The sequence below is a fragment of the Tachypleus tridentatus genome, chromosome 4 (genome assembly GCF_004210375.1).
Source record: "Tachypleus tridentatus isolate NWPU-2018 chromosome 4, ASM421037v1, whole genome shotgun sequence".
Lineage (NCBI taxonomy): Eukaryota > Metazoa > Arthropoda > Merostomata > Xiphosura > Limulidae > Tachypleus > Tachypleus tridentatus.
In genome coordinates, this window is record NC_134828.1 from 97887551 (window position 1) to 98105136 (window position 217586).

The 217586-nt window shown below is 34.1% G+C and overlaps 3 protein-coding genes across 7 annotated transcripts in view; all 3 read left to right on the forward strand.

Moving 5' to 3' along the window:
- LOC143249739 (myocyte-specific enhancer factor 2-like) overlaps positions 1-14875 on the forward strand; it is a 20061-nt gene extending 5186 nt beyond the window's left edge. The window contains exons 2-9 of the mRNA XM_076500072.1: positions 6096-6376; positions 7068-7271; positions 7706-7870; positions 8328-8478; positions 9998-10218; positions 11095-11197; positions 11495-11609; positions 12143-14875. Of these exons, the coding sequence (XP_076356187.1) occupies positions 6323-6376; positions 7068-7271; positions 7706-7870; positions 8328-8478; positions 9998-10218; positions 11095-11197; positions 11495-11609; positions 12143-12404 (1275 nt within the window). The 5' untranslated portion in view covers positions 6096-6322 and the 3' untranslated portion in view covers positions 12405-14875. The remainder of the gene's footprint in view (positions 1-6095; positions 6377-7067; positions 7272-7705; positions 7871-8327; positions 8479-9997; positions 10219-11094; positions 11198-11494; positions 11610-12142) is intronic.
- Positions 14876-17970: 3095 nt separating this feature from the next.
- Positions 17971-109832, forward strand: LOC143249740 (katanin p60 ATPase-containing subunit A-like 2). Of its 5 annotated transcripts, none has more exons than XM_076500074.1 (16): positions 17971-18110; positions 23528-23660; positions 24167-24237; positions 38745-38908; positions 46009-46063; positions 48502-48664; positions 49631-49726; positions 58589-58696; positions 64025-64123; positions 69984-70047; positions 72864-72982; positions 79023-79120; positions 83543-83650; positions 87514-87688; positions 105472-105574; positions 107189-109832. In XM_076500074.1, exons 2-16 carry the CDS (start codon positions 23607-23609, stop codon positions 107323-107325), a joined length of 1614 nt encoding a protein of 537 aa, XP_076356189.1. In that variant the 5' UTR covers positions 17971-18110; positions 23528-23606; the 3' UTR covers positions 107326-109832. The 5 variants fall into 5 exon arrangements, with proteins under 5 accessions (XP_076356189.1, XP_076356188.1, XP_076356190.1 ...); XM_076500073.1 differs by having other exon boundaries at positions 18044-18169; XM_076500075.1 differs by having other exon boundaries at positions 18044-18169; positions 23528-23648.
- A 15194-nt stretch (positions 109833-125026) lies between these two features.
- On the forward strand, positions 125027-196713 carry LOC143249741 (protein Wnt-4-like). Its single transcript, XM_076500079.1, has 5 exons — positions 125027-125758; positions 159401-159657; positions 183165-183433; positions 191355-191620; positions 193655-196713. The coding sequence occupies exons 1-5, from the start codon at positions 125655-125657 to the stop codon at positions 193854-193856; spliced, it is 1098 nt and encodes a 365-aa protein (XP_076356194.1). The 5' UTR covers positions 125027-125654; the 3' UTR covers positions 193857-196713.
- The last annotated feature ends 20873 nt before the right edge of the window (positions 196714-217586 follow it).

Consider the following 217586-nt stretch of genomic DNA (forward strand, 5'->3'; position numbering starts at 1 on the left):
GAATAAATAATCCATGGTTCGTCATACGCGTGTTACAAAACGTTACAAACGTCACATTCACACACCAGAGAGCTATAATATTCATTCACACACATATGTAAACATCAGTATGCATTCACACGCATATTAACCTTTTATGTAACTACAATCGTCAATTCTGATTCTTTGAAATGTATTCAGCTAATTTTTCACATTATGTTATAAAGTACCAAACGAAAGTCAATTGAAAACAGCTAATCTTTATGATAATTCCAAAATTATTATTGAAGTGTTCTTAGCCTTACACCTGTATCCAGAGATTGATTTAAGACTATTTATGCTCAATTTCAAATATTTTAATAGTATAGAATTTAGTTCACATAAACAGACAAGCCACTCAAATTTCCACTATTCCAGTTCTCTACGTGCGCATAACTGTAGTTCCTTTCACTATCATGTTGTGTCATTTTATAGCAATTAGCAATATCACTTAGCAATTATATATTGCTAAGTTTGCTTAAAATTACTTTTCTGCTTCAACAGTCTGAAGCACGTTTTCAAGTAAAATGTGTTTAAGTTATTTCCACTATAATGGTTTTATCCATTGTTAAGGTGTTACCATAACCTTTAACCTCTTTGTGGTAGGGTTTTGCATTTTATTTTCACTAATAATAGTTTAGCTTAAGTTATTATATATTCAAAATTTCTTGAATGTAAGACTATCCTATTTAAAATGATAAGAAATGGTAATTTCATATCTAATTTATTATGACGTTATTTGAAGATGATGATTCAAAGAACATTGAAGCATATTCAGCTAGAGATTAGTAATGGTGTCTGTTAACGGACACCAAACATTAAAGCAATAGCTCATATTTTTACTTTTACAGCATAAGGGAGCTAAATATAGTACTGGGAGGGGCGTTTTTACTTTTCTGCGCTTGGATGACTGAAACTATTAGCTTATAACGAAAAGAGACAATGGTATATATGTATATATTTATCCAAGTGTTGCTCTAAATAAATATCAAAGAGATGCGTCACCAACTGACGTCAACTGCATGTAAATCAATATTTTAATCAGTATCGCCTTGCAACAGAGTGTAATGCACGTGAAGCTAATGTAAGGACTGCAGACGTCATTACTGCTTAAATTTTAAATGACATAGGTTGGTAAAGCGATACGTTTCTGAGGTTCTATAACGTCAAGGGATTTTATCTTTCCCAGAGGTATATTCTATGTGATTCAGTAGCTATAATAAGTTATAACACATTTTCAAAGGTGATACTGAGATCGCCTGTATTACAGAGTTGATAGATAGGTGATGTTAGAAGAACACGTAGGTTCAATAAGTCTTGATAGAAATTAAATAAAAACCTTATAAATAACCCAAGCACTTCCGAAAGGTGGACCTTTCTTTTTCAGACAAACTGGATTGAAAGATAGATTCGATTTTAATGTGAGGTTTTTTCATTATTAAAGGGCTTTTTTCTTAAAATATTGATCATAAAATGTCGATCAGCTCGAAAACAATCTGATCTCAACAATGAGGAAATAAATACTCAAATAAATTTTGGCAGAAGTCTGTTTTTTGTTAAGCAAACTTAATAATAAATTTGGTGTAATAGTCTGAACAGTACAGATATGATAAAGAAACTACACCAGACGTCTGGGTTCAGAAGATGGTTATATATAGACAATTCTCTGTCAAAGTAAAGCAGGACAGTAAAGGTTATAGGAATCATTTCAAAACTATATTACTGCTACATTGGATTATAGAAACTCCTGTTTTGGTCCTATATCAACATCTAAAGGTTTTTATACACGGGGATCTTTTGTAATATTGTTACTTTTGGAAAACGTTCACCGGACCTGTTTTATTATTTCAATCATAAATCTTAGGATACATGGGGAAGGAGATATAAGGTTTACACCCAGAATGGAGATCTGCTATCACTTGAGAAGATAAATCCAATTGTTCGTTGGAAATCTAAACGAGAAGCACCTCATCTCGCATTTTAAGCTGAACTGTGTAGATCCGTCTTTCAGAAGCTGGGCGAACTGCCCCCTAGTGGGTATTTGTAAAATTCAAGGAAGCAGTGAAGTTTGAGTGGGAGTGAGGGGCAAACAGAAAAATTTTGAGAATTTCAAAGTTATAAAGTTAAACCATAATAAATTTAGATATTTTTTTTCAATACGTTTAAGCAGAGATAATTATGTGATATGTTTGCGTCAAGTAACGTCCATCCCATTGCTTCTCGTCCATTCAGTAAACATATCTCTTTTGGCGTCACTTTCGGTACTTGTATTAATCAAGGGTGCTACGTTTACGCTAAACCTGACCCTCCCTGGTCCAAAACATAGACCGAGTCCTGATGAAGATAAAGGAACTAGAAGAGAGCGCTGCGCAGAAAGGTTGGGAAACACTGATAAAGATCGTTCTAGAAATTTCTAGTATTCCATAAGTAGCTATTTATTAACCAAATAAGAATAACATTCTTCGGGAAACATATCTAATTATAGATTGTTAAAAGATTAACAACAACACAGAAATGTTAGATATGTTTTAGAGAATTATTTTTCACAAGTCTTCATCGTCTAAGGTCCTTAAACATTTCTGTAGAATAGTACGTGCTGGAACTGATGGATGGTTTAGTTATTTACATGCATTTTTTGGTAATTTACTGTTAATTGAGTTTCGTGGCTAAAGCAATGGATAACATGGACGATGATTAGAGATGTTGAACTTGCCAGCAGCTATAATTTTGCAACTAATTAACAGGTTCGTGGTCTCTGTTCCTACATTAATTATTTACATCAGGGTTTTGATTTATCTCGACAGCCAATCTAGGTTGTCTGCTAACATGTTAGAAGAAGTATCAAGACTGGTCGCAATGTGTAAAATAGATTATGATCATGAATGACTTAAGTTTTCCTATGTACAAGTATTTTCGCTATTATATCATATCGTGCAGCAACAAGTCCCACTCTTTAATAAGTAAAACGATTATATCAGCTCGCAAACTATTCGATAGTTCATTAATAAACTATAACTTTTTTTTTGTTCTGAAGCGATACATAAAAATTCTATTCTCGAAAGATTTAAATCATTCTTATGCTAAGAATTTGCCTAATTGAAAGAGGCAATTAGAAAACCTTAAAATAATTGCAATAAATAATCTTATTGTGCATTATAATATATTCTGTAGAAGTACTAGTGATACCAAAGAGGTAGTGAGATACAATAAGGAAATAACATATACGTATATCAATGTTATATGTGAAACTTATACTTTGATACCTTATGAATCCTGAAGTAGACGTTAATTAGAATAAAAATATTTAACTCCAAAGCCGTAATTTGAACTGGTTCAAAGGAACATTTGGACAATTAATTTAAGCATATTTCCTTATCTTATGAAGGTAAAAGAGCTGCTACGCCTGTTACAGAGTTGATAAAAGAACTGTGATCTATATTTAAGGTGTGAATAATAATGAATGGTAATGTCTTCACGAGTTTTTTAAAGAGCTCTTTCAAGTTGTGGTATGAGAAGGTTTAAGAATGGGCCTGATATGGGCTGGTGGTTAGGGCACTCGGCTATATGAGCCGTAGATTCGAATCCCGTTACCAAAAATGCTCTTCCTTTTTCTTTTTTTATTTAGCCGTAGGGGCGTTATAATGGACTAGCTGCTTTCCCTCTAATCTATCACTTCAAAATTAGGGACGGCTAGAGCAGATAGCCTTCCAATACCTCGGGGCGACATTTAACAAATAAACAATCCTTAGAAATAGGTGCTGCTAATCACTAACTGATCTCTTTTAACTAAAGTTTACCTCATACATCCAGTTTGACTTACATTAATATTTTTTTCCAACTTGATATGTATGTAGATTTACACACAAAAAATTGTAACATAGAAGAAAGCATATCGCCAAAGCTCATTTTCCCTGAAATGTTGATTTCTGTCTCGTTACTTTGAAACTTTTTAACATAATAACAAATAGTTACAAAAATAGGATTTACTTCCATATTTAGCATTCAAATATCTATTATAGAAATACACGTTTCATCTACAGAACACCGCTTACTATTGTATCTATAACATGCATGAACTAAAAACAAGAAATCATATCTTCAAGAAAAAGTCACTCATTTATGTGTGTGTGTTTCCTTATAGCAAAGTCACATCGGGCTATCTGCTGAGTCCACCGATGTACTCATTCATTGTTACTTAAAAGTATAGTTAGCGATGCACTATATTGAAAGACATAATTTTACAAAGAGTGAACAATATAAAAACAACTCGCTTATTTGATGGTTAGAAACTAATTTACAGATCCAGAATTATGCCGGTAGTTTAGTGTAATTGGTGTAATAAATCCAACTGAGCAGTGGCTTACTATTAGGGAACTTATAATAGCTTTCACTGTACTAATTGTTTCTTGTTATCTCAGATACTCACAGATAACTTTTATCTTGTTTAGAAAGTGACAAGGAATTTTGTAAAGTTGTTTTTTTAGGAAACAAGTCTTTTTAGCTTGATTCTTCACCTTTGCAGTTTTGTCTAATTTATATATATATATATATATATATATATATATATATATATGTGTGTGTGTGTGTGTATATATATATTATTGTTACTACCGAATAGATCTTGACTAAATGTTTCACTATGCAAGCTAACTGGTTCTAATTACCACGTTTCAAAGCCCTTTATTACAGTTTTATGGTGTCAAACCATTCAGGAATTATTTTATATATAGTAAATCTAATTCCAAATTATACAGGGTGGCCCGTAATTCCCTACCCATCCATATATCCTATGTATCCAGTGTATCTGTGTGCTGTCCTTCATTCTCGCTGTATAATATTATGCGACGCCATGTTCTGTGAGACATTTTCCTCAACATAACAGGGGTTATTGTTCCAAATGCCGCGGTAACAGCTGTCTTCAGCTCAACATTACTATTATAACGTTGTTTAGACACAACATATGGATGGGTAGGGACTTACGGGCCACCCTGTACTATGTAGAATATGTAACAGGTGTTTACTGAAGCGTTCGTTTCCTAGTAAAACTGATGGCTTTCGTTTCGATGGTAAATTTGATCAAATGGAGAATCAATGGGCCAGAATTAAGTTCTGCTATTCTGTAAAATAAATTCTTAAAATAAATTGAGAGTGATTTTTCCAAGAAAAGTTTATATATCATTTCCGCAGTAAAAAACAACATAGTTTTACGTGACTGTACGTAATTTTGATGATAGAACCTTTCATTATCAATATCTACAAATTATATGAGTTTTATATTACGTTCAAATACATTACGACAGATAAGTTGAAAATTTAGTATTAAAATGAATGGAAATCAATACTTGAATGTTTTTTTCAATTTTCCAGTATTTCCCTTTCCTTATCCAACATATATTAAATAATTCAGAACCCTGATAGTAAGGTATTTAGTCTTACAACTTGTTCCTTTAGCTCTATGCCTATAAACGTTTGTGAAATATAAATTATTCTGTAATTTAAGTATTAAATATTAAACAAACTTTTTTCATCTTCTTTTAATTACGTGTGTAGAGAACTGCGCTGAGACATCACCACATCCTTTACTATTGGGAATCTTTAAAATTTTATACTTGTTAAACATTACATATGATGAATTCGTCAAATTACCATGTTTCAGTAGACGACTGTTACATATTCTACATAGTATAATTTTGAATTAAGTTTACTACACATTATTGTTCTGAGATAATAGACATTATTTGTATGTATATAGTTTAGCAATATTTTCCGCTTGCACTTTTGATCCGCGCATGCTCGATTTATGTGTTTGAGAACGTCTGTAGTTTGTCCCGAAATTCAGGTTATAAACATATGCATTTGATATTGATAAATTATACTGTTTGTGTGTGAAAAGAGTTAGTGATAGTAATATATCAGTATTGCATATTTATTTTAAAAATTAATAAACAATTCAATAAATGATATCTTACAATATAAGAACGCCTTTAACTGAGGCACAAAAAATTAAAGAGTTTTGAATATTTTCTAACCACGGGTCTTAATTTAAGGTGTTTATTGCCATTTGTTGTATTTTTCAGAATTTTTAGGATATTTGGAAAGTGGTACACAGTATACTTCACAGTGTCAACTATTGACTTGAGAATCCAATTTATTATATATATATATATATATACTCGACTATTTGATCTACCAAGAGAACAGCAAAAATCGTCGGATAATTCTAAGTGACGTCTTCCACTCCGTAAGAAAAAAGCGTCATCTAGTTCTATAACACCAAGTGATTTGAAAACGAAGAAAATTTAAAATGGGTCGAAAAAAAATACGCATTTCAAAGATTACCGACGACCGCAACAGACAGGTAAACACAATAATGTTTAGTGCGACATTTTTAAAATAAAGCATGACATTTTTTATTAAATTAATTGGTTTTACTAGACAGCAGAATACGTTTTTATGAGAGTAATTTATACATCACACAGACTTTCTAAATTTAGTTTTAGTAGTTTCCTGTACAGCAGTACGAAAATGTGATGGCAGTATTAAATAACTAGAATGATGTTGAAAGCCAATCTTGCAGTAATAGTCAGTAAATTAAACTAATATTCAAAAGAATCTTATAATCAATGTATTATTTAATAACAGTGAGAACAATAAATATTTTATTTTAAACTTTGGAATTTTTAATTAAAATATTGCATCACTCAAAATATATCATTTTAAACTTCTGACAGAATAAACTTTTTTTTGAAACTAAATTGTCATCAAAACCAACTCACAGAATAACCTATTTGTATGCAATTCTTTACAAACAGTATTTTAAATTTATATTTTTATACATTTGTAATGCTATTTTGGCTCATTTTGCAAAGCTGAAATCATGATACAACCTACTAAATGACTGTTATGACTTCAACAACAGTTTACTCACCACATAGATTTATTTATCACTGTCCAATCTGTATTTAGTCCATTAATTTTTTATCGTTTTCAACAACCGTTTGCGTACAAACAGTACTTACATGTTTTGTTTTGTTTTTCATTCTGAACAGGTGACGTTTACTAAACGAAAGTTCGGGCTGATGAAGAAGGCATACGAGTTGAGCGTCCTTTGTAACTGTGAGATTGCACTGATAATCTTTAATAATACCAACAAACTGTTCCAGTATGCTAGCACAGATATGGATAAGGTATTGCTGAAATACACTGAATATAGTGAACCACATGAAAGCAGGACAAATAATGATATAGCAGCGGTAAGTACAGAAAATAAATGAGAGATTTTAATATATATTGACATTGCTTATTTGTTATTTGAATTTCGCGCAAAGCTACACGAGGCCGTCCCTCATTTAGCAGTGTAAGACTAGAGGGAAGGCAGCTAGTCATCACCACCCACCGCCAACTCTTGGGCTACTCTTTTACCAACGAATAGTGGGATTGACCGAAACATTATAACGTCCCCACGGCTGAAAGGGCGAGCATGTTTGGTGCGACGGGGATTCGAACCTGCGACCCTCAGATTACAATTCGAACGCCTTAACCCACCTGGCCATGCCGGACCATATTGACATTGCATATATATATTTATTGACATTGTATATATATAAAAGCACAATGAAATGTTTTTTATTCCTTTTGTTTGTGATTTGAAGATTCATTATTATTAACAAGAATATTTTAATTATAGGCAATCTTCAGAAAAGAACACAAAAATGCAAACAACGAATGCAGTAGCCCTGACATTGATTTTGATGAAACTTCTTTTCCCCTGCTAAAAGATACCAGATATGATCAATTAAAGGAAGATTTAAATCCAGTAATATCCCAAAGTCCAAATGCACAAACAAACAGAGTAGGGAAACTTTGTGTATTTTAATTACGTATTGTTTTTTATTCGTGTGAAACACACTATTTAAAAGCAAAGAGTAAAGGCAATGATATTTATTTAAACTACTTCTTGGATTCAGAGTAAATCAAAAAGTATTTTTTTAACATTCAACTTTCCGTCTCTGTAACCAAATACATATGTGTATTAATGGAGTGAAATATATTTTTGGTTATTTCAATGACATAAATAATGAATTTGAATTAAGTTTCATAGCATATATATCATATATAAAGATATGTGTTCGTGTGCGTAGTTTACAGTTACACCTTTGGAAGTTATAAGTGGTACCAGATCAATGCAAAGTCTATTGTGAAAATGATGCACACTTGGTTCTTGGTTTTCTTAATTTAAATTCTAAACTTGTTTTGGAGAAATTATTTATTGCAACTTTAACCAATTATTGTTCAATTGTTTCTATTAGCTGCAGCAGACAAATGTGCATCCCATAGCAGAGCTAGATGTGGTTTCAGCTCCTTTCAGCCATCCTGTACATGAAACAAACAACCCTTGTCAAATTATGCACCTGTCACCACAAGTGTCACCCCAAGCAACACATAGTCCCAGCTTCAGTCCTGCAGGTAAATTAGGTGAAGTTATTTTGTGGTAGTTTTCTGAATATATGTGTGCATAAAAATTACAATATAAGCCATTTATTTTAAGTAATTAGATAATTGCCTTGGATATTGAAAAACAAAAGAATCGACTGACACATAATACTCATACAGGTAGTTAGACAAAAATTAACATATTTTTATGCTGAACATATTATGGAATAAATAATGTTAATATTTCATTCTCTTTTATGATTTCCAGCTATTTCCAACGTATTAAACCAAACTCGTGTAAAGTGTGTCACAACTCTGATTTTTCATAGATTAATCCCCTTACTGGCAGTTGAAACGGTTTTGAGCATCGAAAAGTTTTTACTGTAAATCTTTTTATTTTATTTTGAAAAGTTATATTATTATAGGTACATTTTAAAGCCTAACTTTTTTATTAATAATATTTATGACACCATTAGGACTTATGCCAAAATATTACCTATTGGTGACTTCTTAGTAATAGCAGTGGGAAAGCAGAGATTTTCAATTAAGTGTGATCTGAAATCTAAACAAATCATATAAATTTAGAAAAGAAACATTTGTGTTCTACAAAGATTGAGTATGCTATATAAAAATTGTTTTGAACATGCTAATTAGCTAGCCACTTGAAAACCACAGTTGATATAATATCATTGTGGAACGGCACGTGTTCAAATTACACTTTGACATTGTTTGCATCTGCAGTGTGATGTCAACAAAATTTATCATTTTTGGAAAAGGAATAAACATTCATTCCCATTACAAAAAACATGCACGTACTCAAATCATAAAGATATGTTCAGATTGGGGACATAGAACTTTCAAGACGTGAATATCTCTTGCACTTCATGTTTATTGGTAACAGAATGAAATGGATCAACTTTTGGTACGGGATCAATCAGAAAAAGTTCTGTTACAAGTAATACCATTACAGTGGTAAAAGAAGTACGGCCTCTTGCAATAAGTGAAAACCCATGAGTTCAGTAGCAAAACCAACTGTCTGTCAAAACAACAGTTAACAGGTAATCAGGAAGAATCTATATCTAGAAAAGACACCAATGGAGTTTGGGTTCATTAAGATAAGATCTTTATACATACCTCTAATTCAACCTCAAGTTACTAGAAAACGAAACAGATAGTCAATCTATTCCATAAAAAATATATTCAAGTCAAGTCGACGGAAGCAGCGCCTATGGATTTCTCTACAATCACAATGTGGAAATGGCACTGGGAACCATTATTTTTGTACACTGGATGGATTGTGAAAAGTGTGAAGGATGCAGTAGTGTACTTTGGACCTGATAGACTTATGCTAGAATCATTGACCTGACAAGGCAACATGAAGAAACTTCATAATCATTTTAATATAACTTACTGAACTGCTGTTTACTTAGTTACATCTTATATATTTATTAGCTGTTCAACAAAATCATAGGCTTAATTAAACAGTAAACTAACCATAACCTGTTTCAAAATGCTTTGCAATTTTTTTTATTATTATCATTTGTACCTGCAGATAATATTTTAGAAGATCCTCGGTTAACTCCGCAAGAATATCATCATCCTTCTCATGATATGAGTATGGCCATGAGAAACAGTTCACCTCATGAATTCAGTAGCAAACATCAAAGGGCTTATTGTAGGCAACAATTCTCTCATACTCAAAATGAGAACCAATCAAATGGCCAGTTTATGGTTTCCAATGCAAGTGGCCAAGTTGGTAACACAATGGTAAGTCAATGAAACTATATTAGCAAAACTTACACCTCTTAACAGCATAATTAGTGATAGAATTTTATAAATTTTACATGCCAAAAAATGAAAATCTGATAAAAATATTTTTGATTTGTCACTGAACATCTATACGAATATGATCAAGCAGCATTACGATAGTTTAATCATTTTAAGTGTATATTTAGCTACATTTTGTCCTTTGTTATTATTATTATTATTAAATGTCGTACTGGCATTCTTTATCATTGTAACTATACGTCATTAGGAATATTTTGTAACCAGCATCAATGGTGAGACGAAAATAACATAAATAACTATTAAGTTTAAACAAACGAAACTTATACAGTGATTGGGTATCCACTATTCATGATTCCCAGTTAGTCAGTGGTAAGTCTAAAGGCTTATAACTAAGAATAAAGCTTTGATACCAGTTGTGGGCATAACATAGATTACTTATTGTATAGCTTGCTGTTTAACAATGAATATACAGACCATTCTTCAGGATGCCCAGTTAAAAAACAGAAATGCTCACATCTATGTCCATTTTTAAAAGGAGAGTCATTGTTAATATAAAGTGTTCTTAGCTTCTTACTATTAGATAATTTTTCTCTTAAAATCACTGGTGTTTCTATAATATAATTAACTGAGTCATAGAAATTAATTTAAATGATAGAACAAAATCTATAGTTTAGTGTGTTTAGAGTTTTTAAAATATATCCTATTCTGAAATATTTCTATGTATTTTACTTTTGCCTCATAGCTTTCTGCCTCACTGAGTATGTGACACGTTTTCCTTAAAAATATCTTTATTGCTTTCAACTTATATGCATATACTACTGATATTCCAATTATTTTTTTACTTTGTGTTTGTAGCCTCAAAACGTGATCAATTCGCCTATTACTTCTTTACAAATGACGTCACAAATGTGTGAAGTTGGCAACTATCCTTCCAACAGTCCTTCTTCGTTTCATTCAGGTTTGTATTTATGTTTTAAACAACTATTTTACATTTTATTTATTAGCTGAGTGGAAATACACAATTTAAAAATCTAAATGCAGGATATATAGCGTAATTTTACTTCTATTCAGAGTTAACTTCAGTTATGTTTAAAACTTTTAGTATATAAACACAACAATATCAAATAATGAGTGTGTTACATTTCAGAGTATACGTTCATTTAGGTTTTTTTTTTAAAGCATAGATTTTCCGATTTATTAGCAAGCAGTGTAATAAATGAAAACACTGAATAATTCGTGTCTATTATCCATGCAGATAATTTCCAGCTTAATTCCGAGTTGAATCTCCAAAGTTACCATTCACCAAGTCCACTTAACAGCTGGTCGCTAGGAGATCAGAGACTATTATCTCCTCTTAGTGCCACCAAAAGGTGAGTTAAACACCTGTGTTAACTACAATTTATTCCCTGTTGAATTTAGATTAACAATTCCTAATGAAGTTCCTATTTTATACGTTTATACTGTTTCTTATTTTCAAAAATTAATATCACTTCTTTATTTAGCACATAGGCTAATAATGGATTACACTACTCGATAAAAATAAGGTTTATATAATCGAAGTGCGAATTTCTTTCATTAATTTGCTCATAATTATTTGCGGTTGCACATTAGTGAAAATTATAATATTTGTTGAAGGTTAATATAAATATTTTTGTTGCAAAAGAAAGGTTTAAACAATATACACGTTTTGTATACGAGAAAGTGAATTAAGATGGAAATATACAGCTAACATTTCACTTTTTTGTCTTATGATCAGTTGGTAGAAATACAGAATCTCCTATATCGAATATACGTTTTACAATTCCTGAAAGAAATATTGATATCATTGATTTCGGAGTTGCTGTTTTTATCATTAGTTCTTAGCTTGTTATACTCAAATTCTTCTATTACTTTTTTTTTTCAGTTCTCATGCATTAAATAATGGACCACATCATGTTTCAGTCAATAATACATCTCCAACTCCATCTAACTCGCCACGTGATGTAAGGATTAAAAACGAACCTGTTTCACCTCCTCATGACGTCACGTCTTCTTTAATGCTAGATCAACGTTTGTCAGGTGATCAGTTCAGTATTTCCTCTTGTTCATCAGCATTTGGATGTGGACAGTTTGAAATTATGTCAATCAAAAGACCACGTCTTTCACTTGACGTGTGGGCTATGTAGTTCAAAAGGTCAAGGGATCAATTCTATATTACTACTTCTTCAACAGAAAAACTGTGATCCTTTAGTCGTGTCATAACGAGATATGTTTAGTTTAAAGAATGATCTCAGTCAGCAAATGACATACTAAAACGTCTTTCTCCAAATATTGACTACGGTTTTTCGTGACGTATGTCACAGAAAAGAAAAGAAAACTGGATTGTGTATTAAACGGTCTGTGTATAAAATAATCATAACTGTGAGAAGAAAGAAACGATAACATAAAACTACTCATTTATTAAAAGATGTTTTTCAGATGGCTCTACGTGAGTCAATCGGCCTTTTTTATATCAGTCTCTCCATATAATTATTCATCATATGAAAAAATGGAACTGAAGATGAAGACATTTAATAACTGCGATGAAGGTCTATATACTTGAGAGAAGAGGCATTTTTTGAATCTCCAACATTTGCACTAAAAATCTTTATATTAATTTCTTTTTCTATTCTAATTCAGTCAAACAATAACGTGGGACACTTGGGGAGAATAGCAAAGTCTTAAAATGAGTGTCCATAAAACAAGTTTCAATCAACAGCTGTTTATTTAATTTTTTTCAAACGAGTTGAAACTTATAATCGTCAAGCACATGTGATTAACGTAAATTCACTGTTTAGCTCAAAAATAGTTATGAAGTTTATCACAGTATTCTAGTTATGAAATTCACGTGCAACGTGTAAATTTAATAGCAACTAAACTTAATAAGTTATTTGAAGTGTCCATTGTAATTTAAGAACATTATAATACACGTTTTATTACTTCATGCTGGTAATTGTTCAGAGAGTTGTGAGCATGCTTCACACATGCTGTTTTTACTTCACTGTAATAACTGTTGAGTGTTACGAGCACACCTACACCTGTACATATTCATGTCGCACATGTGTGATAAACCTCCAGTGGTTTTACTAATCAGTTTATGTTTTGTTAAACATTTGTCAGTTAGATACCGGATAATACTCAATGTTTAAAAATATACGTACGTAACTGATAGGTTTTCCTTGATTGCATAAATAAATTTTCCGGCTAAGAAAAAAAAAAGTACTAATAAAAGCATCTTGTTTAAAAGTTCAATGGTTGCAAGAAATAGAAACTTAAGATTTTCATAAAATAATTAAAATATCTTAGGTAAAAGTAGAGATGCATTAATGAATCGTATATTTCGGTTTCTGTGATGGTGATAGTGAAGTATTAAAAATACTGCATGTGTATACAATACCTATAAATAAAATGGATACGTAACAACAGAAATGTATTTGGTGGACTCAGCAGATATCCTAATGTGGCTTTGCTATAAGAAAATACACATAGAAGTATATCATTTCGGTTTCATATGATAGTGATAATGAATGAGGCATTTGCACTAACTATTAACAATACAGCGTGTGTAAACAATAACTATAAATAAAATGGAGACGTAGTAACAAAAATGTATTTCTAATAGTTAGAAAGTTTAAGAAATTAATTAATTATTTATTTTTAAAGGTTTGGAGTGCACATTGAGGTTGTTGTTTGTACTTATTTCAATGTTTGATTTTATTCCATTTGCTTTCTGAATGTTAAAATTGTATTTGTTGTGCAACCTCAGAGTTACTCGCTCTTCGCTTTTGCGCAATTTGATTTTTACGAAAACACAAATATCGTTAATATAATATGAAATATTTCTAGCAGGACGAGGTCTGCCTTGCACTTTAAAACATAGTACACAATATTCAAGTGTTTTACTGTAAATGTTTAAAATTGTAAGTTTTTAAACAACATATTAAAGCTCTTGTTTTGTTGTTTATTACTGTTAGGGTTAAACTATAAAAAAATTCTTACAACAAAAATGCATATGAATATGGCACAATATAAAGATTTGTGGAAGAAATTCAATGTTATATATATATAAAACTGAGAAGGTTTCGGATAATACCATGAAATAAATGTAAGGACATGTAATTTTAATAATCAATATGGCTACGTCACCTTAAGTTTTACGATTTATTTTAGAGGAAACGATTTCAAATAATCTTTAAGTTTCGTCACCGAAAATTTCAAGTTTGTTTATATTTTTACCGCTACTTATTAAAATGTACACAATGCCGGAATGTATCTTTTGTTCAACAGTTAAAATTATATCATTTGTAATTTCATGTACAAATATCTTTCAAATCGGTAAAAAAAATAAGTGATGGATTAGGAGGGTAAACACCTGATATGATGCAGTATTTTTAATATAGTGGTTTGGTTTATAAAAATCAGAGCTGCAAGTTTTCAGTACTCATTGTTCACTTATTTCTTCGTGCTTGGAATTATTTGCAAGCGAAATGTAGTATATGTGATTACGTTGTTGTTTAAAACTGATGTACATATATCAAATATTGTTTTCTTTTACTCTTTCTCATCTCTGTTTATTCTATGTTGGTTTTTGACGTGTTTTCTAACAAATATAATAAAATAATCTAACCTAATTTGGTGTTTTTCTTTTCATTCAATAAATTCTTCTATACTTATTCACTTTGAAGCGTCCTTCGCTGGTGGAGCGGTAAGTCTACGAATTTACAACGCTAAAATCAGCGGTTCGATTACCCTCCATGAACTCAGCAGATAACCCGATGTGGCTTTGCTATAATAAAACACACCTACACAAAGTTTAAAGCAGTACTATTTAGCCGAATATTAAAGAAAAACTGTCATTCTAATTTTAAACAGTTAACAGAAGAACACACTTCCGAACCTTCTTTGCCTTGCTTCTCACAAGCTTGATTCACTTATAACCACCTACCCCCTAACACATACACATTTTACTAGTGACGCCTAAGTTCCTGTAACAATCTCGATCTCGTTGAAATGTATGCTGATGTAAATCAACGCATCTAATGAAAGACACTAACACGATTTTAGAGACTCACCACTTCGTCGTAGTCCACTTTCTCATGTTAGGCCGCGTTCTATCTGATGTCCATGAATTTTGACAATAACACTGCAGTATAGTTTCTGTTGAAAAAAGCTGTCGTAAGGATGTCATGTCTAAAGCACACACACATATATCCTCCCTGAATAGTTTCCATAAATCAGTTAGCATACAAAGACAACATAGAAATCCAAAGCTGTTGCATACAGTAACTTAATCAGTATGTTTTCATATGGAATATCCTGAATACCTCTTTCATTCTCCAAATATTTGATCTTAACAATTTCATGGACATGTCAGTTTTTAAGCTGGAGATTCTTGTTCATTATGTTGTCAACTGCTGCTTGAGAAATGTGAACAGCTTTTACAATTAAACTTTGTGTTCATTATTCTCACTTTTTACAAGATACTGCACTTTAATTACCACAAATGGGTATGAATTGTTGTAGGTTTCTTTCTAGGTAGTCCTCTTGTCTCACGTTTATCATATACAATTGTTTTCCGATCTGAACACACCTTTATGATTTGAGAGCACGAAAACTTTGCAACAAAAAACACTTTTACATATTCTACCCCAAAACAGCCAATTTGCACAGGCATTACACCACCCACAAAACGACAAACAATGCCAAAAGGTAGTTCTGCTGTATATTATTCCACTGTAACTTTAAAACCATCAAATAACGTAAACAAAATGGTTACATTAGGTAGAGTATATATTTTCTGTCTGAAGAAATCAAACAAGTGATTTTTTAAAACTTTTAACAAAGTTTAATATTCTAAAAAACATCATGGTTTCAAAATATATCACTTTGGCCTTGGTATTGGTAAACATGAGGATGCGTTGTCTCAAGTTCATTGGATAGTTTTTCAATGAATGTATGCATGAGGAAGTCCTTATGATCTGCAGCGGCTATTGTCATATCAATGGTAAAAATCATTCACATAAGTAACCAATCTGACATGCCACCTCTTTTCTGGTCTTAAACTTGATTTAGTAAATTACATGATTCTTATCATTGCCAAGTAAGTAGCGGAGTTAAATAGTGACAGTTTTATGTAGTTATTAAGTTGTTTTTTGTCTAAATGGTCAACAAATTTTACATCTGGACCAACCAAGGTCAAAAGCAAACATTATACAGCCTTGTTTGGAGTCCAACTATTCCATACAATGACCTGTTTGAAATACCTCAGGAACCAATACAAGTCTTTCTTCGCATTTTTGTTGAGTTTCAGGGGAGTGATTTGTTTGACGTCATACACGTGGCAGTGCATACTAGGCTAAAACATCTACCTATTGCAACCTTAAGAGATACTGGGAGGCAACAATGCTGTTTCTTCTAATGCCCAAAAGACATCATTCAAAAGAACTTACTCACCTCGACAGGTAATTAGACTTTGGTATGGAGTCACAAGATGAAGAGCTACTTAGGTTTGTTCGTTTTGAAACTGTATGACTCTAGATGCAGTGAGCCATTCTCAACATGATTTGAAATTCGTCCATTCCCATGACATCTCCATTTCTGATTCATGCTCTCATGCTGGCAAGGAGGCAACTCTAACTGGAAGACATTTTCCACTTGTGGCATATCTATGTTTTGTCCACTCACTGCATGTTTTCACCAGAGACAGGGTTGGGATGCTTTAGCTGATGCTTGACTGTTAGTCATGTAGAAAACTTCGAATATGGTCTCCAACTCACTAGTTTCGAGATCAATCTGGCAAACTTCAGTCATGCCCACTCGCATGTTCCTGAGATATGCTCTCAGAGGCAGTACCTGGTTGCTCTAGAAGTGATAGGTAACCCTGAGTCATGGGATTTTTAAGGCTAAAATTCGGATTTCGATATCTTTGGTGGACAAAACATTTAGCCAGTTGTGTGGCTTTACATTTATTAATAAACAAACAAAACAATTCTACCAGCTCATGAAATCTTTTGAAATGTTTTTGTTTATTAGGTTTAAAGGTGCCATTGTTTCATATTCAATTGTAAGAGGAGGTTGAAACCCTCTCACCTTCTCCTCTAGATCTGTCTCTTTATAAGTATAACAGGAAATTTAATATGTGTCTGTTTGATTTTGTTTGTGAGTTAGATTTATCATTCGATGAACTTGTAAATTTTGTAGTAAAAATTGACTGTGGTTTTATTGTTTTTAAGGATCAGTAAAATACATCTACAATTTTCCTGAAATGTGTATTATTTAAGTACCACGACCTAGGTATCGCTTTATATTATTCGTAACTTTGCCCTTAATTATATATATATATATAAACCTTAGCACAAAATTATAATCCTTGGGCCATTTCCGTTCCCCTCACCTTTAATTAATCATTTCAAATGGCTTTTTCCCTAACTCCGTTACTGAAATGACCAGTAGAGCGTTAGATCTTAATGGTTTATAATTTTTTTGATTAATAATTACTCTCTCCTGAAATATCCACCTTGTCCTGCAAATATTCATTTGACTTTAAAATTTTGTCTAACTGAGGTTGAAACTTTCATCTTCAGAGCACTTTGCAGTGCTCTAATAAATTATTCTCTGCCAATTATTTCAACTAATTGAATTACTTACAAATTTAAACTTAAGTTAATAGCAATCTTAATTTAAATCTGCGTTGTTTAATATTCAATTTTCATAGTATGATTTATTAGTGATAAATAATACAGAGTAAAGCAAATATTTATGGAAACCATCTTGTTTTTAATTAGTATCTTCTGACGAAGTTTGTTTTAACACTTTTAAGGTTAAAGGTGGCGCGAAAGCTGACTGCAAGGAGGGTTTGTTTATTATGATTTATTATAATCTATACGCTATTTCTGGTAAAATTCGTTTAACGGTGGGTAATTGTTGATGTAAATCTTACATGTAGCTTATCACTTTTTGCGATCATGTTTAATTCAAAAGTGAATACTTTGTTAATAAATCGCAGCACATTGGTACATTACTGCCAGTTTACTGTACAAATTGCAATGAATTGTTTTCTTTATAATTATTTATATTAAAATTTTATAATATATGTTCGTATATTTTAGACTTTGACATAAGTTAAAATTATATTCATCATTTGCTGATTGATAACGTAGATAATTTATGGCATCACGATGGATAAACTATTAAACTGTAAAAAGTGAGTGAACTTCAAAAGTTTGGTTGGCCCTTAGGTTTTAAATAAACTAGAAGTAGTACAATGTGTACTACGTTAGATTTTGTTACTCACGTACTCAAATTAGTGTAACTAATAGTAATATTCCAAGTCAAATTGAGTTAATAGTAACATTCAGCTGTTATGTTTCACTGAATTACTTCTTCATCTCCAAAAATAAAACTAAGTTGTATCACACCTTGAATTTTCATGAAGAATTATTATGTCACTGTAGGCAATCACAGTGGTGAACTTCCATTTACGTTATGATTTTTTCTCCTTGTGGGTAACTGAACACTATAGAAGTTTGTGGTATGAACTCTTACAGTTTTTGAAAGTTATATGCATAATTAACCAAAAACTGGTAATTACATGTGAGATACTTAAGTTGGTCACACAGTGTGAAACTGCTAATGATTTTATCAGAAAGTATAAGTAATGTAATGTGATACCTTGAATTTCATAAGGAATGTTTAATTCTTCATTTAAAGGTTTAGTAAGTACTAAAATATATATTGTTGGTATACATATAATTTGCTGATACTGAGAGCTGGCATGCTGTGCTCTGTGAAGTTGTTGAATGATATATTTCAAGCATTTCTTTAAACATAGATGAGTATGATTTAATTGTTAGATTGATGCATCCTCTGCAATTTTAGTGTGTTCGTTTAGTCTTAGCAGTTTTCTCACAGCTATAGTAAATCACAATGATAAATACTTACTGTTCACAGGCATTGCATGTATTAAAATTAGCTCTGTACAATTTATTTTTATCTACTTAGGTCATGTTTAACAGAAAGGCAGTTTATATTATTTCAATGAATAATGATTTTAGGTAAGAAATATATGTAGCCTCCAATGTGTTGCAGAATCAAATCACCTATCTTCATTCTTAAGTAAAAGCAAGTACAGATGCTTATGACACTTACTATGAACTGGATTTTTTTAAAACCAATTGCATTAACAGTATGTTTTCAGTGTCATTCCCAATAGTTCGATATCCTTTCTTTGGTAATGTCTTTTTACAAAGACATTTTGTAAATACTGGACAGATTTTAATGCTGGTGTAATATATTTAGAGAAATACCTTAAAGTCAGCTCTTATCACTTAAATAGTTATTAAACCTTTTCATAAATTTGCCAGCTTTAATAAATTAGAAAGTAAACAATTTCAAAGGTCAGTCATGCTGTTGAAAAGTAAAGCTGTTTGAGTTGAAAATGACATTTCCCTGCCAAAAGTTATATGTTTGTCGTATACCATTTCACCATTAAATATCAAAATAAGATAAACATTATTAGTGCCCTTAATAATCTTAAGTACTTTAATCAAATCCTCTTTTTTTTTTTACTCTTCTTTCTTCATGAGAAAACAATTTCAGAGATATTGAACTGACCTCTTATGATAATCTTTCCCTGCAAAGTATCATCCCAATAACTCTTATTTGAACTTCTTCCAATAATTCAGTGTTCTTTCTAAGGTAAGAAGCCCTAAACAGAATACATTATTCCAAATGTTGGCTAACCAATGGTGTGTACAATGACATTAAAGGTAAACAAAATGCTGGGAAGTGGGTAGGATTTTTGTGAGATGATAAAGAAGGGCTTGTATCTGATGGTTATGAGATGCTTGAGTTATTAAATTCTGCTATCTTTTCAGCTTTTTCCAATGAAAATTAAAGCAGTTTTTTCATCTTGAAGTGTTGATTGATGGAAACAAGATGATCATGTTAATTCTGAGTATGTTAAAAAAATGGAGACTTTAAAGAATGATAAATCTCCTGGGGCAGATGCTGTTTTTCCAAGGATTTTGAAGAAGGTTTAAGATTAGATATATGAACTTCTTGTTACTATTTTCTTTGTTCTTAAATAGTGAGCATATGTGAGAGGATTGGAAGTTAACTAATGCTACTATTCTTTCAAAGAGGAGCGAATTATCCAAGTAATTATAGGCCTATTTGTCTAACATCAGTTGTGGGAAAAGATTTGGAAAGTCTGATAAATGACGCTGTGGAAAGTCATTTCAAGTATAGTATTTTATTTGATAGCCTATGTGGTTTAATAAAGTAAAAGTCTTGCCTTACAAATTTTTTGACATTCTTTGAAAAGGTAACTGCCTATGTGGATAAGGATAATGGTGCAGATTTTGTGTATCTGGATTTTCAGAAAACATTTGATTGGGTGCTAAAAATGGAATAAAGTGGAGGACTGTTGCAAATTGAGTTCAAACTGGATTAATATTACCTAAGACCTGAGTCTTTTTTTTTTTATTTACATCAATGACATAGATTAAGGAATAGTTAAGAAATTAATTAATTTTGCAGATGATTTAAGGTCTAGCATGTTATTAGCTGTGAATATTATGCTGATTTACAAAAAGGTTTAGATAATTTAGTTAGTTGGTGAAATAAAAGGAAAATAAGTTTTAATTATAATAAATGCAAGATAATGCATGTGGGTTATCAAAATTTGAATTTTAAGTATAATTTGGATGAGAATAACCTTAACAGTATTATGACAGAAAGGGATCTTAGTGCACTGGCTGATTGGTCTCTTAAGCCATTCAAGCAGTGTGCTGTTCCTAGTGGTAGGCAATTAGGATTTTAAGTTGTAACTGCAGAAATGTTGAATATAATCTAAAGAGGTTATAATTTAATTGTATAGGTCACTGGTTAAACTGCCTTTGAAGTACTGCATTCAGTCTTGAACTCCTAACCTTAGGAAGGGCATTCATGTGTTGAAAGAGTTCAAATGAGTTCACTTAGAATGATGCCTGGAAGGGAGGGTTTGTCATAGGAGGAAAGATTAAGATCTCTGAAATTGTTTCCTCTTGTAAAATGAAGAATGAGAGGGGATCTGACTGAAGTGTCCAAGATTGTTAAGAGAATTGATGGTAGTCATGCATTGTCTTTTTTTCATACTTAATAGCAAAAATGATAGGACTAGGGAACACAAATGTTAATTTTGGCAGGGTAGTAATCATCTTCAGCTAAGACAGCATGCAAACATGCTATGTGTAAATTTGTGTACTGGACTCCCAACACAACTTCACACCTTTATGCCACTTATGTACAAAAGAAATTTAGTAACATGCTTAGTAAACAGAGCTTATAACCTATGTTCCATGGACCTTAATTTACATTCAGAAATTTCTCTGTTATGAGATACTTTAAAATGTAATAGTTAATTATAACAAGTATTACAAAAAAATTGCAAATACCTCATTAATTAAGAAACTTGAAAATACCCAAACTACCAGCTATACTCAAACTTGGTATATACTCCTTGCCTTTCATACATTGGTAAAAAAAAAAATCAAAAGTTAAACATCTAATCCATTGTTACTATCCCCAAGTTTACTCCAGATTAGTTTTTAAACCACATCAAACATACAGTACTTTTCCATACTAAAGACCTTCTTTCAATATCTCTTTGTGACTTGTATAGTTTTTGACGAGTGGTTACTGTAAGGTCTCTACATTAGTAAAACAAAGCACGGTCTAAAGTTGGAACCAATGAACATGTGGGAATTTCCATGAAAACACAAAAAAGTTGAATAATCTTTGTGTTTCTTCTATATACCAACATAGCAAAGAAACAGGATACATGCTTAGCTTATCAAATTTCAATATCCTTTGCAAATCCAACACTCATCTGGAATTACTGATTAAAGAAATGCTCAACATCAAACAAATGTCAACAACACTTAACAACAGCAACCAGTCTTTTAAATACCCTATTTTTTAACATGTACTGTATTTTTGTGTGTTACTCCTTCACTTTTCGTGTGTTTTAGTTTTGATTAAATTATCATTATTGCAACAATGTATTTTATTTGTTTACCTTTTCATTAATACTGAGGATATCATGTGCAGCAGGGTTTCTCCATGAGATTTCCACAGAACCTACAGGTTTCTCAACAGACATCCAGGGGTTTCAAAAAATAATGTTATTTCACAGAATGCACGAACTCTTGTTTTTTCTAATGTGTAAAAACATACTAGTCACATTATTACAATCTCACTACATCATGTTTTTTTTATTAGTGTAGTGGGTTTCATAATGAAACATTAAAACAACAAGTCACTGGACTGTTTCAAATTAGTGAGTGAGACTGGGTACAAACAACTTCTAGTATTATGATAATGTTTTTTGTAGTATTTCTGTAAAGGTTTTCCTGATACAAAGTTGATTCCAGAAGAGTTCTCTGAATTCAAAGGTATTGAGAAATACTGACGTATATTACACATTAACTAAATTTTTGGTTTTGAATTTAATGTAGTTTTTTTTACTTTCACCTGACAGTTGAAAGTATTATTTTTACTCCTCTCTGTTTGTTTGGGTGGATAGCTAGCTCAAAAATTCATCAAGTTTTAATTAAATTTGGTAGAAAGGTTGAGTGTTCCACAAAAATCAGTTGATTGACTTTTGGGGAATGTAGATCAAATGTCAAAGTCACTCGAAAAAGTCAACTATTGTTGTTATATGAGTTTTTTAACATCTATGTGTACCTTTTTTTTGGAGGTGAAGAACTTTATATGTATGTATATTGTAGGTTGTTTTTTGCAAAAGTGAAAAATATTATGGGGTTGGTTTGTTGTCTGTGAGTGCTTTTCTAGTCTGTGTTCCATTTAACTGAACAGTGCTACATTTGTGAGATTACCAGTTTTTCTTTGTCTGAAGCAACATTTGGGGTGAAAATATGCCTGTGTTATTGTGAATTATTTATTAGATATATATAAATGTAGATTAGCTATAGTGATTAATCATATGATATTTGATGCCTATAGTTGGTTGTAATACATGTAAAGCATACTTTTTGAGTCTTAAAAAATAATTAAGCAATGTAGGCTTAATTTTCAGAAAAAAACGTACATTTGAGGAACATCATAAAAAAGGAATAACACTAGTAACTTTGGTTTTAATTTAAGTTAATAAACACTTGTCTTATGTTTTTCATATAAAGCAAAAAAAGTCACTTTCGATAGCAATTTTAGCTTTAATTGTTATTTCTGATACATTGAACTTTTTAAAGTTTTTTTTATCATTTTTTAGGTTCATCATATGAGCTGCTAATTTTGTAGCACTATAATTTTGGTCAGAAGAAGAAACGGTTAAAAAAAATGGCACAACCATGAGTGATTTATTCCCACAAAGCCTTCACCTAGCCAGTCATGTAAGGGAAGCTGTAAGTTAAGCTGTACTATTTTGCTTTTTATGATAGCCTTAAAATAAATTTCATAGGTATGTACATTATCTCAAAACTTAAATGTCCTTACTCAGAAACAGAAAGTTTAGAGAAAACATTATTCACTCTTTTTCATTTTTAAACTTCTTAGCACCTTGTAATTTTTATGTTCATAATATTATGGCCAGGATAACAATTGACTTTGAATCAGCTGCCACACTGAATCTAAGAACTAAAGTAATATTAATTAGCTTTCTATTATAAATAAAACATGAAGTGATCCCATTGTTATTCCTAAAAAATGAAATATTTTGAAATGTTCCCACAAAATTATTTTTCATGCCATTGCAAAGAGAAATTCTCCAATTTAAAAATGTCATTGCTACAAGTTATAAATGCTTTATAGTGATGATAAAATATAACATTTTAAAACTGCTTCCAGTACTTAATAGGGAAGCTTAATCAGTTGATTATCAAATAATATTATTCACTATCTTTCTTTTAAGGATGACCAACGATCAGCTTTGCGAAGAAGAAACATTCTTGTCCTTATACATCACTACTTAAAAGAAAATGGGTGTGTATGTGTTCGTAAAATTATTCAATCTTGTTCGTAAAACATGCTTGTAGTTCATAAAAAAATTGTTTTTTTTAGAGTTTCTTCAAAAAAAGAAATGCAAAAGGCAAAATTTGAGACAAATAGTTAATAAGTTTATTCCGGGTAGTTCTGTATGACATGTGTGAAACTTTGCACATTCACTGCTGAACATCCAAAGTCTGCAAAGGCGAAGTCCAGCTCACTAGTTGAAGTTTAACGTCACTCAAGCGTCAATAATGAGTATGCCCCCCGTGAGCATCAATAACTGCTTGGCATCTCCTGCCCATGGAAGCGATGAGATGACGAATCACATCCTGTGGAATGGCTGTCCACTCAGCCTGCAAAGCTGCTGCAAGCTGAGGTAGAGTCTGCGGTTGAGGTTGTTGCCATCGCAGACGTCAGTCCAACTTGTCCCAAAGATGTTCGATGGGGTTTAAATCTGGTGATCTGGAGGGCCAGGGAAGAGCGTTGATGTTATGGTGTCTCAAGAAGACAGTGGTGAGTCTGGCTGTGTGAGGGCGGGCGTTGTCATGTTGAAAAGCGCGTTGACATTCACCATGATGGGTTGCACATGGGGCCTAAGAATCTCGTCGACATATCGTTGAGCTGTAAGATTCCCTCGAATGTGCAAAAGGTCTGTTCTGGCATTGTAGGCGATGGCAGCCCACGTCACGACGCTGCCACCACCAAATCGGTCAATTTCCTGCACACAGTTTGCTGCAAAACGTTCACCTCGGCGACAGTACACATGGGTCCTTCCATCCTGCCTACAAAGCATGAAACGTGATTCATTGCTGAACCAAGCATGCCTCCATCGTCGATGAGGCCATACCCGATGTGCCTGAGTCCACTGCAGCCGTGCTTGACGATGTTGCTGGGTGAGGATGCGCCTCTGACTGGGCGTCAAGGTCGGATTCCTGCTTCGTAAGCGGTTGCGTGCGGTCTGATCAGAAATCCTATGCAGCCCTGGTATGGTTGGCGCGGTAGGCGTCGCGCAGTGGTGGTCCTATCCGAAGGTGGCGTAACGGGCGTAGCGATCATGTGTGGGTGTGGTCACACGAGGTCTGCCAGATCGTGGACGGTCACGAGTTGATCCATGTTGTTGGTGACGATTCCATAGCCTTGTGATGGTGCTTGGGTGGACATTCACAGCTCTGCAACATCTGATCGAGATTTGCCTGCTTCCAAGCGACCAATGGCATTGTTGCGTTGTGCTTCAGTCAGTCTTAGCGTAACTGTATTGCGTGTCGGTGGATTAACACTGAGCTATGGAAACCGAGAACCCGTCACTTTTATTGGGATTTTGCACATGTTGCACTTACAGAATATGCAGATCTCTCAAACAAATTTATTGGACACGAATGCGTTTTGGCGAAAAATCTGATGTTTTCCTCTGTTTTCAAGGTGCACAACTTTTATTGTCATTTTGGTCTGACAGTCAGTGCCTTAATACATGTAACATCACATACTCTGAACTTGTAACGTTATTACATATATTTCTCTTTGAAATAAAAAAATATCCCTCTTGCATTTCTTTTTTTGAAGAGTATATATTTGGAATATGCACAGATGAAGGAATGGTCAGTTGGTTATTTAAATTATTTAAGTATATTAAAGGGTTGGATTTTATTGGCTTTGAGGAGGATGCTGACACTTTACAAAGGGAATTGGATTATTTGGTGAGTTGGGCAAATAAATGACAGATGGCTTTTGATTATTTTATATGGAAGGTAATACTGATGATATGTCACAATGTGAATTATTAGTATAATCTTGATATGAATAACTTTTACAGTATTATACAATAAAAGATCTTGGTGTTCTGATTCATCAGTTTCTTAAGCCATCCAAGCTGACTATTTATGGCAGAAGGATAAGTAATATTTTAGGTTGCATCTACAGAAATATTGAAAACAACTTGAAATTGTATATAATGTCATTGTACAAGTCACTGGTTGGGCAAAATTTGGAGTACTGTGTTTAGTCTTTGGCTTTTTATCTTAGAAGGGACATTGAATTGTTGGAAAGAGTTCAGTGGATATCCACAAGAGTTATACTTGTATTGGAAAAGTTATCACCCAAGTATATGATAAGATTTATAAATTAATTTTCTCTTGAAAAAAAAAAAAAAGAGTAAGGAAGAGGATTGGATCGAGACGTTTGATATTGTTCAGGGAATTGATATACAACATCTTTTTCATATATAATGGTTAGAATAGTAAAAGTAGAACACATAAGTATACATTTTTCAGGGTAGGATTATTCTTCAACTAAGCCAGCTTTATTTTTCTAACAGAGTGGCTGAACTTTGGAATGGGTTGTTTTTGAATGCTGTAGATGCAGTTAATTTAAGGGAGTTTAGAGAATCTTGATAAATATTTGAATGATAAGGTCTGGCTTTGAGTTTTTAGGGTTTAGTGTAATTAGTGGGTAGGGTGGACCAGAAGGCCCTTTGTTTCCTTTTAATGAAACTGATACAAAATCATTAGAATTGATATCTATAAGTAAGAATTTTACACCAGCTTCCATCCATACATACATTCATATATAATGTTTGTTTTTTGTTTTCTTATTTGATAGTGAAACTTCATTTTCAGACCATAATATTTGCTTCTCCACAGAACAATTAGTTTGTGTCTTGGGACTTTTACTAAAAAAGATTTTATGCATGTTCCAAGCTGGTGAAAGATCTATCATCTATGCTCATAATAATGTTAAAGTTTCTAATATACATTAATTTATCTTAAATTCATTTATTTAAAAGCAATAAATACAAAAATAAAATCAGTTAATTCCATTTCTTGGATCTTTTTAAATATGAATTCTCATGTTCAAGGTTTGAAGACTTCCATGGTTCAGATACTCCTCAACATAAAGTGTCTTCTACTTAAATCATCAGTGATCTATTGCCACCATACATCATGTGGTTTATTTTACCTTACTTTCTTCAACACCTACCCAGGACTTAGCCTTCTATTTTTCAGTTTTTGCTGAGCCTGCCATATCTTAGAATGATTTTGACCAGCTGTTCCCATTGCCTGTGTTTCTTTCTAGTCTTTTTCCTTTCTTAAGTCTCAGATTTGTGACATTTAATGTTAACTTAATTTCTTTACTTTGGAATTTGCCAGAACTGTCTGAACTTAGACTTCCTCAGTTTTATCTCATGGAATTTCATTTGGTACCTTTCTATCAAGAATAGATTTTTTGAAGAATTCCTTAGACTCATGATTTATAGAAGAGGCAGTTCCTCAGTAGTTGTCTCTTCTCAGTCGGGTTTCCTGCTTATCTAGATCTAAAAGGACCCAGAAGGTTTTCTCTTCTTTGTTAGCATAGTCATTAACCCACCATCTTGCTTCTCCTGTGGCCCTTTTTTGGTATGCCCTCAAAAGGCAGTCTATTGAGTGGCTCTGAAATTATTTGTTTCTAGAGCTACTGTTTGGATTGGTCCTATGGAAGATATTTTTTCTGTCTTTCAGCACATATACTATCTATGTTTATGTGTCATCAACTGGGTGTGTGAGCTTTTCCATGGAACAAGCTCAGTTGGGTTGGCTGATTAAGCTCTTAAGGTCATTTGATCCACAGTCAGTATATGATTCATTTGGGAGTTTTTCTTAACATTTTTGCTAGATTGGCTCTGCTTTCTCTTTTATATGGGCAAAACACATCTTCTGGTTTTATAACTCTTATATCTCCTCCTCTATGCTGGAGGTTCTATTTATTTTGGGATATTCAACCCTTTACAGTCCCTTAATCCTCAAAAACACATCTTATTTTTGTCTCATTTAGTGGAATCTGGCATATAGAATATGTTAGAAATACACTACCTTATGTAATTTCTCTCCCACCATATCTTCACCTTTCATTGGTTTGGTGGCTTGATCAGTATTGCACAGTCTTGGTCATCTCTCTTTCGTCACCTTATTTGGACTTACATCAGTTCATTGATGCCTTTGCATGGAGTGAGATACAGTTATGAACACCTCCAGTATTTTTGGTGTTTGGCCCCCAGAAGAAGAGTATCTTCTCACCAACTTTCTCAAGATGTTTACAGTTTGACAGACTTGCAACTATGATCCATCATGTATTTGTGGAACCCTTATTGTGATTCATTTAGACAACTCTACTGTAATTTCTTTCATCAGTTATCAGGGATGCTTCTAGCTCTTTGATCCCATGTTTTTTATCTCTAGAGCTTCTCTTTTGGACCCATGGCAGCATTCAATTATTTGCCTATCAGGTGCTTTAACTTTGTGATGAGTTAGCTGTATCATCCAAATCAGGTCTTTGTAGCAGAATACTTCTTACATCCTTTGGTATTTCTGTAGATTTGTTATGCTTTTGGATTATGTTTTTTTATACTTTTGAAACTGCTCTAAATACTAAGCTTTCATTCTTTTGGTCAACTGCCCCAGACTCTGCTTCCCTTACTATGTGTATTCAAAGTCAAGGCTGGCTCATCTTCATTTTTGTATGCTTCTCTGATCTTTTGACTTCTTTTCAGGATGTTGTCTCTGATGTGCAGCATCCCTAAATTGGGTCCCCCAATGAGTCAGCTGTAAGTTTAAGGACTTAAAGCACTAAAATCCAGTGTTAAATTATCCATGGAAGACACAGCAGATAGTCAAATGCACTTTTTTCATCAGTTCAGTGATGATTTCTGATTCTTTTTATCATTATGGGATTCTAGCTCATTTTCTTTGGAGATGTAGGTAGTGCATTTCTGTAATTAGACATTTTTTTTACATGTAAATGTGTTTCAAATAGATATTTACCTTTCCATGAAACCAACCACCTTACCTCTCTACTTCTATTTGCCATATGAAGAATGTGCTTTTGGGTTACACAAAGTGCACAAGGGAAATACTGAGAATGGAGATTGTATTGCCCTCCAGTTGGTGGAGTGGTATAGTCTAATGTTGATTGGAACATGGACTAGCACAGCACGTACTGCTGTGTGGAGGGCTTGTTAAATGTGAAAAACATTTTGGCAGTAGTCCTGAGACATTTACTGCATGATCTTGGAGAGGTATCTTTCTGAAATATACTTCAAGGTAGGGAAAAGTATTTATTTCTTAAGGATCTTTTAATTAAACTATATAAAAAAGAAGTTAACTCTGTCATTGTTGAAAATAGTATTATATGTTTATAAATGAGTGCAGAGGTTAGTAGATATTTATGCTGCTTAAATTTAAAATGCATATCATAATTAACAATATACTTCAATTTTAGAAAGAAGTACTTTACAGAGTGAAAAAGCAATGCATTTTGCTATTGTCAGATTAAAGCAGTGACAAAGTTCTGAACCCATGACCTTACTTATTGTTGACAACTTGTAATGATTGGCAAAGTTGCTTCTATATGCAACTTCATTGACTTATTAAACTTGAAATTTAACCAGAATTCTCATTATTCATTTATATGTTTGTATTTTTGTATAATGGTTTTTGTCAGTGTGTTTCCAGGTTTCTTTATAGCTGTATCAAAATAAAGCTAACTGTGCTATTTTATCATGAACTACCACAAATTAGTCTTTACCTAGTTATACTGTGTGATGTCACAGATGACAAGAGCAATCACTTTAAAAACTTGCTGATAATATTTAGCCATTTAATTTATGCTTTACAGGAAGATGAAGAGGGAAATATTTGTGAAATTTACATGATCAGAAAAACCAAGCATTTGTATCTCAGAGCTGCTGGTATGGGCATAAACACTTTTGCAAATGCTTTATCAGTAAAAGTGTTAATACCCATGCCACCTGTCCTGAGATACACTTTTACTTTAAGCGGATTTCTCGTCATCATGAAACCTAGCATTTGTACTACAATGTATTGTACTTGCCTTTTAAAGCTTGAAGAGGGATTGAATTTGTAACAAAGAAAATACCAAAATGCTACAACATACTTTCACCCAACGCAATCTTGACGTTGATTTGCCTGCTAAGCATTGCTACAATTTTTCAACAATATTCCAGTCTTTTATGCCCCTTCATTTTAGCACTATTGCAGCAACATATGATTATCATGTCTACCTTTAATATATCATACTGCTTCACCTATAATAGGAAAGGTAACTCCCTCTACCATTGCAACACAATTTTCACTTTCTTGATTGACATGCTAGAGTATAGACATATTTTAACTTGTTTTCCATGTGATCACAAGATTTTGATTGTGCTTGATCACAGCCTTATATCAGTTTCAACTTCAAGTTTTGACTTCTTATAATTTGATTTCCAATGTTTCAACTCATTTGTTCTAGAAATATTTATTTTTCAAAATTGAATTATGTTCTTAGGAATTCAAGATTTAATATGGTAAATGTTGAAATTCCCCCTACAAGAAGAATGCTAGTCCTCAGGTCACAGGGTTGATGGTGTCTGCTGGTGAAGTACAGATTTTAGTTTGTGGGGAGTTCAAGTCTTATGTTCGACTTGCAATTTTTCTTTTCACATTATTAATTTTGTGAAGAGGGGTATAACTACTGTGAGAAAATTTTCCCTCTATAACACCTTCCACCTGTAATCAGACCTCCAAATAATCTGCTGGGTTTGGTATTGTTATTTTTCCAGAAGATTTGTGATAAGTTTTTCAATCTGCATTTGTCACTCCCCATATGTTTACTTGTGTTCAGTGACTTTATTTTAGCTTGTGTGGAGACCTAATTTCCACACACAGTAACTTAGATAATTCACGTTTTCTCTGCCCAGTGTTGGGTAAGTTAGATTTTTATACTTCTTTTACTCTCTAGGTTTATTTAGTTTAATCTTGCATTTGGAGTTTGATTATTCTTTTTTTCTTTACTTTAGTAACTTCTAGTTGGAGATTATAGTTAAACTGTCATTGGTAACTGGATACCTTTTTCTTCTCATGTTCTGTAGGGTCAGTTTTATTTTGGTGCCCATTGCTTTATCTGTTATTTTGGTGGACGTGTATCTTTGATATTTAAAGAGTATCTTCATCATTCATATAGTGGTTTGTACTTTGGATGTTACTAATGATTTTCTGTTTTGGATCAAATTTCTTAGTTTTGCAAATTTGTTATTGTTATGTATTTTGTAGACTTCATGTGTGTCTACATTTTGTTAGTTTGTTAGTAATGAGTACATTTTCTTGGTATACTTAGTTTATTTGTCTTCAGGCAAAGACCTAAAGACAAAACTCATAGAACTCTCAGAACTTTCATAAAATGAGGCCACTCTATCCATTTCCAAGATCTCCTTTCCTTCTTTTCTGGATTATACCTTCTCCATTCATCTTTCCAAGTCTGATTGAGATCTATTATGCAAACGAGCTGTTGAATGGATGGTGCCTGCTCAACCAGGATTTTACTCCCATCTATTTGTTGTCACGTAAATGTCACGTAATGTTAGGCCTTAAAAACTGTAGATTAAATATACTGTTGTTTAAAATTTGAGAATGAAATGCTTTGCAAGTTATTTTAACTTTGAAAATCAGTATGTAAGAAACTGTTAGAATTAGAAATTTTTCTCTTTGCCCCATTATCAGAGCACTCCTATAATTCCAGTTTTAACTTAAGAGTTGCAAACATTCCAATGGAATGTGTAAAATGTAGGCAACATTTAAAGATTTTATTATTTTTATTGGATGATTCCTTGTAAAAATGTTTAATGAAATGTGAAGTTATAAATAAAACAATGATTTTTCTTCAGTTATATTCATGTCAATCAACACAGCAAGGAAGTGCAACTGTGGAAGGTAAAATTATAAAGCTAATTAATGCTACACATGAAATCTTTTGTTCACTCAGATTGTTGTCTTAAATGCCATAAAAAACTCTAGCATTTAAAAGTATTCTGAATGTATATCTCATTTGTTTCAGTAAAGAAAACTTCATTTACAATAATATTTTAATAGTTACTTTTTATAAGCATTAACTTTCTTAATTATATATTGTGAAAGCTTCAGGTCATACATGTGTAGTCTATTCATTGTTAATACTTCAATGAATGTGAGTTATTTGAGCATTAAAAAAATTTTTATTCTTTATAGATGTTGTTTTAGTGTATCATTATATATGATAGATACTCAGTATACTGATATTATGTTTTCCAGTAGTGAAACAATTTACTGTTTTATTAAACTTCTGACTTGTTCATATATAATAGATACAAAAAGTGTGATTTATATTATGTAATATTTTCTAATGTAGATTTTTCACATGGCAAATTCTTGTAAGTTATCTGATGAAAATAACTGAATGCCAGTTGATATAATGTCAATAAGTTAACTTCACTCTTTAACATTTCTACAAATTTAACCATTCTGTAACTTGCTGAAGGTCTGTGTTACAAATGACTAACATTAAACTATTTAACTTATCTGTTTCAAGTAACATCAGTGGCTGATGTACTGACTGATACACCCTTTCTTGAAAAGAAGCTGCAATCTTCTTGAACTAATTCAATATATAAGTAGCCTTATGAAATTTCTCTAAACTTTGTATTTATAATTTCCATCCAAATATACCAGAAAAACTTGATATCACATCCTTTGATGTTTCTGTGAGTTTGATGTCCTCTAGTTTACAAAGAGTGACAGCATTACAAATATTGCTTAAAACAGTATATTTATATAGAAAATTAATACTCAAACAGTTGGGTAAAATAGTAAATTCGAACCTAAATGAGTGATATTCTAATGAAAAAAATCAAGCTCATGCAAAAATAAGATTATTAACACTGCATAAATTAAAAGGACCTGCACCCATGGTACAGGCTATAATATGAGATATATAATCTTGGGTTTGGAGATGACTGCAGAAATAGGATCCATGTTACAATGGGGATACACTGTCTATTAGTCTTAACCTCCATTCACCAGTCTCTCACAAAAATAGTCATCAACAGAAATAGAAATTAGGAAAGGGAGGTCTGGGTGCTCAAGGCCACAAACAAAAACCTTTTCTTTGTTTCTGCCAATACAGTTGTGTTGATTTATTCATTTCACATCAAGAATTTTATATTATAATTTGGGAGATTATATGTTCTACTTGCACATTTACACAGGCTTCAGGTTGTGGTACCCTGTGGGAAGATTTGCAGATTTACCTCATTGGGAGATCATTCAAGGAGTTGATATTCAGTGAGCCTCACTTTGAGTTTTGGGGCCTATACCTTTTGACATACAGTGTATCAACTTTGGAAAGATAAAACATTGTATTGTAATGATTTTTGAATAGTTTTGATATTATCTATAGTTATTTGAGCTTTCTAATATAAGTTTTATTAGTTTATTTGATACTCATAGTCCATCTCAGGTTAGAAATTAGGCTAAATTATGACTTTTCTCATATACTAATACTAGGGGTCTTTGTTATTTTAGGATTAACTGTAATTCATCTGACTGGGATATCAATTATATATGTAAAAAGTGGGTTTTCTCGTCATCACTGGGATATCAATTATTTATTTAACTATGATCTAATGAAAAAATCAAGTCCATGCAAAAATAAGATTATTAACACTGCATAAATTAAAAGGATCTGCACCCAGGGTACAGGCTATAATATGAGATATATAATCTTGGGTTTGGAGATGACTGCAGAAGTAGGATCCATACTTCAAGCCTTATACATAGGTTATTTTTTATACTTATTTCATTTCTTTATTATACTTATTATCAGGTTAAGTATTTTTATTTTAGAGCTTAGTGATATCTTTGTCCTGCACTTTGATTAGGCCTAACACGTGTTTATTAGTTTCAGTTTATTTGTAGTTCTGTTTGAGGATTGTTTCTAATTATGTTAAATATCTTGCTAATTTAGGCTTAACAAATGTCTGCTAATTTCATGCCATTCATTTTGTTTAATTTCAACTGTATACATCTTATCCATAATTTTGTTTGTATTGGCATCTATGATTTTCCTCCACTTGGATTGCATTCCAGACCTCCACCACAGAATCTGATTGGTCTATCTCAGTTTTGTTTTGTTTTAGACATGTTTTACAGTATACTTCCTTTTCCTGACGTTGTTTTTTTATGATTTTTTTTAGAAAGGATACTTTCAAGCCTTACCATATACTACAGGCTTTAATTCTTTTTGCCTTAGATTATCTTCATGCTGCTTTTCTTCATAGTTTTATGTCCTTTGGATATTTGTTATGCCTTTCCATTTTCTCCTTGTGTAGTTTTTCAGTTTTGCTTTATCCTATGTACTCTTCAACAGGTAATGTTTATTTTCCACTTTCTTAGATGTCTCTCCAGTATTTAATGATTTGTGTGGGATACCTCCTTCTCTTTTCCTCCATGTTGGGGAGGAGGTTTGCCATCTCCTATTCTGTCTCTCTACACACGAATTTTTTCCTTTTGGAAACTTCTTGGATGGGACAGTGCTGTTTGCTTCCCATCCACTGCTAATATGGTCTTACACTAAGATTTTTTCTCCACCTGCCCATTTTCTTGGGGGCTTCTCCTGTACAATTAACATCTCCTGGGATACCTGCCATGCTATATTTATTTCTTTTTGTTTCATTCCAAGATATTTTCATTTTTATTCCTTTACACATCTAGTGATCTCCTGTTCTTTACTTGTCCTACCTACAGGTTTTCTCTATTTGTCTTGCATGTGTGATGCTGTTTGGGGTCCTGGACCAAATTGGGGTAGTCTCCACATACTCGTATACTCCTTCCAAATCAGCTAGGATTGTTGTATTTTTAAGTTTGGTGTGTTCTTCTTGTTACATTTTTTACATTCTTATCTGTTTGGGATAGATGTTTTTACACACCTTTCTATTGGGACCATCCAATTATTTTCCTTTTTTTTTCTTCCTTCTCTCTTCTTCTATACCAGTTGATAGATTTTTATATTCTATGCCAGGTTTATGGATTATCTCTATTCCTTATTGCTCATCTCCATTGGATGTTGATGTGGTTTTGATCTGTAGGAAGCTTCAGGACTGTGGTTTCCAGGCAAATAGTTTTATTCCTATCATATCCTGACACTTCATCCAGTCAAATGTGTTTTTCTTCACTCTTTCCATTTTATCTGTACTTGCTCCCCAGTGGCATGGTGGTATGTCTGCAGACTCATACTGCTAAAAACCAGGTTTCAATACCTGTGTAGGACAGAGTAAAGATGGCCCATTGTGTAGCTTTGTGCTTAGTTCCAAATAATCAATCAATCAATCAGTTTATCCAGATGCTTTATTTTGACTATTTGATGGGATGTTCTTTTTTGTTCCTCTTGTAGTAGAAAGTGGATCTCCCTCTTTGAACCCACTCATACCATGTGCATCTCCTGGAGGATTATGTTCCTGGTTTTTAACCTTGTTGTTCATTGCTTTTACAGTCTCATCACATTTTCTTCCTAGGAGTGACTTCTCAATTATTCGAATGTTGATGGCTCTACCTCCTGTGAGGTACTCATCCGTATGAAGTATTTGAATTTTTTATCAATACCCAAGTAACTCCCTCCTTTGAATTTGGGTCCCTAGTTCATCATCTCCTTGTCCTTGCCGTTGATACGTTCAAACAGGATTACATCCAGTTTTGCATGATAGTTCTTCCCTTTACATTAGTGTTTTTCCCAAAATGTAATTTCATTCAAGTCACTCCAGTTTGTATCTTCCCAATTGAATTTTTACTAGCACAAATCTGGGTTTCTCTGCTGTTTTAGATTGATTGTTTCCTTTGGACTGGATTATTTCTGTTTACCTCCATTTTGTAGTTTACGTGGTATGTACATTTTAATTTTCTATTTCTTACCATTTTCTACATTTCCTCTCAATTGGTTCTACACGACCTTGTTGATTCAGTACATGCTTTGTGTTGCTTCAGTTTTATCAAGGTTTTGTTCATTGAATCTAGCTTTCATGGTTTTAGTTCCTTAATTCACTGCTTTATCTGTGATTTTCATTCCTCCCTCAATCATTGGGTTTGGATTATGATTCAATTATTCTTTTATTCCTTGTATCCTTCTTTCCATCATTGATTCCTTGTATCTTCACTCAAATCATGCATCTTTCCTATTCCTTGCATATCCAAACTGTTGTCCATTGTAGGTACTTTATACAGGATTACTACTCATTGATTCATATTCCATTTGTAATTTTGGGTAGCTGTTTTTTTCTTGTTGAGGTACAGTCATACACCTGTTGCCATCCATCACTCTTGAGACTGTGACTGGCTAAGTTACCTTTTAGTATATACACCTCTTATTTTCAGGGGCATCTTTCTCTCTTTTTCTTTATATATCCCACTTTGTGGGTAGTGGTGCCTGTCCAAGTATACGTAAACTAGTAAAAGCCACACTGTAAGGTCATGATGACTTAACCATTATAATTTTGTGGTCATGCATCATATACTGCTGGGATGGGGTATTCCACAAGATTGCTTGTAGCTCTTTCCTTGTTATAGGTTGACTTTATAATTTTTGCTTTCTCTATTCCTTGACGACTATTATTCCCAGGATATTCCTGTACTTGGAGAAGTTCCTCTCATTATATACTTATGTGAGATTGTTTACATTACCCAAACATATTTTTTCAGTGGCAGATTTCAAGTTCCAAGATTGATTTACCTCCCTTGATGAAAGTTTAGTCATGGACCTTTTTTTTTTTCATAGGCATTGAACAGTTTTGTGGTTTCATCTGCAAACAATTCATGGAAGTTCTTGCCCTCTCCACAAAGTTAAACTATTTATGACAGGGTAGATGGGTCTGATAATATTCGATAGTTTTCTGTGCTATGAGGAATATAAGTGGCTATAAAACTGATCACATGAATTCAAACCTGTATATTTCAAATACTGTATATTGATGACACTTTCTTGCTGTTTTAACAATCAAGCCAGCCCATCATGGCCAGGTGGGTTAAGGCATGCGACTCGTAATCTAAGGGTTGCAGGTTCGCATCCCTGTCACACCAAACATGCTTGCCTTTTCAGCCATGGGGGCGTTATAATATGGCGGTCAATCTCACTATTCGTTGAGTAGCCCAAGAGTTGGCAGTGGGTGGAGATGACTAGCTGCCTTCCCTCTTGTCTTACACTGCTAAATTAGGGACAGCTAGCACAGATAGCCCTTGAGTAGTTTTGCGCAAAATTCAAAAACAAACAAACAAAACAATCAAGCCATATTTTCAAGTTCCTTTCTTACCTTAATTCCTAACACCCCAATATCAAATTTTCATTCAAACTCAAAGAGGATGATTTACCATCCCTAGATGTCAGGATTACCAAAGAAGGTAAACATTTTTCTACCCCTGTTTATCACAAAATAACTTTTACTGGCCTCTACACCAATTTTAATAGTTTTATCCCAAACTTATTCAAACATAATCTGGTTATATCATTTTTAAACAGAATTTTTAATCTTTGTTCTAATTATTTTATTTTACACAAAGCAATTACATTTCTACATAAATAATGCTAAATATTGTCCGTCTGACTGATTTTCTAATGAAAATTACACACAATTTCCTGAACAATAAATTCCAACCATCAGCCAATGTAAGCAATGTCACAAAATTTCCCCTCATTACTTTTCCTCTTTTTGTGGATTAGTAATTCCTACTTATTAAAAAAAAAACTCTCTTCATAAAAACTTCTACCCTCAAATTTAGCTAAGAATAATATACAGACCTGGCTTCTGTATTAAACACCTGTTTCAATACAAAGATACATAATCATTTATGTTTGTGACTCTTATGTAGATAGAGGTGTAGAGACTGCAAAGTCACGTACATTAGCAAAATGAAATGCTACTTAAAAACTAGTCTGTGAACACTTAGAAGTATCTAGTATCTAACAAAACTAACCATGGACTACATAAATCCAGACATTTATCCATTTGTTCAATATTTGAAGCCACAGGTAACTATATTTCATTTAAAGATACTCTTTCATCACTGTCAATTGTCAATTGAACCTTGTAAATGTTTTATGTTTTATCATCTGTTTTTCTCTTTATTATTAAACTTTCCAGCATGAATCCATTGCCAGTCAACACTGCATTTAATATTTTAGATACTGCTAGGTTAATCAGTACCTTTTAATTTTGGTTTTCATGTGAAATTTTACTGAACAGAATTAAAATTCTTATGCATTTTCCAAATTTGACTATAATGTCCTGTTCTCACAAATGCTTTGATGTTTTGTAACAGACAAGAATAACTATTAAAAGGAAAGAATCTAAGTTTATTAACAAAATTGATGTTTGATTTGAAATGTAAACTCACTACTTATCTTAAATAATTTATAACTGTTATCTCATAGATTTAATACTTTTGTTTCAAAGTATATGAAATGATCTTACATAATTTTTTGTATGCTTTCAAGTATCCTAAAGTGTTAGTATTGGTGTATTTTGGAACTTTTTGTTGTTACATGAGGTACTGCTGATTGGTATAATGTAAGACATTTGAAAATATTTTTTTCAATGAATGATCTTTAGGAAATTGACAGAATTATCTTGTACTTTGTGATGTCAAAACAAACTTGATAATTTATGAAATTGTTTTCAGTCTAGTGCAAGTGTGTAAAAGTATGGAGAAAGAGGTTTCACTGAAATTAGACCAGTATGCAGTTTGTGATAACGTTGATATTGAACTGATACTTCAAGAGTATGAAACATTCCAATTTATCAAGTTCAGAAAATATCCTCGTATAGTAAAAAAGATTGAGTCTGGTATGTGTATGTAAGAAATGAACTATTGTGCTATTATTTATCTATATATTTTTAAATCTACCTATTTAACTATTTACACCAAATGTAAATTAAATTTTCTCAGCTAATAACAAATGTAAATATATAAATTTTTCTAATTAAAGGATTTGATTTTCCAACTTGAATAAACATGTATAACAACTGAACTCACTGAAAAGTAATTCAGTCTATACAAAACTATGTCTGCTGCCATTATACATGCTTTGCTTTTCATGTAGTTTTACTACTTGACTGAAACTATAGTAAAAATATTTTTTCTTCTCAAATAAAGAATATTTAAAATATTTAAGTTTTTATTTTTTGTTATTATTATTATAACTATTCAAAGCAAAATTCCTATGCACTGTGTTAGTAAATTTGAATAATGGTTCAAAAGCACAAGTTATTTGAATTATTTTTGTTGCTGCTTTCTACATATTGATTTTCTCTTGCACTTTCTTAGTTCCATGTTCTTCTGTTTGAGTTCAATTTTTGTTAAATAGTTATATGTTTTCCTGCTTTTGATTTTATGTTACTGTTTCAAATAACATTACCTCTACACATAACAGTCATAACTCACCACTGCTGCCAAAATGTTTTTGCTAATGCACAAAGCTGTTGAAAGAGCTTACATCAGAATTTGCTACACCACTACTCCATCAATAGCACAACCTCCTTGTGCAGTGCTTTCTTTGAGCACTTTTCATGAGCCAAAACCTCATTTTTTTCCTCATCACAACCCAGTTTAAATATGTTATTTTCCATAATAATTTTTATCAACAACAAATCTTTGGTGCTGATATTAACTGTTGAATTCAAAATATTTTAAGTTAAAAAAACCTCTAATCAGAATTGTTATTCTGTTCAGTGCTGCTTTAGTATTTTCAGTTCTTTTTCCAGGCTGTAACGTGTTTCATTCTCTGTTTGAACTTTTGGCGACTATTTCTCGTATCATACTTCCCTAAAAACATATTTTCTTTTTATTCTATTTGGTGGAAGTTCTTGCTTTAATATTTTTCTTCAGACATCTTCAACAATCTTCATCACTGAAACAAGTTGGTTTTATTTCTTCATTCCCAGGATATGAGATGTTTTCTCCCTTGAATTTTATCTCTTCATTCTGTGCAGAAATTGTAATATTATAATGCTAGACAGTATTTTATTACATAACTAACACTACTCTGTTTAGAGACCCCTTGGTGTGGATTCCTGTATGTGGTAAGGAGACCTGCCCTAGAAGGTTTTGTTCTTTCAGTTTATCTCCTCTGTGATCTAAACATCCATCCATGTGTTTATCATACATTGGAATCCATGAAAGATAGGAAAAGATCCTGGTGGTTGAGCAGTCCAACCCTAACACACCACTTTGGCCTTGAATTCCTGTAGATGGGAGGCATGGGGTGGCTCCCAGGGTCAGTCAGCTAGTCCACTTGGGCTTGGGTTAATTAAGTATCAGTGTTGGATGTTCTCAACAGGTATTGTGGACATTGTGTATGATGCTGGTGTTTGGGTATAGTACTCATGAAAAAACCCTGGCATTGCTGCAATGTCTTTGTTTGGCATTGTAGTGCATCTCCTTATAGGGCTTCATGGTTGGTGAGGTCAGTAGACACCAACACATTCATTCTTTGTTATAGATCCCCCAAATAAAAATAAAATAGTGAAACAATAGACCATAAGTAAACGACCATGTCTTGAATATTCTGAACAACATTCTTCAACAACTGTACCTCATTCTCTGTCAGACATATCATTAGAGCAAATGTTTCTCTTTATTCAGAAGGGACTAAAGGGCTTGATGACTCTCCAAAATCACTCACAAAGCTATGTTTTAGGGACATCTTGGTGGAAACATCCACTCCAAAACATAGTGAACTCCTCTTGCATTCAAAGGTCATTGAGAACATGCCCATTGAGCTTACTCCCCATGCTACTTTGAATTTGTCATGAGGAGTTATTGTTGAAAGGTAATTTAAGAACATCTCCAAGTCAGAGATTCTTGCTGATAACTCCAACCAAGAAGTTTCTGCAGAAAGACATATCTCCACTTGCAAAGATGGAATTTTAATGCCAACCAGTGTCCTAATTTTAATGTTTACATCACCACGTTCACCTGCTACCATCAAGGCATGTTATTTGAATTGCAAAGTATAGCTCTGTATCTTGAACACTCTCAGATGTTCCAGTGTTAGCTGTCACTCACTCAAAAATATCTCGTCATGATTCCTTGACTTGTGCTCGTTGCAAATGGATCCTCATCATGTTAACTTACTTTCGTTCATGCCCTAAGTTGGTGGAGGAGAAAGAGGTACAGTGTCTTAAAATGGTTCACAACATTTCTTTTCCAAAGGCTCGAAAATTACTGTCCATCACTGCTGCTACAGTGAGAATGCAGATAGATCTCTCCATGCATCTGACAGAGTAATTTTCAAACCACGTGCAAAAGTTTTTTGCTTTCTGTGGTTAAGAAAGTTGATGAGTTAACACCCATCTCTGTGCTCACCATTCCTTCCAGTCGCTCCCAGGATCCATTTCCTTTGGTTCTGGGTTCAGATGTTTCCTCAGATCCATCTTCTTCTCTGGCCCTGAGATGCAGAACTATTATTCCTTTATGCTCTCAGTTACTGGAATCTTCTTTCAAGGACAGAGACCTACCCATTTGACCCAGGCCAGGATCCATGATGGTTGATAGACCTCTTTCTATTAGAGAGAATAAAGAGAAAAGATGTGGTTGAAAACAGAAGGGCTCTCCACCCAGTTCTCCTCTATCTAAATAAAAATGGCCACGTTGATACAGAGGAACTGTTGAGATTTCAGTTCTAATTTGGATGATATCAAGGTGCTGACTGATTCCTATCATCCTGTGTGTCTTTCCTTATAGAAAATGTTTCTGAAACCTGTAGATACAGCTATTCAACAGTTTTCTTTATACCAAATTTACAGGTTGTGTGAGAGACTAGGGCACGGAGGGTTGGCACTACTGGTTGATCAGCATGTGCCTTCCCTGCCTTTGTCACTTGATATACACTTGGAGGCCATTACCATTTGTGTTTCTTTGGGTCATCCCATCACAGTTTGTTCTCTCTACGTAAATCCTGGAGAGACCTATAATCAATTAGACCTTGATACTTTTGTTGAACAGTTGCTGTCTTCTTTTTAATTCTGTGGGATTTTAATGGATGTAATCCTTTCTGGGGTGGGATATTGATAGGAGTAGTTGTTCCACTGAGTGTATGTTCTCAAATCACAACCTTTCTCTCTTCAGTACTGGCTCTTATATTTATTTTCATGCACCTAGTCAATCTTTTACTACAATTGATCTCTCTATCTGCTTCACTTCAGCTTTCTTGAAGAATGGGCTGTGACCTATGGAGCAGTGATCATTTTTCTGTCATTTTGAGGGAGACTGGCTGTAGTTGATGCCACCCAACCCATGTGCTTTGGTGGAAGTTGAACCAGGCCAACTGGCTTTCTTTCACTGCTCTTTTGGAACTTGATCCTGCCATTGTCAGTGTGGCATTGATATAAGACTGTATGGAAGCAGTGACTGACTGTATTGTCAAAGTTGCTGCTCAATCTATACCTAAACCCTCAATAGGTTTTCCACAGTATCCTTGTCTTTGGTGGAATTCTGCCTGCCATATGGCATAGAAAGCTCAAAAATGGGCCTGGGATACCTTTTGTAGATATCCCACACTTTTGAACTGAATCACTTTTCAGTGAGCCTGTATGCACATTTGGCAAATAAGATTTTAGACCCAGAAGAAATTTTGGATTAAGTTCACAATCAGCATCTTTTCTACTACCAGTTCCAAAGTCATATGGGACAAGATTTAGGCAGTATACTTCTGTCCCTCTTTTGATCTTGCTTTCTGATGGCCAGGAAGCTGCTGATGCCTAGAGCATTGCAAATACTCTCAGCAAAAATTATTGCCAGGTATTTAGCACTTTTGCTTTATCTCCCCATTTTTTCAATTGTGAAGACTTAATCAGGGCAATAACCTCTTTCATTTCAGGTTGATTGTCACTGGTGGAACTGAAGCTTGCTCTTTATCAGTCTGGCAGTATATCAGTTGAACCTGATGATGTACACTACAAGATGCTATACCATTTCTCTCCAGCTACTATTGCTATTCTTCTGGCTGTTTATAACCAAATCTGGCAGGAGAATGCTTTTCCTAATGTTTTGCATCAGGCTATTGTCCTACCTTTTTATAAGTGGGAAGGATCCTAATATTCCTTCAAACTACTGCCCAATTACTTTGACTAGCTGTCTCTATGAAACCTTAAAGAGGATGGTTAATGCTCATTTTGTTTCATTCTTCAAATTAACAACCTCCTCTCTTCCACCCAGTGTGGGTTCTGATAACAGTGCTTCTCTGTGGACCACCTGATTCAACTTGGAACATTGATGAGGAAAGCCTTTCTCAAGCAACAACATCTTGTGTCAGTATTCTTTGACCTTGAGAAGGCTTATGACACTACGTGGAGGTCTGGCATTTTGCAAGATCTCCACTCATATGTGTTGCATGGCCATTTGCTAATTTTTATTAAAATTTTTTGTAATGGACAGACGATTCCAAGTTTGTGTGGGTTTGACACTTTCCCATTTTTTTCTACAGGAACTTGGATTCCCTCAGGCTGTGTCTTGTGTGTTACACTTTTCAGTATAAAGACTAATGCCATCATTGGACAACTCCTTCCTACTGTTGCAAACTTCCACATCTAGTGTCAGTTGTCCAACATGAGGTTTATTAAGTGGCATATACAGACTACCATCATTTGTTTACTGAAATGGACCACAGCTAATGGTTTTACCTTTCTTCTCTGAAACTTTTTTCATGCACTTTTTCTGCCAGTAGGGTATTCATCCCAATCCTGCCTCTGTGTCAATGAAGTTGTGCTTTCTGTTGTCCTTGAGGCAAAGTTCTTGAGGCTTATCTTTGACCATAAGCTGGCCTTTATATCACACATCAAGTATCTATAAGTCAACTGTACAAAGGCACTGAACATCCTCCATGTCCTCTCTTCCACCTCTTTGGAAGCAGGTCGATGTTCTGTGCTAAAGATTTATGGAACCCTCATTTGGTTAAAAGTGGACTATAGGTCTCTGGTCTATGGCTCTGCCAGGGCTTCAGCCTTGAAGATGCTGGACACCATTCACCATCAGGGACTTTGACTCTGCACAGGGGCTATCTGCACTTTCCCAGTCTAAAGTTTGTATGCAGTCTCATGAACCTCCTCTACACCTCTGCTGTTTGCAACTGTCTTTACTGAATGCTTCAAAACTTCAGTCCTTACCACAGCATCCCACCTGGGGTTGTGTTTTCCTTTCTCAGTGAGCCATGCTTTTTCTGAACAGATGGTCTGCTATTGTTCCTTTTGGCCTTTGTTTCCAGGTGCAGGTGGATGAATTGGGTTTATACTTGGATGACGTTGTGTCTACAGGTCAGCCCATTCCACAATGGCTTATTACCATCCCCAAGCTTGACCTTTCTTTAAGTTATCTAAGGAAGGCAGACACTCCCAGTTGGAAGTACCATGTTCTGTTTGATGAATGTTTTTCATTTAATGGGAATTATTCCATTCCCATTTATATGGATTATTTAAAATCAGATGACTCTGTGGGCTCTACTATGGTTTGTGGTGGTTCAATGGTTGCACATAGAATCCCCTCTACAATTTCTTTGTTCACTGCATAAATTGTGTCATTTCTCTTGCCTTGAATCACATAGAAGCTAAGCAGTGCACAAATTATTTTATTTATATTGACTTGCTTGGCTCTTTACTGGTCCTGGAATCACTTCACATTAGTTCTCACCTTGTTGTTGCTGATGTTCAAAACCAACTGGCCTATTTCTCTTTAACATCTACTTCTATCCAGTTCTTCTGGATACCAGACCACATTGGTATTCATGGAAATGAGCTCACTGACACCATAGCTAAGTTTGTCTGCTTTGGTACTATCACTGGAGTGCCTGTCCCATATATGGACTATGGTCCTATATTGAAAGCTTGGCTTCTTTAACACTAGTAAAGGGAAAAAAATGTGTAGTGTAAACTGTAAATAATTTTTTCATTGTACATTAACCTGCACTTTCTCACTTGCAGAAAATAAACATGCAATGTATATTGTAAATAATGTTTTTCATTGATGCTGAAATGCTCTTTTCCTTTCTGTGTTTTGAGTTTATTACTTTTTACTTATGGGATCTTGAAAATCTCTTGAAAAAAAGACTTGAAAAAAAAGTTGAGTCTTGGACCCTTCACTGTGGGACCCTGGTGTTGGTAAGTTGATGGTGGATGCTGTTGACCAGCTATATTCCCTCTAGTCTATCAACTCAAAATTAGGGATGGCTAACACAGATAGTGTCTTTGTAGTTTTGCAAGAATTTCTGAAACAAAAACACAAACCTTTTATTATTAGTGTAAATGGCTTTGGATTTCTTTGGCTTATCTGCTTAATATGTAGTAACTTCACACATACCTCTTATTATGAGACATTCAAAATGAGTGAGACTTACTTTTTTTTGCAGCTGAGACCAGTTAACAACAAGTAACTGTAGTTTATCTCTTATGCATTGGTTCAAGTATAAATACATTAGACCTGATTACCTTTTGAAGATTGTTGGTCAAATGTCAGGTCAACAGTCACTGGTATGTTTGAAATCTGTTCTAACATTGTGAACAAATATTGCATCATTGAATTAAGGAGGACTTAAACATACAGTATAATATTATTGGGAAAAATGAATGTTTCATAAACTCAATTTTAACCTTTTTTGCATTACTTTCAAAATAATATATTACACATTTTATATTCTTTTTGCAATTGTATATCTTGTGTTGTTTAAAGTTAGACAGTTTTATGCTGTCAAAGCTAATGTTTAATGGTGGACATTATTAAGCAGGATGGTATTTAACTGTTTTTAATTACTTTAAAAATAGCTTAATACATCATTCTAAGATGAATTTTCTGTTCAGTCACATTGTCTTATGGTACTTACAATCTATTTTATTTTTTAAATAAATTTTATTCATGATAAAAAATTATATATAGACTTTATAAATTATTTTAATAGGGCATGGTGAAGAAGTAACCACAAGATACCCTAGAAAGCATTCTGGTAAATCAAGGTGACTACAAATAATGATATATTACTTAGTTTTTATTTATTTGTATAATCACTTGAAATGTGCAGAGAATTCAGTAAAGTATATTAAAATGGTTTTGAATGTGCAAATCATTAGAGCCAATATAAAGTTACAGTGTAATAACGTATTATCTAATTTGTAACATAACTTGGCATTTTGTAGTTAGTGTAATGCGATATAAAATTAATCACTTTTGGAAAGGATATGTAACAGTCTTTTCCACTACAAACTATTCAGTCACCCAGATAATAATGATGTGTTTACATCAGATATTTAGAATTTACAAGAGCAGAATATACCTGATATTTATAGAAATATGAAAGCAAAGAATTATATAGATAAAACTGGACACTATTACCATTAAGAAAGAGACTTTTAATTAGCCATATCACAGCTATGGTAAAATACAAAATGTGGAATTTTGTTATAAGTGATAATACATAAACACAAAGATCTGTGGTGAAAGTTATCCACTTATTCCCAGCAATAGTATGAAATATAATAAAAAAGTATGTCTGTATGGAAAGGCAAAACACATTCCCTGTATACAAATGGCTTCCATGACATCTGTTAAATCATTGGATGCCTAATGTATCTGGATAGTAAAATGGGTTTTCTTGGTACTCCATGCTGTTGAAATCTTTAGATGCAGTTCCTGTGGATTTCTGTGTAATACTTTTTGAAATTAGAGCTGAGAAACTGTTGTACTCATACACTACATGGATAATAGAAAGTATGATGCAAGGAAGAGAGGTGTGTTTTAGGCTTAATAGCTTTATGTAGAATATTTCTTATAGAAACTGTGCTTCAGGGCTGTTGTTAGGATACACAGTCATCAGATAGTGTATGACCAGATGTGAATAAATAATTGAATCTCCCAAATCATTTTGATATAACATACTCACCTTCTCAGGAAAACATACTCAAGTATTTAACTTTATTTTTTTTCAACAATAAAAAATATTTTCTATTATTATACAACATAACATAAAATGCCTGATTCTGTAATATTTAAATATAGTTAAAATTTTCATTTTGGAAAAGCTTAAATCTCACATTTGCTATGATATACTTAACTTGAAATTAGTAGATAAAATAATGCTAAGATATTCATTTGGTGTATATGGATACAGTGTATAGTTAGCTTATAGGTTTATCAACTTGGGACTATTGGTAAAAAGTTTAATTTCCATCTGATAAATGAAATGCTAATTTTGGTTATTAAAACCACTAAGACAAATAAGGCACATCTGGAATGTTCTTTTGTTTTACCCACCTTCCCAGAACAGAACATGTCATTAGATCCATTACAAGACATTGCTTTTTTTTTTATTATTGACATTGGATATAGCTTCTGAGATTAAATGAATTTCAGTTTATTGCAGGTGGATATTAAGTTTTTAAGGCTAATTTTTAACAAAACAATTGCCAGAGAAAAACTAGTTGTTGTGTCTTAGCATTTTATGTGGAAAGGTTAAAAGCTTTGAAAAATCCAGAAATGTTTAGTTTTAAAAGTGTCTTTGCAGGAGATAGTTAAAAAAGTTTTCACAGATGTGATTGACTTAGGTACTTTGTGTAGTTTAAAGCTAAGATTTTTGCTTAAATTTGTTTTATGATTTAATAACAAAATGTAAGTAATTTTAAATTAAAAGGTTGTTTAGACATAGCAGTATCACTATATACTTATTACTTAGTTTGTGATTGAACTGTTGAAAATAAAATGATAATTGTTGGAGATAATCTCATTACTGAAAGCATTGCACAACTCCAGTTGGATGTAATATGGGTTAATATTCTTTGTGTTTAGAATACAGTAAAAAAAAGTTAATGGGTTATTTTAACACTTGTGCATATATATATGAATTTTTTGTATTACATGTAGTGTTGGGAAACTATACATCAGTCTTTATAAAACAAATTATACAGGAAGATTGAGTAACACTTCAGATGCTTTTTTTTATTGAAGACAGATTTATTTAAAACTGTCTAGCTACTTGCATAAAATGTGCTTAGTGTGTGTGTGTACTTACTCTTTTATAAAAAAGAAATTGTTCTAAATGTTCTATTCTTAATTAAGAATGATATATTTTAGTGAGGTTAGCTAAATTTTGTTTTCATTTTTTTTATGTAGTTGGTAATGTTATCATAATTGAAGATAATAAGTTAATTCTATATGCAGAAGATAACTGGTCACTTAAAAAGGCATTGATCAAAACAGTTATATATTTATTCAATAATGTGATGCCATGTTGTAAAACATTTTATTTTCAGTTTATTTAATGAATATATAGATGTTTGAAAGGGTGCAGTATTTTGAACATTCTTCACCTAAGCCTATATTAATGTTCATAGTTTACTCTAAATGATAGCTATTTCTTAAAAGAAACTGTGTTGACACCTTAAAACCTAGTGTATTTTAGTCGGACGTCTAGAATCAACAGCATATCAACTGTAAATGGGTCTAGTCTAACCAGTTCTGCAATGAATGGTGCTGATAATATGGAGGGGGGAAGTTCACCAGCTGAAATCTTGCATCGCATAACAGCAATTGCAAAAGCCCACAGTGAAGAGTTCAGATTACAAGTAAGATGCTATTATAAATTGTTTAATAATAGAATTATATAAAAGGTAATAATGTAGATATATTTCCAAGTATCAATGTAAACTATAATTATAATATTGAGTAAAGAGATTTTTTTAATGGTTTTGCTACATTTTGTTTCTTTGGAAAAATACTACTGATGTGTACATTATTTATCAAATGCCAAGCAGTCTAATTAGTTGCCAGATTAATTTGAAACTGTGCTCTGTGGTTTTTTTGTTTTGGCTTATGCAATTACACTTTATACATACACCTGGAACATCAAAATGCTTAAAGATAAAATGAAAGCATCAAAGATTAATAATGGAGGTAATTAAAGAACACAGATAGATTCAAGTTTCTATACATGTTTAAAGAAGCTTAATGTACGAAGTAACACTGCTCATTTTGTCTTTAATATTAGTTTGTGTTACACAAAAGACATGATTGTCTGTAACTGTCAATATTAAGAATTTTATTAGAAGAGTCTAGATTAAATCAGTGTTTTGGCAATAAAAATACATTTTTTCTGCCCTGTATATTTTAATATTATAGAAACAATAAACTTCACAGGTTTGTTTGAAAGTATCTAAACCACAAATATGCATAACTGGTCTGGAATGGCTGTCAAAAAATCCTTTAGTGTTTATGAGTGCTTAGAATTGTTTTTGTAATATATAAATTGCAAAACATATATGCTATTTAAAGATGTATACTGTAAATGTGATATCAGATATATATGTGTTTTTGTTATAACTAAAACATGGCCTTAGTCCAGTAATTTGTAGAATCTGATACTAGTCAACAATCTTACTTTTTAAAAACGTTGTTGCCATTCTTTTACTCTATAGCTTATGTACTCAGTAATTAGCTTCAGTATTAGTAGCTCATTAATTTTGTAAACATAAGTCATGTATGTTTCAGTCAGATATTGATGTCGGAACATTTTAATTTTTGTACAACCAAAGGATACCAAGATAAATCAGCCTACGTGTAATACTTCTAATCTTTTTGTGGATGGTGTTTGCATTGATCCAAACCTAACTAGGAAAGGACAAGTGGAGGTAATTTTGAAATTTGTTGAAAAAATAGCTTATTCAAGCATTTGGTTGTGTTTAACTCTTTTATTAAACAGAAGATGTGTTTATTTTCATTTTAAAGGTATTGGAAGTTCTAGTGCATGCTTTATAAAATGTTAGTGTTTCATTAGTTACCTATGTATTTGTGACTGATGTACAATTTGTTTTATAATCTTTCTTTATATTAAATGAAAATTCTATAGATTAGCACTTTGTTGTACAAGTAGAAATTAAACTGGGTTTGCTTTGATGGGTCATTTTAATTTTCAATTTAATTAATTAGTTCATACTTTCAACTTCTAATATGGTACCTCTTCTAACATAGTAGCTTTTCTCATTCAGTGCTACCCTCTGTGTTCACCCTTTTTTTTTCTTGCTACTAGCCTTAATACTGCTGTTTACCCCATGTGTTTAACATGGTACATCTGTGCTATAGGATCTAATAATTCTCCAACAATTGGCACATAACACACCCTCTTGGCATACCTGGCTCTCTTTGTACTGGGTGCAGATAACCATGTTGCTTTGTGCCGTAAAATAGCAATCAGTCATCTTTCTTTACTGTAGAACACAATCTTTACTTTTCAATTTGGAACAGTAATGTAAAAAACATGCTCAACTTTTGACTTTCACATTTTTTTTATCTTAAACTTTCTTGTTTCTTTCTTGTTTTTCCTCTACAGTGAAACTTGTATTACTATAGGATGTTACTTTTGTTATCCACTCTTAACTGAGTTATGAATTTCAAATTCCAAATCATGGATACTATTACTGCACCTCATCTTGCAGTTTCTCAAGCTTTAAACTCCACATTTTTAGCTGAGGAAGTCTTGGTTTTAGTATGTCATAAATTGAAGGCCATTATGCAACCTGTTTTATCTCATGATCCCAGACTTGTTACTCCTTTTTTTTGTGAACCTGGATAAGAAGATGGCAATTTAGATAGCTTTTTTCCACCTTCTTTCTTTGCCATGTAATCCTGTAATAACTTGTCAATGCCCTCAGACCATCTTCAGCTTTTTTTGGATATGGTGTCACAAGTATGTTATGTGCCTGTATCTCCTGTATTGTATGATTCCTGTATTTACTTTTACATTCTGCCCCTTTCTCTGACTATCTGATTTTACCTCCCTCTCCAGGGGTCCATGCTGAGCAGTTTGTGGTACAGTTATGTTCTGGGGTCAGCATACTTGACCCTTTTATTCTTCACATAATTGTGTTTTGGTTTGTTTTCATATGGACTTTTCATTTCACGACCCTCAAACTTTATAGTCATTAATACAGATGTGGTATTTTGACCTTGTTACTTCTGTAAGGCTTGCCCAAACCTAGTTTTTCTGTTTGTGTCAGTCCCTCTCCATAATTTTGAGATACCTTTCCTCCACCATATTCTTTCCTAAGCTATCCATTGCTCCCTGAAGGAGAATACTTATTTCCTTAAGTATTCCATTTTGGGATGCTTGTTTTCATCAGTACTTTCCCTATAAATGTAGCTTACTGTTGTTTGAATCTCCTTGGTGTGAATGCACTTTTAACTAATATGAACCTACCTTTAACTTATCAAAGAGACTTTCATATGGTCCTGTTTTTATGTAGGACAGTTTTTGGAGATCTTCCCAACTCTTTTCCATCTAAGGTGGAGGCTACTTGTCAACATTTTTCCCTCACATTTTTAGTTTCTCACATATTGCAGCCTTTGCTTGTTCCTGCTCCTGTTTCCAGCCTTCCTTCTTCTGCACCTTTTCCTGGGATTTGGTGGTATTATGTATTGACTGTCTCATAGGTTCTGGCAATGTTAGAACACAAGTAACTAAATTTGTTTATCTATGAGACTATCTCATCTCTGATCCTTTGATGCTTCAGAAGTTCTTTCCCTTCAATTTATCAACCATCTTTCCTTATCCCTAAATTCCTATCAACTCTTTAGGATCCTAGCTCTTCTATTATTTCTTGAAGTAGTTCTGAGTCTTATGCTCAAGGAAGCTATACAATTTCACAGTCATCCTCGTTAATGATTCTCTTCTGTGTTTTTCTTTACTCCCAAGAAGACCAAGGACTAGTGTCCTTATATGGATTTTTCTCTACTTAACCATTTTCTTGGCCTTCCTCATTTCACTATGGAGCCCTTCCTGACCTTCAGTGGGCATTTACTCTGGTCATTTGGATGATGAAAGTTCATGACACAAATGCATATTTTCACATCCCTATTTCACAGACATCCAGATTACCCTTTGTTTTGTCCACAAATGTTGTGTTTATCAATTCTGTGCTCTGTCCTTTGGTCTGACATTTGCATATTCTCTCAGGTGGTCAAGGTCTTTGCTTGAGTAATTCATGCACACAGTCTTCAGTTCCACCATTTCATGGATGACTGGTTGCTATTTGCTTCATTCTGTCAGTTATCTCGCTAGTATATGCAACTGCTTCTTTGAAAGACAGCTCAGGTGAGTTGACTTGTTAAGTTGGAGAAATCGTTTTTTCATCCAACCAATACCTTATACACTTGGAGTGTTTTTCAAATCCTTTCTCATTTGAGTCCAGCCTTCTTCACTTTGTTTGCAGATGATTGAACTGTTAGTTCTCAAAGCTCAAGTTTCTCCTCCTTTTATTTATTGCAAGGTTCTTCTCTTTTGGAGACACTGTCATCATTTTCTTAGGTCATATCCACATGCACACCTTTCAGTGGTGTTGCATGATCAGTGGAATCTTACTTGGGATCCTCTGGACTCTGTTCTCCTTCTCCCTGCCTCTCTACATGCCCATTTCACCTGGTTTCTCAACAGAAGCACGAATCTAACCTATGTTCCTCTTTTACTTCCCATTCTGGAGTTGCATCTTTTTTTATGGACACTTTTCTGACAGGTTGAGTCATTTGTCTTTGGTTGAGAGGCTATGCACATCATTATGCCTAAGCTTTTTGCCATTTATCTGGCTCTGGATCATTTTCTGCCTTTAATATGAGACAAAATGCTCATGATCTGTTTCAACAATTTGACTGTTAAGTCATATATCAACTGACAAAGGGAATCTGTTCATGTTAACTTTGTTTCTGGATGTTGGAACTTCTCTTCTGTACCCATTCACATTACCCATGCTTACTGTTTGTTATGTTGTGTGAGCTCTGAATCTTGTAGATCATTTGTCCCATCCTTATGAGGTTCTCTCTGCTCAGTGATCCATTGTTTCTCAGGTGTTTTGATGATTTTGTGTTCAAAGTAGTACTCCTCATTTGGATAGAATTGCCACTCATTTCCATACTACATTGCTTTTTTTGGTCTCCTGATCCCACATCTTTAATCTTTGGCAATTGATACCTTCAGTTAGAATTGGTGTCATCTTTGTATGTATGCCTATTCACCTGTCTGTGTCTTTTCTGAAGTTTTATCTAGTTTCCATTCCCACTGGTTAGGTCCTTCTTGTTGCACATTTTGACCTGCTTAACTTTGGTTTTAACTTGTTACCCTCCTTCTGTTATCTTCCTCATTTCTTTAACAGCTTCAGTTACTGATATATCATACCAACATCCCCATGCATGGCATTTGTCTGGTTCCTTGCAAAGTGGTTTTGGCTTTCCATATGGTAGCTTTAATTTGTTTTTTTTATTTTGTCCTTCCTTCTTCCTTATTGGTGTTTCAGAAAAAATGGCATGTTTTTTGCTTTTCTCTTTGAGCCATGCCTATTTCTCTTTCCATCCTGCTATTACTCCTTTATCTTAAATTTTTACTTGGCTGTTTGACAATTTTTTTCTTTATTTCTTCTTTTTCCAGCTGTAGAGCAGCCTCATCTAATACTTTCCATTTTTGTTGAGTGTTTTCCTCTCCAGTTTTCTACTTTGTACTCCTCATTGTACATCCCTTCCTAATTGGGATCTCACTGTAGTTCTTTGTGCCCTTACCCTACCTCCTATTGAACCTTTGGCCACCTGTTCAATTTACCATTTTTCTCTCAAAAACCTAATTTTTGTTCTTTTATATCTATGGTCTTCATTAGTCAAATATTTTTGCCTTTAACATGTCATATGTCCTTTATCACCATACTGTGTTCTCCTGTATCCTGATCACAGTTTTTGTTTCTTTAAAATCATGGCTGGCTGAGCTGATGTTTCATTCAGTCTGTTTCACTTCCTTCCATTTCTTTTTTACTTTGCCAGTCTGATCCAGATTGTCTCCTCTGTCCTGTTCATGCTCAAAGAAATTATATTGCCTGCACAATTTCTTTCTAATGTTCCTGTTCCCATTTGTTTATTCATTGGAACCTTTCCTCTCTAAGGTTTTTCCCATACTGTCCTTGTAGGATGAATTTGCCATCTTATCAGATTGTCTTATTCTTCCTTATCTTCCAATTCACAATGGTTTTTCCAAGTGTCCTCTAATTAAGTCTGACACTTCTCCCTTTACCTGGCTGTCCATTTTCTTTATCCAAAGTAGCATGTGGACCATATATAATACAATTATCTCTCAATTTCTTCATCATGCAGCTGTTTCCTTCATGTTTGGATATCAAATACTGCCTGTTGCCATTTTTCACACCTTGGTTAAACTACGAATGTGTAAGTTTGTATTTCTTTATTTCCCTTTCAGGGTCACTAATGCACATGTTGAATCCTACCCTGGCAAGTGGTGCCTGTTTACTTATTATAATTTATACATTAACACTGTAAAGCTGTTCCAGCCTACAACGTCCACTGTTAACATGGGGTGTTCCCTAAAACCACTAGTATGTTCATCGTTTTGGTGTTTTTTGTCATAACTATTTACTTTGAGAATGTTTTGACTCATGAACTTTCATCAGTTAAGCAGTGTCAGAATAGCTGTCCATCTCTCCAATTCTGGTTGAGAAAATTGGTACTGGTGTGCTTTTAAAAATAGGGTTTCATGATGACATGTACTTTCTTCAGTGCTAAATTTCTCCAGTCTCCCTACCATGTTCTCTCTCCCCATTTTCCCCCATTCAAGTGGGGGTTTGTGAAATCCTTGTGACTTACAATCTTCTAACAACTGGGGTGGTGGACTATGGAGGAATTCTCCTAAATGTGCTATATCCCGTCATGTAGTTGTGTTCTGACAACATAGATGGCATGAACTCTCCTCCTATCTTGGATTGGATGTAAAATGCCTGACATCACTTGGTTATAGAATGGAGATGGAACACCAAAATACAGTTCACCCCTTTTCTTGGGACCAATCATCCTACCATCGCCAAGGTGTTGATTCTTGGGTGATATGGTTTTGGACTAGAGTTGGACCAACCAATGTAAGTCCTCACACATGTAGCTTATAAATATCCCTTGACCTCCTGCAGACTGGATATTGAATTCTTAATGGCACTTGATTTTGGATGTGAGTAAACTATCACATTACATTTCTCCTTCATGCTATTACTTGAATGTCCATTTCAGAGTAGTCTAGTTTTGTTTGTGTCTTGAGTTTTCATTCACGTGCCTTGCTTTGGTAATTGAAAATGGAAATTTTTTCTCTTTGCTTCTTCAGCTTGAGGAAAAAATGGTTGGGATCCTCATTTTGCTGCAGACCTGAAGTCAAGTACCCTGCGCTTTTTGGATCTGGACTGGAGTTGACTTGTTGATTGCAGTGTGATGAACCTTGTTGCTCTACACTATTTGGTGCATCCAATTGCTTGTTGATGTGCTCCTTTTCTGTGTGGTTTAGGGATACATGTTTTCATGATGGATGAAGATTACACTTGGTTCAGATGTGGTGTGGTCTCCCACAAGTATGTTCCTTTGAAGAGAAATGTCACACTTCTTGGGTTGTCTTTGGGGTGTTTCAAAGAGTTCTCATCTTGGTAAATTTTGCATCAGTCCCTCCACCTGGTCAATATGAGATTCTAGCTACTGTGTGAGAAAAGGTAAGGCATTGTATCAGAAATTATAATTTTGTAATCTGTGAGTGTATTTCCAGCAAATACTTCTTTTTTACCCAATCTTGAAGTGAAGATTGAATTTGATAGCATAGAGTAGTGGTGCACAAAGTCCAGCCCACGACGAGTCACTGAGTGGCCCACAGTGTCCAATGGGAAAGTCAAACACAGAGAGTTCGCATGCTTAGAGTTCACGCCTGCATGAAGATTAAGTGCTATAGAAGAATATGCATTAGATTAGATACTGGATGGTTCCATATTTGTGTCAAGTAATAAAGAAAATTTAATAAGCAATTCTCGTCAATGCATAGGCATTTAATTATTGGCGTAATGATGCAATATTTTTGTAATTACAAAATCTCATGCGTTCCAATTGTTCATCGAGATTTACTTACGAGCTCTATTTTGATATTATTTCATAACAAAAATTGCAGCTAATCTTAAGAGAAAAGTTGACAACGAAAACCGGCAGTTTCATGATGATTGGACTGCACAATACTGTTTTGTTCAACAACAGAAGAACGTGATTTGTCTGCTATGTCATTTGACAGTAGCAGTGGCGAAGGTATCCAATATAAAGCGTCATTATGAGTCGAAGCATAAAGATTTCCACAACGTTGTAGGTGATGAATGAACAGCTCGACTTGAATCTCTGTGGCAGTCGCTGAATCACCAGCAGAATGTTTTCTCAAAGCAGTCAGCAGATTTAGGTGCAGCATGTGAGGTCAGTTACGATATTTCGTTGATGATAGTGAAATCTAGCCAACCATTCACTGATGGTGATTTTGTCAAGCAATGTATGATTACTGCATTGGAAAAGTTGTGTCCGGAAGCAGTGTGCAAGCTACAGACAGTGGCTTTGAATCGTACAACAGTTCAACGAAGAATTTCACACCTCTCAGCAGACGTGACAAGGCAGTTTACAAATAAAGCAGCCAACTTTGTCTACTTCTCTTTGGCAGCAGACGAGTCGACTGACATCAGTTCAACAGCACAGCTACTAGTTTTTGTTCGTGGTGTGTCATCATCATTTGATATCACAGAGGAACTAATTGGCATGGATTCCATGAAGGGTCAGACAACTGGTCTGCTCTCTTTGAGGAGACAGTATGACTGTGTAGTAGTGTTTCATTGGATTTCACAAAACTGGTGTGGCAATTGATGGAGCGCCAGCCATGACCAGAGAAAGTAGCGAGTTGGTAGCACTGTTGATGAAGCATCGAGGAAAATAGAACAGACAGTTGGTGAAGTTGCACTGTATTATTCACCAACAGAATCTGTAAAGTAAAGAACTTGGTTTTCAGGCACTAATGGCATTAGTGATGAAAACCATTAATTTCATCAAATCACGAGGGCTCAATCACTCAGAGAAAGTAGCGGGCTGGTAGCACTGTTGATAAAGCATTGAGGAAAGTAGAAAAGACAGTTGGTGAAGTTGCACTTTATTATTCACCAACAGAAGTTTCGAAGTCTTCCTGAAGAAACTGATTTAGATTATGGTGACCTATGAATCACTGTGAAGTACGCTGGCTGAGTCGAGGGAAGATGCTCAGAAGATTCTGGGAGTTGATTGATGAGGTGATAGAATTCTTCAGAAGCAAGAACAAAGATACAGAAGTGATTTCCATGACCGATCCAGCATGGCAAGCTGATTTGATCTTTCTGGTTGGCATGACACAACACTTGAATGATCTGAATTTGAAGTTGCAAGGCAAAAATCAGCTTGTCTGTCAGCTTGCAAATCACGTCTCAGCTTCCAGGACAAAGTTGCAGTTGTTCCGGCAGCAAACAACATCAGGCAACTTCGTGCACTTTCCCACATTTCATTCACAGCTACAGAAGAATCTGGACATTGACACACAAGTTTATGTTGAGAAGCTAGATACCTTGATTCAATTCTTCAACTCACAGTTTCATGACTTTGACCAATGCAGATTGTTGATGGAACTTTTTGCTGATCTGCTCAGTGTGTCAGTGGATGACTTGTCAGCAGAATATCAGCTCAAACTTACTGATCTCCAGGCATCTGGTGAACTACGTGCTATTTACCGAGAAAACAGTTTGCTTTATTTCTACAAAACATTGCCTGATACATTTGCTAGTCTGAAAGAGATTGCACTTGTCCACACAGCATGTTTGGCAGCACGTACTGCTGCGAACAAGCTTTCTTGCATATGAAACTGAACAAAAACAACACTCGCAATCAGCTGACTGATGATCATCTGGAAGCAGTCTTGCGTCTTTCAATGTCAAACATCAAGCCGGATATTTCTAAGCTCGTAGATGACATGCAGCACCATCCATCGCACTGACTTTATGACAGTTGATGTATCATAACATTTCTTAGAATAGTGTGCAAACTCTTTGATGTAATCTTTATTTGTGTGTTCTTAAATGTGATGTCCATCTTGTGTGAAACAACTGTGGGATGATTTTAATCTTCACTTTTTTGTGGCTCCAACAATTACGAGAAGTTTGTTTGTGACCCCTGACTCAAAAAGTTTGTGCACCACTGGTATAGAGGGAGCCTGTTGCAAGAGAAATGTTTGTTGCACTTAATTTGGTAGAGGGTTGTTACATGCTTATTTATATATTACAGCTCAATTGTAATGTGTTAAACATGTGGGGTGGGGATGTATCAAGGCTAATGGCAAGCAAAAAATTTTGTGGATATAAAAGGCAGCACTGAAAAAGTTAACTATGTGTTGGATATACATTTTCAGTTTAGGAAATTTATAAAGTTAATATATTGACTAGGTGAATAATTATGTAATTTACAAGTTAGGAGAAATAAGAATTTCTAAAGTATGTTCTTCTAAAAACCTCAAATATTTCCTCCAATTTTGTTTTTAATTTTAAAAGATAAGAAAAATATATCTATTCATCAGAAATTCTCGTTGTTTTAAGGTGCAGCTTGTAAAACTCGTAAGAAAATCTGTATCATCATTTTGAACGTGATTGTTTTGACAGGCCTCGCCAGAGTTGACTGTTGATAATAAATTCAAACTTTTGAAGCCTCTAAAACAGTTTTCGACATACAATCTTGAATGGCAACAGTTGGCTGAAGTTGTCTCAAAGGTAATGGAAATTCTGTAATAAAAGTAAGGAAGTCAGCTAGAATTGTTTAATTTGCTAGAAGTAGGTATCAGCTTTCATAATTATTCTTTGGAATACATACATTAATATGTTTGTTTTTTACAATGCATGTATGTGTGAGAATGTATTGTTAGTTATTTTCAAAGACATACAGTTAATCATTCACTCTGCTCTTTATTAGAAACTAAAAACATGCTTATAAATATACTTATTGTTATATTGTATCATAATCTCAAAATGATTGTTGAGTATACATTATTGTTGATTTATCAAACTAGTTTACATAAATGCTGTTAATTTCTATGCATCACTGAGAGCTATTGCTCTTTGTACAGTTACTGTATAATTTACTGTGCAGCAAATCATGAACTCCCACCCCTGTATGTGCTTCTGTGTATTGCACCAGCCTATGACATGATCATCACAAGGGTTAGCACTTCTCTGACAAGAATGTGATACAACCTTCATGCATAGTGATCTCTGTGAGTATGAATACATGATCATTAACTTATCTTTTCTTGCCACTGTACCTATGTTCCATCCATGTGATTGGAACTTTGTTTGTTTCAGCTACCACATATCATTTTTTATGCTACTTCAATCAAGGAATGTATGTGTAATATATATAAATATTTTTGTTGCTGCTACATCCTGAGACCCAGACCTTACTCTTCAGGAATTTTCTCTGAGTCAATCCAGACCAGAGACATTTTATCTGTAAATGGAGCTAACATTCAATAGTTTCTCTATAACTCAACTAGTGTGATAAATGCATGGCATGCAACAGGTCAATGACTTTGATCTGTTGCAAGGAACAATAAATACTGTAGATCACTTGAATCATTACAATCTTATAGAGCTATGGTGAACTGTGGTATAACAATATGTTTTTTACTTATGTGTTTTTCAACAATGGTGTTCCCACAGTCATATATTAAGTAGTTGGTTTCCTTTTTCCTACTTCTTCCCTAGTTCAGATCTCTTTTTAATTTGTTTTAATTCCTTCTATGAAGCCTGCACTACCTTTGGAAAATCTTGGTCAGCTCTACCACCTTCTTTCTTGTATCTGTTTTTTCTCTCCCTCATGAAAAGCAAGTACCTCCTCCCTTTCTGTTTGCTACACTCATAAATCATATATTTCATATTCTGTTTTTTTTTTCTCATACATCAGAATCACTGTTTGGTTGCTTTACTTCATGAGTCTTCTACTATCTAAGCTTCACATTGATCAAAAATCTTCCTTGTCCTCAGGACTCCTTTATTATGGCCTATTGTTGTGACCCTTCTATATTTCTTGAACTTCAAAATTTTGTATTTTTACTATCTGCTTGGGGCACACCTTCTTCTAACATCTCTTTTTTTTTTCCACCAATATTCTCATCTTTCTTTTATCTTTACCTTACTATTTTGCTGTATCTCCACCCTTCACCTACTGTGGCTTTTCTCCACAACCCCAGTAGTTTTGATGGAGTTGCTCATTCGTATTTGTTTGACACTTTGAGTAAAATCCTTCTCCAGCTGTCTTTCTCTCTCTCCTTTTTTTCATTGTGTTTCTCTCTTCTTAGGATATCTGTTTGGGTGTCCACCTCCCTTCCTTTTATATCTTGACCATTTTCGCAATAAACTAGTCTTTAAGGTTGTTTTAAGCTTTTTGTAATCTCTGGCTGGGGCTGCTCACCAACAATTTTTTTTTATTCCTTGGCTTTCTAATTCATTGGAGTGTGGATACCTCAGTTGGTTACTTGACCTTAAAAGTCATGTGGGACTAACTCTTTACCCTTTTCTTCATTCAGTCACTTCAAGTTGTCACTCCTCTTCCCACAGGGCAGAACGTTTGTGACATTTGGTAGTACATCTTCCTTGAAGCCAATTCTTGACTTTAGTACCACTGGCATTTCACTTCACTGGCCACTCTTGAGTTGTGAATGTTCTATCTTAAAGTCTGTTCATGATTTTTCACACTGCACCTTCTCTTTTTCCTTATTCTGTCAGATATCTCTTTTCTTCTAATCCTCTGTTTGTTCATCATCTTCCTGAGAATATTTTTCTGTTCATGTATGGGGCAGGCTCAATCATCAAAGGCTGTTTCTTCTTTTTCTTGCATGAGTGCTCCCATGCTTTTGTGAGCTCTAGCTTCTGTCTTTTTACATGTGTCTCCTTCTGTGGGCTTGAGGGACCTAGGGCACATGTCCTGCAATACCATATTTCCCTCATGTCTCTTTACTCATCTTTCCGTTCCTCTTTGTCATGACAATTCAATCACAACCAATTTATGATAGTGGGGTATTTCACTTCCTACTATCATAAATTGCATTTTTCCACTAATATCTTCTGTTCCAGTTTGGAGGGGGGGAAGGCAATTCTTGACATATGTACTCTCTCTGGGGTCTTTTTGCCAAATAACTTATCTCTGCTGATCAACATTTAGGTAATGGCTGCAGCTTTTTGGTTGTTGTTGTAGTACAATCTCATGAGGATTCATTTTGACATTCTGCAGTAATTTCTTACATCAACTGCCAGGGAAGCACCTGCTCTCAAGACCTATGCTTCATTTGACTTTTTGAGAGAAGTCCTGTTTGTTTCAATGATTACTGGATAGGAAGCAGTATTATCTACAACTTTTGCCTCTTATCTGGTACTCATCTATTTGTTTCACCTGTTTTCTTTGATCTTTTCAAAGCCTTTTTTTTTCCTGCTCTACCTCTCTCATCCTCTTTTACAGTATGATTCTGTGGGCTCTTACATGTACCCTTCTCTATTCATACCATTGACCTACCATTTCTTATCGATTTCATCCATGAAAGCATATTTTCTTCTTCTTACTTGTGGTTATTGTTGTTTTGATATTCATGCTTTAGATGCTTTCCATACTCTAAGGACTGCTTGGCTTTATCCATGATCACTCTGTTAGTCTACCAAAGACTTGAGCTACCTTGAAGTGTGAATGTATTATTTTTCTCCCATCTCTCTTTCATTTCTTTATTATATGATTGTTCTGATCCCAACTATCTTTTATGTCCATTTAGGGCAATCCATTGCTATGGTGCTCATACTGCCACTTTTTGTGGAAAACACCATTGCTTCTTTTTATCATGGTTTACCTTCTTTTCTAGGTACTTTTCTACTTTCAGTGGTTGGGTTTATTAACTCATCTGACTGTCATATTCTCCTTCAGGTGAGCCTATCTGAATGAAATTTATTTTCCATCCAACTTGTAGATCATGGCTTTTTGTCTCCTTTTGATGCCAACTGTTGAAAGAGTTATTGCAGGCTGGTGTGTGGCCTTTATTTAAAACATTCTTCTCAAATTACTTACGTCTCTGGGCTGTTTATTTTGCTTCTAGAAGTTACTTCCACCTGCATGCAAATCTACAATCTTCCCAGAGGATCTTGAGAAATGAATTTTGTTTGTTAAATTTTAATTTCTAACTCTATTACATATTTTGTATAATGTTCAAGTCCCTGACTCATTTCATGACACTACTTGGTGTGTACAAGTTGTTTTATACATATCATTAAAAAAAAACATAACGTGTGTAACTAACAATTACTTTTAAAATTCTGTTTGGTGTCATCAGATCCTGCTAAGTGACCAGCATTGCCTCAAAGGTAATATTTACTTGAAATCTGCATCAGGTGGGATATAAACATTGTACCAATTTTTCCACCCACTTTTTAGGTCTTACCTTTGAGATTGGATTTTCTGTTAGATGCTATTTTTGAGCTACCCAGTCTTTAATATACTCCATCTCTATCTCCAAAACAATTTTACAGCAGCTGATGTAGTTGTGGTAACCTCTTGCACTGTTTTTCACGATCAAAGCTCATTTTTAATAAGACAAAACAACTGCACCAGAAGAGGAGAGGTAGAGTGGGAGGTAATGCAGAGAGGTAATTTTTCTTTTTCTAATTCAAAGCCACCAAGGAAGCTGATATGGAGAGTTTACTCTACAGTGATGTTTCTCCTCTAATGAGAGACCATGCAGTCCCACCCATCATTTGAGGTGTAGTGTTAGAGTGTTACCTGTCAATAAAGTACAAGTCACCCTATTGCACAACATGCTTAGGTAATCTCAGTGGATATGTTTTTCTTGGGATTCATATGTAGAATGCAGTTCCCTACACCTGATGCTATATTAACTATAAAAAAAGAAAAATAAGCCAGGTAATTCATGGAGAATATGTTTAGCTAGGTAAGACTTCAATGTGACCAAGACAGAATGGCCTAAAGCCACTACACATTCAGATGTTCTTCCTCTCTTGGTGACACTTATACATCATTTTTAGTTTCTTCTGTCATTAATGTTTTTCCTATCAATGGCAAACAAATAAAATGAAAGATACAGGAGAAACTTTTGAGTGAAGAATATTCTCTGTATGAGTAGGTTACAGTTTCACACATGATGCTACTCCACTGGTTGACCTCTTGTTTTATGAAATCTACATCACATGGGTTTGCTTTTTCTGTTGTTATTTCAGAAAGGAGCTCATCTTTGTAACTGATCAACACCAGCCCTTCAACCATCTTCAACATGGAATGCTAGCTCTTAGTGGTGCAGAGAGGAAGGTAATGTTTCTGATGTCAACATTTTCTTTACATGAAAATGTTTTTCAGATAGATAATGCATTACCTCTCTGCATTACCTCCCACTCTACCTCTCCTCTTCTGGTGCAGTTGTTTTGTCTTATTAAAAATGAGCTTTGATCGTGAGCTAGTGCTCATGGGGAACAGTGTGCATGAAAGTTGAGTCGCTAACCTAATGTTGGAAGGTTACAAAATCATGGCAGTTATGTCATAGGCTGGTACAGTACATGTAAACAGGTTAAGATGTGAGAGTTTGTTCAAGGCTTGTGATGTTAGCAGATAGTTCCACAGCAGTTACAAGTAAGGTAGATATCAATCTGAAATACTTTATTAGGTGAGGAAAAATATTAATTTTTACATTATATTTTTAGTTTTCCTCCTGTTTAAATATCGTGTACAGTTCATCTCAGTAGAAAAGCTCTATTTTATTAACTTTACAACACTTTCATTTAAATAACCTTGATTTAATGGTTTAGAACATGTTTTAGATATGCTAGATGTACTTCAAAAAGTTTGATAAGATTGAATATATTCCATTAGTTTTAATTTTTTTTCTCCTCTGATTAAAATGTTTTTATGATTATTTCCATAGCAAAGTAATAAAAAACAAAATGTATTTAACAAAGATATTAATCACTTAAAAAGTGTGTAAAAGAACACAAAATATTGAATTTACATTAAAAGGTTCTTGAAATGTCCATTGATTTTTCTTTTCCTCTCCTCAGGATATTTATCTAGAGAATCCTGATGTACGATGGGATGATATTGTTGGTCTAACTGCAGCAAAACGTTTCATTAAAGAGGCTGTTGTTTATCCAATCAAGGTATTAATGTGTTTGTAACTTTGCATTAATGATGCATTTTAAATTTTTATTCATATACGGGAATTCTATTATTTACTTCATAGTTTATTGTAAAGATATAGACCTTCAAGTTGTTTTTGATGGCCTCTCTAGCCCTTTTCCATTCTTTTTAATGTTTAAAAATGCATGATGTATACAATGTTGGAAATATTTTGGTATTTCATGTCTTCAGGCAAAGTGGGCAGAGATGAGTATTGCATTGGATGGTTTTGATAAATCTTACGATCATCCTGTCTTGCCATGGCTTTTTACCATCTTCCACTGAAATCTCCTGTTGAACTGCATGAAGTTTGATATTCCTGACTGGGAATAACAACTTTCTTTAAAAAATACCTCTTAAGCAATCCTTTCATCCATTTTTATGGATGTCTTAAAATATCTAATTCTGTGGGATCTGTCAGGGCTTGCTGCAGTTGTGCTTCAAGGTTGTTCAGAGACTTCCATTTACAGAAAAATGGTTTTTCACTTTGTGTTGTACATAATCTCTCTTGCTCGGATTACAAAGTAGCTAACGAATACACTAGTTTTACTATCTATACCAATTTTCTTAGCTGTTTGAAAACCTTACAATAACTTAATGTCAGTTTTAAACCTAATTTTATTGAATAATGAAAAAGAATGAACTATTCCTCACTGTCATCTATCTCCATCCAGTTTTGTTGTTGTTTTTTTTAATTCCTGACCATATTAGGATCCAAGAAAATAAACTGATGACATTACAGCTGTGCCTGTTCTTTATTTGGTTTTATAGCTATTCATTAAGACATGGTTTTGAAGCAGTTAGTGAGCAAAACATTTGAATAAGCTTTTCTAGTTAAAACTTACTATCAGTTATTGGCTCTTTAGTTCATACAGGAATCAGATGGAGGAAGGTGTCTTCACAAGGCTTTGTATTAACTATTGTTTTATATCTTATCATTTTCTCTAATAAATGAGTGGTCTGCAAATTGCTTCAAAAGTTAGTTGTGTGAACACTGAATTATTTGGTGAGTTGTCTGCCCTGTTGATAGTTCAGTAGAAGTTACTGATTCACTTTTGCTTTTGACAGACTCCCGTAAGCTGAGAAATTTTACAAATTTCAATTGAGTAGTTTAGAGGTTACCATTGTGACACATCTTTTGATATCAGATAATTCAGTTATTGATCCATCTGTTTACCTTGGTATTTTTAAAATTGCTTGGTATTTGTGATAGACTTTATTTACATTTTTATATTATAATTAAGTTTGGCAGAAACCAGAAATTGAGAACTTAAGTACTTACCTTGAAAAATTAACCAGTTCTGGACTTTGATTAGCAGTATGCTTCATTTTTTAAGAAATTAATACTCTGAAACTCAGGTGCAGTTCAGAAATTCATCCTAAAATGTCATCTAGAACAGTCAGGGCAGTAGAATATCGTTGATCTGAAAGCTTTTTGAGATCATACTATACTACAGCATCATTACTTCATTTACTTCCACAGTGGAACAGTCTAATAGTACAACATAATTTCTACAAAGAGTGTTTACAGCATAATAACCAGTGTACATCTTTCAAAGGCCTGAATGATAAAGCACCAACTTCTGATTCACTTGTTGTTCCTCAAACTTAGATTTCTTAATAGATGATCTAGTAAATATTGCATGTACAAATCATAATAGTGTTTCCACTTTTTTGTCACATATTTTCAAGTATCATTGATTCCTGGATCTCCTTCGTGGCAACACAGTTTTGTTCCAGCAACAACCTCGCTGATTCTGTATACGATGCAGGGTGCACTGTTATTCTTACCTAGCATAGTGGAAGCACCATCTGAATTGTCATCACTATTCACCTTATGTAACTTGATTGTGATCTATATTAGAATTATTTCATAACATCTTTAATATTACAAGCATTATATGCACATAACTTGATGATACCAGTCAATACAGTCTTGTGACTGACTTTGTTCTGATTTTAAAACTTGATGTAAAAGATTAATATTTTATTGAATGCAAGTTCAGTGCTCTAGTCAACTATCAGTTTATGAAATCAGTAGTTATGTACCATTACTGCTGTTTTCCTTTGGACTACTGCATTGATAGATTGTGTGAAGTCATAGGCTTAGTTCTTGCTTCTTCAGCTGGTAGGAGGATCTGTAGGTAATCATGAATGCATAACAAAGACCATGTGAATGAGTTTATTTTTAGAACAAGGAGTGTATTGTCCATGATAATTTTTAGTTCTTCTGAATTTTCTCTTTGATACCTCCTATTTCAGTTTACTTTTGATGGCTTTTGATAGACTTAGTTTGTAAATGATAAATTCCAAGTGTAGTTTTAACTACATTTACATGAACTTTATAAAGTAAGTGATATTTTAAATAGTCCATTTTTCATTCATTTCATTTTTACTAGTTTTAAAGTTCCCTAAGCTATTACAAGATTTATACATAACTCTGATGTTGACTAAATATTAAGTGTGTTGAAGTAAAAGCTGAAATACAGTTGTTCTTTTAGACCAAATGGATTGTGGAAAGCCTGCAAAGAGGAGGGATGTTCTTTGAACATAATAGTTTTATAACCTTGCAGGGCTATTGTAAATATAATCAGATGGAGAATGAATGGACAGGATAACATAGAATATGAGATTCTGCTGAATCTCCAAAACTCTGTTAATATCATGTATTAAAACTCTGTATTTTTTTTTTTTTTAATATATTGTGAAATCCTGTTAACAATATTATTTATCATAAAAAATCAATGGAAATATGTTATGATTCTTGGGATATTTAAGGTCATGATGCTATCTTATTTCAAACCCATTTACCTGCTTCTTATCTCTGGGATTTATGTATGGCTCCATTTCTTAAGATGTTTTGTCATTGATACAGTTCAGAAGTCCTTGGAATCTCAGGTGGAATCTGCCCAGCAACATTCTACCCTTTCACATAGGGTAGCCCTTTTATCTCAGTTAAAGTTAAGTGTGGGTGCCAATTCCAGTTTCTCATCCTTTTCCTCATCTTTCCCTCATTCATCACTGTACTTGTCAACCAATAATACACTTCCAACAGTTCCAGTGACTCCCTGGTAGGTTTGAATCCAGAGGAGCTTGACTTGTGGCCATTGTTTATCAATGATGTACTTTCACAGTGTTTGAGTTCTTCATGTTTTGTCAGAGGGAATCAAAATTTCATTTCTAACCCCACTTCCCTTATCCCAGGTTCCTTCCTTGTGATGCCATCTTGCCAACATCTATCAGGATGGTACAGATCCTCCTTACCCAACAGGCAATTAAATCTGTTTTACATCATTCACTGTGGTTTTACTCTCATCTATTTATGGTTCCCCAAAAGAACCAGGGACTGAAGACCTGTCGTCAATCTGTCCCACTTTAATTGTTTTATTCACATCCCATGTTGCACCATGGAGTCTTACCTCACTCTTTGGTAGGTATTTCCTCTGGACCTGTAGATGACCTAAGATGGATGTCTTCAATGCTTATCTTCAAATTTCTATCTCTATATGATCTCATCCTTATTTTTGGTTTGTTCATCAAGGGATGTTGTACCAATTTTATGCCCTGCCCTTTGAGCTGGTTACAACTCCTTATGAATTTTGTTGAGCTGGGACAGTTTTTGCTTTCCACCTTCATGTCTTGGGGCTACATTAACATTTTTACATGGGCAACTGGCTACTTTTGGCTCATTATAAACAGGAGTCAGCCGGATACACTTGTAAGTTCCTTCTTGAAGCTGTTTGGGTAGGCTGCTTAATCATATTGCAAAAGTCCATCCTACATCGTACCCAATACCTTACCCATTTAGGTGTCTTCTTCAACACTCATTTCAGTTGAGCCTAAACGTCTTCTCTTCAACTCATATATAGAATTATCAGTTCACTATGCTATGTCTGTTCCTCACTTTCAGCATGTGATGTTCTCTTACTTTTGGGGACATGGTCTTCTATGACACTGATAATCCACATCAGCCATGCACATGAACTCTCTACAGTGAACTCTGCACAATCAGTGGAACCTTGCTCAGGATCTTTTGGATGCTCCTATTACCATTTCTTTTTCCCTTGTAAGCAGTCTCTTTTGGTGATTGGACATGACTCGCATGTCAACTGGTGTACTGATTCCTCCACCTTATCTGGATTCACATCTCTTTACAGATGCATCTGTTCAGGGAAGGAGTGCATTGGTTGATCGTCAGGAGGCTTAGGGTCATGGTCTGTTGATGAATAATTTTTACATATTTTAGTCCTAAAGCTTCTTTCTATTCATCAGGCTTTGGATCACTTTCTTCCCATTGCCAAAAATTGTCTGGTAATAATCCATTTTGACAATTTGATGGTAGTGACTTTTATATCAATTACCAAGGAGGCATCAAGTCAAAATCCTTCTGTTTGCATGTACCAGATTTCCTATATTGAGCCCAGATGTAACACATTCATTTAATTGTGTCATGTCTCAAGTGCTTTTGACTTTGTGGTGGACCATCTTTCCTGACCTAGTAAGATTTACTCAATAGAATGGTCTCTTCATCCTCTTGTTTTCTGGTGGCTTTATAATCTGTGGAGTTTTTCCTCACATCAGTGCATTTGCTTCTGCCCTCAGTTACCTGTTAACCATTTTTTGGTCCCTGATACCTCATCTTCAGGCTTTGGATATAGATGCCTTCAGCTAGGATTGGTCACACAAATTCCTATATGCTTATTCTCCTATTTTTTGTCAGATAGTTTCTCTTATCCATGTCACTGCATGCTGGGTTTTTCCGATAGATACCCACTAGCTGGCTCATTCATGGCTTCCACATTTACTCCAACTACAATTAGTCATTCTTGTACCACTTCCCTTATTACTTGATCTCCTTTGTCAATTCCAGTCACCACTTCTACATCACACACTTCACGTCCTTTGTCTTTATGCCTTACTTTTTGTCCAATCCTTGGCAAGGAGATCTGGTTTTTCCTATTGTGTGATTTTCCATTTGCTCATTCCATCTGTCTTTCCTCAATGGAAGGTGTATCGGTGAAAATGAAAGTGCTGGTGTCTTCAAGTTTCTCATGTGGTTTTTTGACCAGGGTACTTCAGCTGCCTCAATTTATAATTATTGGATAGCTGTATTTTGTACTTTTCATCTTTCCCATTACCACGTGGTTCTTCTCTCACTCATACTTACCAAGTTAATCTGTTTCTTCTGGATTTTTTAATCGTCTTAGCTACCTGTTCTTCCAGAATGAGATATTTATATGGTCCTCCATTCCCTTACTTTATTTCTGGTTGAACCTGATTACTTTGTAGAAATGCATAAAGGGAATTCCATGAGTTTACTGTGCTCTTTTTGCCAGATAAGTGACTCATGATGATTTTAATGGAGACACACTGGAACCGTTTAATTTCATTGGGAAGGATGAAGAAGGCTTGTGGCATGTGTAGTATAAAATATTACATATAGAGGGCAGCAGTGAATGAAAATAGCTAATCTTGTGAGAAGAGGGAAGTACTATCAGAAACACAATTACAGTATAGAAAAATTATATCTATAAAACTAATGTTTATTTCTAAGATATATATTTTTGTAAATTTTTATTTACAAAAATTTAAGTTAGAGTTTGTAATACACATACAGTATAGTCATAACTTGTTGGTTTTTTTCACTCATGCAAACATGCCTGCAGAAACAATCTCATATTCTCTAATTTAACATGTATCATGTCGGATAACAATGAGGATATTTGTTAAAGGATATTTTAAGTAGTGTTTGTTTATTATGGAAAAAATATTTTGAATTAATTGTCTACTTGAGGATTTTTTTCCTGAAATTTCTCTAATGCTTTACTTTCCATCTTACAGTATCCTGAACTTTTCTCTGGAATTCTTGCTCCTTGGAAAGGTCTCTTACTTTATGGACCTCCAGGTACATTTACAAGTTTGTTTCCTATCATTTAGTGTTCGTTTTTCCATGGTATGATATTACATATTACATTACATGTGCATACTAATAATAATTTTTTTTTTTACATGTATACATGAAGGCTGCCATAGTTAATTCTTTGAACATGGTATTGGTCATTTTGACCAACTATGTGACTTCTTTGTACTTATTCAAATTTTTTAAATTTAATACTATTAACCTATAATTTTGTATAGTAAAGCCAAGTATACTATATTAACCTTTCATGTAGTATGTATATCTTCACAAAAATTATTAGTCTTTCAGTAAATATTTTGTCTTTCATATATAAAAACCATAGTTCTTAGTGTTTTTAATAAATTAAAAAAAGGTTTTTTTCTTGAATATATCAAGTATTTATTTTACATAGTCTGTGTGCAAAGTAATTTTCATGTTCACATTAAAATACTTTTTTCTGTCTTGAAAATTTCGAATTTGTAATCTCTAAAACTTTCTAAGTCCTTTTCTAATGTTTATTTTTGGTACAATTTTATATTTTATCTGTTATTTTTTACTCTAACTCTGTACAGGGTTGTTCAATTTGACCAACCTTGTAACCACCAAAAAGAATTTAAATGAATTAAAATTACCCTCTTCTTTCTAGAATTTTTTTATCCCACATAGCTTCAAACTTGTAATAATATACATCTATTTATAATTAAAGTTTATTGTATTATTGCCCTTTCAGCTATTTGAAATGACTACTATTTGCACTATTATCAGCTGTAAATGTCCTGGAGAATGTGCAGCTCACATTACACTATTTAATAATATAACCCATGAGCTTCTCTGAGCTGCTTGCATACATGCCTTGTGAAATATCTTTACTATATTATTACTATTATTTATTTTTTCCTAATATAACCTTAAGTAACTGAAAGAGATATCTATTTCTATAATTTATTTACTTTTATAATAATAAGTGAAGAAGAAAAAAAGAAAATAGCAAATTAAACACCAACCTTTGTCTTCTTTTTCTGCTATTGACTGGCATTGACACACAGGCCTACTTTCTATATACTGATGGTAATAATACACAGAATACTCTGTTTAATTAAATAATTCACCTAAGAACATATATAATAGCTTGCAAAAAGCTGACAATTTCCTCTTACTCTCACAATTTTTCTAGTTTTGTATCTATGTGACAAAAGCCATTACAATTTCATCCAAGCTAGTTGTTATCTTCCCCATGAGAATGAAACTTGTGCTAAAAGAGAAATTGAAAATTCTCTATTCAAAATACAATGTAACATAATATCTTGGCTTTATACTGGATATAGATAACATCAAATTAAATTTACGAAATAACTATTAACAAACCCTCAAAAAGAGGACATGGCAGGTAAGTGTGGCAAGAGAAGGTCTGATTCTATTTGGTGTCTTTGTTATCAAACAAAATTGGAAGCTATAAAAATTATTGTTTACCTGAGCAATGATAATTTTATGCTGAGTAATTTACCTTAAAGTTCATACTTTTTGGAAGATGATGAATAAAATAGAGAAGATATGTTGCCAAAAGAAAATTTATCATCTATCTTTCATTAGGGGGAAGTTCAGAAATATACTTAATATTGCCTTATAAAATTAATACCTTAAAACTTGTATACTATTAAAATATGGATTTTTAGCTCCAATATTATGGTATACTAATTGGAATTACATAAAAAATAGTAGTTTAAAATTTTGAACGTAAGCTACTAACACCTCATGACGTGCAGTAAAGAATACTGTGGCAGTATGGTTAATTGTTTATTAAAATTGTTTTGTTGTCACACTTAATAGTCCTGTAGTCCAATGTAACTTAAATATAAAGTGTCTTGCATTTACTGTATCTGTGTTATTTTGTGTATCATTGTGTGTTTTGAGGAAACTTGTTTTGTTGATAAACTTCATGAAGTTTTGTACATGATAGCATTATCCAGTTAATACTTCACAGCCAAAATGATAACAAGTAATGATAAAGATTAAATTTATGCTAGCATTTTCTTTTAATTTAGTGTCATCAAGGACTGTTTCTTGTTCATTTGTATTCCATATGTATAAAAGGTTTTTTTTATGTTTTAAAGTATGTTGAAATATTTGTCAAAGCTCTTTTAACAATCAATACATTTAAAATTTAGACTAAAGAAGAAAAATAAGGTTATTAGTGTCTTGTATAGATGAAAAAGATAATTAATTGTAAAAAATTCTGTGGAAGCTATTGTAATTAAGTAGTTAAAGTTTCCAAGCTCAAAAACTGCTTTGAAACTGGCATAGTTTCAAAGTTACGTAAGAGCTTTGTAATCTATTATTTGATTAAAAGTTATGTTATTGAAAAAAAAACTATTATAATAGCATTGTTTTGTAAATCCTACAATTTATTACACAAATTAAAAATCAACCTAGCATGTATCTGATATTATTTATGCTATAAAGATAGGAAAAAATGGGTTAGTGGTTTCCATTCAAATTGTGTATATTTTGAATATTATGCATTTCTGACATATTCAATCAGTTTAATTTTTAGGTTTACAATTTTAAAGAAAGCATAAAAATAAAATACATATTTTTCAAGCAGTATAGATACAAAGCCATTCTTCCACATAGAATTTTAGAATTGGTGTTTGATATTATTGTTTTTTAAAGCTAAGTTTACAGTTGATTTTTCTTACAGCAATTTATTTTTATATTTATTTTGTGCATATTTCAAATTATTCAATTTGATAAAAACTTGCATGAAGCTTGTCAACCTTTGAAGGATTTAATATGTTTCATTTTGTTTTATTTCTTTTTTTTAGGAACTGGAAAAACTTTGCTTGCTAAGGCTGTGGCTACAGAGTGTAAAACCACCTTTTTTAACATTTCTGCATCAACGATTGTCAGTAAATGGCGTGGGGATTCTGAGAAATTAGTTCGGGTTAGAATACCTTTGTATTGAATTGGGTTAACATCTTGTTATTTTAAATTAAGACAATTCATTTCTTAGTTGATTTTCCTAATTTGTGTTGTGTAGGTATGGTACTTATTAGAGCATCTTTTTACAGACTTTGTTTAATTCTTACATATAGTTGAAAAACATGATGAAAATAAAAAAGAAACAGCTCAAATTAAACACCAAAGAATTGAGAGAAAATAAAAACTTAAATAATATTTTAAATTCAACGCATGAATCCATCTAATTAGTGATATAACTTGGTGAATCATTACAAAATATTGTGTTTCCTTATTGCATATAACATTATATATTTGTAATTCATTAGTTCAAAGAGCCAAGGGTTCATCTGTTAAAATAACTGGAAACAGTACAAAATAACATGAGTAAATAAAAGTTACATCTTGGAAGTAACAATTAAAGATTTGAATGAAAAATTAAAAAGAACTTGTAAAGAGAAGAGGATAAGTAAAACTTAAGTTTTATACATTTTTCTTGATAGATTGAATTTTATATATCTCATACTGTAGTCCATCCTTTCACAGTATACATGGAAAACTAATATGCTGTTCTTTCATATTTCTCTTGAAATGTTTGTTCCAAAACACATTTACTTTCTTTCACACTACAACTATTACTCGACTGTCATGGGCTCTTCCTTTACCCATCCAAGCATTGGTCTAATTTTTTTTCTCACTGGTTTCAGTCTTTTATAGCCCACTTAATTGCCCTTGGTGATATTTGTGTCATGACACTCTTCACCTGTGTCAAGGTACCTTCTGTCCTGGTTTGAATACAAGCACATCATTTTGGTAATATTTTCTCTTTTTCCCCATAAAACATCTTTAACAGGTTTCCATTACTATAATCATTTGAAGATAATTTAAGTGTTCTTTATGTTACATAGTTGATTTTTGTTAAAAATTCTTAATAAATATTGTTCCAAACAACAGTAATAAACAATCTTTACATAAAATAAAAAGGAAGCCACTTTGGGATAAGCTTCCTCTGATTTGTTTTCTTCAGTTGGTTTTTTGATAGTGTGATGTTTTAGGTCTTTCCTGTGTTGCTTTTATGCCTGCACCTTACTTAATTGAAAGGTCTGGGTGCAAATATTTAGTTTTCTTTTCATCTACAAACATTGTGGTTCATGCAAGGAGGTTTACTTTTCGGTTGGAACAATGTGATTTATCCTACCTTTGCCAGTTGGAAGCATATTCTGACTCTCAAATAATACATCTCCTCAAAATTAGAATTTTAAGACAGAGTTTGTAGTTAACCTGGATAGATCAATATTCCCTGATGAAACAGTGTAAGTCTATGGACTTAAAAACTGTAAAATTCAACTTTCTTTTTTTAACTAAACTTTGTCGGAAAGCTCTCAGGATCGCCAACTTCATTGAAGATGAGCTGAAAACATTGTTAGCATACACAGTGGTTCGACTGATGGCTTATTCATTCATTTCTGTTGTTCTTTGTGTCTCAACTTTCATGAGCTCCCTAAGGGGTTCATCATAATTGTGCCCCTGTTCAAGGGTTCCAACACCTGACAACAGCTCCTCAGTACTTTGGTACCAAGAATAGATTTTGTACACACCCAAGATTCTGCTGCTTAGTCAGCATGCCACCAGCAGTATCAGTGATTACTGTGTGCTTTTGAGGTCTGTGAGGCTTCAATCCAAGAATAATGGATGTGTGGTAACCTTAACTATGGATCCATAGGTATTACATATCTTTGTGTCAGATTACTCATTCAGATCACATCTTCACCACCATTATTTACTCAGCCTGTGGACTTTTCAAATCTTGAAGATCTTATTTCTGGAGCTATTAGAGTTTAGTTAGTCTGAAGGTAGTGAAAGAGTCTTGATAATCTTCCAAGGTTTCATTTCCATTGATTGTTGAACCAAAGATCACAGGAGTTTGATGTTCAGTCATAAATCTGTTTTCATCTGTATCAATGCTTAAATTCTTCAAGATTTACAAGTTACTCATTCCTCAACCTGAGTTGGCATTTTTTACTGGTGTTAGGAATGTCCAAGCTCATTGTAGCTGGTTCCAATCTGTAGATTACTTTAGTGGTGGCATCCACCACAATCAACATTTTTCATGCATAAAGGTTAGGTACTGCATTTCAGAGCTTTTACCTTTGGACTAACATCAGCAGTATGTGGATTGTGCCAAATCATACAAGTTTTTGTCTCAGACACCAAGGTAGGCTTTATTTTAAGAGCTGATACATTCATTCCTGCTCCAATTCTATATGTCATCAGTCTGGACAGATGGTTCTTTCTCTTTTGAGAATGTTGGCATCATTTGAATCCTTCATTTCTGTAGAGTGAAAGCACAAAATATTGTTTCTTTGATTTTTATGAAGCCAAACAATCATATATATTGATTACTTAGATTCCTCAGTTTCCTTAATCAGGGTCATTTTTCAGTTTTGAGGAGGTTGTTAAGTTGAGACACTACTAAGATACAAGTACCTCTGTCATCACCTCCAGAATTCCATCTTTTCATAAATGCCTTGCTTCAGGGGTGAAGTGCATATACCAATATTCAGAAATTTCAGCATCCACTCATAGAGTATGAGGCTTCCCCTACTCCATATTTTAGTCCTTCTTGTTCTCCAAATGACAGTACATCGTGGTTCAGGTTATTAAGGGGAAATCGTCTGGCTTCAGTCTGACAATTCCATGGTGGGATCTTGCTTTTCCAATTGAGAAGACACTTGGTTCAGGGCTCATTATTTTTGAACCTTGGGCTTCCATTCTTGGGACTTCTTCTATCACACCATCTTATTAGCTTGCCATGTTCCACTGATAATTACTGCAGAAGCAAATCAATTGCTTCAACAAAAACAGGTTTTTACCAACAGAATAGATGCTACATTGCAAGGTTCTGTTGGATTGGTTCTTATTTTGGAACACCCAACTACTGTTTGTTTTTTTCAAATTTCATGCAAAACTACATGAGGGATATAACTGCTAGCTGTTTCTAATTTAGCAATGTGAGACCAGAGGGAAGGCAGCTAGTCATCAACACCCACCCTGAACTTTTGGGCTACTCTTTTACCAGTGGATAGTGGGATTGACTGTCACATTATAATGCCCCATGGCTGAAATGATGAGCATTTGGTGTGATGGGGATTTGAACCCATAACCCTCAGGTAGTGAGTCAAATGCCCTAACCACCTGGCTATGCCAGATCACCAACTACTGGCAATTTGGTCTGCAGTACTTCACCTTCTGTCTTTAGCAATGGATGCATTCCATCAGGAGGGAACAGGATTAAAACTTAAGGCCTTCCCTCCAATTCATGTGTTACCCAAGGTTCTAACTATGATTTGTTTCAACACCTTTTTAGCCCTATAGATACCACCAGATTAGTAGTTACATCCTGATTTCTGCTTTTGCAGTACCTTCAGAAAAGTCTGTCTTTTCCACTTCTCCTCTGGCCATTTCTGTGGAAGCAGTCATGATCTGACATGGGTCATCCAGCTATTCAAAAGCTTAATCTTCATGCAATCTTTTGCATAGTGTCAGTGTTTAATATCTAAGGTTGTCATGCATCTGTTTCAGTCTTTATTTATTCTCATGATAAACAGTTAGCAACAAAAATGACACACATATTGGCAATTATGTATTGTGAGGAGGTTAAACCTACTTTGATCAAAAATGCCAACCAAATTCTTCCACAACTGCATCATTTTCACTGATCCATCTGATTGCTAGTTCTTCCTTTTATAACTGATTAAATTTTTATCATTGTTATGTTTAGTGAGGATCTTGAAGGTTTTGTTGCCTGCACTGATATTTTTTAGTGTCCATTACCTCATTTTTACGGGATCCCTCTCTTTGGTAAGTGTTGCCCAAGAAAGCGTGTTTTTATCAAACTAATTCTGCACTATCAACCACTAATTCAGTGTACTTTATCTAGGTTGCAAAAGGCTCTGTAAAAATAAGGTTTCCCATAAGACCACCTATAAGTAGACCAAATGCTGCTATTGTACTGCACTGCACCACTCACTTGAACAAGTGAGAATACACAACATAACCAAGGATGATCTGTGCCTCAAAAAGTGAAATAAGTCATATGTCTACATGCTTTTACAAGTACATTTGACCACCACATATCTCAAACAGCTGGAGAGTAAAATGGGTATTCATTCTATTCCATTCTAGGACATACCAATGAGGTCAATAGATCCAGTATTTGTGGATCTCTCTGTGACCCAACTGGTGAAATGGGCTCTGAAAAACAGTTATCCTTATACATTAGATGATTTATGTAAAGCATTATGCAGTGAGGAAAGGTGTGTTTTGGACAATTAAACCTTTTGCAAAAAAAACACTGTGTAGCAGGGCTGTTTTTAAGATGCACAGTTTTAGCCAGGTTCAGCAACATTTTTAAAAGTGGTATAAAACAATCATCTGGGATTAATAAGGACATATAGAGGGTAAATAAAGATTTAGGGGTTAGTAGCAGGTCAAAAGTGGCCCCTAGGATAAGATTGGCCTACACAGCTAACCACCCTATGCCTTTTCAAGTTTGTATATGGTGGAAGCTTTATTTAGCAATGTGGATGGTATTCTGAAAAAGTAGAGAAACAGGCTCAATGTCAAAGAATGTAAGAACTTGAGACTGAAACTCACAACATATAGCCTGATATTAATTTGAATGTGAAAGCCCATTCATCATACAAAAATGTAAAACCTCATTCTATGTTTCTTAATGATTGTGTTGTGATGAATAAAATTTGATTACATATTGAACATTCTTGACTGTGAAGTTTCATTTATAATTTATGTTCTAAGAATTTGAGGGTTGATCACAACTTTATAAGTTTGTAAAGTGATTGACAACTCAGAAAGGTTTGGGAAATCCTGACGTACAGCATGACCAGACATGCTCACATAGACTTTACAATGTGGTGATGTTTCAAAATGGCATTATTATAATATACTCAACCTCTGTATTTACATCTGAAATATATAAAAAATTGATTTCAGAAGAGTTATCTTTTAATTTACAAAAATGAAAGTAGCATAGAGAGTAAATCTTAATTGTAAGAAAATAAGTATCTGTAATTTCTAATTCTAGTTTTATGTCACACTTATTTTAAAAAGATCATGTTTTATAGTTTATATAATAGCTAGAGTTTTAATTATGCAGGTAGAATTTTATAAATTTCACTAAATAATTGTATTTGAAGCTTTTTCAACTACTGAAGTCTTTAATATGCTAAGTAGTTTCTGCATAGAAAAATAATTTAGTGGTAAATATAATTAAGCTGCATAGACTAGAGGGGCACTCAGTAGAGCACATAACTCTATCACATAGTGTTGATCATATTCAGTTCTCATAACATGAAATAATGTGTTCATATATGCATCTTTTTTCAACAGATATGGACCATTTTCAGCAGGAAAATAGGAAATAATATTCTATATAAATCCACCAGGTTATATCAAAATCTGATCATTTGTGACTTATTTATAGAGCAAAAGTAGTGTGAAACATCAACCCCCATACTAAAAGATAGGATTTTTTTTATTTTCGTGGCCTTGAACCTGACCTTCCCAAAACTAATAACTCCTAAATTGGATCATAGTTCAAATGAATATCAACTTTCATCCAAATCCTTTCACCTGTTTTTGAGAAATCTTGTTGCCAAACACACACATGTAGAAGGATAAAAACATAACCTGCATCCACCTTCGGTGATGGAGGTAATTATAAGTGAAAAGTAGAAGTGCTTACAAACTACACACAAATTGGCCTAAAGTCATCAGCAGAACATTGATGTAAAATGTTATTAGGTCAAACCTAATGCTGTGCATTATAATTTTTTGAAAATTTTGTTGAAGGTTTCAAACTTAACAATACTAAAATGGGTATAAATCTTTTTAAAACATTCTGCTAGTAGTAAACATTTGATTGTGAATTAAATAATGTATTAAATGTTGCAGAATATTTTGTCCTGTTCTTTGTCGTTTCATTTTATAATTATGAATTTTCACAGGTATTGTTTGAACTTGCCCGTTTTCATGCACCCTCTACAATATTTCTGGATGAGCTAGATTCTTTGATGGGTCACAGAGGAGGATCTTTAATAAACAGGTATGTTTCATTTTGTTCAAATGTCTCATACATTTCAATTTAAAACCTCTACTACAAGCTTTTATAGATTAAATACAATAGTATGTTATCTGTTTCATAATTATGTTGTCTTCAAACTTTGTTTATGGAAAGTGGTTAACATAGAAACTTGTCCCATGTTATGTTCTGTTGGAATGAAGAAAAACATTAATCCATTTTTTAACTTTTTCTGTGTGTTATGTGGCAATACTAAACATGAAGAAATTGTATCATACATATGCAAAAACAGCTCCTAATGAAAATTGAATATGTATATATATACAGTACTGTGTAGAGGTGTTAAGACAAGAAAATATTTTGTCATTCCTTCCAGTTTATGGGCTAATTCTTTCATGCTATTATGGACTGTACATTTCAACACTATGGTAATGCTTCACTGATTCCTGTTGACAAAGGAATGAACTGTCATGATACCCCTGCACTGTATTCACTATATAGAAAGGAGCTAGTATATGGGGAGGTTATATGATAGAATAAATCAATTTAATAGCACTCTACAAATAAACTTTGATAAAAATAGTGTTTAACACTATATATTAAGTTTTGTTTCATGCCATGGCTCTAAAACATGGATAATTGTCCGTAGACCAGAGAGTTTGTATGAAAGCTTCACACGATGCTGGTTGGACTCTCTGACAAATTGCTGCAGACTTGAAATACTCCCCAAACACTATCAAGTGTATCTGAGATTGTGAGATGGAGACAGATGGATTTGTAAATAGGAAATGAACAAGCTGAAGACCTAAATTCAATGATACTGACATTGAGTATCATCATTTATGGAGCCTTCGGGACAAAAGAAAGACTGCCACTGATCTCAAGTGTGAGATAACAAACATGTACCAAATAGCAGAAAAGTGTTCAAATCTACATTATTAAGAAGTCTCAGTGAGAATGGAGTATTTGATCATGTAGTAGTTAAAAAAAACAACTTTATTTTGGTCTCCAAATATTGTCAAGACACTGAAATTTGCTAAAACTTATAAAAATTGAACTACTGATGATTGGAAAAGGGTGTAAACAATGGATGGGTCCAAGTTTGGTTCAAAGCATAATTTGTACATCAGGTTGAAGAAGGGAGAAAGCTACCTACCTCAATATATAGCACCTGCCATGAATTATGGAAAAGGCAATATGGTAGTTTGGGGGTCTTTTTCTGCTGATACAGCAGGAGGTATTTGCAAAGTAGATGGAATAATAGACTAGTACAAGTACCATCAGATACTGACCCATCATGGTATACCCAGTGGTTTGTCTACTACCAAGAAGATTACAACCCCAAACACTCATCCAACCTATGAAGAAATTACTTAAAGAAAGAAGTTGCTGGAGTCATTCAAATAATGGAATGGCCCCTACAGAGCCCCACTCTCAACCCAATTAAGCAGATCTGGGATTTGATACAATGAAAACTTGACAAATCAAAACTTAGTTTGAAATAAACTTTATGGAAGTGTATTAGAAATATTTGGAGTAAAATCCCAAAGGTCAGTCTGATTAAATATTTTGCAATGAGGCCTGAAAGACTGTTTGCAGTTATTAAAGTAGAAGGGGAACACACAAAATATTAACTGTTTGCTGAAAAGCACTTAAGCTGAGTTTCTCTTGTACTAAATATAAAGAATATTAAAATTTTGATGCTTTACCCATGATTTACCTTTCATTTTTCTTTGAAGGTAACCTGAAATCTAATTTTTGACCTTCTTCTGACACTTTGTCACAGTACTGTATTTTTTAATTTTTGTGGAATATCAATTTCAGGCTTCTGTCAGATTATTCATTGTATATGACTTAAATACAATTATAATAATTTATTTTATTTGTTTAACATGTTATTTATCTTGTAACTTAACATTTAACAACTTTAATTGAAAACAAGTAACTACTTTTAGAAAGACATTTGTTATGACAAAAAATTTTGAGTAAGTTGCTCTACAGAAAATTAGTTAAGCAGTAGTCTGTCTTTAGTTCACTAGGACTAATTCTGAAGTGATATTTTGTTTGCTGCAAGTAGGCCAATTGCAACTAAATTTGATGTGGTTACACTTCATATGATTATTATTATAGAAGTAAAATACCTGTATGTATATGTGTGTATGTGTAAATCAGTTGTATGCTTCCAAATAAAAGTATTTTATCAAGTTCCACTATGAAATAGTGGAGTTTTACATATAACTTCAACTAACTGGTTCTTTACACATGCTGTTATCAAGAGTATAGAAAATTAGTTTTGTTATAATTTACCTCATGATTCATGAAAAGCTACACAATTTAATTTAAAACTTACAGTAGCAGGACAAATGTACAACATATTTTGCTATCTGTATTTGAAAGAATTAAAATATTCCTTTATTGTCCTGAACACTCCTAACCTTAAAGTAAAGAGACTAGGAAGACAACATAGTTTTTTTTAAGCTTGCTTATTTTGTTAAAAACCCCTTAGATCATTGTAAGGAGATCAGAAACACAACATATTTTTTTAATACTTGTTTATTTTGTTGAAAACACATAAACTAAATATGAGGAGATCAGAAGGACATCATAATTTTTTTTTATTTTAAAAATATGTTGTGAACAATAGTATTGTGATATTACCCAGAAATAACAAAATTAGAGATTGTATAATATGAAATCTTTATTATCTCTTTAAAGTTATACTTTGTGTGTAATTTGTCTGCATGGCATGTTAAAGTTGACTTTGAACATTTGTAACAGTCATCATTGTTATTATATGGAACATATCTAAATCACTCTTATATGAAAATGATCATAACTATGGTTATCATTGAGTTTTTGAGATGTGAAAGAAATTTTTATTAAATTTTAATTTAACTGGATTGTTACTTCTAACTAATTTTCTATACTTGTATTTCTAGTTGTTTTTCATTAAGTGTCCATTTACTTGAAGTTTTAGTTATTTTTTTGGTAAATTAATTGAAAACAATTGTAAATTGTTTGAGTTACAAGTGAATGTATTTCAGAAAAAGAAATTTGAAAACAAAAATTTTATTCGAAATGAACTTTCTGTTTGATTCAACAAACCAAATTTGATACTAATATATTTGAGCTTAACTTAAACAATACAGAATTTGGCATAAATATGTTTCAGTTTAACTTCAGTAATGTAAAATTTAGTGTTAATATGAAGTGAGACTTGTCTCAACTGAACTGCAAATAAAAAAATGGCAAGCATTAGAGTATTCCTTGACTGCTGTTGTTCGTTTTCAAAGGAGAAATCAGTTCTTTTTCTCTTCTTTTGTTTTTTGAAAACATAAACATAAAAATTGATGACTAAAACCAACATTTTGTTGCATCAAAATTAAATGTTAATTGATAAAACCTACTTAATAGCATTTTCGACACCGAGGTTAGAAGTATTAAGACCTTTATTGACTTAACATATAACCTTATACAGTTGTATAATTTGAGAAAATGGATGTTTCTGTGTTGGGGTTACTCTCAGCTGCAGTTTTTCTCATTATCTACTCTATCAATAGTATGGTTATTTGATCACTTAAAAATTTGTGTCGTTGAAGGTGTGTGTATTCAAAATGTTGTTTGCAAGCAATATGAATTTAGTTCTTAATTTTAGATTTCAGCTTGAAATTCTACAACTGTATGTATTTCAACACATACTATTGGTAGTATTTAAGTTGGAAAAATGAATGTTTGTCAATCGATCACATAAGAATATAAATAATGATAAAAGAAATATGAAAAAAATAATAATTATATGAATAATGTATAAATGTAAGGCCTACTTAGAGCAACTCCTGTGAAAGCATGTATTTGTTATTCATTATGAACTTATATATTGCATAATACAATTTCTTATTATCTGTTAAAGAAGTTGATTGTTTTGATATTATTAAAAAGTATTATACATAAATATCAACTAAGTCGTGTCAAGCTATAGTATTTAATCTGTCTGTGCTTTGTTTTGCTATTGGTTGTTTTGTTTTGTAATTTAAAAAATAATAGGTGAAGGTATTTCTCATAACATCCAGTTTCAGAAATGATTTACTCACAGTATTTCATACATGTATAAATTATTACATTTGCTCATGTAAAGAATTCATAAATATTGTTCAATCATAATAATGTAATATATTGTTTTTTGTGTGATATGCAAGGTAAGTTTTCAATGCCACAAATATTTATTAGGTGAGACTTCTTACAGTTTGATTCATATATATAATACCATATTTTGGACTCAGTCCAATGCTTACTAATAAATAGTTCAAACAAGTTAATTTAATTTGAATCATATGGAGGAATATTTATCTAGCCAACTACATTTTTTTATATTATCAAAATTATGGTCCAAACTTCTACTAATGGTGTAAAGATTTTTAGTTTAGTGATGAAATACAATATTTTCAGTGAACATGAAGCAAGCAAGAGAATGAAAACTGAACTTTTGATACAGATGGATGGTTTGGCAAGATCAGATGATCTAGTCTTTGTATTAGCTACTTCTAATATTCCTTGGTGAGTATTAGAAATTAGTATTGCAGAATATGATGCAAGATTTTTGATACTAGTTTCCAAGTATAGAGGTTAATAAGTACATGAATTGTATTATTAAGCTGATAAATCAGATTTCAGAAAATACACCTCTCTTATTTTTGTTTAATAATCTTTTCTTGATCCAAAAGTGGACGTAGTGACCACAGCAGTGAGAGATGATTACATTAGTAATTGTTAATAACAATGTTAAAAGAAAAATGCATAATAATTTGCCAACCACATAATATCTTTTATATCCAGTCTTGAATGGTGTCTTTGTCCAATACAACTGCTTTTTGGGGCCAACTTGGATATTACAGACATGGTAGTGATTTACATGCAACTTGTATCAAAAAGTTGTTTAACAACAGTTACCTAGATTAGGTTGGTGAAGAGCAATTTTTCATAAATATTTATTTATGTCACAACAAATCAGAATCATGTTAATGATTTTTAACACTAAGTTATTTACTAGCAGAAATGCCACCCTACAATGGCTGTTCAATTATGATCATGGGGAGCTGAACAATGTGCTTCTTTGTCATGAAATTGCTTCTGTTTTCTTCTAGCTTGTTTTTGACTTTTCTCACTGGATCTTATGCCATAACTTTCTGAGTGAACCTGTCTCTTTCTTACTCTTTCTTTCTGTAACTTGCATCCTGAAGTTTTTTTAAGTCACTTTTACATTTAGCAATTTTTGGCATCATAATTTTCATTTTTTTCACCCCTTTATACTCATATTAAAGTAAAAAATATTTGTGTAAGTTACAAAAATGCATTACTACAAAATTCCTGCAAATTTGTCTGCAATGAACTCTGTATGAAGGATTTGTCATTCCTTCAGTCACTGAACAATTCCATTCCAAAACTGTACTTCCCTATTCTCTCAAGATTAGTTATTATCATCCAGTGTTGCTTTGTATATGCAAATGTATTATTCATGCACACTGCAATTCTTTTGCTCTCCCTGTTGGAATCAAATGATTCCAACTTATCATTCATAAATCACTCCACCAATAGGAGTGTGACATATGTGACTCCATCTAAATGCCTCTATCAAACAATGACTTTTTATTTGGCAGTTTTTGTGCTTGGATGTTTTCTTTTTTGTTTGTGTGAATTTTCACATTTGTCTCCAGTATACTCAAAAAGTGGTCTTAATTTATTTTCACTTCTAGTTTCTGTTAAACCTGTTTCTTAATTTAATCCCAGTTTATTAAAGTTGCATTGTCATTTGTATTTTTTATTATTGGTTGACTGTTCTTTGTTATGAATTCCCAAGTTCATGTTTCCACTGTGGGGGACACACCTGCAACTAGTGCTATGTCTGAAGCCTCAAGTGCGGGCAACCTGGTGGGAAATTTATCTACATATATTTACTAAGAGATTAAACATTACGTTCATCAACCTTTGTTTCTGGATCTTGTCTCACTTCCTCCCAAACAAGTTAAGCCTGTCCAGGTGGACGAAAACTTGGATCACCCATTTCCAACTCCTGGATTTTGTAGTGCCTTCCCATGCCTCACATGAGGAGTCAAATAGGCCTTTTTGTATTTTGATTCTCATGTATGTGATATTTTATCCCTTTCTCTATTTTTTTTATTCACCACATCCTTTCTTACTCATTTTGTCATTTTTCTTCAATGACACACATCACGTCTTCAACAGTATTGGGGACTGTCCAGTAAATTTTCATCTGGAGAAAGCTCAGCTTACTGATTTTCTTCACCACTGGTATCCATTTGTCAAGGATCATTGTGTTCTTCAAATTTTATTGGAAGGATTCATGATCCTGTTGTTTTTTCTCTTACCTTTCATGTCTCCTGTACCTGTTTTCTTCCCTCTACCTTGGAATCCCATAACCAGGAAGCATCTGTTTTAGGTGGTTCAGGAGAAACTACCTCAGCAGTCTATTGAACTTGTTCTACATCTTTCACCAGGTTTTTATTTTTGACTCTTTGTTGTTGCCTCAGTATCCTTGTTCAACTGCCCTGTTTTACCATGGAGTCATTTTTCACACTACAGTGGGAGTTATCTTCAGACTTATGAATGATAAAAATGGACATTGCTAATGCTTATTTCCACAACTCTATATCACTAAAGTCTTGTTCATGTCTTCAGGTCCTTCATCACATGATAATTTCGCAATTTCACACCCTAACTTTTGGGCTTGCTTGCACTCGAGTTTCCTTTCAGGTGGTCAGAGCTTTTGCTCACCATCTTCGTGCTCTGGGATTGTGAATCAACTATCATGTGGATGACTGGCTTATTTTGTCTTAATTCAAACTGGAGCTGGCCAGCCATTCTCATCAGCTCCTTCAAATGGTAACTTGGTTGGGCTAATTAATCAGATTGGAGAAGTCCTTCCTCTGACTTAGTTTACCATGTCCTTTCAGCACCTTCACTTTCTGCTCATGAGGTTCTATCACTTTTGGGGATGTGGTCTTCAGTTACATCACTGGTCCCCTTTGGCTGTGTGCATTTGCAATCCTTTCAGAATCCACAGAACCTTGCTTGGGATCCCTTGTTATTCACTGTTACCCTTCCTTTTACCTTGATGAAGGATCTGTAGTGGAAGTTGGACAAAGCCCATACTTCATATAATGTCCTGCTTCCTTTTCCATTGTCTGGATTTACATCTTTTCATCTGGGCTAGGGTGCATGGGTCAAGTACTCAAAGGCTTCAGGTGATTGACCCGTAAACAAAATGTCTTTGCATTACAATGTTCTTGAGCTTCTCATGGTCTTTCAGGTCTTGATTCACTCCATTCCTCTCACCAGACCATGTCTGGTGATGATTCATTCTAATATTTCTACAGTGGTGGCACATAAAAATCACTAAAGGAACACCCAGTCAAGATCTCCCTGTTTTCAAATGTTGGATCTACTATATTTGGCCCATGTGCATCACATTCATCTCATTACTTGCCACATTCTGGGTGCTTTGAATTTCATAGCAAATTGTTTTTTCTGCCTCAACAAAATATACCCTGTAGTTTTCCAGTGGCTTTGCAACTGGTATGGATTTTCCCACATGGATGCATTTGCCTCATACCAAAACCAAAAGTTACTCCACTTTTGGTCCTAGGTACCTCATCCTTGGCTTCTAATTGTCTATGCATTCAGCCAGGATTGGTCACAAATTCTTTTATGTTTATATTCCTATTCGATTACCTTGTTTGGTTATTTCTCTCATTTCTGCTTTTGTAAAATACTATACAATCAGTGCTGTTGTGGACAAAAGTAGAAAAATGTTGATGCAAAACATACTATATCATGGCAAAATATTTTAAACACATTCTATATTAGTACACATCTTTTGCTGTCCTGATGATGTCACTGTTCTTTTTTACACAATCTTTTTGTTGAGAACAGTCAAAAGTTTGGAACACTGTTCTGAGTCACTTTATTGCTGAGTAAAAAACAAACATATAAAACATTTATGAAGATGAAACCAACTTATTCATTGATTACTTAAAGTCAGGTTGAGTGTACTAGTTCCTTCTAGATTATACATTTAAGGGATGTATGGAAACTGGTATTATTAACCATTTCATAGAAAGTTTTCGTAGTTGAGCTAATTATCTCCTTCATATTTTAAGCAATACTAATCTTTCAGTGTTAGTTGAAATGCTTGACTCTTGTAATTTGAACTTCTGTAACTTTGTATTTATGAACATTAGATTGTAAAGACGAAAACATTGACATAACAGACCCCTTCTGGTAAGAAACCAGTAAGCTAGAAAAATATCCGAAATTTTTAACCTGTTTCAGGAGACACTAATTTTATTGTTGTTGTTGTTTTTACAAAATAAAATATGTGGAATTTTGCTCTGTTTTTCTAGGGAACTAGATTATGCTATTTTACGTAGATTGGAAAAGAGAATCTTAGTTCCGTTACCAAGTATGGAAGCTCGTGCAGCTATGTTCAAACAGTTTCTTCCACAGAAGGAAAACAATAAGGGTAATCAGAGTCACAGATTTTTAAATTGTGATGTGGATTATGACCAGTTAGCTCAGGTATGTATTCTGATAGAAAAACACCAACTGTGTTTCATGATGAGATATTTGTAAATTATCATCCAGTCATTTTATACCTGAGAAAACATATTTTCTTCTAATTTAAGATAAAAGGTTTCAAGTATAAAAGCACGTAAAAAATAATGAAAAACTATTATTGAACAATTAATGAAAGTAATAGAATTTTACTGAAATGAATTTCTTTGTCGTTCCTCCAAAATGCATCGACTCTTCACTTATTTATCAGTCTCTCTAGGTAATTCTTTAATCACCAGATTTTTAGTAAAAACTACACAAAACAACTAAATGTTATCATGAACAAAAGTATGTGTGCATTCTAAAAGAGACATAAGTAGTACTCTTGAGTACTTTCACTGTATTCTAGGTCACAAAGTAAAAAACATTGTGTGGACATTCTGACACAAATTTTCGACTCTTTGACCATATAAGGGATTTGATAGTAATAAATATTTATTTTTCTTGGTGATTCAAAGCCAAATAGATAATATTTGTGTTAAAATACCAAAATAATATTTATTAATTAACATTTATTTACCACTTAAAACTTTTTAAACACTAACTCTGTAATATTAGTAACAGTAGGCCTAGTTTTAGTTTGATTTAAGCATTAGGCTTAATACATAAACTTAATGTAAGACTTAGCTGAAACACTGCTTGGCAAATTTTATTTTCATTTTGGCTAAAACTCAGGGTCATAAAATTTCTATTAAACCATTTTACTGTTCTATTACTGAAATTATCAAAAAGTAAAGAATAAAAAACAAACCCTTTCTCGCAAATTAACATGAGCATTCAACATAAACACCATAGTTGGCCTGAGAATAATCAGGTGATAGTTTTGTTGCAAAATGATTATTTATATTGTTGAGAATTACCAATAAAGGAGTTAAATCATTCTTATCATAGTGACAAAGGGAATGAGCCGTTTATAATTAGTGATTTTGCATAAGAATTATTTTTTTTTTTTTTTCACTGATGTGAATTCATCATGTTGAATATAAGAAGTAAATATTTTAACTTTGTTTACAGTATTCTGTATGATGAGCATGCCTCCAACATTTTCATGATTAGCAAAATGAAATGATATTTGACAGTTCATCTAACAGTATTTTTCATGTAAATAGTTATTTACAAAATTTATGTCTGGTTGATAGTACTTTCTCTTGAGTAGAAATGAGCTATTTCTGAAAATTTGTACAGTTAAATTCTGATGTAATGAGGAGAAAATAATTTTGGTTCATAAAAAAAATAATCATCTTTCAATGATATCATGAGGTAATTTGCAGCTGCTAAATCTCCTTAATGTCACACTGAGATATAAGATCCCATATTTTCAATTGAGCCATTTAAGCCAATCAGAAATGGAATGCCACAAGTGCCCAAGAACATTTGTATTAATTGTTACAAAGGTGAATTTTCCAAACCTAACACTCTTTTTACAATTGGAAAAGTCAATTGCTAGAATGCTGAATTTGAATAGCTGTTTAAATGTAATTATCAACATGAACCATGGTATACCATGTAATAGAAAAGAAAGACATTGATATAACTAGGGAAATAGATATTACAATGAAAAATAAATAGCACTGAGAACTTTTAACACAAGTGTGATTGGTCATTGTAGTGATAGAAGAGAGACAAATCAAAGATTACTACATTTTTATACATTGTAAATTCAATTTAAATGTATGTGTATGCCTGTAATGATCATTTTTTTTATCCTTATGTACAGTTTTAGAACACTGCAAACACAAGCTCTTGTCTGCTTGAGTTGATTCTAGCTTCTGATAGCTTAAATGTTTGTAATTTTGCATACAGTTTTAATTGTATAAAATAGGGTTGTGAAATGTTTGAAAAAAAATTATTTTCTAATTGACAAAATCCAACCTGTTTATAAAAATCTACTTGCCTACTCTCCACCCTATAAAAACACACATGAAAAAGTGAAATGTAATTTTTAGGACTGCTTTTTATTCAATAGGGAGCACAGTCGATATAATGCTGCTGCCAGCTTAGTTTTATTGAGAATTGTATACGCTACACATTACATATGTATTTGTTCATATACTTGTATAGTTTTTAACTTTCAGTCATTAGGATGTTATAGTGCAGTATGTAGAATAAATACACCACACACAAACTATTAAAGAAATTATGGTTTATAGTAATGTCACCATAAACTAACATTATGTGTAATAATAAGTATAACATTTTATGCTATTTAGTCTTTATAAAGAAGTCAATTTCTGGGCAACTTTTGTAAACAAAAACTGTAGTAATATTGTTACATTAACTTAAATGTATTTGATACTGTGTGTTTGACTGTACATTCAAGGTCTATATGTAATTGTGCACATAATTTTGCTGTAAGGACAAGTGTTATGTATTTCTAAGTGGTTTTGAGTATTTCATTAAAGCAAGTTAAGTGTAATATGAAAATGCCAAAAAATGTTACTTATATAATATGTAAATACACTAGTTGTTCATTACATAAATGTAAAAAAACAAAACAAAAACTTACTGACTGATAAAACAAACTTTTCATTTTTAATGTTAATGTACAGAAAATAAACATCAGTTAAGATGGTGTTAAACAAGTGAATGATATATATAATTCAGTATAGGAGTGTAATGGCACAGGTTTCATTTAATACATCACTGTATGAAAACATTTAATAACTTAAATGCCCTTTGAAATTTTGCAGAACTTGTATTTTAACTTCTTCAGTTTTATATAATGTAAAAAGTCCTCAACATTAGTGTTCAGTTATTATGCGATTTTTTGTTTTAAGTTTTGTTCCATATTCTTTTATATTTTGATTTCTTATAAAATGTGTGTACTATCATTAATTAATTCATTATTGATTTATTTCAAGTGTCATTGTACTTAATAGTAGGGATTAACAAGGATTCCAAGTAATTCATCAGCCAAAAAAAGAAAAACACCCAATCAACTTCCTAAGTAAAAAACTGACCATTCAAAGTATTGGTTACAATAAATACACTCAAAGAGTCACTAACATTTACAGTATAATAATTTTCTAAACAGAAACTTTTTTGTCTATTATCTACCCACCTGATCACATCAGTGGGGCTTGTGCTTAAACGACTTGGACTATCGCTACAAGATTTCTCCAGCTTACTTGACTTGTCTGTGGGTATCTACTTTTTATATTCCACTAAAAATCCATTTAAATACGTGAGTATAATATAAATGGTAAACACATCATGCATGTACTTAAATATACTTTCAACCCAACAGGTGACACTACATATTGTCGGATAGATGTGAAAGTTTCTAAAGGTAAAGTTTATTCTTTACACAGATTTGACATAAAAGGTAAACAAACAAAAGTACCAAATAATTCTGCATTTTAAAATGAAATAAGTATCATGCTATAAAAATTAATGAAAGAAGAATTAGAACCATAATCACAAATTTATAAAATTTAATCTCTGCTTTGACAGCTTTATACACTTTTCTACAGGGTAAGGAATAAATTTCATAAATTTCTGATTGTAGTTTTAATTTTTGTTTCATTACGTTTTATAACAGTATCCCTGATCCCTGCTTGGTGTAAAAATTAATAATTTTTCTAATATTTTTGTTACTTTCATGCCATTAGTGGAAAATTTATGTACTGCCAAGGTTTTGTGTTCCTCACAAGGTTTTGTGTTTCTCACAAGGTTTTGTGTTTCTCACAAGGTTTTGTGTTTCTCACGAGGTTTTGTGTTCCTCACAAGGTTTTGTGTTTCTCACAAGGTTTTGTGTTTCTCACGAGGTTTTGTGTTTCTCACGAGGTTTTGTGTTCCTCACAAGGTTTTGTGTTCCTCACGAGGTTTTGTGTTTCTCACGAGGTTTTGTGTTTCTCACGAGGTTTTGTGTTCCTCACGAGGTTTTGTGTTCCTCACGAGGTTTTGTGTTCCTCACAAGGTTTTGTGTTCCTCACAAGGTTTTGTGTTTCTCACAAGGTTTTGTGTTTCTCACAAGGTTTTGTGTTCCTCACAAGGTTTTGTGTTTCTCACAAGGTTTTGTGTTTCTCACGAGGTTTTGTGTTTCTCACAAGGTTTTGTGTTCCTCACGAGGTTTTGTGTTTCTCACGAGGTTTTGTGTTTCTCACGAGGTTTTGTGTTCCTCACAAGGTTTTGTGTTCCTCACAAGGTTTTGTGTTTCTCACAAGGTTTTGTGTTTCTCACGTTATTTTTCCCTTTCTCCTTATTTTTCACAACAAGTGGGTTTTGGGGCTTATTGGGAAGGTGTAAAGTCTTCCCTACATCTTTTATACTTTCCATTTTAACTGCTTTGAGTGGCTGATTCACTGGCTTTTCATCTGTTCCAGCCACAACCATCTGCACTGATTATAGACTGAAGAGCTTTGCTTTGCTTCAAAACGTTCTTACCTCTGCTACCACATGTAGCTATTACTCAGCTACTAGTGTTTCATTTATGTCCATCCAAGCATTTTTCATGCTTGCTACAATTATTTTGGTACTGTATATAAGAACCTTATTGAGATAATTTTATCAGTTTTTCTTTGCAAAGCATTTAGGCACAGGTTTCTCTAAAAAAACAAAAAGTGCTGTGATAGTTAACATCACAGTTACAATTTTGATGTCACTTAATTGATTTCAATACAAACAATATTTATTAATTTTATTTTAAAAACTCTTTTATTTATACAACATGTCATTTTCAGACATGAATTTTCAAGATTTTTTTTTTCCAGCATGAAGGCTAATCAGTTCTCCCCTATTCCACCTCTGTTATTTAGCATCTCTTATGGGTCTGGTGGGGTTACTCTCAGTTGATGCTATCTATGATCTTATTCATATATTCAGTCTGGGTGTATCTCACCAGAGGTTTCTTTCATTGCTTTTGTCAATGACCCAGGATATTCTGAAGGGAATTTTGATGCTCTTTTCCTGGCACCTTCATTTATTATGTCATCTTCTCACAAGACCAATTTGGATCAGTCACTTTCAATTTCTTCAGTTAGTTAATCAGGTTTATGAGGTTTAGGGGCTTTCCCTGGTTACCTTAGAACCTACTCCTTCTTTGATGGTTGAAAGGTCTGAGAGCAACTACTCAGTTCTTTCTCCTCACCTGATGTTGCTTTTCGTGCTGGGCAGTTTACCTCTCAGTTATATGATAACATGGTGGTACATCTGTACTTTGTCCCCCATATTTGTTAGAACAGCATGCTTTGGCTTCCCACTGCCAGGAGGATGTACATATAAATTTCCAAAGTTTTGATCTTCTTAAGGACATGTATGGTTCCAGACTGAACCCCGTGATCACTTTGAATAGATCACAGTTTTTCTTATTTGTTTGACCCTCACTACTGTCCTGAGATATTTGTCTTTTCTTTAAATCTTGTCAGGAGCATCTCAGCATTCCCCACATTACTTTGATGGTGAACTGGGTCCTTTGCTTACTTCTATCTTGATAGGATTATCAGTTTCTGCTCTTGTCTTGGATTTCTGACTTGTATGTTGTTGGGACTTGTTGGAAGGAGTTCATCTACCTGCTGCTGCTGCTCTCTCTGAATTATGTGAGACTCCTTTTCTTCATTTTTTAATGTTTGTAGAATTCCATAGACACTGGGATTCTGGAATGATGTTACCCATTTGTATTCTTCCTTGTTATCATTTGCTTCTAGACTTTCTTTGCCTTTTGCTGGAAGTCATGGCATAACTAGTTGTTGTGTGTTCTGACTCCTGGCTTCAGCTCTTAGGTCTATTGGTCCTCAGAATAGATTCCATCCATATTACAGAGGCTTCTCTACTGAGGCAGATCATAGCCAATGCTATTGGTGGCTACCCTATGCTAGTACAATCTGTGGGAGCACAGTTATAACGTTCTCTGGACATGTGGAATTCCTTCACCACAGATCCATGGATACTTCAGGTTCTGGCATTGGGGTTGATCTTTCAATTCAGTTCTTTAACTCCATTATCTTCCCAATCTGTTGTATTTCCACCCTCAACAGATTTACAGAGTGTGTATTTTCATTCTAAGAACATCAGAAAGTTGTTAGTCAAGGGTGTGGTAGAGAGAGTCAATCACATTCTTCTGAGAGTTTATTCATGTTTATTTATTGTACCCAAGATGATGGGAGATTGGTGTATGATCATCAATCTTTCTTGTCTCAACCAATTTTAGATTGTTCCATGTGTAAATGAGGTCCTTTCTCGACCTATATTGGCATTTTCCACTAGGTCTGTAGATGATAAGATCTGTTCAATGTTGCTGATAAACATCTCCACATTTTCATAGTAAAGTCATCATGCTACTGACATCTCCACATTTCCATAATAAAGTCATCCTGCTGCCATCTGCAGATTACCTGGTTCAGTCCAACCAAATTTTCCTGATCAAATAGATGCCCTATCATGAAGTTCTTTGGTATACTTGCTCTCAGTTTGGGACTCTGATGATTAGCACAATAACCACACATTAGAACTCTCAACTACAGGCAGTTTGGTCCTTCATACCTTATCCTCAGGCTTTGGCAATAGATACATTCAGTAAAGATTGGAGAGGATTTCATGTTTGTGCCTTTCTCCCAATTTGTTACCATGGAGTTCTGGCTATGGTTCAGTACACTACATGTCAAGTGCTGTTTGTATCCCTGAATTCAGTGCCCCAGCCATGGTTTCCTCTTTTACAGCATTTTTAAGAGTCTCCACCTTTGCTACTTTCTGTTTCACCATCTCTGTTGAGGCAACCATGATCTAACATTCTACACCCAAACTCAAACTATATGTGTGGAAGTTATTAGATCCTTTGCATGGCATTAGGGTTTAACTTCTATGCCTTGTATTTGTCTCAATCTGTTCATAGAACAACAGTGGCCATTTATCAGTGGAAATAGCACACTTTATTACCAATAGTTTTTCATCTAGAAATTGAACACACTTCATTCAAAAGCTCCCCCAATTTTTTACCTGCTTTGTAACAAAGGTATAACTTCATCTACTGTCATTTTATTTATGGCATCTTTTTCAACTACTTTTCAGTATTCTAAACATTGGAAAGTACTTAATTTTTCAGTGCTTCTGACCTTTTCAAATAATTTTGAATCTTTCATTCTAAATGACCTTTTTAATTGCCTAATTGGGATATTAGGGTGGTATTACATGCTTTGTCTCAACATCCATTGGAACCTTTAGCTCCGTGTAATATGTATCACCTTCCATTTAAAGTGTGTTTTTCATTGCATCTGGCATATGGACATTGTATGTCAAAGTTGTTTGCACTACATGTGCACAGGACTCTTTATCATTCCACTTTTGTTATGATAGATGCTTTCTTCCTAAGACTGGCAGTCAGAAAAGGGAATAAATCCTCCTCACCAATCCATTGTCAGCTATTTTTTTCCTCTACAACTACTCAGATCCAAATCATTTGTTATGTTCTGTCAGTGCTTGAGGTGTTATGTGACTTGAACTAAGTCCTTCCATGGTTCTAGAAATTAACTCTTTATTCTGTGGGATCCATCAGTGTCCCAAGATTTATCTACAGTTACCTTCATGAATTGTTCTGTGCTGCTCATTCCAGACTTTCTTGAGGCCCGGCATGGGCAAGAGTGTTAAGGCGTGCAACTCGTAATCTGAGGGTCGCGGGTTCACATCCCGTTGTGCCAAACATGCTCACCCTTTAAGCTGTGGGTCGTTAAAATGTGACAGCCAATCCCACTCTTCGTTGGTAAAAGAGTAGCCCAAGAGCTGGCAGTGGGTGGTGATGACTAGCTGCCTTCCCTCTAGTCTTACACTGCTAAATTAGGGATGGCCAGCACAGATAGCCCTCGAGTAGTTTTGTGTGCAATTTAAAACAAGCAAACCAGACTTTCTTTGCAGGCAAGGGAACTTCTGCATGTCAAATTTCATTCCACAACTAGAGCTGCTCGTTAAATTGTTCACTGGAGGACATCATGCAGACTGGTATGTGGATTTCTCCCAATACTTTTCTCATTATTTAGATTTTGTTTACCCCTTGTGGCCATTCTGACCACATCTGCTAGAATATAAAGAGATGGATTTTTCCTTCCTCTTGCCTCATTACATTCCAGGGTCCATCACCTTTTTTTTTCACTGGATTTCATTCCATGAAGAATATTTCCCATACAGGTGTGCTTTTATCAATTCAATTTTGCACTAGCAACTAGTTTTTACTATACCAGTTGCAACAGGCTCTGTAGAAATGAAGTATTCCATAAGACCATCTAGGAGCTCACCAGTCCAGGGTTTCATTCTCTTGATGAATGCCTTGTTTTAGGGATAAAATATGTATACCAACAGTCAAGACTTTCAGGATCCATGCACAGTTTACGAGGATTTTCTACATGATGTTTATGTCCTTTTTGGTTTTCAACATGCAATGCCTCATGGTCTTGACTTCTTAACTCAATGACTATGAAATACTTACACTGTAAGTAGGTATGTAACTCTCATGAAATTTCTTTACAAAAATGAAACTGGTTGATGAAATACTTTTAAATTTTACTTGAATGCTCTAAGAGGTAAGTATGTTTTGATACTTAATGTTATCCTATATTGAATATGTATTTCCAATAATACTTACCTCCACTGATATGCTATTGGAAAGTTTTACACTTATAATAGTCCAAGAGATAAGGTCAATTAATTTATATTTTTGTTGGAAATTAAGACTTAACATTTTTAGGAATAAAAAAGATTGTAGAATCCAAAACAGGTAATTCTTGTTGTGCAAAAATGTGACACTTGAATTATGACCCATTTACAATATGCATTTATACTTGTTGGGTTTTAAGTCCTAAACTGTTGGTATTATCACAAAAATATATTTACAAAGGAACTGAAGGCAAAACATATCTGTATTTTATGAGAAAATAGTAATACAACATATTTATTATGAGTAATGGCCCATTTTGGCCCCAAATGATATTTCCATCACATTACATATTGACAGATTGTTTAGGCAGAGTATTCATGATGAGTAAATTGAAATGGATGGCAACTGCTGTTATGCAGTCACCAGTTTATAAGACTGGTGTTGTGAATATTGTGTCTGATGCTAGTGTTTGGGTATAGTGCTCACAAAACCCTACCATTGCTGCAGTGTCCTTGTTTGGCATTATAGTATGTCCCTCTGTAGGGCTCCATGGTGAGTTGGAGCAGTGAGCATTCAACTTTTCTTCTTTTATTATGTATCCCCTAATAAAAATAAAATAATAATAAAACAGGTCATTGGTAAAGAACCAAGTCTTGAAGACTGAACAGCATTCTTTACCTTCTTCTACACCTGTATCTCATACTACATACTGTGTCAGACAAATTTTTAGGGCAAATATCTCCCTTTTTTATTCAGAAGGGACTAGAGGGGCTTGCTGGCTCTCCTAAATCAGTCAAGAAGCTACATTCTGGAGACATTTTAGTGGAAACATCCACCCCAAAATACAGTGAACTCCTCTTGCATTTGAAGGTAATTGGCAATATACCCAATAAGGTTATTCCCCATGCTACTTTGAGCTGCTCATGAGGAGTTATTATTTCCATGGATTTGAAGAACATCACCAAGTCAGAAATTCTCGCTGGTTTCTCCACTCACGAGAACAGAATTATGCTGCCTACCAGTGTTCTAATTTTGACATTTATATCACCAAGTTGATATTCCACTGCTTAGGTGGGTTATCAGAACTGTACAGTATAGCCATGTATTCCCAACCCTCCAGTGTTAGCTATTCAGTTAGTCAAAAACATCATGTCATGATTCTTTGACATGTGCTTGTTTGCAGTAGCAAAGACCTCAATGCTTGTGAGTGTGAACTGGACCCTCATTGTGTTATTTGTAGTGGCTCTTACCCCTCTTATTTTTGTTCTTGCCCTAGATGGGTAGAGGAGAAAGAGGTGCAGCATTTGAAAATGGTTCACAGCATTTCTTACCCCAAGGCTTGGAAGTTATTGTCCTCACCTCCATCTCAGTCATATGCTGCTGCACTATGTTCCACTGCTTCAGTGGGAATGCAGATAAATCTTTCTGTACCTCCAACAGATTGATTTTCACACCATGTGCAAATCGTTTTTGGCCCCAAGATGTTGACTGATTATAATTATTCATTCTCACCCTCAGTCACTGGAATTTGAATCTGCTGACAGAGACCTGCAGACTCAATCCAGGGCATAATCCATGGAGGTTGAAATACTTCCTTTTAATGTAGAAAAATGATACAGTTGTAAACCAAAGGGCTCTCTACCCAGTTCTTCTCCACTTAAATAAAAATTGCTACATTGATACAGTGGAACTTTTGAGTTTTCCATCTAATCTGGAAAACATTAAGGCCTTAATTTATTCCTCTCATCCTGTTGTCTTTCCTTACAGGAACTGTTTCTGAAACTTGTTGATACAGCTTTTCGGCAGTTTTCTTTATACTGGAACTACAGGTTGTGTGATAGACTAGGGCATGGAGGGTTGGCACTAATAGTTGACCAGCATGTGTCCTCCCTGTCTTTTTCACTCAATACACCCTTGGAGACAGTTGCCATTTGTGTTTTCTTGCATCATCAAATCACTGTTTATTCTATCTGCATGTCTCCTGGAGAGGTCTATGATGAATCAAACCTTGATATTCTCATAGAATAGTTGCTGTCTTCCTTTTTATTCCTGTGGGATTTTAATGGATGTAATCCCTCTGGAGTGATGCTGATATTGGTGGGAGCAGTTGTCCAACGGAGTATATGCTCTCAAATTAAAACCTTTCTCTCTTCAGTACTGGTTCTTATACTTATTTTTATGCACCTAGTCTCTCTGTCTGCTCCCTTTCACTTTTTTGGAAGAAGGAGGAATGATTGTTTTCCTATCATTTTGATGGAGACCAGCCATGGTTGATGCCACTCAACCAAATGTCTTGGTGGAAGTTGGACCATGCCAACCCGTTTTCTTTCACTGCTCTCTCAAAACTTGATTCTTCCATTATCAGTATGACATTGATTGATGACTGTGTGACAGCAGTGACTGATTGTATTGTCCAGGCAGATTCGCAGTCTAATCATAAAACCTCAACACGTTTTCCATGGTATTCTCAGCAGGTAATATGTTAAAACCAGAAGGAATCTTAGATCAGGTTAGCAACTAGTATTTTTTCTACCACCAGTTTCAAAATCAAATGGAACAACATTTGGAAAGTCAGTGAGCAGTATATTTCCCTCTCTTTTTCAGTCTTGCTCTCCAATGACCAGGCCCCTCAGTGTGGATTCCTGTACGTAGTATGGGGACCTTCCAGGGAAAGTTCTGTTCTGTCTGGTTACCTTCTCTGGGAACTAAAGATCCACCCACGCGTTTGCCATATGTGGTGACCCGTGAAGGGGAGGAGAGGATCCTGGTGGTTTAGGTGTCCAACCCTAACACACCACTTTGGCCTTGAATTCCTGTAGATGGGCAGCCTTTGGGTGGCCCCCCTTGGGTCAATCGGCTGGTCCACTTGGGCTAGAGTCAACCAAGTACCAGTGTTGGAAGTTCTCAATGGGTGTTGTGGACATTGTGCCTGATGCTGGTGTTTGGGTATAGTGCTCATGAAACCCTGGCATTGCTGCATTGTCCTTGCATGATATTGTAGTGCATCCCCTTGTATGGCTCCATGGTGGGTGGGGTCAGTGGGTACCAAAATTTTTCTTTTTTCCTATGGATCCTCCTTCAAAAAATTTAAATAAAATAGTGAAAAAACAGTCAATAGGTAAGCGACCATGTCTTGAAGACTCTGAGCAGCAATCTTCGATATCTGTAACACACGTACCTCATTTTCTTATATTACATTCTCTTTCAGAAAAACCTTTAGGGCAATTATCCCCCTTTTTTATTCAGAAGGGACTAGAGGGTCTTGCTGGCTCTCCAAAGTCAGTAAAGAAGCTTCGATCTGGAGACATATTGGTTGAAACATCCACAACCCACCACAGTGAACTTCTCTTGAATTCATCGGCAATTAGGGATATACCTATTGAGGTTACCCCTCATGCTACCTTGAATTCATCACGAGAGTTATTGTTGAGAGGGATTTGAAAAATGTCCCTGAGTCAGAGATTCTTGCTGGTCTCTTCACTCAAGGAGTTTCTGCAGTGAGGCGCATCTCCACTCGCAAAGATGGAGTTACACTGCCAACAAATACCCTCGTTTTGACATTTACATCATCACGTGCACCTGCCACCGTCAAGGCAGATTATCTAACTTGCAGGGTACGGCCATACATTCCAAACCCTCTCCGATGTTTCCAGTGTCAGAGGTTCAGCCACTCAAAGACATCATGTCATGGTTCCCTGACATGTGCTTGTTGCGGTGGCAAGGACCACAATGCCTATGAATGTGACATGGACCCACATTGCATCAACTGCAATGGTTCTTACCCTTCCTACTTTCATTCTTGCCCAAAATGGTTAGAGGAAAAAGAGGTGCAGCATTTGAAAATGACTCATAACATTAGTTATCCTGAGGCTCGGAAATTGCTGCCCGCCACTCCATCTCGGACATATGTTGCTGCACTTCATTCCACAACTACAGTGGGAGTGCAGACAGGTCTCTCTGTACCTCCAAGAGAATCGTTTTCAAAACAAATGAAAAGCCTTTTGATCTCCATGGTTAAAAAGGTTGATGAATCGACTTCCACACCCATCTCTGTTCCTCCCATACATTCCAACAAGCCTTAATCCACATCCTTCAGTTTCAAATACAGGCATTTCTTCTGATACATCTTTTACTCCCACCCCAAGAGGCAAAACAATCATTCGTTCGCGTCCTCAGTCACTGGAATCCCCTTCCAATAACAAAGACCTGCCCAATTGACCCAGGGCAGGATCCATTGAGGTTGATAGACCTCATCCAACCAAGGACAGTAAGGAAAAAAGACGTGGTCGTACACAGAAGGGTTCTCCAGCCACTTTGCCTACCCATCATTAAAAATGGCCACTTTGATACAATGGAACTGTCGAGGTTTACGTTCTAATTTGGATGATATCAAAACACTGATTGCTTCCTACCATCCTGTGTGTCTTTCCTTACAAGAAACTCATTGTCACTCAACACACCCTTGGTGGCCATAGCTATCCATGTTTCCTTGGGTCATACCATCACTGTTTGTTCTCTCTACCTGTACCCTGGAGAGACATATGAACAATCAGACCTTGATGCTCTCGTTGAACAGTTGCCGTCTCCCTTTCTACTCCTGGGGGACTTTAATGGACATCATCCCCTTTTTGGAAGTGCTGTTATTGATGGGAGGGGTTGCTCTGTAGAGTGTATGCTCTCTGATCACAATCTTTCTCTTTTCTATACTGGTTCTTCCACTTATTTTCATGCACCTAGTCAGTCATTTACCGCTATTGATCTCTCTGTTTGCTCCCCTTCATTATTCTCCCATTTTTCATGGAAGGTTGACAATTATCCACGAGGCAGTGATCATTTTCCTATACTTTTGAGAGAGACTGGCCATGGTCGATGCCACCCTACCCGCGTGCCCCGGTGGAAGCTGGATCAGGCAGACTGGTCCACTGTCACTGCTCTCGCAGAACTTGATCCTGCCATTGTGAATCAGCCATCAATAGACGACTGTGTGGCAGTGGTAACTGGCTGTATTATACAAGCAGCTGCTCAGTGTATTCCTAAAACCTCGACACGTTTTCCATGATATCCTCATCCGTGGTGGAATCCTCCTTGCCACTTAGCACGGAAGGCTCAAAAACGGGCCTGTGATACTTTTGTAGATATCCCACACTTTTGAACCATGTCGCTTTCCAACGGGCCCGTGCACATGCTAGTTGGGTAAGATGTCAAAGCCAGAAGGAATCTTGGATTAAGTTCACAACTAGCATATCTTCTACCACCAGTTCCAAGATCATATGGGACAGGATTCTAAAGGTCAGTGGGCACTACAATTCTGTCCCCCTCTTGATCTTACTCTCTGATGGTCAGGAGGTGGCTGATGTCTGGAGCATCAGTGATAGTCTAGGTGAAAGTTTTTGCCAGGTATCTAGCACTTCTGCTTGTTCCTCCACCTTCTTGGCCATCAAGACTCGAGCAAAACATTCACCTCTTTCTTTTCGAACTAACTGTCTCTTTGACTATAATTATCCCTTTACACTGGTGGAACTGAAAATGGCCCTTCATCGGTCTGGCAGTACATCTGTTGGACCTGATGATGTACACTATGACATGCTGCACCATCTATCTCCTTTTCTTTATGTCTTTCTAATTGTCTTTAACCGGATCTGGCAGGAGAATGTTTTTCCTGATGCCTGGCACCAGGCTATTATTTTACCTTTCTCTAAGCCAGGGAAAGATCCCAAGATTTCTTCAAACTACCGTCCAATTGCTTTGATGAGCTGTCTCTGTAAGACCTTAGAAAGGATGGTTAATGCTCGTCTTGTGTGGTTCCTCGAATCAAACAACCTCCTCTCGCCCACCCAGTGTGGGTTATGACGACAACACTCCACCACAGACCACCTAATTCGACTTGAAACATCAATCAGAGAAGCCTTTCTCAATCGCCAACATCTTGTATTAATATTCTTTGACATTGAGAAGGCTTATGACACAACATGGAGGTATGGCATTTTGTGAGACCTCCATATATATGGGTTACGTGGCCATTTACCCATGTTTATTAAAATTTTTTTGTGGACAGGAGATTCCAAGTTTGTGTGGGTTTTACACTTTCCTGTTCTTTTGTACAGGAACTTGGAGTCCCTCAGGGCTGTGTTTTGAGTGCCACACTTTTCAGTATAAAGATAAATGCCGTCACTGAACAACTCCCTCTCACTATTGTGAATGGGCTGTATGTCGACAACTTTCACATCTCATGTCAGTTGTTGAACATGAGATATATTGAGTGGCAACTACAAACTGCTCTCAATCGTATACTGAAGTGGACTATGGCGAACGGTTTTAATTTCTCTCTCTCTAAAACCGTTTGCATACACTTTAGCCACAAACAGGGTACTCACCCTGATCCTGAACTTCATATCGGTGAAGTTTCGTTGCCAGTGGTCCCTGAGACCAAGTTCTTGGGGCTTATCTTTGACTGTAAGCTGACCTTTATACCACACTTAAAGCAGCTACAGGTCAAATGCACAAGAGCACTGAACATCCTCCGTGTCCTCTCTACTACCAGTTGGGGAGCAGATCAATGTTCTATGTTAAAGGTATATCGTGCTCTTATTCGATCAAAACTCGACTATGGATCAATGGTCTATGGCTCTGCCAGACCCTCGGCCTTAAAGATGCTAGACCCCATTCATCACCAAGGACTTCGACTCTGCACTGAGGCTTTCCGCACCTCTCCAGTTCAAAGCTTATACATTGAATCTCATGAACCTTCTCTGCACTTTTGCTGTTTGCAACTATCTTTTCTGTATTCTTCAAAACTTTGTTCCTTACCAAAGCATCCCACCTGGGGATGTGTTTTCCTTCCTCGGTGGGCTGTACTTTTTCAGGACAGACGATCTGCCATTGCTCCATTTGGCCTTCGCATCCAGGCCCAATTGGATGACAATGCAGATTCCACAGGTCAGCCCCCAAATGTGACCTTTCTTTCAGTCATCTGAAAAAGGCAGATACTCCAGATTGGAAGTACTGTCATTTATTTAATGAACATCTTTCAAATAATCATTTCCATTGATACAGATGGTTCCAAATCAGGTAATTCAGTGGGCTCTGCTATGGTTTGCTGCGGTTCGGTGGTTGCGTGCAGAATCCCCTCTACAGCTTCTGTGTTCACTGCTGAACTGTATGCCATATCTCTTGCCCTGGATCATATTGAAGCTGAGCAGTACTCCAACTGCACTATTTATACTGACTCGCTTAGTTCCATACAGGCCCTGGAATCGTTACACGTTGGCTCACACCCTGTTCTCACTGATATTCAAAACCGACTGGCCCATTTCTCATTAACTGCTACTTCTATCTAGTTTTTCTGGATACCAGGCCATGTTGGTATTCGCTGGAACGAGCTTGCAGACACGGCAACTAAATCTATCTGCTTCAGCACTATCACCACTGTGCCTATTTCATACGTGGACTATGGTCTTGTATTCAAGGCTCGGCTCTGTGCCAGCTGGCAGTCCACTTGGAGTGAGCAACGCGACAAAAAGCTTTTTCAAATAACACCCTATATTGGGCTTTGACCATCTAGCTTCCGTAAGGTTCGGAAGGAGGAAGTTGTTCTAACTAGACTACGCATTGGTCACAGTTTTTTAACTCATCGTTTTCTTTTATCTGGAACTGATGCACCAGTGTGTAGTTTGTGTAACACTCAAATCACTATCAGCCACATTTTACTTTCTTGGCATCGTTATGATTCTCAGCAACGGCAATATTTTGAACATGTTTTTTTCCAGCATTTATCTGTAACATTGGACAGTGTTATTGGTGATGTTGACTCTGTCCACCTTGATAAAGTTTTTAGTTTTTTAATGGCCATTAATCTTTTTAATCTCATTTAAGTGTTGGATATTTATTCATTACACCTTTTTAATTGTGGTTCTCGTTTCACAGTTTCATTCGCTCTAGTCCAATTTGACATTGAAAAATGGCCAGAACATTAAATAACTCGACACCAGGACTGGAAAGGCCAACTTCAGGTGACTAACGCTGCTGTTTGAACTATCCGTTAGTTGTCCTGGCAAGTTGTTATTCCAATTTTGCTGCATGTCTTTTAAACTTTTATTACTTTACCCTTTGGTACTGGCCATAATGACACATAACCCAGAACCAGGACTTGAAAGACCAACTTCAGGTGACTGACAGTGGTTCTGGTACTTGCCTGTTAGTCTTCCTGGCAGGTTATGATCATTACCATTCTGCTACAGGAAGTCCTTTACAACTTTATAGACTGGATGTCAACATCAGTTTAATGCAATTTTCTGTTTTTAATTGCTGTTTTGTTTTTACCTTTATTTACTTTTACAAATTTTACGACATTTACTTTACTTTTACCTTTTTACTGGACATTTGGCTACTCATTATTACGATTTTGCTATATGTCTTTTAAAACTTCTATTATTTTACATTTTGATAATGGCCGCTATGACACTTAACCCGGAACCAGGACTGGAAAGGCCAACTTCAGGTGACTGACGGTGGTTCTTGAACTTACCTGTTAGTCTTCCTGGTGGGTTATGATCATTACCATTTTGCTTGAGTAAATACCTTACAACTTCTTTTACTCTGATTTCTCTCTTACCATTGTAAACTAGGTGTCAACATTGGTTTATCCTTTTTCTGTTTTTCAATGATGTTTTGTTTTACCTTCATTTCCTTTTCTGTATTTTACTACATTTAATTTATTTTTACCTTTTTAACGGACATTTGGTGCAGATAGCCTAGCTGCTTTGAGCCATAAAACACTAAATCAGTCAAACAACCAATGACCAGGAAGTTGCTGATGTCCAAATCATTGCTGATACTTTCATGGTATACATCACTTTACTTCTTTCAGTAATTTTTTTGCACATTTTGGGACTCTATTTAAGAGTTACAGTAGTGGTATGTTCTCATATATGAAATTATTATTTTTGTCTTAAAATCAGTTTTAAACATACCACAAAAATTTATTAAGGTATGCGTGAAGAAGAAATTGACTCAAACATGAAAGTTCTCGTAGCTGAAATATTATTTGTTTTCACTAGAGGATCAATTTTTTTTTAAATACTTTTTCTTTGAGTTTACAGAATCGTTCTGCCTACAATAGAACATAGGAATTTATCTATGTTTAAGAAATGCTTTTGTCCAATGTTAGGCTACCAGTGGCTATTCTGGTGCAGATATCAGACTGGTGTGTAAAGAAGCGTCCATGAACAGTGTTCGTAAGATCTTTGACATTCTTGAAAGTCACTCAGAAGGTAAGATATTGTCAGTATATCTGTCATAGAATTCAAAATAATTTACTATTCTTAACAAGTATAACTGATTTAAAAGGTAATTAGAATTAATATCAAAATTGTAATATAAATAAATCAATGCATACAGTATTTTCCTTACACATAAAGACACTATAAGAAACTTGGCTACTTGCTTAAAACTTCTTTATTTCTGTATTCTTATATTTAAATTTAGATTTGGCATTGTTTTCTCATAGTGATATTTGTTCAACCACTATTGGTTTTGTTATGCTGTGACTAAGATTAATTGAATAGCTTCTTTTTAGTTCCACCTATTTATTTGATTTACAATAGAAACAGGAACTTACACAGGATATATCTAGATACTGGACTTATGGTACATGTTCACATGAAATATATGTTAAACCAACATGTGATGGCACCATCATAAATTTGAAGATGCCACATCCCATTTTTATTAGTCTGTAGCAATGTTGATTGTACATTACCTTGTATATAACTCAACTGCAGTAGGCAATGAGACACTGACTATAAGGATTTTTATAAACACTGATAACTGTATGCTTTGATAAATTTCAAAGGCAGAAAAAAGCAAAAAGAATATTTTGGGTTAATTTTTCCACTTTTATTTCCATTTTTTAATGGCAACCTCAGCTGCAACATAAAGTTCTACAGTTAAAACTTGGCTTTTAAAAATATTTTTCAATCCAACTTCATGTTTATTTAACAAATTTACTTGCAGTTCTACAGTAGTAGCTCTATAAAGAAAAAAGTAGACTACAGTAAAACTTGTGTTTTGTGAGGTCATACATATATAGGTGAAGCTTGTGATGTACATGTTTTTGGTGCATAGTGTAAACATTTTGGTTTACACTATGCAAAATATATAGAAAGTGTAGTACTGTTTGCTTTTTTCATTTCAGTAACAATCCATAGAACATTTTCCATGCCAGGCAGACAAATATCCCAGGAGTATTACAATCAAAGATAAAAAAAAACTTTGGTCAACAATAAAAACTGTATAGTTAATTACTTAATAGCTCTCCAGCTTTAAATTCTGATATGTATATATTTTAATGTTTGGATTAACTAACAATTCTGTCCTGACACACTTCAATTGCTATATGCTAATATTGCATATTCTTTGAACATTTCCCCACTGGGACAGTGGTAAGTCTTTGGATTTACAATGCTAAAATCAAAGGTTTGACTCCACTTGGTGAACACAGCAGATAGCCCTATGTAGCTTGGCTATAAGAAAACACACTCCTCAAACATTATTAAACATTCTATATATTTCTTTGAATGTGTATTAAGTTGTTTTCATAGAGTACATACTTTTAGCCAAAATTCATACTCATTTGAATTTTTAACTTGTGAATAATGCTTTGTAAACTGATGGATATAATGGAATAGAACAAAATGGAAAAATATATTGTTATATAGTAATGTAACTTATGTGTAAATAGACTCTATAGCCTAACTTTCATGAAAATCTAATTAGATATCTTATATCATTATAAAACTGGTAAGATTTACAAAAGCCTAAACAATTATTGTCTTAATTGATTTTTGAAATGTTTCAGTAGTATTTTTGTCATTTTCTTGTCTCAGGTCGTCCTCTTCCTGCTGTGACATTGGAAACTATTAGAACACCTGATGTATTGGATGCCATATCAAAAACCAAACCTTCAGCCCGTGGATTGGCAGACAAATATGCAGATTGGCAGCAAGAATATGGGTCAGCTTAAGATGGTCTTAAACATATCAAAAACATTCAATGTTTATCCTCTAATTCCCTAGTGATCTTTGGTAACTTACCAAAATAATTTTCGTTCAAGTAAAAAAGAAAAGAAAATGTCACACAAAATATTTTTATTGCAATTTTATTTGTTGTCATGTTTGATTATGTTAATTATTGTGAAATGTTTACTGGTTCATGTTCAATTATTACATGTCATATTACCTGATAGTCAGGGTACTTGACTCATTATCTGTAAATTGCTGAACATGCTTGTTCTTTTGGCCTTAAGGGTGTCATAATATAATGGTCAATCTCACTTTGTTGGGAAAGAGCAACTCCAGAGCTGACAGTTAATGGTGTTGACTAGCCACCTTCACTCTAATGTATTGCCTCAAAATTATGGGTGGCTAGTACTGATTAATGGCCCAGGAGTAGCATTGCATGAAATTGAACAAAACAACAAACAAACAAAAATTTTCTCAACATGATGAAGGCACCATATTTGAAAAGTGCAAATAGTGTTAAAATATTGTTACCCTTCATGTACGATGATATTTTAACAATCTATAGAGTTGCATCCTTTTTTGTTATCCACATGTTGTTAAAGTATGTTGTCATATACAAAACAAAAGTTTCAAATGTTTCAGTTTCATCATATGTTTCTTGATCCTAAAGAAGAATAAGAATTGGCAGTCAAGTTTCATTTCACAATTTATGGCATTTAATAAGTAACTTTATCTTCAAAACTAACAGAACAGAATATTATTACCACTGACTACTGTTTCGCATATCATTGACTGCAGGTGGTCTTACTGCTTTTGACAAATGCAGGAAGAATGTTTTTTATCCATTTTGGTCATACAGTGTTGACCTTTTACACCTGGTATCTTAATAGGGGTAAAGCTTTGGCAGTTTCAGAAGTATACATATATATGTGTGTGTGTGTGTATATATAAGTAAAACTTCTGAAACTCTAAAAACTAGGAAGCACTTACAGCTTATCTTTGGGAGATATTACCTATAAAGTTTCATTTAAGTTCAGGAAAAGTAAAGTTGCTTCTATGAAGAATAAATAATTGTGTAGTTTACATCTGAATCACAATAATTTTGGTCTGTTTTTTTCATGTATTTTAAAAATGAATATTAAGCTATGAATAAGTTTGGAGAAAGTAGTGAGTGATAATAGTAACTATTTATAACATCAAATTCAGTATGTTGAGATAACTGTTGAAACCCATCACATTGGATGACGTGTAGAGTGATGAGAAAGAAGATTAAACTGTGTATTTAATGAGACATGAAGTGGTGTTAATTAATCAATAGGTAATTAGTGCCCTTTTAGGTTAATTTCTATGAATGTAATAAATATACATTAACTTTAAAAAAAGGAAGTATCTATATAAACATTAATAACACTTCATGTACACTTCTGGCTTGAACGTTAAATATCACACATTTTTATCTGTGTTAAAATGGCTGACATGGTTAGAGAAAGCACTATGTAGAGGAGCGAACAATGTTTCGACCTTCTTCAGTCATCGTCAGGCTGTTCACTCATCTACATAGTGCTTTCTCTACCTGTACCAACCGTTTTTACATATGTAATTTTCTCTACAAGTGGGTTTTCTCATCATCACAGATCACACATTTTTATTTCATTTACATATCAGTAGTGATAAATCATGTTCAATCATTACTCTAAATAAAAGTGAAAAATATTAATTTGTCACTGAAACAGTATTGCTGCTATTGACTAAAGGAGGGTACATTATGTGAACTTACAGTTTGTTTTTGTGTGTGTGAAAATTAATTGTGTTTTGAAATAACTATAATTGATGAGCACTTAACATTTTTAAATAATGTTTTTGTATTAATAGTAAGTTCCTATTGGTTGTGTAAAGTTATATGAACAATATTCATATTTACATTTGTAATAAGTAGTTCTCATGCTTGAGGATTGACACCTTTCTTTATTTCAGTAATTAACAAGATGGTTATGACAAAACAGATATTGATGACAGCAAATATTAGGTTTTTTTTATTTTTGGTGTGTAGTAAATTGAAAAATTGAGTCCTTCACTTAAGTCTTAGCTTTTAACTTTATCTTTTAATCCATCTTCATGCTTAGTTAACAAGTGTATTTGCAATTCTACAGTAATAATTGCATAAGGAAAAAGATAGCCTACAGTAAAACTTGTGTTTTATGAGGCCATACGTGTGTAGGTGAACTTTGTGACATATACACGTTTTTGGTGCAGAGTGTAAACATTTGGTTTACACTGTGCAAAAACCCATATGGAAAGTGCTTTTTTTCACTTCAGTAATAATCCATACATTTTTCACACATTCAAATTTGTAGAATAAGTTTTTGTATATTTATTTGTAAGTTATTAAGCTGCACAGTTTATTTGTGTATTGAATAAAATTTACTAGATATTTCAAATGTTATCCTATCACACAGGACCTGATGTATTTATTCTTTTATGTATTAAAGACTTGCACGTTACAATATGTGAGTATGTGTATTCATGTTGGTGTGGAAATTCTATTTATTACACGTATATAATAGGGAGACATGTTTGGTGGGTTGGTCCCCAAACAAGGGCTGGCATGGCCAAGCGCGTAAAGGCGTGCGACTCGTAATCCGAGGGTCGCGGGTTCGCGCCCGCGTCGAGCTAAACATGCTCGCCCTCCCAACCGGGGGGCGTTATATGTGACGGTCAATCCCACTATTCGTTGGTACAAGAGTTGACGATGGGTGATGATGACTAGCTGCCTTCTTTCTAGTCTTACACTGCTAAATTATGGACGGCTAGCACAGATGGCCCTCAAGTAGCTTTTGCGAAATTCCAAAAACAAACAAACAAAACATGGTTCCCAAACAAAAATTTCTGGTAATTTTATCTCTTCATTTTTTTACATTCTAAAGATAAATTTGAGATGTTCGCTATGTCTGGAATCTGAGATTCTTATAAGCGTGACCAAATTTGCACTAGTTTCCTGGCTGTGACTGAAGGAGTGGAACACGAAATGCTAGTTTTCATACAAAACACAGTAAGTCGTGGCTGCACGTTTCGTCGTACACGTCCTTAGCTCTTTAAATCTGATTGCTTAGCGGTTTTTGCGCTTTTTGTCAATAGAAATAATCGAGGAAGTCAAACCTAGCTCACTTTCCGCTGTGATTGAGTGCAGTACTTGCTTGAACTTGAGCACTTCTACTATTTTATGCAACAGCAACTGTTTGACCAACTCGTAAACTCCGCATCTTCGTGACCGAATACTATCGAGATGCGAGTTATTTTGGCGGAAAAAGTTTTGTTTTGTTTTGTTTATTTTACGTTAACAGATCGAGCCATTTGTCAGAGTACTTTTTTTTTAGTTGAATATAGGAAACCGTGGCCATCCCTCTGTAGCTCACCCAATACCCCAAATATATATATATATATATATATTTTAAATATATAGATCAAACATATATTTAAAGGAAATGATTTACATTGCACCTACTACTGCCTCAAACTCAGGAATAGGAGAAATGAATTAACGTTTAGATACTGTGTAATAATATCTTTATGCCTGAATATGAGATAGAACCGAGAAATATAGAAAAGTTATATTTTATAAAGATAGTACGAAGTGAGGTGGCGCTGATAGCCTAATTGTTTCGCGCCATAAAACACCAAACAACCAACTGAACGAGCTGAGTACATTTTGTAAAATAGTTTTAATATGGTTCTTCCTATTGCTTCCTAAATTAACGTTTTTGTTGTTGGTCTTGTGTTTTGTTTTTTTGTAAATCTTGTGGGTTTACCTTAAATGCACTTTTGTGATATTAAAGTTTGTATTGTTAATGTAATAACAAAATTCACTTTCGTCTAAAACTTGGATCTACTTCCGTTGAATATCGGGAAGAAAACGATTAAATGTTAAAACACAGAGAAAGTTTAAAATGAACTTAAAAGTTTATGTGAAATAAAAATAAATAAGTGCTTTTATGATTTCGTTTTTCTCTTGAACTGTATATGGTTGAATAATAAATAAAATGTGCGGGCTAAAAGAAATGATGAGGTGTTCACTGTTTTCTCGAGAAGGCGAACGCAGTAAGAGAAAACTAAATAAATAATTCAAGTGTAAAAGTTCCAACCTTTCACTGATCTCTGGACTTTATTATCCGTCATAAACGTCGAGGCGCCAGCAACTTGAAGTTTTCCAGATTTTAAAGATAGTTTTGATTAGCTTTGTTTTATTTTCGGATGACGATTTATAGGTTTAGTTTCCTTTACAGTCCGTGGCTTTTTTTTTTTTTTCGTTCGCAACTTCAATGCAATAGTTGACGATTCAGAGGTGTTCTAATTTGTGATATAATTCTAAAGTAAAAGAGCAAACTACGTGAAATTTGTGCTAGAAAGTACTACTGTGTTATTTTTGTGATTAAATAACAAATAGGAAGATTACAAGAAAGTTAAACGGACGACAACAGTAGTACAGGTTGATAAACTGAAGTCGGAAGACACAGAGGAGAAAAGGAAAAGACTGAATCATTGGACTACACGACCCGGCATGGCCAAGCGTGTTAAGGCGTGCGACTCGTAATCTGAGGGTCGCTGGTTCGCATTTCCGTCGCGCCAAACATGCTCGCCCTTTCAGCCGTGGGGGCGTTATAATGTGACGGTCAATCCCACTATTCGTTGGTAAAAGAGTAGCCGAAGAGTTGGCGGTGGGTGGTGATGACTAGCTGCCTTCCCTCAAGTCTTACACTGCTAAACTAGGGACGGCTAGCACAGATAGCCCTCGAGTAGCTTTGTGCGAAATTTCAAAAACAAAACAAAACATTGAACTGCAGAAACTAGGCTGAAAATCGTAAAGTGAATCGCTACACAAAGGCAGTTCTCACAGACACAGTGTTCGTCTTTGAACCCAAAATATATACAAAGTAGAAAGCGATTTATGTGTGAAAAGAGTTAGGGTTTGTTTTGTTTTTTTAGAATTTCGCGCAAAGCTACTCGTGGGCTATCTGCGCTAACCGTCCCTAATTTAGTAGTGTAAGACTAAAGGGAATGCAGCTAGTCATCACCACCCACCGCCAACTCTTGGGCTTCTCTTATGCCAACGAATAGTGAGATTGACCATTATATTATAACGCCCCCACGGCTGAAAGGGCGAGCATGTTTGATGCGACTGAGATTCGAACCCGCGACACTCAGATAAAGAACCGAACGTTTTAATCCACCTGGCCATTCCTGGTAAATAAGAGTTAAAAACAGTAGCATTATTTCATAAGTTTTAACATATAGTATAACAATGGATTTAAGCATATTTTTATCTAATAATCAACCACGTGAAATAATGTATCACGAGACGTTGACGACTGGCGTTTCAGTAACCAAATCTCTGAAAATTGACTTTTAAAAAACGAGGGATATTGGACTTTAGTTCTTATCTATTTGTGATAATATTCTTGGAACTATGAGTTAACGCAAGTCAAAGTTTCAGGTTTGTTGTTTTTGGTAATAAAAGAGAAGAATTGTGTATTCTTTGAAAGAGCTGAATTGCGCGTAGTATCACTTACGTTTGTACGTATATTGTTTCTTCAATACAGTATAATACGAAATTCTTGGACAGGTAACATCTGTAATATATAAAATATATCATTAAGTCCATCAAAAAGGTGTACGTTATGAAACTTAGGAACAATAACTGTTACTGTAATTTTAGTATAAGATTCTCTTATCTCAAATTGGGCCCGGCATGGCCAGGTGGTAAATTTGAAGGTCGCGGGTTCGAACTCCCGTCACACCAAACATGCTTGCCCTTTCAGCAGTGGGGGTGTTATAAAGTTACGATCAATCCCACTATTCATTGGCAAAAGAGTAGCCCAAGAGTTGGAGGTGGGTGATGATGACTACCTGCCTTCCCTCTAGTCTTACAGTGCTAAAAACAACATATTCAACTGATAATTTGTGTCTAGCCCGGCATAACCAGGTGTTTAGGGGCGCTCGACTCGCAATCTGATGGTCATGGATTCGAGTCCCCGTCACATATCCTTTATGGGTGGGAGCGTTATAATATGACGGCCAATCCTACAATTCGTTGATAAAAGAGTAACCCGAGAGTTAGCAGTAGATGGTGATGACGTCCCTCTCGTCTTTTACTGCTAAATTAGGGACGGATAGCGCAGATAGTTCTCATGTAGCTTTGCGCAAAATGCAAAACAAAACAAACTTAACTCAAATTAATGGCTACCAGGATTAGTATAAAAATATAATAGGAAGTATGAAGAGTATTTTAGTATATTTACAGTTTACAGTGAACTTATCTTCCGATGAAAGCTGTGAATTGTTTCAAACTGGTGTTAAACTGCAACAGCTACTTCATCCTACTCATACCTATAATAATCTGACGAGTATAAACTGTAATACTTACTGTAAATTTTCATTCTATTTATTGAGTTTTATATCCTCACATTAACTCATAAAAAAGCTGGAGCAAAAACAGATTTGGTTCTTGGAGAGCCGTTGTTATGACAAAATGAGAGTTATGTTTAATTCAAAGGTAGGTTATGACCATCAAAATTTAAGTTGTAAGATTTGTTAAATCATATTTATATTCGATTTCACTTTGTAGTTTCTACCGCTAGATGGCGTGAACAATGAGTTACTAAACAGATTTGTCTGAAGTTGGCGCAAAGCAACACAATGGGCTATCTGTGCTTTCTCTGTTCACCACAGGTATCGAAACCCTGTCTATAGCATTGTAAGTCTGCAGCCATACCGCTATTTCACTAGAGGGTTGGACTGTTTTATCTCAGCAATTAAAATTATATATATATATTACATATTAGCTGGAGCACCTGTCCCCTGGACAGAAGATACACAAATTCATTATTAATGAAAGGTTATCATAGTACATAAAAAGTTGCTTCTCTTATTGGTAATTATAAAAAAAACTCCATTAAAAAGTGAAAAACACAAAATGTAAAACCAAATAAAGTGAAAATCCATTAAATGGGGGGAGGTAGTGGTAAAAATCTCGCATTAAAACGTATGTATCTAACCATGCACCCAATGAACCTCCATATCAATATTAGTAAAGATCTATCCACACTCTGCGAAGTAGTTACATGGACAAACAAGAGACATTACTATTATATTTATTTTAATTCTAATATTAATTAACATTTATTCCTGAAACTGTTTGGCGCGTTATTACTATTACCTCAGGGCCACCCAGTGACTCAGTGGTTTGTCTGCGGACTTACAACGCTAAAAACCGGGTTTCGATACCCGTGGTGGGCAGAGCACAGACAGCCCATTGTGTAGCTTTGTGCTTAATTCAAAAATAACTATTACCTTAAGTTTTTGGCTTAGGCCTTATTAAGGCCTAAGGAGTAAATTATCATTTACTCCTTTAATGGAACCTCAAATAAAATGCATGTTAATCTTCTCACTGACATACTTTTTCTGTTCGCTGGAACAAAGCCAGATTTATCAAAGAAATAGCCACAGTTGTTACAGAAATTAGGTCAAAATTAGTCAGTCTTTCACGTATTCAAACCAACTGCTATAAATTGTTTTGAGTTTTGTTGTTAAAAAATAGGTTAATTCCAAATATGATCACCATTTATAAATGTAATGTTCTTTTTACATTTGTGTTTTCATATTTTTCTCTGTATGTTGTAAAAAAGAACATTATTCAGTTTATTCCTTCGTATTTTTAGATAAATAAAGTCGCAGGTAAAACTGATGTTTAGAAAAGAGTGCATGAAAATACTTTGGTAAATCACAGTATGTTGAGGAAATCGAAATTTTTCTGTGGTAAAATAAAATATTGACAAGGCAATATTTTTTGATAGTGTGTTATGAAATATGTTGTAGGATCAGGCGTGGTACAGCGGTTGACATGTTGGGCTGTGTATCAAAGGGTTCAAGGCTCGAGATGAACATGTCATGGTATATGTTTCACACTATTGGTTGCGCATGTATGGGTTTAAGTTGACATTATTTCTGATACTTGGGTAACAACAGCTTTACAGACAGCAAGCTTATGCTTACTGGTTTTCCTACCCCATGGCCAACAGTCTCAACTTAGAACCTGAATTCTCTAATTTAGTTCTTTATCCCACGTGTTCCATAAAATGCTTTTCTGATTGAAATAATCAAATACTCATAGCTAATTATCTGAAGGTCATGTTCTGTTGTAAGTCAGAAATATTAACTAACATTTATCCAAAACAATTGCTGTGTAATAAGTGAATGGGAAAATTTATTGATGTTGCACAATTGGTGAAAAAAGGTAACATTTTATCTTATAATTCTTGGATTTTGTGCTGCAATTCATAGCAAAACGCAGAACTGATTTTTTTTCGTGTAAATATGAAGTGTTTCTTGTGTTCCGGATTTTGTTTATTGTCATTATTTTGTATTCAAATATGTATGCATCCTTATACCTCAACTACAAATCCGAGGATGTATAACGCCAAAAGCTCAGCACGAATAACACTTTGTTTAGCGTAATACTTAACAACAGGCAAACAAATAAATCAAATATGTATTCAGGTTTTGGAAGGTCTGATAGAAGATAGTTTGTAAAGTCATTTAACAAAGCTTACAGTTTTATTGGATAGTCAGCATGGTTTCGGTGGGGGAAAATTTTTCCTTAAAAATCTTTTGACATTCTTTGGAAAAGTTACTATTTATATAGACGAGGGTGAGAGTGTAGATTTCGTATATCTGGATTTTTAGAAAAGATTTGACAAGGCGCCACATAAAAGATTTGAAAAAAGTATTTATAGATGTGAAAGATAAGTTAGCAAATTAGATAGAAGAGTGGCTGTGTGGAAGGGAGCAGAGAGTTGTTACACATGCAGTTCATTCAAACCGGATTGATGTCACAAGTGGGCTAGAACAGGGCTCAGTCCTAGAACTTATGCTCTTTCTGATTTACATCAGTGGCATACATGAAAGAATTGCACTGCATAACAAAGTTTTTGCTTCTTGAACACTGTTGGGTGTTCCTTATAGATGTTTGGCTGCTGATCACGAAAATCACATCCAAATTTCCCCATCACGTACAATTTTACCGAAATCTTCAGTTTCATCAGGACATTGCTACAATGGAAAAACGATATCAGGGCAACTGGAATCCGTCAATGCTTGCTGACTACTGTTGGACACTGCAACGTGATGCACCGGACATTGAATACAAACGAAAATCCGGGGCAAAACACTTTTAATTATGTTGAACTTTGATGTGGTGTTCGAACACAAATATTTGGTGAAATTTGTAATTATTGTAATATTTCTCAGCTTGTACTAAAATACACTGACGCGCATTTTTTACTTAATGCATTTAGCTCGTGATTTCTGGGACTTGTAAAATAAACACACAACGTCTAATAACATTATTGAACAAGTGATTTCCTATCAGCATAAAACGAGAAATTTGCCCGTGAGATATACTTTGGTTCAAAACAAGTTTGATATCCGTGGTGAGCATAGCACAGATAGTCCATTGTGTAGCTTTGAGATTAACATCAAACAAATAAACAAAACAAAACAGAAAATGGGTTACAAAAATGCTAAAAACACAAAACATCACCATTAGTGCCAATCTGATAGCTTAAATTTGGTCGTATATAAATGTTTATGTTTGTTATAAATTAACATATTTTATCCGCTGGGTAATGTAAAGTTTCTTAATAATATGAAAAAGAAAACATTATATCGAAAATTAAGATCTACGCCAAAAAAAAAAATAATTTAAATGTTACGCTTTTCCTTCGTATTAAAAAAATATTAAGTTAAATATTTAATAAAAATAATAATATGCATCTGGTGTTCATGACATAAAATATTTTTTCACTTTGTTAATTACAAGTATCAAGTGTTTCTTGAACCAGATTGTTTAAATTGACTGTTTACATACAGTGACATTCTTTGTTTGTAATCAGGTCCAAGAAGGCTTAAGTGTAATGTGAGATAAGTTACCAAATGTATTAAAAAACTGAGAACGTTCTTGCAATTTCGATGATTAAGAAGTCTCTATGTCGTACAACAGTTACCATTTTACAGCGAAATTCCTGTTGCTAATGAAGAAAAGTAAAGGCACACTGTATCGTGATTGACGTAATGTTGTTAAAAAATACGACCAATTAGAACAGCGGTTGAAATTTGCAACAGCTACAAAGAAAGGAAGTTTCATTAGGAACACCTGTGCCGATTCCTATGGTAACAGTCGACTACGTGTGATTTAAAACAAGTAATTTCAATTAATGTGATCCGACTTGGCTATTTGTTTAACGAAATGATGCTTAGGCACAACTAGTATCACAAATATAAGAGGAAACTGGAAAAGTAATAGTCGTCGGATTGGAAACTCTTCAGCAATAACGTCTAAGTTTTCTAGAAACGAGCTTCGTTTAGCTTTTCAAAGGTATAGAAACTCGGTCATGAAGACTTGTAGATTTCTCTCTAGTGCATGAAAATGGAAGAAGTAATACTGATTCCCAAAACGAGAAAGTTGGCTTTCGCTAATCAGAATTTCGTCTTCTCTCCGGCGAATACGTTCTCAAAAACACGGGAGACAGCTTTATGACCGGGAACTAGTTGACCCAGACCCCTACCTGCAGGATTGTCTGGACGTTAGATTGACGGAGACAAAGAATAAGCAACTAAATAAATCAGCAGGACACGTCACAAGTACAGTGCCTGCATTAAGATCATTCAAGACCTACCCACACATGTACAACTGCTGCCCGTAGAGTCAGTAAATCATTATAATCCGACCTTTTAAGGAAAACTGCTACGAAGACTTTGATTTCTGATCAAAACCAGCTCCCCACTGAGCCTATTAATTTCGTCTTTATATTGAAAAAAAAACAAAACTAATCTTCAGAATGACTAGATTTGAAGTAGCTTTGATATATCTATTAGCCTACAAGTAGATACTTGCATAATGTAAATCTATGTTGTTACATATTACAATTTCAAATAGCCTAAAACTGAGTTGAACGATATTTTAAATTTAGAAGTTCAATAAATGTCGATATGTATCCAATTTATGTTACTTGCCAACAAGATTAATCCACATAATTTCTTTTTAATACAAATATATTTTGATACACAAACAATAACACAATTTACAATAACGATTATTACAAATAATGATCAATGCGAGTAACTTTTTCAAACTTACAAACAATATCAAGTCCTCTTTCCGGTCTGGAATTTCCTTGGTTTCTTATCGAGGGTTCACGAAGAACGAGTTGATGTAGGTATAATTTACTTAACAAGATAATTAGATAACTCTGTGTTCTTAGGTCCTGGCATTATCGCACGTTGAGATTTTCGCTATTGAAGTCATGTACTGTCTTCTTTAAAATACAAATATCTAATGTGAATCCACTGAAAGTAAACGATTTGTAAAGTTCGAAATTTATAAACGTTCTTGGTCAAATATCTGAAGTTCTCGATTAATAAATGTTTATCAGAGTTATAGTTTCCGAGATTTATAATACACCAATCTAACCAATAACACAAACTGTCTCTTAGTGCATCGTGATGGTTATATCTATAGGAAGTGAGGAGAGTTTCTAAACATTTTAGCCTGTACCATAACACTAAAGATACACTAGTGTTTACGTACACACATATATTGTTGATTCTTACACACGACAATCTTTTACAACTTTAGTAAATAGGCGAGAATTTTTCAATACAGATTTAATAATATAAATTATGTGCATTTTTAAATATAAACTTAATTTAAACAAAAATCGATATCAAAATATATATGTAATAGTAAATTCGTCACAATATATTTAAGTTGTCAAACAAATTGATAATTTAAAAGTGATCTGACACTATTACGAAGAAAAACAAATAAGTGTTAGAGACGTCTGATGATTTTCATTAAAACTGAACTGTGTTCACTCTTTTACCCTGTAGCGTACATCTAACAGGTATAACATAAAAGTATAGAATTAATAACTGATTTGATTATTATTAAAATAAAGTTGGTATAGTCGAACAATAGCATAAATTACCTGTTTGTTATTATTATTTATTGCAAGTTCTTATTATGTGACTGAAACGTTAAGTTGCTGGTGACATGTTTATTTTATCGTAAATGTAAATGACTGAGAAGTTTTATAGAATACAAAAAATACTACTTGAGAGCATTTTAGAAAAGTCGAGAAAATATTTCTTTAGGCCATTCATGTGTGTTAGTCTGTTTGAATTCTTATGAATCTATCTTGCAAAGTCTGAAGAATTTACGAGTTAATATGAGCACAAATGAGTTACGTTATTAGCATTTCATATCGTGCAGATTTGTCTTCAAGTATACAAATAGACTCTCGGATAATTCTTAAGATAATGCCTTATTTTTGTGTCTTTCTCCTAACAGCTCAATGACAAGCTTAAGTGATGCTTGTGAGCTAAATTTCTGGGCTCAATACTTATGGTATGCAAATTACAGCTTACCCAATATTTAAGTACAAACTTAATTACTAACTAACAAACAAACCTTATTTATTTTTGCATAATTTAAGTATTAAATTGTGCTAAATTGAAACTACAATTATTTAAGAAAAAGCACTTATTTATGTAGTCCTGAAAACAGTTACACTTCTATTTTTATCCCGGTCGCGCCAAACATGATTAGAATATTTGGAGAAATATATTACAATTTTACTTTAATAAACTATATTACAATATGAAAACAAGGTGTGAGGCTGTATGCACACGTACAAAATGGTGCTGTGTATCTCATTCATTCTCCTTTTGTATTTTCTGTGACAATTAATAAATCTATCGTTTAGTTTCCATAATTCATTGTTTGCGAAACCTGTATATGTATCACTCCTGTATTCCCATAACTACTTCCTGTATTGTATTCATTTATATTAAGTTTGAGTCGCTTGCTAATCCTAAACGAATCCAAGTGAAAACCAAGTACAATAAACTATCGAGAACTAAAGAACATTCAGTAATGTGCACAATATGTTTTGACTTCAATGCCAACAAGCTAGAAATTATTTGAGGGCAGAAATTAGTAAGTAATGTTTTTCACTCAGTTGGACCTAAATTTGCCACCGATTATAAAATTATCCTGTCGGTAACCACAATATTTAGTTATTATATATTGTGGATTATAACTTTCACAAACCTGTGTTCTCCAACCAGTTAGTCACCGGCATCTCCTATACGTGACGTTCCCGCTACACCTAAACTGATCTGTTATCCACCCTCCTACGTAAGATCAATGCTAGATTATTTATGACATCTGTACATGCTGTTATTTGGAGTTGCCGACAAACATATGGAAGTGGACAAAAACTTTCTTGAAGCATCAAAAATTAAGTGTATATATAATTATTCGTAAGCTACGACTAATCTATGGGCTAAATACGTCGCGAGGTGCTTAAAAGATTTTGGACTTGGGCCTATAGGGGCGGGAAGTTTCGACGTTTTAGTATGATATCGATCATGATTTTCTATTCTGAATTTTCAAGATACCAATTAAGGATTCGAGGAACTGTCAAATAGAATCGCAGCACGGGCCTCGTGTGCCAGCGCTTAGCGACGCCTCTGCTATAGACTATACAACGTGACTTGATACAAAATATTATCAAATAATCCAATTTCCTAAATAATCACAGATGGGTTTTGTTAAAATTTACTGAGAACCGTCATACGAAAATAAAGTTATAAGGCAGTTATAAATAATGCTTAGTGAATTTGAATACACAGACGTTTTATAAAAATAAACAACAAAAAACAAATCTTTATATATCCTTGATTTCCTACATTGGTACCTTATATACGTAAAGTTCTTTATGTAAGATCACGTTGATTTAGCGTCATATAATATTGATTTAAAATTAATCATTAGTTTATTTTTTAAACACGCTACAAGTAAGTTACTATTGGTTATAAAAGTCAGACATGAGCCATGTTGACCATACATGTCTTTTTGATATATTTTAATATAGGGGTAAAAAGCTAATTCATTTTAAGTTCGATCTAAATACTATTTAACCTAAGATCGTCTGCCGTAGATTTCAAAATATTGAATAACAACTATAAACAATTAAAATATATAATAATTTAACTGAAGCATTACAGCGAGCAACCAATTTTTCAAATGTGGTAAAATAGTAATAGAGAAAATGCAAAATAAATATTTCTCGTGCATATTTTCATAATTATTAGGGTTTTTTTTAATTCCGCACAAAGCAACACGAGGTCCATCTGCGCTAGCTGTTCGTAATCTAGCCGTGTAAGAGTAGAGAGAGTGGGAGCAAGTCATCACCACCCACCGCCTACTATTGGGCTATTCTTTTAGCAACTATGGGATTGACCGTGACTTTATAACGCCCTTACAATTGAAAGGGGGAGCATGTTTGGTATGTCGGGGATTCGAACCAGTGACTCTCAGCTTACTAGTCAAAGGCCCCTTAACCACCTGGCCATGAGTCTCATAATTAAAGAGCAGGAAATATGCATCAGGAAGGCATAATATTTACTGAAGCACAGTTTATAGTGTAGGTGATAATATATATGAATCATATAAAACAATCTCTATTAGTTTGACAACAATAAATATATTGCTTGTGTTTAACAATAATATTGAATAGCTTAAAACTTTCAATGGAAGTTTATCATTTTGGTAACACGTCATCAAGTTGTTTTCTTTTAAATAACAATGATAGTTCTACCGGAAGTCATAAACGAAAGCGATTTGCTATTAAATTAATGTATAAAGAAATAAGTAAAATAAATGTCAAAAGCAGGACGAACATCAAATGTAATTTAAGACAAAGAGTTTTACTTCTGAATGAAGTTTTTTATTTAATTTATAAAGAGATAATGCTATTTTTGTTCAGAAAATATACGTAAAGTGCTACTTGTGTATACATTAAGCTTATCAAATGATAATTTGAGGTGGTCTTCTTACTTTTGCCTCAATCTGTCTATAAGCATGATATAGGTTAATCCTCTATAATGTTTGATTACGTAAATCTGTAGAGTTGGAAAAAAAATGTTTTGACCAACAATAACATGTAATATTCACGTGGATATTAAACTTTGAAGTTAGTGACCGAATTGAAATTGTTTTAAAGCTACATGGTAATTAAAAAAAAGGTTTTATTTGTTGAATTATGCTCAGAGCTCTTCAAAGACATGTTCGCTAGCCATACCAAATTTTGAAATGATAAACAAGAAGAAGACAACTTATAAACACCACCTGCCATCAACTTTTGAGCTACTCTAGCTAAATATTGGAATTTTGACGGGGCACAAACATAGAACTATAGATCTACAAGCCAGCATGTTAACCACTAGGTCACAATCCTACCCCTCCCAAATATAAGGGCTGCAGCGGATATAAATCAGGGTTTGCGGGGGTAGTAGTAGCCATATTTTGTAACTTGTGTGTCTACAATTACAAAAAATTTGCTTTAATGTCAGATATCACTGTGCTGTAGGTGAAATGAAGGTTAGATGAAAGTAATACCACCTATAAGTTAACTTAAGCAAAATAATACAAAAAAAGCTGGGGAACGATTAAATGTTTTTACCTATTTAAGTTATTTTTACTTGTTAGCCATATATTTGTATTACTTACATACAGTGGCAAAAACTAATTACTTTCTCTCTCATGGTATAGAGTTTATTTTTCCTCAAACTTAAGGTTAATTCAGTGAAAACGAACAATCATTTTGAAAAATATTAGTTTGGCTTAAACTTGTATACATAAATATGAGGCAGTTGAGAAAACGCTAAATCTTTGTGAGCAGAGTTTTAGCTGTTCTTGTTCAAAAGAAGAAGAAATGAGAATGAACGGACATTACAAATTTGGCAGAAAAGAAACAACAACAACTATTTACCCTAAAGACGCATTTATGAGAAACGTCAGATATCGATATTTATATAACGCGTAAAATTTACATAATGAAAAATCCTTGAAAGAGAGAATAAAATAGTAAGTAAATACGAAACTATAGGTTTTATTAACTTTCAAGCTATTTGTTTTCTTTTGAAGGTCTCACGCACGATTGTTGTCACAAATTCACCGACACAGTGCGATCAGACGTGAAAACTAAGCCTATAACAATCCCAGAAATCTTGAGATGTTAAGGTATAAAACGACACGGTATTGTACGCCCCCAGCAAAGCTGTAAACTGTGTGAATATACTTTCACGGTAGGAGCCTTAGAATCTTGTTTTACGAGCTGCTGAACCTATTTTTCTGAAGCTGGGAATTCCTCCAATGCCGTCAAGCTCTAAATATATAGACATTCCATTTCAATAGATATTTTACTTTCCGTTCAATATGGGACTCAACTAATTTTAGCACAAGGTCATCAAAGAAATTCTCCAATTGGACAAGTCTGGGAATTCATGAGGAAATTATGAAATATGGCGCCAACATATAATTATTTTCGTGGGCAACTTTTATGTTCATTTAAAAGCTTTAATTATAAATGATATTGGTTCTCTGAAATTTTGGAGTTCTCTTCAAGATACATACAGAGCTCTGGAAAAACTGTTTTTATAGACAAAACCACTCATGTATTGGAGAAGGAAAATTCCAAAACTATCAATTTCAGAAAAAGAAAGACCAAGTGGCGAAACCGGATTAATGGGACAAATAAAACAAGAAAACCATTAACGTTTCCGTATTGAAGTAGTGTTTAAGTTTATCCAAAATTTGTTTAAACGTTGCTATATTAGTGTTTAAGTTTATCCAACCTTCGTTTCGAACAGTTTTAATTTTTCTCTTTCTGTTTCCTAATAGCAGCACTATCGACGCTACACATGCATAGATTTCTTTGCTTGTTATTGAATTTTACGAAAAGTTACACTAGGACTATCTGCGCAAGCCTTCTCTAATTTAGCAGTGTAAGACTAGAGGGAAAGCAGCTAGTCATCACCACCCACCGTCAACTCTTGGGCTACTCTTTTACCAACGAATAATGGGATTGGCTGTGACTTTATAACGCTCCCACAAATGAAAGGATGAGCATGTGACGGGGGTTCGAACCCGCGACCCTCATATTGCGAGTCAAGCGCCCTAAATACCTGGCCGTGCCGTGCCGGAAACAAATTATCAGTTGTTTGTGCTGTTTTGGTTATAAATCATTCTTGTTGGTTATGAGGCAGTAAACATTATAGGATTTAGAATTAATTGTACAATTTTCATGTATGTTCCACATAGATGACTTTCGCTTACCAAGACACAAATATTAACTTTTTACGGGCGTAGTAATTGTTAACATACTCAAACGTGTTTCATGACTCATGTGTATTAAGGCATTCTTGAATCTGAATTATATTTTTTTAAAATAAAGTTGAATGTTTGTAGAAGCATGCCCGAAATACGACAAGAGAAACAAATAAAAAAAGAGTATTTATTTTCTCTTACCATTAGAGCTTAAGTTTAGTGCACCGACTGAGTGATTCGCGTGAATCAAAGCTTATTTCTAGCAGTTTTACAAGTTTCTGTCAGTAAATCTGTAAAAGCATATGTGTGCAGATCCTGACAGGTGTAAGGGGCCATCTTGATCAGATAACGTGAAAGAAGCAAGTGGGATAGGCTAATATACAACAAGTTTCTATCAAAACATCTTATCTGAGCATAATTTTGACGCAGCATGATACTAAGCCGTTTCAATTGGCTAGCTTTCTTTCCAACTGGCAGCACGAAGCTCCTGCCAGAGCTAAACTGGCGAGAATGGGCATACCTCCATTTCATTGGCCGTATCAGTTTCACTGGGCCAGGACAGGCTCTGATAGCACACAGTGATATTCAGAGTTGGTCTACAACTCACACTTGTGGTTTAGCTTCTGTGTAGACACAATGAAAAAACACTGAATAGCAAGAGAGTGCAAACGTCAAAATCTAGAAGATACGTTTCGCAAATGATATAAAGGAACTCAAAGAAAATTCAGGATTTTTTAAATGAGCTTTTACTACTTATGAGTACAGAGTTTAAAGTCTTCATAAACTAAAAAAGTTAGAACGAAATAAGACGATGTGATAGAAAGAAATTCATACAACTAAAATCATTGTATTGACGTCATGAAACGACTGAAGTTAGAGGACGATAAATGACCAAGACTAGGTTTCTAGATACAAACCAAATTTTGCATTTAATATGTTGATAGTGATGGATTGACTTTTATACTTAAAAATAATAATAAAAGACTGATTTGCTCAGCAGTTTTCGAATGCTGCAGAGAACTGGGAAATGGTTAAAGTCGTTTTTCCAACCAGTGTACGGCTAACCCTCTCTCACAAGTCAGCAGTGACCAGTTAAGGAACGAGACGATGTACGTGAGTAGAGATACAAGGAAAGAGACCACGGTCCATCTATCAGCGATTCTCGGTATAGCTCTTCTGTTGCTCGTGCCTGTCACCAATGCCATGTGGTGGTAAGTAAATGTTAACATGTTAAATATTATTCTGTATTTCTAGTACGACTTTTATATAGTGAGTACTGGAATGAAGAGCTTTCTCATAAGTTATATTTTACTGTCAATTAGAATATAATGATTCATGAAGTTAGTTCTTATGTCCTGTATAGTTTTTCGGTAAGCAAGGCTGTTAAACAATTTTACTCGGTAGTTTATTAACTTTGAGCTATACAATTTTCGTTATGAAACTATTTAAACAGAATCGTTGATTTTGTCACAGAAAAAATGCCATATTAGTCTTTTATACGTTTAATTCCTAACGTCTTAAAACACAATTCTGGTTCGCGAACAACGGTTATACATATTTGCCAAATAATTATTTTAAAACTTATATATGACTTGAAATATATTTTTTTTAGTTAAACGTTATTTCTTCTTCATCCTTTTTCACGGAAATATATTTCTTATTTTCTCAAACTGTTTAGATTTCTAATAGCTTATTCTTATCTATTCTTTTAAATCATTAATACAAGTCATATAACAGAACTTCAGTACAGTTGAACATGCAGTTTTTCATATTTTGTTTACTCCATAAAAAATTAAACAATCTAAAACTGAAAATATTTTTTGTATTACATTCTTATATAGAATTTCAGACAATAAACTGATTAGATTTGTATCTATTAGTGGCAACATATTGAACCTTTAAATCTAAATGTTAAGATTCAAATCTGACAAAAAAATTAGAAATGTGAATCAATACCTAGATCTAGGTTTAATTTCTTTCTTATGAGAAAAAAATATACATAAATTAGGGATACAAATTTGGACTGGCATGGCCACATGATCATTGCGCTCGACTTGTAATCCAAGGGTCGAGGATATGAATCCCCTTCACTCCAAACATGCTCACCCTTTCAGCGGTGGGGGCGTTATAATGTTTCAGTCAGTCCCACTATTCGTTGGAAAAAAAAAAGTGGTCTTAGAGTTGGCGATGGGTGGTGATGACAAGCTGTCTTCCTTCTAGTCTTAAACTGCTAAGTTAAGGACGGCTAGCGCAGATAGTTCTCGTGTAGCCTTACGCGAAATTCAAAACAAACCAAACCAATATGTTTATCAAGTTTAACAACTCATCAAAATTTTCTTTCAATATTTGTGAACAAACTGGGAACACCTAATTCGGTGATAACTCCCATTAAAGTGAGTGCTCAAATATTTTATAATATATAGTATTTTCTTTACTGATTAAATTATTATTAGAAGTTTCTTTAAACAGATTTTGAACATTAAACCGTCTTGGAATGCTAAGCAAGTATGTTTAGGAGCCAATGAATCTGTGAAGAAAGTCCAAGATATAACGAACAAAGGCAACAGAAATAAAAATAACTTACAGTAATCTCAAACGTAAAAAGAAAACTGAGAATAATAATCTCATTGGAAATTAGGTTTTAATATAATTGTATGAATAGTTCTGCAAAGATATAAATCATTGAGGCAAACCTTTTTGCTTGCTTAGTTTTATCTGAAATTATATTTGTATCTAAGTTCTTCTGTAGTGAGAAGAAAACCAACAAAAAAAAACGGTTGTGGTGTTTGTAAGTTAAATACGTTTATCTATAGAGTATAATATTGCAAGAAATGAAACCTAATTGTTAAACAAGATAACCCAAGAAAGAACTAAGACCTTTTAAATGATAAAACAGTCTCTATGAATATAGAGTTAATTTTCTGTATAGATATATCTTTGTATGTGTGTGTCAGTAGAACCATCTAGATATATATATATATATGAGTACATCATTTAAATACCTTGGTTATATCATCAGAAGTATATGTCAATCAAGTAATATATATGTGTCAGTAGATCTATCAAACCATTTAGATATACAGTTCATCCATCTAAATGTTTGCACTGAACAATCTGTGTATCCATAAAAAACATCTAAATATATAAGACAAATCATTTAAATATCCCGGTAAAATTTTCAAGAATTTTCTCAGATAATCAGCATGTGTAAGTATATAATATATACATGTCGATAATACTGTAATGAAAGTGCAAGTCGGTCAAACCATCTAGTACGTTTCTGTCAAAACGAGAACCACATCTCCACTGCAAATCGCAAACAGATCATGTTTCCTTGTTATTAAATTCTGCTGTTACATTATCAACAATTTCATTTTCGTCTTTCAACACCTGTATATCTAAATACTAAAAAGAAGGTTCCAAAGATTCAGTTTGCAGTCATTGTTTAGTTAAATAAAGTCAAGTGTCATGAGGTGAAAGTTCATCCTTCTGTATCTTTTAAGGATAAAAAATGACATGATTCAGTAACCTTCTGGGAAGAAACTTTGATAACTATAAAATTGTATCTTATGGCTCGTTAAACTAAAATAAACTATTTTGAAGATGAGAAAACGTAGCCAGAAATACAGTTAATCAGGGCATATTTGAAATATGGTAAGCCATAAATTTTATGAGAAAGTTGCTCATGTTATACAATTAAAAATAAGCTTTTTTGTTTGTTTTGGAATTTCGCGCAAAGCTACTCGAGTGCTATCTGTGCTAGCCGTCCCTAATTTAGTAGTGTAAGACTAGAGGGAAGGCAGCTAGTCATCACCATCCACCGCCAACTCTTGGGCTACTCTTTTACCAACGAAAAGTGGGACTGACCGTTACATTATACACCCCCACGGCTGGGAGGGCGAGCATGTTTAGCGCGACGCGGGCGCGAACCCGCGACCCTCGGATTGCGAGTCGCGTGCCTTACGCACTTGTCCATGCCGGGCCAAAAATAAGCTAATTACTCTTCTATTTATGCGAAATGTATCAGACTTGCTCATTCTTAGTACGAGGAAACTGTTAGTTTTGTTTCTACATAAATACATAATATCACTTTTTCCAAGCAAATATATTCTATACGTGCTTATTATTTAAAAGTTAAAGCTACAGATAACGCTTTTTAAAGTAACATTCGATGGTTTAAGTCCGATTAGAGTCACTCGAAGCAAATGTCCTGTTAAAGTAACATTCAATGCTGTCAATACAATGAAAGTCGACAGAGTCAAATGTTCTATACAAGTAGCATTCTATTCTCGTTGATATCGAAAAATCGTATTCACGGTACTCGAATAAACCACCAACATTCCTCAAACCAGACGTTTTATGTTGTGCTCAAAACAAATGAATCCCGCACAGTCTGTTGTCAGGACGATTTTAAAGATTTTAAAGTGAACTTTTATTATTTTGTCGTTTTTTTTCGTTGCCTCTTGAAAAGTAATCCTGTTTCTATGAAATAAGTGCAAACATAACTCTGCATGTGTGGACGTTTATACAATCACATACTTAATATAAAAGTTTTTGTTCACCTCTCTGAGTCTTCACCTGAATTAATAATTACACAAAAATATAATGATGATGAATTAAGTCTTACGTTACTTAATTGAGAATTACGTAGATGTTAAGTTCGACTAAGACACTTAAACATTGCCAAGTTTATTTCCAAATGAGTTTATCACTTGAACAATAAACACATTAACCTATAATATTACTGAATTACAAAATAACATTAGAAATATGCGAATATCCCTTATTAAGTCTTACTTTTAGTTGGTTTAGTGAGTTATTAAAATACGCTTTGAAACAACTAATTTGATACCTGCTTTAGTGAAAAACAGAAATCTAATACCCCACGTTTCGTTATGAACGTTTCGTTTTTTGTCAATCATTATGAAAGAAAGCAACAACACAATTCATTCAGAAAGCGATTTCATTTGTTCCGTAAGTTTCACTTTAGGAACTACAGTTATCAGTAAGTAGATATATCCTGTTGCTATATATGGTTAGTGTGAACAAACAACATATTTATCAAAGCAAACAAACTAAACTAAAGCCATTTAAAACAAACCTAATGTGAATACTGTTTGATATTGTCCAATAAACGGCTGAGAAAAGATAATAATCCAGTAATGAAATTATAACGGCTGAAAAGTTTATGTGATTTGGATAGCGAAAATAACGTTATTACTAATAATGCTAATATTTTCATTCATTTGCTGCTTTTCAGGACACGTAAGAAAAATCAAACTACGTTATAAAATATATGCATTTATTTATCTGTTAGTGTGAAAATATTTACTTAAAATAAATTGTTTAGAGAGTAAACTATTCACCGAAAGAATGGTATTGTTTTGTCTGTATGATAAACGCTGAAAGTGGTTGATACATTCTCAACCTTTTATTTACATATATTTTACCAGATAAATAAAACCTTATCATCTGAAAAATACTGAGGTTTAAAGGCTTAATATTACTTGCATAAAAGAAATTTAGATTACACAACTATTTAAACAATGAAGTTTCTCTGTGTATTCGAAAGGCAAGAAATACAGCCAGATTTTCTTGGCGGAAATTTTAGAAACCTTCATAGTATAGTTATTGTGTAGAGTCTATACGTACACACACACACACACATATATATATACATGTTTTCTAATAAACAAAAAACAAGCCTAAGCAAAAATGAAAAAAACAAAAGCTGCACAAATTAAAAGGATCCCCAGGGCCCAGGATGCAGGATATAAACTGTACCCTAGGTTTTGGAGGTGACTGCGGAAGTAAGACACACGTTGAAATTAGGATGCACCGTCTGTGCCAGTCAATTTTTCCCCACCTCAATGTGGGCCCGACTTCCGCAATCACCTCCAAAATCTAGTTTACATTTTATATCCCAAATTATAGCCTGTGCCCTAGGGATCCTTTACTTTGTGCAGTTTTTTATTTTGTTTAGGCTTGTTTTGAAATGAAATATTATGAAACTGCTCTCTCCTATTATATAAAAATGAATTGCACCACAGTGTTTATAGATTACAATGCGATTGAAAGTCATTGAATCAATCAAACAGTTAGACTAGCATAATGCCTATGAAAGTACACATGATAATACATTTTTAACAGTAAAACAGTGAATTTGTTCATGACCTTTAGGGCGGAAACGCCCGAGACAAAAGAAACCAAACTTTTAGCGTGAAGGATATTGCAAGTAATATATTCAGACAATATTTCATATTTCAGGAGAGTTGTATTGTTAATAATAGAAACTGAAACTCTTCAAGATGATGTTACTTAATAATTGTGTGTGCTCTTTGTGAGATACACTACAATCCAGTAGAGATCTATCAGTTACTCAAAACTACTGTCTAACAGCTGAAACAGACATCAGAGTTTAATTTAAACAAGTGGATGACCAATTTTAAAGAATAGACCTCTTTAGTACAATTTCAAATTCAGTTAGAAATATAAGCTACACTTTGTTACATGGTATCATGGTCAACGTACGACACCTCCAGTGAAGGATGCTGAGCAGTTAGGGAGGGAGTCAACACAAACGTGGAATAATCACACTAGATGATGTTGGATAACTACACAGTTTTATCGCATCCTCACTGCTAAGTCTTATCTATCACATTAGTCCCTCGAGAATAAGATCCGTTGAGCAGGGATTCGTCTTTCCATAAGACAGAGCAGCGATCTTAAGTATACAACAATTGCACCGAAACGATACCTGAAAGAAATAGATGATGAGGAAACACTCGTAACCATAGACTGTAGTACAAGAGGTCCCGATATGAATGTTATTTCAGGTCATATCAGTTTATACTGGGTCTGAGAAGATCGAACTGTAATCAAACATCTCAACCGGGTCATGGGGAGTAACAAGAGGCATTTAGGACAACATTTTGTAATCATGCATTAATAAACTTATAGTAGCTTAAAAATCAAGGTGCATTACTTTGTTTAAATCAAATACGAACAAAATATACTGGAGCATTATAACCTATTCCCCTTTGTATCTTATGTAATAATGTATTGTGCTAATGATAATGTGACTGTTTAGTTGTGGTTATTCGTTGTGTATGAATTCTATATGTATATTAACTGCACGTTTCAATAATTATTTTTGATTCTGTATGTTTATAGCAGCCAAGCTTAAAGAAAAATGCGTGTACAAAAATTATTTTTCGAGGCGATCATTGTAGTAGGAAATGTGTACATTATTAACTACTTATACACATACCTAAAAGAGACGTAAAATACTAGTAGGCTGAACAACTAAGTGAAACTATTGGTATAAGCACCGTTTATTATTATTTAACTAAAAGAAAGCAAAACTGCCGCTGAGACTATCTGAACCTATAATGGAAGCCTGATTAAGACAGTACAAGTGTTCTTGTATAAGAAATATGTTTATTGTGCTTTTTACAAATGGTTCAGTGAAGAATTACCGAAGCAACATTTTAAAATATTTAACTGAAAGTACCACATTATTCTGTATTGTGGTTCTTAACTATACTATACTATACTCTACTCTACTCTACTCTACTCTACTATACTATACATACATACATATAAACATAATAAAAAATGAAATTATTACAAGTAGATATCATATACAAATATATATATATATATTAAAGGCTATAGAGCCAATACAATCAATGAAACTGACACTGAAGACCAAATGTAATATAACTTACAAGCATTTCTAAAAAATACAGTTTTTACAGCGCACTCATCATGTAGGTTTTGTAAGATACATAAATTACTGTGGAAATAATTGGATTACTTGGATCACATTCACTGATTTGAATACATAAGAAACTAATATAGTGTATATATTCTTTTTTATGAGATATTTGAGCTTTGTGATCCCAGCAAAAAATGTCAAAGCTGGCATTTAGGAAAACCATTTTCTTAGGTATACTGAAGAAACTGTTCAAATATTGGAGTGACTGTCATTCTCTTAAGTAGCGTATTAAAGTAACTCTGAGAAGATTCACTTTACGAGGTAATATATTGGAGCACCTATTATAATAATCAATTTCCTACGTAAAATATTTTAAAAAGTGTTAAAATCGTCGCATTTTTAGATAACATGCCAGAGGAGCTCTTAGAAGAGTCAATTTCTTAGGTAACGTATTAGAATAACCCTTACAAGTCCATTACCTACGTAACACATTAGAATAACTGTTATAATCAATTTCCTAGGTAAAAGTAATGCAATTGTAAGAAAAGTAACTTTTTTAGGTAACGTATTAGAGCAAGTGTTAGAAGAATCACTTTTTTTTAACATACAGAAGTAACTATTACGATAACCTAGTTCCTAGGAAATATATTAGAGAAACTATTAGAAGAATCTATTATGATAACCTATTTCCTAGGAAATATATTAGAGAAACTATTAGAAGAATCTGTTGTGATAACCTATTTCCTAGGAAATATATTAGAGAAACTATTTAAGAATCGCTTTCCTAAGTCAGATATCAATGTTTCGGTATTTACTACTCTTAGTCTGAACGATATCTTGGGTGACAACATACGGGCTAACCAGCTAGATCAGAGATTTATACTATTCGGACTTATTTATACGTGATTTAGAGACGGAACAGCCAGTAAGAAGCGCCCGTTATCTATCACACGAATGTTCTTAATGAATTAGCAGGATTTACTTTCACATTTATTAATTGTTTATATATTAAACGTGCGGTACATGTTTAGCAGTATATTGTAGCTCGAACCTTGGTCCTTTCGAATCCATAAGCCGGTTAATTAATAAACATGAGAAACCCAGTTTGTAACATATTGGAATAACTTATGATCATGGACAGGTACAAAGGTAACAATTAAAATAAATATACGTTAAGAAAAACTTTGCTCTTCTTAAGTTTTTTTCATACTTTATTTCAAGGTCCATTAGAATTCATAAAACATGACCAGGTTTGAAGCTGTGTTGTATATAACAACTGATAGCTTTCTCTAGGTAAAGTGTAAATGTACTATACTTCATTCTAGCTGTTTTTACTTTCGGGCTATAGAGACCAGTAATCATTTGTTACAAGCACCTTTGTTACCACCCTATACTTCTATTATTTCTTGGCAATATGTAAAATTATGCACTCACTAAGAGAAACTTAATGAAATAACTGACGTTTATTTTATTATGGTACAATTTTGAGTTGCTACAAGGATAAACTTTAATACGAGTTTTCAAAGACGTAGTTCACGACAAGAATATCGTAGCTGCTTGCCTCTGTTGTTTTCCTATGATATCAAACCTTTTTCGGAAATAACTGAGGTATCAGAAATGCTTCATCATACAACTTGTTATCAAAACACTTTGGCGTTTCCGGAGAAACGCTGTTAATTTCTAAGATAGAACAATGTTTTGACAAGATGAAATCTGTCATAAGAGGTTGATAATACTCACGACATATTCTTATCTAACGTAAATAAAGAAATAAGTATGTGTAACCTCATATAAAAGTCATTCAGGCGGAAGCCAATTTTACGTAAGTGGCATGCTAAAAATTGTTGGTCTATATGTGTATGTCTGTAAATGCCTTCATTTTTAACAGCATATCCCGGATGTTTACCTGCATGCACATAAGATTATCTGTTCATTTTTATTTAATTTGTAATGTGTGAATTTATAGTTTCTTGCATATACTGCTTTTGTTTATATTTATAAATATAACAGCTGACCCGTAAGTAATAATTCAAAAACTATAACCAAACCCTTTTCTAAAACAGCATTTATCTGTCTTTTTTACATATATTTACACAAACGTGAAAATATAATAACATGATTTGTACACTTTGTATATTACCTAATTTATTCGTAGATATATCACAACAGGAACTGTAAGGTAAATAACGATAGTTTTCAATGCAATATTCAGCATGCTTCTATGATCTTGCTCTATGTAGTTAAATACATCACAACAGGAACTGTAAGGTAAATAACGATAGTTTTCAATGCAATGTTCAGCATGCTTCTATGATCTTGCTCTATGTAGTTAAAGTGGCCGACATGAAAGATAAGTTTTTTTTTACATTCTATATTGAACATAAATTACATATTTATCCATTTATACTTAAGAAAGTAAACATTTTGACATTTCTTTTATTTTACATCGATCAGATAAATAGAATAATCAACATTTAATGTCTACATACAAATACTGTCTTCAAATATCGTTTCAGATTTGGTTACTAACTTCTGTAATTTTTGTTTCTATGTTCTAAACTTTCGTCCAAAACTTCTACGAACTTTTATATAAAAAAATAACTTATCGTACTGTTAGTTTGGGCTTACGAATTAGTTAGATGCTGTAGACCGCATTACTGCTTTAAGTTTCCAAATGTGATTTGTAACTAGTTTCCTTATTGAAAATAATATGATAAAGTTACGTGACAACTTGAAATTATTCTCACATAAGTAATGTTGTTTTAAATATGAACTTTCTTGGAAAATACACAAAACATGAAAACTATTGTATTTTTAGGTACTCTTAATAATCACTCTGTCTATAGCACCAGTTTCAGTTGTTTTTACCCTTTAATAAGATGTGTACAGCAGCATTTGGCTTATGCTTTGAAAAAAATGTTTTATATTCATCGTTTTGTAAGTTTACAAGTTTGTATGTTTTGTAAGATCCTTTTCTACCATGTTTTTGTCCTTGTTTTTGATATTCCTGGTAAAATTCTTACAAGTGTTCATTTTTCGTTTTTCTGGTTAAGTATTTTCTTCAGGTTACGTTTACATAAAATTCATGTGTAAATCTACGGTTAGAGCCCTGGGAAATAAAAGCACTATTTCTGAAAGCGATTCGTATGTTTCGAATATTAACTTCTTTATCAATAATTTTCTGTTTACCTTTGTAAAGTACAGAGTGACATTCCGTACGTTCTGGTGTACAGTAAGATTCGAAAGGAAGATTTCAATAAATATTTAATTATATCTTCAGGAACCATAACACTAAGTTAGTTTGAGCTGTTATGACGCCACATGAAGGCTATCTGCGTTAGCCGTCCATAATTTAGCAGTGTAGGACTAGAAGGAAAACAGTTAGTTATCACCACCCACCACCAACTCTTGGAATATTCTTTTACCAAAGAATAGTGGGATTGACCGTCACATTATAACGCTCCTACGACTAAAAGGGCAAGCATGTTTGATGTAATAAGAATTCGAACCGGCGGCCCTCAGATTATTAGTTGAATGTCTTAACCCACCTGGCCACGCCTGGCCACAAACTAACTCTGTTTAAAAATGATAGTACAGCTTTGATCTGTCTGTAGCTCAGATACAAAGCGTCATTTACGATCTAATGTAATCGTGTAGATAAAATACTACACATTTGTTTCAACAAAATGAAGTAACTAATAGGGTTATAATAATCAAATTTCAGTATCGTTCTATCCCTCTAAATTAATCTTTTTTTTTTCTCACAATAATTTGGTGATGTGAAAAATTTTACAAATAAAAATTATGTTGTTCAGAACAATAAAAAATATATTCGAAAATGATTTTGGCGTATAAGAAAACAAAAATCTGAAAAATAGATATCCTTACTGATTAATATCAACAGTTTCAGCATTTGTTTGATGGTATTTGACAATTTCCTTAGTGAGTAATGTTTTTCTTATTGCAAAGCCACAACGAGGTATCTGCTGTGTTCACCTAATTGTAATTTCGTAGACTTACCGCTGTCCCAGCGGGGGACTAATTTCCTCAGAATAAACCTATAATTTTTAAGTTTTGAAACCTTTAATATGTGCTCGAGTTTCTCTCTCTTGGCCCGACATGGCCAGGAGATTAGGGCGTTCGACTCGTAATTCGAGGGTCGAGGATTCGAATCCCCTTCACCTTAAACATCCGTGGAGGCATTATAATGTGACGGTCAATCCTACTATTAGTTGGCAAAAGAGAAGCCAAAGAGTTGGCGGTGGGTGGCAATGACTAGCTGCCTTCCCTCTAGTCTCACATTGCTAAATTAGAGACGGCTAGCGCAGATAACGGTAGTGTAGCTTTGCGCAAAATTCAAAAGCAAATAAACAAACTCTTTCCCTTTGGTTACAATTTATAAAAATTACCCCCTCTCTGAAACAGCCTCTCTCCTCGATTTCGATTAGTCAAAAGTAAATGTGAGGGCTTTAAATGGAAAAAGTTTAGATTCATATCTTGAGGTAAGAACAACGCAGCTTTTCGCGAAATTGAAACAAGCTTTGGAAGAAACCTGGACTAATAAATATGCTCTTTCTAATTGCTTCGTAAATCATGAATCAAGGAAGAAATTTCAATATATCAGATAATTAATCTTTCATTCGTTTCAGTTCACTTAATAAAATAATGCTCATAATTTCGCCTGAAATAAGGTTCACTCTGAGTTTATCGCTTCGAGTTTAGTCTAGATCGGGTACTTACGAGCTACATTTGTGTATGTGACCCACCAAAGGTTTTCTGCTTACCGTCCTGCTCTCAGATCTCTGGCGTATACTGTCATGGTTGTCATTATAAGGGCGATGACACGTGTGTTAACAGGTCCTCAACTTCCTATCTAATTAATTTAGTTTCAGTGATTAAGTTATGTTTAGTATGTTGAGCTGAATGGAATTTTATTTTTTCTTATGTGTTATATGTAAGCAATACACATGGTTTTAAGTGTATAAGGATTATTATGTTTGTACATCATAAACATTTTTTGAAATAAACTTGAATTCTCATCATCGACCACCGCCAATTAATTAGTTTTATCAAACATCAATAATATATTTTAGAAAAAAAAATCCTATTATATCAAAAGAATATAGAAACGAATACATTATTATGCCTTATTGTTAGAAGTGGCAACAGTGATGAATAATTTAATTTGGCTTGTTTGGGATTAAGCGCACAGCTACACAGTTGGCTATCTGTATTCTGCGTACCAAGGGTATCGAAACCCAATTTCTAGCGGTGTGGTTTCGCAACCATGGCACTGTGCTACTGGACGCGTGATTAAAAATAAATATATTTATTTGGTTTTTTTTTTTATTATGAATCCTTCACTTAACCAATCATGTAATACATCTTACACCTTTATTCTGTGACAAAACCCGTTGCAAAAATTAATATTTATGGATAACTTATGTAACTCTGATTTTGGTGCCATGATTAATGCATTAAATATTCAACGCTTCATTTTTTGTAACTGCAGCATCTTATGCAAAGTTCTTTCATCATTTCCACTGTACTATTAGGTTTTGATTAATTCTAAGGTATTTTTAACTTACATTGTAGCGTAAGCCTTAAGTTCTATTGAAAACCATTTGAGTGCAAATGAATTTTAATCCATGATTTATAAAAGGAGCAATTTTCAAATAGCAGTGGAAGTTGATCCACTGCTATTTCTTCAGTACTACAAGTCGAAAAACCGCCTTGAAATCCTCAATCGATTGGCCTTAAAACGCTATGAACCTCAAACTCTCATAGCTCAATTAACGAAGCCGAGTCGTCCATTGATCACACACTGAGAACTCCTTCTTAGTTAGGTCATGATCCAAGGTCAGAGGTTATACGAAATAGAAGAACTGGAGGAAATACGATAAGTGTTCCCGTCAGAATGACAAAACTTTTGCGTTTTACGCTTTCTCTATTTCTGTGTGTTTTAAGTAATTGAAAAAGCAACGAACCCATAACTGAAGGACAAGTTAGTAATACTAGGAGTGTTGAAATTAGGTCATTTATATATATATGTATATATTTAGGGAAATATTTGAAAGACAAAATGATGCATAACCTCTGTCATTCGACTTTCGAACTTACCATGGTTTCAATTACAACCTTTTTTCATAAAGCAGACCTTTATGTTTTATACTTCAAAGAGAATTTGTAATTGTGAAAAAAAAAAAAACATGTTTCACTCACTTTGAATCCACATTTTTGATTCAGTGAAAAAGTAAATTGACAGTTTTGCTTAGACGAACTGGTACCTACTGATAGTTATTCATTCTTAGCAATAACGGAAAGTATTGTTCCTTTACCTATTTATCACTTGAAAAACGCTTTATAACTATGAAAGTGACTGCGAAGTCATCTAGCTCCCAGCAGTGACACAGCGGCATGTCTGCAAAATCGCACTACTAGAAACTGGGTTTCGATACCTGTAGTGGCAGTGAACATTGTGAGTGAAGCTTTGTACTTCATTCCAAACAAACATATAAGCAAAGTCATTGAAGTATTTATGGTGATTTAAGTGTTTCGAAAGTGAAAAATATATAATAATAATAATATCATATGTGTTCCAGAAATGTCTACTTTCCGAAAGCATTTGCGTTATGGAGAACCTTTAGAGTTGAATGTGTACTTGACCATAAGATTTTTGTTCATATCTACGGCGTGAAATTGTTAGATTAATGCGACTTGAAACTAATTTATAACATTCTTTTTTTACTTATTGTTTTAAAGATATCTTTTCATCAGTTGTTCTCTAAAAATCTCAGTTTTTTATTTCCCAGCAGTTTTTAAATTACTAAATTATAAGTGAAGATACCGAATGATCAACTATTTACAGAATAAATATGAATGTATAAAATCCATTAAACTAAATTAAGAAATTGAACAGAAATAAAACAGGAAGAAATAACAATATTTAGATAAAAGAAATTTAGATCGAAGCCAGTTATTTCTGACGCATATCAATCATTTTGGTTAGTATGACATAAACACACAAGCACACAATCACCCTGTCAGTCAATCAGTCAATAAATGGTTCAAATAAATAGATAAATCATTTTGATAGAGCATCTCCACGTGCGTTTTTCAGGATATTTAAAACCGAGAAGGGTACAGTTGAAGACAAATGCATGGAAGATGAATCATGATATTTCTTACAGTTAAGTGGTGAAAGTTTTACCTAAAGAAAACTAGCTTCCTGATTAGTCAGTTCTTCTGAATAATGAACAGCTGAATTCTAGAAAATAATAATGAACAATTAAAGAGTTAAAGTGAATAAATAATACACATTAAAACCCTTCACTAATTTTTATATGTTGTGATATAAATAAAAATGATGACAAATTACGCTTTACCAACTTAATCGGTTCTCGCTGTAAGAGTTGATGCCAAGCAATTTGCTAATAAATAGTGTCTGAACTATTAAGATACCTTTTGTATCTCACTCTAACCTAAAGAATTCTAGTGTTTGGCAAAATGTCTTTTTGTTATTGTAAATAATAAATATAATGTATATAGACAAATTATAATACCCTATTGTTTATTTAACGTTAGAAGTTTTTAAATAATTGTTAAAACAATGCTTCAGTAGTTCAGGTGATAGAACACTCGTCTGGAGGAGGAAGGTTTCTGGTCTGAGTAAATAAGACTCGATAATAGAAAAAAGACACAAAATATTTGATATTATTACCTATATATTGATTTTATTTTGACATTTTATACTGGTAAATGTTATATGCCTGGTAAATGTTGTATGCCAATGAAATAATCTTTCCTAGTCGTGGTGATGGTTGACATATTGTATATTACATCTCATTATGTACATGGAGCTAGTGCTTTCTCTAGAATAACTTAGCTGAAGAAATAGAATGAAATATTTTAACAACCGAACATCAGATAGATTTTTGTCCTTTTTTTCAGGATAGCATAAATTTTCTATTCTGATAATAATAGTCCAGTCAGTTTCTAACTATTTGATAAACCCATTCAGTAGAAGACAAAATATGAACGGAAAATTCACATCTCAGAGTTTTCACCCAGTATTTTCACTGTTGCTGCTGTTAGCTGCTTGTTATTCAGAGAAATGAAATACATGTTTACGTAGATATCAAGAACTAGACGTTTAATTAGTTATCACTGAGCACATAAATATGGTGAAAATGAGTTTACTTTGGGTAGATATGTAAATGTAATCGGATAATGAACAATGTCCTTTTAACCTCAGTAATTTACATACGCTATAAGCAAAACTTCAGTAGATGCTAATTGAATCATACTGAAAACCTATAAGGCTTTTCAAAAGTTTTATCTCATGGAAAGAAAATTAGTTCTTTTCTCCTTAAAATACACAGTTGTAGAAAGATTGGTGATACATAACAAGGAAAATATATAATCTTTTCAGTCTTGTGACAAGTTACTTTTGTTTGTTTGTTTTGAATTGCGCGCAAATCTAGACGACAACCATCTGCACTAGCCATTCTTAATTTAGCAGTTTAAGTATTGGTTTGATTTGCTTTGAATTTCGCACAAAGCTACACGAGGGTTATCTGTGCTAGCCGTCCCTAATTTAGCAGCGCAAGACCAGAAGGAAGGCAGCTAGTCATCACCACCAATCGCCAACTTTTGGGCTACTCTTTTACCAACGAATAGGGGAATTGACCGTCACATTATAACGTCCCCACGGTTGAAAGGGCGAGCATGTTTGATATGACTGGGATTCGAATCGGCGACACTCAGATTAGGAGTTGAGTGGCTTAACCAGCAGTTTAAGGCTACATCACCCACCGTCAACTCTTGGACTACTCTTTTACCAACGAACAGTGGAATTGACTTGAACATTATATTTCCCCACGGCTGAAAAGGCGACCATGTTTGATATGACGGCGATTCGAACCCGCGACCCTCGAACTATGAGTCAAGCTCCCTAACCACCTGGTCTTGCGACATCTTGTAAATAATGTTTCTGTTAATAACGAAATACAGTAATAAAACTTTGTAATAGAAACATTCATTGGACTGTAGCAAAACTAAAATTATGAGATGATTCATTTTAAGAATATTAATTCAACAGTTAAGCTCAACTTTTTCACATTGTATACGTGAGTTTTATCGAAAGGTTAAAAAATCCTTCAAAGCCATTCAATGAATACCTTAATGTATCTCTGTTTTTGTTCTTTTAATCTACTGTCAGATCAGTATCGATAGCTCTTTCTTTATATTGAGATATAAACGGATATAATGTTTATACATGTTTGTCTTTTGTTAAAAAAAAGAAGGTAAAAAGATAAAATGTTTTATTTTTTACTGTGGTTGGTCTGTCGGGTAAAAAGGGATCATATCAGTTTTTGATAACATTACCCTTTCTGATAATTCTGCTATAACTAAACAATTGCTTACGAACAATACAGGTTAAATTATGACTGTCAAATGAACTAAACTGGGCATTACAAAAATCAAATTAAGTGGGTTTAAAATTATTTGATAATATGATAGACAAACAAATACCCATAAGGACCCGCTAGGTAAGTCCACTGAGGTCACCAGGGCCAAAGTTGGGTGTAGTGTGATTTTCTAGTTAGCATATCTTGAATACATTTATTTGGAAAAAAAGAAACAAAAGTAGGTACCTTATGGGAATTACCATTTTAACAACGACAAAACTAATATAAATGATCTTTTAAGGGCAACAAGCCGAACATGAAAGAAGCCGAGCGTTGAGTCGATTATCTGAATATCTGTCTTTTGTTGACTTACGTAGCTCCTTAGATAATCACAACAAAATCGCTTTCAGATTTTCTGGTAAGGGCTGTGAAATAATATCTAACAGACGCCAGAAACATTGAGATATTTCTAGTTTAATGCAACATAATCCCGGAAAATCCAACTACTAAAGCAAGTGTTCAGTCAGGTCGCACGCGGTAGAGATCGTTATCAATATTTAGAAGAGAATCTAAGTGAAAAATTTGGGTTTCTTTGAAGATGACTTGATACCTTAGGCCTAGCGGCACCATTGGTTTTTATCCAGCTAATGCACACACACTCTTATCTACACCTTGTTGTTTTCTTGTCGTCTCGACAATTCGCCGCCACTGGTATCACTAGTAATAGTCTCCTTGTGGACTTTTCATGTACAAAATATACCTTTTCTTGTGATTAAATGAGAAACATGAGGGATGAAATAAAGTAGGTTGGACAGTTTAGTCTTATTAGACCTGTGGGTCGATATAATGTTTACTTGTTCATCTATAAATACTAGTACAAAACCAGAAGAAAATCTTTTCTAAGTTATGTATAATATCACTTTTTTGTACTCAAAGGTTGCACATACTGTTTTACGGACTAGTTTATTGCAGCCAAAGAGCGCCCTCTGCATGAGTCTATTTTATGGCTGTCACATGGGGTGGAAACTATCATCAAATTCTCGGAATTCCGTGTGACTAGTCGGCTACAGAGACAACGTGTGGATTGTGAGAGTGGCTTTTGGCAGAGTGTAATTGCCATGCGGTCACAAGTTTTCATTTCAGCGTTTATACTACAATAGTAATCACGTAACTTCAGTTCAATGAGAAACACAGTATGAAATTTTTAGAAAATACAGGTTTCTATTTTTATAAAGTACAAACTATTTCCTTTGTTTAGGTTCGGTAGGCTTGCTATTCATTAGAGACTTATGTGTATGTGGGGTAGTTGTTGAAATATTTATATCTGTCTTTTAACCATGAACAAACTATTCGTTCTTCTACGTATCAAATGGTCAAATCTTCTGTTACTGTGACGATATATTTTCTATTATTCAGAGTTCAAATATTACACTAAAAATGTTTTTAAAAAAAATCGAAAGTGGCTTTTATTTATTATCAAATACAGATGCTTACTTACGAGGGTTACACAAATAGTTTCTTCGATGATACAACAGTATAATAAATATTCATCACTTTATTTTCTTTATGTACAGTTTGCCTTAAAACTAACATGTGTATAATAATGTCTCATAAATTAAGTAAAACCTTTCATTTGTTTTCTCACACAAGATATGCGAGTTCAAAAAGATTTGTCTTTGTAATCTTAATTTTCTGTAAAGCTAGAAAATAACTGTCGTTAATTTGCCGTTAATTTCATAAACGTATTTTATATTATAATTTATCTTCATCCCTTCATGAAACCTATACAAAAAAATAAGACACAAAATAACTTTGTTCTTCGGTTATATTATTTCGTAAACATTTATGTTTTATTCTAGGTCCATCTTTACATAATTAAATTACTAGTACACAAAAAAGAGAAGTCTCGTATTTAAAAATAAACGATTATTGTTTGTTCAAACGCTACATATATTTTATAAACAGCCAATGGTTCAATAATACAATATGCGTATATGAAAGGTAACGTGATAACAACATATTAGTTAGTGGTGCTTAAAAATAATGTTACGCTAAAAACAAAATAAAACTACTGTTTGATTTTACATTCGTATTTAAGATACTTTAAACTGTTTAATATTGAGTAATAATTTTGAATTTCAATGTTTTTGAAATTTGGCTTATAAAACAAATAGAACGTTGTCTATTTTATAGGAAATCAGTAATAAAAATATTTAATTAAGATTCTAACTGAGTCAATACTGACCTATTGATTATGTATTAGGTAAGTTTCTTAATTTTGCTTCAAAATATAGCGTAACAAATTTGGACAAGATACAAACTTGAACAGCTTAAGAATGAATATGAAGAAATGTTTTAAGTAAAACGGCAACACTTGACATTTGGTGTTTTAATAAAATCTGCAATAATACTTGATCTAATTTACACCTCTTGAGGAAATAAATATAAGTATAGAGAAATTTACACAAACAATATCGTGTGGTACTATAAACAAAAAAAGTAAACAACTGAGGTCATTACATTTGATTGTTTGTTTGGTTTTGAATTTCGCGAAAAGCTAAACGAGGGCTATTTGCGACAGCCGGCCCTAATTTAGCAGTGTACGCATAGAGGGAAGGCAGTTAGTCATCACCACCTCTTTACTAATAATAGAGAAATTAACTATTACATTGTAACGCTCCCACGGATAAAACGGCGAGGCTGGTTGGTATGACATGGATTCGAACCCGCGACTCTCATATGAAGTGTCGAAGCCTTAACCTCTTGGCCATGCCAAGCACTTCTCCATTTAACTTAAAAGAATATGAATGATGAGTTATTTCTAGTAAAGAAATGTGGTTTGGACGATACGTACTTTAAAGCAATAATTAAACACCTAATGAGTGGTTTACAATAATATGTTCAAATATTATAAGTATAAATAACAGCAAAAATAAGATAAGTATTTTAAAAGATTTAAAAAAAGATAAAGATTTAAAAAAAAAAAGACGTGAAACCAAAACCTTCAGCTGACAGATGGATTGTTTAGAAATATGAGATTTATTGTTGAAATGTCTTTCTATGTTGTACATTAATGTCATCGTTTGGTGCAATATTTCAATTCAACGCTCGACCTTATCTTTTAACTTCATAAGACAAAATACTAACTTAGATCTGAGTCATTGGTCGTAGTTGCTGAAACCAAAATATAAAGAACTTTAGGTTGTTAAAAAAAAATAAAACTAGTTTCATATTTTCTCTCCTAAAATGCCTCAGTGGCAAATAAAGACGAAATGATAAGGTGTTGTAAAACTTAGATTGAAATTAGGGAAGCGTATGTACAATAATACGATTGTTCACATATTTTCTTTAAAACTGTACTCAAAGATATTGTAATATCCTGTAATGTTAAAATACTCTAGAATAAGTGAAAGTGAAACCTGGCAGTATTGGAACGTGTGATAATAATTGTACTAAGCAAACCTATCTCCTTTAATGAATTTCCCAAGCTTTCGGTTCCCAGTTTTGTCTTAGGACAAATATAGCTGATTATGACCCGAATTTTTTTTTGTGAAAAATCTAATTAATTATAAACAGGTGTTTTGAGCTGCACCTTTTCTTCTGTATCCCAGCCGTCCTGAGGAGCTATGCTATTGAACGAAACGCTTCGTTGGCAATGGACGTGGTGGACTTAGTGTGATTGAAATACTATTGTACACTATTCTTTTCTAGAACAAAAACAACCAAGGGACCAAATAAAAAATCCTAATGCTACTGTATTATGAGAAATATTATTTACTGGCTGAGAATACATGTCAGGTTTTATGACAATCAGTCGAGCGGTTCGCTACTTATAAACGGACACACACACACACTTTTGTTAAATGGTGGTTTAAATTACAGCTATATTTCACCAGCAAAGGATATTCACAAAGTAGCAACTTTATTTATTGTTTTCAATGATGTTGCTCAAACCACATACCTAATTTTATTTAGTTATGAGTTGTTGGTTGTCTTTCTTATGGCGCTTGATTAAGTTTAAAAGAAAACTGTTTGGAAATTTGTTTTAAAATTTTAAAATATTCGAAGCTGAACATTGAGAACAGCAGGATCTGGACAATTAATTCAGTTTGGTTTTTGGGATATAATTATTTTATATTTTCACGATGTTTTAGCTTTAAAATATACACTTTTAATTAATTTACCTTGAACTTTTTATTCATATGTTTTATAAATACCTCTAAAGAGAATAAAGTGTTATCTCAATGTTTGATTACGCCCCTACAGTATTACTTTCAACTTGTTCCCAAATCTGGCAATTAAACTTCCTCCAATTAATATGCTGTGGCATATATATATACTACGGAATATAACAAGGCAATGATATGGGTCTCATTTATCAAAATAATAACACATTATTTATTTTAAAGTGAAAACTCAGATAAGAAATTTTTTTTATTGCATATTGATTTAAAATTCTAGTTGAATTTAATACAGGTCAAGAACAAAATGTCAACACCAGTTTACTCATGAATACATATGTGAAAACGTAACAAGTGTAAATATCAGAGCACTTCTGGCAATGCAAATCAGGACACTTTCTGAAGTTAGTTTTTCTCTGTATTTGTTTGTTTGAGAGTAAAACCACATTAGGTCATCTGCGGTATTCATCGTAGGGAACCCGAACATCGGATTGTAGCGCTCTAAGTCCGTAAACTTACGGCTGTTTCACCAGGGACAAGACTTATGAAAGAAAATTAATGTTAGTATTTAAAAATATGGATTTATAAAATAGAACATATTTGATGGAACTAAAATTTCGTTATAGTTTTTATAACCACAAATTTTACACACACACACACGGAAAAAAACAACAACTATAAACTATAAACCAGGACATCAGTAACGAACTGACGTTCATCTGTTTGGCTCTTTGCTTGGTTAGGTGGTTAGGGCGCTTGACTCATAATCTCAGCTACGCGAGTTCAAATCTCCATAAGACTAAACATGCTCGCTCTTTCAGCTTTGGGGCGGTATAAGATAAAGGTCAATCTCACTGTTCGTTGGAAAAAGAGTAACCCAATAATTAGCAGTGGTGGTAATGACTAACTGCTTTCCCTCTAGCCTTACACTTCTAAATTAGATATGGTTAGTGCATATAGCTCTCCTATAGCTTTGCGCGAAATTAAAAAAAAAACAAATTATTTAGCTCCCATAGATACTTCCTGTTCCTCAGATTTTGTATTTGTGTAATGATGGGCTTTAAATGGTGTTTTTCTTTGTTCTCGTTGAAAAAAAAAAAAAAAGATGGCAAACCTACTTTTGAATGATTTCGTGCATTATATGTATATTTACGGCTTATAACTGTTCTGTACCATATACACTTCTTAAAATTTTAAAGAATAATTGTAATTTGTTATACTCTATCTATGACAAGGCCAAACTATTGTTATGGAATAATATGAGCCACTCTTCAGCTTACTCTTATGCAAATCATGCATCAGTTTTATAATTTAAATTATAAGTGCAATGAAATAAAAGCGCCATACAATTTTATTGTCTCTATTGCTACTTTGAATGAATCATAATTTAAAGTACTTTGAACTGTTCACGAATTGTGTCTGTATCTAAAAGAAGACATCTGGATGTTGTGTTTGTGTGAAGAGCTAACAGATGAATATAGAAACTCCAACTTATATAATTACAGAATATTGATACAAATTGACAAACTTGAAACCACTTCCAAACCAATACAGCTGAAATTAAACATGTTATAATCTACAACACAAAAAGACAGAAATTCTCTGACAATTCTGTCTCGTCAAACTCGTTGGATTACTTGTTCCAATATTTAGTTAGATATTTGAAGATGCGATTAACCCAAGACGGAGCCAAGAATGCGCCTAATGGACTAACAGCCTATGAAGAAATGTTCTTTTTTACAACAGAGTTGTGCTTCACCTTACAGCTAGATAGTAGATAAATACTCACTGGAAAGAATTAGAAATATGTTTCATCCTAATTTTCATAAAAAGAAAACGAATAACGTGACACAAAAGGCGGTAGTGGACATACGATGTAGAGAGAGATAGGTATTGGTGGACGTGCCAATCTATATATTCCGCGAAATTGTGTCGTTAATGCCACACCTTATTAGAATTACATCCTATGTTGCTCACATATTCAGCTTAATGGACAATAACATCTGCTTTCACCATGATAAACTGGTCATCATATTCCTTGAAGAATAAGAGATGGGTCGAAAGAAATGAAACTTCATGATCACTTAGCTTCAGTTCCATTTAACACGTACGGAATAGCCATCATAGGCTCGTCACATAGGCTCGGGTATCTCCAGACACTAAAAATCTTCTAGAGAAAGTTCTTCTTTTTTCAGGGAAGTGGTTACTTCAGGTCTCAAGAACACTCTGTCTTTTCTGTTCATAGTAAATATGTTACACAGTGAAGGCCGATGTTACGAACTCTCAAGAAGTGAGTATCCCCTGCCAAATGTTCATGTACAATCAAAGAATAAACGACTGCAGTATTCTCAGAAAATACTGAGCCAATTGGTGAGACAATTACGGTCACAATAACAAGAGGAACTGAGAAATGGTATGCAAGAGCTGAACTGATTAAGTCAGATTTAACCAAAAGAAACGAACTAAGTATAAATTCGTCACTTCGAAGAAACATAGTTGGTACATAACAGTTTGTCTAAGGCAGACAAATACTATATCTGAAGATGGCCTTTTCTTAGTTGGTACATAACAGTTTGTCTAAGGCAGACAAATACTACATCTGAAGATGGCCTTTTCTTAGTTGGTACATAACAGTTTGTCTAAGGCAGACAAATACTATATCTGAAGATGGCCATTTCTTAGTTGGTACATAACAGTTTGTCTAAGGCAGACAAATACTACATCTGAAGATGGCCTTTTCTAAATGCAGTAACATCAAGTCAAGGTCACATCCGGGCAACAGCAGTGATCAAAAACAAAGAAAACAGCAAGAACTGCCTTCAGTTGGAGTTTCCTTCAAGTTATTTCCGAATTTCTCACAATGTCACGTCATTTAGTAGACTAATTTAGTTATTCAAAACAGGAAACAAGTTTCCAGCATCTCTGTACGTGCATTTGTCCAGCATGCAAAGCGTCATGAAAAGGTGATAAAAGTACGTATCTAGTGTATTGAGAAACACGACTGCACTGTTTCTGAACTTGGTAATTGTCTAAAAGCAAAATTTATAGCTTACAATTGGATACCTGTAACTAAGAACAGAGGGCTACGGTAAAATGGTGAAGAGCAATGGCCTAAACATACTTGAATATATATATTTAAGGTATTAAAGGATTATTACCACAATATTTGCATGTCACATGATCAGTCCTTTGCATTTTTGATTGATACGATACAGATGACGTGTCACCTCCACAGAGTAATAAAAATTAGTCTCAAAAGCATGCAGTTTTGTTTTCAATATACGATTATTTTAAATAAAATATAACCTTATCACAAGAGCGCTATTTATTATTTCAGTAGGAAGTGAGCAACTTGAGCAAAGTACGTTTTTTTATAGATGAAAATTAGACATATAATTATATAATAAATATATATATAGAAAATAATCATAAAGTATTGTTCCATAATGAACTAGTTATTATAATATATACTATCCATATGTCTATGTATATATATATATATATATATTATAAATAATGTTATAACAAATTTACCAAAACGGGACAACACTAGATGACGCTCGCAAACCTGCCGCTGAGGCAAAGTACCGTAATGGAGTTTGTTTTTGTTCTTTGGAATTTCGCGCAAAGCTACTCGAGGGCTATCTGCACTAGCCGTCCCTAATTTAGCAGTGTAAGACTAGAGGGAAGGCAGCTAGTCATCACCACCCACCGCCAACTCTTGGGCTACTCTTTTACCAACGAATAGTGGGATTGACCGTGACATTATAACGCCCCCACGGCTGAAAGGGCGAGCATGTTTGGTGCGACCGGGATTCGAACCCGTGACCCTCAGATTACGAGTCGAATGCCTTAACCCACCTGGCCATGCCGGGCCGTACTTCTAATCGTAGGCACAGATATGTGTAAAGCTCCTAGATTTAAAAAGAAAGTGGTAGGAAGTATATGATAGGGCAACCGCCCTTGTTTCTCCCTCCCAAATGGTGCTCCTGACTTATCGTGACATTTTGATTTTATTTACGTGTTCATTTTCCAACTCCACTGTTGATTTTTGCTTGATATATAATGACATACATAAGCTCCAAAATTTTTTATAATGTTTGACATTGTTATTTCAGTTTATTGTTTTCCCTCTCTTCTGTTTCCTAAACTATGTTTTTTAGGGTAAACAAAAATAACAAACACTATAAACACAACACAGAGAAACGAAGAAAAATAATCAATTTCTTAAATTACAGTTTATAAATTCCATAGATAGTTATATCAATTACATACAACCAAACGTACTTTTCTGATTTTTCAGTGAAAAGAGATTTACAAAATATTTAAAAAAAAGTATTTAGTCTCTGTAGGACTATCGGCGTTTAATGCTATTATTAAATGATAGAATACCTAGCTTATACCGTACAGAAGAAAGTGGCAAAAATTCTAATAACAAAATGATAAATCAAATAATGTTCAAATGTGAGTAACTAAACAGTCTGAATTAACTGTTACTGATTTGTTATTTATACATGTGCATAATCTGAGTTTAATATTACCATTAAATAAAATATGATAATTAGCGAAAGGTAAAGAATAACATAATTTTATATTACAAATGTAACTGATAACAATTCAACAATGCATAATTAAAAATTAAAAATTATATCCTATATAAACAACATATCAAATTGTTATCCTTATATTTAGTAGCGTATGGTCTTGTTTTATTTTGTAATACTTATTCATGGTATAACATCGCAGGTAAGTTTATTTTCTAACAGATTTAGAATGCAGTATTTTTTTTTGTTACATCCAACCCAATACTGAGATAAAACAAAGTAAGCAGAGCTATCACAAGAGTTTAAGTCTAGTGAATGAATTAAAGCAGAGCTATCACAATAGAGTAAGTCTCGTGAATGAATTAAAGGCAGAGCTATCCCAACAGTTTAAGTCTCGTGAATGAATTAAAGCAGAGCTATCACAATAGATTAAGTCTCGTGAATGAATTAAAGGCAGAGCTATCACAACAGTTTAAGACTCGTGAATGAATTAAAGCAGAGCTATCACAAGGGTTTAAGTTTTATGAATAAATTAAGGTAGAGCTATCACAACAGTTTAATTCTTATGATTAAATTAAAGCAGAGCTATCACAATAATTTAAGTCTCGGGAACGAATTAAAGCAGAGCTATTACAATAATTTAAGTCTCGGGAACGAATTGAAGCAGAGCTATCACAACAGTTTAACTCTTATGATTAAATTAGAGCAGAGCTATCACAACAGTTTCACTCTTATGATTAAATTAAAGCAGAGCTATCACAATAATTTAAGTCTCGGGAACGAATTAAAGCAGAGCTATCACAACAGTTTAACTCTTATGATTAAATTAGAGCAGAGCTATCACAACAGTTTCACTCTTATGATTAAATTAAAGCAGAGCTATCACAATAATTTAAGTCTCGGGAACGAATTAAAGCAGAGCTATCACAATAATTTAAGTCTCGGGAACGAATTAAAGCAGAACTATCACAACAGTTTAACTCTTATGATTAAAGTAAAGCAGAGCTATCACAATAATTTAAGTCTCGGGAACGAATTAAAGCAGAACTATCACAACAGTTTAACTCTTATGATTAAAGTAAAGCAGAGCTATCACAATAATTTAAGTCTCTGGAACGAATTAAAGCAGAGCTATCACAACAGTTTAAGTCTTGTGAATGATGTGAATGATTTAAAGGCAGAGCTATCACAACAGTTTAAGTCTTGTGAATGATTTAAAGGCAGAGCTATCACACAGTTTAAGTCTCGTGAATGATATGAAAGAATTAAATCAATACTTTGCCTGAAACTCTACCATACCTTAAGAATAAGTCGATAAATTTGGTGAGGTTTTAATCCAATGTAATTTTATTTTATTATTATTGTTGTTTGTTTGTTTACAGATAAATAATCGTCATATTCTCAGCATTAAAGTCATGGTCTCACAGCATATTGCTAATGAGAATATTATAGTGTTTATTGGATGATTTCTAAAGGCAACAGTTGGAATGTTTTTGTAATCATAGGTTGTGCAGTCTTTTTATCTTAAATATGATTAATAGCGAATAGCAGAGATTCCATTTAAAAATGTACGTTTCACATTCATACGGGTGGCCAATCGTCTCTAGCAGCGTTTATGACTAGGAATGTTTATAGAGACTCTGCGAAACTGTTAACAGAAAATAAAACAGCTTCTGATCCAGTTTGTAATAAATCTTACTGCGAGCGTGACGAAATCGAAGTTTTCAGCAGGGACCGTCTATCCAAACAGTATAATTATGGAAAGTTCAATTAAAAACTGTCTGCTCTCATAGTTAAATTCTACTGTTTATAACAAAAAATAAAAACTTTTTTAAAATATATGATATTTCTTTTAAGTCCACGGTTCTGTAAAATGTCTGATGCTTCGATAAATCGTGAAGGAACACCAGTGTAATAATTTTTACAACTTTGGCTTTTCATTTTTTTAACACAGTAACTCTGTTTTTGAAAGTTGTTTTACGTCATTTTCTTACGTGTGTGATAGCTGAGTTAAGGTACATATTAATGGTCTAAGCTTTAAGCTATTGGCGCCATAAAGTGATTGTGTTCAAAACACTTTGGTCTCAGCAGGCTAGTCACCTTTTTATTGCTTCTTTATTACCCATTAAACAAGTGTGGAGTATAGTAGCCAAAATTTTACAGCCGTCTTAGTAGTCTCGTGATGAACGAACCGATACGTGATTCACTGACATAGAAATTCCAGTGTTATAGAAACCATGTGCAGACTTAACTTAGCAGAACTACCATAACCTAAGTTAATGACTCTAAGCTGACATAAAAGTTCCATCAATTTTCTGACCGCTTGCTGACTCACCTCGAAACACTCACAACTGTAATATTGACCATATTATGTCTCTAATATAACCAACGGTTAGGTTTAACGAAATCACGCTCATACTGTGTATCTGTAAAGCCGTATATTTTAGATACACTGTAGTTAACATTCATTATCAAGTAAATCACTTTTTAATACCACATCTTTACATCCTAGTTATACAAGCTAACTGTTCTGCAATATTTCATTTGTTCTTGCTTTGCTGTTGATGAATTTACTTGCAATTATTTAAGCCGTTATTAAGTTTCTATACAGCAGGAATTATACCACTTAAGTATAGGTGTCTACTTATTGCCAATTATATAACATATAAGCCACTTTTATTAATATGAACAAGCGTATGCACCGCTCTTTGTCTGGATTTCATGTCTCCTTGACGTAAACTTTAAACGATACAGTTTTATATTAGTGTAGAGATTGAACGCTAAACCGACAAGATGTTAAACAGTTTTATTAAATGATTTATGCAAAAAGTATCCAACTCTTTAGACTATTCGCGTACTGATTACTATGATAAGACAGGTAAATTATTGCAACCAAGTAGAATAAAGAAAGTTTCGTGGAAAACTCACAGAATTAAAACGGGATGCAATCATACCCTTGAATACAGTATGGGATGGTACTTCAGACGCAAAGTCTTAACATTACATTGGCTTATTCAACTGATTATACAAGTACAACTTATTTGATCAACTACACGTTCTCACCATCTACCATAGTAAGCCACCAGGTTTCAGAAAACAGTAAAAGCGTTAGATTGAAACTGGCACAACTGACCATCACATTGTATCCTGACTGTCGAGTTTAATTCCAGTTGATTGAAAACGGCGTCTCTTATCATGTCAGACTTTTCGGCTGGTCAATTAACTTTGAATATTTGTTTAAATCTAGCAAAATGTATTCATTGTACCTGAATTTAAGTATTAAATTGTATTTACAGCCTTTGTTAATAATTTACTTATCATCATAACCTTGGTCATCCCATTGACCTTTGACTACACGGTTTAAAAGTCTTGACTCTCATGTCCAAGCTCAATTTACGGAGAGCTGACTTGCAAAACCAGATGCCTCTTAAGGTTGTCTTTCTTTTTTGGAAGAGTTGTCTCATCATTTCCGACTATAAATTCTCCAATTTTGCGATTTTAAAATTTATGTAAGACGCAAACATGTATCGTTTCGAAGAGAGGATTATCTGTAATGTTGAAGCGTATCGTCAGAGCAAGGTTCGCTGTGTTATAGAAGTTAATAATACGACACATTACTCCGCACAATTATTAGTAAAGTAAGTTAAATAGTTCCTCTCAGGATTAACAGTCTATATTACAAATAAATAAATAGAAAACCCTAAAAGATAAAATGGGTATCGGAATACAACTAATAGAATGGACAAAATACGAGACTTGAGCTCTCTACAGACGAATCTAAGTTTCGTTTCTTTAGTAGCAATGAATGACAGTTTGTTGGAAGGCAGAAAGGAGAATAGCGTTGTAGTCAATGTACTTCTTTAGTGAAGCATGGGACTGGTCAAAGCACGTTTAAGTTACAGTCGACGGTGTCGGTAATATACACAAAACTGTGACACTTTCAGTGTTGACACACGCAAATAGATTCTAATATATCATTCTATTACATTATTTACTCCGAAACACAACGTATTGGGTGGGGACTCGTTTTACAGTAAGACTTTATCTAAAACATACAGCACGAGTGGTGAAACCGAATATTGGTGACAAAGCGATCCGCGGAACACTCTTAATTAGAGTTTGGTCTGTGCAAAGTTTGGTATCCTAGAGAACAAGCAAGTAGTCAAACATATATACTGTAAACCCTTGGGTTATTATTATTGACTGAATAGCGGTTTTGATTGTCACTCTTACAAAATACAGAGAATAATTCTATATGCTAGGCATGACCAAGTGATTAAGGCGCTCGACTCGTGATCTGAGGATAACGGGTTAATCCTTGTCGTATCAAACATGTCGCCCTTTTAGTCATGGGAGCGTTATTATGTTACACTCAATCTCACTATTCGTTAATGAGAGAGTAGCCCACGAGTTGGCGGTGGATAGTGATGACTAGCTCCCTTTCCTCTAGTTTTACACTACTAAATTAGGGACAGCTAGCGCAGATAGTCTTTGTGTAGCTTTGCGTGAAATTCAAAAACAAAGAAACAATAACTATGCGGTAACGAAACACGATTCTTGAACTCCTGGATTCACAGTTCGTTAAAGCAAACCATCAATCTCTACCTCTGAAAGGCTGGTATGGGTATTAACACTTATTGATAAAGAGAGAACAACGTTTCGACCTTCCTAAATCATCTTTAGGATGAAACATTGTTCTCTCCTTATTAATAAAAGTGTTAATACCCATAACAGCCGTTCTGAGATACATTTTATTTCAAGTGGGTTTCTCGTCATTTAAGAGAAACCATTATTCTATGCCTAGCCGCATAACACAGTCTATATAGACTTACGTATAAACTGAAAAGGTCACAAGTCATCCAGATAACTCAACTAATTTGTAGTTACTAATGCAAGACATTCTAAATAATATTTGACTCTCATACATTTAATAAATTCTGAGGCAACGTTAAAACTACACGTAATGTTTTTTGTAAACAAAGAGCTCATATTAGCGCATTGTGCTTCTCATACGCTTATTCTGCGTTTTCTGTGATATTATTCTGTACCATTACTAAATCCACACCCACTTAGTTGCCATTTCTTGTTGTTAGCGGCTCCTGTATTTCTTACGATTTTATGCAGATTTTGTCACTTACGAATATCTGTGCAGCTAAGATTCATAACACTAAAATCAGTTTGATTCCTAATAACAGGTTTATTATTATCTAAAAATAAAAGTTGAAGATACTTAAACTTTAGTATGAATCATATCCTTAGGCATAACAGCAGTTTTCTAGTTTGGCTTAACTGTAGGTTCTGTATTTGTTTCAGTTTGATATACAATGATAGTTAGTTTGTTTTAGAGCAAAGTCACATTGGACCGTCTGCTATTTAAGCCGCATGAAATCGAATCTTGGATTTTTGCATTATAAATCAGTAAACTAGGCGTCGTCTTAGAAGTCAAATACAACTACTATGATAGGACAGTCGTGAGAGCGTTATAAGTGATGGTCAATCCTATTATTCGTTGGTAAGAGAGTAGCCCAAGAGTTGGTGGTGAGTGGTGATGACTAGCTGCCTTCCCTCTGGTTTTACACTGCTAAATTAGGGAGGGCTAACACAGATAGCCCTCGAGTAGCTTTGTGCGAAATTCAAAATCAAAGAAAAACAAACTATGATAGGAAATAATCATCACCTTAATAGGCGAATATGAATTTATTGGAATTGTTTCACGTAAAACGTTTACTTGCTGTTTAAGTAAGTATTTACATATCAAATAAAGTATATATTAAATCAAATAAGTTGCCAATAGTTCTTCTAATGACAGGTATAATAATGACTATCATCTTGTTGATCTATGCTCGAGTTTCGATTATCTATTGGAGTTCTTTTTGATGCTTGTTGTGTTGAAACGAGTAAGAAACATTTGATAGTTACCACATTCCAGTGCACTGCAGCAGTGTTTAATTTCAGTTTTGACATACTTTAATATTTGTTTTTTTTTAATGTTATGAAGAGATACATTTACTATATAAAGGCATGGGATGTCCGCAGGGGCGGAGTGGCACTTATTCCCCCTATAAATTCATTTTTCTTCTTTATTTATTCATATATATGTATTTACAAGTTTTTTCACTTCACAATTTCATACTACTTTCATATTACACTTAATATTTTATTCTAATAAAAAATCATTAGGTTTATCAGCAGCTTCACTTAAAACCTCAAGATACCTACTTAATATTTTAAAGTCTATATAGACTTACGTATAAACTGAAAAGGTCACAAGTCATCCAGATAACTCAACTAATTTGTAATTACTAATGCAAGACATTCTAAATAATATTTGACTCTCATACATTATTTGCCCTCTGTAGGTAAATATTTTAAACAATATGTTTCTACCACGGCGATTTCTTGAATATTGATTGGGTATGACAATCCACACTCAGGTCATAAAAAGAGACCGACACGATCTTGTCGACAGCGCCTGAGCTCTGAAATTGAGTTAACATGGTGCCACCTGCTGGTAAACCGGGAGCAAATTATCAAAGTGACACAGTCTTGTTGTCCTTGCCATATATAACACAATCAATGCCATTTAAATATTGTACCTTATGTAACTTCATATTACTGTGTTCGTCTAAGCATTTGTTTTATTTAAAATTAAATTACCTTGTAGAATTAAGAACGTAAAAGAACAAAGAAATATTTGACTCAGCAGATAGCCTAATGTAGCTTTGCTATAAGAAACACACACACACAAAGAAATATTCATAATGTAAAGTATATATATATATATAACTGCATGTCTGCAATATGGCTTAAACAAACCTTTCAAATATTTAGCCCATCAAATCTGACTATGATAACTTGCCTGCCTTCTTAACTGTAATGAAAACAAATTAATCGCCTCTTGATTTTGACTATGCACCCCCGGAAAATTTTCTTCGGACTCCTATAAGCAAAGGTTGTCAATATTATCTAACAAAAGAACTATACATAATTAAGAAATGTATTCTTCATTCTTTCACACTGCCATCTATAAAAACAGATAAAGCTGTTAATCGACAGGTACTTTATAAATTATTTTATTGATTTTAGCAAGACATTTTGTTGTGATTAATTATATAAAAAAATTATTTGCTGTATCAATATTTTGGTCCCCCGGAAAACTTTTTACGAACGCCCATGAACAAAGATTGACAGCATTATCTTGCAAAATAAAGTCATATAATTAAAAAAGATATCTATTGTTCATTCTTTCGCGCGTGTTTGCATTCTTTAAAAATGAAATCACAGTAACATGTAGAAAAATAGAAACAGTTGTAAATTAAAAGGTACTTTACAAATTATCCATATATTTTCTTGTTGTTTAAGCAATACATTTTGTTGGTGGTTAATTAAATATATATTTTTTTATTTCCGGTGTTAGTATTGCTGTGTCTCATAGATAATAATTCGGCTCTTACAAACGAGCGTAGTGGGTACTATAAAACTTTGGCAGGGTCAGGTAATTAAGGCAATCAACTCGTAATCAGAGGGTCGCAGATTCGAATCCCCGTCACACCAAATATACTCGCTCTTTTAGCCGTAGGGGCGTTATAACGGTCAATCCCACTATGCGTTGTTAAAGAGTAGACCAAGAGTTGGCGGTGGGTGGTGATGACTAGCTGCCTTTCCTCTATTCTTACACTGCTAAATTAGGGACGGATATCACAGATAGCTCTCGTGTAGCTTTGCGAGAAATTCAAACCAAACCAAACTATGATTTTATCTGTGGAAATTTAAATAATTTAATTTCTGTATATTTATATTTAGACTATATCATAAAAGTATTTTATATATTTGTACTTAGACCATATCATACAAGTGTTTTATATATATGTACTTATACTGTATCATACAAGTGTTTTATATATCTGTACTTAGACTACATCATACAAATGTTTTATATATATATACTTAGACTATATCATACAAGTATTTTATATATTTATACTTAGACTATATCATACAAGTATTTTATATATTTATACTTAGACTATATCATACAAGTGTTTTATATATATGTACTTAGACTATATCATACAAGTGTTTCATATATTTATACTTAGACTACATCATACAAGTGTTTTATATATTTATATTTAGACTACATCATACAAGTGTTTTATATATTTATACTTAGACTATTTCATACAAGTGTTTTTTGTCCCCAAACCTTTAATTATTCGGCAAAAGTTGTTTTATGAATTAATTAAAAATGCCTTTTACAAAATTTTTGAAACTTAATATAAATTTTAACTCCATGCTTATTATCCGCTATTTACGTGTCTCCAATAAAAATATTGTACAATAACACTTATATTTTACGTTTTTCGTTATACGTGTCAATCGGTGAGTCAGTGATAAATCCACCAACCTAGAAAGCTAACGCCGGGAGTTCAATTTTCCGTCGTCAAAACTAGAGAATGGGCTATTTCGGCGGTATAATTGTACGCGGTTGCTGACTTTTCGCTCAATGCCAGAGCAAATCAGGTCGGCTGGGTTATAACACGTAACGTTTTAGCTGAAACGTTAAATAAATCAGTTTTTGTGATATTTAAGTGTTACGAACCATAATCAACTAGTTGGTATCTTTTGCCATACAAAGCTCTTTGGATATAATTACAGTTTTGAGTTAACATAAAGATGTTCTTCAATAGTGAAAAAAATATTTTTATAAGGAAATGATTTGATCTGGAAATGTTGCATTATATGATATCTAATAGCTAGTAACGTATATAACTGTAACACCATTACAAAGGCTGTAATATTAGATATAATATTTTTGGAATAACAGCATAATATAATAGATATGAGAGAGAGAGAGAGAGAAATAGCATAATAAACCTCACTAAATAATTTTATAAGCATCTGAAACTTGATGCAATAATATACGTATGTTCCACATATTTAATCCTATTAAAAGTGTCAGAACTTTATAACCATTGATTGTTATTTTGTTCCACAGGTTACTAGGAATGCCTACTATCTACCAAAGTACATTGGAGCTAAAACCCACAACGTATAAAAACTATTGTAAAAAACTACATTACCTTGTGGACAAACAGCAAGAACTCTGTGGCCTTAGTTACAACGTTCTGATGATCGTTGGTCATGGGGCCAAGATGGGGATAGAAGAGTGCCAGCATCAGTTCAAAATGAGCAGATGGAACTGTTCCACTTTCAATGACACTCCGACTGTTTTTGGTGGGGTTTTGCACGTCAGTACGTATCATCCTTAGGTTTTCAATTTAATGTACGTTATACCTTATAAGGTCAAAGTTCGTTTACTGGTAAAATATTTTGAAAACATGCATGTTTGATGTAGTGACAAAGTGTGTAGTTATTATTTATAAATAACCCGAACACAGTAACAAATCACATTTTAGTTCTGTGTTTGTTGTGTTTTTTTATACATGTATGTGTCTTGGAGGGCTAGTTAAGATGTATAATTTTAATTGAAAAGTGTTCCTCGTGTAAATCAACTTACTTTAACTTAATAGCGAAGACTCGTAAAAATAATATCATACTCAGTGTATCTAGTTATAATTTTAGTAACATGTAAGTTTTAATTATTACTTTTGTTAATATTGATAGTATTAAAAGCTGTACGTTATATCACATAGATTTTGCAGATTATATTTATCAAAGTTAACTGAATTTTTGTGAAATTTTTCACTGTGGTACGTTTACAGTTTTTTTTTAATACTCGAAGTTTTTTCTTTGCTTTCTTTATGTTTTTCTAATTTATTATTTTATTTTATGAGAAGACGAGAAAAAGACTATTCAGGGACTTATTATGTCTCTGTTTAATATATTTCTTCAAATTAAAATAATAATTATCTATTAAAAATACCTCCCGCAAGTTCAGCGGTAAATCTACGCAATTTCAACGCAACAATCAGGGGTTCGATTCCCCTCGGTGGGCTCGTCAGATAGCCTGAAGTGGCTTTGCTATACGAAAACACACACACGCTATTAAAAATAATTGCGAAACAGAGTCTCTGACTTGTTTGATATTTTCAATGAAAAAGTAGTGTAAAATAATTTTTTCGCAATTTTTCCTTGTGTTATTTTTAATGTTACCAATCAAATCACAAAGATTATAGCTATAGATACCAATATTTGATACAACTGGTCTCACAGAAAGGTCTGGCGAATGAATTTTTTGCTCTCTCTTGCATAACTAGATCTAAATGATAGAATTTTAGAAAACATTAACGACTATGATATTTTCTTTTTCAATTTATAATAACCAATTCTGCATGTCTTCTTGTCATACAATAGATAGATTTTGATATTTATTTTAATACGTGTCATAACTTCAGTTAATAAGAAATGTTATAATTTCTTAAACTCATTATTTCATTACACTGAATCAAATAAACGTTAATTTTACTTTGATTTGAGTTTCGGTTTTAAATCTATTTTATTCACTTTTCTTCAGGAATATAATATACTTCTAATTAATGTACTGTTAAATAGAGCTTTTGAATTTTCTCACAGTGGTATGCAGGGCGTAGCCCTAGCGGTTAGGATACTGGACAGTGGATTAAATAGCTCATAGTCGCTTTTTTGTGTGTGATGACAATCCCCCTCTATGTATTGTAGACCTGAGTGTTATAAAATTATTGGTAATTATTCCACTATTCAATTAGTGTCACCCAAGAGTTAGCGGACGGTGCTGGTGCTATAATCTAACTGTTCTTTCTTTATTCTAACAGGTCAAAATTAGTGTCGATTAACCCTTAGGTAGCTTTGCGTGAATATTTAAAAAAAACCTAACAAAAATGAAATATAAACATTATGTATATACAGCCGAGTGTTCAGTTACTTCATACTTAAGTTTCACTCTAAGTGATTGATCTTTGTATAACTGTTTCTTTTCTTCTCTTTTGTGAATGGCATACTTAAACACATATTATATAGCTTTAAGATTATGTAACTTGCAGGGAAAATAATCAAAAATTAAAATAATTTCGGAAAATTTAAATCAGTTTATTGCAAATGTTGATAATGTATATTTTCTCTTTAATTAATATATAAACATTAAATGTCCAGTGAAAAGAAAGCATGACTCCCTTTTATTACATTAATAATTATAAATTGTATGCTTACTGTGATAGTTGTGCATTATTTACATCAAAAGTTAATCTGGTTAAACCTTTTAACAACAGTCTTGTATAAAAATAACTGCAATTTTACGTTTTGTTACATAAAGGAATAGTCATTGAAAGAGAGAGAGAAAATCATGCTCTATGCATGAATATAACATAGTTCGTAGATGTATAAACAACATTACCATTCTCAGCTCTGATAAAGTATACCACAGATGTAACTTACATTTGTTTATATATTATTCTTAAAAATTAGTTAAATGCTAAATCATCATATGTTTTAAATAATTCTTCCCTTCAGTACCTAGAGATATAATAAATCTACTCCCAGGTTATTATCCTTTTTCCATAAAACCTAAATCATCCGGTGTAAGATCCACGTTTCACCTGAGTGTAATACTTATCTAAAGTTGAAGACTAAGACCGCATAAGGATGAGTGATGGTCTTGTAAGTTTACTTCTTTAGATTTTAAGATTTTAACCTCGTTTCATCTTAATAATTTATTTGAGCTCCTTTTAACAATTTTTTAACCGTTATCTCCTAAACATATAGATATATATAGAAAATATACAGTATTTATGTATATACGACGAATCACAAGTTTTCTGCATAACTGATTAAAAAGAGTAATTTTATTTTATTAACCACTGCCTGTTTTATGTGTCTTCTACTTTTGTATACGACGGTTAGACACTTCGAAAATTAACTTTTAAACTGTCTGTCACTGATGGTGATCATCCATTAGTTGTTTCAATGTTTCATTAATTTCTTGGTAAACGTTGAAAACTGTTTTACAGCAAGTTGTAGAAATCGATGCCAATGTACAATTTAAGTATTTAGGTATAGGATGAAAAAGTAACTGTTCTCATAAAAATACTAATAATCCAGTGTTACAAAATCAAGTTAGTTTCTGTGATACACTTTACAACTTCCCATTGTTCATGAGGAGTACTTGTAATGAAAAGTACTTTATGAATATGCTCTTGTATAACACTAAATTAAAGAAACAGTGTAGTAGCTGATTTAATCCAAAAAAAAAGATTGTGTAAGTGAACAGATGTTTTATTTTATAACACAAGGAACTACTGGTGAGTAGCTGTATATTTCACTTCACTGCCACGTTTTTATTAGGATTTTCGTTAAGCTTTAAAATTTAAGTAGTCTGATTAGCCACAGTGCATTACAGTAATCTTCGTGACAAACCTTTACAAGGATTAAGTGTGACAACCTTAACTGTTAAACGTTTGACTAGACCACGCTTACCTCCCTGCGGCCCACAGTAAGGAGTATCGAACCATTGCCTGGTTGTGACATAATGAGGTAGGGCGCCAGTCTGCTGGAACATTTTCACTCGTCCACACCATTTCACATGTCATGTTGCTATAGTTTCAGTTACGTGTCACCATACTGTACTGACATTATTATCCAAGACAGATGGGGTCTGTGATATGTTTCCCTTTTCCCCATAGAAGAATATAACGTTGGGGTCATTTTGCGAATGGGTAACAACCATCCGACAGAGTTTATTGCCTGACCTCATGCGGTAACAGCTGCTGTGGCAACTTTCCTTCCTGGCTAAATGAACAGACACTTTCTTGTCATTTTTGTCCCTTTGGAATTTGTTATCCATACTACCAGTGATTAAACTCACTTGCTGTAGTAGTAATAGTGTATGAAGTGTTCTATAGATATCAATAACAGACACATCCAAGACGTACATTCAATAGTCTCACAAAAGAAAGAAAAAACGATACTGAAAATAAATTTTCTCAAAATAATAAATTAGATGTTTTCGAGAAGTTGCACTTATCTCTTATAAACAAATCTGACGAATCATATTTAATATTGTAAGTGAAATCCTTTTGTTCCTTTGAGTTGTACTCTTAACATTTGCCATATTATCTCTCTCTACATAAATATATATATGTACATGATGGAGATCACATTGTTGAAAAACAATAGCATAAGAATATGTGTGGCAACTGTCATAATTTAGGAAATTCTGAAAAGCAACGTCCTTATTAGTACTTAAAAATTTCTTAGAATAATCCTCAGATGTGAATCGCGTGAGTTGAAATGTAACTAGTCGTGATAAATTTACTCTTAAGGTATTGAGATTTCCGTCAGCGATCAAGAACAGGTAAAGGACTTCAAGCTGTTACCACATGTTTATTAAGTTTAGAGAAACGACCAGTTATGGCAAAAGTAATAGATAGTAAACGGAATGTTTAAATAAAACTTAAGTTTCTTGTTCATCCGTCTGTGTAAAACAAGAGAGTGTTAAAAGTGGTATTATACTCCCGCGGTGCCTGAACTAGCTGAGGAAAGAATATTACTTTACTAATAATATTGCTTTAGTAAGATGAATAATCTTAAGATGAAGTTAAGGGGGGAAACACCCAAGAGTAATTGATAGTAATTGTTTATAATTATGGCTTTTTGTTCCACACTATTGGAATTTTTTTTGTATAAATTCATTTTGAGTTAAGTCTTAATTTTCGAAGATGAGAAGCAGTTTTATTAATATCTCTTACTCTGAAAACATCCATCCATCACACACTTTATGCAATAGAGTTTATCAATAACCCAACACAAAATTACTTGCTGCTACCTTGAAAAATTGATAAATTTGTAGCAATTCTTTTCTAGCATTGTTTAATATCAGCTACGGATCGGCATGGCCAAGTGGTTAGGGAGCTCTACTTGTAATTTGAGGGTCGCGGGTTCTAATTACTGTCGCACCAAACATGCTTGCCCTTTCAGCCTTGGGGGCGTTATTATATTACGGTCAATTCCATTATTCGTTGGTAAAAGAGTATCCCAAGAGTTGTCGGTGGGTGACAATGACTAGCTGCCTTCCCTCTAATCTTACACTCCTAAATTAGGGACGGCTAGCGCAGACAGCCATCGTGTAGCTTTACGAGGTCTGTTAAAAAACTACGCGGACTGTTTGAATTGCGCGGCTCCAGTTGGTTCCAGGGGAATCCGCTTGATGTCGCTAGGTTCGCACAGATCAGCTGATTACGACGCCATTTCCCGATTGCAGATATCTTCATTTGTGTATTAGCTACGCGGTTTTAAGTGAAGTGCGATTTTTTCGTTTGGCGGATTTCAGAATGAATGACCTGAAGGAGCAACGACTTGCTGTGAAATATTGTGTTAAACTTGGAAAATCTGCGATTGAAACTTTTGCTGTGCTTAACACGGCTTACGGTGATGTTACTATGAATCGTACGGCATGTTTCAAGTGGCATGAACGTTTTAAGGATGGTCGACAGTCCATTGAAGATGATGAGCGTCCTGGACGTCCTTCCACGTCAACTGACGACCCACACGTCGACAAAATCAACACCCTGGTGCGGGCAAATCAACGTCTGACTGTCAGGGAGCTTGCTGAAGAGTGTGGGATATCAGTTGGATCTTGTTACGTGATTTTGACCGAAAAATTGAAGATGCACCGCGTTGCTGCGAAATTTGTGCCTCAGAACTCGTGAGTTTTTGGCCAAACACTCGATCACTGTTCTTCCCCACTCACCTGACCTTGCTCCTTGCGAGTTTTTCTTGTTCCTCAAACTCAAAAGACCCTTGAAAGGAAGAAGATTTGAGACGATTCCCGAGATTAAGGCAACTGAGACAAAGGAGCTGGAGGACATTACAAAAGAAGCGTACCAGGACTGTTTCAACAAGTGGAAACACCGTTGGGATAAGTGAGTGCGTTGGGGAGGAGAGTACTTTAAAGGGGTCCCAGACCTGTAACTTCTAAATGAAGTACTTTTTGTTTTATGACGTCAGTCCGCGTATATTTTGAACAGCCCTCGTATGCGAAATTAAACGAACAAGCCATCTCCACAAGAACGTATTTCGTGCCACAGTACGCAATTTGCGGACATGAGCTTTCAATAATGGTGTGAGATTAATTTGCGTACTGTGGCACGAAATATGTTCTTGTGGAGATGGCTTGTTTGTTTGCGCTAAAAAAGTCATTTTAAAAATCGTATAACAAAGTGAGTTCACTAGAGGGACTTGTCGAACTTTTTCAACCTTATTTGATCATCTCGTTGACGATGTTTACCTGACATTTGGAAATAGCGTGTTGACATTGTTTAGGTCAGTTGTCTTGTTTGTTTGTGGTTAATCGCAAACCTACAACATAGTGAACTGCGCTCTGTCCAGATTGAGAATAAAACCCTAGGTTTTCAGCATTGCAAGTCCATAAACTAATCACTAACCCACCAAGGGATTTATAAGAAATTAGGCTTAAAATAAGTAAAAAGAGCGACAGCAATTATATACATCTTGCATTCAAAGGGTAAAAAGAAGGCGCAGTGCTTTAAAATATCTGTACAAAACTTTTAGGTCTGTCACTTTCAACTTATCTTTCAGGTATTCTAAACAATAAGTGAATCGCACTGCAACTGAATGAACGTGAAAAAATTAGGATATTTATACATATAATGTTTACGTTTTTGTGAATATGATTAGCTGGCGTTGGTTGACGGAGGCATGCGTACAATTCGTTTTGTGTGCCAACAGAAGTGAAGGGAAGTTTATTGTATTTCAAGTTCAGGAGATTTTCTGTAGTTCATTAATTGTTTCTTTGTTTTAGATTTCGCGTAAAGCTACTCGAGGACTATTTGCTATAGCCGTCCCGAAGAGGGAAGGCAGCTAGTCATCACTACCCACATCCAATTCGTAGGCTACTCTTTTACCAACGAATATTGGGATTGACCGTCACATTATAACGCCCCACAGTTAAAAAGTATGCATGTTTGGTGCGACAGGGATTCAAACTCGCAACCCTCAGATTACGAGTCGAACGCTTTAACCCACCTGGCCATGTCTGGCCCTAGTTCATTAATAATTGTAGAAACTAAGTTTGTCAAAATTTATTCCTTTCCATCGTTTAGGAAAATTAAATTTAAATTAACTTAAAATAATTTCCTATCCAATCGCTGCTGCTTCGCCAAATATGCTAAAATCAAATACTCTGTCGAACTGCCCTGGAAACACTTTTGATTAGTGATTAATTATAAATTCTGTTTGCACGTATCCTTCTCTTATTTTATGTCTGTCAGAGAGAAACGATTATCTCAACATTTAACAATTTATATAAGTTGTAGCGATCTTTGTATTTATATTGTTATAAAGAAATGTGATTATGTTTGATTAGATACTTTAAATCTCTCGCTTGCTTGTTTATCGTTCAGTGCAAATATTTCTGTGTTTTCCCCACCACTGTTATCAAAACCCGGTTTTTTTTATTATAAACTTTCAGACTTAACTATGGGCCAATGGTACTACATGTTTCGTAAAAAATATATATATTTTTTAGATATAAAAGGAATAGTGTCAATATATAACCTATAACAGAGTTATTTCCTTTTTATTATCTAACACATAGACTAAGTCATATTTCTACATCTGTCTTATATCTAAACACATTAAAGCTCTTAATCCACATTAATTGTGGTATACATCAGCTGATACACCCAGTTACTGCGGGGTTCCGGGGAAGGGACACATTTCCAAACAACAACCTCTACGGCAATGAAAGTCATAGTATTTATTAGGTTTTGTCCACAATCAGATCCACGGTCCTATGTGCAACATCGGCTGTTGATTTTGTGATATTCTTCGGTGCCTCTGGTTGTTTTTACGCCTTTGCTTGCATACCCCAAATTAATATTAACTCTATTGTTGTGGTCAACCTTATTTTTTATTGGAAACTTTTTTGTCCTTAAATTTTAATTGTTCTCTCATCAAGTTGGCTCAAAACATAAGGTTTATCCAAACATCCAAAACTACGAGCGGGATGAAAAGAAAGAAAATTTCTGAGCGCCCCCGGTCATATCTGCTCCCGAGCTCCGACTTGGAGTCAGATAATTTTTAAACCGAAACACCTGCCACGTCCTTCACTCTCTCTGCTCAAAACTACGATTCGCCGGTTCTGAGAGAACCTGCACAGAACCTGAATTCCAATTAATATACTGAATAAATAAACGGATAAAACGACTAGTATATCACACCAACCCAGTGTTGGAAGTAAGTTTACTTATATAGTATGATGATGATTAAATATATTTTAACAAACCAATACTTATAAAAGTTCAGTTCAGCATGGCGAGGTGGATTAAGGCGTGAGACTTCTAATCTGCAGGTCGCGGGATCGCATCACCCTCGCCCCAAACATGTTCGCTCTTTCAGACAGGGGGCGTTATAATGTGACAGTCAATCCCACTATTCGTTGATAAAAAAGTAACCCAAGCCTTGACGGTAGGTGGTGGTGACTAGCTGCCTTCCCTCTAGTCTTACACTGCTAAATTAGGGACGGCTAGCCAGATAACCTTCGAGTTGCTTTGTGCGAAATTCAAAATACAAACAAAAGTTCATTTCAAAAATACAAATTTTGAGTTTTATGTCCCCAAAACTTTTTTTGCACCAGAAGCCATGAAATTTACGATTACAGAATGCTATTACTTCCTGATGAAAACATTTTAAATCTTTATACAATTAATATGTTTAGATAACCTAAGAAACAATTTTCGTAAAATAATTTATATACAATTTATCGTAAGAAGAAGTGCAAGTATTTTTCTTTGCAGTAATTTAGGAAATATGAAATTCACATTAATCGGAATAAGTCATCTGTGTTTATAAAGACTTGAAAGTTAGGAAATAAGAACAAAAAACAGTAACTATACATTAATTTAAATATGCTAGCAAAAATAACTAAAAAACAATCAGACAGGTTCGTTCATAGTAGAAATAAGCAGCGAAATACCAGAATGAGGTTTGTTTGTAATTAAGCACAAAGTTAAACAACAGATTCTCTGTGCTCTGTCCACCACGGGTATCGAAATCCGTTTTTGGGGTTTTAAGTCCCTAGACATACGGCTGTGCCACTGGGAGGCGCTAGTATAAGGATATTTTTGTTCAGCATTGGAGGATAAAATATTCCAACACGCATTCTCACGATCAACACCAATACTGTGAACTTTTAATGAATTTCTTCATATTCGACTTGTTTCTATTGAGATCATCCGGTCCTCCGGTAAGTTTGTTTGTTTGTTTTTGAATTTTGCACAAAGCTAGCCGTCCTTAATTTAGCAGTGTAAGACTAGAGGGAAGGCAGCTAGTTATCACCACCCACCGCCAACTCTTGGGCTACTCTTTTACCAACGAATAGTGGGATTGACCGTTACATTATAACGCCCCCACGACTGAAAGGGCGAGCATGAGGGATACGAACCCGCGACCCTCAGATTACGAGACACACGCCTTAACTTGCTTGGCCATGCCGAGCCCCTCCGGTAAGAAGTTACAGGCAATGGAATGTATTAGATGGAAAGCAGTGAAATAGCTGAAATTTATTATTTTATATTCTAGACAAGTTTATTGGCCCGGCGTGTCCAGATGGTTAAGGCACTAGACTCGTAATCTGAGAGTCGCGGGTTTGAATCCCCGTCTTACCAAACACGCTCGCCCTTTCAGCCGTGAGGGCGTTATAAGGCGGCGGTCAATCTCAATAGTTGTTGGTAAAAGAGTAGCCCAAGAGTTGGCTGTAGGTGGTGATGACTAGCTGCCTTCCCTCTAGTCTTACACTGAAATATTAGGGACTCGTTTAGCTTTGCGCGAAATTCAAAACAAACCAAACCAAACAAGTTTATTTGCGTATACTGTTGTCAGTTCAAATCTTGTATTCGTATTTAAACAAAATATGGGATATAATCTTTGAGAAACTTCAAATATTTTAGGACGACTGCTGTGGAAGTAAGTGATTAACTTACGGTTAAAATATTTCAAGGTTAATACATCGGTTATAAGTGGGACTTGTATATGATTAAACAGTTGTCATCATATCTCATTAACCCGAATTCTATGATGTTGAGGGATCTGTAAAATTACAAAGCTATTGGGAATAAGATTTACAAGTAAATATGAAATTAAAGTTCAATCATTTACTATTATTATTTACAGTTGCGAAATTGTCATAGAAAATAGTTCTGATGTTGTTTTAACCTCCACTTCCCACCTGTGGCACAGTGGTATTGTTTGATTTTTAATAATTTTCAGTTTCAGAATAATTTTATATCATGTTATTATGAATGTGTTTGTTAATGATTTCAATTTTTGTTTTATTACAGCTAATGTTCTGTGTATGAATATCTGGTAATTACCTGTAACTACTATTTCTTTACTATTCAGTCATTTTCATGAGAAGTCTTGAATCACTGAAGTATTTTTGTTTATACCCCTTCTTTCAAAGTGGATTAATGTAAAAAAAAATGTCTGCGGACTTACAAGTCTAGAAACCGGGTTTATATACCAGTGGTGGGCAGAGAACAGATAGTCCATTGTGTGGCTTTGTGCTTACCTTTTCAAAACGATATAAACAAATCGTTTTAAAAATTAGTTCTATGGCTCAGAGAAACATTAAAATGATTTCGAATTCTGATTGTGATATTTGCCTCTAAATAAAGTAATTGAGTCATTATTTTTCATAGAACTGTGGTTTTTTGTGTGTGTAACTGGAGGTTACTTGCATTTAATTATAACTAATGTTATTTTAATAGAGATGTTAAAGTCAAATATCTTTCGCAAGATATCCTGCACTCTGCATTGACATTCGCAGCTTGTTTTCACACATGAAACATAGGCGCCGACTTTTATTTTTCTAAGGAGGGACAAGATTAGAGTTTCAGCTTAGCCCAGTAATTTCGGAACAGTTTGAGACATGGCAGATTTTTGAATTTGCTCTTAAACTGAAGTTAATATAAACATGACCACAGCCACAACTGAAAGCGCTTTTCTCAGCGTGTAGTGTTAGTCCAGTAATAAAAATTAATTACCGCTTCAACTTTAAGTTTCGAACTGTCCCCTCAGTTTGACATCATTGAACAGATCTACTTTATACGATACATAAAATATCCCTCTCATTGGTTTTTGTTGTTTTTTTTAATTTCGCGCAAAGCTACTCGAGGGCTATCTGCGCTAACCGTCCCTAATTTAGCAGTGTAAGACTAGAGGGAAGGCAGTTGGCCATCACCCACCACCTACCGCCAACTCTTGGGCTACTCTTTTACCAACGAATAGTGGAATTGATCGTCACATTATAACGCCCCCACGGCTGAAAGGACGAGCATGTTTGGTGCGACCGGGATTCGAACCCGCGACCCTCGGATTACGAGTCGAACGTCTTAACACACTTGGCCATGCCGGGCCGTATCCCTATCCACCTTGCTCTTAAATAAACTAGCAAACATAACAGTATACGACGTTTTCAAATAATATGTGTAGAAATGTTATTTTTAATCTATCTTTATTTTACAGTGAACGTCTTTTTTAAAACATTTGCTCTTGAAGCAAAAGAAGTCGATACGCTCTAGATTTCGGTACATATATACATATAATTAAATATGTACTCTTTGTGTCAGACAAGGCCTGACGACTGATGTCTTGAGAAGCGGGTCGAAGGTAGCAAGGTTCGTATTCACCTTTTCAGCTGTGAGCAAGTTATACACATGTCAGTAAATCTGGTTACACAGTCGAAAGAGCTGTAAACAGTAGGTGCTGCTGGCTGGTTACATCCCATCTAATAATTAGTTCAAAATTAGGGAACATCATACCCAGACTATAAGAGTCTCTGCTCGTCAGGTCGTGAGTACGTAAGGTGATGTATAGGCTTAAAAATTCAGTTGCATAATATAACTCATAATTGTGAATTTAAAATAACTTAAATAATATTTATTACAGGTTAAGTCTAAAATAAGTCAGGTAGTGAGTAACACGCGTCAATTTACAAGTAAATAAAACGGTTACTTTGAACAGTTCAATCAGCAAGACTATTTTGAATTTTAAGCAAGTTATTTTAATAATATTGTTTAAGATTTGAATAGTTTAGACAAAAGCAAGAGTTGCATTTTGATATGTAAAACAGTTTTCATGACAAAGTTAAGCAATTAAAACACTACCATGGGTCTTAAATAAGCATGAATTTTGAAATACACTAAAATCTTCTAAACGGTTTCATAACCTTATGTTTTACTGCACATTGATACAGTTAATATCAATATTAACCCGCCATATCAGGGTTAATATACAGATTAACGCCCCTACTTACAGTGGCTGTGGTTTATAGTAGGTTTTTCAAGACTATTAGAACTTGAACTAGATTATTCTTTTTTACTTCGAACCTAAAGAACATATAAAACTGTTACAATAAAGTCAAACCTAAAAATGAATTACAAAGAGGTTACTTCGTCTATATATGGTATTAATAAATATCGGCATTATTTAACAAAACCTTCAATAATGATAATGTTGTTGTATCTTATGTATATGTATTAATACTTTTCGTTTTACATTATTGTATCTTATGTATATGTGTCATTACTTTTCATATGTATATCTATACTTCTTTCAACTGAAACTTTGACTTTTGCAACTTAAACAAAACAGTTGTAATATATGTAATATTTTACAAGTTTCTTAAGATGGATACAACACTACTACAAGATTTGAAAAGAACATTATTAAAAGTGACAAGAAAGTAAAATATTGAGAGTAAAATTTTACGAGTAGGTGATACGTTACAATGACAATTTCAAAAGCACATACAAGACAGCTAACATGTCTTGCTGCACACACACACAATGGTGTTAAGCCTTTATCTCAACTGTGTTATTAACTATGTATTTCATTACATGACTGTAGTTTTTGTAAACAACGCTTGTAGTTATAAACTTTTACGTGCTAAGTAAAATCTACTTGCTAAATACTTAGTTTTACAAATATACGTTATTGCAAAGCTTATGGTAATTTTATGGTGCTATTTCTCCTTAATAACAATATGTTTATATAATTCAATAGATTACTGACGTTCGTATCAGGTCTTTCCTGTTACAAGTGGCTTCTCAATGAACTGAAAACCTAGGATTTTCGTTAATAGTTTCTCTCTATTTAAAAAAATGTCATAAATACATCCCCAAAGACAAGAAATTCTACTTTATATCATTTTAAAAAATGTTAAAATAGTTGTTGTTTTTTTCTAAGACACACGGTAATCACTTTCTAAGTTTCAAATTAAAGCACATGATACTGACTAAAGTATTATGCTTGCTTGACGTAAGCGTTGTAAATTACTTATAAGTGACTAACTTTACACAATGTGGTTTCGTTTTTAAATATAACAGAAGAGTTTGCACTTGTGTGGTCATATTTTGTTTTTTAATTTCGTGATAACTGATTACATTGGTAGAAGGTTTAATGTGTGATTGCACTTGTTAGATGTGATAGCAACTGATTATATTTGTTGGTTGTGATAATAGCTGGTTATAGTTGTTGGATTCGATAGTAGTTTAATTCACTTACAGATGACGTCAGAAACTGATTAAACTTTTTAATGTTGGTGATATCTGATTTATAAATGTTGAACACTGAATGCGTGTTTTAAACATGTTTTTTTGTCAATTACTGTAATAGTTAATGGCCAATATCACTTGACTTGTGTGGTATCAGAATTTTGTATTTATGAAACATTGCAGTATTTCCTATTTCTAAAAACCCATGAGTGAGGCCAAAGGAAAACATCTTATAATGTATGAACCACATTATATTTGTAATATCCAATGTCAACGAGGCTCTTCGTACAATGCCAAGATTCCTCAGACGATACGACAGACATTGTAGTGTTTTAGGCGTTATATATATATAATATATATCATAAAGTGTTATGGATAAGGACTGTAGGGTGAGAATGAGAAAATTAGATATAGTAAATAGTACAATGCTCAGTTATACTCGTATGAGAAGTTCACATTAATTGATTTTATTAATGGAACCTGTTGATGACGGTTTAAACTTGCAACGACTTGTGATAACTGTTAAGGACAACGATTAAACATGTTAAATTAGATAGAGCCGGATACAGCACAGGATTATTCCAATATTCTCAAACGAATTCTATTCAAAGTCTGTTTTTTTCTAACCTCGTTTCCTGTGTCTATATATTAAAACACACACGTATATGAATCAATAAAGAAACACAGAGAAGGCGGTGCTAGAAAATGTCGGTCGCTTGGCGTCAAGCTGATTGCCGCAAAAAGCTTCTTTGTGTGGACACCTACTATTTCGTTACGAATGGGTTTGGAAAACTAATATGGCCGGGGGCATGACATAAAAACGACGTGTCTGCTGTGACGCCCGATTCCGATGAGGATGTACTTACCCTATCATCTCAGAATTGCCCACGATACAACAAATGGTCACGTACGTATTTATCTGAACAATGCATATTCAGATCTGAAACCTGAATAGTTTGGTGTAATATGTTACAGTTTGTAGTGTAGAATCTAACAAGCTAATAGGATATCGTTCAGGTAAATATGTATATTTGATGTGTGAGAAACCTAAATTTGTTATTTTAATCACCGATTTAAGTGATAAAAATCTAATTACGTAGAAAATATTCATGTAATTTTACAACTGAGTGATTGGAACAACCACCCTCCAAAACCTTGACAAGTTTTTAGTATTATTGTCACTTTATATTGAAACCGCTTTTAACAGTTAATTTTGGGAAATATTAACTGTTTATTAACTGTAAAAATATGCTTTGTTTCCCTACAGAAGTATTAAAAAGTGAAGCACATCTTTGATAGACAAAAAAAAAGAGTTTTTAAACATCATGACACAACAGGAAGTTGCATGTAAATTTCAGATTCTTGTTAAAAAGGTAGTCCAAGAGTTGGTGTTGGGTGGTGATGACTAGTTGTCTTCCCTCTAGTCTTACACTGCAAAATTAATGACGGCTAGTGCAGATAGCTCTCGTGTAGCTTTGCATGAAATTCAAGCCAAACTTTTTAAATATTATGCGATGAAAACTGAAACGATCCTATCACCCGCTTGTTGTTTAGTACCTTCAACCTGAACAGCATGTTATGTGACACACAAGCCAGAAACCCAAAAAATCAAGTGTGGTTGTTTCTAATTTTCCATTACTGACCAAACGGAAAACAACAAGTTAGCAGCACGTGCCGCCTATGTGGCTTCTCTTAAACAAATAGTAGAATTAAGTATCACACAGCTGAAATTACAAAACGATTTTAAGTTTCGAATTTTAAATCATTCGATCGACAATCAGATTAAAAGCGGTGAGTTTGGTACAACATGTGGCGAATGTTGTTTTCCTTAGTAATGTAATGATTCATCTTAATTACAATAAAATGATGTTAACTAATGACAAGGGTTTGTTTATTTGTTTTTTTGAATTTCGCGCAAAGCTACACGAGGACTATCTGCAATAGCCGTCCTTAATTTAGCAGCTATAGACTAGACAAAAGGCAACTAGTTATCACCACTCACCACTAGCTCTTGGGCTACTCTTTTACCAACGAACATTTGAAAGGGTTAGCATGTTTAGTGGTACAGGGATTCGAACCGACCGTCATGCGAGTCGGACACCTTAACAACCTGGCCAACACTATAACAATGATTCGTTACGTATTTGTCTGTGCATGTTAGCATCTATCATTCAGAGTTGGTTGACTCGACGACCATACTTTGTGTGTGGAAACTGGAAGCGGTATTCATGGACTATTCTATTGTAGAATTATTGCCTATAAATGGGGATAAAAAGGCCTTGGCGTTATGCACACTTTTCTGACAATATACATGAGTGTGTCTGTATGTTTTCTTATAGCAAAGCCACATCGGGCTACATGATGAGACCATCGAGAGGAATCGAACCCTTGATTTCAGAGTTGTAAATTCCTAGAGTTACCACTGTAAAAGCGGGGGACGATATACATAAGTTATCTTGTTTTAGGATTTTTATCCCAGAAGGGAAAATAAAAACAACCTGAATTATAGCAGATTTTCACTTTTTTTCCATAGACTTTGCAGTTAAAGACACGATTAATTAAGTAGTTAAATGAATAAATTTTTACCTGCCACAAAGTAAAGTATGCAATGAGCATCTAATGAGATCATTAGGGATTTATAAACAAAAGAGAGACAAAAAATAAACCTTATCTAATATAGATGATATAATATTATCTTAATGGATGCGTAAAGCTGTAACAAAAACGAAGACTGTCTGATGAAGCGTTGAGGTACTGCTAGAGACACTTTTCTATATGGCTTTTCTGACTCCATCTTCAGTTCTTCTTGGGTGAGGGAAACTAAAAATACAATTTCCGGTTGATATATTAAATTGGAAGAGATGTTGTGACTCATAGTTTGTTGTATTCGCGAAGTAGAAATTTTATTTTAATATATTAAATTTTACGAATCTTTCTCGGTTTCTACAATTTGAATTTATTCCTATTATGCTGGGTAATCATCATCAGCTAGGGCTAATTTTTAGTATAAACTGACTGAAAAACAACTTGTTGTTGTTTTTCAATCTCCGTCTGACGTTCTCAATCAATTACATTCCAAACTTAACATATCAACTGAGTCGATCACAGCTTACCGGGCCTAAATAACTTAATTGAAGCCTGAAACGTTGCCTAAAAATAGTCTCCAGATATTTATTATCTGCATAAAATTTCCCTAAAAGGAGATAGACTTTAATGCAGCTGACTATTTATTTGTTTGTTTGTTTTCGAATTTCGCGCAAAGATACAAGAGAGCTATTAGCGCTAGCTGTCCATAATTTGGCAAGGTAAGACAACAGGAAAGACAGCTAGTCATCACCACTCACCGCTATCTCTTGGAAAACTCTTTTACCAATCAATAGCGGGGATTGACTGTAACAGTATAACGTCCCTACGGCTGAAAGGGGGAGCATGTCTGATGCGACGGGAATTCAAACCCGCGACCCTCAGATTACAAGTAGAGCGCCTTAACCACTTGCCCATGCCGGTTCGTAATTGATATTAAATTTTTTTTTGAATTTCGCACAAAGCTACTCGAGGGCTATCTGTGCTAGCCGTCCGTAATTTTGTAGTGTAAGACTAGAGGGAAGGTAGCTAGTCATCACCACCCACCGCCAACTTTTGGGATACTCTTTTTACCAACGAATAGTGGGATTGACCGTAATATAATAACGCCCCCAAGGCTGGGAGAGTGAGCATGTTTGGCGCGACGGGGATCCGAACCCGCGACCCTCAGATTACGAGTCGCACGCCTTAACACGCTTGGCCATGCCGGGCCCTGATATTAAACAATACCAGAGAAGAATTGCTACAAATGTATCAATTTTTCAAGGTAGCAGCAAGTTGTTTTGTGTTGGGTTATTGATAAACTCAATTGCATAAAGTGTGTGATGGATGGATGTTTTCAGAGTAAGAGATATTAATAAAAATGCTTCTCATCTTCGAAAATTAAGACTTAACTCAAAATGAATTTGTACAAAAAAAAAATTCCAATAGTGTGGAACAAAAAGCCATAATTATAAACAATTACTATTAATTACTCTTGGGTGTTTCCCCCCTTAACTTCATCTTAAGATTATTCATTTTACTAAAGCAATATTATTAGTAAAGTAATATTCTTTCCTCAGCTAGTTCAGGCACCGCGGGAGTATAATACCACTTTTAACACTCTCTTGTTTTACACAGACGGATGAACAAGAAACTTAAGTTTTATTTAAACATTCCGTTTACTATCTATTACTTTTGCCATAACTGGTCGTTTCTCTAAACTTAATAAACATGTGGTAACAGCTTGAAGTCCTTTACCTGTTCTTGATCGCTGACGGAAATCTCAATACCTTAAGAGTAAATTTATCACGACTAGTTACATTTCAACTCACGCGATTCACATCTGAGGATTATTCTAAGAAATTTTTAAGTACTAATAAGGACGTTGCTTTTCAGAATTTCCTAAATTATTGCATAAAACCTCATTTTAAAGACAGCGTTATTCAGAAAAACAGCACTGTTGTAACCAAACATATCCTCTAAGGCACTGTTGTAAATCTACTAGAAAGTAAAGCTATAGTTTATGTAAAACCCTCTGAACATTTTGTGTGATTTCAACAGAAATTAAGACCGCTTTTCGCTGTACACTGTACACCTCAGAGTTAATAGTCGAACTAAAGTATAGAACGCAGAGATCAGTTTTAATGGATATATATATGTACATATACCAAAGAGTTAGGCAAAAATATTGATGAATACAGTTCGTTTGAATAAGTTTCAATATACACCTTGTTCTTGAGGCTAAGTAGAAAGACGCTGACAATTTAAACGTCTTTTTTATAGAAAGTTAGCTGATTCTAAAAGGTTATAACGCGAACTGACACCTTAAAGTCTTGTGGTAGAAAAACAACTTCCTAACACGTCAGAAGTTACACTTTCTGAACACCACTGTACGTATATTTAGTCTAAAAAATCACTGAGTTTGCGCTTTTTATAAAATTATACTAGTTTGTTTATTACGTTTATTTAATATTATAAAATTTTTACAGTATTCTTATCAAACTTCACTGTAGTATTTTAAAGTACGACTGCAATTAACACTTTGAACAAATATGCTTCCTCAATTAATTTAATTATTTTTCGTTATATTTTTTAGTCTTTTGATCTATCTTTAAAATCAGGAAAACGCCTGACATGAAAAAGTTATTAATTAATTTGTTAACTTTCACCATAAAAATGCAACATCAAATTGTCGTTTAAACACCATAATGTCTTCTTAATTAATTATGTTTTGGTTTAAGTTTTCACCTTTATATTATCTTATCTGTTTGATAAACTCTAAGACAGAGTTTAATACATTTTAGATAATAACAATGCTTTAACTTAAGCGGCTTTTCTTACTGTTGACATAATTTAAGACATGGTGTTGATGTAGTTAGGCCGAACGAAGTAAGTACATAAAAGTGCAAATGATTCCATCTTCACATAAGTTATAATTACAGCGGAAATCGCGCACATGGACGAGAATAAGTGTTTTCTGAATGCTTTTCTATTTATTTATTTATGTTTTCTTTTTACTCCTAAACTCAAACGTAGGAATCGGGTAAACGAAAGAAAACAAAACCTAAATGTTTACTTTGTTCGATTTTAGTTTTCTTGTCTTATCTTATTGTGGCTTCGAATAAAGTAAAACTAATTTTATCCACGACTTGTACGTGTATTTAAAAAAAGAAGGTATATATATATGTGTGTGTGTGTGTTTTTCTTAACGACGTAAAGATGACTGAATACAGAACTGAAACTGAGACGTAAAAAAGTGAAGGGAAAAACAGTGGCTGAGAAAATCAACACTACAAGTAATCCAACTAAGAGTTAATGGTGAATCAGAAAAAATAAAAACAAAGTGTGTGGATATGAAATTCAGTTGCAAAAACATTGATGAAAGCTAAGATTACTTAACTAACCCTAGGGCTATGAATTAAAAGGGTGTTCAAAACACTTTCTATCTACGCAAGGCGTACTTATGAGTGGTTCGAGATTAAAGTAATTTTTACCGTTTAAAATACCGTTGTAGAACTGTCAATTCTGGTGTTGATGTTTTCACGTTTATTTATAAAATATGTTTAAAGAAGAAGAGCCCCCAAAGTGGCGCTTAGGAGATAAGAAAATGTTGTAAAACATTTAACTAAAAAATACTCTAGGCGGCACTGTTTTGATAAATTAACTTCATATTGGCTTAAATGATAAGCTTTTTAATTTTAACATTGTTCCTACTGGACTTTTAATAAAATAATTTTCAGTAATGTTTGTTTCATACACGGATTCTTGACAAGAATTTAGAGTTACGATTGAATTAGTTTATATTACGAAATGTATACGGGTGTGAGTAGGTAGTTCGTTACTGTTAAAGGAAAACCAACAGAATAACTGAAAATCTTACTCATTTCTCGAAACGATAATTAAATTAGTAAATGCTGAAAACATGAACTGAGTAAAAGAAATAAAAAAAAGTAATATAATGTAAGCTAAATCACTGTGACTTGTTTATATCGTAAACTACAGCAGTGTTAGTTTAGAGTTTTTTCCATATTTTGTTTTGTCTGGTCTTAGGCCTCGTGACATTCATAGTTGATGCCAGTATAAACCGTCTTTGTCTTCTCACTGGTCTCTTTATCTGGCTATATGGCCCGGCATGGCCAAGCGTGTTAAGGCGTGCAACTCGTAATCTGGGGGTCGCGGGTTCTCATCCCGGTCGCGCCAAACATGCTCACCCTTTCAGCAATGGGGGCATTATAATGTGACGGTCAATCCCACTATTCGTTGGTAAAAAAGTAGCCCAAGAGTTGGCGGTGGATGGTGATGACTAGCTGCCTTCCCTCTAGTCTTACACTGCTAAATTATGGACGGCTAGCACAGATAGCCCTCGAGTAGCTTTGTGCGAAATTCAAAACAAACAAACAAACAAACAATCTGGCTATATGTGTTTATCAATCTGACAGCCACATGAAAACGTTTGTCTAAATGTGATTGGCTTAGATCTAGGATTTTTAAGCTACTCACATGATAGGTTGAATTTTGAAAATAGTTCTATCTGGGTATTCACAGAGTCTCGCCCAGTCTAAAATCGGTTTGTTTTTTGATTTTTGTAATTTGATAAGAGTAGAGTAAAAAATATCATCTTTAATTCAGTTTTTATTTATTTATTTACGTTTCCTTCAAATCTTCAATTATAGTAGCCTAAAAGATAAAATAAATATCATTCTATTAAGTGCTTTATCACTTTACCACAATATCCTAGGATATGTTTGTTTGTTTTTTTGATTTCGCGTAAAACTACACTAGGGCTATCTGCGTTATTCGTTCCCTAATTTAGCAGTGTAAGACTAGAGGGAAGGCAGCTACTCATCACCACCCACCGCCAACTCTTGGGCTACTCTTTTACCAGGAAATAATTGGATTGATTCTCACATTATCACGCTCCCACGGCTGAAAGGGCGAGCATGTCTGATGTGACGAGTATTGGAACTCGTGACTCTCAGATGATGAGTCGAGCGCCCTGACCACCTGGCCTTAGCAATGTAAGACTAGAGGGAAGGCAGCTACTCATCACCACCCACCGCCAACTCTTGGGCTACTCTTTTACCAACGAATAATGGGGTTGACCGTAATTTATAACGCCCCCACAGCTGAAAGGGCGATCATGTTTGGTGCAAAGAGGGTTCGAGCTCGTGACCTTCAGATTACGAGTCGAGCGCCCTGACCACCTGGCCATGCCGGGCCTAAGATATGGTAATAATAAGTTTTGGAAAAATTTTTTAGAAAAATGTTATTTACAAACAAAAAACATCTAAGAGTAATATGTAAATAATAAAGTTTATTGTTCTATTAAAAGGTTTCATTGTCAATTTGATAAATCAGTAAATAAACCAAATTCAAGATTAAAATGCAACTTTTTCATTAGCGTTAACCTAGATCCAATAAGCAGTGAGTAAACTGTGTTTTTTCGAATTTGATTTGTTTCGACAAAATCGAAGTACAACTGATTTTTAAAATTAATGTTCTTGTGATTTTCTCTTTTTTTATTTTTGTTGAATATCTCCTAGATACATAGGAATCAGAGAAGGTTATTCATTTAACCACATACAAAAATCAAAGATAGCTTTTGGTTACGCCATTAGCGGGTAATACCCTGAAACATTAAATAAAATACAAAAAAAAATCACTATCTCTCGAAAACAGTTACACTAAGATTTATATTATTTTTATTGCTCTTAAGTTTTTCAAAATTGATGTCTGTGCTGTGCCCACAACGTATACCGAGACCAGAATTTCGCACAAAGCTACTCGAGCTATCTGTTAGCCGTCCCTAATTTTGCAGTGTAAGACTTCATCACCACCCACCGCCAACTCTTGGGCTACTCTTTTACCAACGAAAAGTGGGATTGACCGTCACATTATACCCCCCTACGGCTGGGAGGGCGAGCATGTTTAGCGCGACCCTTGGATTACGAGTCGCACGCCTTACGCGCTTGGCCATGCCGGGCCTAACCAGGTTTGTAGCGTTATAAGTCTTCAGACCAACGACTGAGCCACTGAGAGTAAAATGTAGTGCACATTTCATGTTAGTAATAGGTACTGTCTACACTTAAAAATTTTAAAATCAAATCATTAGAATGTTAACAAACAAAAGCAATAGCAGCATGAAAATGCTGATCATCAAATTTCTTGTTAACATTACAGTAAAAGAAAAAAGAAACATACGATGAATATTTGAGTCAATTGATCTGAATGTAAGTCTTACTTAAGATAGTTTGACCGAGATGACAATCTCATATTTCTCAGTCTTATACCATAATATCAACCATTTCTTTGTATTTACAAATACTGAGACATTGTCAAATTTGCAGAGCAAGAATATATTTGGATAGCCCTAGTGTCTCAGTAAGTAACAAATATTTGAAAAAGGCGTTTCAAATACTTATTTATTCATTCTTTATTGGTCGATAACGTAAGAAAGACGTACTGCTTTTTTGTGTTTCGCAACTAAAATCTTTTTTTTTTAAGTCAACTACCCAACGCACCATTGACACATTAAGTTGTTTTATTCTTAGCTAAGTGATGCTGATAAAAATACAGGAAAACCAAAATAAACAGGCGAATTCAGTACGGTTAATCAATAGTAAATATGAAATGGTTTTGTTTTTTTTATAAATTTAGCCACACAAAATGGGACAGAAAATAAACATTTTTTTTATTAAACAGTACTTTTGTGTAGTGAAAGTGTTTTATAGCTTAAAATTAAATAATAAAAAAGTGCAATCTTAAGAACGACATTAATACAAAAATGCTAACAACAACAACAAAATTTATCTTTGGAGCTAGGATTTTCTTATTATGTTTTATGTAATGATCTGGTGGTGGTGGTTAGAACCATCGACTCGTCCCTTAAGAGTTGCGAGTTGAAATTCCTGCCACCTAACATGTTCCTTTGTTTTGAATTTCGCGCAAAGCTACACGAGGGGCTACCCGCACTAACCGTCCCTAATTTAGCAGTGTAAGACTAGAGGGAAGGCAGCTAGTCATCACCACCCACCGCCAACTCTTGGGCTACTTTTTTACCAACGAATACTGGAATTGATCGTCACATTATAACGCCACACGGTTGAAAGGGCGAGCAAGTTTAGTATTATATAGATTTGATCCCGCGATACTCAGATTACGAGTATGTATCCCAACCACCTGCCGAGACGGTCCATTCCTAGATAATCCCCAAGTAAATGTATATATCAGGTCATCCAATAAGTAATGTCCGAAATTTGGAAAGTGCATCATCATTTTTGTCTTTATAGAAGGCTTTAATAACTAAAATATGTAGTAGGACGTGTATAAAAATGTTCAGACAAAGAAAAGAAACTAGATATTGTAGATATTGACAACTTTTATATCAGAATGTAATACCGAAGTACGCTATATATATTATTATGAAAAAGCATATTTCTTTCTATTTTGTAAAAGTTCATAGAATAATTTCAATGTTATAACTTTTATTTACGTACAAGCTACGATAAAGTTTTTAATTTCAGACTGGTAACCTTAAGGTTAGAACAACTTAAAGAATACTTATTTTTAAAAAAAAACATGGACAGCAATAAAAGGTTTTAAGGTCCTATCACAAGTTCCTTAACTTTCAATAAAGATGCTGTGTATTTCTTCTTGTTTAATTCTTTCATATTTTATATTTAATTGCAGAAAGTCGAGAAAAGGCTTACGTGTATGCAATATCATCAGCTGGAGTTGCTTACAGCATTACCAGGGCTTGTAGAATAGGCGAGTTGCCGGACTGTGGTTGTGACAACAGAATCACCTCACGAGATACAAAAGGACGATGGAAGTGGGGCGGGTGCTCTGAGGATATCATGTTTGGATCAAAATTTAGTAAGGACTTTGTCGACTCCGGAGAAGATCGAGAAACACCGGAAGGATTGATGAACGTACACAATAATCGGGCCGGAAGGAGGGTAAGACTTACTGAATAAAGTTTTCACAATCGCTCGTTCAAAATTTAACTGACTTTTTTTCTGTCCGACATGGTCAGACGTTCGACTCGTAATATGAGGGTCGCGGGTTCGAATCCCCTTCACACAAAACGTGCTTGCCTTTTCAGCTGTGGGAGCCTTATAAGTGACGGTCGATCCTCTTATTCATTGTAAAAAGAGTAGCCCAAGAGTTGTTTGTGGGTGGCGATAACTAGCTGCCTTCCCTCTAGTCTTACACTGCTAAATTACAAATGGCTAGCACAGAAAGCCATCGTGTAGCTTTGTGCGAAATTAAACAAACAAAACATCTTCACAAAACCATATTTTGTGCCACAGTACGCAAATTAATCTTACACCATTATTAACAAAATCAATTAAATAATAACTCACTACTTCAGACTCAAGGGGGCCTGGCAAGGCCAGATGGTTAATGCACTCGACTCATAATCTCAGAGTCGCGGGTTCGAATTTCCATAACACTAAACATTATCGCCCTTTCAAGCGTGGGGACGTTATAATGTGATGGTCAATCCAACTATTCGTTGGTAAAAGAGTAGCCCAAGAGTTGGCGGTGGGTGTTGATGACTAGCTGCTTTCCCTCTAGCTTTACACTGCATAATTAGGGACGGCTAGCGCAGATAGCCCTCGGGTAGCTTTGCACGAAATTCAAAACAAACCAAACCATATATATATATTTATTGCTACATGCTAACTCTTGCCTGTACAATTATGTATTGATGATACAAATATCATCCCTACTATAGGAAGGTGGTATATATAACCAAATTCTAAATACAATGAAGTTTCAACTATCACATTTATTGTTTGTCTATTATTGGCTGGTAATTTCTATTTCATCTTGTACTTACGTTTTTTTCAAAGAACACCGTATATATATATATATATATGAAAAAGCTAACTTCAAGGGGTAATGATAACGTTTATTACATTACGTTTATAATTGCTGTTTCATTACTACTACTTACTGATGATACTTACAAGAACTATGCCACTTTAGTGAAACTGGTTGACATAACTGTTTTGGTTTTTGAGTTATTGTATAATAAAAAAGAATCAGAAGAGAGAAGAACAAGACATTCATACTTGCTGCTATGATATTTACAAACAATTCCAGAACTTGTGACTCAGTCAATACGTAGACACTGTTATGAAAAAAACACTGTATGATATTGTAATCTTATGATGACCTATTGAGGAGATATTTACAATTTACAGATATTTCATCCTACACAGGCTGTGATATCGTATGTCTTATTTAGCCTCTCATATTTTAGCAGATACAGCAATACACGTTTTAGTGTTTTTTTTCTGATAACAAATAATAGGTCATTTGTACCTTGAATTACTTCAACCAGCGATATGTTTTTTATCGTTATTAATGTTTTCGTTCCCAGCGACTCAGCGGTAAGACGAAAGACTTATAACACAAAATAAAAGGGATATCGTAATGACGAGAAATCAACTTGAAGTAAAAATGTATCTCAAGACGATCGGTATGGGTATTAAAATTTTTATTAAAATAAAATGTTGAAAGGTTGTTCTCTACTTTATTTTAATAAAAGTTTTAATAACCATACCAGCCGTCTTGAAAAGAAATTTCGATATTCGTGGTGGGCACGTTGCAGATAGCAAACTGTGCAGCTTTCTGCTTGGTGGGCACGTTGCAGATAGCAACTGTGCAGCTTTCTGCTTGATAACAAACAGAGGAAAGTAGTTTGTTACCAGCAACTATAAGTCATTGTGCATAAAAAATATACACATATCTTAGACGAATGCTAGACCAAAATATTGAAATATATATTTATTTTATTCTTCCAAAAACAAGTCCACAATTGTATTATTAGTGTGCTACTACCAGCTAAATATTTAAACTTATTGTACTTTTTGTTTTGAGCAAAACAATGTCTAATAATACATGGCACTTTGTTAAATATATCATGTCACTATCGTAACTTACATTGCAAAAATATTCACTCCCTGCAAAGTTTACACATTATGTTGTCGCCTGAACTTATAATCAGAGAAACTTTCAAATGGAACTTTATATTTAGAATCTACACAATCTACTCCAAGCTGAGAAGCCAAGAAAACTCTGATATTCTGTAAGTAAAAATATTTAGAATCTACACAATCTACTACAAGCTGAAAAGCCAAAAAAACTCTCTTTTTTTTTTGAAAACCCAACTTACTTCTAAAATATAAGTTAGGTTTTCGAAAAAACAATCTCAACTGTATAAGTATTCAATCCCTTTGCTACGTCAACCCTAAATCAGTTCATGTTCCAAAGATGAATTTGAAAGGTCACAAAATCAGTGTAATGGTCTCTGTCTGTGTGTGGCCAAAGTGGTTTAACTTTACTTCGAGTATATACATTAGTTTAAGTGATGCAACAAACCAACCACGAACATGGAGCTTTCTTAATAAGTCAAAGGTAAAGTAGTACAGAAACACAGATCAGAAAAAGGTTATAAGAAAAATTCAAAGTCGCTGATTATCCTTTTGAATACAGTGAAGTCTGTTTGTTTTGTATTTAGCACAAAGCTGCTCGAGGGCTATCTGTGTTAGCCGTCCCTAATTTAGCAGTGTAAGACCAGAGGGAAGGCAGCTAGTCATCACCACCCACTGCCAACTCTTGGACTACTCTTTTACCAACGAATAGTGGGATTGACCGTCACATTATAACACCCCCACGGTTGAAAGGGTGAGCATGTTTGGTGCTACCTGGATTCGAACCTGCGACCCTCGGATTACGGGTCGAACGCTTTAATACATTTGGTCATGCCGGGCCCGACAGTGAAGTCCATCATTAAGAAGTAGAATGTGCCTCATACCATCCAGACACTACCCATAGCTGCTCTTCCAAACTAAGCGGACGGGCAAGCAGAAAACTGGTTAGGAATGTCGTTGTGGACCAACAGTGACTTTGAAAGTTTTACAGAGTTCCATGTCTGACATAGGAATCAGTGTTCAAACATTGACAATATACTGTTTCTACACAAAGTTGGTCGGTAAGAGCAAATGACAAGAATGAAGCCATTACTGAAAAAACAAACTTGTTAGAATGGGAAAATTTTACACCATTCTATTGTGCAAAACTGATAGAGAGCTGTCAAAAAAGACTCACTGCAGTGATTGCTTCCACCAAGTACTAACTTAGAGGACTTGATATTTGCATAATAAGCTTATTTCAATTTGTATATTTTCTTTGCAGGTTTTACTGACATTTAACCTCCTTCATACATGACAGTGTTAAATTTGATCATTAGAGTTTTGACTATGTTCAAATTCATTATTTGTATTTCATCAAAATGTAACATTACTTTCAGGATTCAATACTTTTGCAAGGCACTGTATTATCACAATCTTAAATAAGACAAGAAGGTATCCTATTATTACTCAGATTTGAACGCCTTGGTTACTTTAATGACATGCTTCTATGAAAATGTAGTACAAGTGATTACCAATGTCGTTTTACCTGCTTAAATTGTCCAGAGATAATTGGTATTGTTACTAGGATGGTTGTAACCATAATGAAAACTATGTTCAACATCTTGCAATATTCTTACGTGTATAAATAACGGAACAAGGTATATTTTTCATTGTATAGATTCTACCACATTCGATATCAGAACTTAGAGGTTCTTTCATGTGAACTCTACCACAAGTACCAAACATGCCACCATATCCATTATATTGATTCTGCCACAGTAGATAACATGACATCCTATCGATCATGTTGATTCTACCACAAAAGATAACAAAACGTAACATCTTATCCACCATACTGGTTCTACCACAATATGTAACAAAACATAACATCTAATCCACCACATTGATTCTACCACAGTAGTTAACTAAGCATAACATCTTATCTATCACATTGATTCTGCCACAGTAAATAACAAAAATGGTATATCTTCCATCACGTTGATTCTACTGCAGGAGGTTATAAAACGTTGTCCTCTGCTTTATTTTGGTAAAAGTGTTAATACCAATACCAGCCGTCCTGAGATTTATGTTTCGACTGTGTGCATTGTACAAAACACATATCAATTGTTTTGTTATCACACGTCTAGATTTAATTCAAACTCTTGGAAATGGATTAATAATTATGTCAGTATTACCAACAGCACGCTATCAAGTTTAATCTTTATAGATTGTTAGTGGCCATACCTCATCCTTAAACGTTGTTAAGCATTTAAAAAAAATCCACAAATAAAAAAGGAAATAATTCGAACTTGTTGGTTTTAAGCGGCTTAAACTTGTGGTGAAGAGCCATGAAGGGGTTAAGCACTCGAAAGGACTACTTCACAAATCTTATAGACAAGTTAGAATCTAAAGAAACTAAATACGTACTATTGTTCTAGTATGGAACTATTGTTCCATATAATTCTTTTATCAACTTTTTCTGCTATTTTTCTTAATATGTTTGTTAAAATTTCGTTCACAGACCAGACTGGATTATCACTGCCAACTTACAACACGTATTATGTTTACAACAACATAGATCCAGTGTTTCAAAAAAAAAGTCCTTCCCACTTAGATTCTGGGTGGCGGTTCTTTTAATAGCTTAGCTGCTAAATCTGATTTTATTAAGGTATCTACATGACAAATGACGTACAGTTCAAAATAATTAGTCTTCTCTGTTAAATCATCTGTATCTAATTTGTTCTCCTGATGACAATCCTGGTGACTCCTTCTGCACATTTTCCATAGAACACACGTACGTTTGAATTGATTATGGACACAGCAGGATACACTTTTCAACAATGAAGCTATAATTTATTCATTGAACGGTGAATTATAAGCACAACTGGTGGGCTCTCCGTGAAAATGCTTAAGTGACGTTTCAAATGAAAACATACCTGACCTTTCTGAGCAAATGGAAATGCAGAGAATCTCACCAGACTTCTTTTTTTCACATATTATATAAGTGCAATCAGTTAAAGCACTTCCCTGTATAGTTATTTAAGAAAATTACTTGCAAATATAGACGATAAAGTGACTTATAAATATCAATACCCTCAATAATTTTGAAAAGCTAGAGCATTATAACAGAAATTATTCTAGGTAGTTGGTAACATGTTAGCATATCAGAACCGGTCTTTAGAATATAATTTACTTTGAGGAATCTGAAACAAAATCATGGGTACTATGCACATTCGTTTTTACCCAACTTTTGCTGTTTCACTCTGGGTGATGGTTTATTTTTTCTACAACTTTAGGGTGCTCAGCATCACTCGTATCAATATATTTTGGGGCGCTCAAGCACTTACGGAGCCGGTGGCTATGCACCAACTTAAAAGCTATAAATTATTGTAAAGTTTAAAATACGATTTTTACAAAAATCTGGTAAATATTTTGCAAATGTGAACTGGTCGAGTTTAGGTACAGGTTAAATATTTCTATGAAAAATTTAATTTGATTACATTTACATTAATTTGAAACTGGTATGCGAATCACAATTTTATCATTAGTAGCTAAACAACACCATTAAATTAATATTGTAATGATATTCTCAAGGTAAATGGGAAAATTCAAATGAATAAACAATTTAATATTATAATTTTAGAACAAATTATAACACCGTATTTTATGCAGTTAAACGTCACTAAACTAAGATGCATTAATGCTTGGTGGTACAGTACCAAATAGTGAATGTCAAACTTCAGCAACGTTTCTAATCGTAGAAAACAACTGCAATTATAGACGTGTGTGTTTAAATTAAAACAAGTTGGTTTGGTTTCTTTTAAATTTCACACAAAGCTACATGAGGACTATCTGCGCTAGCTATCCCTAATTTAGCAGTGTAAAACTAGAGGGAAGGTAGCTAGTCATCACCACTCACCGCATGTTTGGTGCGATGGGGACTCGAAGCTACGAACCTCGGATTACGAGTCTCGTATGATGAGGGGCCTGGCATGGCCTAGCGCGTTAAGGCGTGCGCTTCGTAATTTGAGGGTCGTGGGTTCGCGCCCGAGTCGCGCCAAACATCTCGCCCTCCCAGCCGTGGAGGCGTTATAATGTGATGGTCAATCCCACTATTCGTTGGTAAAAGAGTAGCCTAAGAGTTGGCGGTGGGTGGTGATGACTAGCTGCCTTCCCTCTAGTCTTACACTGCTAAATTAGGGACGGCTAGCACAGATAGCCCTCGAGTAGCTTTGTGCGAAATTCCAAAAACCAACCAACCAACCTCGTATGATGAGACACTGAGACGCCTAGAATATCGATACAATAATTCATTATCAATATTGTTGAATTAATTCATTTGTGAAAGGACGAAATTTATTATATTTAATTGCATAATTTAATTAATTCATTATTTTAAAAAAGAGGAAAATTATCCTACTTAATTGTATTGTCGAATTAATCCATTAGTAAAAAAGGCAAAATTATAACAAAGCATATTATTAAAGGACTTTTTGTTATCTGTCTTATCTACTGAATTAAACTAAACCCTCCTAAAAAAAATCAAAGCCACTCCTTATCATTCAAATAGTTATCAAGCTTCTTCCTAAAGCCCCTTAGATTAACTGTACTTATAACATCTATTGGGAATTCGTTTCAGATACCAATCACCATGTTATGAAAATAAAGCTAACTTGAAGATGACTTTTTCCCTGCTAAAATTATCATTCCATGTATCGTCCTAGTAGTCTTTCTCTGAGTCTTTTCCAACAATACAATGTCCTTTTTGAGTACAATACCCAAAACTGAACATATTATTCCAAATATAGCTTAGCAAATAACTTATACAATGACATTATAACCTCCTTAGACTTGTATTCATTATTTCTATTGATACAATTTAAGATCTTATTTGCTCTGCGTCCAGCAAGAGCACGTTGCTTGGATGGTTTTAGAAACTGATAACAGCTACATCAATGCCATTTTTTTCCATAACATCATAAAAGTTATTTTCACCAAAGTTTATTCATAATTAAAATCATAACACCTCACATGCATTACCCTGCATTTATTTTAATTAAAATTCATTTCCCATTTATTTGCCCAATTCACCAAATAATCCGAATTATTTTGTAAGGCAGTAACATCCTTCTCACAACCAGCAGTATCCAAAACTTTTAATGTCATCAATATCTCTAAATAATTTATTGACCACTTTTTTATCAATGTCATTGATGTAATTCAACAAGAGGAAAGGTTCTAACACTTAGCTTTGGGAGTTCACAAGTCACGACATTAAGTTCGTTTGATTGAACTTCATTTAAAACAACCCTCTGCTTTCTTCCATTTAGCCAGTTTTCTATCCAGAGATAACATTTTAAACAAGCTTTTTATGTGACACTCTGTCAAATATTTTTGATAAAAAAACAAACAGATACACTAACTCCACACCTGTACCCTCAGCTGTTATATCAGTAACCTGTTCAAAAAATGCCAAAAGATAAATAAAACAAGATTTCCGCTAGTAAAACCGCACTGGATATCCAACGAAATTTTAAACTTCGTTAAATGACTTTGCAAAACACCAATTATATATATAATATACAGAACTGATAAGATCTTTCACCCAGCACCAGGTTTCATCAGGCTGGCTGGGATATTAAATAATATTGCTGAATTAATCTTAATCCATTAGTAAAAAGAAGAAAATTATTATTTTAAATAGTATTGTTGAATAATTCATTAGCAAAAAGAGGAAAGTTATCACACTGAATCCCGTTTTTATGTAAAAGTTAGGTTTATCAAATACCATTTCTTCTTTTTAAGTAATTAATCAAAACAAACAAATTAAAGATCGCAAATTCATTTTTTCATCAAGAATTATTTATAATCTGAATGAACGAACAATTAAATAACGTTTAAGAGTAGTTCTAGTTACATAATAAACTTATGTAGTTATATTCACTGTTTTCAGGCTCTGAGAAAAAACATGAAAAGACTGTGTAAGTGTCATGGAGTTTCAGGATCCTGTTCTATGAAAGTTTGTTGGAGGCATCTGAAGCCCTTCAGATCCATTGGTCAATGGCTGACCAAAAGGTTTGATGGAGCTACTCACGTCAGGGCTGTCCGGAAAAGAAACAAACTTCGGTTAAGACCTTCGAAAAAAAACATCAAACGCCCCGGCAAGAAAGATTTAGTTTATCTTGACGAATCTCCTGATTATTGTTACAGGAACGAAACGTAAGTTCTTCTCATTCACGTGATGTAAACAGAGCCAACGTGGCTGGCCTGAGGGTTATAAATTTAGTCGTTAATGTCTGTTTGGCTAGCTACGTTTAGCTTTAAATTTTCCCTTTCGTATTGCCTGTCGGCAATTCGAAGAATTAAGACAGCCCCATGCGGCTTCTTTACAAACACATTTGCCCACACACTCTCTCTATGCCTGAGAAACACCCAGGTTTGTCACATTAGTATTTGTGTATTCGGAATAAAGGACCATTGATTCCGTCCCTTAAAATAAGTCCCCCCACCACTATCACTCCGACAAACGGACGAGACATCTAGACGGGACAGAAAGATCAACATTAACGTAGATGAAAGTGGAAGCGAAATGGACGATAGTCAGATATACGTACAACAACACTTTAACTTCGAAACAAAAAGTCTTTTATATCTTTCGGGAAAACCTCTCAGACCTCTCTAAACTTTGATTATTCACCAGAATGCATAATTCGAACTTATTGACAAGAGTAACCCATATAAGAAGTAACTTACAGTAAAAAATTGATTACATTAACATATATCAGTTGTTAAAAGAATAATTAACAGATAAATATAAATAGAACAATCAAGCTTCACAGAACACTAGGAGATTGCAAAAGAGAGTTTAACTGATCGAAAACATTTATATAATTGCCGACACCATATATTGTAAACTAGTATTTTAAGATAGGAAACATGTATGCATGTATCTATCTTTTTTTTTTTCATTTTAGGAAACCCTCCCGAAAAATACAGCATGAATTAATCTCAAACTTAATTTTTTGTCCTCCCGTTAATAACTATACGTCAAATATTAAAAAATAAGTGGCGTTTTAGTTGTTCTTTTCATTCGATAATTTGCTTTAAAAATATTGTTTGTTTGTTTGAGAGCAAGTCCACATTAACCTATTTACTGTATCTACCGAGGGAAATGAACGCCTGATTTTGTTGTGAGTCCGTAAAGTTACCGCTGCCCCACGGGAGAACTATAGTATAAAACATTTGATCATTTTAGAAACTATAAAGTAAATTGTTTTGACAAATGCTCTGTATAAATAGTGTTCCAACTACGGGCGTCTCTTTGTATTTCAGTGTCCCCAGTGGCACCGCGGTATGTCTGCGGACATCTAACTCCAGAAACCGGGCAGAGCGCAGATAACCAGCTGTATAACTTCGTGCTTAATTACACAAAAAGAAACAAATATACGTATTTAAGCCTTAATTTAGGGTTCCCAATTCAACGAACGAAATGTGTCTTCACATATGAATGTGACGAAGAATATGTTATTACTGTACGCTCTTCTAATTATCGAAAATCTCTAAGGAACTATATTATGAAAGTTGTATTGAAAATTGATATGCCTAGCATAACGTTGTATGGCAAGTATAATTAATTGTAGGATAGTTTACTTTAACGTTAGTTCTTGTTATCATTAGAAAAATCCCATTGAAAAAAGAAATTACTAAAGTCTATGAAAAAGGTTTGGGTAAACCTCACAAAGTATGAATGGTGTATGCACATTTCGTGAGGCAAGTGATACAGTAATTTGTACTTTTCCTGCTTTGTGATTGTTTATTTCTTCCCTCTAAAATAGCAAAATGCACTTCTGGTTTATACATGAAACCTTTGTTCCATCACTAGCATATAAATAAATGTTTTATTATCAGAAAATCAGTTTTTGTTTTGTTTTTGATTGTATGATGAATATGTATTTGATACTTCTGTGTTGTTCACTTGGATAAGTTACAAATTGTAACAACAGCTGTGCCAGTTTATATTTTCGGAACTTAAATACTGAAGGCTATTTTTGTTTAACAGTTTCATTGAGCCTAATACTATCATGAACAGTTCATCCTATTAAAAAAAAAAAAAAACAAAGGCTTTATGTTTTAGGTTTTGACACTACAATTAACCAGGCTACTCTGTGCGTAAGTACGATTGTAATTTATAAGATTTTTGGTTACTTGCGTTACACACAACGATGTTACTAAAACTGTTTGAATATGTTACAGACTTGGAGTCTTAGGTACGGAAGGTCGACTGTGTAACCATACCAGCTACGGGATGGACGGCTGTAGACTTCTCTGTTGTGGACGAGGTTATCAAACAGCTCTGCGTAAGGTGGAAGAGAAATGTAACTGCAAATTCAAATGGTGTTGTAAAGTAGTTTGTGAGAAGTGTCGGTATGAGAGAGAGGAGCACTATTGTAACTAGATAAAATATTAGGCTTGTTCTTCAGAAACATGTGTTATTTCACGACGTTAAGTTAAACAGCGGATATGTCTCAGACATCATCACACCAGTTTTGGAAATGAAAATAAACACAAACAGATAATTTCAGAAATGAGGATATGTATGTGTGACATAAATTATCGACCGGCGTTGTGTTGCATGAGTTGTATATAATGTTGTATACATCCATATAGTTTCTCCGTTGATTTGAAGTCGATTAGATATTAACAGTTCCTCTGGTCAACTCAATAGCTGAAATCTGTACTAGTTAAGTTCTGTTTCGCTCATAAATGGATAGGCTCAATTTTTAAACAGTGATGAAATATTAGGTTAATTTAGTTAAAATAATTCGTAACAGTTATAGATAATTTTGTTTATCCCTTCATACTTTTCGCATATAATTTACTATAAATATTTTATTTGGGCTAAGAATAATCAAACTTTGATGAGAAAGGTTGTTTACATAACGATAACGTGTTGCTCCCTTTTGTGATTATTTTGTAAAGAACTGACTTCGAAGGCATCATAGAATAAACTGTGTTGACAGCAATATATGTATATACGAAATGCATTACTACGCGAAAATGAACATTTTAAACTGTTTCTGTTACTTTTGTTTTTAGTAACAGTAACGAATAACAATAAATTGTTAGTTGAGAATTTGATGGGCAAGCCAAGCAAATGATATATATGGATTGTGTCGCCCCAAAGATTCCAGTCACTCTTCATGTAGCGTAGTATTAGCCCGTAGCATGAATAACTGGTACGTTACTTGATGTTATGCTCTGAACTAGGTTCGGAGAACTGTCTGGCTTCTCAATTTGTCCTCAATTGTTGTTTTGAAAGCTTGGCTAGATAATGGCGACCAGAGAGTTGTGGTCAAATCCGTTGCATTTACCCTTCTAAATGTTTTTAAAGATGTTATATAGGTTGAGAATCTGGGCTTTAGGTGAACTATTCCAGTTCTGTGTTGTATTTACTTCGTGATATTGAACACTATCCTACTAAAACAAAACATTAACCTGCTGTCTAATGCATCTACAATTTGCCCTGGGAAATATTAATTTATCATGTCTTGGTTTCAATAGACATTAATATGTGCAAACATTTCATTAATATGCTCACGCGAAGAGTGTACCTCAATCCAATCCTGGTACAATACAGTTAAAGTAAAATGTTAACTTGTTTACCTTCAGATTAATATTTGATCATCACGCTGCAACATTCGTGTCCTTTAATCACGATTACGGTGCTGTTAAAGCTCTACACTAAAAAACAGAAAAAGAAACAACATTATCTGGTATCCTTGGACTATGAGTAGATATAATGTTTGCTTATCATAGCTTGTCTAAAAACCCATATTCATACAGGACATGTTTTACAAACACTACGTATGTTTGTCATTGTGAATTGTTGCAAAAATAATTTCTGATACTCTTCTGTTGTCATAAAAAGTGAACGTTTACTGTAAAAAGTAAAATTTACTGGCAAGTGTTTATGATGTACCATCAGATAGTTTCGTGTACAGAAAGACCCTCATGACCGATGGTTTCTAACTTTTTATCCATCTCATATCCAACGACCGAAGTTCATCTTTTACGCTTTCTTTATATTTACACAATTGAAGATGTAGTAGCGCGTCCCTCTTCCAGTTTACGTAGTGTGATTGTAAGAGATTCTACTATTCTAAGGAGTAATTCTTCCCAGCAATGAAGAATGACTAGAAAAGAAAGAAAGACACGATATCACGTTCGTTTAGACAGTTACTGGTAGTGATACTACTGGTGTTATAGGTTTTAGCATTATAGTGTTTCTTTGTCGGACTGCAGGGCTTTCTAGTGATTGATCCAATTTATATTTGTTTGGTCGCACCTCAGGCACGTGACGTGAACTCAAATATCACTAGAAATGCATTCAATGCATATTTTTTTTTTGTATTTAAAACTGAAGAGAATTTTAACAAAGACTTTTTAAAGACAAAATATTGTTTTTTTGTTAATTATAATTTAAAATAATATTTCAATAAAGAAGAATAATATTATTTATTATTTTATTCTTTTTTCGTTTAGAGTTAAACCTATAATTATGAAAAAGTTTCAAAGATTACTAGTTAGGTTCCTTTCACATCCTTCACTTTTATTGTTTTTTAATACTATATATAGTTCCCTTATTTTGATATTTTTCTCTTTCATCTTTATTTATTACCCATTAGGTCAACTTTCACTAATGCCTCTTTTCACCAAAATTCTATTTCGAGAGTTTAAATGTGTTTGTAATTATACATCCTCTACATTTAATTTTGATTACAGCTCAGAGAACGAAAGAACACTAAAACTTTGTAATACAGTAGCCATAAAGTCTAAAATAATAAACTGTATGCGCAACAAAGTTCTATAAATAATCATTAACTTAAAAGGAAAATAATTACTCCAATTAAGTAAAAGTGAGAGGTACATTTACATGATTTAATAGGTTCAGGCATCACCTTTGACCTTAAATAAATTAAGTGTCTTACTGATAATTGTAGTCATTATTGTGGTTACCGTGATTATTATTCATAGATGGTTAAATATATATACATAACCTGGTTTTAGTTTTATTTCGTGCATATTAATATGTATGGCATGTTTTCGTAATAAATATTTTATAATTTATGTTATTCGAAACAGATATGTAGAAAAACTCACTTCTCATCTTTGTCAGTTAATTAGTCTTCAGTGTGTTAATATGTTGACGTTTAGCAAATTAATGTGTTAAAGAACATATTTTGTCAGTCTTTAATAACATTTGCTGTAACAGTTGGTGTTCTTTATTAAAGATTGTCCCTTGTCTGCCTCAATTTTAAAGAATCCGCACGGTTCTAAATGGTTAAAAAGACCAGTAGACAGCCAGGAATCTCAAGTTTACAGAGAAGTTGGACGGGTACTGAAATCTTATTTTTTGGCCAAGTGGTTAAGGCACTCGACTCGTAATCCGATAGTCACGGTTTTGAATCCTCATCACACCAAACATGCTCGCCCTTTCAGCCGTGGGTACGTTGTATATTACGATCAATCCCACTATTCGTTGATAAAAGAGCAGCCCAAGAGTTGGCAGTGGGTGGTGATGACTAGCTGCCATCCCTCTTACACTGCTAGATTAGGGACGGCTAACACAGACAACCCTCGTGTAGTTTTGCGCGAAATCCAAAACAAACCAAATCTTATTTCTTAGGCTGATTAATTTGGTCTGAGAAGAGGAGGGGAAGAGAAGCGTATTATTACATGAAGTTTTGTAATGTTTACTTACCCTAATAACGATGCTACGAATATGTAGTTTTAACCTAGCTTTCCTTTGTTATATATTAAAGTCCCGGACAAACAAACAAATTTAACAGATTATTCTTTATATCATCCTACTATTGATTGCTGTTATTCTAGTTATTGTTTCGATTGTAAATTCTGATTGCACTGGTATTTCGACATGCTATGATCATTAATAACGAAAGATACAAGGTGGACAAAAAGAGGGCAAAGTCAAAACGTTATTTAGTTTCTCATTCATAAATACTAGAAAACAGCTTCAAAAGAATATTGTTAATTTTTTTGCTTGTTTGTTTTTGAATTTCGCGCAAAGCTACACGAGGGTTATCCGCGCTAGCCGTCCCTAATTTAGCAGTGTAAAACTAAGGGAAAGGCAGCTAGTCATCACCATCCACTACCAACTCTTTAGCTACTCTGTTACCAATGAATAGTGGGATTGACCATGACATTATAACGTCCCCACGGCTGTAAGGGCGAGCATATTTGGTGTGACAAGGATTCGAACCCGCACCCCTTGGCTTACGAGTAGAGATGCTTGAACCACCTGTCCATGCCGGACTTTATTTATTTTTTAACGAAATGTAAATAATATCACATTTTATTTTAATATCATCGTATACCATATGTTTTGCTCCCCAGTGGCACAATGGAATGTCTTAGGACTTACAAAACTAGAAATCTGTTTTCGATACTTGTAGTGGAGACCACAGTAAGCCCATTGTGTAACATTGTGCTTAACATCGAACAAACAAAACCCATGTGCTAAGAGCCTAAAAGTCGCGAAGTGGATTGTAGGTAACGCCATCTCTTAGAAAACTTTGAACTAAACAAGTTTTCGTAGATCTAATATTTACTCACGTTTGCACTTAGATTTCTAGTTTCTGTAAACCAGAATTAAAGTTTTTAATACCCATATCAGCCGTCTTTATAATACATTTTTACATAAAATCGGTTTCCCGGCATCATGAATTTCTGTAAATCAATTTGACAGGAAATTTATACTTACGAAATTCTGCTAATAGAGTACCCCATTAAAAACAACTCAAAATAAACCCCTTAGACCAAACATTTAAGGTGTTCGTATTTTGTTGTTAAAGCTATTATTAGAATATTAAAACAGTTTACAAAATTAGAACTGAAAAATGAAGTATATTTTGTATGAAGATATGGTTACTTGCTCGTGATCAAAAGAGAGCTAATAATATAGATTAGAAATAAAAGTTATTTATGAATTAATAAACTCGATTATTTATATGAATCCTAAGAGCACTGATAACGAATGCATAGTATTATAAGGGAGTATGCAATAAAACTAAAATCGTCACATGAGAACAGTAGCTATTATCACCGTTAGGTGGCTCTGTGGTTATATTTGCAGTTTTGTCTGGAACCGACACTGTTGGTTTAATGAGGCATTGTAGGGGAACTACGCAAAGTATTAACTTAAGGACGATTTAGTAAAATCATGAGCAATAACTTATTCTAGAATATAGACTAAAGGCATGAAATTTTACAAAACAATTATGATTTTCGGGAAATTGATGAAGTAAGTCTAATGAACGTACTTTTTTTTTTATAAGTGACCAGTATACTGCATGTTCTACTTAAAAAACGATCTAGTATTTTATCTTTAACTTATAGTTAGTGTTTTGTCTGTTACTTTTCTGGGCATTACATTCAGATAAAGTTTAGTATTTTTTAGTATATATCATGTTCAAAATGATATATTCAAATTCTCTCTGTCTTTTTAAGGCATCCTTTTGTTACCTCGCAAGGTTTTAAGACAAAATCTCACCTTATCAAATATCGATTTTTTTCATGCATCACACAAATGTTATCTTAAAGTAATACAAGTCTTTCTGAAGACATAACTTTTATAACTCCAAATATTTTACTAGTTATTGAGTTACTCGTACATTTATATTATTTTATGCATATTGAACTAAGTTGATCCTTATAATATGAATGAATTAGGGCTGAGAAACTTTTTTTTTCGAATATAAGTGGTACTTATAGAGGTATGGGTGTGAAAAGGTACGGGTGTGAAAGTCTTTCGATCTCGGTTAGAAAAAAAAGGAATAATAAAGTTCTAGATTTCATTAAAATAGTTTCATTCCCAGGTAGATTTTAAATAAATATCTGAATTTTACTACTGTAAAAAAAACAACTTTTTTAAGTTTAAAATACTAGTGATTGGATTACAGGATAAATACTCTTAAAGAAAAGAGTAGTAAATCGAGTTCTTATAAATTTATTTTTTTCATAGAATACTAATATATAACTTGTAACTAACATTAATAATGCCCAGTAATCCTTGGTATTTTAAAAATATTTACTTTTAAGAGATAAGACAGTGAATTATTGCTGGGTCGGTGTCATCTCTTGGGTGGTGGGCTGTTTTCTAAACACGGGTGTGTAGGAAGTTTTATGGACTGTTTAAGAGAAAACTAGAGTCACTGTCGGCCACACACACACAAACGTACGTCTTAATAAACACACACAGTCTAGTGAACAGTTTTAATAGCCAATGAGTCTATAAACAGTTACAGTTGCTCAGGTTATTAAAAACTCCTGGATATGTTTACTTTACTACTAACTATGATTCACTTGAAAAGGTGAAATGGAAACAAAAAATGCTCAAATGCACATAGTTATATCGTCTATAAACTTTCTAATCTTCTTCTTACTGAAACTCAGCAATCTAAGGTTTTGAAAATTGCAGAGAACGGGATCTTCAGAAAAGTAATAATTTTTATTATTGAGTCACACCTAACATATTGAAACAATAGACTCTTCGCAGGATATTTTTATAATTAACCAGCTAATTCTGTGTGTGTAAGTGTCAGTTGTGTGAATATTCTAACAGCCTAATTTTTTTCCATTGAATTACAATGGGCATTCAGATAGCTGCTGATCATTAATAAGGCTGCATCGACCTCGGAGGCAGATGAGATTATTGTTGAGTAATATGCTCGGAAATGTTTAATTTAACAAATAGTAGGGATTGTATTATTGACTCATACACGTGAGTTCACGTAGCCTGTAGACATTGAGCTACAACCAACATTTTAGTTCTTCCTTTATTATATTGATTATGCCAGGATGAAGTTTATTATTGTATTGAGAGTGGTATTATCTTATCCCGTACTCACGACCGAGTTTCTTTAATCAATTGGAGTTTGTTTGACTCCGTATATATATGTATGTATATACTAACATCTAAAGGTCGGATATTTCTTTACGTACGTCTCTGAACGCAAGATCCAAAGAATGAAAAAAATATCCCTCCACGTTAATGGTTCCCAAACGTTTTAGTCTGAGGACCACTTCGGTGGGCAAAAGACCCTCGGACCACCTACTGATGCTACCCTGTCAACTTTCGTTTACTACAGGGAAAAAAAAGACTCATGAGAATTAATGGCAAGAATGATGCTGCTTTTGATGTGATTCAGGACCGCCTGGAGGATCTTTGTGAACCACACTTTGGAAATCACTAGTCAACATAACTTTCAAAAATCTAATAAAATATTATTGAAACACACAGTTATACTTGTGTACTGATCATTTCTCCAACGGCGGGAATAGCTATGACTGTCATAAGGTAGCCAAATACATTGTCATATAATTAGTGACGCTTATGAATGGATTATCGAGATTCCCATTGTCCCTATCTACTATCTAGCGAAACCACAACCAAGAGAATGGGCTGGGAAAAATCAGGAGGGGTCACCCGTTACTTATGCCACTATACAGTAGTGTGATATCTGTCAGTCAGTAGACAATAAAATGACATAATGTAAAGGACACTCAACTGTCGTGACGTCAATAAAACGTAGGCATCCCATGAATCACCGGAAGACTTGTGTATTCTGTAGGCTACAACATACCATGACATATGAACTTCAAAAGCAAGATGTAAAAAGTTTTTATACATTTTAATTTTGGTTTCATTTACTTTTGAAACAGAATACTTTCGAAGGCCTTATGGAAGTACATTTGGTAGAAATATACAAGTTGGAATAGTTGCATAGCAGTTTAATTAGTGGCCATCGATTAAGTTAGTTACTTCATTAGAAGTTTACAGACGTGTAATGTTGAAATCATGGGTTCGATTCACCGAGGTGGATAGAGCGTGGACCCTTTACTGTAAAACTTTGCATGGAAACATTAATTAAGTATTATAAATGCGTGAATTTTGTTTGAATCGTAAGTCAGATAAACTCTGACAGAAAATATTTTTGCAAGCACAAAGCTCCGTTGAATCTCACTTGTACGAAATAGCAGCATATTACTAGACCACATACCTCGGAATACAATTTGTAGAAACAGCCAAATTTGTGAATATATTATGGCATACATGGTTTTTGGAGCAATGTGTCGGTGTCTACTGGTGTGTGTGGCTAATATTTAGATTTCACGATGTAACATAAATTTTGTTCCTGGATAGTATGTGTTATTTCTTAATTGCTTATGTTGTAAAAGTACAGAAAATGGCCATTATTCCCTTCAAGCTTTGCTTTTGTGACCTGGATAATGAAATTTAGAAATTAACCTATTTTCTGTGCAAAAACGAGCAAATTTACACATTTTCATTTACATAAAGTATGAATAAAACAACATTTAAATTAAGATTTACATGTATTTGTACTAAAGTTATACAGAAAAGAACAAAAATGTTTAGAAATGAGTAGTTTTTCGAGATTTGCGACCGTAATTTGAGCGGCGTTCAAAGTCCAATATATCTTGGTGGAAGCGCTTGCCTTGCTCTTATGAGTATGCTCTCATGTTCTTGAATTTATCAAGATGAGCGTCAAGGATATGGACTTCCAGGGACATTCTGCAACCGTAGTTCTTTACCAGAGTCTCAACCAGTTCCACATAGTTTTCGGCCTTGTGACTGCTCAGGAAGCCTCAAACCACTGCGACAAAGCTACCCCAAGCTTTTTTTCTTTCTTGGGGAATTCTGTGCGCTCTAGGATCTTCTTTATTTGTGATCCAATGAAGACACCAGCTTTGATCTTTGCTTCAGACAGCTTAGGGAAGAAGTCTCGAGGGTACATGAGAGCTGCAGACTCCTTATCAAGAGTTATGACAAATTGTTTCATAAAACGCAATTTCAAGTGCAATAGTGGGAACAACACTTTCTGGAGGTCCACTAGTGGCTCACACTTGATATTGTGCCTCCTCACAGAGAACTTGGTCCGTTGTAACCAGTGCTTCCTGTTGTAGTGCGCTGCGGTGTTCCTGCTGTCATAATGGCAAAGATAACAGGGAAATTTGTTAAAGCCTCCTTTGAGACCCATCAGGAATGCCACCATTTTGAAGTCTCCGATAACCTCCCAGTCATACTCGTCATACTTCAAGGCTTCTAGCAAGATTTGACGCTGTTGTATTTCTCTTTGAGATGCACAGAATGAGCCAGAGGAAGAGACGGATACTTATTCCCGTTATGGAGCAGCACAACTTTGAGGTTACTGGATGAGCTATCAGTGAAGAGGCTCTATGTTTTGTTTGTTTGTTTTTGAAATTCGCACAAAGCTACTCGAGGGCTATCTGTGCTAGCCGTCCTTAATTTAGTAGTGTAAGACTAGAGGGAAGGCAGCTAGTCATCACCACCCACCGCCAACTCTTGGGCTACTCTTTTACCAACGAATAGTGAGATTGACCGTCACATTATAACGCCCCCACGGCTGGGAGGGCGAGCATGTTTGGCGCGATGGGTATGCGAACTCGCGACCCTCAGATTACGAGTCGCACGCCTTAACACGCTTGGCCATGCCGGGCCTGAAGAGGCTCTACTCGTTCGGGCAGGCAATTTCAATTGCCTCGCACAGATCGTATACATTGTGGCAGAAGCAAAGCCCATCTTGACGAGTGAAGAAGCTTAAAAAATGTCGGTGACGCCTCCTCTGACTTTCGAATTGCATACTTTCATCTAAAAAATATCACTCCTTGAGCCTAGATGTCAAAAGCTCGGCATTCGATTTTGTTAGACCAAGATCTCTGATCAAGTCATTGAGGTCTGTTTGGTTGGGGTAGTATAGATTTCTTTCACCAGCTGCACCTCTGAAATTGTAATATGGATCTTCAACGTCTACCTTTCTGGCGAAGTGGGTACAGGTAGCAGATACATTCATGCCAGCCCGACATTTGGAATGGTCAATTGCTTGAGTGATCAGTGGGTTCTTGGAACAGCGAACTTCATGGCTCTCTTTTCCCCTCTGTACCATCTTGTAAAAGAGCAAAATAAAATTGTTATTATGAAGAATAAATTTATTTCACCCACAACTGATGTGTGAGAGGTTCATGCAAAATATTTTATGTGATATTTTTTCTATTCTATTGGAAATTAAAAAATAAATTGAAAAATATTTACATTTTAAAAGGTCTAAAATGTGTATAATATAAAATATTCAAGCAGGCAAATTACTGTCCGTCTCACCTTTTATAGCTTTTTGCAGTGCTCGCAGGTAAAATGAGGCGCCTAGGGTTTGTCTTGAACCCCGATAGACATGCCGAAATATGCCTTCTAGGCTTCACACATTTTAGCAGATGCTGTCACAGAGTACTTTTTCACTTTTGTCTTGATAACTTGGCCACATACATAGCAGAATGCGTCTGGAGAATGCATGCAGCTTCTCAATGCCATATCTGACAAAATGTATGTGTTCACTTAGGCAGCTGAAACTAAACTGAAGTGGTGAGTGGTGAGCCCCTGTATATATATATTGCTATGGAAAGTTCTGGAAAATAATAAAAGGTTCTTGAAAATTCTCATAAGTTCTACAATATTCTAGAAAGTTCTTGAAAATTCTTGTAAGTTCGAGAAAATTCGCTATCTGTTACTCAGCACTGAATCTATCTAGAATGTTCTGGAAAATGGGTAAATTTGAAAAATTCATTATCCAGGTCACAAAAGCAAAGTTTGAAGAGAAAAATAGACCTTTTCCTTTAACTTTAGGTATAAACAATTGGGAAATAATAATACTTGTCTAGTAACAAGAAAAAGTAAAAATTTTGCTACATAGTGTTTGAGAGTTATACCTGTCCCCCAGAAACTCAGCGCTATGTTTGCGGACTTACAACGTTAAAACTGGGTTTCGATACCCGTGGTGGACAGAGCACAGATAGCCCATTGTGTAGCTTTGTGTTTAATTCAAAAACAACAGAGTTACACCTGTGGAAATAAGCATTTGTGATTCTGAGTGTGAAAGGTGTTGTACAGTCCTCAATTTTGCATCCATCAATTTATAAATATAGCACAGGAAAGATAACTTAAACGGTCTACATTCAAGAATGCAAGAGATTGATCAGAGTGTTAAGACAGTATATGAAGTTAACTGCGAATGTGATATGATAAGCACTCACCAAAGAAACAGTGAAATTGGAGGTTTCATTAGGGTAAAGAAGGAATTAATCAATTTTGAGACAAGTAATGATCACATTTGAGTCTTTCTAAAGAGAAGCAAGTAACAGAGCTTACCAATAGATGTACACGTAAACATGAGTTGAAGTGTTGTTTCACAAGTGTTGATGGGTTTTTCGAGATACTGCAACACAAATGGTAAATTAAAATGGTCTGTGAAACTCTAGAATGGTATATCTGAGAATAGCGAGTTCAAACTCGGGATAACTCAATGTGTTGTTTGTTATATAGCAATATTTGGATTGGCTAGCTGAAATATTTTTAAGAACTTAATTTTCTGAATATATTTTCAACATAAATCAGTATGAGGTCAGTTCTGCATGAACAATTATAATACCCTTGGTATTATTACAGTTTTGGGAGACGGTGGTGACAATACTTTTTCATGGGTGGAGAAATCAGTTCAACCTGTATTGGCCAGTTGTGTGGATTGTTTCTTTGTTGTTGTTTTAAATAAAGCTGCACAAGGAGCGTCCACACGAGACGTCCCTAGTTTAGCAGTGTAAGACTGGAGGAAAGACAGCTAGTCATCACCACCCACCGCCAACTCGTGAGATACTCTTGTACTAACGAATAGTGCAGTTGGTCGTCACATTATAATGCCCTCATGGCTGAAAGAGCGAGCATTTGGGTGTGATGGCAGTTCGAAACCGCAACCCTCAGATTACTAGTCAGCCTTCTAACCACTGGGCAATGCTGGGTCAGTTGTGTGAATATTCTAACAACCTAATTTTTTTCCATTGAATTACAATGGGCAGTCAGATAGCTGCTGATCATTAATAAGGCTGCATCGACCTCGGAGGCAGATGAGATTATGGTTGAGTAATATGCTCGGGAATGTTTAATTTAACAAATAGTAGGGATTGTATTATTGACTCATACACGTGAGTTCACGTCGCCTGTAGACATTGAGCTACAACCAACATTTTAGTTCTTCCTTTGTTATATTGATTATGTCAGGATGAAATTTATTATTGTATTGAGGGTGGTATTATCTTATCCCGTACTCATGACCAAGTTTATTTAATCAATTGAAATTTGTTCGATTCCGTATTTTCAATTATGGCTTGCCTATTTAAGATAAAATTCCTACCTATACTGACTATTTTCGTTCTTTGAAATAGCCAGTGCCATTTTTTTTTATATTCGATGTTGCAGGTACCTCACTAGAATTACTTACGTGTAAGAAAGTAGTGAAGTTTTTTGCATTTGACTTTAGTGACACTATAGAATTTCTGGTACTTATCTTCCATGACCGCCCCAGCATGGCCAGGTGGTGAGGGCGCTCGACTCGCAATCTGAGGATCGCAGGTTCGAATCTGTTACACCTAACATTCTCGCCCTTTAAACTGTGGGGACGGTAATATGTGTCAGTCTATTCTACTATTCTTTGGTAAAAGAGTAGCTCAAAAGTTAGCGGCGGGTGATAATGACTAACTTCCATGCTTCTAGTCTTACACTGCTAAATTAGGGACGTCTAGCGCAAATTCAGAATAAACAAACAAACAAAGTATTCCATGATTAGGATTGGACCTGCTTTCATGTCATCAGAGCCAATTGATGAAGATGTATTGCTGGATGAGGCATCAAACATACGGACTTTGAGGGTAGCAATTGTGGTTCTGATCGCTATATCGTCCTTAGTCACTACCAGTTGACTTACCATTGGTTATCCAACCAATGCCTAAAATTAAGGAACCATAGTAAGTGCATTTGAAAAAGCTCATAACGTTTAGTATGCCAGCACCCTACCACTTCAGTTTCTCATGCTGACGTAAAAGAGATACTGAATAATCCTAAAAAGAATACAAAAAATAGCAGGTCAGAGTATCGTAGAAAGCAATTGAGGAAGGGAAGCTTTATTGAAAGAAAGATGCTTTATTAACTGTGTGCAATCCTTCAATGGAATCATAAAATACAGCATGTATGAACTTCCCTTTAGTAAAATAATTGAAGACACAACTCAACTCTGAAACAACCACTCCTACCATTTTCATTACGTTGACAACCATAACACCAACGGGTTCTAATTTTAGACAGTCACGACTGTGGCTACAACAAAGAGAGTACGACCAGTTTTCACTACAGTGACTACTAGGACCAGCACCAAGGCATTCACGTCGATTACTTCTTTATTACGGCTCCTCAAGAGCCATCAGAGAGGGTAGAGTTTCTGATAAATCTCAAAATCGACGTATGGCAGTCATCCATATTGCCAGAATCAGGCAACCAGCTGAATAAAGACTTGGGAACTTTACAATAAAGAGGAAGAATGCATGTTAAACTGTCGAGAACAGCCAATACAATTGAAGAAAAAGGTGCGTTTACTCTGAGACCATCTTAAGTTAACTCGGGAAGCTCTTGCGAGTACCAAGAAAATTTATCGCTAGATCATCACGATGCACCAAAAATCCGCGGTTGCACAGGATGAATTGCTGTTCATAAGTTGTACACAGTTATGTCAAATTATTATGTATATGTATACTCGTGTGAGTAATTTCTAGTATTTAATTCATTCACAATAATTAATTGTGTAATGTAAGTATGTGTTTTAGACTAAAATTTAAATTCTGAAGGATATTCATTTGCGTGTTTTTTTCAATAAATCAAGTGGGTTATACGACCTCCTCTTTAACGAAATGGATCTTTTGTATTACTTTTTATTTTGGTTAGTTGGACTTGGAAACGTGATCTTTCGGACCACACTCTTCAAAAAGAAAGCTGTAATTAAAAGTTTCTTAAAAATAGCTTGGGCCTTGAAGGAATTGTTTTCTATAGCTCAAGATGACTGGAATTGGTATTAAAACTTTTATTAAAATAAAGTAGAGAGCAACGTTTTGAATTTCTTAGGTCATCTTTAGGTGTGCAAATTTTCTTTGTTATTAAAACTTTTATTAAAATAAAATAGAAAACGTTTCAACTTTCTTAGATCATTTTCAGGTTTGCATCTTTATTATTAAAACTTTTATTAAAATGAAGTAGAGAACAACGTTTTGACTTTAAAGGTCATCTTTAGGTTAACAAAGAGGGTTTGTAAATCCATACCAGCCGTCTTGAAATACATTTTTACTTCAAATGGGTTTCTCGTCATTATTTTCTGTTTTGTCACTTTGGTGTTAACTATGTCTCTCATGGCCAGCTGGTGTTTTTACAGTATTCGACTTGCTAATCGCTTCGAATAATAAATATAACAGTTAATACATATTAAAAGACATTGCAAATTATTATATATTACATGTTTATTAAAAATTAGTAACATTAGACACAGAAGATTTATTAAACATATACACAGAGAAAATTAAAACACCCGCTGTAGTCAAATAATTCTAAGGTATATTTATACTTTCTTTATAAATAATAATAGTTGAGTTCATTAAATACCTAAATAAAGGAATTTTAAATAAGTATAAACTTTTTTTTTATATTTTAGAAATTAACCCTGAAGCAGAGAATCGTTTGGTGCAAAAATAAGAATTTAAATCTATCGCTTTCTCTTCCTCTTGCAGCGCTCAACGGTAAATCGGTGGGCTTATAGCGCCAAAAAATTTAGTTCTGCTATCCATAGTGTAGCTTTTTACTTAACAGCAAAAAAGCAATGCAAAATTTCTCCCTTCTCTTTCTTTGCTGGCCCGACATGACCAGGTGGATTAAGGCGTTCGACTCGTAATCTGAAGGTCGTGGGTTCGAATCCCTGTCGCACCAAACATGCTCGCCCTTTCAGTCGTGGGAGCGTTATAATGTTACGATCAATCCCACTATTCATTGGTAAAAGAGTAGCCCAAGAGCAGTGGTGGATACAGGAGTTTTTGTTTTTTTTTTGGGGAATGATCGACTAAGTAACAGTGACTTAAACCCGACCCAACCTTTTTTTTGTTACTGCAACGTAAATTTCATGAAATTAATTTAGAAACAAATAAAAGAAACATATATGACTATGAACTCTCATTTATTGATTTTATTCTAAAATATCAAGTTACAAGAAATCGTACAGCACTATACTGAATCACACAACATGTGACAATGAACTTTCATATATTCCTAAATAACATGGCCAGTGGGGGGATGCATCCCCATCACCCCTCTGTACCCATTTCTGCCCAAGAGTTGACAGTAAGTGGTGATGATTAGCTGCCTTCCCTCTAGTCTTACATTGCTAAATTAGGGACGGGTAGCGCAGATAGACCTCGAGTAGCTTTGCGCGAAATAAAAAAGCAACAAAAAACGAGCAAACCTTTTCATTACATTTTCACCAACGTTAAGTGCTTATAGACAACTTTCATGGATTAAATAAGTTCCAGATAATCAACGTTACCAGACTCTTGCATACCTCAGTTAGCCAAAGATATATGTGTGTACGTGGAAGATTAACCCAGGGATGGCGCGTTTATTACATTAAATATTGAAGCACTTTATATTACTAAAGTTATATTTATGTGCTATTACAGTTATTTGTTTAGCTTGAAAAAATATAGAGCTTTCTTCTAATGCTGACATTTTTACTCTTATAAACATTTCCAAGTACGGTCTTGGTAAATAGAATAAATAGTTCAAAATGTTTCGTTGTTATATTTATCGCGTGTCTTGTACTCGGTATAACATTTTAGATATTAAGCGTTAATTACTTTATTTGTAAAATATATGAGTCAAGATCAGGTATTTTTCGTACTTCACATCCATAGTGTTAACTGCTATTTTGTATAAATAAAAGTGATGCAATAGAACTAACTCATCCCATATTTGTTACTCCGATTGACTGATTTTGCGACCGAACACTTCCATTTATTGCCTTTCGTAATAACTTGCGTGACTTCTCAAATAAGAGGCCTTCTGTGAATGTGCACGTGTAACGGCTCGAGAGAAACAACCTTACTTTCGTTGTTCGCAATATAACTATTACTCTTCACAACTGCAATAAAAAAGTAGTAAATATTACAGAACATTTGAGTGAAAAACAAGAAAACGAAAGTTTCTAATTGAAACTTACTACAGTTCAAGGGTCAAGAGTGGAACGCAAAAATAGTTTTGGTTTGGTTTGTTTTTAATTTCGCGCAAAGCTACACGAGGGCAATCTGCGCTAGCCGTCTCTAATTTAGCAGTGCAAGACTAGAGAAAAGGCAGCTAGTCATCATCACCCACCGCCAACTCTCGGGTTACTCTTTTACCAACGACTAGTGGGATTGACCGTTACGTTATAACACCCCCACAGCTAAAAGGGCGAGCATGTTCGGTGCGACGGGGAATCGAACCTGCGACTCTCAGGTTACGAGTCGAGTGCCTTAACCACCTAGTCATGCGATATTTAAAATTTTGGCACAGACCTTCACAAGAGGCTATAACTGCATAACCTTCTTTAATTTTAAAATGAAAGATGTGAGATAAGGCAAATAGTCAATAGCACCCACCGCCAACTTTTAGGTTTTTCATGTCTGGTCTAATAGTAGGATTTGACAGGATGAAACGTACCTGTTTCATCGTAGTACTGAGTGCATTTTTTGTGGCAATGAAATAAGAACGATGAAACCTTGTAGCCACAACCAAATCACTAAGCCGCACTTGGCACTTATAACATTTAGATAATGAAGAAAATTGAATAGAAAAAAACAAACGTTTACCAGAAAATTAATATTTACTGGGAATATAGTAGTCTACAAGTTTAAGTAAGAAATTCTCCTGTAATGTTACTTGTAACAAAGTATTGGGAGTAGTCCAATGATTACAATGTTCAGATTGAATATATTTGCTCGTTTGGTTTGGTTTGAATTAAGCACAAAGCTGCACAATGGGCTACCTGTGCTCTGCCAACTACGGGTATCGAAACCCGGATCTTAGCGGTGTGAGTCCGCAGGCATACCACTGTGCCGCTGGGGAACATATTTGCTCGAAAATGCTGAAACGAATACATAAGTACTTCAAGCTATAGGAACCTATCCACACTGAATTTGCTACTTTATTCGCCATATCTGTGTTAACATACGATTTAAACGATGCTTTCAAACCGAAAACAAATGTGATACTTAATGTATTTAATATTATAAATATTATTATCCAGTATTATATTTTTAGACAATTGCTTTTTGATGATTAATATCAAAGTGAAATATGTTTTCATTCCTACTAATTCTCATGCATAATTCACTTCTTAACACACCCTCCGCTGGGAGAGTTACGGATTTACAACGCTAAAATCAGGGATTCGATTCCCCTCGGCAGGATCCGGCATGGCCAGATGGTTAAGGCACTCGACTCGTAATCCGTAAATGTTCTTCACTGTTTACATGGCCCGACATGACAGGGAGTTAAGACACTCGACTCGTAATCTGAGGGTCGTGGGTTCGAATTCCTGTTACACCAAACATCTTCGCCCTTTCAGCCGTGGGAGCTTATAATATGATGATTAATCCCACTATTCGTTGGTAAAAGAGTAGCCCAAGAGTAGCCTTCCCTCTAGTCTTACTCTGCTAGATTATGGACGGCAAGCGCAGATAGTTCTGTTGTAGCTTTGCGTGAAATTTTAAACAAAACAAACCTCTCGGCAGACACAGCAGATAGCCTGATATGGCTTTGTTTTAAGAAAATATACGTACTTCTTAACACGTGAGTTTTATTGCTTTATAGTGTTTTTTAAATGTCTCGGGCACATTTATGTTTTATAAAATACTCTCTTAAGTTAAAGGCATTTATGGTTTCACTGCTTCATTCTGCTACCATTATTTTCCTGTATTTGTAATTCGTAAATAAAATGTTTTGCAGCAATATTAACAACTGCATTTCAAATACTGTGATTATTTGCTAACGTATACATGATTTGTCAACGTGTTTGGTAATTGAAACTACTGCATGAGTGATGAGGTGGTGAGACGTGTAACTACGAATCCAGGTTATTAGAAAAGTATTGGTTAGAGTATGGCGCAAGTACAACACGGAATTAAAAGCCAGTGTACATTTCTAACCTTTATAGTTAGAACTATTCGTGGCAATAAAACTTGAAGTGCATGAATTCCAACACAGAACTAAAGAAACTAAAAATAATTCTACCATCGTGCCAATTTCATAAAGCTAATTAAATTTCGTGTCATTGAGTTTGTTCAGTAAAACATCCTACATATAACGACAAACCAACATTTCTTTGTTTGATAACAAAACGCAGCTGATTCTGTTATCAAGAATGGGTGAGATTTTTTTTTTCTGTGAATAAAGACGATTGTTTTAAACAAATTGTCGTGGTTTCTTTAGAGCCACAACACAATGGTTTATAGAATATCTCTGAGTTTGTTTGCTTTTTTATTAATCAAGTTCAACCTTTTAGCTCATGACTCTGTCATCTCTCGACTGATTTTGAGATCTAATTACAATTTTGGACCCGAGAAGTCAAACCCTTTCCTTGATTCATTTGAACACGTCCGAGGTATCATAAGTTAAGTTATTCTAATTCTGCCTAAAATAATTTCAACTTGAGGGTAGGCTGATAGAGATCCTGAGGAGAGATAATCTTGAATCAGGTATAACTCGACCTACGCTTGGTAATACTAGTGCACAAAAATTGAGCTAAAGTGAAAACAGACCCGGCGAGTTCGAATCCCCGGCACATCAAACATGCTCGCCTTCTCAGCCGTGGAGGCGTTATAATAAGATGGTGAATTCTACTATTCGTTGGTAAAAGAACAGCCTCCGAGTTGGCGGTGGGTGGTGATGACTAACTGCCTTCCCTCTAGTCTTTCACTGGTAAATTAGGGACGGCTAGCACAGACAGCACTTGTGTAGTCTTGCGCGAATTTCAAAGACTAACAAACAAACCAAAAAACAGCAATAAAAATGTCCCATGTGTTAATATGTTCTAATTCTGACTAAAATAAATTTCAAGAGTCGCGGCTGTTGAGGATTCCATCTTGTTTTGTTTTACAATCGAATTAATTTCTTTACTTGGTAAATCTTATCGAACCTGTGACAAAAGTGTTCCTGTTTAACTTGCCTGTTGGGCAAGAACACTTTGAGAATACCATAAAGATGCCATCATTATAAAATAGCCCTCTCACAGTGACTTTGCAATAAGATTAAAAGCTTATAACACTAAAATTGGCTTTCGACACTCGAACTAACCCAATAATGGATGATAACATAATGTTTCGGTGCATTGTAATAGGCCCGGCATAGCCAAGCGTGTTAAGGCGTGCGACTCGTAATCCGAGGGTCGCGGGTTCGCATCCCGGTCGCGCCAAACATGCTCGCCCTTTCGGCCGTGGGGGCGTTATAATGTGACGGTCAATCCCACTATTCGTTGGTAAAAGAGTAGCTCAAGAGTTGGCGGTGGGTGGTGATGACTAGCTGCCTTCCCTCTAGTCTAACACTACTAAATTAGGGACGGCTAACACAGATAGCCCTCGAGTAGCTTTGTGCGAAATTCCAAAACAAACAAACAAGCATTGTAATAAAACATGTTTTTGTTTGTCAAATATCGTACACAGATACTCGAGAGTTAACTACTCTAGCTGTTCCTAATTTACAAGTGATAGACTAGAACCTATTTAATACTACCTGCCGCAAACTGTTTGACTATTTTAATTAGAGATTGGGATTGACTGTCACATTATAACACAGCTGAAAGATCAGGCATGTTCAATGAAGAAATCCAAACACGCGACTCATAACTGCGAGTCAAGTGCCTTAACCACCAGCTCATATCAGACATTGTAATAAAAAGTAAGTATTTTATATTGCTAAACCTTGAATATTTTCCGAGAATTTGTTGCAAACATCACCTTAGATTATGAAATTTTCAAGTAGTGACAGTTGCGATTTGGTTTAGTAATGCGAAAATAATTTAATTATTATGAAACCTTTTTAACTGAATTAACTCTATATAGCATTATTTTATTCTTCATGAATGACTATTAGCCAGATTAATATTTTAAAACGAAATATGTGAAAATGAGTGAAATGTTCAATAAATACGGGATATTTGTGTCATGTCTGCAATTTAACTGTATTGAATTGGTAGAAAATGTTTGTTTTTGAATTTCGCGCAAAGCTACAAGGAGGGCTATCTGCGCTAGCCGCCCTAATTTAGCAGTGTAAGACTAGAGGGAAAGCAGCTAGTCATTACCAACCACCGCCAACTCTTGGACTACTCTTTTACAAACGAATAGTGGGATTAACCGTAGCATTATAATGCCCCACGGCTGAAAGGGTAAAGATGTTTGGTGTAACGGGGACTCGAATCCACGACCCTCAGATTACGAGTCGAGTGCCTCAACCACCTGGCCATGTTGGGCCATGTAAAAAACGAATAGCATTTTTAGAATAGCCCTCTCCAAGATTAAAAGCTTATAACGCTAAAACCGGCTTTCGATACCCGCGGTGAGCATATATGTAGTTTTGTCTTTTAAAAACAAACAAATATTCCAAAACGTTAATAAAGTTTTAATAAGTTAGAAGTCAACATCAAAAACACATTAAGTATAATCTTTATGAACAGTTTGTTTCTTTGAAATTAAGCACAAAGTTACACAATGCTCTGCCCACCACGATTATCGAAAGTCGGATTTTAACGTTGTAAGTCCGCGAACAAACTGTTGTGCCACTTGGAGGCATTTTATGAACAGTGAGGCGTCAGACCACATTTAAAAAGCAATTAACACTTAGAAATATAATCTCTTATAGTCGATATGCTTCTATTATCTCTCAAGATTTTAGAAAAACATGAAATAACGATTATGAATACGAAAAATAATGATTTTTATTGATTTCGATATTTAATACATTTATTCTAAAACGTCGTTTGTCGCCATAAGTTGATTGTGATTGCAAAATATCGGTATTTGTAAGGTATTTAGAAATTATGTTTGTGTACGATTCACAGGTAGGAATAAAGGATTTGTTTGTTTCTTTTGTATTTCGCGCAAAGATACTCGAGGGCTATCTACGCTAGCCGTCCCTAATTTAGCAGTGTAAGACTAGAGGGAAGGTAGCTAGTCATCATCACCCACCGTCAACGCTTGGGCTACTCTTTTATCAACAAATTGGGGGATTGACCGTCACATTATAACGCCCCAGCGGCTAAAAGAGAGAGCATGGTTGGTGCGACCGGGATTCGAACCTGCGACACTTGGATTACGAGTCGAACGCTTTAACACACTTGGCCATGCCAGGAATAAAGAAGTCTTTATTGACTACATTTAAGTACCAGTTTGTAACTGATTTTTTAATTAATGATAAAGTCTAGTTATCTTAGGTATTTAGTTTACTGACTAGGTTTCTCTTTCAAACATCTAGAAAAGTAATTGCATTCTTTAAAATAAAACATATCTTGAACTGTGAGTTATTTCTTAAGACTTCCAAAATCCGAAGCATGTGCTTACAGCGTAATATGTAATTATTACATAAAAAATACCCCGTCACTGAACATTCTTCTCCTTCAGCCTTGATGGCGTTAAATGTGACTGTTAATCCCACTGTTCTTTGTTAAAGTAGTAACCCAAGAATTAGCAGTGGATGTTTTTGTCTAGCTGCTTTCCCATTAGTCTATCAGTGCTATATAAGTAGGACTAGAGTAGATAGCCCACGTGTAGCTTTGCGCGAAATATAAAACAACCCAAACCAATCTAAAACCTAACATAAGAAATCAATACAGTTTTATCCAGATAAAATTGTTCAGCAAAGTCATGTCACAGCTTGAATTTGAACATAATTTCAACTAAATCTACTGAATACTTCATCCGCCACTCTTCTCGCCTTCTGGTTGCTCATCTGTAATCCGAGGCTTATTATACTAAAAGTCAAGTTTCGATGCTCGGGTAGAAATCGCTTACTGTGTAGCTTTCTGTTTACTAAATGAGTGAAATAAAGTCACTGTCTTCATCTAGAACAATTCCTGCTATGGCTTTATCAATGCGCAGTCACATTTACCATTTACTGGTACAAACAAGAAAAGCTGTTCATTTTCAGTTAAGACTTAACCAGAACACTTACTATTGTTTGTTTAACAATAAAGTGTCTTATCAAAATAAAACAACTGTGCTAGCATTTTCACGTTTTTTTTTAGTCTAGTGTAATGTATTCAACAGTAAATATTTCCTAAAGACCTGTTCCTATTGTGTTGCATAACTTTCTTAATTGACAAGTGTACCTTGAAAGCCATGGTTCTTTTGTGATTTTCAAGCCAAATTATTATGAAAATAAACTGTCAAAGAGAAATGTTTTACTCAGAAGTAAGAAAACAAAGGTAAAACAACTTTAATCTTTAAGAAGAGGAATACATGTGAATATGTCTCTTGTTTGGTGCTTGTTTAATAAACTATTTTATCAATTACCCTGTAATTTCACATGAATATAGATTATATCTCTTTGTGATGAGACTTTGCATAAAACGTTGGCATGAAAATGATACGTTTGTATCTTTCTAAGTTTCAAAATTACAAATGAATATACATATGTATGTTGACATTTTAAACAGATACGTCGCTTCGTGTGTTTATACAAAAAAATAGTATACAGTATGTCTTACTTTACATTTTTCTTGAAGAAAAGATATTGAATTCGTCATCACAGTTGCTATCAAAAAATTTAATTTTGAACTTACTGTTAATATTCATTGCCACACTACGAGAAACTCCTAGAGCAATATTAAATCTGTGATTAATACTCTTTAAGCAAATAAGATCATCTGACTGAAAAACAGGGCAGTAAAATTATTTACAGTGTACATTACACAACTTGTATAATGTTAAGATAAGGGGAACATCAATATCCCAGACAGAACTTGTGGCCAAAGAGATGGTATGATGATATTTTGGATTTTAAAGATTTTGCAGGTATTTATTGTGCGTGAAATATGTGGTGCAAATTGTCATCATTGATATATAATATGAACTGTTTTAACAAATAATAATAAATCCACTGACATAGACATTAAACGATTGAATCTACAAACAATATACTGTCGAATAGAAAATGAACGATATTTCGTTACATATAACTATTTTAATACCCTTTTCTTCATTTTTATTTCTTCACAGTAATTTCCGGATTGCTACACTCACGTGTTTATAAAAGAGGTGCAGTCAAAATTGTAACAACAGCACTAACATTTACGCCCCTTCAGTTGATTCCGTCAATAATTGAAAACTACTGCTGTGGTTAACACTCCTACGAAAAAAATATTTACATCCACTAAAGTGATTTTGGGGCCTATCAGGCTCCATATATTTTTTCAATAGAAACACAGTGATTTAGCAACATTCGTTACAAACAACTTTAGAATGGCTCTGACAAACATTTTTTTTACAATTTGAGTAAACAATTTTCGACTGTCTATCTTTTGATCTGCCGCACAAATGGCATAAGTCCTCTTTTTGCCCTCTTTGCAGGCGGTTCACATGAGATTGTTTTGTCATTATCTTTGCAGTAAATTTCTTTGATTTCAAGCACCAATTGCCGTATAAATTCTCTTCTGGCTCTTGATTTATGTTGACGAAGAAATTTTGGATGTTTTGTCGAGTATAGAACAAAAGCATTGTACGCAGCAAGATCTAGAATGTTATAGAATATGCAGACTGACCAGCGCTTTGATCGCCTCTTTGTTGTATAATATCTCACCAGTTGATCGAGAGTGTCGACACCTGCCTTCGTTGCATTGTAAAGATTGACGATTTCGGGCTTTCCATTCTCTTCTACTTCACCAGACTGATGCTGAGAACTCTGTAGTAGTACATATTTTCCTGGTTTGTCTGAGTGCCTGAGAAGAGTGATGTCGTCATGGTAGAAAAACTTTGGTGATAACTCTCTAGATTTTGCATTTATTTCAGGAGGCAGGAAGGTTCTTGATTTCCGTATGGTTCCAACAAGTCCTGTTCTTTTTGTTCGTAGGTACTTGGCAAGTGTCATTGTTGTGAAGAAATTATCTGTCGTTATTGTCCTTCCTTTTCCAAGAAATGGCTGACTCAGTTCTCTGACTATTCTTTCTCCTTGATTTGTTTCTGTCGTATTTCG

What these genes read in the sequence shown, in the direction of transcription:
- LOC143249740 (XM_076500074.1), top strand. Translation starts at nt 23,607, where the DNA reads ATGAGTGATTTATTCCCACAAAGCCTTCACCTAGCCAGTCATGTAAGG. An exon ending in ATTCTGAGAAATTAGTTCGG is followed by an intron (nt 72,983 to 79,022) that starts GTTAGAATACCT and finishes GAATTTTCACAG; the next exon opens with GTATTGTTTGAACTTGCCCG. An exon ending in TCTTGAAAGTCACTCAGAAG is followed by an intron (nt 105,575 to 107,188) that starts GTAAGATATTGT and finishes TTCTTGTCTCAG; the next exon opens with GTCGTCCTCTTCCTGCTGTG.
- LOC143249741 (XM_076500079.1), top strand. Translation starts at nt 125,655, where the DNA reads ATGTACGTGAGTAGAGATACAAGGAAAGAGACCACGGTCCATCTATCA. An exon ending in ATAATCGGGCCGGAAGGAGG is followed by an intron (nt 183,434 to 191,354) that starts GTAAGACTTACT and finishes CACTGTTTTCAG; the next exon opens with GCTCTGAGAAAAAACATGAA. An exon ending in TATTGTTACAGGAACGAAAC is followed by an intron (nt 191,621 to 193,654) that starts GTAAGTTCTTCT and finishes AATATGTTACAG; the next exon opens with ACTTGGAGTCTTAGGTACGG.